Here is a 243,793-nt window from a genome sequence, read left to right as displayed (position 1 = left end):
GAGACTTCTTTAGATATGTAAGTTTAGCTTTCCAGAGAGTTCAATTCATTTCTAAGGACACGTTTGGAAAGGGAAAAGACCACCTCTGAGGCGCGCACTAGTTGTTTGGGTGCAGCTGGAGAGGAAGTTGTGATACATTTGATCAAATACTATATGGGCCTTTCTTTGGCTGCATCAGTATCCTTTTTTTTTTTTTTTAATAACATTGACTACTTTTGTGCTTATTTAACCCCTTCCTGCATTACGACGGTAATAAATGTCCTGGGTAGGAGCCCACAAGTGTTGATGGTGCTCAGGAGCTGAGTTTCTCCACACAAGGTAGATGCTGGCTATAATACAAAGTCAGCATCTGTGTAACAGCCGTGGATGGAGCTGTCAACTATTTGGATGCCGTTGTCAGTTTCTTACATCGTTATTTAAAGTGAACCTGACAGCTGATCCATGCTACTCGATTCATGGGCAGCATGTATCAGGCACAGGCTGTATGATCTCAGCCAGGTATGTCTGACTCTGAAACGCTGTGGCGCTTCACAGCAAGACAGACTTTAAAAACTGCCGCAGAACGAGCTGGAAACTAGTCAGATAGACAGGTCTCCGAGAGTTTCTCCCTGCCCGCTCCCATTGAATGATAGGGTGAGAGACCTGTCAATCCAAGCCAGCAGATGGGGAAAAGCCGCAGGGTACGCTCCTGTCCGGCCAGTCACCTGTATGGCTTGGTCTCCGGAAGCTTTTAAAGTACGTTTGTCTCTGGAACATCGCAGCGTCTCAGAGTCCAACATACACCTGCACACAGATGACATAAAGTGTGCCATGCGTGTGACACGTACCAAAATAGAATCCAGAATAGAAATGACAGATGTTTAGGTGATAGAGGATAGATACAGTACAGACCAAAAGTTTGGACACACCTTCTCATTTAAAGATTTTTCTGTACTTTCATGACTATGAAAACTGTACATTCACACTGAAGGCATCAAAACTATGAATTAACACATGTGGAATTATATACTTAACAAAAAAGTGTTAAACAACTGAAAATATGTCTTATATTCTAGGTTCTTCAAAGTAGCCACCTTTTGCTTTGATGACTGCTTTGCACACTCTTGGCATTCTCTTGATGAGCTTCAAGAGGTAGTCACCGGAAATGGTCTTCCAACAATCTTGAAGGAGTTCCCAGAGATGCTTAGCACTTGTTGGCCTTTTTGCCTTCACTCTGCGGTCCAGCTCACCCCAAACCATCTCGATTGGGTTCAGGTCTGGTGACTGTGGAGGCCAGGTCATCTGGCGTAGCACCCCATCACTCTCCTTCTTGGTCAAATAGCCCTTACACAGCCTGGAGGTGTGTTTGGGGTCATTGTTCTGTTGAAAAATAAATGATGGTCCAACTAAACGCAAACCAGATGGAATAGCATGCCGTTGCAAGATGCTGTGGTAGCCATTCTGGTTTAGTATGCCTTCAATTTTGAATAAATCCCCAACAGTGTCACCAGCAAAGCACCCTCACACCATCACACCTCCTCCTCCATGCTTCACGGTGAGAACCAGGCATGTAGAGTCCATCCGTTCACCTTTTCTGCGTCGCACAAAGACACGGTGGTTGGAACCAAAGATCTCAAATTTGGACTCATCAGACCAAAGCACAGATTTCCACTGGTCTAATGTCTATTCCTTGTGTTCTTTAGCCCAAACAAGTCTCTTCTGCTTGTTGTCTGTCCTTAGCAGTGGTTTCCTAGCAGATATTTTACCATGAAGGCCTGCTGCACAAAGTCTCCTCTTAACAGTTGTTGAAGAGATGTGTCTGCTGCTAGAACTCTGTGTGGCATTGACCTGGTCTCTAATCTGAGCTGCTGTTAACCTGAGATTTCTGAGGCTGGTGACTCGGATAAACTTATCCTCAGAAGCAGAGGTGACTCTTGGTCTTCCTTTCCTGGGGCGGTCCTCATGTGAGCCAGTTTCTTTCTAGTGCTTGATGGTTTTTGCAACTGCACTTGGGGACACTTTCAAAGTTTTCCCAATTTTTCACACTAACTGACCTTCATTTCTTAAAGTGATGATGGCCACTCGTTTTTCTTTACATAGCTGCTTTTTTTCTTGCCATAATACAAATTCTAACAGTCTATTCAGTAGGACTATCAGCTGTGTATCCACCAGACTTCTGCACAACACAACTGATGGTCCCAACCCATTTATAAGGCAAGAAATCCCACTTATTAAACCTGACAGGGCACACCTGTGAAGTGAAAACCATTTCCGGTGGCTACCTCTTGAAGCTCATGAAGAGAATGCCAAGAGTGTGCAAAGCAGTCATCAAAGCAAAAGGTGGCTACTTTGAAGAACCTAGAATATAAGACACATTTTCAGTTGTTTCACACTTTTTTGTTAAGTATATAATTCCACATGTGTTAATTCATAGTTTTGATGCCTTCAGTGTGAATGTACAATTTTCATAGTCATGAAAATACTGAAAAATCTTTAAATGAGAAGGTGTGTCCAAACTTTTGGTCTGTACTGTAGATTAGATAGATATTATGACAAAATGGAACAGCACATTTAAGAAATGCAATGTGTGTGCAAAAGCCTCCCCAACAAAATATCCAATTTTGCTAGAGTATATAAAAGTAGAAAAGGTAGGCAGCACTTGAATAATTACCAAAACAAGTGGACTGAAAATTAGCCCGTATGGCGTGGCCACAAAGTCCACTTGTTTTGGTAATTATTGAAGTGTTGGTAATTATTGAAATATGGAGTGCTGCCTACCTTTTTTACTTTTAGATAGATAGATATCCATGAGATATCTAATTAGTGCCTGTGTGTTTAGTTTACAGTACATGTATTTAGCTTAAAAATAAATAAATTTAAAAATGACATGGGGTACCCCTTATTTTTAATAACCAGCTACGGGAACGCCATTGTTCATCATTCCAGCTCTTGCGCTGCATAGCGTGAGACCCGGCGGCTGTGAACTGCGGTTACCTTACTGATGTCACCTCTCGTCAGAGCAGCCGGGTCTCGCGGAGTGCAGCCTGAGAACCGGCTGCTGCTACAGTCTATGGAGCTTTGTTCTCTGAACAGGGCTCCATACACTGGATGAAGAAGACAGAGATCGTTGTTGGACCTCCATTTGGATTATGGCTGAGCGGTGTGGATTATTTTTATTTTAATAAATGGGTGAAAGGGACATTGTCTCGAGTGATTTTTACAAATAAAGGACTTTTGTGTGTATTTATTTCTTTTGACTATGGGGTCAGTAATGGGGGTGTCTGACAGACGCCTATCCAGTACTAACCCCAGAGCTTGAGGTCGACAGCAGCTGATATCAACCACACAATCCCATTACCCCGATTGCCAATGCACCAGGGCAATCGAGAAGAGCCGAGGCTAAGTGCCAGAATTGGCGCAACTAATGGATGAGCCATTTCTTTGGTGGCTGAAGGCTTGTCTTATTAGGCTGGGAAGTACCTTCCCAGCCTATTAATATTAGCCCATGCTATCTTCTTAGCCTTTGCTGATTAGTGAAAATAATAGGGCCCCACGTAATTTTTTTTTTAGGGCCCCCCCTTTTTAATAACCAGTAAAGGCTAAGCAGATAGCTGCAGGCTGATATTAATAGGCTGGGAAGCTCCATGGTTATTGAGCCCTTCCCAGCATGATAAGCTCAGCTCACAGCTGTCTGCTTTCCCTTGGCTGGTTATTAGAAATAAGGTAGACCCCGACATCATTTTTTTCATTTATTTTTTAAGCTAAATACATGTACTGTAAACTACACACGCACGGCACTAGTTATGTATCTCACGGATATCTATCTATCCTCTATATTTGCACATCTAACACCTTAACATCTGTCATTTATATTCTGCATTCTATTCCGGTACATGTCACACTGATGGTACGCATGGACGACACAATTATGTTGCATACGGACACAGATAGCACCGGTACTGTTATTTTCTAGTATTGGAAATATTAGGATGTGTGAAGGACGCCTTATCCGGTATCAATTCGGTGCTGGCCACTGCTCCATTAGGCTACATTTTCATGATAAGTTTTTGGTGAGTTTTTGATGTTGCAGATTTTCTGCACCATTTCTGCACCCATTAAGTAAAATAGGTTACTTGAATTTTTTATGCTACGTGTTTTAGAAAAATGCAACAGAAACTCATTATGGGAATGTAGCCTTAAAGGTCTATTCCCATCTCCAGGATCCTATACCAATATGTAGTAGGTGTAATATTATTAATATTAGCAAATAGCTCAAATTAGAGATGTAGTATAGTTTTTCTGATTCGCTATGTCTCTTTCCTTATGTGCAGGCATTGCAGGACCTTACGTATCCATGGTTACGACCATTAGCAACTAATTAACTGTCACTATATCAGTGGTCATAACCATGGATACCCAAGGTCCTGCAATGCCAGCACATGAGGAAAGACATAGTGAGTCAGAAAAACTATACTATATTTCTAATTGGAGGTATTTGCTAATATTATTAAATAAATTCACAGCGTGAAGCAGCAAAATACATATAGAGGTATAATAAAAAAAATGGTGTGGGGTCCCCCAAATTTTTATTAACCAGCTGAGGGAAAACAGACAGCTGGGGGCTGATGTTTATAGCCTGGGAAGGGGGTAATACCCATGCAGCTTCCCAGGCTATTAATATCATCTCACAGTTGTATACTTAGCCTTTTCTGGTTATTAAAATGAGGTCTGCCCTATTTTAACAACCAGTAAAGGCTAGGCAGACAGCTGTGGGCTGACATAAAATAGGCTGGGAAGGGGCCATGGATATTGGCCCCCTTCCAGACTAAAAAAATCAGCTCTCAGCCTCCCCAGAATTGGCGAATTCATAAGATGGCCAAATCTGGCGCTTAGCCTGGTGCGGTGGCAAATGAGGTAATTGTTGCGGTGTTGATGTCAGCTTTGTATTGGCAGCTGACATCAGTAACACACCCTCATTACTAACCCCATAGTTATATTGTAAATAAACACCCAGAATAAAGTCATTCATTTGAAATACTGACACACACTCCTTTATTGAAATAAACACCCCCCCTTTTACCAATTTATTTAGATAAAAATAATAAACCACCATATTCCTCACCTGTCCGACAAGAAAATAATCCATTTGTCCAGCGATGAGTCTAGCTCTGCTACATCTAGATGTCCTGCTGAACAGTGGCATGATGCAACCGTTCAGGCACTGAGCTGCGTGTAATAGTGTGGGAAGCTCCATGGGTATCACCCTATTCCTAGGCTATAAACATCAGCCCCCAGTTGTCAGCTTTCCCTCAGCTGGTTAATAAAAATTATGGGGGACCCCACACCATTTTTTTAATTTATTTATGTATTTATTACTTAAAAGCACCCAACCTGTCATCAGGTTTGGCCAATATGACATATGGTCACCACGTTGCAGGCCTGATATACAGTATTCTATAGCAACCCGACCTGCAAGAGAAGAAAATGAGCTTTTATTATACTCACCTGGGGGGCGGTCCGGACCAGTGGGTGTCGCTCATCCTGGTCCGGCGCCTCCCTTCTTCTTGCGATGCCGCCCACCTTCTTGTGGATGACGCCTCCCTACGCCATCCACACAGTCTCCACGGTATCGCGCTCCTGCGCAGGTGTACTTCTCTGCCTTGATGAGGGCAAAGTAATAATAATCTTTATTTATATAGTGCCAACATATTCCGCAGAGCTTTACAATTCAGAGGTTCATATACTACAGTCATAAGTAACATAGCTAAAGATAATACAATAATTAAAGCAAAAATGACGACCCTGCTCGTAAGAGCTTACAATCTACAATGAGGTAAGGGTGACACAAAGTACAGGAGCTTATTTACAATGATGGTCCAGCCATCTTGCGGGGATAAATAAAGGCTACATGAGCTCGCCACCAGCCAGTATTTGTAGTGCTTTTGGGTGTGGTGGTGATTTATGTTTGGAGAAATAATGAATGGGCTATAAAAATATAAAAGGACTTTGATTGGGGAATGTGAAAGGCCACCTTAAATAGGTGTGTGTTAGGGAGCACCCAAAACTGTGTAAGTTGTGGTTCATCCTAATTTCTTGAGGTAGAGCATTCCAAAGAATAGGTGCAGCTCGGGAGAAGTCTTGGAGCCGGGAGTGGGAGGTACGGATTAGTGCGGATGTTAGTCGAAAGTCGCTTGCGGAGCGTAAAGAACGGGTACTGCAGAGCGCAGGGGCTCTTTCACCTTTCCCGGCGCCTGCACACTGCAGTAATTTGCTCTACCGTCATCAGGGCAGAAAAGTACACCTGCGCAGGAGTGTGTGGATGACGTAGGGACGTGTTATCCACATGAAGCAAGAAGGAGGACGGCATCACAAGAAGGGAAGCGCCAGACCAGGACAATCGACACCCATCGGATTGGACTGACCCTCAGGTGAGTATAATAAAAGCTCTTTTTCTTCTCTTGTAGGTCGGATCGGGTGCATATATACAGCATTATAGAATGCTGTATATCAGGCCTGCTAGGTGGTGGCCGTAATTCATATTGGCCAAACCTGGTGACAGGTTCGCTTTAAATACATGTACAGTAAGCTACACACGCAAAGTATTGATTCTATATCTCGCTGACCTATTTCTATCTATTTTTTTAGCAATATTTTATTTGAAAACGATCTTTAAATGACAGAGAATTACTCTATGTAAAAGCTAATGTTAAAATCGCATTGCATATGGATTGCATTCGCATGTCATTCGGATGCTAGGTGAGAAAAATCGCATTGTACTCGCATGACACTCGTCTGACTTTTCAGGAACAACACCGGACCAATTTATTTATTTTAACGGCGATGAGTATGAGCCCAACGGAAAGCTATTTGGCCACCTTCATTATTTGGTGAGTTTTTTTCCCTCCGTATTTGTAAGCCAAAACCTGGAGTGGGTGATAAATACAGAAGTGGTGACGTGTTTCTATTATAATTTTTCTCTGATTGTTCCACTCCTGGTTTTGGCTTACAAATACTGAGGGAAATTACGGACCAAATACTCAATGTGGGCTCATTCAGACGTCAGTGTTTTTCACGGATGGATAAATAAATGACAAAACTTCTATCATTTGCAATGTTAAATACGGACACTGCTGCACGTATTTTTCATGAACTTCTAGACCATAGACTTGTATTGCCACTTCAGATCCGTGATACCAGAAAACAAACGGACGTGTGTTCATAAGTTTTGCACAAACGGTCTGTGGAAAAAACATGGATATGTGAACAGCCACATAGACTATAATGGGTACGTTTTGTATCCATGAAAAACACAGAACACGTACAGTGGGCAAAATAAGTATTTGATACACTGCCGATTTTGCACGTTTTCCCACCTAAAAAGAATGGAGAGGTCGTAATTTTTATCGTAGGTACACTTCAACCGTAAGACAGAATCTTATAAAAAAAAATAAAATAAAAAAAAAACACAAAACAAAAAAAAACACTATGATTTTTAAATAATTAAATTGCGTTTTATTGCATGAAATACGTATTTGATCACCTACCAACCAGCAAGAATTCTGGCTCTCACGGACCTGTTCATTTTTCTTTACATCCGCTCCATTCTTTGTAGGTGGGAAAACTTGCAAAATCAGCAGTGTATCAAATACTTATTTTCCCCACTGTACGTACAACACTGATGTCTGAATTAGGCCTTGGGCCAAGTTTTCAGAAGTGTTTTAAAAAAAAAAATCTGAGTTCTATCCGGAAAACTTGAACAATTTTCACCCATATGCCCTCCCTCTGTCTGTGCATGTGACATATTAACATTTTATAGTGTATATGATCAAATTCAGGATACAGTAATAACACCGGAAGTCAATAGAACAGCTATGGGAAAATCAACAATGAAGTCACTGGACAAGGTCTTTAAATCGAGGAATATTTCACTGGCGACAAAGATGCAGCACGTACATAGTCTGTTTTTTTCTGTAGTAATGTATGGATGCGAACCCTGGACGATAAACAAGATAGAAGAATCAACGCCTTCAAAAAGTGGTGCTGGAGAAGGATGTTATCAATACCATCGATGGCAAGAAGAACAAAACAATTTTGGAACAAATCAAGCCGGACAATGTCACTTGAAGCAAGGATCACCAAGCTATAACTTACCTAGTTTGGACACATCACACGAAGAGAGCAATCACTGGAGAAGGAAGGAGAAAACTAGTGCATGCTGCTGCTCGTGTGATGTCCGTTTTCTCTAGGCCACGTGCACACGTTCAGTATTTTACATCAGTATTTGTAAGCCAAGATCAGGAGTTGAACATTCAGAAGAAAGAATAGAAACACCTAACCACTTCTGCACTTTTCACTCACTCCTGGTTTTGGCTTACAAATACTGAGGTAAAATACTGACCAAATACTGAACGTGAACTCAGACAGCACTCAAACCAAAATTACAGTCATGTGAATGTAGCCTTATGGAAAAAGCAGTTTTTATTTTCAAGCCTGCCCTCGCCTCTGCAGAGCAGACTACTTAACTGCTTTCATATCTTCTCTGTCCCACTACAACAAACAGTAATTCAATTATTTTAACTACGGGCTCTGTCCTCCGATTCCAAAATAAGATTGACCATATCAGTGAAAGCTGTAACTTACAACCCCCTTATTTACTGCACAGTATTTCTCAGCCCCATTAACTGAGTGCTTGACCTCAAATCATCATTAGTGTATGTATCCCAGCCCTGACAACTGGTGTCTTGCTTCCCTCCTTTGGAACATGACCCTCATCACACCCATCCTCATGAAGCCATCCCTCGATCTTCCCTCTACTTCCAACCAATGCTCCATTACTCCTAGTTGCTTAAAGTCTATGAATAGCATGTCTACCTTGAACTCTCCCCTCCCACCTCTCATCCAACACAAATTTTGACAAGCTACAATCCAGCTTCCTTCCCTACTACTCTCTTAAATCTGCCCTACCAATCGCACAACTTGCTGACTGCCAAATGCAACCGATATTTCCCTGTGTCAAAGGCAGAGGACAAGTCTGGGAAGAGGAGCTCAGTCAACCACTCGCTCCTACTACAAATCCTCATTCATCACATTTTATTTTACTCACTTATATAGCGCCATTAATTCCACAGCTCTTTACAGATATTATTGATACGGTCCCGATTGGTGCTCACAATCTAAATTACCTCTCAGTATGTCTATGGAGTGTGAGAGGAAGCCAGAAAACCCACACAAACACAGGGAGAACATGCAGATATTGTCCTTGGTGGGATTTGAACCCAGGGCTGCAAGGCATCAGTGCTAACCACTGAGTCATTCATATTATTCCACTCACACCATCTCTATTTAGTGTTCCTCAAGGCTCTGACCTGTGCTGCAGCCATTCCTCGACCTGCACTCTAAGTCCAGCTAACACCCAATATCACCAAGGCTGTAGAGTCGGTAAGCCAAACCTCAGACTCCTCAATTTCCATGACACCGACTCCCTCATACATGGTTAATGTTTAAGTGATAAATTTACTGTAGCACAGATTCATCTCAGCTAAGTCTAGACCCTTAGATCAGGAATAGGACAGACATTTATAGGACATTTCAGAACTTTCCCAAATTCTTATGAAAAAATATTCCCCACAAACTGCATTGAACTACTGTACTCAATTTATTATATATTTTAGGAGTTGGTCCATTTTATACCGACTCCACAGCCCTGAATATCACTATGCCCATTTGCCTTAAAATTGCTTGAATTACATGTTAACCTTGAAATAGTCTCTCACCTCTCCTCAAAGACCCTTTTTGACCAGCTACAATCTAGCTTTTGTCCCCATCACTCTTGAAACAGCTCTAAAGCAGTATTCACACAATGCATTTTTTTGCTGTGATTTTCCCAAAACACTAAAGATGCTATACTTACCAGGTTTTGGAAAATTGCTGCAAAACAAGCATGTGAACTAATCACAAATGGCATGCTGATTTCCTAAACTATTCAACATTGATCTCTTCCCCTTATGCCTGTCCTCTGGTTTTAAACACAATTAACCACTTTCTCTAATTACAAATAGTCTCATTCTGTGGCATCAGATATGAATTTTTCCTGGATATCCTACTTTACAAACTAAATATGAAGGTCCCAATTCATTAAAAGGGGTTGTCCACTACTGACAACCACTTCTCAATCTTGAGCGTTTGCCCCCGTTAAAATAACATTTATACTCGCCTCACAAGCCGGCACCATTCCAGTAGTGTTGGCACTGGCACTCCCGATGCTCATGTGACGTTATGTCACTTGAGCCCTGCACCCAATCAGTGCCACCTTCAGCTGGTGTGGTGACCATGTCACGCGAGCAACGGGAGTCAGTGCTGACATTGCTGGAACAGGAGATGAGCACAAGTGTTTTTATTTTAACTGGGGCAAACAGATTGACAAGGGGGTTGTCAGACTAGTGGACAACCCCTTTAAGACTGGAATACAAAACTCCACTGTTAAAGAAGACACTGCTGGAGTAAGACGCGCCTAAGAATTAGGCGCAGCCAACAGGTGCCATGTGCTGCCACCAGAAGTGTCCTTTTGACTCCCTCCCAACTGTAGCAAACTTTGCTCAAATCCACTTTCACCAAACTTGAGTCAAGAAAAATGTTAGTACACCCTTGTGCCTCTACAATCAATCCTCTCATCATTGTTTCTGTTGTACTTGTTTTATTTGATGTCTGTAAACCCTCGTCACTGGGCAGGACCTGGAAGTTAATGGTGCGCTTTAGCTCCTTCTAACAAACGCATTGGTCAAGTCCCCATGTAAGAAGCAGGCTCATCATACGTATGGCTGTTCCAAAGCATCTGCCTCTCACCTTGCTGCTGTCAATCTCTGATCATGGCATCTAAAAGGGGTTGTCAAGTGCAAATCGATAAGTCTGCAGTCACAGTGTCTGCAGACTTATGTATCTCCCCAGCGCACACTGCACGCTGTGGGGAATCACGCGTTTCCAAGCTAGAATCGGCAGGTACTTATGAGTTATACATACTCCTGGCCAGAGCCCACCCAGTGGGCATGGCCTTGCTCCATACACTTGTATAGAGTGAGACTACACCCCAACTATTGTGGCTGTCCAGTGGGCGTGGCTTCGCTCCATACATGTGGGTGTTTAAGTCTACAGTCACTTTTTGTGACTACAGACTTATCGATTTGGACCAGACAACCCCTTTAAGAGTGTAGAGATATAAATTCATATCTTCCCCTCATTAAAAACATTTGGTATCTGTAAAAGTCCAATATATTTGACAAAATATGAATTGACTCCGTCATATTGCATTATCTACCTCAAAGGTGATAAGTGACAGCTCACTGTGTCTGAAGAGAAAAAAAAATATTAAAAACCTCATACAAATCCATCAATTTAAAAAAAATGGCAGGCAAAGCTTTTCTACCAAATTTCAGATTTTTTTTTAAAGTTTAAACATTACCTAGTCTGTTGCAGATCCATAGGATTTCTGTCCTGTGTGACTTGAAGTTGCTGCACACAACACTCATTCTTAGAACATTTGCACTTTATAGCTTAGGACATAAGTGGCTTAAATCAGTCCCTACTCAGGTTTGGAAGTCATCCATTCCCACTGGACCAGAAGAACAGTTTGGTAGATGTTTCTCCACCCCACTTGAACTGTCCAGCTTCTTAAAATAGTCAAATTTATTGAACACGTCTAAGTTGAGAACTCCGTTCCAGAGTGGCAAAGGCAATATGATCTCAATATTAATCTTTTTGATTAAGTATTGTAGTTGTGAAATTTTTAAATCCTGGGCCCCCCAAAAAAAAAAAAAGGGGGGGGGGGGTCCATGCATGGACTACTTTTGCAAGTTAGACCACTGCATTTGCCAACATTAGTACTCAGAACAGACACCCTAGTGTGCATCAACTGTACATCTGAAAAATCTTTTAAAAAGGAAGTTATCACCCCCAAAATGAATGCAAAAGTTATATAGTACTTAACAGGTTCAATTTTTATTTTATTGTAATTACTTCACAGTAGAGCGAGCAATAACTAGAGCGAGCGCTGCCTGAACTCAAGCAGCAGCACTGCACGGGCCCACTGACTGTGGTCTTCATTGTATGGCAGTGGCGATATTGACCTATTCTGTGATACACTGAGGACAGACGAAACAACTGATCCTCCCCTCCCTCTCGGTACACGGTCAGATGTCAGTCTGTATGTATGTGCAGGCAGCACCTACTTTGGGCAGGAACTGCTCATAATACAAATTGAGGGATTGAAAAAAAAAAAAGGGGGGGGGGGGGGGGGGGGGGAGAGAGAGATGGTGCATTGAGCCCCAGGAAAGGAGTCGCCACCCTCATTTAAAACACGTTTAACTGTATATCCATCCATCTACTGCAGGTATTATTATTAGGCAAGTTCCCTAGATTTGTTTCATTTGCATTTTGGAGGGTGCCGGACTTCCGTTAAAAAGGTAATAAACTCTATGGGGTGTATTAACTATATAGACTCACAAGAGACTTTGAACATGGGATACAACTATTTTAGTGAAAATTCATACAGCTACCAATGACTGCATGCTCACTATGAAGCCAATATCTCACACATGGTCTTTACACAGATGTTTTATTGTAAATTTTAAATACGCTTTGCCGACACGATCCATTACAGACAGGCAAAAAGCATTACTGAGGATGAAGGTGTTGTGGATGAGTGCTTTCCAGGAAACATTTTATCAAGTCTTTAAGAGTGCTCTTCTGCAAGTTTCTCAGCCTTTGCTACTGCTTCTTCAATAGGGCCTACCATGTAGAAAGCCTGTTCAGGCAAGTTATCATATTCTCCTGCAAGGATGAGACAAAAAAAAAAAAAGAAAAAAAAAAAAAGTAATTTGTTGTGAATTTCCCTTAGCAAAGCAACTTCAGTTCTCTTCACACAAATTAAAGTTGTTTTATCACTAGGATACGCTACAACCTTGTAATTAGAAGGGGCCGACACCATTATAGTCATGATTGGTTCCATCAATGAACTAGTCTTGGCTATAGCAAACAATTCATGTTGATCGTAAATAAACTGATTAGATTGATTTATTGCCACATTTATATTACCGTGGAGGATCTGCTTGAAACCCTTGATGGTCTCTTTAAGTGGAACCAGTTTGCCCATATGTCCTGTAAAGACTTCAGCAACCTGGAATGGCTGAGACAGGAAACGTTGGATCTTACGGGCTCTTGCTACAGTAAGTTTGTCTTCTTCTGACAATTCATCCATACCCAAGATGGCAATAATGTCCTGCAGTGACTTGTAGTCCTATATATATATATATATATTCCAAAAAATAAATAAAATATAAAGAAGCAAATCCCAAGACCAACCATGCTAAAAAGGCACACAAGGTTTTCAATTTTAGACAGCACAAACCTGCAAGATCTTCTGCACACCACGAGCTACATCATAGTGCTCCTGGCCCACAATATTGGGGTCCATGATACGGGAGGTTGAATCCAAGGGATCCACAGCTGGGTAGATACCAAGCTCTGCAATAGCACGCGACAATACTGTAGTAGCGTCCAAGTGAGCAAATGTGGTAGCAGGGGCAGGATCTGTCAAGTCATCAGCAGGCACATAGATAGCCTAGAACACAAGGAGGAACACGTCAAAAAGAAATATAAACAGAATAAGAATAGAAAGCAGAAATATAAATGCCTTCTCAGATACAAAAATATTGCTTCAGCAAACTCAGAAGAACGAAAGTCTGTAGTTACTCATCATTTCAGGCACTGTGTAAAACTGCACACATAATAGCCAAACCAACCCTGTGAAGGGTTCTGTGGGGCATAAAGACAGTAAGCTGTGGACACTATTTTTTTCTCTTTAAGTGTTTATTTTCAATTAAACTACATTAAATGTCACGATGCCATCTTCATTCCTTTTCAAGCCCCCTGATAATGCTGATTGTAGTCCAATTTCTCGCTTGTGGGGAGGGTGAAGTTATTAATATTGGCTGGATGCGATATCTGTATCCTGGGTGCTGAGATACCTTTCAGTAACATATCACAGCTTCTATTTCTAAAACTCATTTGCTCGTCATACACTTTCCACGTTTTCTACAGGTGTTCCTCTATGCTACATTTCCTCCTCGGTCCATGCTGTGGCGATCTGTGTACAACCCCAACTTCTCGCAGTTGCCATCTCTAACACAGAGGTGGAGGGAGAGCACAGATCCAACTATTGCAGCGCACTCCACTATATAAAGGATTTACACTTTGCAGCAGCGACATTGTAGAAAGTTTAATGTTGGCAATTTTTAAAGTTGCTCAACTTTGCATTAAGGAGACAGGGGAGGGTGATATTTTATATAGCACCTTTTAAATATACTACATTTTCAATGCCTAGAGACTTGAACTCAGAAGCCCGCTACAAACCTGCACAGAGGTAATAGATCCCTTCTTTGTGGTTGTAATTCTCTCCTGCATGGTACCCATGTCTGTAGCCAGGGTTGGTTGGTAACCGACAGCAGAGGGAATACGACCCAGTAAGGCAGACACCTAGAGGAAATTAAGAGTTTAGCATTTATAATTTGAAACAAGTTTAGAGCAGTCTGGGTTCTTACCTCTGAACCAGCTTGAGTAAACCTGAAGATATTATCAATGAAAAGCAGCACATCTTGTCCTTCTTGATCTCTGAAATATTCAGCAACAGTCAGACCAGTCAATGCAACACGAGCTCTGGCACCTGGTGGTTCATTCATCTGTCCATATACCAGGGCTACCTATGAAAGGGATGGGGGGAAAAAAAAAAAAAAAAGAAAGTAAAGTTATATCTAAAATATATGTAAGAAAACCTGTCAAGTAACAAGCGTGCAAACAGCCAAATCAGGTACTACTACTGACTTTGGATTGCTAACTTTAATATGTCTGAAGAGGCCATTTGCATCTTTATATACCCAAAGGAGCACTGCATGGCCTACAAGTCTCCCTAAGCAGCATTGGCAGTCTCCACAAGGAGTAACACCCTCACCCCCCCTTAGACCACAGATGAGGACGTGACGTCCTTCTTGGCTAGATATAGCCATGATTCAATAGCGAGCATAGCAATTACACAAACCTTTGATGTTGTGTCCTTCAGGTTAATGACACCAGACTCAATCATTTCATGGTACAAGTCATTTCCTTCACGGGTACGTTCTCCCACTCCTGCAAACACTGAGTAACCACCATGGGCTTTAGCCACATTGTTGATCAGCTCCATGATGAGTACAGTTTTACCCACACCAGCACCGCCAAACAAACCTTAAGGGAAAAAAAAAAAAAAAAAAGTTATGAATAAGATCAAAATTAACATGTCTTGCAGAGTCACTCCTTAACAGTTTCTTCAGATTGAATAGACGTCTTCAGCAGTTTCAGAAGAACGAAAGTCAAAGTAGATCATCATAAGAAACTTTAGGAGGGTGTCAGATATAAAGTTACAGGAGAAAAAGGGGTTTCCATGAAAAGAACACAGGAGACACCTTAACATTTTGGAGTTTAGAGCTTGTATACATGACAATTTAGCAACTGCAGAAAGGTGAACAAATATCGACCAAAAAGGGTGGAGGAACATTACTGCTGCCCCTCATTAGACACTGTCTTCAGGCTGCTCACCATCTCTACGACAGGTGGAGTAGAAGGTGCTGGTTTATACAAATACATATGGATACAGCCTTAGAAATAGAGCTACGGTTGCAATTATACACTTTGTAGTAATTTTGATGGACTCTTAAGGAAAGCAGAGTGCCCGAAGATTGACAAATCTTAAGAACGCGAGTTGTGTTTTTACTTTATTATGGAGCTGAGATTACAATGCATTTTGAAGATTGACACAAACCTTCTCAAGTAAGATACATCTGTGCATCTTAAGTGATGAAGACGGTCTAAAAATAACATGTTACCACAGATCAAAAGACTCTGCCAATGTGCTCCACCCCTAGTCACATGTATAATCTGTATATGTTCTTTTAGTGTTGTTATACTGTCCATCTTACTTTTATATTGTTTGCATACCTTGCTTAGTATTGGTATATAGGCTCCAACATTATATCATGCAACCAGTGAAGAGGTCTCAAAACCATTCCTAGGCAGCCTGATACCACAGGTCAGGCCATGTGGTCATACATGCGTGCTTAAATATTGCCTTTTTCTACTTTAACAGCAAAGTTTAATAAAGTGGAATTTTGCACAAAGTTGTGATTGCCATCTCTGTATGTACCCTCTTTTTTTGCACATGCAGGATCAACTTTTCTTATAACAGCATATGAAATTAAGTGCCTCCGATGTGTCACATACAAAATGAAAAATAAAATCAGAAGGAACAAATGACTAAACATTTGTCACATACCGATTTTTCCTCCTTTAGCATAAGGGGCAAGGAGATCTACCACCTTGATTCCAGTAACCAGAATTTCCTGCTCAACACTCATTTCAACAAACTCTGGGGCTTCAGCATGGATGGCAGCGAACCTGCAAGAACACAAAGATGTAAGAAGTTAGACAAGGAAATGTAGGCCATCACTACACAACGGAAGTAAGGAGCAGCAGGGCACTTGCTTAACCCATTCAACATTTATATAGCTAATAAAAGGTCACAAAGAACAGTGGTAGTGGTGATAAGAGGGGCATAGGGTCTATATTCTAGTGACAGAAGGTCCCCAGCAGTCAGACATTTAATATCTATCCCATTTTGAAGTGATAAATATCCACTGCGGCACAACCCTTTTCAGAATTCAGTTCTAAACAATGCAGTGTCTTTCCGCTTTTGGCAAGTCTGATCGAGGACCGATGGATGCAGCATTTAAGTACCATACTACTAACTTAGGGGTACCATGTCTACAAACATAACTAAAGAGAACCTGTCACTTGTGTGCCAATAAAACAGAAGCCAATATACTAATCCCATAGAGCTTGCAAACCAAAATACAAGTCTCAGAAGTGTGGTTACAAAAAACAAAAAATTATCTCACTGTTTTGTTGTAATAGGCCCTCTCTCATCAATGGGTTCACCGATGACATTCATGATCCTTCCAAGGGTCTCAGGACCGACGGGAATTCTGATTGGTGTGCCTGCATCGAGAACCTTCTGCCCTCTGACCAAACCTTCGGTACCATCCATAGCGATGGTCCGGACAGTGTTCTCACCTATTCCAAGAGGAAAGTTCCATGAAAAAAAGACAAACAAAAAAAAAAAACAAACAAACCCACACACCAAGACAACGATTTGCTCAAAAATGATCTCCTGGTGCCTAGAGTTATTATGGGGCTGCATAAACCCCAAAAGGTCTAAAGAATTGGTAATTTTAAGCTATTGATCACATCCTTCTCAGATTAATAAGTTGCTTCAGACGACTCAGAAGAACGAAAGTCATGATTGATCATCACAGAAGGAGCTCATCCAGCTATACCCAAGGTGATCCACTGTGTAAAATGGCTCCTCTTCATAGGCACCAATCCATCAGTGTTTGTTTGAAACGTTGAGATTTGACATTTTACGCCATCTTTTACAAGTGGGCGGAACTTACGTAGGAAGGGGCATGGCCGAGCACAGCCAACAAATATCATAATTTACCATATAGAAGTGGCTAAAATTACTCTAGTCCATGACAACTACATTTTACTCTGACACATGGCTGCTGAAAGATAAGCTAAATTCTTAATGAAGGCTGGTGTGCAGAACTATCTTCTAATACTAAGCCACGGATAATACACTGTCTTTTCAGTAACGTGCCCGATCATGGGGTCATCAAGTCTTAGAGGATTATCAGTAACGCCAAGGAGGAGCACAGGGTCAAACCTCCCTGACAGTACGATTGTATAGGGATTTATTATGAGTAACGGACCTCAGAAAGATTACATTTATATAATTTACCCAAGTGCTGTGCCACTTCCAGAACCAGCCTGGTGTCCCTGCCCTGGACCTCCAGAGCATTCAAGATTGGTGGCAGGCCTTCATCAAACTGGACGTCGACCACGGCTCCGATGACAGCGACAATGCGGCCAGTTGCTGTGCCGGGCTTGGCAGCTGTAGCCGGGGCTGCATAGTCTCTCCCTGGAAAGATAAATAAAGACTGTAAGACGGCTGTAAGCAGCACAATTACATATGTGAAGGGTTCCTGCTGCTGTACTGTCAGATCTGTAGTCTGTGCCCTAAGGCAAATGGGTAGAGCAAGCCCCAATATTACTGACACTATGGCACACGTGCCCGAGATATGCAGGGCCCCCCTTCCTCCATCTCCAGGACATGGGGCCATTACATCCAGGCAGAGAACGTGTGCAGCTCTAAATTCTCCATGGAGTTACCAGAAAGCCAGGTCTCCATAGAAATGAATGGAACCACTTGTCATCCTGGAGACAGCATAGGACCCTACATCCAGGGCAAGCCTCCGCAGGGCACGACACCCTTTGTGATTTGCCTGCAATCAGCAGATGAGAAGGGCACTCCCCACAATGGCCACACATGGCAGAGCCCTCACTGCTGTACACAAGGGCAGAGCGCCCTGCGGCCCAGCACAAGGTCGGTGATGTGTCCGGGGAGCTGGAACACCAGGCAGCGCGGAGCACAAGGTCAGACCCCGGAGGAGGCCGCAGCCTAGAGACGAGCCCGTACCCGGCTGTCAGGCCGCCGCCTCACACTCACTAGTAGGGCACCACACTCGGGCGGCGTGCTCCGGCCTCCCGCACAGCACAGGCCAGGCCTTCCCACCACTCAATGACACCGCTAGGTCACAGCCAGGGAGGCCGCCGCCGGCTACTTACGGGCGTGCAGCGCTGCAGGGGAGCTTCTCAGCAGGGTCTGTCCGAGTTGCAGGGAGCTGGCGGCGGGCTTAAAGGCCTTCAGGGCCCCAGCGGTGCAGCGTCCGACAGCTCCTAACATGGCGGCGGCTGAAGGAGAGAGCAGCAGAGCAGAAGGAGCACTCAGCAGCTCTATCTCTGGGGGCGGGTACAAAAGAGGAACGTGTCAACGTCACGGGGAGGGGCTCGGAGCCTTATTGGACTATACCAATGTCACTCTTCGAGCCCCTGTAATTCCATTGGTTATTCGAGGAGCGTCCGAACGTCAAAATGGCAATAAGGCGGTATGTGGCGCTGGAGGAATGTCAGTCAGGAGGGGGCGGGGTTTGTGTGCGGCGTGACCTGTGCGGTCATGTCCTTCACTGTCTTTCACAGATGGGAAGTAGTGAGGAGGTTATGCGCAGAGCGGCGCTTGGGTCCGTGACCGCCAGTGATAGTGCAGGTGTGCACAGACGTGTATGCACTGCCGGCCTGTGGTGAGCCGGAGGGGCCCGTGCTCCCGGCCTTACACGAGCAGTGGTAAGGACCAGCCTGGAGGCCATGTAGAGGCCCTAATGTCCTGTACAAAGGCCACAAGGACAGAGTGAAGGACGTAGCAAGCAGTCAGTCAGCCCCATTATCACAAGTGTATAACATCCACCCTGTGCCGTCCCCTACTATGTGACAGCGGCGGGGTGCAGAGCTCACTGACACCAGCGCGGACCAGTAATAGGATCCACTGCTGTAACAAGTCGGCCATGACAGTTCTTCCTTTCTAAATATTTCACCATCACCGGTGAGTAAAGGTTATTAAGACGTGGAAGAGACCGCAGCAACGAAGTGGAGTCCATGTCCAGTTACAGAGCGGGGTCCATAAAAGTCATCAACACTCTGCTGACTCCATTACTGCAGAGTCCTAACCCCCTCTGGCATTAGCATCCCCATAAAAACTTCACTGGACGCTTCATGGCAGAGTTATGGCCAAGCAGCGGCAAGCAAGCCTTACATCACCAAGCACAATACCAAGGCTGAAGAACTAGTTGTATATCTGAAGCCCCTGTCATTCTAGCTCTGTTCTCTGTCCAATGACTAACGACCCTTTTACTTGAAGTCACACAGCATAGGGGCTGTTAATCAGGAGGAGGCGGTGCTGGGTGGGGAATAGAGCTGGAGTGACAGGCTTCAGATGTAAAATTAGTTCTTCAGGATCATTTTCATATCAATTCAAACACTGATTTCTTAGAAACAGACTGGCTATGTGAAGAGATGCCTTCTCATCTAACATCAGTGTTTGACCTCACAAATGTTCTTCTGGATGAATGGGCAACAATCCAAAGTCTTGTAGAAAACCTTCCCAAAAGAGTGGAAGCTATCATAGCTGCCAAGAGGGGACCAACTCCATATTATTGTCTGTGGATGTACACTGTGTTCCCAATTATTATGCAAATAATATTTTCTCAGACTTTCCCAAATTACCTATATGAATTGCAGTCATTGTAATTTTCCAGTCAAATAACTATTAGAGTACAATTGAAAGGTTTTTGTACAAACTGCCTATGATGACAGTATATTTTTTAAAAAATAAAAAACTCAAAATGCATGTTCCAAATTATTATGCACAGCAGAGTTTTCAACCTTTTCATTTTAATAAAGAACAAAAAAAATTGTCATTTTTGAAATTATAAGCATTAGCAGGTTATTACAAACTGAAATCAAACAGTTTTCAACTCAAAACTTTATTCTAGGTGATGTAACATTTGCACATAGGACCCCTTGTTCGAAAGGAGCTTCTGAACTCTCGTCCATTGAATTTGTCAGGTTTTGGATGGTTTCTGCTTCAATTGTTTTGCATGAGGACAGAATACCCTCCCAGAGCTGTTGCTTAGATGTGAACTGCCTCCCGCCATCATAGACACTCCTTTTGATGATGCTCCAGAGGTTCTCAATGGGGTTGAGGTCAGGGGAGCATGGGTGCCACACCATAAGTTTGTCCCCTTTTATGCCCATAGCAGCCAGAGATGCAGATGTGTTATGTGCAGCATGAGACGGGGCATTATCATGCATGAAATGATCTCGATGGTCCAGATAGATGGAGTGGAGGATGGCTGGTTGATGGACACCCCATGTAAACACGGCTACGGCGCTAACAAGGAGGAGGTGGAGTAATGTTTTGGGCTGGAATCATGGGGAGAGAGATTGTCGGCCCTTTTAGGATCCCTGAAGGGGTAAAGATGAACTCCATAATGTATGTTGAGTTTCTCAAACAGCACTTCCTTCCGTGGTTCAAGAAGAAGAACCGTGCATTCCGCAGCAAGATCATTTTCATGCATGATACGGTCGCAGAAGTGTGCAAACGACGCCATTTTTTCTCTTATGATTTTATCTTCATTGAGAGACCACACATTGCATAACTGCAGTCTGCTATTCTGGGGTTTTTGCGCTACAGCTCTCTGATTTGGCTTGCAACAATGAAAAACTATGTATGCATTCCTTGGCAGTTTCTGTCACTAGAAATATGGGTCCCCTTATTGTCAGACGCATGGAACTTACAATATTTCATATCGGAGTCGACCTGGCTATGGCTGGTGGCCGGGAATTGTTTGTGACAAGGGAGACCTGGGAGAAGGTGTCAATCTATCTCAGGTCTGTGTTAAGAGGAAATATATTTGCATTTTAGTTAGCTTGTACCAGTTCTTGGCTGGCATTTGTTTGTGTAAGGCCTCCCTCATGACTGTGTTAATTGGGCTTTTGTGCAGAGCAGAAGGGGAATAAGGGAGAGGGGTGAACATCTATGTCAGGCAAATATGGACGAACATTTTCCTGACATTAATATATCCCTGACACGGAGAGCAATGATGAGGATGGGGAGAGCAATGGTGGGGATGGGGAGAGCAATGGTGGGGATGGGGAGAGCAATGATGGGGATGAGGAGCACAATGATGAGGATGGTGGGGATGGGGAGAGCAATGATGGGACTGGGGAGAGCATTGACGGGGGTTGCTGGGAGAGAGCAATGATGGGGGTGGTGTGGGGAGAGCAATGATGGGGGTGGTGGGAGAACAATGATGGGGGTGCTGGGAGAGAGCAATGATGGGGGTGCTGGGAGAGAGCAATGATGGGGGTTTCACTTTGCTTGTACTGTAAACCATTGTATATTTTCAGTGAGCACATAGCCTTACAGTTAATTGGGGAGAGTCACAGAGACTGAATAATTTATATTATTGGCCGGTGGAGATTATAGTTAATTGGGGGCACAGTGTTGCTTATTACTTTATATTTTGATTACTAAGTCTCTAATAGTATATTAATGGGAGGGGGGTACATATCTGTATTCAGGGACGCAGTGCGGGGGAGACACATGTATGTATACAATATATGTGACCTTGTTATTTTCTAGGCTGGAGATCATCGTGACAACACGAGTCGTGGCTGGGAGATGTGGACATATAGGTCTGACCAGATGGAGAAGAAGCAGCGGAAACCGACTCTTATGAGATGAGACGTCAGCGGTAAGTACCTGGATGTAAATATTATTCTGTATGTGTATTGTGTGACTTGGAGTGATAATATTATCTGTAAAATCCCCTAGGCTGCATTCTCACATTTGAGTGAAATGTCCGTGTGCTGCTAGATTTTTTTACCGGATGGTCCATGGACTCGTAGAGTTTTATAGATCCATTCACACATCCATGAAAATCACGGATCTGAGAATGAGATCTGTGAGGGTCAGAGAATATCCTGCTCTGATCCGATTTTGAGGATTAGAATAGGACATGCTCAATGCGTCTGTAAAAGTGGGCAGCATACTGGCACTGCACACGAATACAGGAATGTAGCCTTATTATGTATAGCACAGTCCCTTAGAATATAGTTACATAGTTTCCTCTTTTATTATGTATAACACCCTCCCTTATTATGTACCATCCTCTCTAGTTATATATGATGCCGTCTCTTATTATATAGCTTCCGCTGCTGTTATGTACAGTGCTGTCCCTTACATAGCGTATTCTTGTTTTTTTTTGTCAGTCACAGCTCCCTCTTCTATTACATAGTCATCTCTTGTTAGATATACACACGTGGTCAAAATTGTTGGTACCCCTCGTTTAGTGAAAGAAAAACCCACAATGGTCACACAAATAACTTAAATCTGACAAAAGTAATAATAAATTAAAAATCTATGAAAATGAACAAATGAAAGTCAGACATTGCTTTTCAACCCTGCTTCCACAGAATTTTTTTTAAAAATTAAACTTATGAAATAGCCCTGGACAGAAATGATGGTACTCTTAACTTAATATTTTGTTGAACAACCTTTTGAGGCAATCACTGCAATCAAACGATTCCTGTAACTGTCAATGAGACTTCTGCACCTCTCGACAGGTATTTTGGCCCACTCCTCATGAGCAAACTGCTCCAGTTGTCTCGTGTTTGAAGGTTGCCTTTTCCACACGGCATGTTTCAGCTCTTTCCAAAGATGCTCAATAGGATTTAGGTCAAGGGCTCATAGAAGGCTACTTCAGAATAGTCCAATGTTTTCCTCTTAGCCATTCTTGGGTGTTTTTAGCTGTGTGTTTTGGGTCATTATCCTGTTGAAAGACCCATGACTTGCGACTGAGACCAAGCTTTCTGACACTGGGCAGCACATTTCTCTCTAGCATCCCTTGATAGTCTTGAGATTTCATTGTACCCTGCACAGATTCAAGACACCCTGTGCCAGATGCAGCAAAGCAGCCCCAGAACATAACAGAGCCTCCTCCATGTTTCACAGTAGGGACAGTGTTCTTTTCTTGATATGCTTCATTTTTCCGTCTGTGAACATAGAGCTGATGTGCCTTGCCAAAAACTTCCAATTTTGTCTCATCTGTCCATAGGACATTCTCCCAGAAGCTTTGTGGCTTGTCAACATGTAGTTTGGCAAATTCCAGTCTGGCTTTTTTATGAATTTTTTTCAACAATGGTGTTCTCCTTAGTCATCTCCCATGAAGTCCACTTTGGATCAAACAATGATGGATGGTGCGATCTGACACTGCTGTTCCTTGAGCTTGAAGTTCACCTTTAATATCTTTAGAAGTTTTCCTGGGCTCTTTTATTACCATTCGTATTATACGTCTCTTTGATTTGTCATCAGTTTTCCTCCTGCGGCCACGTCCAGGGAGGATGGCTACAGTCCCATGGATCTTAAATTTCGGAATAACATGTGCAACTGTAGTCACAGGACCATCAAGCTGCTTGGAGATGGTCTTGTAACATTTACCTTTCACATGCTTGTCTATAATTTTCATTCTAATCTCCTGAGACAACTGTTTCCTTTGCTTCCTCTGGTCCATGTTGAGTGTGGTACACACCATGTCACCAAACAGCACAGTGTGTATCTGTAGCCCTATATACAGGCCCACTGACTGATTATAAGATTGTAGACACATGCGATGCTAATTAGTGGACATAACTTGATTTAACATGTCCCTTTTGTCACATTATTTTCAGGGGTACCATCATTTCTGTCCAGGCCTATTTCATGAGTTTATTTTTTTTTTTAAATTCTGTGGAATCAGGGTGGAAAAGCAATGTCTGACTTTCGTTTGTTCATTTTCATTGATTTTTAATTTATTATTACTTTTGTCAGATTCAAGTTATTTCTGCGACCATTGTGTTTTTTTTCCCATTAAACGAGGGGTACCAACAATTTTGACCACGTGTGTATAATGACTGCTGATGGAGCAGCCTGTGACCAGAAGACCAGTCCATCAGCTCCTCCATTAGAAAAGAAGCTTTCCCTTGCTCCATCAGCCGTCATTGCATTATATATCTAACAAGAGAGGACGGTATGTAATAAAGAACAGGGCGCTATAGATAATCCGATATGTAAGGGATGGTGCTGTACAAAACAAGAGAGGGCACTGTGTAATAAGGGGCGGCAATATACATAATAAAGGAGACTATGTAAGAGGTATATATGTGTGTGGCTATATATATATATCTGTAGCTTTGTTGCCATAAAAGGTGGGGGGCCCAGACACATTTCTTGCACAGGGGCCCCAAGCAGTCAGTGTTCACCCCTGACAATAAGAACACTGCTCCAAAAAAATAAAGGGAACACTTAACAGAATATAACTCCAAGTAAATCAAACTTCTGTGAAATCAAACTGTCCACTTAGGAAGCAACACTGATTGCCAATCAATTTCACATGCAATTATCAAGACACCCTCAATAAAGGAGTGGTTCTGCAGGTGGGGACCACAGACCACATCTCAGTACCAATGCTTTCTGGCTGATGTTTTGAATGTTGGTTGTGCTTTCACACTCGTGGTAGCTCATTCAGGATGGCACATCAATGCGAGCTGTGGCAAGAAGGTTTGCTGTGTCTGTCAGCATAGTGTCCAGAGGCTGGCGGCGCTACCAGGAGACAGGCCAGTACACCAGGAGACGTGGAGGGGGCTGTAGGAGGGCAACAACCCAGCAGCAGGACCGCTACCTCCGCCTTTGTGCAAGGAGGAACAGGAGGAGCACTGCCAGAGCCCTGCAAAATGACCTCCAGCAGGCCACAAATGTGCGCGCTATCAGCTCCCTCCTGGCAGAGCATGCACAGCAAATAGAACATGTCACAAGGTTAAAATTATTACTATATCCATGTATAACATTAGAGTCATATGAGTCTAGTGCATGCATTTACACATGTATTGCACAACGATTATTTCATGACTGTCTTTCCCTGATTGCTCGTTCACTCCCTCTATATAGGAATTTAGCACATTTGCTTGCCTATTTGCAGATTGCATTTTAATCATTGATATACTCTGCATCAATGTGACTAGCGCTTGACTACACTATACTTTGTGGTTGAATGGCTCGGTATTAGACAATATCCTATTACTAGACTATTATTCTGTTGGCAATTTGTCATCGGGTATATATAGATAATGCTATACAACTATCTGCTGACTTTTGTGATGCTCTTCTACGGGGGGATGGTCTCCTTTTATTGGCTGTTTTCATCTGCCTAATCTGGCTTTGCTTCTTTCACCAGTCACCACTAATATAATGTAAACTTTTTTATGGTTGTCTATTTATAAAATATTAAAATAAATTTTCACTTAGAGCTTTTTCTCTGGCTCTCTTCTTTGGAAAATTGGCGCCAATTTAGATATGGCTGACATTTTGGATATAGATTTTTTTTCCTTCTTTTTTCGGATGCTATATTTTAGTCAAGAGATAACTTAATAGGTGTCACAAATGTGCATGTGTCTGCACAAACGGTTAGAAACCGACTCCATGAGGGTGGTATAAGGGCCCGACGTCCACAGATGGGGGTTGTGCTCACAGCCCAAAACCGTACAGGACGCTTGGCATTTGCCACTGAACACCAGGATTAGCAAAGTCGCCACTGGCGCCCTGTGCTGTTCACAGATGAAAGCTGGTTCACACTGAGCACATGTGACAGAGTCTGGAGACGCCGTGGAGAGCGATCTGCTGCCTGCAACATCCTTCAGCATGACCGGTTTGGCAGTGGGTCAGTAATGGTGTGGGGTGGCATTTCTTTGGAGGGCCGCACAGCCCTCCATGTGCTCGCCAGAGGTAGCCTGAGTGCCATTAGGTACCGAGATGAGATCCTCAGACCCCTTGTGAGACCATATGCTGGTGCGGTTGGCCCTGGGTTCCTCCTAATGCAGGACAATGGCAGACTTCATGGGGCTGGAGTGTGTCAGCAGTTCCTGCAAGATGAAGGCATTGAAGCTATGGACTGGCCCGCCCGTTCCCCAGACCTGAATCCGATTGAGCACATCTGGGACATCATGTCTCGCTCCATCCACCAACGTCTCGTTGCACCACAGACTGTCCAGGAGTTGGCGGATGCTTTAGTCCGGGTCTGGGAGGAGATCCCACAGTAGACCATCCGCAACCTCATCAGGAGCATGCCCAGGCCTTGTAGGGAGGTCATACAGGCACGTGGAGGCCACACACAATATTGAGCCTCATTTTGACTTGTTTTAAGGACATTACATCAAAGTTGGATCAGCCTGTAGTGTGTTTTTCCACTTTAATTTTGATTTTGGAGGTGACTCCAAATCCAGGCCTCCATTGGTTAATAAATTTGATTTCCATTGATGATTTTTGTGTGATTTTGTTGTCAGCACATTCAATTTTGTACAGAACAAAATATTCAATGAGAATATTTCATTCATTCAGATCTAGGATGTGTTATTTGAGTGTTCCCTTTATTTTTTTGAGCAGTGTATTTAAGCTCACTTGAATTTAAGGCTACGTTCCCACGATGAGCTTTTGGTACGTTTTTGATGTTGCATATTTTTGTAGTGTCAAAAACGCAGTGTTTTACAGTTGTAGCAAAGTGGATGGGATTTATAGGAATCTCATGCTCAGGATTGCTTCTTTTTAACACTACGTAAATTCACCTGTGATGCGTATTTCAAATTCACAACATGTCAATTTCTTTTGCTGAGGTTTATGTGCGGAATTACCCCATAGACTTGTATTAGGTGCGGAAATTCCACAGATAAAAAACGCACATGCATTTTTAGTGCATTTCCGGGGTGGAAACGCATCAAAAACGCATGTAATAAGCACCTAAGTATGTCAATAAAGTTTTGTCAAAGCACAAAAACAGGAAGAATCAAAAACAAAGCAGCTTTATTTAAAGCATGACATACTAAACAGAGACAAAAAATGAAACGCAGGGTCAAAAACGCGATAAAAATACATATTAAAAAATGCAATGAAAAAACGCAAGTAACCTAAATTAAATAATAGGTGCAGAAATTCTGCAACACCAAAAACTCACCAAAGGCTCATCGTGGGAATGTAATTTAATGTTTTTCTCCGTAAGGCCTCATTCAGATGTCAGTCTTTTTCGTACAAGTTGTATTTAAAAAACAAACAAAAGAGCAAAACATATTATACCAAAGCGGATTGGTGCCTTATTTTTCCATTCTATGTGGACACACCCTTACGTCTGAATTGGATCATTTACATAACTATATGTTTTATTATTTGAGATATGACATATCTTCAGGAAAATGAATTCTGCGTTATATAGTCTAGTTACGGTATCACAACTTTGAGAACAGCTATCAAGGTTTCCTGTAAAAAGTTCACTGATTGCTTACTCTGAACTTTTAATTTCTTGTTCTTATTCTTTTTGTTATGCTTGAAAAATATTTGCCAAGGTCTTTCTAATCTTTTTCCCACACATTGTAATTTTACCCACAGCCTAAAATGTAGAAACATTCAAGAGTTATACTGGGTTAAATGCAGCTTGTATCTACAGTGGTATTTAAAGCAGACTGATTACCTGATTTCACCGTCCAGACTGCTTAGACTGTTCCAAGTATGGACTGCAATGCACAGATCAGCTGTGAGTATCCTGAGGTGAATATGACATAGACATATCTGCGGCTGTCAAGTTTAGATCAGAAGTCCTGCAGCCAGTCTGTGCATCATGGTCTGTAGATGGGCTATATACGGGAACTTCTGAATTCGGCCTAAATACTTCAATTAGAGCTACTTTCAATCAAAGCAGTTTAAAGAAAACCTGACAGCTGACACATGCTGCCCGATCCAAGTTCAGCATGTATCAGGCACTGGCTGCATGATTTCAGCCACATGTTTAACTCTGAAACGCGGCAGTGTTTTAGGGAAAAACATGGTTTAATAGCCGCCAGGGACTGAACCGCACGGGAAGCAAGTTGGACAGGCAGGTCCCCAGCAGATTCTCCCTACTCGCTCCTTTGAGTGACTGGTCTTTCAATGCGAGCGTGTATTGGGAAAGTCCCGTCACTCCAGGGCACCGGGCAGAGAAAAGCTGCAGGGGACCTGTGTGTCCAACTAGAGTTTCCATATGTGAAAATCATGGATGAAACACTGATTGTAAAAACTGACACATTGACCAAACACTGATGAAACTCGGATCCAAAACACTGATGAATAATGGTTTGTGTTTTTACATACAAGAAAAATCATGAGGCCTAACGGCATCGGGTGGATCCGAGATGTTAGCCTCTTAAATGCCACTGTCAATCTCTGACAGCTGGATTTAATTAGCATGAAACTGGGAAGTACACCATTCCATGCACCCATCGTGCCCCATCACCCATCATGGGGAGCTGATGGGTTATGGTCTGCCGAAGACAACCGTGCTTGCCATTACAGCACTTCTGTGAAGACCAGCCTGTGGCTGGTGTTTATAGGAGACCCTGATTTTTACTATTTTTTGCAACACTCTGGTATTGCAATATACAGCACAAGCGATTGGACGATTGCAGGTTCAAATCCCCCATAGCCATTAAAAAATAAAGTAAAAATTATTTTTTAAAAAATATAGAAACAAAATATTAAAGTTGAATCGCTCACTTTTTACCATTTTAAAAATTAAAGGGGTTGTCCACTTTTATGACAACACCGTCTCAATCAGCATGTTTGCCCCTATTAAAATAACAACACTTATAATCACCTCTGGTGCTAGCGCCATTCCAGCTCCGGGCTCTCGTAACATTGTTATGTCATGTGAGCCCTGCAGCCAATCAGCGCTTCACCCTCTCTACCTTCAAACGAATCCGACATCAAGAGGAAGTCAGAGCTGCGGCTGGCCGCTCACTTCCTCTTGATGTTTGATTCAGCTGAAGAAGATCCGTTGCTGGCAGCTCCCATTGCAGTTGCTGAGCAATGATACTGCAAGCCATGGTAGCACATTTAGGCCCTGCAGGCTGCTCAAAGTAGCACGAGCCGCATGTGGCTTGGTGTTGCCATGTTGAAAAACAGCTCCATGGACACTTTAATGTTCCCTTGTGAAGGCCTCGTTATGGAACATGGTCTCAAAGCCAAACTCCAGCTACCTTAGCATCCAAAACTCATTGTTGGAGATGATAGACCTCTATTCCAGCCTCCATTGGCATCTTCCTCTACAACATGATAGCCTCTGAGAGCGATTGCATGAGGTTAATGGAATACTTGCAACTGAACGTCTAGTTTGTAGACTAATTTCATGCAAATGCCACCTGATGGTTTGTGTTCAAACTTTTTGATGCCTTGGGCTTGTTATGTGATGTCTAATTTCACTTGCAGTATTGAATGGATCACGGAACAACACTCTTAGAATCTGACAAGACCATTTGGGCAAAACCAAGAAGAGGCTTTCACAAGGGAATGCTACACCAGTCCTATTCCTAAGATTATGGTGTGGGGTGGCATAGTGTACAGTAGCAAGACCCCTTTGTAGCGCCGGCGTCCCTGCCCTCTGCTAGGCAGGGACGCTGTTCCCCTCACCCCTCTGCTCCGAGCCCGGCGTCCTCCTCCCGCTCTGCTGGCAGCGCGCGCTCCTTCCCGGCCACTGTGCTTAGGGCGCGCGCGCGCGCTCCCTCCCTCTTAAAGGGGCCGTGCGCGCCGTCCTAAGGAGTCCCCGGCCAATGGCCGGAGGACTTCACCATATATAAGGCACCTCCTCCAAAATGGAGGTGCCCGAGCAATGTTGTTGCACTGTTCACTACTCTGCTTCAGCCCTCAGGTCCCGTTGCCAGTTACCTGCCAGTTACTTGCCAGAAACCTGCCAGTTTGCTGTCTGTTTCCTGCCTGACATTCCTCCTACCTGCCTGCTAGCCTGCCTGGAGGCTCCGCCGTCACGTGCTGTGACCACCTGCCATTCCAGAGACTCCTGCCCGCTCGCCTGGGGGCTCTCATCTGCTGCCTGTCTGTTGGCCTGCCTGGAGGCTCCGCCGTCACGTGCTGTGACCACCTGCCATTCCAGAGACTCCTGCCCGCTCACCTGGGAGCGCTCATCTGCTGCCTGTCTGTTGGCCTACCTGGAGGCTCCGCCGTCACATGCTGTGACCACCCGTTTATCCAGAGACTCTCACTTGCTCACCTGGGAGCACACATCTACCATCTGCCTGCTAGCCTACCTGGAGGCTCAGCCATCACAGGTCGTACCTACCCTTTACCCAGAGACTGCCCCGGTCACTTGCCGTGACCTCCTGCCCGTTCATCCAGAGACTGCCCCGGTCACTTGCCGTGACCTCCTGCCCGTTCATCCAGAGACTACCCCGGTCACTTGCCGTGACCTCCAGCCCGTTCACCCAGAGACTGTCCCAGTCACCTGCTGTGACTGCCTGCCCGTCTTCCCTGGTCGCCACCCGCTCCCTTACAAGGACCGCCCCCTTGTATAGTAGCTCAGAGGTTCCGCCTCCCAGACCCGTTACAGTTTGCTCGGGCCATGGAACCCGGTGGCACCCAAGCTCCCTCACTCTCGGACCTGTGTCATGAACTGTCCCGTCAGAGGTCCCAACAGGAGTCCATCCTGGGTCACCTGCGGAATGTCAATTCTCGCCTGGACACTCTGACTGCTCCACCAGCAACCACCGCCAGTGCCATGACTCGCAATCCGGCAGCTCCGCTGCCCACCAATACTATGGTATCCTACCCCGGACCCCGGCTTTCTGCACCTCCTCGCTTCGGAGGTGACTCCGCTCAGGCTCGGGGCTTTATAAATCAGTGCACCCTGCACTTTGAACTCCTGTCCTACCAGTTTAACTCCGACCGGGCCAAAAAATTGCCTTCATCATGTCCCATCTCACCGGGGAGGCCCTGGCCTGGCTAAATCCTCTATGGGAGAGAGGAGAGCCACTGGTGTCCGACTTGCCTGCCTTTCTCACGGTTTTCCGGAAAGTCTTCGACGAACCCGGACGGAAGACCTCATCCGCATCATCTCTGCTACGCCTCCGTGAGGGAAGTCTCACCGTGGGCCAATATGCCATACGGTTCCGTACCCTTGCCTCGGAGCTGGCCTGGGATAACGACGCTCTGGTATCTGTCTTCTGGGAGGGTCTGTCCGGCCGTATTAAAGATGAACTCGCCGGTCGAGACATTCCTACCACTCTCGATGACCTAATAACTCTTGCCACCCGGATTGACCTACGGTTCCAGGAGCGTGCCAAAGAAGTCACCCGTGAGAGGAGGTTTCCACGTCTAGCTCCTACTTTTCAGAAACCCGTCACTCCCTCCGTTTCTCCCCAGGTACACTCTCCTGAGCCTATGCAGGTCGACCAGACCAAGATGGTCAAAACCCGTCAGGACTTACGCCGTGCCGAGGGGAGCTGCTTCTACTGTGGCAGTAAGGAGCACCGGATCCGTACCTGCCCGGAGAGGTCGGGAAACGCCTGTGTCTAGGTTCGCTCAGAGAGGTCGACCTAGACAAGAATAAATCCTCTCCATCTCTGCTGCTGTCAGTCTCAATTATCTGCGGGGAGAATCGTTATTTCGAACTAGCCCAACTTGACTCTGGAGCGGCCGGGAATCTTATTTCACAGGCCCTGGTAGAAAAATACCGCATTCCCACCAAACCTCTGGTTATACCATTATCTGTCGCTGCTGTGGATGGGGGCCTCTTACCACGTCCCATCCAACTCATCACCGAATCCATAACTATGCAGGTGGGAATGCTGCATTCTGAGAGCATCTCTTTTCAAGTTCTGCCTGGACTCTCTCACGCCCTCTTACTAGGTCTACCTTGGCTCCAGAGACATGCACCCGTGCTTGACTGGCAGACCGGAGAAGTCCTTCGCTGGGGACAGGACTGTCATAAGACTTGTTTGGTTCCTGTTCATCCCGCCCGTCCTTCTCCTACCCCAACTAATCTACCTGGACTTCCGATTCCCTATTGGTCATTTGCTGATGTCTTTAATAAAAAGGAGGCAGAGACATTATCCCCTCATAGACCATACGACTGTCCTATCGACCTGTCACCCGGTACTACGCCTCCCCGTGGGCGTATTTACCCATTGTCCACTGCTGAGACCCGGTCGATGTCCGAATATATTGAGGAGAATTTGGCCAGGGGATTCATCCGGAAATTTACCTCCCCGGCGGGAGCAGGCTTCTTTTTCGTAAAAAAGAAGGACGGCTCTCTCCGTCCCTGTATAGACTATAGAGGCCTTAACCAGATCACGGTGAAGAATAAGTACCCCCTTCCACTCATTCCAGAATTATTTGATCGTCTGAGGGGGGCTAGAATCTTCACCAAACTGGACCTCCGTGGGGCGTACAACCTGGTCCGTATCCGTCAAGGGGATGAATGGAAGACTGCATTCAACACCCGGGACGGCCACTATGAATATCTGGTAATGCCCTTTGGTCTCTGTAACGCTCCTGCCGTCTTTCAAGAGTTGGTCAATGACATCTTCCGGGACCTTCTCTACTCCTGCGTAGTGGTGTACCTGGACGACATCTTGGTCTTCTCTCCGGATCTCCAGACTCACCGGAGAGACGTTCGTCAGGTCCTGCTCAGGCTCAGGCAGAATCACCTCTTCGCTAAATATGAGAAGTGCCTCTTTGAGCAGACCTCGCTTCCGTTTTTGGGCTACATTATTTCTCAGACCGGCCTACGAATGGATCCAGAGAAACTGTCTGCCATCGAGAAATGGCCCCGACCGGAGGGGTTGAAGGCCATTCAGCGGTTCCTGGGCTTCGCCAACTACTACCGCCTCTTCATACCGCACTTCTCTTCCCGGACTGCCCCTATTTCCGCGCTCACCCGTAAGGGCACTAATCCCAGAGAGTGGCCGCCCGAAGCAGAGGAGGCCTTTCTTTCCTTAAAACAGGCCTTCTCTTCCGCCCCGGTGCTGCATCGCCCAGATGGCAACAAGCAGTTCTTCCTGGAGGTTGACGCCTCCTCCTCTGGAGCCGGAGCGGTACTTACCCAAAAATCATCTTCCGGGAGAATGGTAACTTGTGGCTTCTTCTCCAAACTCTTCTCCTCTTCTGAGCGCAACTATTCCATAGGAGATCGAGAGTTATTGGCCATCAAGCTGGCATTGGAGGAGTGGCGTTACCTGCTCGAAGGGGCTCTTCACCCGGTAATAATTTACACTGACCACAAGAACTTGGCTTACCTCCAGCATGCCCAGAGACTTAACCCGCGCCAAGCTCGGTGGTCCTTGTTTTTTGCTCGCTTTGATTTTATTCTTCATTTTCGCCCGGCTGACAAAAACATCAAGGCGGACGCCTTGTCCCGATCCTTTCTGGTGTCTGATCTCGAGGAAGAACCGAAACACATCATCGATCCCGCCAGAGTAATGCAGGTGGCTCCCGTGAGTCTAAATCGTCTCCCTCCCGGTAAGACGTTCGTATCAGTACCTGATCGGGAGAAGATCCTACACTGGGGTCACTCGTCTAAACTAGCTGGCCACGCCGGTCAGAAAAAGACCCTCCAGCTTATTACTCGGCACTACTGGTGGCCTACCCTGCACAAGGACGTAATAGACTTTGTTTCTGCCTGTGTGTCCTGCGCCCGCAACAAGGTTCCGAGACATCTGCCAGCCGGTCGCCTCCTTCCGCTCCCAGTACCTGCTGCCCCCTGGCAGCATATAGCAATGGACTTCATAACTGATCTCCCCGTCTCTGCCGGTTGTACGGTCATTTGGGTGGTCGCTGACCGCTTTTCCAAGATGGCTCATTTCGTTCCCCTGCCAGGCCTCCCGTCTGCACCCGAGCTGGCTAAAGACTTTATCCGCCACATCTTCCGTCTTCATGGACTGCCCCTCCACATAGTGTCGGATCGTGGGGTACAGTTCACCTCACGCTTCTGGAGAGCCACTTGTAAACTGCTAGACGTCACCCTGGACTTCTCCTCCGCTTACCACCCACAGTCTAATGGTCAAGTGGAGCGGATCAATCAGAACCTGACCAGTTACCTCCGGCACTTCGTTAATGCCCACCATTCAGACTGGGTGGATCTCCTGCCATGGGCCGAATTTTCTTACAACAATCACGAGAGCGAATCTTCCTCCAAATCCCCGTTTTTTGTTGTCTTCGGTCAGCATCCTCGGATCCCATTTCCCGTCTCCACCTCGGTGGACAATCCGGCTGCGGAATCTCTTGTTAACAAATTTTCCTCCATATGTGAGAGTACCCGGTTCGCACTCCTTCTGTCATCCGAGCGTATGAAAAGACATGCTGACAAAAAACGTCTGGATCCTCCTCAATTCCGTCCAGGGGATAAGGTCTGGCTCTCGTCCAAGTATGTCCGGCTCAAGATTCCTTCCTATAAGTTAGGGCCTCGGTTTATCGGTCCTCTGGAGGTCATCAGTCAGATCAACCCGGTGGCCTATAAATTGAAACTCCCGGCCAACTTGCGGATCCCTAACTCCTTCCATGTATCTCTCCTCAAACCTGTGGTACTTAACTCTTTTTCCAAGTCTACAGGTACGCCTCCTGCTCCGGTTTCCGCTGAAAACGAATTTGAGGTAGAGAACATTCTGGCCACCAAAAGGGTAAGAGGGAAGACCTTTTTTCTAGTAGATTGGAAGGGGTTTGGTCCTGAAGAGAGAACGTGGGAGCCCCGGGAGAACATCCATGCCCCTCTCATCCTAGCTAAATTTCTCTCTGGCCTAAAAAAGGGGGGGCCTAAAGGGGGGGGGTACTGTAGCGCGCCTAAAGGGGGGGGTACTGTAGCGCCGGCGTCCCTGCCCTCTGCTAGGCAGGGACGCTGTTCCCCTCACCCCTCTGCTCCGAGCCCGGCGTCCTCCTCCCGCTCTGCTGGCAGCGCGCTCTCCTTCCTGGCCACTGTGCTTAGGGCGCGCGCGCGCGCTCCCTCCCTCTTAAAGGGGCCGCGCGCGCCGTCCTAAGGAGTCCCCGGCCAATGGCCGGAGGACTTCACCATATATAAGGCACCTCCTCCAAAATGGAGGTGCCTGAGCAATGTTGTTGCACTGTTCACTACTCTGCTTCAGCCCTCAGGTCCCGTTGCCAGTTACCTGCCAGTTACCTGCCAGAAACCTGCCAGTTTGCTGTCTGTTTCCTGCCTGACATTCCTCCTACCTGCCTGCTAGCCTGCCTGGAGGCTCCGCCGTCACGTGCTGTGACCACCTGCCATTCCAGAGACTCCTGCCCGCTCGCCTGGGGGCGCTCATCTGCTGCCTGTCTGTTGGCCTGCCTGGAGGCTCCGCCGTCACGTGCTGTGACCACCTGCCATTCCAGAGACTCCTGCCCACTCACCTGGGAGCGCTCATCTGCTGCCTGTCTGTTGGCCTACCTGGAGGCTCCGCCGTCACATGCTGTGACCACCCGTTTATCCAGAGACTCTCGCTTGCTCACCTGGGAGCACACATCTACCATCTGCCTGCTAGCCTACCTGGAGGCTCAGCCATCACAGGTCGTACCTACCCTTTACCCAGAGACTGCCCCGGTCACTTGCCGTGACCTCCTGCCGTTCATCCAGAGACTGCCCCGGTCACTTGCCGTGACCTCCTGCCCGTTCATCCAGAGACTACCCCGGTCACTTGCCGTGACCTCCAGCCCGTTCACCCAGAGACTGTCCCGGTCACCTGCTGTGACTGCCTGCCCGTCTTCCCTGGTCGCCACCCGCTCCCTTACAAGGACCGCCCCCTTGTATAGTAGCTCAGAGGTTCCGCCTCCCAGACCCGTTACACCCTTTAGTCTTCATTCTAGGTACACTAGCACCTTTGTGTTACATTGATTTGTTTGTAAAAACAGTAGTATGTCCAATTCTACAAAGTGGCCCAGGAGCTGTTTTTCAACATAAAACCAGGCCACATGTTGCTTGTGCTACTGTGAGCAGCCTGTGTGCCCTAAACGTGCAACCATGTGTAAGAGGGTCACAGGTAAAATACCCAGCCTGTATAGAGATGACTTAGGCAAAATGGCCTGGTGGGGTTAGTCATTCAGGTATCTGAATGGACAGAATTGTTTGTTGGTTAACGGGCTTGAGTTTTTACTAAGTTGCGGTTATTGATGGTAAACTTTTGGTTATGAAAGTTGAGTAAAGTTGTTGAATATAAAGGTTGCATTTTGTATAATTATAAATTATAATTAAAGCCCGTGGCCAAATCCACTCAAGTCAACGTGTCAGTATATTTATTTGTGTGAATAAGAAGAAATCCAGCTTCCACGATGTAAAATGATTCATCCTTTATGTGATCCATTAAAAATAGGGATGTGGGTACAACCACTATGGTGGGTAGGTGTGAGGGGAAAAGGAAAAGCAAGAGCACACTGGACGCGTTTCTAGCACACTACATGCTCTTAGATTCAGTGTTCTCAGCTACACGCAAGTATATTTAATTGGTCAGGTGATCATTCACCTGACCAAGAGTATAACATCATGAACATGAAATATAAACGTAACTGTGTGAACATTAGACCAATAACGTTTGTTACAAACGACAAATTCCTTTAAAATCCTCATTGTTATCAAAAAATTGATGTTGAAGTTAGTATTACTCGATAATATACTATTAATAACTATTACGATTTAATGTAAGAAAATCCAAGTAGCATAAAAATGTGATACCAAACTGTAATTGAATATGTTCCATATTCATTTTGAAATGACAAAATTAAATATAAATAATTAATCAAAAATATGATGTACAACAGAATTAAAGATAATTTAAATATTTGAAATGGATTATTATATATTGTATAAGTACTCAAAATATAAATATACAATAGTGTTTTAAATATGTTCTAACACATTTTAACAACAATGAAGATGAATATTCTTATTCACACGTGTGCTTCGTGTCCGGCAGGGACGCCTTCCGTGCATCATCTCACAAATTTATGGGATTACGACTAAGGGTGAGCTGATTACCTTTTGGACTATATGTACTAGTATATTTATTTGCGTGTTGTGTAGGTAAGATATAATTGTATATTGTGTAATGCCATGAGCCCTGTCATTGTGATCAATAGACCTGTCCGAAATGTTCAAAACCACACAAAATTCTAGGACTGAAATTACTACTAGCAACGATGAAGCCTTTCAGAGAGAAATATACTTATTGCATCCAGGCTCTAACTCATTGGTGTCAAACTCTGGCCCGTGGGCCAAATCTGGCCCACAGGGTGGTTATATTTGGCCCGCGACACCAGAACCGCCACCTCTATGGAGGACTATAGGGGGCCCATTATTCTGTATAGAGGACTATGTGGGATCCTTTGTACTGTATACTGGTTGGTCCGCGACTTTTTCCAAGTTTTTCATTTTGTCCCTCTGCCGATAAACTGTTCTTGCACAGGGACCCTCTTCTGTGTGTGTTCTGCCCCTGCTGTGAAGTATCAGGTACCAAAGATAAAGATATGGTAAAGATTTTGTAGACTGTTCCCTTTATGGTTTATGAGCGGGAGTAGATATTTATATGTTCCTGTATATGCTGTCACCAAAAATGATCTCAAATGGGTCCTATATGAATCTCTGATAAGAAGTTGGACATTCCGAAACCCTAGATTTCTGAATTGACTATAAAGTACTCAAGTGGTTGACTGACAAATACTATGTCCACTCTGATGGGGAAGTGAAGGCTGCAGCCATCAGAGGCCGCTGATAGCTTCCAGAGTTCACATAACATAAAAAATATCAGAAGATCGCCGGAGGGACACAGCTCTCTGGGTGGTGGAGTGATGCTGGTCCAGGAGGTAAGTATGCTATTTTTAGTTTTATTCAACACATTGGGGGCATTCAAAAGGTTTTGCCCAGTAGTGGACAACCCCATTGCTTTGCTTTTGGAAGCTATGCTGCATACATTTTTTAATGTAGATGGGAGGATTCCTGGTAAGGCCTAGAAGAGACTCATTTGTAATTATCTGTAATATTCCCTTAGTGGGATTATAAATTCATGACTTTTCAAGGGACTTGATTTTTTCATCTCAGGTTAGACTGGCACGGTCTACTAGAGTGAAGATCTCTTCTTATACATGTATACAGAGAGCTGTAGAAGAGGGGGACAGGGCCGGTTGCTGTGGGCCGGAGCTGAGTTCTCTTTTCTCTGCAACCCCTCTTCTAAACAAGAATCTGACTTGTGTGTGATGTTACATGGCATTCCTTCTTTACTCACTTGTTGTACGGGAGTCCTTGTTGGGAGTCCATGGGACCGGATTTAGCTGCACACATGACAGGAGACCTTAGGTCAGCTTGGTCAGTTTAACAAGTTCAGCTTTATTGTGCAATTCAGATACATGCGGTTGTGGCACACAGAGTGAGATAGAATGTTCTCTTTGTCCAGTGTACAAATCAGTCCTTGTCTCTGTTCTGCCCGACCTGCCCCTCCTGTTGGTACCAAGGACCTTCTATCCGGCATAACAGCTTCCCTGAGGCCCACAATCGTTCCCTCTCGCGACTCGACCGGCATCTTCCTCAAAGGGGAGACAGAGACATGACACTCTATGCCTCTTCAGGGCCCTAAGCTCAAGACTACCCTCAGATCCGCATGAGATTTCTGATGTGTCCTCATACTGTTTGGAGACTTGGCACTGACAGGACCGTATCGCCGCTGCTGCATCACTGCCCTGGAACTTGTCAAACACTGTCACTATATAGCACTTCCTCTGAACTCCACTCACACACTTGACTCTGAACTTGACTCTCCTAGACTCCACACTACTTGACTCCCTAAAGCACAAGAGTTTCCCTTATTATCTGATCTAACCCCTCCCAAATAGTGGGCTAATTCCAAGCTGTTAACTGTATACTACACTGTGTGATGCAAACTATATCTCTATGCTATGGTTCTCCTAGTGGACAAACCTCCCCAATCCCCAGGGACGGCCTTTAGGTAGAACCTCTAGGAAGCCAAGACACAAACCGGCCATAAGGATAATATGCAACAATCTTTATCAAACAAATAAAGATAACACATTGACATATAACACTATTCAAATTAACCCCTTATTGCCACAAAGTCTTAATCTACCCCTCTACACTGTCACTCTAGGGCAGTGGGCAGGGAGAAGCAGCCAGAGATCCACCTTTCCAACTAGTCTCCCATGTCGCTCGGTTCCCAGGGATGTGATTGACCCTGAGGAAAATCTGGGTTATTGGATAAACTCTGTAGAGACATTATGCCTGTATATATACCAAGGATGCAGAGAATGTGCAACTTTGCCACTAATAGGGCTGCCGTGTTTACCCAGATGAGGAAAGCAATAAGGAACAAGGGAAGTGAGAAAGTTAGGCAGCTAGGTAATATAATTGTAACATCTTTAAGCACAGGCCACCTGATAGGGCTGAGCAATACAGTGTTTGTCTACGGACTCAAGGTCTATGGCTCTTCTATATAAATTTATAAATGATGTGTTGAGCATATAGCATAAAGCATCTAGGAAAGCGCTGCTTAAATTACTGTAACTTGTAGCATTGGCGTCTCTGCCCCCTGCCAGGCAGAGACGCCGTCCCCCCTACCGCCGCGGTCCTGCTCCGGCGTCTTCCGGCCTCCCTGCTGCTGCTGGTGCATGCAGCTTCCCTGGCACTGTGCTTAGGACGCGTGCTTCCTCCCTCTTAAAGGGGCCTCGCGCGCCATCCTAAAAAGTCCCCGACCAATGGCCCGAGGACTTTCTCTATAAAAGGCACCTCCTCCAATATGGAGGTGCCCGTGCAAGGTGGTTGCTCTGTTATACTTATTTGCTTCAGCCCTCAGGTCCACTGCAAGTCAGTCCTGTCCGCCAGTCTGTTCTTCAGTCCAGTCCGCCAGTCTGACTACTTTCCAGCCTGACAGTCTGCCTACAGTCCAGTCCGCCAGTCTGTCTATGGGCTCTGCCCGCCTGCTTACCTGGAAGCACCTGCCTGTTACCTGCCGTGCCCACCCGTCTGCTTACCTGGAAGCACCTGCCTGTTACCTGCCGTGCCCACCCGCCTGCTTACCTGGAAGCACTTGCCTGTTACCAGCCGTGCCCGCTTGCCTCCTTACCTGGAAGCACCTGCCTGTTACCTGCCGTGCCAGCTTGCCTGCTTACCTGAAAGCACCTGCCTTTTACCTGCCATGCCCGCTTGCCTGTTTACCTGGAAGCACCTGCCTGTTACCTGCCGTGCCCGCCAGCCTGCTTACCTGGAAGCACCTGCCTGTTACCTGTTGTGCCCGCCAGCTTGCCTACCCGGAGCACCTGTCTGGCTATCAGCCGAATCAGCCTGCTTGTCTACCCGGACCACCCGTCAGCCTGCCTGCCGTGCTCTTCCGCTGTACCGGTCAGTTCCTGCCTTCTGACCCGTGGGAGTCACCTGCTCTCATACAAGGTCGGTCCCAGAGTGGCACCTGGTCCCTCTGCTCGGTCCCTCCCTGGTTCACGGAGTCAACTGAGCAGCCGTGCGACCTTGGTCAGACCGAGTAGATACTTAGTCACGCCCCTCTGGTCCCTCCTTGCACTGCAGCACAGAGGTTCCACTACCTGGATCCATAACATAACTCCTAAGTAATGCCCTGAAAGATATAGTAATTTGGAGAAAAATTGCCACACATATTGTAGACAGGCTTCACAATCAAGATATGATATTGGATTTATTCCTTTAGAAGTCTTCTGATGATAGCATAGAGCTTAAATAATTGTATAAAGTAGGTCACCCCTAGGAAGGACATCTGCTTCCATTTAAAACTGAAATTCTGGGAAATCAAGTGTTTCAAATCTATGGAAATCTTCAACTTTTAACTTAAGACTTGAAACAATTTAACCAAACCCCAGAGCAAGTTTCAAAATGTGCTAAAAAATTGCAGATTTGGGAGAGTACTATGTGGCTTAAAGGGGTTATCCCCTTTCAGAAAATCCCGGAGCTCAGCGGCTCTGCCTGTGGTGAGTGTAGTGATTGGCTGCAGCACTGTTGGTGGGATGTCGGCACTGCAGCCAATATCAGACAGCGGGCGCAGAGGCGGAGACTCAAAGGGGAACCATCCCTTTAATGAGAAAAAAAAGCATAATATTTGCATACATACTAAGACATATTTATCATTACTATCTAATTTTTAGACAGTCCAATCTCAGACTATACCATTTTAGCATGTGCTAGATTTATCAAAGGGGTTTATGTTGTTTGATAAATCTGGCATATTTTAAAGGAAACCTGTCAGCAGGATTTAGCCCTATAAACTACAAGTGTGAAGAATATTGAAAATATAATCCCATGTCAATCACTGTGCACTGTTTGGCGAGGGATTCTACAGATCTACAGTGTACAGCTGTAATCCGACACTTCTGCAGCTAAAGCAGAAGAGAGGGGGCTGAGGGACAGTAAGTGACAAAACCTCCCACCAGCAGCTGTGGAGCTGCTACAGGAAGGCCCCGTGTAGACCCCAGCCATGCGGCTCCCTTTGTGTCAGATACTATAATTCAATACCGAGTTATGGGAATACCATACATCCCAGCGATACACCAAATAGATTTTTGGAACCACCCGAACATGAATAATGTCACCCTAGCTTTCAGCACAGTCTAGTGCATAGGGATAGGGAGATACATGGCACAGCCTTTCGGAAGCCCCTTGGGCCACTGTGTTTGGTCTCCACATGTAGCAGGGAACCGGCTGGATCTGATGACACCAGAACCGGCTCCCTAGGACCGTCCATTAAGGAAGTATATCCCATTTTAGTTTTTGGAGTTTTTAGCTGAGAGAGACCAGGGGTGGAGATTTAGGTCCAGCCAGGGGGCAGGAGGGAGAGTGACCCAGAGGGGTTAAGAGCCCCATCAGCCATAGTTCAGGGTCTCTTTCCTGGGAGGTCACGACGATTCATTGCGTGGGAGAAGTCCAGCAACAAAGGGGACCACAAGCCTCCCATGTGTCTGCCCCTCCCCTGAAAACCAGGCCTTCCATCTGACTGGTAACTGATTCTTAATAACTGCTTATACCCTTTGTACCACTACTATTGTGTTTGCATCTCTGACCATTATGTATAACCCTTATGTATATAGTGTAATGTCTAGTGTGCCCTTAAGGCGATTAAATATATAATTTAACCTTGGGCTGCTCTTTTATCTCGATCCACTAATTCACACGTCTGTTGTTCGGCTTAATCCTCATGCTACTGGGGCGGGTTTCTGGCCCGATATAATTCCCATTAACGGACCGGGGACTTATATCTAATAGAAACTGGTGGCAGCTCTACCAGGCCGACAAAGTTCTGCTTCACTGAAGCTATTGGGGGGGCATCTCAGCCTGTCATGGGTGTGAGCGAATGTGGTGCCACATCAGTGACTGAGTGGACCACCTCTTCTCACTCCCGGTGTCTTCCTGTACCCATGTGGACAGGGGGTGTCTGTTAGAACCCTCCTGTTTTGTTTTTTTCCATCTTGTGTTTTGCGGTCACGTGACCATCTGCCTTTATAATCCAGCTCCGCCCTTTTGGCTGTGCTGGACTTCAGTGTTTGACTGTTTCTCTAGCCAGGTGCTTCGGTGCCTCTCTCTGTCAGTTCGCTTGGTCCTTCTGGGGCCTCTAGTACCTTTTTGTCAGTTTGTCTTTTTTTTGTTCTGCAACAACTTCTCTGTTTAGGAGGTGTCCATTTTTGTCCCAGTCCTTAGTTCTTTTAGGGACCCCTCCACTTATGCTATAGGTCTTCGTTCAGACTAGCCGAGGACAAAGGCGGGTCTGTTCGCTAGGAACAGGCAGCCCGCTACATCGTAGGGATTCAGCTTAGTCTTACTGTAGGGACAGCTTTCCCCTATCTTTCCTTAGTACTTGTTGCAGATCATAACAGTGTCTGTGTAGAACTGTACCAATCTGACCTTACGGGTCCCCGAGGGGGTGTGGAACGTCACGTTGGTGCAAAGGGCAGATCCGTATCACATGTTGACGTAATTGTGACGTCAGGCGGGTGGCGAAGTGTAGATCCGTCACAAGTGGTGGCAGCGGTGGAATTCTTCGGGATCTCTCTGCTGCCATTCATCACAAGTGGTGGCAACAGTGGGATTCTGCGGTGTCCCTCTGGTGCTATTCTTCACAAGTGTTGGCAGCGGTGGGATCGAGATAATAGTGTGTGTGAGTGTGGAACGCATACTCACAGACACTAAAAACTGCCAGTAGTAGCTTTAGCTGCTGGGGTCTTAAGATCAGCTCAGCACTAGACAGTCCGAGTGCAAATACTGTAAGGTGTGTGGGTGCATCAGGTTGCAGTTTGGTGTCAGTGACCATAGAGTGCAAGGATGGCCAGTGGCCCCAGGGGCAGAACTAAGGAGATGGCCAATGCTCTGGATTGTGAGGCGGAGGTAGAAGACGATGTCGATCCAGAGGAAGAGGAGTCCTGCCCAGGCTCCCCAGAGAGAGAGTCGCCGGCGGTCGGTCCTGCAGTGGGCCACCCACCTCCTGCCCATCCCTACGGCCAGGCAGGCTTGGATGACCTTGTGCAATCTACCCTGGCCAGTCTCAAGGCTGTAGAAAAGGCCACCTATGAGACCATCACAGATGCAGTGGAACATCTCGAGGCAGTAGCAGCACGTCATGAGGCAGCAGCCGCAGAAGAACATCAGCGGGAGCGCGAGCACCAGGAAAATATGCTTCGGCTTCATCTCCGGCTGCAGGCCCCAGCCAGTCCCGAGTCCCCTGAGATCCGAGTCCTGAAGCTTTGGGCGGAGGACTTCCCCCTGCTGGACAAAGGAGGGGACTTGGACACGTTCTTGCTGGCATTTGAAAAAACCTGCCGTCAGTACCATTTGCTTGAGGACCAGTGGGTCCGGTTCTTAACCCCTCACCTTAGGGGTAAGGCCCTGGAAATCTTTGGGTACCCTGAGCTATGAGGACATCAAGCAGACTCTGGTCCGGCAGTACAACTTGACCCATGAGACGTACCGGAAGAAGCTCCGGAGTATACAGCGGGGTCCTGCAGACAGCTGGGTCTGTGGGCCCTACTGAGAGCCGTTGATCAATGGACCACAGGACTGGAGCTCACCACCATCCAGCAGCTGAAGGAGCTCATTGCGACTGAGCAGTTTCTGTGGAACTGCCCGGAGGACCTCCGACAGTACCTCCATTACCGGAAGCCAAAGGAGGCCTCTGCAACAGCGATATTTGCTGACGAGTACTCCAACCGGACTCCAGAGGCTAAGAAACCTGCCAGCTGGAGAGGGAGCAAGACGAACGCGGTGCCTGCTGTCCCTGCCCCCAGGCCCAAGGGGGCACCTACCCATGCTTTCCTCTCCATGCCAGTAGGGGAACCCCAACTGTGTCATCTTTGCAGACAGCCAGACTACTTCAAAGCCATGTGTCCCCAGCGCCAGAAGGGCCCATCCCAGAAACCGTCCACTGTTTTGTGTGTGAGTGGGGGTGGTGGGAGGTCCCTTGACAACCTTCAGACCATCACCATGGGCCACGCCAGGGTCATGGGACTGCAAGACACTGGTGCTGAGATGACTCTTGTGCAGCCTGAACTGGTGTTGCCCCAGGATTTGATACCTGAGAAAACTCTCGCCGTCTCCGGGATTGGAGGCATCGAGCCGGCGCTGCCCATCGCCAAGGTGTATGTGGACTGGGGCGCCAGGAGGGGAGTGCGGGAGGTGTGGGTAACTCTGAACATTCCCACGAGTGTTTGCTTTGGAGAGACTTGGGGTGGCTAATGTCCCACTATGTGGCCACTCAGCCCCCAAAGCCTGACCCTCCAGACATCATGTCCACCCCTGGTGATGCCAACATTATTAACATGCCTACGGATGGGGATGTGGGGGTGTGTGATGTACTGTGTCCCTCTCCCCCCAGGGGGGAGGACATCAATCAAGTCAGCTGTGATAAGGCCTAGAGTGTGGCCAGCCGGCAGACTGGAACAGTTTGTCCTGTGAGGTTGTCAAAGAGGGGACAGACAGCTGCGGAGGGGGAGCATGCCATGGAGGGCGGGGCAGTAGGTAGGGCTCCCAAGTAAGGACGCATGGCAGGGTTCCTCCACAATCGGGATGTCAGAGGGCTGTTTAGACCGGAGGCTTGGTCAGAAGCAGATGAGAAGCAGGCGCTACCCGCGGTCACAGCGCCTGTGGCCACTGTCATGCGCAGTGGTGGAACTTGGGCCCCAGGGGCCCCTCAGGGGTCTGACTGCTTCTCCCCTTCCGACTAAGTGGCTGCTGGGTCAGATGGAGGCCAGGAGACAGGTCCCGGGGAACTGACAGAAGACATGGCAGTTTTGTCTATTCTGGCCACGTCCAGTCAGGGGTTTCAGGCGGCGTTGGAGACTGACGACAGCCTGATAGTTCTCAAGGAGCGGGTGGCACAGCCTCACTCGGATTCATACCTCGAGCGGGTGGTCTGGGACCAAGGACGGCTGTACCGGGTAACGGCCCAGCGAGGTGCACGGAGGTGTGGCCCAGGGACCGACAGTTAGTGGTACCCTATCCGTTCAGGGCGGAGTTGTTGTGGATGGCGCACAAGATTCCGATGGCCGGACATCTAGGGATTGCTAAGACCAAGGCCAGGCTAGCCCAGCATTTCTACTCGCCAAGAATGGGGGCCGAGGTGACTGCCTACTGCCTGTCGCGTGACACCTGTCAGACGGTGGTGAAGGTGGGGCTGCGCCTCAAAGCCCCACTGGTAACTGCCCATCATTGAAGAGCCTTTCAGGAGGGTGGCTGTGGATTTGGTTGGCCCGATGGCCACTCCCAGCAGCTCTGGGATATGCTTCATGCTGACGGTAGTAGACTATGCCACCCGGAAGCGGTAGCCTTATCGTCCACTCGGGCCAACAAGGTGGCCACCGCCTTACTGGAGATTTTCTCCCGAGTGGGATTGCCCCAGGAAATGCTCACCGACCGGGGAACCCAGTTCATGCCGCAGCTGATGGTGTCCCTCTGTAAGCAAACACAGGTGCAACATCTGGTGACCAGCCCCTACCACCCACAGATCAATGGCCTGTGCGAACGGTTCATTAGCACCCTGAAGCAGATGCTTAAGGTTGGTCAACTCCAATGGGCACAACTGGGAGCGGTACCTCCCACACCTGCTATTTGCCTACCGGGAGGTCCCACAGGCCTCAACGGGGTTCTCCCCCTTTTGAGCTCCTGTACGGCTGGCGTGCGCGGGACCCTCTGGCTCTGGTGAAGGAGGTCTGGGAAGAGAACTTAGCCACCCCTGGAGTGTCGGTCATCGAATATGTCATGTGCTTCCGTGACAAAATGCAGGCCTTGGCACAGCTGGTGCAGGACAATATGACGCGAGCCCAGGCCGACCAGAATGCTTGTGAGAGGACCTACCAGGTGGGTCAAAAGGTGTGGGTACTGGTCCTGATACCGCAGGACAAGCTTCAGACGGCCTGGGAAGGCCCGTACCTCGTATACCAGCAGCTCAATGCCATAACGTATCTGGTCACCCTGGAGCTGCTACAGGAAGGCCCCCTGTGGACCCCAGTCATGCGGCTCCCTTTGTGTCAGATACTATAATTCAATACCGAGTTATGGGAATACGATACATCCCAGCGATACACCAAATAGATTTTTGGAACCACCCGAACATGATGAATGTCACCCTAGCTTCCAGCACAGTCTGGCGCGTAGGGATAGGGAGATACATGGCACAGCCTTTTGGAAGCCCCTAGGGCCCCTGTGTTTGGTCCCCATGCGCAGCAGGGGCCTGGCTGGATCCGATGACACCAGAACCGGCTCCCTAGGAATGTCCATTAAGGAAGTATAGCCCATTTTAGTTTTTGGAGTTTTTAGCTGAGAAACCAGGGTTGGAGATTTAGGTCCAGCCAGGGGGCTTGTGTTGAGCACAAGTTCTCGCTACTTGAGTTTGTATCGGATGCTCGGGTATACGAGTTTCACGGGTGCTCGAATGACATGCTCGAGTCTCCGCCCCATATGTTTCACGGATGTTATACAGCCAAAAAAACTCAAGGGGATTGCATGCCATGCACGGGCAATTCCCGCATGTTTTTTTTTGGGGGGTGTTTAACAACCGTGAAACATGCAGGGCAGGGACTCAAGCATGTCTCTCGAGCACCCGCGATATTTGTTGCATACCCGAGTACCCGTTGCAAACTCAAGTAGCGAGCACTTGCACTCAAGACTAATGACAACTTATTCAATATGATGACCTAATGTTATCAAATTCTGTGTCATATCTCTGGGTTCAAAATGTTCACTATACCACTTGATAAAATCCTTGAGGGGTCTAGTTTCCAAAATGGGGTCACTTGTGGGGGGTTTCCACTGTTTAGTGGCATCATGGGCTCTCCAAACACGACATGGCGTCCGCTCTCTCGATTCCAGTGAATTTTTTCGTTCAAAAAGTAACAAAGTGCTCCTTCCCTTCTGAACCCTGCTGTGCGCCCAAACAGTGGTTTTTCCCAACATATGGCTTATCTGCGTACTTGGGAGAAATTGCACAACAGTTGTTGGGGTCTGTCTTCTCCTCTTACCCTTGTAAAAATAAGTTTACAAAATGGTGTCAGTTGTGGGCGGTTTCCACTGTTTATGCACATCAGGGGGTCCCCAAACGTGACATGGCATCCGTTAATTATTCAAGCAAATTTTACATTCAAAAAGTCTAATGGCGCTCCTTCCCTTCCGAGTTCCCTCACATATGGGGTATTGGCGTGCTCAGGAGAAATTGCACAACAAGTTTTGGGGTCCATTTTTTCCTGTTACCCTTGCGAAAATACAAAAATGTGGGTCTAAAGTAACATTTTTTGTGAAAAAAAAATTAAATGTTCATTATTTTCTTCCACATTCCAAAAATTCCTGTGAAGCACCTGAAGGGTTAATAAACTTTTTGAATGTGGTTTTGAGCACCTTGAGGGGTGCAGTTTTTAAAATGGTGTCACTTTTGGGAATTTTCTGTCATAAAGGCCCCTCAAAGTCACTTCAAATGTGATGTGGTCCCTAAAAAAATCGTTTTGTAAAATTCGTTGGAAAAATTAGAAATCGCTGGGTCAACTTTCAGCCCTTATAACTTCCTAACAAAAAAAAAATGTTGTTCCAAAATTGTGCTGATGTACACACGCGGGAAATGTTATTTATTAACTATTTTGTGTGACATATCTCTCTGATTTAAGGACGTAAAAATTCAAATTTTCGAAATTGCGAAATTTCTGATTTTTTCACAAATAAACGCAAGTCATATTGCATAAATTTTACCACTGTCATGAAGTACAATATGTCACGAAACAACAGTCTCAGAATCAGTGGGATTCGTTGAAGTGTTCCAGAGTTATTACCTCATAAAGTGACAGTAGTCAGAATTGTAAAAATTGGTCTGGTCATTAACGTGCAAGCCACCTTCTGGGATAAAAGGGCTAATATTCACCTTTTTCTTGTTATATGCTCCCCCAACCCCAGCCTCCTCTGTTTCTTCTGCAGGTCACCAATTATTCAGTGACCTGCATCCTTTTTCAAATTTAGCGCCGCAGTCATCATTGTGTGGGCGGCGTGTGAGCAGTGGGAGCCGTTATCCTATGTGCAGGACTTTAATAAAATGGCGCCAGAGGCAGCGCATACGCAGATCTCGGCTCAATTCCAGATTTGTTTCAAGACCTGTTTCAAGACCTTTGCAACCTTATTGTTGCAAAACATATTGATAGCATTGGTTACTGTTGGGGCCATAATTCAGAACGGGAAAGAACATCATTTCACTATAAACCAGCCATGACCAGGTGCTCTCCACAAGACTTCAGACAGAAGAGTGAAAAGAATTATCAGAAGAGTGTAGCCAGAGATTGGTCTGGAAACAACATGGGAAATGTGAGGGGAAATGAAAGTATCCCAGAAGCTGTTTTCAACATGGCAACACCAGAAAACATGTTGCTTGTGCTACTGTGCATTCAACTGCTACTACTGCTACAAGTGCATTCAACGTGGCAAAACATTTCTCAGACAACCATGAATAACTTTGATATGGCGTGTACAGTGAAGGAAATAATTATTTGATCCCTTGCTGTTTTTGTAAATATGCCACCGACAAAGACATGAGCAGTCTATAATTTTAAGAGTAGGTTAATTTTAACATTGAGAGATAGAAAATTCTCCCAAAAAATCAAGAAAATCACATTGTATAAATTAGATAAATGTATTTGCATTTTGCAGTGAGAAATAAGTATTTGATCCTCTACAAACCATTATGATTTCTGGCTCCTACAGACCAGTTAGATGCTCCTAATCAACTCGTTATCTGCATTAAAGACAGCTGTCTTACATAGTCATCTGTATAAAAGACTCCTGCCCACAGATTCAGTCAGATTCTAACCTCTACAACTTGGGCAAGACCAAAGAGCTTTCTAAGGATGTCAGGGACAAGATCATAGACCTGCACAAAGCTGGAATGGGCTACAAAATCATAAGTAAGATACTGGGTGAGAAGGGGACAACTGTTGGTGCAATAGTAAGAAAATGGAAGAAATACAAAATGACTGTCAATCAACATCGATCTGGGGCACCATGCAAAATCTCACCTCGTGGGGTATCCGTGATCATCAGGAAGATGAGATATCAGCCTAAAACTACACAGGGGGAACTTGCTAATGATCTCAAGGCAGTTGGGACCACAGTGACCTAGAAAGCCATTGGTAACCCATTACACCTTAAAGGTTTAAAATCCTGCAGTACCCGCAAGGTCCCCATGCTCAAGAAGGCACATGTGCAGGCCCGTCTGAAGTTTGCCAATGAACACCTTGATGATTCTGTGAGTTTTTGGGAGAAGGTGTTGTGGTCACGGGAGACAATGAGCTCTTTGGCATTAACTCAGCTCGTCGTGTTTGGAGGAAGAGAAATGCTGCCTATGACCCAAAGAACACCATCCCGACTGTCAAGCATGGAGGTGGAAACATTATGTTTTTGGGGTGTTTCTCTGCTAAGGGCACAGGACTACTTCACCGCATCAATGGGAGAATGGATGGAGCCATGTACCGTAAAATCCTGAGTGACAACCTCCTTCCCTCCGCCAGGACATTAAAAATAGGTTGTGGCTGGGTCTTCCAGCAAGACAATGACCCAAAACATACAGCCAAGGCAACAAAGGAGTGGCTCAAAAGGAAGCACATTAAGGTCATGGAGTGGCCTAGCCAGTTACAGACCTTAATCCCATAGAAAACTTATGGAGGGCGTTGAAGCTCCGAGTTGCCAAGTGACAACCTCAAAATCTGAATGATTTAGAGATGATCTGCAAAGAGAAGTGGACCAAAATTCCTCCTGACATGTGCGCAACCCTCATCATCAACTACAAAAAACATCTGACTGCTGTGCTTGCCAACAAGGGTTTTGCCACCAAGTATTAAGTGTTGTTTGCCAGAGGGATCAAATACTTATTTCTCACTGCAAAATGTAAATACACTGCTCAAAAAAATAAAGGGAACACTCAAATAACACATCCTAGATCTGAATGAATGAAACACTCTCATTGAATACTTTGTTCTGTTCAAAGTTGAATGTGCTGGCAACAAAATCACAAAAAAATCATCAATGGAAATCAAATGTATTAACCAATGGAGGCCTGGATTTGGAGTCACCCCCAAAATTAAAGTGGAAAAACACACTACAGGCTGATCCAACTTTGATGTAATGTCCTTAAAACAAGTCAAAATGAGGCGCAGTATTGTGTGTGGCCTCCATGTGCCTGTATGACCTCCCTACAAAGCTTGGGCATACTCCTGATGAGGTTGTGGATGGTCTCCTGTGGGATCTCCTCCCAGACCTGGACTAAAGCATCCGCCAACTCCTGGACAGTCTGTGGTGCAATGTGACATTGGTGGATGGAGCGAGACATGATGTCCCAGATGTGCTCAATCGGATTCAGGTCTGGGGAACGGGCGGGCCAGTCCATAGCTTCAATGCCTTCATCTTGCAGGAACTGCTGACACTACAGCCACATGAGGTCTGGCATTGTCCTGCAATAGGAGGAACCAAGGGACAACCGCACCAGCATATGGTCTCACAAGGGGTCTGAGGATCTCATCTCGGTACCTAATGGCAGTCAGGCTACCTCTGGCAAGCACATGGAGGGCTGTGCGGCCCTCCAAAGAAATGCCACCCCACACCATTACTGACCCACTGCCAAACCGGTCATGCTGAAGGATGTTGCAGGCAGCAGATCCCTCTCCATGGCGTCTCCAGACTCTGTCACGTCTGTCACATGTGCTCAGTGTGAACCTTCTTTCATCTGTGAAGAGCACAGGGCGCCAGTGGACGTCATCTGTGGACGTCAGGCCCTCATACCACCCTCATAGGGTCGGTTACTAACCGTTTGTGCAGACACATGCACATTTGTGGCCTGCTGGAGGTCATTTTTCAGGGCTCTGGTCGTGCTCCTCCTGTTCCTGTACACCTGCCAGATTCCTGCTTGATACCTGCCTGATATCCGCTTACCTGCTTGCAAGCCTGCGGTCCGACGGTCTGCCTTCCGACACCTGTCAGTCTGTCTATGGACCAGCCTGCCCGCTCACCTGGGAGCGCTCACCTGCTACCTGCCTGCTAGCCTACCTGGAGGCTCTGCCGTCACTTGCCGTGACCACCTGCCTGTCCAGAGACTCTTGCCCGCTCACCTGGGAGCATCCACCTGCTACCTGTCTGCTAGTCTACCTGGAGGTTCTGCCGTCACTTGCCGTGACCACCTGCCTGTCCAGAGACTCTCGCCCGCTCACCTGGGAGTGCTCACCAGCCACCTGCCTGCTGTCCTTCTACCCAGAGACTGTCCCTGTCACTTGCCGTGACTACCTGCCCTTCTACCCTGAGACTGTTCCTGTCACTTGCCGTGACTACCTGCCCTTCTACCCAGAGACTGTCCCTGTCACTTGCCGTGACTACCTGCCCGTCTTCCCTGGGAGCCACCCGCTTCCTTACAAGGACCGCCCCCTTGTATAGTTGCTCAGAGGTTCCACCTCCCAGACCCGTTACAGTTTTCTCGGGCCATGGAACCCGGTGGCACCCAAGCTCCCTCGCTCTCGGACCTATGTCATGAACTTTCCCGTCAGAGGTCCCAACAGGAGTCCATCCTGAGTCACCTGCGTGGTGTTAACTCCCGCCTGGACACATTGACTACCTCTTCGGGAGCTGCCTCCACTCGCACACTTACTACCCCGGCACCGCCGCAGCCCATCAACACCATGGCATCTCTTCCCGGTCCCCGCCTCTCCGCCCCTCCTCGTTTTGGCGGAGATCCCAGCCAGGCACGGGGCTTCATTAACCAGTGCACTCTGCACTTCGAACTGTTGACACACCAGTTTTCCAGCGACCGAGCCAGAGTAGCCTTCATCATGTCCCATCTCACGGGAGAGGCACTGGCTTGGCTAAATCCTCTATGGGAGAGAGGAGACCCCCTGGTGTCCAGCCTGCCAGCCTTTCTCACGGCCTTCCGGAAAGTCTTCGACGAACCAGGACGGAAGACCTCATCCGCATCATCTCTGCTACGCCTCCGTCAAGGAAATCTCTCCGTGGGCCAATACGCCATACGGTTCCGTACCCTTGCTTTGGAGCTGGCCTGGGATAACGACGCCCTGGTGTCTGTCTTTTGGGAGGGTCTGTCCGGCCGTATTAAAGATGAACTCGCCGGTCGGGACATTCCTACCACTCTCGACGACTTAATAACACTTGCCACCCGGATTGACATCCGGTTCCAGGAGCGCACCAAAGAGGTCACCCGTGAGAGGAGGTTTCCACGTCTAGCCCCTACCTTCCAGAAACCTGTCACTTCTCCCATTACTACCCAGGCGCACTCACCTGAGCCTATGCAGGTCGACCAGACCAAGATGGTCAAAACCCGTCAAGAGTTACGCCGAGCCGAGGGGAGCTGCTTCTACTGTGGCAGTAAGGAGCACCGGATCCGTTCCTGCCCGGAGAGGTCGGGAAACGCCTGTGTCTATGATCGCTCAGAGAGGTCGTCCTAGACAAGAGTAAACCCTCTCCATCTCTGTTGCTGTCGGTCTCTATCATCTGCGGGGAGAACCGTTATTTTGAACTAGCCCAACTTGACTCTGGAGCTGCCGGAAATCTCATTTCTCAGTCTCTGGTAGAGAAATACCGCATTCCCACCAAACCTCTAGCTGTACCCTTATCTGTCGCTGCCGTGGATGGGGGCCTCTTACCACATCCCATCCAACTCATCACCGAATCCATAACCCTGCAGGTGGGAATGCTGCACTCTGAGAGCATCTTCTTTCATGTTCTGCCTGGACTCTCTCACGCCCTCTTACTAGGCCTACCTTGGCTTCAGAGACATGCACCCGTGCTTGATTGGCAGACCGGAGAAGTCCTTCGCTGGGGACAGGACTGACATAAGACTTGTTTAGTTCCCGTCCATCCTGTCCGTCCTTCTCCTACTCCAGCCAATCTACTTGGTCTTCCGGCTCCTTATTGGTCGTATGCGGACGTCTTTAATAAAAAGGAGGCAGAGACATTACCCCCTCATAGACCATACGACTGCCCAATCGACCTGATGCCCGGCGCTACTCCTCCCCGTGGGCGCATTTACCCTTTGTCTGCTGCTGAGACCCGATCCATGTCAGAATATATTGAGGAGAATCTGGCCCGGGGATTCATCCGGAAATCTACTTCCCCGGCGGGAGCAGGCTTCTTCTTCGTCAAAAAGAAGGACGGCTCACTCCATCCCTGTATAGACTATAGAGGCCTTAACCAGATCACGGTGAAGAATAAATACCCCCTTCCGCTCATTCCGGAATTATTTGACCGTCTGAGGGGGGCTAGAATCTTCACCAAGCCGGACCTCCGTGGGGCGTATAACCTGGTCCGTATCCGTCAGGGGGATGAATGGAAGACGGCATTCAACACCCGGGACGGCCACTATGAATACCTGGTAATGCCCTTCGGTCTCTGTAACGCTCCCGCCGTCTTTCAAGAGTTGGTCAATGACATCTTCCGGGACCTTCTCTACTCCTGCGTAGTGGTGTACCTGGACGACATCTTGGTCTTCTCTCCGGATCTCCCCACACACCGGAGGGATGTTCGTCAGGTTCTGCTCAGGCAGAACCACCTCTACACTAAATATGAGAAGTGCCTCTTTGAGCAGACCTCGCTTCCTTTTCTGGGCTACATAATCTCTCAGACCGGCCTATGAATGGATCCTGAGAAACTGTCTGCCATCCAGAAGTGGCCCCGACCAGAGGGGTTGAAAGCTATTCAGCGGTTCCTGGGTTTCGCCAACTACTACCGCCTCTTCATACTGCACTTCTCTTCCCGGACTGCCCCAATCTCTGCGCTCACCCGTAAGGGCACTAATCCCAGAGAATGGCCGCCCGAAGCAGAGGAAGCCTTTCTTTCCTTAAAACAGGCTTTCTCTTCCGCCCCGGTGCTGCATCGTCCGGACGGCAACAAACAATTCTTCCTGGAAGTTGACGCCTCCTCCTCTGGAGCCGGAGCGGTACTTACCCAAAAGTCGCCTTCCGGAAGAATGGTAACTTGCGGCTTCTTCTCCAAACTCTTCTCCTCTTCTGAGCGCAATTATTCTATAGGAGATCGAGAGTTATTGGCCATTAAGCTGGCACTGGAGGAGTGGCGTTACCTGCTCGAGGGGGCTCTTCACCCGGTAATTATTTACACGGACCACAAGAACTTGGCTTACCTCCAGAGCGCCCAGAGACTTAACCCGCACCAAGCCCGGTGGTCCTTGTTTTTTGCTCGCTTTGATTTCGCTCTTCATTTTCGCCCGCAAGACAAAAACATCAAAGCTGACGCCTTCTCCCGATCCTTCCTGGTGTCTGATCTAGAGGAGGAACCGAAGCACATCATTGATCCCGCCAGAGTAATGCAGGTGGCTCCCGTGAATCTAAATCGTCTCCCTCCCGGTAAGACGTTCGTAACAGTACCTGATCGGAAGAAGGTCCTACTCTGGGGTCACTCGTCTAAGCTAGCTGGCCACGCCGGTCAGAAAAAGACCCTCCAGCTTATTACCCGGCATTACTGGTGGCCTACCCTGCACAAGGATGTAATAGACTTTGTTTCAGCCTGTGTGTCCTGCGCCCGCAACAAAGTTCCGAGACACCTGCCAGCCGGTCGCCTCCTTCCTCTTCCAGTACCTGCTGCCCCGTGGCAGCATATAGCTATGGACTTTATAACGGATCTCCCTGTCTCTGCCGGTTGTACGGTCATTTGGGTGGTCGCTGACCGCTTTTCCAAGATGGCGCACTTCATTCCCCTGCCGGGTCTCCCGTCTGCACCCGAACTGGCTAAAGACTTTATCCGCCACATCTTCCGTCTCCATGGCCTGCCCCTCCATATCGTGTCGGATCGTGGGGTTCAGTTCACCTCACGCTTCTGGAGAGCCACATGTAAGCTGCTTGACGTCACCCTGGACTTCTCCTCCGCTTACCACCCACAGTCCAATGGTCAAGTGGAGCGGATCAATCAGATCCTGACAAGTTACCTCCGGCACTTCGTTAATGCCCACCATTCGGACTGGGTGGATCTCGTACCATGGGCCGAATTCTCTTACAATAATCACGAGAGCGAATCTTCCTCCAAATCCCCGTTTTTTGTAGTCTTCGGTCAGCATCCTTGGATCCCATTTCCCGTCTCCACCTCGGTGGACAATCCGGCTGCGGAATCTCTCATTAGCGAATTCTCCTCCATTTGGGAGAGTACCCGATCCGCACTCCTTCAGTCGTCCGAGCGGATGAAAAAACACGCTGACAAAATCGCCTGGATCCTCCACAATTCCGTCCTGGAGATAAAGTCTGGCTCTCGTCCAAGTATGTCCGGCTCAAGATTCCCTCCTACAAGTTAGGGCCTCGGTTCATCGGCCCACTGGAAGTTATCAAACAAATCAATCCGGTGGCCTATAAATTGAAACTCCTGGCCAACTTACGGATCCCTAACTCCTTCCATGTATCTCTCCTCAAACCCGTGGTACTTAACTCTTTTTCCAAGTCTACAGGTACGCCTCCTGCTCCGGTTTCCGCTGAGAACGAGTTTGAGGTAGAGAACATTCTGGCCACCAAAAGGGTAAGAGGAAAAAACTTTTTTCTGGTAGATTGGAAGGGGTTTGGTCCTGAGGAGAGAACGTGGGAGCCCCGAGAGAACATCCATGCCCCTCTCATCCTTGATAAATTTCTCTCTGGCCTAAAAAAGGGGGGGCCTAAAGGGGGGGAACTGTAGCGTCGGCGTCCCTGCCTCCTGCTAGGCAGGGACGCTGTTCCCCTCACCTCTCCGCTCCGTGCCCGGCGTCTTCCTCCCGCTCTGCTGGCAGCGCGCGCTGCTTCCCGGCCACGGTGCTTAGGACGCGCGCGCGCTCCCCCTCTCTTAAAGGGGCCGCGCGCGCCGTCCTAAGGAGTCCCCGGCCAATGGCCGGAGGACTTCACCATATATAAGGCACCTCCTCCAAAATGGAGGTGCCCAAGCAATGTTGTTGCAAAGCCTTCACTCTGCTTCAGCCCTCAGGTCCCGTTACCAGTTACCTGCCAGTCACCTGCCAGATTCCTGCTTGTTACCTGCCAGTCACCTGCCAGATTCCTGCCTGTTACCTGCCAGTCACCTGCCAGATTCCTGCTTGATACCTGCCTGATATCCGCTTACCTGCTTGCAAGCCTGCGGTCCGACGGTCTGCCTTCCGACACCTTTCATTTTTACGAATTAATTTGTGAAGCACCTAGGGGTTCCAAGTGCTCACTATGCATCTAGATAGGTGTCTAGTTTCCAAAATGGGGTCACTTGTGGGGGGTTTCCACTGTTTAGGCACATCAGGGTCTCTCAAAACGCAACATGGCGTCCGCTAATTATTCAAGCAAATTTTACAATCAAAAAGTCAAATGGCGCTCCTTCCCTTCTGAGCCCTGCCGTGAGCCCAAACAGTGGTTTTTCCCCACATATGGGGTATATGCGTGCCCAGGGGAAATTGCACAACAAATTTTGGGGTCCATTTTTTCTTGTTACCCCTGCGAAAATAAAAAAATTGGGTCTAAAGTAACATTTTTGTGAAAAAAGTTACATTTTTTTCTTCCACATTCCAAAAATTCCTGTGAAGCACCTGAAGGGTTAATAAAGTTCTTGAATGTGGTTTTGAGCACCTTGAGGGGTGCAGTTTTTAGAATGGTGTCACTTTTGGGTATTTTCTGTCATAAAGACCTCTCAAAGTGACTTCAAATGTGATGTGGTCCCTAAAAAAATGGTTTTGTAAATTTTGTTGGAAAAATGAGAAATCGCTGGTCAACTTTTAACCCTTATAGCTCCTTAACAAAAAAAAATTTTGGTTCCAAAATTGTGCTGATGTAAAGTAAACATGTGGGAAATGTTATTTATTAAGTATTTTGTGTGACATATCTCTCTGATTTAAGGGCATAAAAATTAAAATTTTGAAAATTGCAAAATTTTCAAAATTTTCACCAAATTTCCATTTTTTTCACAAATAAACGCAAGTGATATCGAAGAAATTTTACCACAATCATGAAGTACAATATGTCATGAAAAACAATCTCAGAATCAGGGGGTTTCCGTTGAAGCGTTTCAGAGTAATTACCTCATAAAGTGACAGTGGTCAGAATTGTAAAAATTGGCCTGGTCATTAACGTGCAAACCACCCTCAGGGGTAAAGGGGTTAAGGGATAACAAACTTTATGCCAAACTGGAAAAATGTGTTTTCGCTGTTCAGGAGGTGCAGTTTTTGGGATACTTGTTGTCATCTTCGGGTTTTCAGATGGATCTGGAGAAGATCCGTGCAGTCCTTGACTGGGAACATCCTGAGAACCTGAAGGCTCTACAACGTTTTCTGGGCTTTACAAATTTTTTATAGAAATTCATCCAAAATGACTCGGTGGTAGTGAAACACCTTACTGACATCACTAAGAAGGGGTCTGATTTTTCCAAATGGTCGGATGCTTCTCTCTAGGCTTTTTCTTCCTTAAAGAATCATTTTGCCACTGCACCTATACTCAGTCAACCTGATGTTTCCCAACCCTTCATTGTGGAGGTTGATGTGTTGGATGTCTGGGTTGGGGCTGTGTTGTCTCAGGGTTCGTCCCCTGGTAAATGGCGTCAATGCGCCTTCTTTTCTAAAAAATTGTCTTCGGCTAAGAGAAATTATGACTTAGACAATAGGGAACTTTTGGCAATCAAATTGGCATTCGAGGAATGGCAACATTGGTTGGAGGGGGCTGTCCATCCTATTACTGTTATTACTGACCATAAGAACCTGTCATATCTCTAGTCAGCTAAACGTCTCAACCCTAGGCGAGCCAGATGGTCCCTGTTTTCTACTGGGTTCAATTTTGTTGTCACTTTTCATCCAGGGGTCAAAAATGTCAAGGCTGATGCTTTGTCCCAGAGCTTTCCTGGCGGTGGTGACCATGAGAGCCCTGCCCCGATATTACCAAAAGGGGTAGTCATTTTGACACTGTATTCTGAGCTGGAGGGTGAGGTGTTGGAGGCTCAGGTGGATGCCTCTGCCTCCTGATCTTCTGGAAGGTTATTTGTACCATCTAATCTGCACCGCAAAGTAATTCAGGAACATCATAACTCTGTGCTTGCTGGGCATCCAGGTGGTAAGGCAACCGCGGACCTCCTCTTTCATAGTTTTTAGTGGCCAGGGTTGCATCAGGATGTGATTGAACATGTAGCTGCTTGTAGTATTTGCGCGCCTTATAAGGTTTCGTGTACCCATCTGTCTGGTACTCTTCTTCCGCTACCTATCCCTTAGTAGGCCATGGACACACTTGTCCATAGATTTTATTACTGACCTACTCGTTTCTGCAGGCAAAATGGTGGTTTTGGTGATAGTAGACAGATTCAGTAAAATGGTTCACTTCGTCGCTTTACCTGCACTTCCAAATGCCAAGACACTTGCTCAGGTGTTCATAAATGAGATTGTGAAGCTTCACGGGGTTCCCTCTGATGTGGTGTCTGATCGGGGGACGCAGTTTGTTTCTAAGTTCTGGAAGGCATTCTGTTCTCGACTGGAGGCGCAGCTGTCCTTTTCCTCTGCCTTCCACCCTCAGTCGAATGGTCAGACCGAGCGTGTCAATCAGAACTTGGAGACATACCTCAGTTGTTTCGTCTCCGAAAATCAGGAGGATTGGGCATCCTACTTACCGCTGGCAGAATTTGCCATCAATAATCATCGCGTTGTCAAGAATCCACTGGCAGGTCACCGTTTTTCGGTGCATACGGTTATCATCCACAGTTTGGTACTTTCAGTGATGCCGCCGCTTTTGTGCGTCCCGGTTACGATGATTCACATGCGTCACTTCCGATTTGGTGCATTGCATCTCTGTGTATATGGGTGACGCCATCGGGACCAGTGTCCTTGTATTCCGGTTACCATGAGCACCACATGTCACTTCCGGCCGGCGCATAGCACCTCTGGGTAACTTATTGGCACCATAATATAGACTTTCAACTGCGGACACATGGGGGGGTGTGCTACCGGTGGGACTTGCTCATTGGTTGGCGGTACCTTTTTATATTGCACATGTTCACCGTCTATATGTATACCCCTTGACAAAGGCTCGTTTGCCGAAACGCGCGTCGGGGCTGGCGCGCACGTGGCAGTGACTGAAGGGTAATCTATCCAGTGACAGGTAGACTATGTGTCGGATATATGTCTCTTATAAGTATAATATGTGAAGTAGTCATCAATTATGTACCTGTCACGGTGGCGATATCTAATGTGATTACATTTACCATACTTTAGATACCTACCCTATGGAGTTTCAATGAACTTTTTCTCCCTTAATTACTGAGTGACTGTTTCCATTGTGCGCGCTATTTTAAATACACTCTGTGTTTTCTGTGTGTGTTCATCCACTTACTTTGTTATCATGTAATAAAATCTGGATATTTTGATACCATATTGTGCTGGATCATTCATTTTTTGAGCCTTGTGGCTCTTCCCTGATCATATATTACCACAAGGTATACCAGATCAGGATGGTACCTAACTCTTGTAACTTACCTCACTATGTGCCAACTAGTACTCAAAATAGACAGGGGCAGAGCAGTACCAGTGCCTTACTATGTTTTACACCTGCCTTTGGAAAGCTGGATAAATAATGTGCACAGACTAAGGAGGCGGCCACAGTCCCAAATTTATATACAGTGCATTGTGAAAGTATTTGGCCCCCTTGAACTTTTCTACCTTTTGCCACATTTCTGGCTTCAAACATAAATATATAAAATTCTAATTTTTGGGGGAAGAATCAACAACAAGTGGGACACAATCGTGAAGTGGAACGAAATTTATTTGATATTTTAAACGTTTTCAACAAATTAAAAACTGAAAAGTGGGGCGTGCAATATTATTCGGCCCCTTTACTTTCAGTGCAGCAAACTCACTCCAGAAGTTCAGTGAGGATCTCTGAATGATCCGATGTTGTCTGAAATGACTGGTAATGATAAATAGAATCCACCTGTGTGTAATGAAGTCTCCCTATAAATGCACCTGCTCTGTGATAGTCTCAGGGTTCTGTTTCAAGTGCAGAGAGCATCATGAAGACCAAGGAACACACCAGGCAGGTCCGAGATACTGTTGTGGTGAAGTTTAAAGCCGGATTTAGATACAAAAAGATTTCCCAAGTTTTAAACATCTCAAGGAGCACTGTGCAAGCGATCATATTGAAATGGAAGGAGTATCAGACCACTGCAAATCTACCAAGACCTGTCCGTCCCTCTAAACTTTCATCTCGAACAAGGAGACTGCTCAGAGGTGCAGCCAAAAGGCCCATGATCACTCTAGTTGAACTGCAGAGATTTTCAGCTGAGGTGGGAGAGTCTGTCCATAGGACAACAATCAGTCATACACTGCACAAATCTGGTTTTTATGGAAGAGTGCCAAGAAGAAAGCCATTTCTCAAAGATATCCATAAAAAGTCTCGTTTGAAGTTTGCCACAAGCCACCTGGGAGACACACCAAACATGTAGAATAAGGTGCTCTGGTCAGATGAAACCAAAATCGAACTTTTTGGCCACAATGCAAAACGATATGTTTGGCGTAAAAGCAACACAGCTCATCACCCTCAAACACCATCCCCACTGTCAAACATGGTGGTGGCAGCATCATGGTTTGGGCCTGCTTTTCTTCAGCAGGGACAGGGAAGATGGTTAAAATTGATGGGAATATGGACGGAGCCAAATACAGGACCATTCTGGAAGAAAACCTGTTGGAGTCTGCAAAAGACCTGAGACTGGTACAGAGATTTATCTTCCAACAAGACAATGATCCCATACATAAAGCAAAATCTACAATGGAATGATTCAAAAATAAATGTATCCAGGTGTTAGAATGGCCAAGTCAAAGTCCAGACCTGAATCCAATTAAGAATCTGTGGAAAGAGCTGAAAACTGCTGTTCACAAACGCTCTCCATCCAACCTCAATGAGCTCGAGCTTTTTTGCAAGGAAGAATAGGCAAGAATTTCAGCCTCTCGATGTGCAAAACTGATAGAGACATACCCCAAGTGACTTGCAGCTGTAATCGCAGCAAAAGGTGGCACTACAAAGTATTAACTCAAGGGGGCCGAATGATATTGCACGCCCCACTTTTCAGTTTTTAATTTGTTAAAAAAGTTTAAAATATCCAATAAATTCCGTTCCACTTCACGATTGTGTCCCATTTGTTGTAGAATTTTAGATCTTTATGTTTGAAGCCAGAAATGTGGCAAAAGGTAGAAAAGTTCAAGGGGGCCAAATACTTTCACAATGCACTGTAGATAAGACACACTCCACAGACACTGCTTGTTTCTTTTAATTGGATGTTCAAGACAACCATTTAGGTTAATTAATAAAAGTTAGGTTTTAGCTAAAGTAATATGGTGTGAAAAATTGGGTATTTAGTTGTCTAAAGGCAAATAGTAATGAACATGTGCAGTTTGTCGCTGATATCGCCACTACAATGTAATGGATAAAATTTGCAGCGAATATCCACATTTCTGGAACAAAAAAAGCATCATGTGGATCTAAAAATCTTAAGAGTTATCCACTATTCGGACCCCTTCTCAATCTTTTGATCGACAAGGAGTTGTCCGAGTAGTGGACAGCCCCTTTAAATGGAATCTGTCAGCCGGTTTTTTGCTACCTCATCTGAGAGCAGCCTGATGTAGGCAAAGGGAAGCTGAATCCAACAATGTATCACTTAGATTACTGGGTGCAGCCTCTCTGAAACAATCAAAGTTTTAGATTTGAATAAAGAAGAGCTGAGAAAGCTGCCCCCGCCCACACCAGACTCTCCATGTACAAAGTCCATAGACAGTGAGCTGCTTATTTGCAGGACTAGTCCAGCAATGTTAATCTCTTACTGATCAATCTTTCACAGTTAGTAAACAGCAGCACTTTGACAAGTGACACATCCCTGAATTCTGTGTTTCAGCCTCTATCTCCTGCGGTCTTCGGATTACATAGCAAAAATCTGCTTTAAGCATGTTTAGAATCTGCTGCAATCAGTTTTAATCTGTAAGTGATTGGAGTTTGCTAAAACCTGGTTCACTTACGTTGTATTGTAGTTTATTGTGGAATTTTTGGTTCATATTAATAACTGAAATTCTGTAAAAGTAAGCAATGTGAGAACCCATCCTCAGTAGAAGGAAGAGTCAGTAAGACATAACTTTACTTACTGCAAAACATTTTAGTTTTCCTAATATGTACATTTCATCTTCAGAAGTTTAGATTGGTAAAAGTCTAGGTGCTAAGACCCTCACTAATCGCTGACCCTGATTGTGGCCAATGTCTTGTTCTGTACTGCAGACAGGAGTGAGTCATGAGAGACTGCAATTACACTATGTGAGATAAGCTGGGTTCCTGCAGAACCACTGACCAAGTCCATGCGACAATCACTTGAGTGCTGTCAATCAAGATATGACAACCTGCTCAGTATGCAAATTAAGGGAAGAATTCACCAAAGCCTCTTCATTTGCATACAAAATATATATTTTTTTGGCAACTAAACCACTAAAATTTATACTACATGTACGATTTTATAGGAGCTTAGTCCGCTACATACCTGCATAAGTTGTTTAATCAGCGTTTTGAATGTGACAGGCTCACAAATAGAAAAAAAATCTGTAATTGTAATTCAAAGGCAGCAGGACAAATGCTCTCTACACCATCATTGATCACACTTAGGCTATGTTCACATGTGGCATTTTTGATGCGTTTTTTAATGTGGCTTTTTATGCTAATTTTCAGCTGCGTTTTACAGTACCAACAAAGTTTAGGAGATTTCGGAAATCTCATGCAGACATTGACTTTTTTTCCTTACTGTTTTGTCAAAGAGCTGCGTTTTTGCAAAATGCAGCATGTCACTTCTTTCAGCGTTTTTTCAGCATTTTTCACCCTTAGAAAGCAATGGGTAGTGCAAAACGTCGCAAATGCGCAGCAAAAACCGCAGGTATCAGGTTTTTCTGCGTTTTTGGTGCCAAAACCTGAGAAAGTTGAATCAGGTTATTTTTTTATACACTAAACTTTATTAGCGTGCACAAGAGACAAATGTACCCTGACAAAAACACAGTTAAAAAACGTAGCAAAAACTCATCAAAACTTGCTTTTTGACGTTGCTTCTTCACTGCCAAGAGAGCAGGTTTTGCCTGCAGAAAAAAACGTAGCAAAAACGCAATTTGTGAACATAGACTTGCCCTGCTGCTGGCACCTCTCCTATTACTCTCCCCCTATCAATTGAATCTCTGCATTGTTCGCAGACTACTATGCTCATTTTCTTCCATAGTATAGTTTTATAGCACATCACTGTATGGAGTATTTGTCCAATGTTTTAGGATTTTCTTTTCTTATCTCTATTACTGAACTGTGAGCTCTGATGTCCTCTCACTATTCACTCACCATTAAATGGGTGCTGTATCCCTGCCTTGGTTTTTATACAGGCTAAATGATTTATCTATTTATTGCTAAAAATTACAGGGAAATACAGTGAGTGATGATGGGGTTTTTTTCTCCTCTTTTTTATCTTGGCTTGTATACAAGTTATTATACAAGAAACAATGTTTCCTAACATTTTTTCCTGTAAAATCTATTTTATCTTCGGTTTTGTATATTTTATTGTCAGTCTATAAAAGTGGCGTAATACTCTGACAACATTGTTCCCAGCAGCAACCTGGGAGTCAGACATGCGTCCAGGGGTCTTCCCCTTGCTGTTCCCATTCCATTTAAGTGGTGTTTCCATCCATTTCAGCGATTTTCCGCCCCCCCCCCCCCAGGCCTCCTGGTAGGGTCTGCCAGAAAAATGCACTGACTTCCACTATAGTTGAGCACCCGAGCATTACGATTTGCTCAATTTGAGTAACGAGCACCCGAGCATTTAAGTACTCGCTCATCACTAATGAAGAAGCACATTACCAGTATGAGACATGTATATCTGTATTCTCAGAGCAATGACTGAACCGGCGCCGGGCCAGACCCATGACTGAAACTGAATGCTCCCCCATCCTGGTAAATGCTCCCCCCATTCGGGGCCCCCCATCATGGTATATGCTTCCCCCATGCGGGCCCCCCATCCTGGTATATGCTCCACCCATCCTGGTATATGCTCCCCCCATCTGGGGCCCCCGAACCTGGTATATGCTCCCCCCATCTGGGATCCCCCATCCTGGTATATGCTTCCCCCATCCGGGGTCCCCCAACCTAATGTATGCTCCCCATGCTGGTATATGCTCACCTCATCCAGGTCCCCCATCCTGGTATATGCTCACCCCATCTGGGTCCCCCATCCTGGTATATGCTCCCCCATCCGGTTCCCCCATCCTGGTATTTGCTCCCCCATCCAGGTCTCCCATTCTAGTATATGGTCCCCCCCATCCTGGTATATGGTCCATTTATCCTTGTCCCCCATCCTGGTCTCCCATCCTGGTATATGCTCCGCCATCCTATTCCCCCATCTTGGTCCCCCATCCTGGTATATGCTCCGCCATCCTGGTATATGCTCCGCCATCCTATTCCTCCATCCTGGTATATGCTCCCCCATTCTGGTATATACTCTGCCATCCTGGTCCCCCATTCTTGTACATGCCCCCCATCCTGGTATATGCTCCCCCATCCAGATCCCCCATCCTGGTATATGCTCCCCCATCCTGGTATTTGCGCCCCCATCATGATCCATGCTCCCCAATCCTGGTATTTGCACCCCCATCCTAGTCCATGCTCCCCCATCCTGGTATTTGCACCCCCATCCTGGTATTTGTGCCCCTATCCTTGTATTTGCACCCCCACCCAGAGTATTTGCGCCCCCATAAAGGGTATACAGTACAGACCAAAAGTTTGGACACACCTTCTCATTTAAAGATTTTTCTGTATTTTCATGACTATGAAAATTGTACATTCACACTGAAGGCATCAAAACTATGAATTAACACATGTGGAATTATATACTTAACAAAAAAGTGTGAAAAACTGAAAATATGTCTTATATTCTAGGTTCTTCAAAGTAGCCACCTTTTGCTTTGATGACTGCTTTGCACACTCTTGGCATTCTCTTGATGAGCTTCAAGAGGTAGTCACCGGAAATGGTTTTCACTTCACAGGTGTGCCCTGTCAGGTTTAATAAGTGGGATTTCTTGCCTTATAAATGGAGTTGGGATCATCAGTTGTGTTGTGCAGAAGTCAGGTGGATACACAGATGATAGTCCTACTGAATAGACTGTTAGAATTTGTATTATGGCAAGAAAAAAACAGCTGAGTAAAGAAAGACGAGTGGCCATCATTACTTTAAGAAATGAAGGTCAGGCAGTCCGAAAAATTGGGAAAACTTTGAAAGTGTCCCCAAGTGCAGTTGCAAAAACCATCAAGCGCTACAAAGAAACTGGTTCACATGAGGACCGCCCCAGGAAAGAAAGACCAAGAGTCACTTCTGCTTCTGAGGATAAGTTTATCCGAGTCACCAGCCTCAGAAATCGCAGGTTAACAGCAGCTCAGATTAGAGACCAGGTCAATGCCACACAGAGTTCTAGCAGCAGACACATCTCTTCAATAACTGTTAAGAGGAGACTTTGGGCAACTGGCCTTCATAGTAAAATAGCTGCTAGGAAACCACTTCTAAGGACAGGCAACAAGCAGAAGAGACTTGTTTGGGCTAAAGAACACAAGGAATGGACATTAGACCAGTAGAAATCTGTGCTTTGGTCTGATGAGTCCAAATTTGAGATCTTTGATTCCAACTACCGTGTCTTTGTGCGACGCAGAAAAGGTGAACGGATGGACTCTACATGCCTGGTTCCCACCGTGAAGCATGGAGGAGGAGGTGTGATGGTGTGGTGGTGCTTTGCTGGTGACACTGTTGGGGATTTATTCAAAATTGAAGGCATACTGAACCAGCATGGCTACCACAGCATCTTGCAGCGGCATGCTATTACATCCGGTTTGCGTTTAGTTGGACCATCATTTATTTTTCAACAGGACAATGACCCCAAACACACCTCCAGGCTGTGTAAGGGCTATTTGACCAAGAAGAAGAGTGATGGGGTGCTACGCCAGATGACCTGGCCTTCACAGTCACCAGACCTAAACCCAATCGAGATGGTTTACAGTGAGCTGGACTGCAGAGTGAAAGCGAAAGGGCCAACAAGTGCTAAGCATCTCTGGGAACTCCTTCAAGATTGTTGGAAGACCATTTCCGGTGACTACCTCTTGAAGCTCATCAAGAGAATGCCAAGAGTGTGCAAAGAAGTCATCAAAGCAAAAGGTGGCTACTTTGAAGCACCTAGAATATAAGACATATTTTCAGTTGTTTCACACTTTTATGTTAAGTATATAATTCCACATGTGTTAATTCATAGTTTTGATGCCTTCAGCGTGAATGTACAATTTTCATAGTCATGAAATTACAGAAAAATCTTTAAATGAGAAGGTGTGTCCAAACTTTTGGTCTGTACTGTATGTGCACCCACCCTGGTCCCCCATCCAGGGTATTTGTGCCCCTAACCAGGGTATTTGCACCTCCATCCTGGTCATTTGTGCCCCCATCTAGGGTATTTGTGCCCCCATCCTTGTCCCCCATCCAGGGTATTTGTGCCCCCATCCTGGTCGCCCATCCAGGTTATTTGCGCCCCCATCCAGGGTATTTGTGCCCCCATCCAGGGTATTTGTGCTCCCATCCAGGGTATTTGTGCCCCCATCCTGGTCGCCCATCCAGGTTATTTGCGCCCCCATCCAGGGTATTTGAGCCCCCATCCAGGGTATTTGTGCTCCCATCCTGGTCACCTGTCCAGGGTATTTGTGCCCCCATCCACGGTATTTGTGCCCCCATCCTGGTCCCCCATCCAGGGTATTTGTGCCCCCATCCAGGGTATTTGTGTCCCCATCCTTGTCCCCCATCCAGGGTATTTGCACCCCCTTCCTGGTTATTTCTACTCCCATCCAGAGTATTTGTGCCCCCATCCTGGTCCTCCATCCAGGGTATTTGCGCCCCCATCCCGGGTATTTATGCCCCTATCCAGAGTATTTGTACCCCCATTCTGGTCCCATTTCCTGCCTGCTCTGCTGTTCTTCCATCCATACAAAAAAAAAACAACACTCCTACTCACCTTTTCCCCTCTCCTTTGCAGCGCGTCCTCCATCTCCGGCGAGGCTGGATGAGTGTGGCGCCGAAGTTCGCGCCTGCGCATACCACACTGTCCAGCGCCATTTTGTTGACTACACACTGCAAATGTTTCTTCACTAACATGGCACTGGATAGCGCGCTATGCGCATGCGCTGATTCCGACGCCGCACCCCTCCCCCGGCCCGAACAGAGGCGCCGCGGCAACACTCCTCCCGGTCAGGTATGTGCTTATGGCGCTGGATATCGCTATATGCGTTCAGTGCCTACGCATATCGCGATCTCCGGCGCCATATACTCCTGTTACGGCTGGATGTGTTCTTCTGTGTGGGGCCAGACTACGCAGGCACATCGTGCTTGCGCAGTCTATAGAGGTTTCAGACAGACGGACACATCCCTGATTATATTATAGATTTTTTAGCTATGTTCTGTATAAAAGGCAGGGACGTAATCATCGCTGTCGCAGAGGTCGCGGCCGGGCCCGGCAAAGTTGGGGGTCCGACACCCACCCAGCAGAGAAGCAGCTGGCTCCTGTTAGGGTACGTGCACACGATCAGTAATGGCTGCGGATTGCACGCAGCGCACTTGTGCTGCATGCAATCCGCAGCGGCCAGATGCTACAGCATAGTGGATGGGATTTCAAGAAATCCCACGCCCACTATGCATTCTCGTGCACCTGCGGATCACCCGTGGACACGGACATGCGCCGCGCCTTTACAGACCCGCAGCATATCAATTTCTCCTGCGATCACAGCATTTAGTGTGCAGGCAGAGGGAAGAAAGCCCCTCTACATTTGGATCGGAGACCGTTGCCATGGTGACCCAATGTCGTCATCTGGATCACCAAAGCTAGGAAAGTTGCCAGATCATGCACAGTGCATCTGGCAACTGTGTGTCAGTGCTGAACTGACAGTTTGTGTAGTATAGGAATGCTGCTGCATCCCTATACTATAAAAGCGATCAGCCTGCAATTAGAGAAAGTCCCATAGTGGGACAAAGTGTAAAAGTGTAAAAAAAAATGTAAAAAGTAATAATAAAAAAATGTAAACATATTGTACCCATAAATAAATATTTTAATGAAAAATGAATAAATAAGCAAAAAAAGTACACATCTTTGGTATCGCCACGTCCGGAACTACCTGACCTATAAAACTGTCCCACTAGTTAACCCTTTTGGTGAACACCGTAAAAAAAAACAACAAAAAACAATACTTTATCATCATACCGCCAAAGAAAAAGTGGAATAAAATGCAATCAAAAAGACAAATATAAATATAAATGGTACTTCTGAAAACGTCATCTTGTCCCTCAAAAAAAAACGCCATACAGTTTCGTCAATGGAAAAGTAAAAAAGTTATAGCTCTCAAAATAAAGCAATGCAAAAATAATTATTTTTTCTATAAAATAGATTTTATTGTGTAAAAGCGCCAAAACATAAAAAAAAAAACGCAATAAATGTGGTCCAGCTGTAATCGTACTGCCCCGAGGAATAAAGCTGTTTTATGAATTTTTCCACACACGGAACGACATAAAAAAAAATAAAAATCCCGAATTGCTGTTTTTTGTTCATTCTGCCTCCCAAAAATCAGAACAGTAAAATGTCAAGTACCCAAAAATGGTACCAATAAAAACGTCAACTCGTCTCGTGAAAAACAAGCCATCACATGACTCTGTCTTCCGAAATATGGAAAAAGTATAGCTCTCAAAATATGGCGATGAACTATAAAAAGCATCTTTTAGTGTGTGACAGCTGCCAAACATAAAAACCCACTATAAATCAGGTATCGCTGTAACCGCACCAACCTGAAGAATAAAGTCATCTAATCACTTATACCGCACGAGGAATGGGGTGAAAAATAAATAAAACCAATTCTTCACGTGCTGTTGATTTGTTCATTCTGCCTCACAAATATCGCAGTAAGGCTCGGCTTACATTTATTCTGCGCTCTTCGCTTACACCGGGGTTTCCGTGAAAATTTTTGAAATACGTGATTCAAAGAGAACCCCTAGCGGAAAATTCCCTATATTGAGGCAGATGGAGGCACTGTGGACGCCGTCTGACCTATGATCTGTCAACATCTGTCTTTTTATTAGGCGTGAATAAAAGTGCCGTCGCCCAAAGTTTTGTGCACTTCTGAAAAGGACAACGCTGAGCATAGGCCAGATGGAGTCCAGAGTAACTCTGCTGCCTCAGTATAGTTAGAGTAATTTCTAGAACACATGTGATGTACAGTACAGACCAAAAGTTTGGACACACCTTCTCATTTAAAGATTTTTCTGTATTTTCATGGCTTTGAAAATTGTACATTCACACTGAAGGCATCAAAACTATGAATTAACACATGTGGAATTATATACTTAACAAAAAAGTGTGAAACAACTGAAAATATGTCTTATATTCTAGGTTCTTCAAAGTAGCCACCTTTTGCTTTGATGACTGCTTTGCACACTCATGGCATTCTCTTGATGAGCTTCAAGAGGTAGTCACCAGAAATGGTTTTCACTTCACAGGTGTGCCCTGTCAGGTTTAATAAGTGGGATTTCTTGCCTTATAAATGGGGTTGGGACCATCAGTTGTGTTGTGCAGAAGTCTGGTGGATACACAGCTGATAGTCCTACTGAATAGACTGTTAGAATTTGTATTATGGCAAGAAAAAAGTAGCTAAGTAAAGAAAAACGAGTGGCCATCATTACTTTAAGAAATGAAGGTCAGTCAGTCCGAAAAATTGGGCAAACTTTAAATGTGTCCCCAAGTGCAGTTGCAAAAACCATCAAGCGCTACAAAGAAACTGGCTCACATGAAGACCGCCCCAGGAAAGGAATACCAAGAGTCACCTCTGCTTCTGAGGATAAGTTTATCCGAGTCACCAGCCTCAGAAATCGCAGGTCAATAGCAGCTCAGATTAGAGACCAGGTCAATGCCACACAGAGTTCTAGCAGCAGACACATCTCTACAACAACTGTTAAGATGAGACTTTGTGCAGCAGGCCTTCATGGTAAAATAGCTGCTAGGAAACCACTGCTAAGGACAGGCAACAAGCAGAAGAGACTTGTTTGGGCTAAAGAACACAAGGAATGGACATTAGACCAGTGGAAATCTGTGCTTTGGTCTGATGAATCCAAATTTGAGATCTTTGGTTCCAACCACCGTGTCTTTGTGCGACGCAGAAAAGGTGAACTGATGGACTCTACATGCCTGGTTCCCACCGTGAAGCATGGAGGAGGAGGTGTGATGGTGTGGGGGTGCTTTGCTGGTGACACTGTTGGGGATTTATTCAAAATTGAAGGCATACTGAACCAGCATGGCTACCACAGCATCTTGCAGAGGCATTCTATTCTATCCGGTTTGCGTTTAGTTGGACCATCATTTATTTTTCAACAGGACAATGACCCCAAACACACCTCCAGGCTGTGTAAGGGTTATTTGACCAAGAAGGAGAGTGATGGGGTGCTACGCCAGATGACCTGGCCTCCACAGTCACCAGACCTGAACCCAATCGAGATGGTTTGAGGTGAGCAGGACCGCAGATTGAAGGCAAAAGGGCCAACAAGTGCTAAGCATCTCTGGGAACTCCTTCAAGATTGTTGGAAGACCATTTCCGGTGACTACCTCTTGAAGCTCATCAAGAGAATGGCAGGAGTGTGCAAAGCAGTCATCAAAGCAAAAGGTGGCTACTTTGAAGAACCTAGAATATAAGACATATTTTCAGTTGTTTCACACTTTTTTGTTAAGTATATAATTCCACATGTGTTAATTCATAGTTTTGATGCCTTCAGTGTGAATGTACAATTTTAAAAGTAATGAAAATACAGAAAAATCTTTAAATGAGAAGGTGTGTCCAAACTTTTATATGTAATATATTATATTTGATGATTGGAATGGATTATTACATTTTGTATCTATTATATGTATATTTTGTCTTTTTGTATTACCTCATGTGTGTTGTTATTATATACTAGACATATTTTTATATTACATTTTTGTATTATGAATATTTATATGTGGTACACATTGGGTTATCATTGTCCAAAGTTGAAGGGAAATGCACCTATGCATTAGATTCTCACTCCTCTGGGATATTTAAAACTATTAGCCACATTGCCCTTTGCTGTTTTTTGAATGATATGTTCCCCGTGAGAGGAGATCGACTTGTACACATGCGCGGTCTGCGCCCTGTGTGCCTCCCCGGCCCCTGTATCTCTATGTGCTCCGTGGTGCGTGGTCATGTGTTTGCGTGTCGATGCATCGCGGGTCGCATAACGCGGGGGGCGTGGTTTGACGCGCAGGTCCTCCTGACCGCGGATACGTCAATTCAGCCGGGTCTCCTCTCGTTGGATACATTTTTCCTTTTAAGTGATCACCTGTGTTCTGGGTGCCACTCCCTGATGAAGGTGTGTCAAAACGCGCGTCGGGGTCGGCGTGCGGTACAAGGAGTGACGGACCACCAGGTACTAATATTTGATGTAGAGCACATGGTTGATGCTAATGGTGGGTTAGGTAATTCATAATTTGTACACAGGGATTGGTCATCCGAATGTATTTTTCAGTCCATTTCCAGCATTATGTGCATTGTTGCCCTTTGGTCATTTACCATATATACTATATAATTTGGATAGGGCCACTCTATACTAAGGGTATGTGCACACGATGCAGAAATGCTCAGGATTTTTTCCTGAGCGTTTCTGCATCTCTCTGGCAGGAAAAAACGCATGCGGATTGTACATGCGGTTTCCTGCCAGGGACATGCGGAAATGAAGCGGTCTTCACTTTCATTTCCGCATGCGGGTTGACAAGCGCTTCCCAAGCGATTTTAGCATCACTTGGAAAGTGCTTGTCAACTTCACACTATATAAATCCATGCAACCTGCATGGATTTATAGTGTGTGAATGTCAAAAAATAAAAAATAAATATATACTTTACCCTCTGATGGCCCCCGGTGTCCTGCTTCATCGGTCCCGGCTGCCGGCAGTGAAGACTTTAGGACCTTCCGACGTCAGCGTCACGTGACCCGTCACATGACTCTGACGTCAGCGAAGGTCCTTCTTCATTCAACCGCGAAGTGCCCGGGAAGCCGGCAGGACGCAGCGCGGGCCGTCAGAAGGTGAGAATATATATATTTTTTATTTTATTCTTTTTTTTTTAATGGTACCTGGGTCTGGATGAGAGTCCTCTCATCCACACCCGGGTACCAGCCGCACATTAGACCGCATGAAAAGCGCATCAACATATACAGTGATGCGGATTCCATGCGGTCTAATGCAAGTCAATGGCGGCAAAAGAGCAGCGTTTCCGCAAAATTAATTGACATGCTGCGGATTTTTGACCGCAGCGTTTACGCTGCGGAAAAATCCGCATCATGGGCACAGCACATGCGGATTTCCATTGGGGAACATTGCTGCCCTTCTACCATGCGTTTTTCATGCGTTTCCGCGGCGTTTACGCAACTGCAAAAACGCCGCGGAAACGCATGAAAAACGCATCGTGTGAACTCAGCCTTACTTCCATATGCAGATTTCTGCTTAGGAGTGGATGTAATATGTTATATCCCATATTTCCCATGTAGCATCAGTGTACCATGATATAATTATGTTCAATGTCTCTATGTCTATATTTTATATTAAGACAGTATATATATATTTTTTACAAATCCGTGTATGCACTTCTTTTCTTTAGTGCCACCAAGAACTTCTTTTTTTCAATAAAGGTGTTTTAGTCTGACTCAATGTTCGGCTGAAATTTTATTAGTTTTTGTTTATCATAACCTGGATGTTCCGTTTGTTTTGTTTGGGGTTATGATTAGTTTTCCGAATGGTCACTTCATAGTCCGGCACATATGTATGTCATACAATGCACCTTATGGCTGTAATATGAGTCACTAAGTATATGGACATACATCACATGTGTATTCTAGAAATTACTCTAACCAATTATTTGCTGTGTTCTGCACAGGATCCCTCCTTCTGGATATGGACTTTAAAGCCAGGGAACTTTCTTGGCAAGGTCAAATTAATCAGGTTTTTGGTAATGGCGCTATGGGAATATCGATGTCCAACAATTTACAATTAGATATAATATCTACAAAAATTAAACATTTATTATTCAAGAGAACAAAGGTACGGTTCAATAAAGCATTTCTTGAGAATTATCTTGTGAGAAATTTGATTCCAAGAGGACTAAGAATCCGTGTTATTCCGTCATTTCCGGTTACTGGTGAGGGGTTCATACAAGACTGGGAAACAGCCTGTAATGAGGCATCAGTTAGACTTATGAACCTTCTCATTACTCTTAATGGGAAAAACATTGCAGAAATTGATAAATCTCTAGAAGATATTTATTCAGTAGCTAAAGTTGAATTGTCAACGGATCAAATGAAAAATATTGATCCTCAAATGGATCAGTATATGGACGAATGGGTGAAAAAAATACAGGACACCCAAATAAATAAATTGGACAGGGACCAAAAAGACTTTGCCTCTGGGAAGATGTACAGGTGGAGGAAACAACCTCTAAATGGAGTGAAGAGAGATAGGATACCATCCTTTACATCTAACAAATCAGTGAGTGAAACGTCAGAAGCATCCTCTTCCGCCTCTGTGTCTGTGGATGGGACATCTAGACGCAAACATGATTTACGCCCACATCCCTATAAAAGGAATTATGGGTATTCCCCTGAATCCAGCAGGGATGATTTGAAGATAATCAATTTGAGTAAACATGTGTTCTCTGAAACTGAGATCTCTATTTTAAGTAGGGGCCTCTCTTTCTGTCCAACAGCGGAATTTGATTTATTCACTGCCATTAAAGATCTTCACATGTTTGCGAGAAATTTATTATTTAAACGGCATTTCCATAATGAATCTACTTCTAAATTATTCCCAACAGAGGCGGAACAGGAGGCGTTAAACAATCTGGAAGACCTTGCCAGGGAACATATCACTCCTATGGGAGGTAAGATTCCTCAAACCATTAGGCCTAAGTCGCGGAAATTTTTACCATTATCTACCTGTTCCAATATTGAGGTCTTTGTCAAGATGGTAAGTCAGTAATTCTCTAAGATGCCACGACGTCCGAAACAGACTAATTTGAATATGGAGGAACAACAGTGCCTTAAACGATTAATGAATCTTGATGATGTGGTATTTAAATCGGCAGATAAGGGTGGGAATGTGGTGGTGTGGCCCAAGGTCCTGTATGAAGCAGAGGCCTATCGCCAATTGAATATAAAAAGTTGCTATTTGAAACATACATTCAATCCTCTGGAAAAATTTCAAGCTGAATTATTAAAACTTCTAAAAAAGGCAAATGATGAAGAGGTGATTACAAAGGAGTTATACTCAGCGCTACGGGTCACTGAACCACGCATTCCCACCCTTTATCTATTGCCGAAAATTCACAAGAACCAAACGACACTACCCGGGAGACCCATCATCTCAGGAAATGGTAATTATCTAGAAAATGTGAACAGATACATCGATTCAGAACTTCAATCATTGGTGGAGTTACTACCATCCTTTATTAAGGATACTGGTGATTTTCTAAAAAAGGTCGATGGTTTACATCTTGAGACGGATACCCTTCTAGTGACTTGTGATGTGGAGTCGCTCTACACCAACATCCGACACTCGGATGGTGTGAGAGCCACACAGCTCTTTTTTGAGATGTCATCTGCTTCCCCGATTATGAGTAAGTTCATTGTCGAATTACTCCATTTTTCATTATCTCATAATTTTTTTCTTTTTAAGGCTAAGTGCCCACGTTGCGTATTACAAGCGTATATGCTGCGGAATTTCCGCAGCGTAAACGCTTGTAAAACGCATGTATATCCGCACCCCATGGTCCCCAACATAGGCGGATTATAATGAGGGCAATCCGGGCGACCGCCCGGGGCCCCGAGCCGGCAGGGGGCCCACGGCTCCAGGCGGGGTGTCTAATGCCGGATTGCCCTCATTATATGTGCGGGCCGCCGCGGCACATAGCGGTAGCAGTGGCGGGAGGGGGGGGCCCGGACCGCTCCCCCAGCAGCGGCCGCCGCTACTTCTTCATCGGCCGGGCCAGCACTGCAGCAGTTAACTTCCCTGTGCTGGCCGGGCCGCGTCACTGCTAGGAGCCCTGTGCGCGGCTGTGTCTCCTAGCTGTGACGTCACGCTGTGCGCCCCGGCCTGCAGTGCTGCACCGGAAAAGAGACAGAGCAGGCAGGAGGAATGGAGCCGGGGGATGGTGAGTGTGTGTGTATGTGTGTGTGTGTGGGCAGATGTGTGTGTGGGCAGGTGTGTGTGTGTTTGTGGGCAGGTGTCTGTGTGGGCAGGTGAGTGTGTGTGTGGGCAGGTGTGTGTGTGTGTATATGTGTGTGTGTGTGTGGGCAGGTGTGTGTGTGGGCAGGTGTGTGTGTATTTGTGGGCAGGTGTGTGTGTGTGTATATGTGTGTGTGTGTGGGCAGGTGTGTGTGTGTGTGGGCAAGTGTGTGTGTGTGTTTGTGGGCAGGTGTGTGTGTGTGGGCAGGTGTGTGTGTGTATATGTGTGTGTGTATATGTGTGTGTGTATGTGGGCAGGTGTGTGTGTGTGTGTTTGTGGGCAGGTGTGTGTGTGTATATATGTGTGTGTGTGTGTGTGGGCAGGTGTGTGTGTCTGTGTGGGCAGGTGTGTGTGTGTTTGTGGGCAGGTGTCTGTGTGGGCAGGTGTGTGTGTGTGTGGGCAGGTGTGTGTGTATATGTGTGTGTGTGGGGGCAGGTGTGTGTGTGTGTGTGGGCAGGTGTGTGTGTGTGTGTGGGCAGGTGTGTGTGTGTGTGTGTGTGTGGGCAGGTGTGTGTGTTTGTGTGCAGGTGTCTGTGTGGGCAGGTGTGTGTGTGTGTGTGGGCCGGTGTGTGTGTGTGTGTGTGTGGGCAGGTGTGTGTGTGTGGGCAGGTGTGTGTGTATATGTGTGTGTGTTTGGGGAGGTGTGTGTGTGTGTGGGCAAGTGTGTGTGTGTGGGCAGGTGTGTGTGTGGGCAGGTGTGTGTGTGTATATGTGTGTGTGTGTGGGCAGGTGTGTGTGTGTGTGTTTGTGGGCAGGTGTGTGTGTGTATATATGTGTGTGTGTGGGCAGGTGTGTGTGTGGGCAGGTGTGTGTGTGTTTGTGGGCAGGTGTCTGTGTGGGCAGGTGTGTGTGTGTGTGGGCAGGTGTGTGTGTATATGTGTGTGTGTAGGGGCAGGTGTGTGTGTGTGGGCAGGTGTGTGTGTGTGTGTGGGCAGGTGTGTGTGTGTGTGTGTGTGGGCAGGTGTGTGTGTTTGTGGGCAGGTGTCTGTGTGGGCAGGTGTGTGTGTGTGTGTGTGGACCGGTGTGTGTGTGTGTGTGTGTGGGCAGGTGTTGTGTGTGGGCAGGTGTGTGTGTGGGCAGGTGTGTGTGTATATGTGTGTGTGTGTGGGCAGGTGTGTGTGTGTGGGCAAGTGTGTGTGTGTGTTTGTGGGCAGGTGTGTGTGTGTGGGCAGGTGTGTGTGTGTATATGTGTGTGTGTGTATATGTGTGTGTGTGTGTGTGGGCAGGTGTGTGTGTGTGTGTTTGTGGGCAGGTGTGTGTGTGTATATATGTGTGTGTGTGTGTGGGCAGGTGTGTGTGTGTGTGTGGACAGGTGTGTTTGTGGGCAGGTGTCTGTGTGGGCAGGTGTGTGTGTGTGTGGGCAGGTGTGTGTGTATATGTGTGTGTGTGGGGGCAGGTGTGTGTGTGTGGGCAGGTGTGTGTGTGTGTGTGGGCAGGTGTGTGTGTGTGTGGGCAGGTGTGTGTGTTTGTGGGCAGGTGTCTGTGTGGGCAGGTGTGTGTGTGTGGGCCGGTGTGTGTGTGTGTGTGGGCAGGTGTGTGTGTGTGTGGGGGCAGGTGTGTGTGTGTGTGTGTGTGGGCAGGTGTGTGTGTTTGTGGGCAGGTGTGTGTGTTTGTGGGCAGGTGTCTGTGTGGGCAGGTGTGTGTGGGCCGGTGTGTGTGTGTGTGGGCAGGTGTGTGTGTGTGGGCAGGTGTGTGTGTGTGGGCAGGTGTGTGTGTGTGTGGGCAGGTGTGTGTGTGTGGGCAGGTGTGTGTGTATATGTGTGTGTGTGTGTGTGGGCAGGTGTGTGTGTGTAGGCAGGTGTGTGTGTGTGTGGGCAGGTGTGTGTATATGTGTGTGTGTGTGGGCAGGTGTGTGTGTGTGTGTGTAGGCAGGTGTGTGTATATGTGTGTGTGTGTGTGTGTGGGCAGGTTAGAAAGTCTTGCCCTGTTGAACACTACACCTGACTTGAGGCCACCACCTCTTGGTTGTCCAATGTTCTTGCTTCTCTAGGGCTCTTCTCAGATATTCATTATACCAGCTCCCCAGAATACCAAAGCTAGGGTGGGTGACCACGAGCCCTGGTGGTGGTCATAACTGCGGCCATACAGGGGCAATACTCCATAACAACAATCCCCTGAGGTGGTGTAGGATGTAAGGACCTATTGACACTACATTCAGCGCTGCATTCAGGTCTTTACACAAGGCTTACAACTGAATCCCTGAAATTCAGGATTGTGCTGTCTGAAATGAGACATCTGAAAGCAGAGCAAATGAAGCCTAAAGATTCAGACTTTAGCCTCGGTTTGCCTTTGTTCAAATCAATGGCTATGTCAAGGCCCATCTGAATGCCATTTTTCAGGGATTTAGATAGAAGCCTGGAAAGAGGAGATGAATGCATTGCAAAATTCAGTGTGAATAGGCCCTTATATCTGGAGTCTTGATATTGATGCCACATGCATTTTACTTGTTTTTAACTTAAAAAAAAAAAAATACACACACACAAATTATACACACACACACACTATACATACACACACATTATACATACACACACTATACATACACACACACTATACATACACACACACTATACATACACACACATTATACACACACAAACACTATACATACACACACACTATACATACACACACATTATACACACACACTATACATACACACACACAGATGTGTGTGTGGGCAGGTGTGTGTGGGCAGGTGTGTGTGTGTGGGCAGGTGTGTGTGTGTGGGCAGGTGTGTGTGTGATGTATGTCTGTTTGTGTGTGTGTGTGTGGGCAGATGTCATTGTGTGATGTCTGTTTGTATGTATTTTTGTGTTTCAAATGTGTTTATGCATGTCTGTATATGTTTGTGTGTGTGTATGACTGCACGCGGCCTCCTGTTGAGTATAGTTGGCGCCGTGCGGCCTCCTGATGTCTCTGGGGGGGGCGCCGTGCGGCCTCCCGCTGTGTATAGATGGCTACGTGCGGCCCCCCGCTGTGTATAGATGGCAACGTGCGGCCCCCCGCTGTGTATAGATGGCTACGTGCGCCCCCCGCTGTGTATAGATGGCTACGTGCGGCCCCCCGCTGAGTATAGATGTCGCCGTGTGGCCTCCTGCTGTGTATAGATGGCTACGTGTGGTCTCCCGATGAGTATAGATGGCACTGTGCGGCCTCCTGCTGTCTCTGGGGGGAGCGCCGTGCGGCATCTATACTCAGCAGGAGGCCGCACGTAGCCATCTATACACGTATACTCAGCAGGAGGCCGCACGTAGCCATCTATACGGTGCCATCTATACACAGCGGGAGGCCGCGCGGCGCCTTCTATACATAGCGGGAGGCCGCACGGCGCCATCTATACACAGCGGGAGGCCGCACGTAGCCATCTATACACAGCGGGAGGCCGCACAGCACCATCTATACACAGCGGGAGGCCGCACGGCGCCATCTATACACTGCGGGAGTCTCAGTGCTTTGCAACAGCAGTCAATAAATTCTGCTTGACTAATTCTGAGCACCATAAAGTCTGGTTCGCTTCTAACCTGCTGTCTTCATTTTCAGCTTGCTGAATTCTAACTCATTTACTGTCATTTGAGACGATGCCTTTGCTGGTCTCTTTCACCTTGAATACCTGTAAGTGCTCCACTTAATGTCATATTTTTGATTCTGTTCTTCTTCATCTTTTGGCATGTGCAATTGTATGAGCAAGTATTCATATGAATTTATGACCTACTTAAACCTTGGAGGACCTTAAATTTTATTCAATCAAATATTTTTCCAGTTTAAAACTATGGGACATATATGTGCCTTGGTCCTCAAAGGGTTTTTAAAGGGGCTGCAAACATAAATACGAAAAAAATAATTCAATTAGTGCTTTTTGTGTTCATTTAATTTTTATTTGAAGTCAATTTTTTTTATATACCTTGAAATTAAGCCCTACCCCATGGAATGAAGCCCTACCTACATGACATCTGAGAGCTACATGAATCCCGCTTGTGAGGTGCCTGTCCGTCACTACTATTCAGTTTTAGGGTCCACTCACTAAGCCATATATTCTCTCATACAAGAGAATAGGGCCAATTATGCTAATGACACTCGGCTCAAACTCTGTCAGAGCTTCAACTGAGTGTGATCCGATTCTCTCACAGCACAGATATGGAGAAGATGGAGAACTTAATTTCTCCATCTTCTCCATAGTCTCTGTGAGTGTTCATCGGACTGCACCTGGATGACATCCGAGTGCAGTCCAATGTTTTACGTGCACCCGTAGACTTGTATCGGTGTACATGGTCCGAATATCGAATGAGATTATTTTCTCATGCCAATAATCGCAGATCTGCACTGTCCCACAGTATAACATAGGGCCGAGTCCTATCCGATAAAACATCACATAGCATTCGGCCGTGTTATACGACAGTGTGAGCGAGCCCTTAGAGTCAAGGAATATTTACATGCAGATGATGATATTACTCTCCAAGTGTATATTTTTTTAGGCGAGTTCATAGTAAATGCTTTGCCTTTTTGACATGTGATCAACTAAAGAACAAGAAAGATTTAGGACCTCCCCTATACAGAAACGGAAAATAGTTTGGAGGACTTGCATGTCCTTTTTCATTTATTATGAGAAAATCATAAAAGATCCCGTTTTTTAACCATGCTGTGACTTTCTGCTGAGGGAGAGGGAGAGAGCTGCCCTATTCAGAGTCTGTAATAAGACCTGCTGACAAAAGTGTTGAAGATACAGTCTAATGTGAATTAACAATGAAAAAAAGTTAATTTCACAAATGGCTTGTATTTTTTTTAATACAAACTTTTTTGTCTTTACAGCTCCTTTAAAGGGAATCTGTCATCAGGTTTTTGCCACCTAATCTGAGAGCAGCATAATGTAGGGTTAGAGGCACTGATTCCAGTAATGTGTCACTTACTGGGCTGCTTAGTGTTGTTTTAATAAAATCATTGATTTGTCAGAAGGTAATTGACTAGTAAGTTCTGTAGGACCCCACCCCCATCACTGATCAGTAGATTTCTGTGTACACTGAGCATGGGCAGAAAGCTGCCAATCAGTGGTGTGGGCGGGGCTATACAGAGCGCAGCATTCAGAGAGCTGCTAGATCTGCAGCAGATAAAACGGTGATTTTCTCAAAATGACAACAAGCAGCTGAAAAAGTGACACATCGCTGGAATCAGGGTATCTGCCCCTATATTGTGCTGCTCTCAGATGGGGCAGCACAATTAATATTGTGCCAAATTAATTTCCCGTGAACTATCACATGATCTATCACAGGGGATCATGTGACATGTCACGTAATAAATCAGGTGTGTGTGGGGGGGGCCCGCGCCTTCTAAACTGCCCGGGGCCCTTGCTACTCTTAATCCACCCCTGGTCCCCAATGGCATTCCGCAATGTCAATGCCCATGCTGCGGTCAAAAATCCGCAGCATGTTCATTAATTTTGCGTTTCCGCATGCGGAATCAATGAGCGGATGGTACCCAAGTCTGGAGGAGAGGAGACTCTCTTCCAGACCTGGGTACCAAAGAACCTGTAAAAAAAAGAATAAAATAAAGTTTATACTTATCTTCTGATGTTTTCCCTCTGTCGCGCTGTTGTCTGAAGGACCTGCCACGTCATTGAGTCATGTGACCCATCACATGACTCAATGACTTCACCGCAGGTCCTGCACACAACAGCGTGAGCCGCTCAAGACTCCGGATGGGGCAGAGAATGCATCGGAAAGTGAGTATAAACTTTATTTTTTTATTTTTTACCATTCTGATTCTTTTTTTTAACTATTACTTGGTCACACTATATAAATCCATGCCGGTTGCAGTGAAGAGATTGACAGAGAGGAGAGGCCGGGGAATAGCGGGGGGATTATTACGTTTTGTATCTATTATATGTATATTTTGTCTTTTTGTATTACCTCATGTGTGTTGTTATTATATACTAGACATATTTTTATATTACATTTTTGTATTATGAATATTTATATGTGGTACACATTGGGTTATCATTGTCCAAAGCTGAAGGGAAATGTACCTATGCATTAGATTGTCACTCCTCTGGGATATTTAAAACTATCAGCCACATTGCCTTTGCTGTTTTTTGAATGATATGTTCCCCGTGAGAGGAGATCGGCTTGTACGCATGCGCGGTCTGCGCCCTGTGTGCCTCCCTGGCCCCTGTATCTCTATGTGCTCCGTGGTACGTGGTCACGTGTTTGCGTGTCGATGCATCGCGGGTCACATGACGTGGGGGGCGTGGTTTGACGCGCAGGTCCTCCTGACCGCGGATGCGTCAATTCAGCCGGGTCTCCTCTCATTAGATACATTTTTCCTTTTAAGTGATCACCGGTGTTCTGGGCGCCACCCCCTGATGAAGGTGTGTCAAAACGCTCGTCGGGGTTCGGCGTGCGATACACGGAGTGATGGACCACCAGGTACTAATATTTGATGTAGAGCACATGGTTGATGCTAATGGTGGGTTAGGTAATTCATAATTTGTACACAGGGATTGGTCATCCGAATGTATTTTTCAGTCCATTTCCAGCATTATGTGCATTGTTGCCCTTTGGTCATTTACCATATATACTATATAATTTGGATAGGGCCACTCTGTACTTACTTCCATATGCAGATTTCTGCTTAGGAGTGGATGTAATATGTTATATCCCATATTTCCCATGTAGCATCAGTGTACCATGATATAATTATGTTCAATGTCTCTATGTCTATATTTTATATTAAGACAGTATATATATATTTTTTACAAATCCGTGTATGCACTTCTTTTCTCTAGTGCCACCAAGAACTTATTTTTTCAATAAAGGTGTTTTAGTCTGACTCAATGTTCGGCTGAAATTTTATTAGTTTTTGTTTATCATGACCTGGATGTTCGGTTTGTTTTGTGTGGGGTTATGCCTCAGTATAGTGAATGGATCCCTCGGGGGTTCATCTGAATCACGTCACTCGGAGATTTAGATGGAAACCATGAGATAAGTGCTCAGCATAAAGCGCAGGATAAATGTGATCCAAAATGTTATGTAAAATGTTCTGTTCCTAGCAAAAGGTTCAACTCAATCCACAACAAAAAGCAAGTCCCCACTAAGGTCCGTCATCTGTTATCGGAAATATAGGGGTTTCCACTTTACTGGTAGCACAAAGGCTCTGGAAAAGTGCCATGGCTCATCGCACCCCAAAAGAAATTTAGCAAATTCTGCACTCCCAAATCCAAATGCCCCCTCCCTTCTGAGCTCCAGTGTGTGCCTAAACCGCAGTTAGCATCCACATGTTTGGCATTTCTGTAGCGATGAGAGCCTGCCTAATTTACAGATGTGTGTCTCCAGAAGCATGAGCTGGGAACAACGTACTGGTCACTACAACTTACTGGTCACTACAACAGCAGTTTGCAATTTTCACTCAGCAACATCCGCTGCTGCCTGTTTCTGGAAAAGACCCATGGAGTCAAAATCGTCAGTACACCTGTAGATAAATTCCCAAAGGGGTATAATTTTCAAAACGGGGTCACTTGAGGGGGGATTTTGCTAGTCTAGCATTTAGGTGCTCTGTATATGGAGTCCGCATACTATTCTAGAAAAACCTGCGCTCCAGGAGGCAAATAGCGATCCGTCCCTCCCGAGTCTCGCCGCATGGCTAAGCAGTACTGAACAGCAACATATGGGTTATTTATAGTGATGAGCGAACATGCTCGCTACTGCTCGGTGCTCGCCCGAGCATCTCACTGCTCGAGATGCTCGGCGCTCGCCGAGTATTTCCTGGTTGCTCGGGTGGGAACTCGGGTCCCCTCCCTGCATGTTTGGCACTCTTTAGAGAGCTAATGAACATGCAGGTATTGCCTGCCATGCACTGTAATGCCGTAGCCATGTTGGTTGTGGGCATTACAGTGATTGGCTGGCCGCACAGCGTCATCAGGTCTATATCAGACCTGGCGGCGCCATGCTCGTCACAGTCACTCCGGAATCAGACAGTGTAGGGAGAGGTGCTGCTGCTTCACGGAGAGATTTGCTTGTGCATTAGGTAGTGTAGGGAGAAAAACCGTACATTACACATACAGTGCCTACAAGTAGTATTCAACCCCCTGCAGATTTAGCTGGTTGACACATGCGGAATTAACTTGGCATTGTGACATTTGTACTGTAGATCAGCCTGGAAGTGGCAAATGCACTGCAGCAAAATTTTTTTTGTTTGTTTTTAAAACGTTAAAAGTTAATTCAGAGTGTCATTTATTATTCAACCCCTCAAACCACAAGAATTCTGTTTGGTCCCCCTAAAGTATTAAGAAGTAGTTCAGGCACCAAGAATAATGAGCTTCACATGTGTGGATTAAAGATCTCTTTTGCCAGCCTTTTCTGACTATTTAAGACCCTCCCCAAACTTGTGAACAGCACTCAGACATGGTCAACATGGGAAAGACAAAGGAGCATTCCAAGGCCATCAGAGACAAGATCGTGGAGGGTCACAAGGCTGGCAAGGGGTACAAAACCCTTTCCAAGGAGTTGGGCCTACCTGTCTCCACTGTTGGGAGCATCATCCGTATGTGGAAGGCTTATGGAACTACTGTTAGCCTTCCACGGCCTGGACAGCCTTTGAAAGTGTCCTCCCGTGCCGAGGCCAGGCTTGTCCGAAGAGTCAAGGCTAACCCAAGGACAACAAGGAAGGAGCTCCGGGAAGATCTCATGGCAGTGGGGACATTGGTTTCAGTCAATACCATAAGTAACGTACTCCACCGCAATGGTCTCCGTTCCAGACGAGCCTGTATGGTACCTTTACTTTCAAAGCGTCATGTCAAGGCTCGTCTACAGTTTGCTCATGATCACTTGGAGGACTCTGAGACAGACTGGTTCAAGGTTCTATGGTCTGGTGAGACCAAGATCGAGATCTTTGGTGCCAACCACACACGTGACGTTTGGAGACTGGATGGCACTGCATACGACCCCAAGAATACCATCCCTACAGTCAAGCATGGTGGTGGCAGCATCATGCTGTGGGGCTGTTTCTCAGCCAAGGGGCCTGGCCATCTGGTCCGCATCCATGGGAAGATGGATAGCACGGCCTACCTGGAGATTTTGGCCAAGAACCTCCGCTCCTCCATCAAGGATCTTAAGATGGGTCGTAATTTCATCTTCCAACAAGACAACGACCCAAAGCACACAGCCAAGAAAACCAAGGCCTGGTTCAAGAGGGAAAAAGTCAAGGTGTTGGAGTGGCCTAGTCAGTCTCCTGACCTTAACCCAATTGAAAACTTGTGGAAGGAGCTCAAGAATAAAGTCCACATGAGACACCCAAAGAACCTAGATAACTTGGAGAAGATCTGCATGGAGGAGTGGGCCAAGATAACTCCACAGACCTGTGCCGGCCTGATCAGGTCTTATAAAAGACGATTATTAGCTGTAATTGCAAACAAGGGTTATTCCACAAAATATTAAACATAGGGGTTGTATAATAATTGACCCACACTTTTATGTTTAAAATTTAATAAAATTCAACTGAGCAACATAACTTTTTGGTTTGTAAGATTTATGCTTCTGTTCATAAAACCTACTCTCGTTTGCAGTTTGAAGGCTCTAACTTATTTGCATCTTATCAAACCAGCTAAATCTGCAGGGGGTTGAATACTACTTGTAGGCACTGTATCCATCTTAACAAACAGTCTTTTTGAGGACTAACTAATCCATCTAGAGAGATATCAGGCAGGCAGTGTATATAGGCAGGCAGGCAGTGTACATAGCAGACTGCAGTGCACATAGGACAAGAGGCTCCATTCCAGTTCTGCCTTCTGCTTCTGTTAGATATTTCTATACAAAAGGCCAGGTCTCAGGGGCCAGGAATACTTTTCTTTGGATCTTAATCCTCATTATTTGCTTAAAAAGCAATCCAAAACACCGTTTTTCTGCGCCACTTGCTTGTTGGCATTGCAGAATACAGCCAGGTCCTTTCCATATTACAGCGCTAGAAATCTAGCTATTATTTTGTTTTCTCCGTCAAATGGATCACATATACGTTGTCAGAAAATACTGCCATTTCTGGCCTCCATTAAAAATTTCCTTTAGTGTGCCAGTGAAGCAATTTACAGCAGTTTGCTGTTCAAACTACTTACCTATAGGCCAGGTATTTCAAACTCTGTTTTCTCATTGACACGGATCACATATACGTTGTCAGAAAATACTGCCATTTCTGGCCTCCATTAAAAATTTCTTTCAGTGTGTCAGTGAAGCAATTCACAGCAGTTTGCTGTTCAAACAACTTACCTACAGGCCAGGTATTCAAAACTCTGATTTCTCCGTCACACGGATGTCATATACGTTGTCAGAAAATACTGCCATTTCTGGCCTCCATTAAAAATTTCCTTTAGTGTGCCATTGAAGGAATTCACCGCAGTTTGCTGTTCAAACAACTTACCTACAGGCCAGGTATTCAAAACTCTGATTTCTCCGTCACACGGATCACATATACGTTGTCAGAAAATACTGCCATTTCTGGCCTCCATTAAAAATTTCCTTCAGTGTGTCAGTGAAGCAATTCACAGCAGTTTGCTGTTCAAACTACTTACCTACAGGCCAGGTATTCAAAACTCTGATTTCTCCGTCACACGGATCACATATACGTTGTCAGAAAATACTGCCATTTCTGGCCTCCATTAAAAATTTCCTTTAGTGTCTCAGTGAAGCAATTCACAGCAGTTTGCTGTTCAAACTACTTACCTACAGGCCAGGTATTTAAAACTTTTCTCCTTCACACAGATCACATATAAGTTCGCTCCAAACTCAGTCATTTGTAGTGAGCATGGAAGATACTGTCCTCCATTTAAAATGGGCAAGGTATGTGGCAAGGGACAGGGAACTGGACGTGATGATAATGGTGCATGCAGAGGCCGAGGACAAGGCCGTGGGCAAACCGAAATTGTGCCACAACAAACACACACATCTTCTCGCCTGACCTTCCTGTCCCAATTTCTAGGGGACCGCAGCACACCACTATTGAACCCAGAGCAGTGTCAAAAGGTTGTTGGTTGGATAGCGGATAATGCTTACAGTCACTTTGCCATCACCACCACCAACACCCTGTCTTCCACACGGTCAAGTCTCAGTAGCCGATAGTCTGGACCGCATATTCCTCACCCTGGTCCTCCTTCCTCCTACCATGCCGAGTACCCAGAGACCATCCCACACTTGGACACTCTGAAGAGCTGTTCACTTTTCCATTTATAGATTCGGGCCTCTCGCCCGGTCCACTTGAAGCGGGGCAAGAGGAGTTCGCGTGTAGCGATGCTAAAATATTTGAGCAGCCATGGTCACACGAAGTCAACGGTGGGAAAGTGTCACAAGAGGTGGACGATGATGAGACACAATTGCCAGAAAGTCAGGAGGAGGACCAGGGTGCGGAAGTGGAAGACGAGGTGGTGGATGATATAGTAACTGACCCAACCTGGCAGGAGGACATGCAGAGCGAGGACAGCAGCACACAGGGGGAGGGAGGCAGACACCCCAACAGGCAGGAAGAAGCAGTGTGGTGGCCGCAGACAGAAGGCAGGCAACCGTTCCCCGTAACACCAACACGAAGGAAGTTGCCAGTACAACTGTTAGATCTTCCTGAGTCTGGTTGTTTTTTAAAGACTCTGCCGATAACCCCAAAAAGGCTATTTGCACTACCTGCCAGGCCAGAATCAGCAGGGGTGGCAAAACGACCAGCCTGACCACCACCAGCATGATCAGGCACATGGCAGCAAAGCACCCGACTTTGTGGGCCGAACCCCAGGGTCCAGGAACAGTGTCTGCGGGTGGCACCATTGCTTCTTCTGCTGTTGTGCATGCAAGCCAATCCCCTGTCCATGGTGCATGCGAAGATGCCTCCTGCCCTGCACCTGTCATTGCACACTCTCAAGTAGCAGAATAAGGAAGCACGTCCATGTCCTTGTCCCAGCGCAGCATTCAGTTGTCCATACCCCAGTCCTTGGAATGCAAGCGCAAATATGCAGCCAACGCCCCACAGGCCACACTACTAAATTCTCACATTTCACAACTGCTTGCGCTCCAAATGTTGCCTTTTAGGCTCGTGGAGACGGAAGTATTCCGCAACCTGATGGCGGCGGCCGTCCCTCGGTACTTAGTCCCCAGCCGCCACTATTTCTCCCGGTGTGCCGTCCAAGCATTGCACAAGCACGTGTCCCAAAACATTAGCCGTGCCCTAAACAACGCAGTTACCGGTAAAGTCCACCTAACCATGGACACGTGGACAAGTGCTTGTGGGCAGGGACGGTACATCTCGCTGACGGCACACTGGGTTAACATAGTGGAAGCCGGGACCCAGTCGGACCTTGGGACGGAACACGTTCTCCCGACGCCAAGGATTGCGGGCCCTAGGTCAATCAGGGTTGCCCCCATGGTCTACAGCTCCTGCACCTCATCCTCCTCCTCCGAAATGACCACATCAGTCACAAGCTGGAAGCACTGCAGCACTGCCTCGGCCAAGCGGCAACAGGCTGTGCTGAAGCTAATATGCATAGGTGACAAAAAGCATAATGCTGAAGAGTTGTGGACAGCTCCGAAAGAGCAGGAAGATCTGTGGCTCACACCGCTGAACCTACAGCAAGGCATGGTTGTGTGTGACAATGGCCGGAACCTGGTGGCCGCTCTGAGGCGAGGCGAGCTCACACACGTTACCATGCCTGGCCCATGTGCTTAACCTCGTGGTTCAGCGGTTTCTCAAATCCTACCCGGAGCTGCCGGATCTGCTTGTTAAAGTACGCCGCCTGTGTGCCCATTTTAGAAAGTCAGCTACAGCTTCCGCCGCCCTTGCAGTGTTTCAGCAGCGTTTGCAGCTTCCGGCTCACAGACTGGTGTGTGATGTCCCCACGCATTGGAACTCTACACTGCAGATGTTGGGAAGGATTTGTGAGCAGAAGAGGGCAGTTGTTGAGTACCAGCATCAACAAGGCCGTCGGTATTAAGTTCAGACTCCACACATAAGACCTAAGGAGTGGACATGAATGTCAGACATATGTACCATCCTCCAAAACTTTGAGGACTCCACCAAGATGGTGAGCGGCGATGACGCCATAATTAGCGTCACCATCCTGCTTCTCTGTATTCTGAAACGCTCTCTGCTCACAATCAAAGAGGATGCATTGCAGGCGGAGCACAATGACATGGAGCAAGGAACCATACAGGGTGATTACACACAGCCAAGCCTCATCTCATCCCAACGTGGATTGGGTGACAAAGAGGAGGAGGAGGAGGAAGAACAGGAGCTAGTTTCATGCACTATAGATGGTACTACCTGCACAGCTGTCATACCGTCTGTTCAGCGTGGATGGCCAGAGGAAGAGAGAAGGAGGAGGAGGAGAGCATGGTCAGTCATCCTCTTGGTGAGGACATGGAAGTCTTGCCTGTTAGTAGTCTGGCACGCATGGCTGAGTTTATGTTACGCTGCCTTTCCCCTGACCCTCAAAATTTTGGGTGACAGTCATTACTGGTTGGTGACACTAATAGACCCACGCTACAAGGAGAACTTTATATCTCTTATTCCTGAGGCGGACAGGTCTACAAAAATGGGGCTGTACCAGAAGGCCCTTGTTGCGGAACTATTAAAAAAATTCCCATCTGAAAACGCTGGCGGCAGAGGGCGCACTTCGTTGGACAACCAAGGAGAACAGGCGAGAGAGACATAACTTCAATCCAGCAGAGGCAGGGGAACACTGTCAAAGTTCAGGGAGAGTTTTCTCAGACCCTCCCATCGCACAGGCCCTAAGGCGCGGGGTACTCTCACAAGGAGTGCAAAGTTTGAGAAGATGCTGAGGGAGTACCTTGCCGACCGTACCAACGTCCTCCATGATTCCGCTGTGCCTTATAATTATTGGGTATCCAAGCTGGATACGTGGAATGAACTGGCTCTCTATACCTTGGAGGTCCTGGCCTGCCCTGCCGCCAGCGTTTTATCAGAGCGGGTTTTTAGTGCCGCTGGTGGAATTATAACTGATAAGTGCATCCTCCTGTCAACTGAAAATGCTGACAGGCTGACTCTTATAAAAATGAACAAGGGCTGGATGGGCCAGACTTCTCAACACCACCGAATCATAGCAGAGTAACATAAACTCAAATCCAGTGTCTTTTCTTGGGAGGTGTATTCCCATGCACCTTTTCACACCCACACATGGGTATACGCTTCCTGATTTTGTCTATTTGCTCTTGTCTTCCTCCTTCTCCTCATCCTCCACCACCATATCACCAGAGTGACCATGGTCCGTGATGCAATACCCACATCATTTTTTTAAAGGGTGTTTATGATGCCCGTAAAAAATTTTTTTTATACAGTATGTTCATGTATACCCCCTAGGGGTAAATGTTTGTCAGCCCATACACTTAGTGCATGGGCATTACAAGTATAGGAGGCCCGCTCCTTTCTAATGGGAAAATTTTTTTATGAGGTCCTACCCCACGTCTCTTCCAAGGGGCATTGAAGTGCCTCCAAATTTTTGGCAGCCCTTGCATTCACTGCATAGGCCAACACTATGGGAGACTCTCTCCTTTCTAATGGGAATTTGTCATTACTGTGGCCCTGCTCTATGTGTCTTTAAATTCTTAGTGGGGTTTTTCCTAAAATTGGACAGCCGTTGGACTCACTGCATACCCTATAACAGTATAGCAGACTCTCTCCTTTCTAATGGGAACATGTCGTACCTTGTTACTGTGGCCCTGCTCTATGTGTCTTTAAATTCTTAGTGGGGTTTTTCCTAAAATTGGTCAGCCATTGGACTCACTGCATACCCTATAACTGTATAGCGGACTCTCTCCTTTCTAATGGGAACCTGTCGTACTTGTTACTGTGGCCCTGTTCTGTGTGTCTTTAAATTCTTAGTGGGGTTTTTCCTAAAATTGGTCAGCCGTTGGACTCACTGCATACCCTATAACTGTATAGCAGACCCTTTCCTTTCTAATGGGAACATGTCGTACTTGTTACTGTGGCCCTACTCTGTGTGTCTTTAAATTCTTAGCGGGGTTTTTCCAAAATTTTGGCAGCCCTTGCAGTCACAGCATGGGCATTACCACTATAGGAGACCTGCTCCTTTATAATGGGAACATTTTTTTTACTGAGACCCTCCTCTATGTCTCTTCAAAGAGGTATTGGGTTGCGTCCAAATTTTTGGCAGCCCTTGCAGTCACTGGATACGCAATAGCAGTATAGGAGACCCACTTGTTAATAATGGGAACAACAAAGCATAGCCGGCTGATGGCTCTCTAACAATAGCGAGGGCCGACTGCTGGCCTTTTAAGAATAGTAAGGGCCGTCTGATATCCCTATAAAAATAGGCTTTATGACTTTCAGAGTCCCTCCATAATAAATAAAACAGAATGTGTCTGATGATGTGTCACACACCACATTGCCAGATAAGGTTGTAAAATGTTAAAATGACATTTCCTGGTGTCTTAAAAAATAACGTAAAAAACCCCAAAACAATCGGATCTTTCTTTAGTATAAAAAACAGCGTCACCAATTTAACCTCAATGTAATCACATTGTTCAGCTCATGCACCTCCTCCTCCATCTCCGAAATGACCACATCAGTCACAAGCTGACAGCACTGCAGCACTGCCTTGGCCAAGCAGCAACAGGCTGTGCTGAAGATAACATGCTTAATGCTTAATTGACAAACCGCCCAGCGCTGCAGAGTTGTTGAAAGCTGTAACACAGTAGCCTGATCTGTGGCTCTCACCGCTGAACATACAGCCAGGCGTGGTCGTGTGTGACAATGGGCGGAACCTGGTGACGTAGAAATGACAGCCGGAGTAGATATGGTTTCCCTCTATGCCAGTCCTTTCACCAAGCTTAATATAACTCTCAGCAAAAAAAGTTGTGGACTGGCTCCGTACCGTCCCTGGCCACATTCACCTGTCCACGTGTTTGTGGTTAGGCGGTCCTTGCCAGTAAGTGCACTGGGGAGGGCACGGGTAATGTTCTGGGACCCGTGCTTGTGGAAGCCGGAGACGATAACGGGAGAAATAGTGGCAGCTGGGGACCAAGTATGAACACCGGGCCGCCGCCGGCATGAGGTTGTGAAAAGCTTCCGCCTCCACGAGCTTAAAAGGCCATATCTCAAGTGCAAGCAGCTGCCCAGAAATCTTGCAGTTTAGTGTTGCGGCCTGTGGGTGGGTGGCTGGCTGCATACTTGCACTTGCATTCCAAGTAACATAAAACTAAGCAGATGGTGGCCTCTATCATCATCATGGCCTCACCTCGGCACTATGAACTCTCCTGAAGGAGAAGCCAGGGCCCGCCGGAGGAGTCTCCGGTTCTCTGGTGGGCCCGTCCAACCCTGCTGAGAAGCAGCCCTGGCTAAGAAAAGTGTGGCGGAAGGTTCCCGGACACTCTATGGCTGTTTTTTTTAATGTGGATCGTCCATGCTTATGCATGTTATTTCTTAAACCGCATTACAGATCAGGCCATTGTCCAACTCTGTATTCAAGAAATTAAATGCGGAAAGAAAGATGTGTGTGTATCAAAGCACCACCGACAAGTGCGAGTTGATGTTGGACGGGCTGCCATTTCTTCTGCAAAAAGCTGCATTACAGCACTTCCTGTGAGAAATGACATGCTACCCTAGGGTTTCCCTCTATGCCAGTCCTTTCACCGAGCTAAATAGAACTCTCAGCAAAAAAAGTTGTGGACTGGCTCCGTACCGTCCCTGGCCACATTCACCTGTCCACGTGTTTGTGGTTAGCAGGCCTTCCCAGTAAGTGCACTGGGGAGGACACGGGTAATGTTGTGGGACCCGTGCTTGTGGAAGGCGGGTAATGTTGTGGGACCCGTGCTTGTGGAAGGCAGAGGCGACACCGGGAGAAACAGTGGCGGCTGGGGACCGAGTATGGACACCCGGCCACCACCGGCATGAGGTTATGAAAAGCTTCTGCCTCCACAAGCCTAAAAGGCCACATTTCAAGTGCAAGCAGCTGTCAAAAATTTGGCAGTATAGTATTGCAGCCTGTGGGTGGGTGGGTGTCTGGCTGCATACTTGCGCTTGTATTCCAAGGAATGGGGTAGGGACAACTGAACGCTGCACTGGGAAAAGGACGTGGACGGTGATTGTTGCAAGTCTGCAACGACAGGTGCATGGCGGGAGGCATCTTTGCATGCGCCAAGGATCACTTATGATGGGCACACTTTTAGGCAGTGACCTGGGAGTCAGAAATGCTTCCAGAGGTCTTTCCCATGCTGTTCCCATGTCTTTTCAGCACTGTATGCATGTGTCTGATGATGTGTCACACACCACATGGCCATAAGGTTGTAAAATGTTAAAAAAAGATAAGGTTGTAAAATGTTAAAATTACATTTCCCAGTGAATGCATTTGTCTTTGTTGAAAGCAATACAAAAGTGCAAAAACGCATCAAAAACGCTACGTGTGAACATAGCCCAAATTGTGGAGGAGTATTTTTGTTTTTGGTTATTTATTTTGCTTTATATACATTGTACATGTCATGGAAAGGATGTTCCTTAACATATTTCCCAGGAAAATCCATTTTGGTTTCCTTTTGGTGCGTTTTATTGTGAGTCTGTAAATGTGGCATAATACCTCTGACAACGTTGTTGAAAGCAGTGACCTGTGAGTCAGAAATGCTTCCAGGGGTCTTCCCCATGCTGTCCCCATGTCATTTGAGCACTGTTCCCATCGATTTGGGCAATTTTTAGGCCCTCTGCAGACCGCCGGGGAGAGCCGCCTGAAAAATGCTTGAGTTTCCCATAGACTTACATTGGGCTCGTTGCTCGGGTCGAGCACCCGAGTAACGAGTACCCGAGTATTTTAGTGCTCGCTCATCACTAGTTATTTCTACATTCAGCAGAAATTGTGGGACAAATTTTGGTGCCATTTTTACCAATTTCCCAGTGTGAAAATATAAAATCTGGGGCTAAACAAAATTTTGGTGGTAAAATGTAATTATTTTTTTCTTCACTGCGCAATGGTATAAAATTCTTTGACCCACCTGTGGTGTCAATATGCTCACTGCACACCTATATTAATTCATTGAGGGGTCTAGTTTCCAAAATGGGGTCACTTATCGGGGTTTTACACTGTTTAGGCACATTAGGGGCTCTCCAAACGTGATATGACACCTGCAGACCATTCCATCAAAGTCTGCGTTCCAAAATTTCACTCCTTCCTTTCTAAGCTCTGCAGTTGCCCAAACAATAGTTTTCCCCCACATATGGGGTGTGAAGAATATTGGAGATATAATTCCATGTCAATCATTGTATCCAATTTGGCAGAGGATTTTAAAGCCCCCTCAGTGTGCAGTTGTAACAGGACACCAAGCAGCTGCAGAACAAAGGACTAGCATGACATGTGGTCTCAAGCCATGTGGGTTTCCTTTAGTCAGACAGATAGGAATTCCATATCGAGTTATGGAAATACTATATGTCTTAGCCATACACTGAATAGATTTTTGAAATCTAGAGGACATGGTGAAGGTCCACCTGGGTCACTCTCGACCAAGTGTAGCACATAGGGATAGGGAAATACACTGCACAGATGCGACATATGCAGCTGCCGTGGCTGTTACTGAAGTGCCGAGCATGTCGAAACTACTTGGGGAGTACCCGAGCATACTCATTTAAAGGGTTAAACGAGCATGCTCGCTCATCACTAGTTATGACCCATCTTAATTTCTGTAGTTTCTAGCTGCTAGAAGCCAGGGGTGGAGATTTAGGTCCAGCCCAGGGGGCAGAAGGGGGATGACCCAGAGGGGTTAAAAAGCTCCTGCAACTCTTGGCCTTTCGCTTTTTCTCTGAGAAAACGACACATCGTGTGGGAGAAGTCACCCAACAGAGGAAACCACAAGCCTCCCATGTGACAGCCCCTCCCCCTCAAGCCAGGTCTTCCATCTGACTGGTAACTGACTCTTAATATCTGCATACTCTTGTACCACTACTATTGTGTTTTCATCTCTGACCATAATGTATATATAACCCTTATGTATATAGTGTATTGTCTAGTGTGCCCTTAAGGTGATTAAATATATAATTTTACCTTGGGCTGCTCTTTTATTTCTATCCACGAATCCACACGTCTGTTGTTTGATTCAACTCACATGCTACCAGGGCTGGTTTCTGGCCCGATATAATTGCCTTTACAGACCGGGGCTTTTGTCTAATAGGAACTGGTGGCAGCTCTACCAGGCTGATAAGGTTCTGTTTCACTGGGGTCTGTGAGATGAGCCTCTCAGCCTGTCAGGGGTGTGAGCGAGTGTGGTGCTACATCAGTGACTGAATGGGCCACCTCTTCTCTCTCCCAGTACCTTCCTGAACCCGTGAGGACAGTGAGTGGCTGTGTAGAACTGTACCAATCTGACCTTTCGTGTCCCCAAGGGGGTGCTGAACAAAGTGGTACAAAGTGCGGATCCGTATCGCGTGATCCATTTGACATGATAGCAACGTCAGGCGGGAGGGCGGTAGGGATCCTTCAAATTTGGAGGCAGCGTGGGATCGAGATGATAGTGTGTGTGAGTGTGGAACGCATACTCACAGACACTAAACTTTCACTGCTGGGGTCTTAAGGTCTGCTCAGCACTAGACAGTCCAAGTGCAAATACTGTAAGGTGTGTGGGGGCAACAGGCTGCAGCTGTGTGTCAGTGACCATAGAGTCTAAGGATGGCCAGTAGCACGAGGGGCAGAACCAAGGAGGTGGCCAATGCATACTGGAACAGCTTTTCCTGGGAGGTTGTCACAGAGGGGATAGACAGGGTGCAGACAGCTGCGGAGGGGGAGCATGCAATTGAGGGCGGGGAAGTCCCAGGAGTGGTAGGGCTCCCAGGTAAGGCCACATTACAGGGTTCCTCCACAACCGGTATGTCAGAGGGCCAGGTTAGTCCGTCTGGACCGGCAACTTGGTCAGAAGCAGAGGACAAGTGGGCACTAACCGCGGTCGCAGCGGCCGTGGCTGCTGTCACACACAGTGGAGGCACCCGGGCCTTAGGGGCCCCTCGGGGGTCCGATGGATTTTCCCCTTTCGACCAAGTGGCTGTTGTGTCAGACAGAGCCAGGTGACAGGTCCCGGGGAACTAACAGAAGACCTGGCAGTCTCGTCTATTCTGGCCACATCCAGTCAGGGGTTTCAGGTGGCGTTGGAAACCGACGACAGCCTGAAAGCTCTTAACGAGCAGTCGGCACAGCCTCCCTCAGACTCAGACCTCAAGCGGGTGGTTTGGGACCAAGGACGGCTGTACCGGGTAACGGTCCAAGGAGGTTCACCGGAGGTGTGGCCCGGGGCCTGAGAGTTAGTGGTACCCTATCCGTTCAGGGCAGAGTTGTTGCGGATGGCGCATGAGAGTCCGATGGCAGGACATCTAGGGATCAATAAGACCAAGGCCAGGCTTGCCCAGCACTTCTACTGGCCAAGGATAGGAGCCAAGGCGACTGCCTATTAACGTTCGTGCGACACCTGTCAAAGGGTCGGGAAGGCAGGGCGGTGACCCAAAGCCCCACTGGTAACTCCGCCCATCATTGAAGAGTCTTTCAGGAGGGTGGCTGTGGATTTGGTTGGCCCGATGGACACTCCCAGCAGCTTCGGGAAATGCTTCATACTGACGGTAGTAGACTATGCCACTTGGTACCCTTGTCGTCAATTCAGGCCGACAAAGTGGCCACTGCCTTACTGAAGATTTTCTCCTGAGTGGGGTTTCCCAAGTAAATACTCACTGACCGGGGGACTCAGTTCATGTCACAGCTGATGGGGTCCCTCTATAAGCAAATACAGGTGTAAAATGACCAGCCCGTACCACCCACAGACCAACAGCCTGTGCGAACGGTTCAATGGCACCCTGGAGCAGATGCTTAGGATGTTGGTCGACTCCCATGGGCGCGACTGGGAGCGGTATCTCCCACATATGCTATTTGCCTACTGGGAGGTTCAACTGGCCTCAACAGGGTTCTCCGCCTTTGGGCTCCTGTACGGCCAACGTGCGCGGGGGCGCCTGACTCTAGTGAAAGAGGTCTGGGAAGGGGACTTAGCCGCCCCTGGAGTATCGGTCATCAAATATGTCGTGTGCTTCTGTGACAAGATGCAGGCCTTGGTGCAGCTAGTGCACAATAATTTGACGCGAGTCCAGGTCGACCAGAATTGATAGTACAACCAGAATGCTTGTGAGAGAACCTACCAGGTGAATCAAAAGGTGTGGATACTGGTACTCGTACTCCAGGACAAGCTTCAGGCGGCCTGGGAAGGCCCGTACTTTGTGCACCAGCAGCTCAACTGGCCATCCTGGAACACGCCCTGGGAAGGCGGAAGGTGTTCCATGTAAACATGATGAAGGCACATCATGAGTGGGAGGCCTGCGCCCTCCCCGTATGCAACCTGCCAAAGGAATGAGAGTCGGAGACCCTCCTGGACATACTTGCCCAGGCTAGGGTGGGTGGGACCATCGAGGACGTGGAGGTTTGCAGCCAGCTGTTGTCGGACCAAAAGTCCCAGCTGTGGGCAACTCTACACCCCTTCCGGGATTTGTTCAGAAACAAGCCTGGAAGGACAGAGGTGGCCGTCCATCACGTGGACACCGGGGATCACCCCCCAATAAGGCGTTCAGCATATCGGGTCTCCCAGGAGTTACAGCAGCACATGCGTCAGGATATTGATGAGATGCTGAAGCCGGGGGTCATCCAACCATCCAGCAGCGCTTGGGCTTCGCCTGTAATCCTCGTCGCAAAGAAGGACCAGACAACCCAATTCTGCGTGGACTACAGGGGGCTCAATGCTGTCACGGTTACCAATGTGTACCCAATTCCGCACATCAATGACCTGCTTGATCAGTAGGCCAGGGCCAAGTACCTGACCATCACAGATTTGAGCCAAGGATATTGGCAGATCCCCTGACCTCTGAGGCACGGGAAAGCTCTGCCTTTATCACCCCATTCAGACTGTACGAGTCCACTGTGATGCCATTCGGCATGAAGAATGCCCCTGCCATTTTTCACCGGATGGTCAACACGCTGTTCAAGGAACTCGAAGGGTATGCAGCCGCGTACCTGGATGACTTTGCCATCTTCACTGGCACTAGCCTAAATTTGCGGCCTAATAAGTAGTATCTCAGGGTGTCAACTGCCCACTTGATGGCCAGGCATTCTTTTTCCACAATATAAAAGTTATTTTTGCAGGCCGAGCGTTTTCTGTTTAGATAAATAATGGGATGTTCCTCCCCATTTACTTCTTGGGATAAGACGGCTGCTATGCCGACCTCTGAGGCGTCCGTCTGGACCACAAACTCTTTATTGAAGTTAGGCGCTATCAAAACCGGATGTTTACACAGGGCGAGCCTCAATTCTTGGAACGCCACCTCTGCTTCAGAAGACCACTTGGCCATCGCCGTCTTCGTACCTTTAAGCAGGTCAGTCAGGTGTGCCGCTATCGTGGTGAAATTCGGGATAAATCGCCGACAGTATTACACGATTCCCAGAAATTCCCGAATCTGTTTCTTGAAGGCTGGTTGATTGCAATTTATGATTGCTTCCACCTTGTTCACTTGCAGCTTTATTACGCCCTTTCCAACAACGTAGCCCAAGTATTTCTCCTCTTCTTTTACTATGGCACATTTTTTGGGGTTTATGGTAAACCTGGCTTTCTCAGTGCCTCTAGTACCACCTGAACCTTCTGCAGGTGACTTCCCCAATCTGGGCTGAAAATCAAGATGTCGTCCAGGTAAGCGGCGGCGTACTTCTTGTGTGAGGCTAGGATCTGGTCCATGGCCTTCTGGAAGGTAGCTGGGGCTCCCTGCAGACCCAACGGCATCCTGATGTACTGAAAACACCCGTCAGGTGTAGAGAAGGCAGTCTTCTCCTTGGCACCTGGGAACAGGAGAATTTGCCAGTACCCCTTTGTTAGGTCCAGGGTACTGATGTACCTGGCAGGCCCCAGCCTTTCAATAAGTTCATCGACCTGGGGCATCGGATAAAAGTCAAACTTAGAAAAGAGGAGGAGAACACTGATTAAAAGCTAAAAACATATAATTTTATTAGTTCATTTCATTAAAAAATTACACGAATATTTAAGGCCATTCAATGTTGAGATGTGGAGATGAGTAACCCAGTGCAAGGCTGGAACACCCGTTCACAGTACACACGCATAGGTTAATTAAGTCAGCTGCATGAATTACACATGCTAGTAAGCTAAATAATAAGCAGTAATATGCCAAATATGATATACCAAAAAATTAGTAATCACATAGGTGCTTCATGCAGCATGCTTTTGCTAATATCAAATGATGACACACAGCTATAGATGGGAAGCCCATACAATAGTCATAATGGTGATACATATCGCTAGAGCATAAGTATAAAGGAGAGGGCTGCATCCATAGTTGATAGAAGTCAGCTCAAAAGCAAAAATCACTCATACCCATGCTTGCAGAGATCTGCTCCGGGTCCCCAGCCAAGCCCCAGCCCCAAACGCACGCTTTCGCCGTCTGGCTTCCTCAGGGGGCGTGGTCAGACACATATCCTGTGTTTATAACTACAAGGACCTTCCGTCACACATGTTAAAATTGAGCCAATAGCGTTAAAGTAGGTGGCACATGCGCCCCTAAGCTGTCGTGTCCGCGGAAGCCCCACCCCCCGTCAATCACTCGACCAGTCACGTGGCTCGGCCAGCGCCAGGCACGAGCCATGGAGTGCAGGAGAGATCAAAGATAGGGAGCGGGGCGCTGCAAAACAGGGCAGAGGGGGCGCATACGCACCATACGCAGCACAGCACATCCGCCAGCAGTCTCAGATGTATACAGGTGGTACCCCCATACATGAACCAGTGCTGCAATAAATGCAAGAGAGAACGTTACCCAACCTAGGAATAGTTATATAAAAGAAAGTGCAATTGTGCCTGAAAGTGACTGCCAGTCAGAATGTATACGTATATACATCCAGAGTAGCAGATCCAAGTCTAAAGTGCAAATGAGCAATACACTTCACCAGTGAGAATACAAAGTGCAGGTAAATAGTCAGCATGGACACATCACACAAGATGTACAATTCCTACAGACAGCATATATGATATATATTATAAAAAGCTTCATATCCGCTTCATACTTCATTTTGAATTTCATTAGTGCTGAATTTGCAGAGGTTGATGATCCATGCCAGTAATTCCCAAAGGAGTGAAGTCCTCACATTATACAGCTCAGGAAAAACCAATCCCAGAGGGTAATGTCCTCCAAACGCATAGTTAAAATGCATCATGGCAGACGAAGAGAGGAAAGAAGAAAGGGTCATATGAGACCCTAATCCTTGCGGACTGTAAGCATTAATTTGAGAAAACGAAATTAGTAACAGAATAGACCAAATGCAATAATAATGTTAAAACCGAATAAAAACGACACAATATAAATATATTAAAAACCCGTGGCTACAAAGAGGCAAGGAAAAGGCAGAGACACACATTAATTACAAATATGAAGCAAAGCCCAATGCCTCATTGAGGCCTTGCGGTACCATGGTTCCCAGAAGTGTGATCCAACGGCATTCCTTTTGTGCCAGAAGGCGTTTTATGTTGCCCCTCTAATGCTGCATTGTACATGTTCAATACCGCGCACCATAAAACATTTAGGATTACAATTGTGGGCCTTATGGTAATGGCGGGGTATTGTTTTTAGCTGAGATGGGGTCTATAGCGGTTGCAGCCTCACAAATATCCCTCACATGTTCACGCGTACGTATCCTCAATTGTCTTGAGGTTAATCAAACGTAAATTTTAGGGCAGCTGCACACAGCATAATATATTACCTGTGAGATGGAGCATGTGATGTGCTGCTTAATCATATATGTCTTCTTCCCATTGGCCGTAGCAAAGCTCGTCGATCTCAATATATTTTTGCATGCAATGCAATCACCACATGGGAAACATCCAGAGGGGGGTCCACGGGTTCCAAACGGGTTTACTTTCAAAGGGACATAATGACTTTGTGTCAATAAATCTTTTAGGTTAGGGGATCTTCTTGGCGTCATAAGTGGATGGCCTGGAATGAATTGAGACAAAGCGGGCTCAGTTTTTAAGATATTCCAGTGCTTCCCCAAGCACTCCCTCATGGTGTCCCATTCCCCATTGTAGGTTGAGATGAACCGAGCTACCTCATTGGCATCATGGTTTTTGGGGGGTGGATATAGTAATGTGTCCCTCCCCCTCCTTTTAGCTTTGATATAACCATTTCTGATGCATCTATTGCTATAGCCACTGGCTCTAAATCTTTCCCGCATGTCATCAGACTGTGTTTCAAAGTGCACGTCTGAGGAGCAGGTCCGTCTGATTCTCATAAATTGTCCCACCGGGATACCTTTAATGGTAGAGTATGGATGTCCCGAGCTGGAGTGTAGTAACGAATTTACCGAGGTGGACTTCCGATGGACATCAGTCTGAAGTTGGAATGAGGAATCCACACATATCTTAATGTCCAGAAAGTCCACCTGTGTCTTGCTACTGGAATGCGTTAGTTTAATATTGAATCTGTTTACATTCAGTTGCAGCATAAATTCCTGGAGTTGGGCCTCAGTGCCTTGCCAGATGATCAGCACGTCATCAATGTAACGTATCCAGCACTGCGCATGGTCAGCTGCCTGCACACCTCCCCCGCCAAAAATCTTTTTTTAATTTTTTAATGAAATGAACTAATAAAATTATATGTTTTTAACTTTTACTCAGTGTTCTCCTCCTCTTTTCAAAGTTTATATGAGTTGTATAGCTTCAATGTGGGGCACTTGCCCGGTCTATTAAAATGAAACTAGGGATGTATTGTTGGAACATTTGTATATATAGAAGTCAAACTTAGACACTTTGTTTAGTTTTCTGTAATCATTACAGAAGCGCTATTCTCCATCCGGCTTGGGTACAAGAACAATGGGGCTGGATCAGCCTCTCTTAGACTCCTCGATGACGCACAGGCTCAACATTCTCCGCACCTCCTTGGATATCACCTCGTGTCTGACTTCAGGGATTCGATACGGCCTCTGGTTCACCCGTACATGTGGTTCCGTCAAGATCTCATGCTCCACAACTTGTGTACATCCGGGAAACTCTGAGAACAGGTCTCGGTTTCTCTGCAGCAGTTCTCAGCACAGTTGTTTTTTGGCCGGTGATAGTGTCTCTGCCACTGTGATGTCCTCGACCCTGGCTTCAGGATTGGCCCCCAGACACGTAGCTTCCACCGGTTCCCTGTCTCACCACGTCTGAAGCAAGTTGATGTGGTAGATCTGGTTTCTTCTTCCTGGCTGGTAGATTTTATAATTTACTTCACTCAACTTCTCGACCACCTCATACGGCCCTTTCCACTTGGCCAGAAATTTACTTTCGACCGTGGGTACAAAAACTAATACCCAGTCTCCAGAGCTGAATTGTCTCAGCCTTACGCCCGATTGTAGATCCTCGCCTGGGCTTCTTGTGCCTGTAGAAGGTTTTCCTTCACAATTAGCATCACCCTCTCAATCTGGACTGCATTTGGGCCACATGCTCGATGACGCTCCGGTGGGGTGTAATCTCTGCTTCCCCGGTCTCCTTTGCTATGTCCAGAAGTTCCCGAGGGGGCCGTCTGTATAGCAGCTCAAACTGTGAGAATCCCATAGAGCTCTGGAGAACTTCCCTAATAGCGAAAAGCAGGTATGGCAACAGGCAATCCCAGTCTTACCCATCCTTCTCTACGACCTTCTTCAGCATAGACTTCAAGGTCTTGTTGAATCTCTCCACCAGGCCGTCCATCTGCAGATGGCATACAGACGTCAGGAGTTGTGTAATCTGGAGAGCCCTACACAACTCCCTCATCACCTTAGACATAAAAGGAGTTCCCTGGTCCATCAGGATCTCCTTTGGCAGGCCCGTCCAGGAGAAAATATGTACAAGCTCTCTGGCAATACTCCTGGTGGAGGAGTTTCTCAATGGTACCGCCTTCGGATACCAAGTTGCACAGTCCAACACTACCAGAATGTATTGGTGCCCGCTGGCGGACTGAACCAGGGGCCCGAAAAAGTACATGGAAATCCGGTCAAATGGGACCTCTATAATAGGCAATAATACTAGGGGGCTGCTCTGTGACATCCAGGCCAGTAGAAACTCTGCAGGACACGCTCTCGAGTTTTGTCTATCCCTAGATGCCCTCCCATGATATGAGAATGGGCCAGGTCTAATACCTTACGCCTATAGGGTCCCTGCACAACCAACTGCTCTATCACTTCCCCTTTTGGCTTAGTGACCCGGTAAAGAAGTTCCCCATTGAGTGTAAAATATGGGAACCTGGTGTCAGCCCCCGGCTCTTGAACAACCCCATTGATTACAGACACATTATCAAATGCATTCTTCAATGTAATATCCTGCATTTGAGCAGTACCAAAAGTTCCCCTAGACACCCCCAAATCCGGAATCTCGGCCTCTGGGGTCACCATCTCATCCTCGTCACCAGCAAGGACACACAGGGGAAACTCATCTGCCTCTGACGGCGACAGTGATGCATCGTCCCAGAACAGGCTGAAGTCCGGCCCTATTATTACCGGGTGGAGCAGATCCTTAACCACCCCAACCTCATGGGACTCAGCCCTACAGTCAGTTTGTATAGTAACTCTGGCAATAGGGTAGTCTTTGGCGTCCCCGTGAATGCACCGTACACCCACGTTTTTCCCGACGATCAACTGGTGTGGGAACATGGCCCTTATCAGAGTCAACAAACTCTCTGAGTCCAAGAGTCCTGCCACCAGTACCCCATTAATGGTCACGGGACATGACTATGGCACCTCACCTGGCTGATAGCCCACACTGCTGGCGGGGCAGGCATAGTAGGAACAGCGGCGTCCCAGGCTGCAGTCCATCTGTTCTGTGGTCAAGGGGCAACGGGCGGCTACATGGCCTGGGCCGTGACATCTCCAGCATATAATATCACGCGCAGGTTCCCCCACCTCTTTGAACCTTGGACGCTCTAACCCTTTTTGGGCCTCCGCCCTTTGGTGAGTACCCCAGTATGGAGTGGGCTGCTTTCCCAAGGAAATCTTGGCCCCCTGATACCTCTCAACCAGATCAACCAGTTCATCAGCGTTCTGGGGATCACCCTGGGAAACTCAATTCTATATAGGCCTGGGCAGGCAATGCACAAACCGGTCCATAACCACTCGCTCTCCAATCTGCGCAGGGGTGGAGGCCTCCGGCTGCAGCCATTTTTCTAAAGGTGTAATAAGTCAAACATTTGGGAGCGAGGGGGTTTGTCACGGTAATACGCCCAACGATGGACCTGCTGCGCCCTGACAGTCATTGCAACCCCCAAGCACGCCAGAATTTCAGTTTTTAGTTTTCCATATTCCTTGGCGTCTTGCAGGGCCAAGTCATAGTAAGCCTTCTGGGGCTCCCACGTCAAGTATGACACCAGCACCTCTGACCATTGCTCTGGCGGAAGTTCTCCATCTCGGCAACCCTCTCAAACACCGTCAGAAAGGCTTCTACGTCGTCAGTCGGGGTCACTTTCTGCAGAGCTCCCCTTACCACCTTCCCGATAGAAAAGTCGTCCACTGATCTTAGAGCGGGAGCTGTCGCCATGCCACAAATCGCCTCAGTGAGCAGATCGATCTTCTGCTGCTGTGGTCGACCCTGGTCCTGTTGCAGTTGCTCCTGTAGCTGGAGCTGCTGCATAAGTAGCTTAGTCGTCTCCTGTTGCGCCATCTGCTTTTGCTGCTGCTGTTCTCTGTGCCGCTGTAGCTGCTGCTGGTGCTGTGCCTGCTGTGCTTGCACTAGATGCTTAATTAGATCCTCCATTTTGTTCGGCGTCACTTGCTGGGTTATGGCAGACTTCACCCAGGACATGCAGCACCTTTTGTAACAGCCACACGTGTTCATTGGGATCGCTGCCCGCAATTCTAACACCTGCTGCACTCTGAGGTAGACACAGAACAATAAATTTTTCGGGTTGGTTTATTAAATGTCATAAACCAACCTAGAGTTCATAAAGTAAATACAGCCCACTCGGCATAACGGAAAACAAAACACAAAGGTGCAGCACAGTCCGTATATCGGCTGGGGTCCGGCTACTCAGGGTTAAACACACACTGTTCAGCACAATACATGCAAGCTCCTCTCTGGAGCAAGCCTCCCCAGATGCTGACCACCACCTGAGTCAAAAGGCTGGGTATTTATATCTCACACTACACCCTGAGGTGGAGATATGGAGAACAACCTCCTGCCCGCTCTATGGTTGTTGTCATAAAAGACGTCCTTTTAAACATGGCTGCTTAACTCTCTCTGCACCTACTATGCAGGAGAAGACTTCCATGTTTCACATCACTATACACATATATATATATATATATATATATATATATATATATATATACTGTATATATATATATACACAAAGGTGCGTCTCACATAATTAGAATATCATCAAAAAGTTTATTTATTTCAGTTTAGTTTATTTCAGGTCTTCCATACAAAAAGTGAAACTCATATATTATATAGAGTCATTTCAAACAGAGTGATCTATTTCAAGTGTTTATTTCTGTTAATGTTGATGATTATGGCTTATAGTCAATGAAAACATGAAAGTCATTATCTCAGTAAATTAGAATACTTAACAAAAAACACATGCAAAGGCTTCCTACGTGTTTAAAAGGTCCCTTAGTCTGTTTCAGTAGGCTCCATAATCATGGGGAAGACTGCTGACTTGACAGATGTCCCGAAGGCAGTCATTGACACGCTCCACAAGGAGGGTAAGCCACAAAAGGTCATTGCTAAGGAAGCTGTCTGTATCCAAGCATATTAATGGAAAGTTGAGTGAAAGGAAAAAGTGTGGTAGAAAAAGGTGCACAATCAACCGGGATAACCACAGCCTTGAAAGGATTGTTAAAAAAAAGGTCATTGAAAAATTTGGGGGAGATTCACAAGGAGTAGACTGCTGCTGGAGTCATTGCTTCAAGAGCCACCACACACAGACGTATCCAGGACATGGGATACAAGTGTCGCATTCCTTGTGTCAAGCCACTCATAATCAATAGATAAAGCCAGAAGCGTCTTACCTGGGCCAAGGAGAAAAAGACCTGGACTGTTGCTCAGTGTCCAAGGTGTTGTTTTCAGATGAAAATAAATGTTGCATTTCATTTGGAAATCAAGGTCCCAGAGTCTGGAGGAAGAGTGGAGAGGCACACAATCCAAGCTGCTTGAGGTCTAGTGTGAAGTTTCCACAATCAGTGATGGTTTGGGGAGCCATGTCATCTGCTGGTGTAGGTCCACTGTGTTTTATCCAGACCAAAGTCAGCACAACCATCTACCAGGAAATTTTAGAGCACTTCATGCTTCCCACTGCTGGCAAGCTTTTTGGAGATGGAAATTTCATTCTCCAGCAGGACTTGGCACCGCTCCACACTGCCAAAAGTACCAATACCTGGTTTAAAAACAACAGTATCACTGTGCTTGATTGACCAGCAAACTCGTCTTACCTTAACCCCATAGAGAATCTCAGCAGTGCCACAGGCTGATCGCCTCCATGCCACGCCACATTGATGCAGTAATTGATGCAAAAGGAGCCCCGACCAAGAATTGAGTGCATTTACTGAACATACATTTCAGTAGGCCAACATTTCGGATCCTTTTTCAAGCTGGTGTTATAAAGTATTCTAATTTAATGAGATAATGACCTTTTTTGTTTTCATTGGCTGTAAGCTATCATCATCAACATTAAGAGAAATAAACACTTGAAATAGATCACTCTGTTTGTAATGACTCTATATAATATAAGAGTTTCACTTTTTGTATTGAAGAACTGAAATAAATTAACTTTTTGATGATATTATAATATTGTGAGAAGCACCTGTATATACAGTTAGGTCCATAAATATTTGGACAGTGACCAAATCTTCATGATTTGGGCTCTGCGTGCCATTATTTTTTATTTAAAATGAAACAACTGAGATGCAATTTAATTATAGACTTTCAGGTTTAATTGAAGGGGTTGAAGAAACATCTCCTGTGAAATATTTAGGAATTGCAACCATTTTTCTACAAAGCCTCCTCATTTCAGGAGCTCAAAAGTAATTGGACTAATTAACTTTACCTTATATAAAATATTAATTTTTAATACTTTGTGGAGAATCCTCTGCAGGCAATGACTGCCTGAAGTCTGGAAGCCATGGACTCCATCAAACATTAGATTTTCTCCTTTGTGATGCTTTGCCAGGCCTTTTCGGCAGCTGACTTCAGTTGTTGCTTGTTTCTGGATCTTTCTGCCTGTTGTGTCTTAAGAATCTGAAATGGGGGCTGATGGGGTTGAGATCTGGTGATTGACTCAGTCATTGCAGACTATTTCACTTTTTTGCCTTAAACTCCTGGGTTTCATTCGCAGTATGTTTTGAGTCATTGTCTATCTGTAATGTGAAGCGCTGTCCAATCAACCTTGCTGCATTAGATTGAATCTGAGCAGAAAGTATAGCCATGCATGCCCATGCCATCCTACTGCCTCCATCATGTTTTACAGAGGATGCGGTATGCTTTGGATTATGAGCCGTTCTAAGCCTTCTCCATACTTTCTTCTTCCCATCATTCAGGTACAGATTGATCTTACTTTCATCTGTCCAAAGAATGCTTTTCCAGAACTAGGATGTCTTCTTTAGATTTTTTTGGCAAAGTCTAATCTAGCCTTTCTATTTTTAAGGCTGATTAATGGTTTGTACTTTGTGGTGAACCCTTTGTATTTGCTCTCATGAAGTCTACTCTTTATTGTAGACTTAGATGCTGAAACACCTATTTCCTGGACAGTGTTCTTCACTTGGGTGGATGTTGTGTAGTGGTCTTTTCTTCACCATGAGAGGAATTCTGCAATCATCCACCACTGTTTCCTTCTGTGAACGTACAGACCTTTTTGAGTTCCCAAGCTCATCAGTGAGCTCTTTTTTTGCAAAAGATACCAAACTGTTGATTTGGCCACTCCTAACATTTCTGCTTTCTCACTGATGGATCTCTTATTTTTCTCAGCCTAATCATGGTCTGTTTCTTTTACTTTATGAGCCCCTTTGACTGCATTAATTCACAGCAACAGTTTTCAAATGCAAATGCCACACCTGGAATCATCTCCAGAACTCTTACCTGTTTAATTGATGATAGATTAACTAGGGACAAGCCAACGCAGCCCATTACTGAACTTTTAAGATAATTGTTCAATTACTTTAGGTCCCTTTAAAAAGAGGCAGCTAAATAGTAAAGACTTGTAATTTCTAAACTCTTATTTCAATTAGAATGGAAATACCCTCCAATTAAAGCTTAGAGTCTGCACTTTAAGCCTATGCTGATCATATAACTGGATCTTGAATATGTTTTGGTAAACAGGTAACAGCTAAAATGTCAAAACTAGTGTCAAAAATGCCGTGTAGCGTGAAAATGGCAAAAGTTTCTACTTTTTTTCACCAACTTCTCCTTGCGCAAAAATGTCCTACTTTTTAAGGTGTTTACATCAGGATTCTGTTAAAAACACCTTAATAAATCGGGCCCATAGATTTCCACAGATACAAAAAAAATATTCAGACCACACAAAATGATTATACAGCCGTGTGCATTAGTCTTTAGGCTGTTAATGTCATAGTTCTAGATTTCACAGAAGTGTTTGATATTGTATTACATGAAAGGTTGGTACATAATTCAAAAATATTAAACTGAGTGAAAGACAACTATTATGGGAACACAAAAAGTCTGGTGTACGTTGATTACAAGAATATCATGAAGATTATTCATTGAATCCTATTGTCTTTAATATAATCATTAATTGAATTGAAGATATTATGTTACTAAGGAATTTAGGGAAGTTGAGGCTTCACAACAGTGGACCTCAAATGGCAGACCATGGTTCAAAACCTAACAAGAGACTTTAGTTTTCTGGAACCTGCAAACCAGTCATGATGACTTGAATGAGGACAGTAAATAGAAGAGCATGCAGTACCACTCACGGCCACTACACAATGTACAGAGACACGTTCAGGTTATCTGTAAGGGTGACGGGAGTTGGACAACCACTAGGGGCTGGCTGGCATATTTTGGCCTAGGGGGCAAGCATACAGCAGTGGCTCATGAGCAGTCGCACAGCCTCACTGCGCAGGCGCGGGACCAGCAGCCGGCATGTAGAAATGCGCATGCGCCCCTCAATAATAGCGCTTGCCAGGAGCAATATTCAAACACGTGGGTGGCACCAGCAGTGACTGAATGCGGCGCCGCCCCTGACGGAATGACAGAATCACACCCCTATGACTGAAAACGAGCAGGTAGGACAAATTGTATATAATGTTATAAAATCATTATAATACCACAGATTTTAATGAAAAAAGCTTGTTAGTGATGCACATTGCATCACTAAAAAAAGCAATGGGGGCAGTGTAGATAGGACGTGATAGGTTCCCTTTAAAGCCAGGGATTTCTAATTCAAATACACAGAGGTCCAAAGTTCAAAGCTTGGACAAAGTCGCGCACGAACCTTGATATTTATTAAAAAACTGTCTACAATTGAGGAAGTTTTTCTTTATCAAATAGAAAAATTAATTTAAAAATTATAGTGGAATATTATAATATGTTATGTAAAAGCAGTAAAAAGCATATGGCCCTAAGGCCTAATTTAAATATGTAATTTAACACAGGATAAAAATCCTTAAATGAAACAGATAATAATGTATGATGCAAACAGAAGTGCCCCTAAACACAGTATAATACCCCCACAGTGAATTCCTCCACACTCACAGTATGATGACCCTACTGTACCCCTCTCACTCAATCCCCCCAACATAGTATGGTGACCCCATCACAGTATGATTCTCCAACTGTAATCCACACACAGCCCTCCATACAGTATAATGGCCACAAAAAGTCCTGCATACAGTATAATGGCCACACATAGCACTCCATACAGAATAATGGCTCCACATAGTCTTCCATACAGTATAATGGCCACAAAGAGTCCTCCATACAGTATAATGGGTCCCACATAGTCCTCCATACAGTATAATGGCCTCACATAGTCCTCCATGCAGAATAATGGCTCCACATAGTCCTCCATACAGTATAATGGCCCCACATAGTCCTCCATACAGTATACAGGGCCCCACATAGTCCTCCATACAGTATAATGGCCACAAAGAGTCCTCCATACAGTATAATGGCACCACATAATCCTCCATACAATATAATGGGCCCCACATAGTCCCCCATAGAGAAAAATGGGCCCCTCATAGAGCTCCATACAGAATAATGGCCCCACATAGTCCTCTATACAGAATAATGGCCCCGCATAGTCCTCCATACAGAATAATGGGCCTCACATAGTCCTCCATACAGAATAAGGGCTCCACATAGTCCTCCATACAGTATAATGGCTCTACATAGTCCTCCATATACAGTATAATGGCCACGAGTCCTCCATACAGTATAATGGCCCCACATAGTCCTCCATACAGTATAATAGCCCCACATAGTCCTCCATACAGTATACAGGGCCCCACATAGTCCTCCATACAGTATAATGGCCACAAAGGGTCTTCCATACAGTATAATGGGTTCCACATAGTTCTCCATACAGTATAATGGCCCCACATAGTCCTCCGTACAGTTTAATGGCCCCATATAATCCTCCATACAGTATAATGGGTCCCACATAGTCCTCCATACAGAATAATGGGCACATCATAGTCCTCCATATAGAATAATGGACCCACATAGTCCTCCATACAAAACCTACAAAAGACAAAAAATATATCTCATACCCTACCATCATTATATATAAATGTAAAGCAAAGTTGCATATTAAATATAGGGTACTTAGTGAACTATTTTTGATCAAAAAAAGTATACAAGCTTTCCCACCAGCGACAAAGTGACCCTAAATTGGGACGGTACCTACACTATCTATATTAAAAACCTTACTGTATATCAAAGTTGAAGTAATGCATATAAAAGGGTAGACAAATAGGACCGGGTCCCAACTTCAGACCACCTAGGCCCGTGGTAAGCTACATATATACTAATCAGCTCAACAAAGGGGATGCCACACCCTTAATTTGCACAGAATGCAAACAAGACAAAAAACCAAGCAATGTGAACTGAGGTCTAAGATGGTACACATGCAAGAAATAGGAGCATGATCACACTAGCAAAAAGAAGCAAAACCTACAAAAGACAAAAAATATATCTCATACCCTACCATCATTATATATAAATGTAAAGCAAAGTTGCATATTAAATATAGGGTACTTAGTGAACTATTTTTGATCAAAAAAAGTATACAAGCCGTCCCACCAGCGACAAGGTGACCCTAAATTGGGACGGTCCTACACTGTCTATATTAAAAACCTTACTGTATATCAAAGTTGAAGTAATGCATATAAAAGGGTAGACAAATAGGACCGGGTCCCAACTTCAGACCACCTAGGCCCGTGGTAAGCTACATATATACTAATCAGCTCAACAAAGGGGATGCCACACCCTTAATTTGCACAGAATGCAAACAAGACAAAAAACCAAGCAATGTGAACTGAGGTCTAAGATGGTACACATGCAAGAAATAGGAGCATGATCACACTAGCAAAAAGAAGCAAAACCTACAAAAGACAAAAAATATATCTCATACCCTACCATCATTATATATAAATGTAAAGCAAAGTTGCATATTAAATATAGGGTACTTAGTGAACTATTTTTGATCAAAAAAAGTATACAAGCCGTCCCACCAGCGACAAGGTGACCCTAAATTGGGACGGTCCTACACTGTCTATATTAAAAACCTTACTGTATATCAAAGTTGAAGTAATGCATATAAAAGGGTAGACAAATAGGACCGGGTCCCAACTTCAGACCACCTAGGCCCGTGGTAAGCTACATATATACTAATCAGCTCAACAAAGGGGATGCCACACCCTTAATTTGCACAGAATGCAAACAAGACAAAAAACCAAGCAATGTGAACTGAGGTCTAAGATGGTACACATGCAAGAAATAGGAGCATGATCACACTAGCAAAAAGAAGCAAAACCTACAAAAGACAAAAAATATATCTCATACCCTACCATCATTATATATAAATGTAAAGCAAAGTTGCATATTAAATATAGGGTACTTAGTGAACTATTTTTGATCAAAAAAAGTATACAAGCCGTCCCACCAGCGACAAGGTGACCCTAAATTGGGACGGTCCTACACTGTCTATATTAAAAACCTTACTGTATATCAAAGTTGAAGTAATGCATATAAAAGGGTAGACAAATAGGACCGGGTCCCAACTTCAGACCACCTAGGCCCGTGGTAAGCTACATATATACTAATCAGCTCAACAAAGGGGATGCCACACCCTTAATTTGCACAGAATGCAAACAAGACAAAAAACCAAGCAATGTGAACTGAGGTCTAAGATGGTACACATGCAAGAAATAGGAGCATGATCACACTAGCAAAAAGAAGCAAAACCTACAAAAGACAAAAAATATATCTCATACCCTACCATCATTATATATAAATGTAAAGCAAAGTTGCATATTAAATATAGGGTACTTAGTGAACTATTTTTGATCAAAAAAAGTATACAAGCCGTCCCACCAGCGACAAGGTGACCCTAAATTGGGATGGTCCTACACTGTCTATATTAAAAACCTTACTGTATATCAAAGTTGAAGTAATGCATATAAAAGGGTAGACAAATAGGACCGGGTCCCAACTTCAGACCACCTAGGCCCGTGGTAAGCTACATATATACTAATCAGCTCAACAAAGGGGATGCCACACCCTTAATTTGCACAGAATGCAAACAAGACAAAAAAACAAGCAATGTGAACTGAGGTCTAAGATGGTACACATGCAAGAAATAGGAGCATGATCACACTAGCAAAAAGAAGCAAAACCTACAAAAGACAAAAAATATATCTCATACCCTACCATCATTATATATAAATGTAAAGCAAAGTTGCATATTAAATATAGGGTACTTAGTGAACTATTTTTGATCAAAAAAAGTATACAAGCCGTCCCACCAGCGACAAGGTGACCCTAAATTGGGACGGTCCTACACTGTCTATATTAAAAACCTTACTGTATATCAAAGTTGAAGTAATGCATATAAAAGGGTAGACAAATAGGACCGGGTCCCAACTTCAGACCACCTAGGCCCGTGGTAAGCTACATATATACTAATCAGCTCAACAAAGGGGATGCCACACCCTTAATTTGCACAGAATGCAAACAAGACAAAAAACCAAGCAATGTGAACTGAGGTCTAAGATGGTACACATGCAAGAAATAGGAGCATGATCACACTAGCAAAAAGAAGCAAAACCTACAAAAGACAAAAAATATATCTCATACCCTACCATCATTATATATAAATGTAAAGCAAAGTTGCATATTAAATATAGGGTACTTAGTGAACTATTTTTGATCAAAAAAAGTATACAAGCCGTCCCACCAGCGACAAGGTGACCCTAAATTGGGACGGTCCTACACTGTCTATATTAAAAACCTTACTGTATATCAAAGTTGAAGTAATGCATATAAAAGGGTAGACAAATAGGACCGGGTCCCAACTTCAGACCACCTAGGCCCGTGGTAAGCTACATATATACTAATCAGCTCAACAAAGGGGATGCCACACCCTTAATTTGCACAGAATGCAAACAAGACAAAAAAACAAGCAATGTGAACTGAGGTCTAAGATGGTACACATGCAAGAAATAGGAGCATGATCACACTAGCAAAAAGAAGCAAAACCTACAAAAGACAAAAAATATATCTCATACCCTACCATCATTATATATAAATGTAAAGCAAAGTTGCATATTAAATATAGGGTACTTAGTGAACTATTTTTGATCAAAAAAAGTATACAAGCCGTCCCACCAGCGACAAGGTGACCCTAAATTGGGACGGTCCTACACTGTCTATATTAAAAACCTTACTGTATATCAAAGTTGAAGTAATGCATATAAAAGGGTAGACAAATAGGACCGGGTCCCAACTTCAGACCACCTAGGCCCGTGGTAAGCTACATATATACTAATCAGCTCAACAAAGGGGATGCCACACCCTTAATTTGCACAGAATGCAAACAAGACAAAAAACCAAGCAATGTGAACTGAGGTCTAAGATGGTACACATGCAAGAAATAGGAGCATGATCACACTAGCAAAAAGAAGCAAAACCTACAAAAGACAAAAAATATATCTCATACCCTACCATCATTATATATAAATGTAAAGCAAAGTTACATATTAAATATAGGGTACTTAGTGAACTATTTTTGATCAAAAAAAGTATACAAGCCGTCCCACCAGCGACAAGGTGACCCTAAATTGGGACGGTCCTACACTGTCTATATTAAAAACCTTACTGTATATCAAAGTTGAAGTAATGCATATAAAAGGGTAGACAAATAGGACCGGGTCCCAACTTCAGACCACCTAGGCCCGTGGTAAGCTACATATATACTAATCAGCTCAACAAAGGGGATGCCACACCCTTAATTTGCACAGAATGCAAACAAGACAAAAAACCAAGCAATGTGAACTGAGGTCTAAGATGGTACACATGCAAGAAATAGGAGCATGATCACACTAGCAAAAAGAAGCAAAACCTACAAAAGACAAAAAATATATCTCATACCCTACCATCATTATATATAAATGTAAAGCAAAGTTGCATATTAAATATAGGGTACTTAGTGAACTATTTTTGATCAAAAAAAGTATATAAGCCGTCCCACCAGCGACAAGGTGACCCTAAATTGGGACGGTCCTACACTGTCTATATTAAAAACCTTACTGTATATCAAAGTTGAAGTAATGCATATAAAAGGGTAGACAAATAGGACCGGGTCCCAACTTCAGACCACCTAGGCCCGTGGTAAGCTACATATATACTAATCAGCTCAACAAAGGGGATGCCACACCCTTAATTTGCACAGAATGCAAACAAGACAAAAAACCAAGCAATGTGAACTGAGGTCTAAGATGGTACACATGCAAGAAATAGGAGCATGATCACACTAGCAAAAAGAAGCAAAACCTACAAAAGACAAAAAATATATCTCATACCCTACCATCATTATATATAAATGTAATGCAAAGTTGCATATTAAATATAGGGTACTTAGTGAACTATTTTTGATCAAAAAAAGTATACAAGCCGTCCCACCAGCGACAAGGTGACCCTAAATTGGGACGGTCCTACACTGTCTATATTAAAAACCTTACTGTATATCAAAGTTGAAGTAATGCATATAAAAGGGTAGACAAATAGGACCGGGTCCCAACTTCAGACCACCTAGGCCCGTGGTAAGCTACATATATACTAATCAGCTCAACAAAGGGGATGCCACACCCTTAATTTGCACAGAATGCAAACAAGACAAAAAACCAAGCAATGTGAACTGAGGTCTAAGATGGTACACATGCAAGAAATAGGAGCATGATCACACTAGCAAAAAGAAGCAAAACCTACAAAAGACAAAAAATATATCTCATACCCTACCATCATTATATATAAATGTAAAGCAAAGTTGCATATTAAATATAGGGTACTTAGTGAACTATTTTTGATCAAAAAAAGTATACAAGCCGTCCCAGCAGCGACAAGGTGACCCTAAATTGGGACGGTCCTACACTGTCTATATTAAAAACCTTACTGTATATCAAAGTTGAAGTAATGCATATAAAAGGGTAGACAAATAGGACCGGGTCCCAACTTCAGACCACCTAGGCCCGTGGTAAGCTACATATATACTAATCAGCTCAACAAAGGGGATGCCACACCCTTAATTTGCACAGAATGCAAACAAGACAAAAAACCAAGCAATGAGAACTGAGGTCTAAGATGGTACACATGCAAGAAATAGGAGCATGATCACACTAGCAAAAAGAAGCAAAACCTACAAAAGACAAAAAATATATCTCATACCCTACCATCATTATATATAAATGTAAAGCAAAGTTGCATATTAAATATAGGGTACTTAGTGAACTATTTTTGATCAAAAAAAGTATACAAGCCGTCCCACCAGCGACAAGGTGACCCTAAATTGGGACGGTCCTACACTGTCTATATTAAAAACCTTACTGTATATCAAAGTTGAAGTAATGCATATGACGCGCCCCCTGGGACATATTCCTTTTTGAGGGGAATACCCGGCACCGGATCAGATGGGGGTTTGTAGTCTCCGAGCGGCTGTGACCCGGCCCCGTGCCCAGGGCGTCAAGCTCAGTGTTATGTGGCAGTCCTACAGATGTTATTAAGAGTTCTTTTGTGTCGACTACGCCACCCGTTGTGATGCGGTCACTGTGGCCGCCGCTGCAGCAGGGTCCGCTGAGGCTGATGGTGCAGGTGCAGCTTGGTGGGATAACCCCCAACGGGTAGGGTATAGCCTCAGGGGGGACAGGTGCAGAGGATGGGGGTTGTGGTGGTGCAGTGCAGACGGCAGTGAAGACAGAGTCGGGTTGTGCAGTTAAGGGTGTTTACTTACTGCAGATGTTGTACTGGTCACTCCAGCTCCGAGTGACCACCCGAGCCGTGCTGCGTTCACCAGGTCCTGGATCCAGCCAACCCCCAAACAAGTCCGGAGCGTGGCCCTGAGCTCTCCTTCTGTCCCGTTCACTGGCCGTCCCCACCAGTGATCCACCTAGGTCCAGCTCCCTCGGGCCTTCTGTTGGGACACCCTTGGCCTTGGGTTCCCTGACCCTTCATGTGGTGTGCCTTCGGGGTGGATGTGGTGGGTGACCGTGGCAAACGCTGCCCACGGTCTCCGGTCTCTGGCTGGGGAATGTTTTTACCCCCACCAGCTTGGGTTCCGGTACCCTGATGCCGACTCTTCACCCGGGGTTTTAATTTGGGATCTTAGAGTCCTGTTCTTCTGTGCCTCTGGGTCTCTCTCTCTCTCCTCTCTCACTCTGGGTCTTTCCTTCTCCTCTGCTCCTGACTTGTTCTCTGCATCTGACCCTGTTCTTAGTTGGTGCCCACCTTATATACACCCTCTATGTGTGAGCTCAGGTGACCAGCACCCAATGAGCTCCTAACTTTACCCAGGCTGCTCCCCCTATCTGCCCCTACACTACTTGGGATGTACCACCCCCCTCCCACTCCAGCCAGGAACAGACTCGGTCGTACCTGCACATTTCTAAGTGGGAGTACCGTCGGTCTGCTCCTCGGAAATGGGATGTGTGTAGTGCATGCAGCCTACCGAGCTCAGTTCCACACTCCTTCCTTACCCGGGAGTGGAATATCACACCTCTGGGTTGAGGTGCAATACCCCTGTAGCAGCCGAATCCTCAGGGTGCTACATTCCCCCCTGGTAAATCACAGCACGTCCTCGGGCTGTAAGACATAAAACATCACCAAAACATACAAATTTTTATAAACATATAAAACATATAAAAAACATTATATAAATAACATATCTTAGCAGATAAAACTTTCTCGTCGTCTCTTGTTTCTGGTTCCTCCTCCGGACACTTGTGCAACGTGTGTCCGGGAAAAGTGCGACAGTCTCTTAGAAAAACTGGTTTTCTATAAAACCGGTAGGGGGCGCTTTAGGACTCGCAACTATATACAGGGGAAGTTGGCCGCTCTCAGTCCTCGGCCAGGTAAGGAGGGAAAGGGAATGGCTGCTCACAGTCCTCAGCCTGTGGGATTAAGGGGTTAACGGGTGAACAGTTCACTCAGCTGGTCCCAACGGGGACTATATATATGTAGCAACAGTTTCAGTTTCTTTATACCCCGATCGGGTAACTTATTTACAGCTCCTGCTCTGCCGCACTCAACGGCGTCTTCCTCCTGCTCGTTGCTTGTAGCTGATGGTAACTTCAGACCCGTCCGGGTCCTCTTGCTCCTCCTCCTCGCACCGCAACTCCTCCTCCGTCAGGCGGTGTACGTGGAGGGCGTAAGGTCCTTTGGCACACTTGTGCCGGGTGAAGGTGACCTCGTCTCCGATGTAGAGGTCACGACCTCTATGCCCCTCCGGCAGATGGGACTCAACGTCTCTGCGCGTTACAAAAACGTCGCCGGGGGTGTTGTGGTCTCTGATGAAGCCCCACCCATGCTGCTGGTTGAACTTGATCACTGTCCCGATGGTGCGGGGACAATGCGCTGCACGGGAGTCCCTCCTGGTCCGGCTCTTCTGCTCGGCGCTCCGTACTTGGGCCTGTTGTTCCCGGACCCGCCTCTCTCTCCGCTCCCTCGCAAACTCTTCGAGCTGCTGTCGGCAACACTCAGCACGCTCCGCTGCAGCTGCCCTGGTTTCCTGAGTGAACCCCATCAGGTCTTCTCCGGTGGGGTCCCACTCAAATTGGGCTTCTTCCAGAGGAGGCGAGATCCTTTTCACGGGCTTCGGAGCCGGAATCAGGGGTGCACACATGGCCCCAACCCTCCTCTGGTGCTCCAGTTCGTAATACTTCTGGGGCCAGATGAAGGGCTGCCCGTCCGGCCACGTGTGCTGGGCAAACAAGTCCTCTCCCAGACGCGGCACCCTTGGTTTTACGGGTGCGGTCGCGGTGGTGGTGGCGCCCGGGTTGCCCAGGCCTTGCGGCCAGGCCTGGGGCACCTGGAAGGTGAAGGGCACCGTTAGGACGGCGGCGCCCTGGGCTACCTGGCCTTGCGGCCAGGCCGGAGGCTCCGCGGAGGTAGGGGGCGCTGTTGGTGATGCGACGCCCGGGGGTACTAGGCCTTGCGACCAGGCTGGTGGTACTTCCCGCTTGGTCACGCTCGGGGTCGAGGCGTGTGACGTCACAGGGGTCGCGGCGGCGGCTTCCGGTTGGGGCCTAGTCTGCGTCGGTGACATGGCGTTTTCGGGCACAGCAGGGGGACTTTCGGGCTCTGCGACGGGGAGCTGGGGCAGGTGGGCGGTGTCCCGGCTTGGGGTGTAGACGTCCCCTTTACCTGCCTCCATGCGTTCGGCTCCCTTCTCGGCGCCGTCTCCGGCCTTTGGTCCTCCCGCGCCATCCTCAGAGGCGGTCTGTCTCCTCATCTTGGCTGGCGTGCTCCGGGTCTTGGTTTCAGCTTGCTGGGCCATCTCCCGGCTCCATTCCGCCAATATCTCGCGCTGTACCCGGGCCATCCTCCGTGCGAGGCCCTCCAGGGCAGTCTGTGCACACTCCCGGTCTCGGGGGAGCTGTGCAAGGACCTCCACTAGGCCTAGTGGGGTCGTGGTGTCTAGCAGGCTCCTGACCAACGGGTCGGTGCTGCTCTGCTCTTCTTCCAGCAGGCTCCTGGCCAGCGGGCCGGTGCTGCTCTGCTCTCTGGACATCTCCGGGTGAGCTTTTCTGCTGCTCCTCTCCAGGCTTCCTGCCTCCGGGTGCGCTCGCTCCAGACTGCTCCAGGCGGCACCCATCTTCGTTCTTTTCTCTCGTCTCCTCCCACTTCGAGGGCGGTCCCGGGGCAACTCGGTGACTGTCAGCTCCAGGGGTAGTTCTTTCACGCTGACAGACACCTCTAGCATCACAGTCTCCGTTGGTGGGGGCGGTTTCCACTTTTGGCGCCATTTTCTGTCCCGGCCCACGATGGGAGGCGGCCTCTCGCCCTCCTTTGGCACGCCCATAATGGCGTCCGCTGCTCTTCCAAGGCGGGAAATCTTCGGATTTGGCGGGAAGCGTCGCCCAGTGGCGGGAAACTCTGCAGATGGCGGGAACAAGCTGGAAATGGCGGACAATCGGCGGGAAACGACCTGTGATGGGGTCCGATGGCGGGGACCCTCCGGAACCGGCAGGAGACTTCTTTCTGAGGTAAACTTGCACTTTTCTTCAGGCACGCAGTACCCGGTTGTTGTGGGCACGTCATCCTGCCGACTACGCCAAAGTTGACGCGCCCCCTGGGACATATTCCTTTTTGAGGGGAATACCCGGCACCGGATCAGATGGGGGGTTGTAGTCTCCGAGCGGCTGTGACCCGGCCCCGTGCCCAGGGCGTCAAGCTCAGTGTTATGTGGCAGTCCTACAGATGTTATTAAGAGTTCTTTTGTGTCGACTACGCCACCCGTTGTGATGCGGTCACTGTGGCCGCCGCTGCAGCAGGGTCCGCTGAGGCTGATGGTGCAGGTGCAGCTTGGTGGGATAACCCCCAACGGGTAGGGTATAGCCTCAGGGGGGACAGGTGCAGAGGATGGGGGTTGTGGTGGTGCAGTGCAGACGGCAGTGAAGACAGAGTCGGGTTGTGCAGTTAAGGGTGTTTACTTACTGCAGATGTTGTACTGGTCACTCCAGCTCCGAGTGACCACCCGAGCCGTGCTGCGTCCACCAGGTCCTGGATCCAGCCAACCCCCAAACAAGTCCGGAGCATGGCCCTGAGCTCTCCTTCTGTCCCGTTCACTGGCCGTCCCCACCAGTGATCCACCTAGGTCCAGCTCCCTCGGGCCTTCTGTTGGGACACCCTTGGCCTTGGGTTCCCTGACCCTTCATGTGGTGTGCCTTCGGGGTGGATGTGGTGGGTGACCGTGGCAAACGCTGCCCACGGTCTCCGGTCTCTGGCTGGGGAATGTTTTTACCCCCACCAGCTTGGGTTCCGGTACCCTGATGCCGACTCTTCACCCGGGGTTTTAATTTGGGATCTTAGAGTCCTGTTCTTCTGTGCCTCTGGGTCTCTCTCTCTCTCCTCTCTCACTCTGGGTCTTTCCTTCTCCTCTGCTCCTGACTTGTTCTCTGCATCTGACCCTGTTCTTAGTTGGTGCCCACCTTATATACACCCTCTATGTGTGAGCTCAGGTGACCAGCACCCAATGAGCTCCTAACTTTACCCAGGCTGCTCCCCCTATCTGCCCCTACACTACTTGGGATGTACCACCCCCCTCCCACTCCAGCCAGGAACAGACTCGGTCGTACCTGCACATTTCTAAGTGGGAGTACCGTCGGTCTGCTCCTCGGAAATGGGATGTGTGTAGTGCATGCAGCCTACCGAGCTCAGTTCCACACTCCTTCCTTACCCGGGAGTGGAATATCACACCTCTGGGTTGAGGTGCAATACCCCTGTAGCAGCCGAATCCTCAGGGTGCTACACATATAAAAGGGTAGACAAATAGGACCGGGTCCCAACTTCAGACCACCTAGGCCCGTGGTAAGCTACATATATACTAATCAGCTCAACAAAGGGGATGCCACACCCTTAATTTGCACAGAATGCAAACAAGACAAAAAACCAAGCAATGTGAACTGAGGTCTAAGATGGTACACATGCAAGAAATAGGAGCATGATCACACTAGCAAAAAGAAGCAAAACCTACAAAAGACAAAAAATATATCTCATACCCTACCATCATTATATATAAATGTAAAGCAAAGTTGCATATTAAATATAGGGTACTTAGTGAACTATTTTTGATCAAAAAAAGTATACAAGCCGTCCTACCAGCGACAAGGTGACCCTAAATTGGGACGGTCCTACACTGTCTATATTAAAAACCTTACTGTATATCAAAGTTGAAGTAATGCATATAAAAGGGTAGACAAATAGGACCGGGTCCCAACTTCAGACCACCTAGGCCCGTGGTAAGCTACATATATACTAATCAGCTCAACAAAGGGGATGCCACACCCTTAATTTGCACAGAATGCAAACAAGACAAAAAACAAAGCAATGTGAACTGAGGTCTAAGATGGTACACATGCAAGAAATAGGAGCATGATCACACTAGCAAAAAGAAGCAAAACCTACAAAAGACAAAAAATATATCTCATACCCTACCATCATTATATATAAATATAAAGCAAAGTTGCATATTAAATATAGGGTACTTAGTGAACTATTTTTGATCAAAAAAAGTATACAAGCCGTCCCACCAGCGACAAGGTGACCCTAAATTGGGACGGTCCTACACAGTCTATATTAAAAACCTTACTGTACATCAAAGTTGAAGTAATGCATATAAAAGGGTAGACAAATAGGACCGGGTCCCAACTTCAGACCATTTAGGCCCGTGGTAAGCTACATATATACTAATCAGCCTAACAAAGGGGATGCCACACCCTTAATTTGCACAGAATGCAAACAATACAAAAAACCAAGCAATGTGAACTGAGGTCTAAGATGGTACACATGCAAGAAATAGGAGCATGATCACACTAGCAAAAAGAAGCAAAACCTACAAAAGACAAAAAATATATCTCATACCCTACCATCATTATATATAAATGTAAAGCAAAGTTGCATATTAGATATAGGGTACTTAGTGAACTATTTTTGATCAAAAAAAGTATACAAGCCGTCCCACCAGCGACAAGGTGACCCTAAATTGGGATGGTCCTACACTGTCTATATTAAAAACCTTACTGTATATCAAAGTTGAAGTAATGCATATAAAAGGGTAGACAAATAGGACCGGGTCCCAACTTCAGACCACCTAGGCCCGTGGTAAGCTACATATATACTAATCAGCTCAACAAAGGGGATGCCACACCCTTAATTTGCACAGAATGCAAACAAGACAAAAAACCAAGCAATGTGAACTGAGGTCTAAGATGGTACACATGCAAGAAATAGGAGCATGATCACACTAGCAAAAAGAAGCAAAACCTACAAAAGACAAAAAATATATCTCATACCCTACCATCATTATATATAAATGTAAAGCAAAGTTGCATATTAAATATAGGGTACTTAGTGAACTATTTTTGATCAAAAAAAGTATACAAGCCGTCCCACCAGCGACAAGGTGACCCTAAATTGGGACGGTCCTACACTGTCTATATTAAAAACCTTACTGTATATCAAAGTTGAAGTAATGCATATAAAAGGGTAGACAAATAGGACCGGGTCCCAACTTCAGACCACCTAGGCCCGTGGTAAGCTACATATATACTAATCAGCTCAACAAAGGGGATGCCACACCCTTAATTTGCACAGAATGCAAACAAGACAAAAAACCAAGCAATGAGAACTGAGGTCTAAGATGGTACACATGCAAGAAATAGGAGCATGATCACACTAGCAAAAAGAAGCAAAACCTACAAAAGACAAAAAATATATCTCATACCCTACCATCATTATATATAAATGTAAAGCAAAGTTGCATATTAAATATAGGGTACTTAGTGAACTATTTTTGATCAAAAAAAGTATACAAGCCGTCCCACCAGCGACAAGGTGACCCTAAATTGGGACGGTCCTACACTGTCTATATTAAAAACCTTACTGTATATCAAAGTTGAAGTAATGCATATAAAAGGGTAGACAAATAGGACCGGGTCCCAACTTCAGACCACCTAGGCCCGTGGTAAGCTACATATATACTAATCAGCTCAACAAAGGGGATGCCACACCCTTAATTTGCACAGAATGCAAACAAGACAAAAAACCAAGCAATGTGAACTGAGGTCTAAGATGGTACACATGCAAGAAATAGGAGCATGATCACACTAGCAAAAAGAAGCAAAACCTACAAAAGACAAAAAATATATCTCATACCCTACCATCATTATATATAAATGTAAAGCAAAGTTGCATATTAAATATAGGGTACTTAGTGAACTATTTTTGATCAAAAAAAGTATACAAGCCGTCCCACCAGCGACAAGGTGACCCTAAATTGGGACGGTCTTACACTGTCTATATTAAAAACCTTACTGTATATCAAAGTTGAAGTAATGCATATAAAAGGGTAGACAAATAGGACCGGGTCCCAACTTCAGACCACCTAGGCCCGTGGTAAGCTACATATATACTAATCAGCTCAACAAAGGGGATGCCACACCCTTAATTTGCACAGAATGCAAACAAGACAAAAAACCAAGCAATGTGAACTGAGGTCTAAGATGGTACACATGCAAGAAATAGGAGCATGATCACACTAGCAAAAAGAAGCAAAACCTACAAAAGACAAAAAATATATCTCATACCCTACCATCATTATATATAAATGTAAAGCAAAGTTGCATATTAAATATAGGGTACTTAGTGAACTATTTTTGATCAAAAAAAGTATACAAGCCGTCCCACCAGCGACAAGGTGACCCTAAATTGGGACGGTCCTACACTGTCTATATTAAAAACCTTACTGTATATCAAAGTTGAAGTAATGCATATAAAAGGGTAGACAAATAGGACCGGGTCCCAACTTCAGACCACCTAGGCCCGTGGTAAGCTACATATATACTAATCAGCTCAACAAAGGGGATGCCACACCCTTAATTTGCACAGAATGCAAACAAGACAAAAAACCAAGCAATGTGAACTGAGGTCTAAGATGGTACACATGCAAGAAATAGGAGCATGATCACACTAGCAAAAAGAAGCAAAACCTACAAAAGACAAAAAATATATCTCATACCCTACCATCATTATCTATAAATATAAAGCAACGTTGCATATTAAATATAGGGTACTTAGTGAACTATTTTTGATCAAAAAAAGTATACAAGCCGTCCCACCAGCGACAAGGTGACCCTAAATTGGGACGGTCCTACACTGTCTATATTAAAAACCTTACTGTACATCAAAGTTGAAGTAATGCATATAAAAGGGTAGACAAATAGGACCGGGTCCCAACTTCAGACCATTTAGGCCCGTGGTAAGCTACATATATACTAATCAGCCTAACAAAGGGGATGCCACACCCTTAATTTGCACAGAATGCAAACAATACAAAAAACCAAGCAATGTGAACTGAGGTCTAAGATGGTACACATGCAAGAAATAGGAGCATGATCACACTAGCAAAAAGAAGCAAAACCTACAAAAGACAAAAAATATATCTCATACCCTACCATCATTATATATAAATATAAAGCAAAGTTGCATATTAAATATAGGGTACTTAGTGAACTATTTTTGATCAAAAAAAGTATACAAGCCGTCCCACCAGCGACAAGGTGACCCTAAATTGGGACGGTCCTACACTGTCTATATTAAAAACCTTACTGTATATCAAAGTTGAAGTAATGCATATAAAAGGGTAGACAAATAGGACCGGGTCCCAACTTCAGACCACCTAGGCCCGTGGTAAGCTACATATATACTAATCAGCTCAACAAAGGGGATGCCACACCCTTAATTTGCACAGAATGCAAACAAGACAAAAAACCAAGCAATGAGAACTGAGGTCTAAGATGGTACACATGCAAGAAATAGGAGCATGATCACACTAGCAAAAAGAAGCAAAACCTACAAAAGACAAAAAATATATCTCATACCCTACCATCATTATATATAAATGTAAAGCAAAGTTGCATATTAAATATAGGGTACTTAGTGAACTATTTTTGATCAAAAAAAGTATACAAGCCGTCCCACCAGCGACAAGGTGACCCTAAATTGGGACGGTCCTACACTGTCTATATTAAAAACCTTACTGTATATCAAAGTTGAAGTAATGCATATAAAAGGGTAGACAAATAGGACCGGGTCCCAACTTCAGACCACCTAGGCCCGTGGTAAGCTACATATATACTAATCAGCTCAACAAAGGGGATGCCACACCCTTAATTTGCACAGAATGCAAACAAGACAAAAAACCAAGCAATGTGAACTGAGGTCTAAGATGGTACACATGCAAGAAATAGGAGCATGATCACACTAGCAAAAAGAAGCAAAACCTACAAAAGACAAAAAATATATCTCATACCCTACCATCATTATATATAAATGTAAAGCAAAGTTGCATATTAAATATAGGGTACTTAGTGAACTATTTTTGATCAAAAAAAGTATACAAGCCGTCCCACCAGCGACAAGGTGACCCTAAATTGGGACGGTCTTACACTGTCTATATTAAAAACCTTACTGTATATCAAAGTTGAAGTAATGCATATAAAAGGGTAGACAAATAGGACCGGGTCCCAACTTCAGACCACCTAGGCCCGTGGTAAGCTACATATATACTAATCAGCTCAACAAAGGGGATGCCACACCCTTAATTTGCACAGAATGCAAACAAGACAAAAAACCAAGCAATGTGAACTGAGGTCTAAGATGGTACACATGCAAGAAATAGGAGCATGATCACACTAGCAAAAAGAAGCAAAACCTACAAAAGACAAAAAATATATCTCATACCCTACCATCATTATATATAAATGTAAAGCAAAGTTGCATATTAAATATAGGGTACTTAGTGAACTATTTTTGATCAAAAAAAGTATACAAGCCGTCCCACCAGCGACAAGGTGACCCTAAATTGGGACGGTCCTACACTGTCTATATTAAAAACCTTACTGTATATCAAAGTTGAAGTAATGCATATAAAAGGGTAGACAAATAGGACCGGGTCCCAACTTCAGACCACCTAGGCCCGTGGTAAGCTACATATATACTAATCAGCTCAACAAAGGGGATGCCACACCCTTAATTTGCACAGAATGCAAACAAGACAAAAAACCAAGCAATGTGAACTGAGGTCTAAGATGGTACACATGCAAGAAATAGGAGCATGATCACACTAGCAAAAAGAAGCAAAACCTACAAAAGACAAAAAATATATCTCATACCCTACCATCATTATATATAAATATAAAGCAAAGTTGCATATTAAATATAGGGTACTTAGTGAACTATTTTTGATCAAAAAAAGTATACAAGCCGTCCCACCAGCGACAAGGTGACCCTAAATTGGGACGGTCCTACACTGTCTATATTAAAAACCTTACTGTACATCAAAGTTGAAGTAATGCATATAAAAGGGTAGACAAATAGGACCGGGTCCCAACTTCAGACCATTTAGGCCCGTGGTAAGCTACATATATACTAATCAGCCTAACAAAGGGGATGCCACACCCTTAATTTGCACAGAATGCAAACAATACAAAAAACCAAGCAATGTGAACTGAGGTCTAAGATGGTACACATGCAAGAAATAGGAGCATGATCACACTAGCAAAAAGAAGCAAAACCTACAAAAGACAAAAAATATATCTCATACCCTACCATCATTATATATAAATGTAAAGCAAAGTTGCATATTAAATATAGGGTACTTAGTGAACTATTTTTGATCAAAAAAAGTATACAAGCCGTCCCACCAGCGACAAGGTGACCCTAAATTGGGACGGTCCTACACTGTCTATATTAAAAACCTTACTGTATATCAAAGTTGAAGTAATGCATATAAAAGGGTAGACAAATAGGACCGGGTCCCAACTTCAGACCACCTAGGCCCGTGGTAAGCTACATATATACTAATCAGCTCAACAAAGGGGATGCCACACCCTTAATTTGCACAGAATGCAAACAAGACAAAAAACCAAGCAATGTGAACTGAGGTCTAAGATGGTACACATGCAAGAAATAGGAGCATGATCACACTAGCAAAAAGAAGCAAAACCTACAAAAGACAAAAAATATATCTCATACCCTACCATCATTATATATAAATGTAAAGCAAAGTTGCATATTAAATATAGGGTACTTAGTGAACTATTTTTGATCAAAAAAAGTATACAAGCCGTCCCACCAGCGACAAGGTGACCCTAAATTGGGACGGTCTTACACTGTCTATATTAAAAACCTTACTGTATATCAAAGTTGAAGTAATGCATATAAAAGGGTAGACAAATAGGACCGGGTCCCAACTTCAGACCACCTAGGCCCGTGGTAAGCTACATATATACTAATCAGCTCAACAAAGGGGATGCCACACCCTTAATTTGCACAGAATGCAAACAAGACAAAAAACCAAGCAATGTGAACTGAGGTCTAAGATGGTACACATGCAAGAAACAGGAGCATGATCACACTAGCAAAAAGAAGCAAAACCTACAAAAGACAAAAAATATATCTCATACCCTACCATCATTATATATAAATGTAAAGCAAAGTTGCATATTAAATATAGGGTACTTAGTGAACTATTTTTGATCAAAAAAAGTATACAAGCCGTCCCACCAGCGACAAGGTGACCCTAAATTGGGACGGTCCTACACTGTCTATATTAAAAACCTTACTGTATATCAAAGTTGAAGTAATGCATATAAAAGGGTAGACAAATAGGACCGGGTCCCAACTTCAGACCACCTAGGCCCGTGGTAAGCTACATATATACTAATCAGCTCAACAAAGGGGATGCCACACCCTTAATTTGCACAGAATGCAAACAAGACAAAAAACCAAGCAATGTGAACTGAGGTCTAAGATGGTACACATGCAAGAAATAGGAGCATGATCACACTAGCAAAAAGAAGCAAAACCTACAAAAGACAAAAAATATATCTCATACCCTACCATCATTATATATAAATATAAAGCAAAGTTGCATATTAAATATAGGGTACTTAGTGAACTATTTTTGATCAAAAAAAGTATACAAGCCGTCCCACCAGCGACAAGGTGACCCTAAATTGGGACGGTCCTACACTGTCTATATTAAAAACCTTACTGTACATCAAAGTTGAAGTAATGCATATAAAAGGGTAGACAAATAGGACCGGGTCCCAACTTCAGACCATTTAGGCCCGTGGTAAGCTACATATATACTAATCAGCCTAACAAAGGGGATGCCACACCCTTAATTTGCACAGAATGCAAACAATACAAAAAACCAAGCAATGTGAACTGAGGTCTAAGATGGTACACATGCAAGAAATAGGAGCATGATCACACTAGCAAAAAGAAGCAAAACCTACAAAAGACAAAAAATATATCTCATACCCTACCATCATTATATATAAATATAAAGCAAAGTTGCATATTAAATATAGGGTACTTAGTGAACTATTTTTGATCAAAAAAAGTATACAAGCCGTCCCACCAGCGACAAGGTGACCCTAAATTGGGACGGTCCTACACTGTCTATATTAAAAACGTTACTGTACATCAAAGTTGAAGTAATGCATATAAAAGGGTAGACAAATAGGACCGGGTCCCAACTTCAGACCATTTAGGCCCGTGGTAAGCTACATATATACTAATCAGCCTAACAAAGGGGATGCCACACCCTTAATTTGCACAGAATGCAAACAATACAAAAAACCAAGCAATGTGAACTGAGGTCTAAAGGCCCCGTCACACATAACGAGATCGCTAACGAGATCGTTATTGCGTCACGGTTTTGGGATCGCTGTTAAGTCGTTTTGTGATCGCTGGGGAGATGTCAAACATGCAGAACTTCCCAACGATCTCGACCGCCCCAGCGATCTAACCAATGATCTCGGCGGTCGTTGGGACACTTTCACACAGCAGCTATTTCAACGATCCACACCTTAATAGGAACTGTACTGTGTCAGAAAGGCGTGCATAAAATTACTTTTCCGCGCCCCCCTCATCTCCAATTGGTGGACGCTACTGCATTCTGATTGGGTGGCCTTGGTTTAACACTGCGTCTCCGGTCAGATCGGATTTCTACTGCTTCTCCATTAAAAATGGAAACTCATTTGAGACCCCAAACAATACCCACCTCGCTAAAGATGCCTGATTTCTTCAAATGGATTCACAGCCGGGGAGCGCTGGTGGGATCTGAAAAACAAGGACGCAGTAGCGACCACCAATGGGGAACGAGGAGCGCAGAAAAGGCCAATTTATGCACACCTACGTGTGTCAGTTCTGAATCGCTAACGAGGTCGTTGATAAGGTGTCAAATACAGCGATGCACACTGCCCAGCGGGAGCGCAACGACCCAGGAATGGTCCAGGAAGCTTTGTAACGATCAGCGATCTCACTGCAGGGGCCTGATCGTTGCTACCTGTCAGACATAACGATCTCGCTAGCGATCTCGTTATGTGTGACGGGGCCTTTAGATAGTACGCATGCAAGAAATAGGAGCATGTTCACACTAGCAAAAAGAAGCAAACCTTACAAAAGACAAAGTATATATCTCATACCCTGCCATTATTATATGTAAATGTAAGCAAAGTTGCATATTAAATATAGGGTACTTAGTGAACTATTTTTGATCAAAAAAAGTATACAAGCCGTCCCTCCATACAGTATAATGGCCTCACATAGTCCTCCATACAGAATAATGGCTCCAGATAGTCCTCCATACAGAATAATGGCTCCACATAGTCCTCCATACAGTATAATGGCCCCCCATAATCCTCCATACAGTATAATGGCCCCACATAATCCTATATACAGTATAATGGGTTCCACATAGTCCTCCATACAGTATACAGGGCCCCACATAGTCCTCCATACAGTATAATGGGCCCACATAGTCCTCTCTACAGTATAATGGGCCCACATAGTCCTCTATACAGCATACTGGGCCCCACATAGTCCTCCATACAGTATAATGGGCCCAAATAGTCCTCCATACAGAATAATGGCCCCACATAGTCCTCCATACAGTATAATGGCCCCGCATAGTCCTCCATACAGAATAATGACCCCGCATAGTCCTCCATACAGAATAATGACCCCACATAGTCCTCCATACAGTATTCAGGGCCCCACATAGTCCTGTATACAGAATAATGGGCTTCACATAATCCTCCATACAGTATTATGGCCCCGCATAGTCCTTCATACAATATAATGGCCCCACATAGTCCTCCATAGAGTATAATGGGCCCACATAGTCCTCCATAGAGTTTAATGGGCCTACATATTCCTCCATACAGTATAATGGGCCCCAAATAGTCCTCTATACAGTATAATGGTCCCACATAGTCCTCCATAAAGTATACAGGGCCCCACATAGTCCTCCATACAGAATAATGGCCCCACATAGTCCTCCATACAGAATAATGGGCCCCGCAAAGTGCTCCATACTGCATACATGGCCCCGCATAGTGCTCCATACTGTATAATGGCCCCGCATAGTGCTCTGTACTGTATATATGGCCCCGCTTAGTGCTCCGCACTGTATATATGGCCTCGCATAGTGCTCCGTACTGTATAATGGCCCTGCATAGTGCTCCGTACTGTATAATGGCCCCTCATAGTGCTCCATACTGTATATATGGCCCTGTATAGTGCTCCGTAGTGTATAATGGCCCCGCATAGTGCTCCGTACTGTATAATGGCCCCGCATAGTGCTCCGTATTGTATAATGGCCCCGCATAATGCTCCGTACTGTATATATGGCCCCGCATAGTGCTCCTTACTGTATATATGGCCCCGCATAGTACTTCATACTGTATATATGGCCCCGCATAGTACTCCGTACTGTATATATGGCCCCGCATAGTGCTCCATACTGTATAATGGCCCCGCATAGTGCTCCATACCGTATAATGGCCCCGCATAGTGCTCCATACCGTATAGTGGCCCCGCATAGTGCTCCATACCGTATAATGGCCCCGCATAGTGCTCCGTACTGTATATATGGCCCCGCATAGTACTCCGTACTGTATACATGACCCCGCATAGTGCTCCGTACTGTATATATGACCCCGCATAGTGCTCCGTACTGTATATATGGCCCCTCATAGTGCTCCGTACTGTATAATGGCCCTGCATAGTGCTCCGTACTGTATAATGGCCCCTCATAGTGCTCCATATGGTATATATAGCCCCTCATAGTGTAGTGCTCCGTACTGTATATATGGCCCTGCATAGTGCTCCGTACTGTATATATGGCCCCGCATAGTGCTCCCTACTGTATGTATGGCCCCGCATAATGCTCCGTACTGTATATATGGCCCCGCATAATGCTCTGTACTGTATATATGGCCCCACATAGTGCTCCGTACTGTATATATGGCCCCGCATGGTGCTCTGTACTGTATATATGGTCCCGCATAGTGCTTCGTACTGTTTATATGGCCCCGCATAGTGCTCCGTACTGTATAATGGCCCCGCATAGTGCTCCGTACTGTATAATGGCCCCACATAGTCCTCCGTACTGTATACATGACCCCACATAGTGCTCCGTACTGTATATATGGCCCCACATAGTGCTCTGTACTGTATAATGGCCCCGCATAGTGCTCCCTACTGTATATATGGCCCCGCATAGTGCTCCGTACTGTATATATGGCCCCGCATAATCCTCCATACAGAATAATGGCCCCACATAGTCCTCCATAAAGTATACAGGGCCCCACATAGTCCTCCATACAGAATAATGGCCCCACATAGTCCTCCACACAGAATAATGGCCCCACATAGTCCTCTATACAGTATAATGGCCCCACATAGTCCTCCATACAGAATAATGGGCCCCGCAAAGTGTTCCGTACTGCATACATGGCCCCGCATAGTGCTCCATGCTGTATAATGGCCCCGCATAATGCTCTGTACTGTATATATGGCCCTGCATAGTACTCCATACTGTATACAGGACTCCACATAGTGCTCCTTACTGTATATATGGCCTCGCATAGTGCTCCGTACTGTATAATGGCCCTGCATAGTGCTCCATACTGTATAATGGGCCCTTATAGGGCTTCGTACTGTACATATGGCCCCGCATAGTGCTCCGTACTGTATAATGGCCCCGCATAGTGCTCCGTACTGTATAATGGCCCCGCATAATGCTCCGTACTGTATATATGGCCCCTCATAGTGCTCCGTACCGTATATATGGCCCCGCAGAGTGCTTCTTACTGTATATATGGCCCCGCATAGTGCTCCGTACCGTATATATGGCCCCGCATAGTGCTTCTTACTGTATATATGGCCCCGCATAGTGCTCCGTACTGTATATATGGCCCCGCATAGTGCTCCATACTGTATAATGGCCCCGCATAGTGCTCCGCACTGTATATATGACCCCGCATAGTACTCCGTACTGTATACATGACGACGCATAGTGCTCCGTACTGTATATATGGCCCCGCATAGTGCTCCGTACTGTATAATGGCCCCTCATAGTGCTCCATACTGTATAATGGCCCCTCATAGTGCTCCGTACTGTATATATGGCCCCCCATAGTGATCTGTACTGTATATATGCACCGCATAGTGCTCCGTACTGTATATATGGCCCCGCATAGTGCTCCGTACTGTATAATGGCCCCGAATAGTGCTCCGTACTGTATATATGGCCCTGCATAGTGCTCCATACAGTATACAGGGCCCTGCATAGTGCTCCATACAGTATACAGGGCCCCACATAGTCCTCTATACAGTATAATGGGCTCACATAGTCCTCTCTATACAGTATAATGGGCCAACATAGTCCCCCATACAGTATACAGGGCCCCAAATAGTCCTCCATACAGAATAATTGGCCCCACATAGTCCTCCATACAGTATAATGGCCCCAAATAGTCCTCCATACAGAATAATGGCCCCACATAGTCCTCCATACAGTATAATGGCCCCGCATAGTCCTCCATACAGAATAATGACCCCGCATAGTCCTCCATACAGAATAATGACCCCACATAGTCCTCCATACAGTATTCAGGGCCCCACATAGTCCTGTATACAGAATAATGGGCTTCACATAATCCTCCATACAGTATTATGGCCCCGCATAGTCCTTCATACAGTATAATGGCCCCACATAGTCCTCCATAGAGTATAATGGGCCCACATAGTCCTCCATAGAGTTTAATGGGCCTACATATTCCTCCATACAGTATAATGGGCCCCAAATAGTCCTCTATACAGTATAATGGTCCCACATAGTCCTCCATAAAGTATACAGGGCCCCACATAGTCCTCCATACAGAATAATGGCCCCACATAGTCCTCCATACAGAATAATGGGCCCCGCAAAGTGCTCCATACTGCATACATGGCCCCGCATAGTGCTCCATACTGTATAATGGCCCCGCATAGTGCTCTGTACTGTATATATGGCCCCGCTTAGTGCTCCGCACTGTATATATGGCCTCGCATAGTGCTCCGTACTGTATAATGGCCCCTCATAGTGCTCCATACTGTATATATGGCTCTGCATAGTGCTCCGCAGTGTATAATGGCCCCGCATAGTGCTCCGTACTGTATAATGGCCCCGCATAGTGCTCCGTATTGTATAATGGCCCCGCATAATGCTCCGTACTGTATATATGGCCCCGCATAGTGCTCCGTACTGTATATATGGCCCCGCATAGTGCTCCATACTGTATAATGGCCCCGCATAGTGCTCCATACCGTATAATGGCCCCGCATAGTGCTCCATACCGTATAGTGGCCCCGCATAGTGCTCCATACCGTATAATGGCCCCGCATAGTGCTCCGTACTGTATATATGGCCCCGCATAGTACTCCGTACTGTATACATGACCCCGCATAGTGCTCCGTACTGTATATATGACCCCGCATAGTGCTCCGTACTGTATATATGGCCCCTCATAGTGCTCCGTACTGTATAATGGCCCTGCATAGTGCTCCATACTGTATAATGGCCCCTCATAGTGCTCCATATGGTATATATAGCCCCTCATAGTGTAGTGCTCCGTACTGTATATATGGCCCCGCATAGTGCTCCGTACTGTATATATGGCCCCGCATAGTGCTCCCTACTGTATGTATGGCCCCGCATAATGCTCCGTACTGTATATATGGCCCCGCATAATGCTTTGTACTGTATATATGGCCCCACATAGTGCTCCGTACTGTATATATGGCCCCGCATAGTGCTCCCTACTGTATATATGGCCCCGCATAATGCTCCATACTGTATATATGGCCCCGCATAATGCTCTGTACTGTATATATGGCCCCACATAGTGCTCCGTACTGTATATATGGCCCCGCATGGTGCTCTGTACTGTATATATGGTCCCGCATAGTGCTTCGTACTGTTTATATGGCCCCGCATAGTGCTCCGTACTGTATAATGGCCCCGCATAGCGCTCCGTACTGTATAATGGCCCCACATAGTCCTCCGTACTGTATACATGACCCCACATAGTGCTCCGTACTGTATATATGGCCCCACATAGTGCTCTGTACTGTATAATGGCCCCGCATAGTGCTCCCTACTGTATATATGGCCCCGCATAGTGCTCCGTACTGTATATATGGCCCCGCTTAGTGCTCCGTACTGTATACATGACCCCACATAGTGCTCTGTACTGTATATATGGCCCCGTAGAGTGCTCCGTACTGTATAATGGCCCCGCATAGTGCTCCGTACTGTATATATGGCCCCGCATAGTGCTCCCTACTGTATATATGGCCCCTCATAGTGCTCCGTACTGTATATATGGCCCCGCTTAGTGCTCCGTACTGTATACATGACCCCACATAGTGCTCCGTACTGTATATATGGCCCCGTAGAGTGCTCCGTACTGTATAATGGCCCCGTAGAGTGCTCCGTACTGTATAATGGCCCCGCATAGTGCTCCGTACTGTATATATGGCCCCGCTTAGTGCTCCGTACTGTATACATGACCCCACATAGTGCTCCGTACTGTATAATGGCCCCGTAGAGTGCTCCGTACTGTATAATGGCCCCGCATAGTGCTCCGTACTGTATAATGGCCCCGCATAGTGCTCCGTACTGTATATATGGCCCCGCATAGTGCTCCTTACTGTATAATGGCCCCACATAGTCCTCTGTACTGTATACATGACCCCACATAGTGCTCCGTACTGTATATATGGCCCCGCATAGTGCTCTTCACAGTATAATGGCCCCATATTAAAAAAATAAATAAATACTCACCTCTACCATTCCAACGCTGATCCCTACTTACCTGTGGGCCCACGAGCCAAACCACTTTCACTAGCACCGTGGCCACTCTTCTCTGCGTGCCGCCCCAACAGGCCGTGTGCTCTCCCAGCCGGCCGCGCGCCGCCCTCCCAGCCGGCCACGCGCCCTGATGAGAGGGTGCATGCAGAGGATAGTGGCCGCGCCAGTATTGCCATCAGGCAGCACAGTTTGGGCCGCCGCTGAGGCGATGGCTGATGGCCGGGCGGCCCAAAACCGCTGCTGGACAACTGGCCTGGGGGGCAATTGTCCCTTTGCCACCCGGCCCAGCCCGCCCCTGACAACCATCCATCTGGTATTGATTACTTATTCTAAGGCCACGTTCACACGTTCAATATTTTGGCCAGTATTTCACATCAGTATTTGTAAGTCAAAACTAGGAAAGGAACAAATCAGAGAAAAAGTATAAAACAAACACGTGCACAATTTCTGCATTCTTCACCGACTCTTGGTTTTGGATTAAAAATACTGATGTGAAATACTGACCAAAATACAGCCATGTGAAAGTAGCCTGAGGACAGGTCGTCAATATAAAAAGTCCCAGAAAACTGTATTAGAGTGTCAGCTATAGCGGGCTAGCCGTTGGTCGTTCTAGCTGTTACTCAAGCACAGAGGAGGGATTATGGAGCACTTAATGCAAAGAACAGAGAGCATTTCAGCCTTAAGGACTAGCTTCAGAGAAGTTGTGGGAATGACACCCTTCACTCTGCATTCATTTTCTTAGTAATATCCGGAAATTTTTTTTTAAATTTCTCAGGAGGCTAACCATCCTTCTCATTAAAATGTTAGGTTCATCCAAGGGTAAAAGTTAACAGACTTAAGCTGGTTATACATATTAGATGGCTTTCGGCAAAACGATGCATTAGACGATCGTTCGGACTGCAGCCATCTCAGTCGACTCTCCCATACACAGGAGTGCTTACTTGGCTGAGCTTTGTTGTCTTCTCTATGAGAAAGCCCCTGCCTGACACGTTGGCCGGCGGCTTATCTCATGGAGAACAATGCAATTAGCAGTCCTAAAGTGAACATGCACGATCCACATCTCACCCCACCATCTGTTGATTGGTGTCCCCATACACATTAGACTGTTAGGCGAACCCGTTAATATCGGTGGGTTCGGCCAACATTAGCCTATGTGTATGGGGCCTTTAGAAATCATTCACACTGCAATTAGCACAAACACAGACCCTGCACATACCCCTTATCTATTTGAATACCAAGTACATTTATCTCAGAGATAGGTGGATTACAATCTGATCTATTCCCAAGGACACACTAGCAATATACAGTACAGACCAAAAGTTTGGACACACCTCATTTAAAGATTTTTCTGTATTTTCATGACTATGAAAATTGTACATTCACACTGAAGGCATCAAAACTATGAATTAACACATGTGGAATTATATACTTAACAAAAAAGTGTGAAACAACTGAAAATATGTCTTATATTCTAGGTTCTTCAAAGTAGCCACCTTTTGCTTTGATGACTGCTTTGCACATTCTTGGCTTTCTCTTGATGAGCTTCAAGAGGTAGTCACCGGAAATGGTCTTCCAACAATCTTGAAGGAGTTCCCAGAGATGCTTAGCACTTGTTGGCCCTTTTGCCTTCACTCTGCGGTCCAGCTCACCCCAAACCATCTCGATTGGGTTCAGGTCTGGTGACTGTGGAGGCCAGGTCATCTGGCGTAGCACCCCATCACTCTCGTTCTTGGTCAAATAGCCCTTACACAGCCTGGAGGTGTGTTTGGGGTCATTGTCCTGTTGAAAAATAAATGATGGTCCAACTAAATTCAAACCGGATGGAATAGCATGCCACTGCAAGATGCTGTGGTAGCCATGCTGGTTCAGTATGCCTTCAATTTTGAATAAATCCCCAACAGTGTCACCAGCAAAGCACCCCGACACCATCACACCTCCTCCTCCATGCTTCACGGTGGGAACCAGGCATGTGGAGTCCATCCGTTCACCTTTTCTGAGTCGCACAAAGACACGGTGGTTGGAACCAAAGATCTCAAATTTGGACTCATCAGACCAAAGCACAGATTTCCACTGGTCTAATGTCCATTCCTTGTGTTCTTTAACCCAAACAATTCTCTTCTGCTTGTTGCCTGTCCTTAGCAGTGGTTTCCTAGCAGCTATTTTACCATGAAGGCCTGCTGCACAAAGTCTCCTCTTAACAGTTGTTGTAGAGATGTGTCTGCTGCTAGAACTCTGTGTGGCATTAACCTGGTCTCTAATCTGAGCTGCTGTTAACCTGCGATTTCTGAGGCTGGTGACTCGGATAAACTTATCCTCTGAAGCAGAGGTGACTCTTGGTCTTCCTTTCCTGGGGCGGTCCTCATGTGAGCCAGTTTCTTTGTAGCGCTTGATAGTTTTTGCAACTGCACTTGGGGACACTTTCAAAGTTTTCCCAATTTTTCGGACTGACTGACCTTCATGTCTTAAAGTAATGATGGCCACTCATTTTTCTTTACTCAGCTGCTTTTTTCTTGCCATAATACAAATTCTAACAGTCTATTCAGTAGGACTATCAGCTGTGTATCCACCAGACTTCTGCACAACACAACTGATGGTCCCAACCCCATTTATAAGGCAAGAAATCCCACTTATTAAACCTGACAGGGCACACCTGTGAGTGAAAACCATTTCCGGTGACTACCTCTTGAAGCTCATCAAGAGAATGCCAAGAGTGTGCAAAGCAGTCATCAAAGCAAAAGGTGGCTACTTTGAAGAACCTAGAATATAAGACATATTTTCAGTTGTTTCACACTTTTTTGTTAAGTATATAATTCCACATGTGTTAGTTCATAGTTTTGATGCCTTCAGTGTGAATGTACAATTTTCATAGTCATGAAAATACAGAAAAATCTTTAAATGAGAAGGTGTGTCCAAAGTTTTGGTCTGTACTGTATATGTTAGCAATAAAGACAAGTGCATTCTTTCTAGTCTCCACACCCATCTCTCTCAAAGTACAATTAGTGCAGCTCATTACTGTAAAGTATTCGATTTCATGTATTCTTCTTGTTTTACACAGAGCAGATGACCAAGAAGAGCGCTTGTGAAGATCAGTCCTGAACTTCTGCATAACGTTAGTCCTGGTTATACTCGTAAAAGGTAGGAAAGAGTGATGATCACTGGGTCTTCAGGGCAAACAACAATAAGGGGGTCACTGCAACTCATCAAATAGCAATAGGCTGTTGGAAGAACTAAGCAGAAAGTGTGAAGGGATAGAAACATAGTGGTGCTGAAAAAAATGGGGGGCAACGTTAGGCGGATTGGTGCGAAAATACTCAGCTGATTTCTGCAACATCATTGCTTGAGATTGCATTTTACAATGTTAGCATAGTGAATGAGATTTTAAGAAATCTCATGCATGTGGGCAGCACGGCTCAGTGGTTAGCAGTGTAGCCTTGCAGCGCTGGGGTCCTGGGTTCAAATCCCATGAAGGACAATATCTGCAAGGAGTTTGTATGTTCTCCCCGTGTTTGTATGGGTTTCCTCTGGGTTCTCTGGTTTCCTCCCACACTCCAAAGACATACTAATAGGGAATCTAGATTGTGAGCCCCAATGGGGACAGTGAGGATAATGTAAAGCACTATGGAATTAATGGTGCTATATAACCCAGTAAAATAAATAAATAAATAAATATGCTGCAAAATATATCTGTAAGTATATTTATAAGTGTACATGAGCTTCAGGTTTGAGAATCAAAGCACATCCATTTATACTGAAGATAAAGGTGTGAATTTCACCCTTTGCATCTAAAGGTGAAATGTGGAGCTCCTTCACTGCTACGTTGCAATGATATCTGCAGAAATTGCTGTGGGAACCCAGTATAAAAAAGAAGGCTGCTGTTGGCTGTTCAGTCATTGCAACAGTGATCAATATGTTGATATGTTCACTATCATCAGTCTGTTATCTCTACTATGGCAGCTACAGTCAGTCAGGTGGGGGAGGAGAAGAGAGCCTGAAGGTCACTACAGTGTCTTCAGCACTGCCAGTCTCACAGAAGAAGCAGTCCATATAACAGAGCGTGGAGGGGACAGCGCAGCACTCTGTGAGTTCATGCAAGTATAATAGTGTTTAACAATAGGTTGTTATGGCTAAAATTTGTATGTGTGCAATGCTTTTCTCACTAATGAATATACAATTTCCAATTAGACAGTGGTGACCATTGCTTCTTTATTTTTCTCATTTAAGGGTAAGGACTCACTAAAGACCCCCATACAAAGTATATTGGCTGGCTGAATCCACAGATATTGGTGAGATCGGCCAACGGTCTAATCTGTATCAGGGCTTTCCGACTCTTCCCTGACAGAAGATGGGGAGAGAAGGACCTGGCCTGTTAAATTTCAGCATCCAATCCTTTTGTTCTCCCTAGAAGGGATGGACCCCAGTCAGAGGCCTCTGATACAGCCAAATCAGATTTCAAGCTTTGCACTGAGGAGGGGCAACACCAAAATAAGATTCTGGTTTGGCTTTTATCCTAAGTCATTAAAGGGGTTGTCCATTACTTTAGATTAGCCCCCTAATGTATCCCCCGGGGCCCCTAAGGATTTTTGTAATTAGCTTACGTTGAAGATACTGCCTGTGAGCGGCGCTATCGCTGGCCGCTCACAGGCTTCACATGATCCCCGGCTGCAGCCGGCTCTGACATCTGCTGACGTCACGACAAGTGCTGGCAGCAGCTGGGGGTCTCTGTCTTCCGCATTCCACCGGTGGCTGATGGGTTGTGGGTGGGGTTATTCCCCTGCGTCACACCTGGCATCCACCGCGCGCTCTGCCTCTCCCCATTCATTGGGAAAGCGCGCAATGGATGCTGGGTGTGACGCGCCCACAACCTAGCAGCCACCGCAGGGACCCCAGCGCTGAGTCACGCCTCACTTGTCGTGACGTCAGCGTGGGGTCACGTGATGCCTGTGAGCGGCCAAGGATAGTTTACAGATATATTTCCATATTCAAGAATATTAAAAGGAGAAAAGAAAAAGTCATCTTTTTTTTCAGGAAATACAAAAATAGTAAATAATATAAACAAAAAGTGTGAAAAAACTATAATAAACACATTTAATACATTTTATGTTAACTGTTTTGTGAAATTTATTTTACCCATTAACTTATAATCAAACTTTGTATAAATTACACATTGTGGGTTCTGTAACTGTAAAATTTCTAGAAATTCCATGGCACGCAACTACAATCACATTCTTGTGTATATTTCTTTCAGTTCACAGCTCAGTCAATAAAACTCCACCTAAATTCACTTGTGTACCTGCTTGCCTCAGATACAGACATTATAGCAATTTCTCATTTACAAATCTGCGCAAAGATGGCCATGCACATTAGTCTAAAGTTGATCACATGGATGATTTTACCCATTGTGATCTTGTGTTTTAGACGACCGACTGTCATAGTGAGCTGTGTTTAAAAATATTACCGTTAAGTAAGTAGTCCATGAAAGATCTTTTATTGAAAGTGCGTACGTTCCCAAAAATACCTTTCATCCTGTAATGGAAATTATGGAATATGACAGGTTAAAGTCCCACGATGAGCTTTTGGTGACTTTTTGATGTTGCAGATTTTCTGCACCATTTCTGCACCCATTAAGTAAAATAGGTTACTGGCATTTTTCAAAAATATGCAGCATAAAAAACTCACCAAAAACTCACTGTGAGAATGTAGCCTTAGGGTATGTGCACACATTCAGTATTTGCAGCAGATTTTGTCTGCTGCAAATACTGGAGTGTGGGCAGGAAAAACGCCGCATAGAATATGCACATTTTTGCCTCATTTTTTTGCCTGCGTTTTTTATACTTTTTTTTCCCTATTAATTTGAATGAGTGAAAAACACGGCAAAAAAACTGAAAGAATTGACACGTTGAAGGTTCAAATCTGCAAAGAAAAAATAAGCAGCATGTGGATGAGATTTCAGAAATCTTATTCACTTTGCTGGTACTGTAAAAAGCTGAGTCTTATCCACAGGAGAAAGGTCAATTGACTAACATGAAGACATCTCAAAATCCACTAAAAACTTTAAAAAATTCTGTACTTTCTACACAATTATTGACTTATCTCTTTTTGTATAAAACAGTGATTGAGTTCAGCTACAGCCATGTGGTTCCTCGCATTAGCATTGTTGGGTTTGGGCCTCCTGTACAGATGGTACAGACAGAGACAGATACTGGAGAATCTCTCAGACAAATACGTCTTCATTACCGGATGTGACACTGGATTTGGTAACCTGCTGGCCAAGCAACTAGATAAACGTGGAATGAAGGTTCTGGCAGCTTGTCTGACAGAGAAGGCGGCTGAAAATCTGAAGAATGAGACATCTAGTAGAGTGCAGACCATCGTCTTTGATTTCACTGATAGTAAGAATGTCAGATCTGCTACTAAGTGGGTCTCTACTATAGTAAAAGATAAAGGTAAAAATGATATTCAATAATCTCATGTTCAAAGTAATTTCAAACTTTCTTAAGCTTCATATACAGATACAATCCTGGTATGCACGGCACCCTCATCCCCAATCCTGGTATGCATGGCACCCGTCACCCCCAATCCTGATATGCATGGCACCCCTCACCTCCAATCCTGGTATGCGTGGTACTCCTCATCCCTATCCTGGTATGCATGGCATCCCTCATTACCAATCCTGGTATGCATGGCACCCATCATTACCAATCCTGGTATGCATGGCACCCTTCATTACCAATCCTGGTATGCATGGCACCCTCATCCCCAATCCTGGTATGCATGGTATCCCTCATCCTGGTATGCATGGCACCCCTTACCCCCATCCTGGTATGCATGGCACCCCTCATCCGAATCCTGGTATGCATGGCACCCCTCATCCCCAATCCTGGTATGCATGGCACCCCTCATCCCCAATCCTGGTATGCAAGGCTCCCTCATCCCCAATCACCAATCCTGGTATGTATGGCAATCCTCATCCCCAATCCTGGTATGCATGGCACCCCTCATCCCTATCCTGGTATACATGGCACCCCTCATCCCTATCCTGTAATGCATGGCACTCTTCACCCCCAACCCTGGAATGCATGGCACCCCTCACCCCCAATCCTGTTATGCATGGCATCCCTCACCCCCAATCCTGGTATGCATGGCATCCCTCACCCCCAATCCTGGTATGCATGGCATCCCTCACACCCAATCCTGGTATACATGGCACCCCTCATCCCCAATCCTGGTATGCATGGCACCCGTCACCCCCAATCCTGGTATGCATGGCACCCCTCACCCCCCAATCCTGGTATGCGTGGTACTCCTCATCCCTATCCTGGTATGCATGGCACCCTTCATTACCAATCCTGGTATGCATGGCACCCTCATCCCCAATCCAGGTATGCATGGTATCCCTCATCCTGGTATGCATGGCACCCATTACCCCCATCCTGGTATGCATGGCCCCTCATCCAAATCCTGGTATGCATGGCACCCCTCATCCCCAATCCTAGTATGCATGGCACCCCTCATCTCCAATCCTGGTATGCATGGCACCCCTCATCCCCAATCCTGGTATGCATGGCACCCCTCATCCCCAATCCTGGTATGCAAGGCTCCCTCATCCCCAATCCTGGTATGTATGGCAACCCTCATCCCCAATCCTGGTATGCATGGCACTCCTCATCCCCAATCCTGTTATGCATGGCACCCCTCATCCCCAATCCTGGTATGCATGGCACCCCTCATCCCTATTCTGGTATGTATGGCCTCCTCATCCCCCAATCCTGGTATGCATGGCACCCAATCCCTCATCCCAGTATGCATGGCACCCCTCATCCCTATCCTGGTATGCATGTCACTCCATCCCTTATCCTGGTATGCATGGTACCCCTCATCCCTATTCTGGTATGCATGGTACCCCTCATCCCTATTCTGGTATGCATGGCACCCCTCACACCCCAATCCTGGTATGCATGGTCCCCTCACCCCCCAATCCTGGTATGCATGGTCTCATTACCCCCCAATCCTGGTATTCATTGTCCCCTCACCCTCCAATCCTGGTATGTGTGGTACCCCTCATCCTGGTATGCATGGTCCCCTCACCCCCCAATCCTGGCAAGGCACCCCATCCCAATTCTGGTATGTATGGTACCCCATCCCTCATCCTGGTATGTATGGCACCCCTCATCCCCCAATCCTGGTATGTATGGCCTCCTCATCCCTCAATCCTGGAATGCATGGCACCCAATCCCTCATCCTAGTATGCATGGCACCCCTCATCCATATCCTGGTATGCATGGCACTCCATCCCTTATCCTGGTATGCATGGGACCCTATCCTTCATTCTGGTATGCATGGTACCCCTCATCCCTATTCTGGTATGCATGGCACCCCTCACACCCCAATCCTGGTATGCATGGTCCCCTCACCCCCCAATCCTGGCAAGGCACCCCATCCCTCATCCTGGTATGTATGGTACCTCTCATCCCTATCTTGGTATGCATGGTACCCTCATCTTGGTATGCATGGTATCACTCATCCCTATTCTGGTATGTATGGCACCCCTCATCCCCCAATCCTGGTATGTATGGCACCCAATCCCTCATCCTAGTATGCATGGCACCCCTCATCCCTATCCTGGTATGCATAGCACTCTATTCCTTATCCTTGTATGCATGACACCCCATCCCTCATCCTGGTATGCATGGTACCCCTCATCCCTATTCTGGTATACATGGCACCCCTTACACCCCAATCCTGGTATGCATGGTCCCCTCACCCCCCAATCCTGGTATGCATGGTCCCCTTACCCCCCAATCCTGGTATGTGTGGTACCCCTCATCCTGGTATGCATGGTCCCCTCACCCCCCCAATCCTGGTATGCATGGTCCCCTTGCAGCAGCCATAAGGGCCTAGGGTCCGGTCAGCCTGGAAGCAATCGGAGTCCACCCCGTCAGGTGGGTTTGGAGTCCTGCCTGCTACGCTTCTCCGTTGCGGGCCCCGCTGCCTGTGAGCTATGCTGCGGTCATTTTTCTTCACTCGTGCCCTAAGTCCGTACTAGCAGGCGGTGCAAACCTATAATGGGTACTGCCGTCTTGGGTGCAGCTCCAGGCTCTAGTTATGCCGCTGTGCTGCCGGGCTTCTGCTTGTGGCCAGAAAACTTGCAGTCTCCTGTCCCCCAGATTCGGTTGCCGGGACGTGCAATCGCTGTACAACCCAGGACTCTGGCGTCCTCTACTTCCCTGCCTGGGGTGAGCTCTTCACGTGCTCTGCTCCCCAGAACTTTCTACTTCTCTCTCTGCTGCTTTCTCCCCCTCTCACACTCACTGACTAACTCCTTCCCCCAACCAGAAAAGGCAGCTCCCCAAAATAGGGTGTAGAGCTCCCCCTTCAGGTCAGGGATCAGAACCTGTGTGTGGGGTTTATCTGACGTGGGGAGCTCCTCCTGCTTCCAAGTGTAATATCACCTCCGGTGAAGGAGGCGACACTACTGTGGCAACCAGCCCATGGGGAGCCGCATACCCCCCTTGTGAAGCACAGTACGTCCCGGACTGTAAAGACATAAGGGTGCAAGTTAACAATGAACAATTTCTTCCTTTTTGGGAAGGCGCATTTCTTAAACGATACATTATTATCAAAAATGCAAAAAGTACAAAAACATCAGAAAAATGCAAAATATAAACCATTCAACAAGGTGCCCGTGATAACCCCTATCCGGGGTGTCACCTCACAGGTTTGTAGTGCAGCTCGGTGGGAACTGCCCCAAACCACCTCAAACTGCATCCCTGGGTGTGGCTACAGGGCACAAAGACCATGGTTTGACCTGGTTCTTCAGCCACGCCGACGTTTTTTTGAGGTCAGGGTTGGATGCGAACTCCCCCTTTTTTTTCATTGTCCTGGCTACACCTAGTCCTATGGCCCAATTGTCCATTAACAGGTTAGTATGTACACTTATTCAATTTAGCTTGGAAGTTTATACAGTAGTCTCTGTAGGTAGTTTACGCGTAGTGATTACTGAGTCTCACATTACTTAGTCCGGGTGGGCACAAGCTTTTTCAACATTTTAACTTAATATGTACATCTGCTAACTCTTATAATACTCTATAAACCATGCTTGTAACGAACTGGGGTCTGACCTAGTGTACTAAGCTGCTATCTACGTAACACTGGTGGTTCTGTTGACCTTTCTTGCCCTGAGGTGTCTACTGCAGGTGTGCTAGGCTCACTGTGGACTACACTATGGTTAGTCTGACATAGCACAGGTAGGCTTGGTAGTCTTCTACGACCTCTTTGACTCACCATGGGCATGACAGATTCATCGCTAGCAGAGGGTAGATTCTCCTGATCCGCTGCTGATGAGGCATCTGTTTCTGGGGCCGACTGGTCTTTACGAGGACCCAAGGTCTCTGCTGTTTCTCGTGTAGTCATTGGTGGAAATGTCAAGACTGGTACCACCACTGCCTGGTTTACCTGAGTCCAAGACTGAGGTAATTCTCCTAATACGGTGCAGACCTTCCCTTCAACCTCTTCTATCAGTTGAGGAGTGTCTCGACCTTTATTTCTGTCACGCAGCTGATCTGGGCACACCTTCAGGTAGTCTCTAGATACAGTCGTAGAAGTTCTCCCTCCATCTTTAGTAATGAGGGAAACCTTACTGTTATCAAAGTGAGAGGGCAAGATGGTATATGGCACAGTCTCCCACTGGTCATCCCGCTTATGAGTTCTCCGCTTTCTTTTCAACACTTGTTCTCCTGGTGAAAAGGGAGCGGCAGGGGCTTGCTGATTGTAATCTTTCTCTTGTTTCTGTCTGGCTCGCAATAGACTCTCTTCCACGCACTGTTGGACTTTACGGTACTGTAGCAGTCTTTCAGTGTCCCAGTCTGTGTCTGGCTGTACTGCTGTTGGTGTTAGGACACCCATGTCCAGGTCGATGGGAAGTTTACCCGGTCTTGCCCGCATCAGGTAGGCTGGGGTACAGTTGGTTGAATTCACCAGAATTTGATTGTACAGGTCCACCAAGTCTGGTAACTTCTCAGGCCACTGGTTGCGTTCTTCCAGAAGTACGGTTTTAAACAAGTCAATCACCACCTGGTTCATCTTTTCGCACAGACCGTTGGTTTGCGGGTGATAAGGTGTTGTCCGAATTTTCTTACAGCCGTACAGGTTGCAGAATTCTTGAAATATCTCCGCTTCAAAAGCTGGACCTTGGTCTGTTAGGACTTGCTCAGGATAGCCATGAGGTGGACAGAAGTGCTCTTGAAAGGCTTTAGCAGCTGTCCTTGCCGTCTGGTCCTTGACTGGTACAACCACTAGGAAACGGGAGTAGTGGTCCACAATCGTTAAGGAGTAGGTGTATCCCAAACGACTTGGAGACAGCTTCTCTTGGTCCAGGGCCACGATTTCCAGTGGCTGTCTTGTGATGATGGGTTGTAAAGGGGTTCTCGGGCTACCACGATCTCTTCGTCTTAGAATGCATGGGCCACACTCTCGACACCACCACTCGATGGAACTTCTCATGCCCATCCAGAAGAAATGGTCACGGATCAGGACCTCCAACTTCTTCCACCCGAAGTGTCCTGCCCCGTCGTGGTAAGCTTCCAGGACCATTGGCGCATCCTTCTTTGGAACCACTATCTGCCATACCAGCTCGTGCGTGCGGGAGTTGATGGTTCTTCTGCACAATTTACCTTCATAAAAGAACAACTCTCCTTCCACAGCTGCAAGGCTTCTGGTGGTGCATCCGGGCCTCAGGACGAATTGGCTTGGCTCGGCAGTTCTTTCACCATGCGGACGGCCGGGTCACTATCCTGCACTTCGGCCCATCCATGGTGGGGCAATGGGTTGAAAGAGACTTCTTGAACGGCCAACTGCTTGTTTTTCACACAATGGGAGCATTGGGAAGCACCCTGGTGGTGGAAGGCCGGCATCTCAATTTCTTCGAGGCCGTCCAAATCTTCTCCCGAGTCTGGTAAGTTCGGCATGCGGGACAAAGCATTGGCATTGGCGTTCTTGTTCCCCGCTCGATATTTGATCACAAGCTCGTAGTTAGACAGCCGAGCCATCCATCGTTGTTCTTGGGCACCAAGCTTCACAGTCTCCAGGTGCGTCAGCGGGTTGTTATCCGTGAAGACTGTAAATCTAGAGGAGAAGAGGTAGTGTTTGAACCTCTCAGTCACTGCCCAGACTATGGCCAAGAACTCCAGCTTGAAGGAACTGTAGTTGGTGGGGTTCCTTTCGGTAGGGCGAAGCTTCCTACTGGCATAGGCGATGACCCTCTCTTTGCCTTTCTGCATTTGAGACAACAAGGCTCCCAACCCAACGTTGCTGGAATCTGTGTACAGGAAAAACGTCTGACCGTAGTCGGGGTAAGCCAGGATTTTGTCTCCCGTGAGAGCTAGCTTCAAGCGGTTAAAGGATTCTTCCACTCTGTCGTCCCACTCAATTGGAGGGCTCTTGGTCTTCGCCTTTTTGGAGTGGCCCACCAAGAGATCCTGAAGGGGAGCGGCTTTCTTGGTAAAGCCCTTGATGAATCATCTGTAATAGCCAACCAAGCATAGAAATTGTCGTACCTCACGAATGGTAGTTGGCTTCTGCCAGTCCTTGATGACGGTGACCTTATCCGGGTCTGGTGCCACGCCTTCTGTGCTCACAACATGGCCGAGGTATTGTACCTTGGGTTTCAGGAGATGACATTTGGATGGCTTCACCTTGACACCAAAGTTGGATAGGGCTTCGAATACCTCGGCCAGGTGTTTTAAATGGTCTTCATAGGTTCTGGAATAGACAATGACATCGTCCAGGTATAACAGTGCCGTTTCAAAGTTCTTATGCCCAAAGCAACACTCCATTAACCTCTGGAACGTTCCAGGGGCGTTGCACAGCCTGAATGGCATACAGTTGACTTCGCATAAGCCCATTGGTGTAGTGAATGCGGTCTTCTCCTAGTCTGCCTCTGCAAAGGGAACCTGCCAGTACCCACTGGTGTGATCTAGGGTCGAGAAGTATTTAGCTGATTTCAGGGCAGCTAGTGACTCCTCGATACGCGGCAAGGGATAGGCGTCTTTATGAGTGATGCGATTGATCTGCCTATAGTCGACGCACATACGCATGGTACCATCCTTCTTTTTGACTAGTACCAAGGGGGCTGCCAAGGGGCTACAACTATCCCTTATTACTAATGCCTCTTTCATTTCTCGCAACATTCTCTTGGCACACTGGTAGTAAGCCGGAGGGACAGGACGGTATCTCTCTTTAATAGGGGGGTGGTCTCCTGTAGGGATATGGTGTTGGATCCCTTTTACTTGTCCAAAATCCAGGGGGTTCTTACTGAATACCCTTTCGTATTCCTGGACTACCCGGTAGACCCCATCTTTCTGATGTGAAAGGGTGGAATCAGTACCAATGTGCAGTTTCTGACACCAGTCCTCCAACTGTGCCGAGGAGCCGTTGTCCTCCGTCGTTTCAGACGGCTCCAAGGGTTCTGCTGCCTGGATTGCGTTAATACTAACAGTAAAGAGCTTGGCTACTGTAGCATACCTGGGTAAGTTGGCCTCTTTTTCCCCACAATTTAATACTCGTATGGGTACCATCCCCTTTCTGACATCCACCATCTCTCAGGCTTTCAGGATAGTGGGTCTGCTGTCAGAGTAAACGGGCTCTACCAAGGCCTGGTAGTTTTGGCCTCTAATGCCCATGGCTGCCCTACACCATATCATCATTTCACTCTTGGGGGGTAGCACAATGGGGTACGGGTCACTCACCCTTACGCTGCCAATCTCTCGACCGGACAACTCTACCTGTTGTCTTTGCATGAGTGCTCTAATCTCTTTGTGCAGAGCCCGCTGTTTTCTCGAGTTGGCGGTTTCAGCTACCTGCTGTAACAACACAATTATCTCACCAAGACAGTTTTCAATAATGTTTGCTCCTGGGGTGATCATGGGATGGCATTCACGTTTATCAATATCCACAATTATCAAACCCTGCGATTCAAGTTCCACTCTCCCCACCTTAATGGTCACCTCTTTATACCCCACCTGAGGCAAGGGCTGACCGTTACTTGCTACTATAGTCAAGTCATCATCAGGGCGATGGGTAAGGTCAATGTCAGCCCAATAGCATTTGTAAAGGATATGAGGCATCGTGGTCACTTGGGAACCAATGTCCAAGAGAGCGTTCAATGGAATGCCGTCAATCACGACGGGCAGGATCGGCCATCCCCCTACGTACTTGTCCCTCCAGTTGCGTGGACCAGGTTGCTTTACTCCTGGGGGTTGGTCCTCTGCCCCAGGGGTCGTTCGTTTAATGGACACAACCTTGCGATGTGACCCACCTTGTCGCAGCGTCGGCAGATGGGCCGCCCGGTTGGGTCGTAGCAGTCGGTGCCTCTTCCTTTGGTGCGGGTGGATGGGATCCTCTTCTGTCGTCGCCACGGCAGGTCATCCGGACTCGAGGCCAGCTGGATCTTCTCTGTAGGGGAAGACACTTGCAGAGACTGCACTGTTTTTGCCAATGCAGCCACACTTCTGGTTAGTTCTTGTACCTGTAGGCGTAAGTCTGCAGATGGTTCATTACTCAGTGTCAGGGCATCAGCCTCAACAGGTTTCTGGGGAAAAGACATTGCCTCCTGGTGGTAGAGTATTGCTGGGCGTTTAGTGGGCGTGGTATCGCTAGGGGTCGTCGCTCGTAGCACACGGATTGCCCTGTCCTTAAATTGAGCAAATTTCATGTCAGGGTTTTGTAAGGACATTATACACAATTGGGTCTTATGCATGGTAGACAGCAGTCCTTCTATAAATTGCTCTGTTAATATCCTATCCTCTTCCTGCACCCTGTCAGGATCAATCTGCTTAATGGCTCGCAGCGCCTCCTGTAGGTTGAGGGCATAGTCTCTCACACTGTCTTGCACCCTTTGTTTGCAGCCAAAGAACCGCATTTTTATTTCTGCCGCGGTGCGGGTATCAAAAGTGTCTTGTAGCTTTGTTAAGATATGCTTGAATGTCCCTTTATCAGTGTCCGGCCAGAACTTGACTTCCCTCTGCGCGGCATCAGTTAGCTGACCGATTAGAATGCTAACCTTCTGCCCTTCGGCCAAGGGGTAAAAGTCAAACAGGCTACCCAGTCTCTCTTTGAAATCGCTAAGTGTATACGACTCCCCTGAGTATTGGGGTAACCAGGCCGCTCCTGGGATATATGGCATAGACAGTGGAATTATGGGGGCTGCGGCAGCACCTGCTGTTGGAGCTTCACCTAAGTTGGGCATCTCCCCCCCCCCCCCCAGTTCACCCTTGCCGGGGTAGGACTCACCGCTCCGGATGCTTATGTCGTCGCTCCTTGCACAGCTGGTCACTGAGACTGTTCTGCTGGTCACTTTACACTTTACAGCCGCACTATTGCTGCACAGCTTCTCACACTTGTGTTGTATTCACAGAGCTGCAGAAGCTGGGATGGATGGATGGGATCACACAGCCCTCTGCAGGGGGAGGCGACAATCTCCCCCCCTCAGTTTGATGCAAAGGGGAAGGCTGGCACCTTTCAGCCTGAGTGACAGACAACTCTGGTACAGTCTATGCAAGTGGGAGGGGCCTATTTTGGCACCGTTTATGAGGCTCTGCCCACAATGGGACACCCACATATCATTAACTCCGCATGTGTTACAGTAATGGCTGCGGTTTATACAGTTATACACAGTCTTTGTGGCACACAGGACCCGGTTAAGGGGGTCCGTAAATCCTGTTCGTGACGCCAGTTGCAGCCGCTGTAAGGGCCTAGGGTACTCGGTAGCTGGGCCGGCAGTCTTCCAGGGAGGTCACCGTGGCAATAGCCCAGCTCCGTGGCCCTGGCCGAGCAGATGAAGGGAGTATTTACAGGGGATTCATAGTCTTTATGTGACGCCACCTGTGGTGCCTGGTCAGGGATGACCAGCGCTGCTGTGTGGACCCTGGGGGATAGATGGTATAGCAGCTGAGATGAAACACTTCCCACGGGTGAAGCGGGCCCCCAGGGATTGAGAAAGTTTATATGAAGGATGGCGGCGGGGGAAAAAGGGTGCAGAGAGCAGGGTGGCAGCAGTGATGATAGTCATGGTGGTAGCACAGCTGCGGGGAGGCACAGAAGAAGAAGACAGACACGAGGAATGCAGTCCGGTTACCTTTACTGCAGAGAAAGCTGTGGAGTCCGGGGCATTGGTCACTAGGTCCAGGAGGGTCCGGTCAGCTTGGAAGCAATCGGAGTCCACCCCGTCAGGTGGTTTGGAGGCCTGCTTGCTGCACTTCTCCGTTGCGGGCCCCACTGCCTGTGAGCTATTCTGCGGTCCGTTTTCTTCACTCCTGCCCTAAGCTCCGTACTAGCAGGCGGTGCGAACCTATAATGGGTACTGCCGTCTTGAGTGCAGCTCCAGGCTTTAGTTATGCTACTGTGCAGCCGGGCTTCTGCTTGTGGCCAGAAAACTTGCAGTCTCCTGTCCCCCAGATTCGGTTGCTGGGACGTGCAATCCCTGTACAACCCAGGACTCTGGCGTCCTCTACTTCCCTGCCTGGAGTGAGCTCTTCACGTGCTCTGCTCCCCAGAACTTTCTACTTCTGTCTCTGCTGCTTTCTCCCCCTCTCCCTCCCCTCTCACACTCACTGACTAACTCCTCCCCCCAACCAGAAAAGGCAGCACCCCAAAATAGGGTGTAGAGCTCCCCCTTCAGGTCAGGGATCAGAACCTGTGTGTGCATGTGGGGTTTACCTGACGTGGGGAGCTCCTCCTGCTTCCAAGTGTAATATCACCTCCAGTGAAGGAGGCAACACTACTGTGGCAACCAGCCCATGGGGCGCCACACTCTCAACCCCCCAATCCTGGAATGCATGGTCCCCTCACCACCCAATCCTGGTATGCATGGTCCCCTCACCCCCCCAATCCTGGTATGCATGGTCCCCTGACCCCCCAATAATGGTATGTGTGGTACCCCTCATCCTGGTATGCATGGTCAACTCACCCCCCAATCCTGGTATGTGTGGCACCCCTCATCCTGGTTTGTATGGTCCCCTCACCCCCAAATTCTGGTATGCGTGGTCCCCTCACCCCCCAATCCTGGTATGCATGGTCCCCTCACTCCCCAATCCTGGTATGCATAGTCCTCTCATCCCCCAATCCTGGTATGTGTGGTACCCCTCATCCTGGTATGCATGATCCCCTCACTCCACAATCCTGGTATGCAAGGTCCCCTCACCCCCCAATCCTGGTATGCACGGTCCCCTCACCCCCCAATCCTGGTATGCATGACCCCCTCACCCCACAATCCTGGTATGCATGGTCCCCTCACCCCCCAATCCTGATATGTGTGGCCCCCTCACCCCCCAATCCTGGTATGTGTGGTACCCCTCATCCTGGTATGCATGATCCCCTCACCCCACAATCCTGGTATGCAAGGTCCCCTCACCCCCTAATCCTGGTATGCACTGTCCCCTCACCCCCCAATCCTGGTATGCATGATCCCCTCACCCCACAATCCTTGTATGCATGGTCCCCTCAGCCCCCAATCCTGGTATGTGTGGTACCCCTCCATCCTGGTATGCATGGTCCCCTCACCCCCCAATCCTGGTATGTGTGGTCCCCTCACCCCTCTATCCTGGTATGTGTGGTACCCCTTATCCTGGTATGCATGGTCCCCTCACCCCCCAATCCTGGTATGTGTGGTACCCCTCACCCCCCAATCCTGGTATGCATGGTCCCCTCACCCCCCAATCCTGGTATGCATGGTCCCCTCATCCCCCAATCCTGGTATGTGTGGTACCCCTCATCCTGGTATGCATAGTCCACTCACCCCACAAGCATGGTATGCATGGTCCCCTCACCCCTCAATCCTGGTATGCATGATCCCCTCACCCCACAATCCTGGTATGCATAATCCCCTCACCCCCAATCCTGGTATGCATGATCCCCTCACCCCACAATCCTGGTATGCATGGTCCCCTCACCCCCCAATCCTGGTATGTGTGGTACCCCTCCATCCTGGTATGCATGGTCCCCTCACCCCCCAATCCTGGTATGTGTGGTCCCCTCACCCCCCAATCCTGGTATGTGTGGTACCCCTTATCCTGGTATGCATGGTCCCCTCACCTCCCAATCCTGGTATGTGTGGTACCCCTCACCCCCAATCCTGGTATGCATGGTCCCCTCATCCTCCAATCCTGGTATGTGTGATACCCCTCATCCTGGTATGCATGATCCCCTCACCCCACAAACCTGGTATGCATGGTCCCCTCACCCCCCAATCCTGGTATGCATGATCCCCTCACCCCTCAATCCTGGTATGCATGATCGCCTCACTCCACAATCCTGGTATGCATGGTCCCCTCACCCCCCAATCCTGGTATGTGTGGTACCTCTCCATCCTGGTATGCATGGTCCCCTCACCCCCCAATCCTGGTATGTATGGCACCCCTAATCCCTTTCACGCTGCACACACATACAAAAAAATAAACACTTATACTCACCTTTCTTCCCTGTGCTCCAGCGCTGCTGTGTCCTGTTGTGCTGGAGCCCGGGGGAGGAGTGTGGCACCGGAGTACGCGCATGCCCATACCGCGCTGTCCGGCACTATTTTGCTGAAGACACACTGCAAATGTGTCTTCAGTAGAATGGCGCCGGATAGCTCTATGCGCATGCGCCGATTCCGACGCCTCACTCCTGCCCCGGTCGCCGACGAAGAGAGGCGCCGCGGCAACGCTCCTCCCGGTCAGGTAAGTATTTAAGTATGGCGCCGGAGATCGTGGTATGCGTTTAGTGTCTACACATACCGTGATCTCCATACACACTCCTCTTACCTCTATGCATGCTTATGTCTGGAGCCAGACTGCGTAGGCGTGTCGCGCTTGAGCAGTCTATAAAGGATTCAGACAGAGAAACTTATCCCCGGTTATATTATAAATAGATAGATAGATAATCGGCCAAGCGTCCCTCTGTCTGAAGCCTCTATAGACTGCGCATGAGCGACACGCAGTCTGGCTCCGGACAGAAGCAGGCATGGAGCCGTTACAGGTAAGAGGAGTGTATGGCGCAGGAGATCGCGGTATGTGTAGACACTGAATGCATACCGCGATCTCCGGCGCCATACTTAAATACTTACCTGACCGGGAGGAGCGTTGCCACGGCGCCTCCCTTCTGGCCGGAGACCGGGGGGCGGAGTGAAGGCGTTGGAATCGGTGCATGCGCATAGCGATATCCGGCGCCATTTTACTGAAGACACATTTACAGTGTGTCTTCAGCAAAATGGTGCCGGACAGCGCGGTATGGGCACGCGCGTACTCCGGTGCCACACTCCTTCCCCGGCCTCCAGCAGAACAGGACACAGCAGCGCTGGAGCACAGGGAAGAAAGGTGAGTATAAGTGTTCATCGTTTTGTATGTGTGTGCAGCGTGAAAGGGATTAGGGGTGCCATACATACCAGAATTGTGGATGAAGGGGCCACACATACCAGGATTGGCGGATGAGGGGGCCACACATACCAGGATTGGGGGATGAGGGGGCCATACATACCAGGATTGAGGCATGAGGGGTGCCATGCATACCAGGATTGGGGGGTGAGGGGGCCACACATACCAGGATTGGGGGATGAGGGGTGCTACACATACGAGGATTGAGGGGATGAAGGGACCATGCATACCAGGATTGGGGGTGAGGGGACCATGCATACCAGGATTGGGGGATGAGGGGACCATGCATACCAGAATTGGGGGATGAGGGGTGCCACACATACCAGATTTGGGGGCATGAGGGGACCATGCATACCAGGATTGGGGGATGAGGGGACCATGCATACCAGGATTGGGGGATGAGGGGTACCATACATACCAGGATTGGAGGATGAGGGGTACCATACATACTAGGATTGGGGGTGAGGGGACCACACATACCAGGATTGGGGGATGAGGGGGGCCATGCATACCAGCACTGGGGATGAGGGGACCATACATACCAGGATTGGGGGTGAGGGGACCATGCATACCAGGATTGGGGGTGAGGGTACCATGCATACCAGGATTGGGGGATGAGAGGTACCATGCATACCAGGATTGGGGGATGAGGGGTACCACGCATACCAGGATTGGGCTATTAGGGGTACCATGCATACCAGGATTGGGGGATGAGGGGCACCATGCATACCAGGATTGGGGGATGAGGGGTACCATGCATACCAGGATTGGGGATGAGGAGTGCCATGCATACCAGGATAGGGATGAGGGGGCCATACATACCAGGATTGGGGATGAGAAAGCCATGCATACCAGGATGAGGGATTGGGTACCATAGATACCAGGATGGAGGGTGCCATGCATACCAGGATTGAGGGTTGAGGGGTGCCATACATACCAGGATTGGGATGAGGGATGCCATGTATATCAAATTTGGGATGAGCGGTGCCATTCATAGCAGGATGAGAGATGGGGTGCCATGCATACCAGGATTGGGATGAGGGGTGTCATGTATACCAGATTTGAAATGAGGGGTGCCATGCATACCAGGATTGGGGATGGGGGGTGCCATGCATACCAGGATTGGGGATTAGGGGTACCATGCATACCAGGATTGGGGGAAGAGAGGTGCCATGCATACCAGGATTGAGGGGTGAGGGGTACCATGCATACCAGGGGTGAAGGGTACCATGCATACCAGGATTGGGGGATGAGGGGTACCATGCATACCAGGATAGGGATCTGAGGGCGCCATGCATACCAGGATTCGGATGAGGGGCCATGCATACCAGGATAGGGATGAGGGGTACCATGTATACCAGGATAGGGATGAGGGGTACCATGCATACCAGGATTGAGGATGAGGGGTGCCATGCGTACCAGGATTGGGGGTGAGGGGTGCCATGTGTACCAGGATTGAGGGTGAGGGGTGCCATGCGTACCAGGATTGAGGGTGAGGGGTGCCATGCGTACCAGGATTGGAGGTGAGGGGTGCCATGCATACCAGGATAGGGATGAGGGCAGCACATAACAGGATGGGGGAACAGGATTGGGGAGCACAAATACCAGGATGGGGGCAGCACATACCAGCATGGGAGACCATATACCAATAAAAATGCTCGCCACCCGGGCGTAGAGCGGGCTCAATGGCTAGTATATATATATATGTGTGTGTGTGTGTATGTGTGTGTGTGTGTGTGTGTTTTTTAACTTGTGGGACCAGCGATTAGGCATCTATCACCTGTATGGTGAATAGACGATACATTTTGACAGTGGGAACACTCCTTTGACTGCTTAACTTAGCACCATGTGATAAAAGTAAAGCTGCATTTTAAATGCTCATTTGTCCTGCAGTAACAGTTGATCATGAGGTCTCTAAGTAAGGATCACCCTGAGTAGTGTTGGCAGGAAAACTTAAGGGTATGTTCACACAACGTACTTTTCAGCCAGATTCTGCTGTGGAAGCCGCCAGAAAATGATCAAAAGAATGAAAATATGCATTCATGTGGCCCATCGGGAAAATTAATTGCCCATCCCTGCATTAGAGGTAAATTCGGACATGAATTTCTATGTAAAAAAGGACTTGCTGATCACTTGTTCAGACTTTTTAACACCTTTTAACCTTTTCAGGCTTCAAAAAATGCCAATTGGTTAAAAAAAAGTGACCTGACCATTCTTCTGGTGTTTTCCACTTGGAAGAAGCTCTGTACTTTACAATGGAAGTAAATTGGAAAGCTCAAAAGATGCCCATAAGATACACAACAGTTTTTTTGAGCATTTTGCTTGATAGAAAATGCTAGCAGTTTCTTCAATATTCATTGGATTGAAAAAAAAAAACGACTGGAAAATATTAATAAAAAAGATGTCACAATAGTCATAGTAAAAACCCTCAAAAAATGTCAGCGGCCCAAACTGTCAGAAAAACGTTCTATTCCTAGGGACTACCATCAGAAGAAAGTATATTTCTGGCGTAAACCTGGAGTGCAAATGCCTAATCGCCTGAGGAAATCTTCTAATTCTTCGGTTACATCATTGAGTGATCTCTCTGAGGCCTCCACTTCGTCTATGACAACTAGGTCTGGTACCTCTAATAAAAGCCTGCGGGAGACCACATTTCATCCATACAGACGACAAGATCTGACGTCACCGGATCGGAAAAAGAATGATTTCAAGGTAATTAACCTTAGCGGCCATACCCTTACTCAGTCGGATTATTCACTGCTGAGTAAGGGTCTATCATTTGCACCAGTCGCCCGTTTCGATCCATTTACGGCAATTAAGGATTTGCACATATTTGCCAGGGCTTTGATATTTAAAAAGCACTTCTCTGATGGTGGTCTCCATGATCTTTTCCCAACAGAGGAGGAACAGGCTGCGATAAGGACACTCGAGGAACTCTCTGTTGAACACTATACTCCTATAGGAGGTAAGATCCCTACATCTATACGACCTCGCTCCAGGAGATTCCCCCCACTGACGACTTGTGCGAATGTTGATCTCTTTGTTCGGATTGTCTCGGGGGAGTTGATGTCCCTTCCGCGTCATATCCCCCGTGACAATCTGTCTAGAGAGGAACGCATCAGGCTAAATATCTCGCAAAAATTGCCTGATGTACTTTTTAAACCAGCAGACAAAGGTGGTAACATCGTGATATGGCCTAGATTGATGTATGAGAAGGAGGCGTACCGTCAGCTGAATAATAAAACATGCTATCGTAAACTTACATATAATCCCTTAACTTCCTATGTTATGGATTTAAAATCTATTATTAATAAGGCAGTGGATAATGAAGTCATTACTAAGGAACTAGCCTCGGCCCTTCTTGTATCTGAACCAACGATCTCAACACTATATCTATTACCTAAAATCCACAAAGATGTGAAGATCCCCCCAGGTCGTCCTATCATTTCTGGTGGGGGGAATTTCCTGGAGCACGTCAATAGGTGGATTGACTCTCATCTGCAGCCACTGGTGGAGAGCTTGCCATCCTTTCTTAAGGATACTGGTGAATTACTCAGGAAGGTTGATGACCTACACATTGGGGCTGACACTGTCCTGGTGGCTGCAGATGTAGAGTCACTCTACACTAATATCAAACATGTAGATGGACTTGCCGCTGTTCAATTTTTTCTGAGGACAGTGTCCTTGCCCAGTTCACTAAGGGATCTTATCCTTGAATTGTTACAGTTTACTCTGAGTCATAACTTTTTTGTTTTTAAGGGGTCCTTCTACCTCCAGCTCCACGGGACAGCTATGGGCGCTGCTTTTGCTCCGGCCTATGCCTGTCTTTTCCTGGGGCTGTGGGAGAGGGACCTCTTCCTGTCAGATCGTGGTGAGTCAATGTCCCGTGTCCTTTTTTGGACGCGGTACATTGACGATATCCTCTTGATCTGGCAAGGTTCAATTTCGTCTTTACAATTATTCATGGATGACTTGAATCTGAATGACCGGAATATATTCCTATCATATCATTTTGATGTCAACCAAATTGAGTTCCTCGATGTGTCCTTGAGTAGGGATAATACTGACTGTATACAGACCACAGTCTTCCGTAAGCCAACTTCGACTAACATGCTACTACATGCCTCCTCCTCACATCCTAGACATATGCTCCAATCCGTACCGGTTGGGCAGTTTCTCCGTATCCGGAGGATATGCTCTACCGACGTGGAGTTTGAGAAACAGGCTCTGGAACTTAGGGACAGATTTCATGCTCGGGGTTATAGCCGACGTATGATAAAGAAGGCATACAATAGGGCTAGATTTACATCTAGAAATGACCTATTATATAAAAAGAGAGATATGGGTAATGGTACCGAACAGGTCAGATTTGTAACTCACTTTCATTCACAATTTCCTCGCCTTAGAGATATACTGTCGCGTTCATGGCATATTCTGCAGGCAGATCCTATAATTGCGAAACATATATCTGATAGACCGTCTATTACTGCTAGACGGTCTAGAAATATTCGTGATTTTCTGGTGCGGTCCCACTATGAGGCCTCTAGTGGTACTTTCTTGGATTCGGTTCCCAGGTGAAGGGGATGTGTTCCGTGTGGTCGGTGTGTGGCATGCCCTAATGTTGAAAGAAGTGACACTTTCTTTAAGTCTGATGGATCTAAGATATATACAATTAATAAATTCATTACCTGTAATACTAGGAATGTGATCTATTTTGCCACATGTCCGTGCGAACTGATCTATGTGGGTATGACAACCCGCCAATTTAAGATACGCATTCGTGAACATGTGTTGGGTATCATTGCCGCCGCTGACCACACGGATCCGTCCATTCTGAAGACGTTACCACGCCATTTCAGGGACCATCATAAATGTGATGCCTCTTTACTACGTATTAGGGGGATCGACTCTATTCTACCAAATATACGGGGTGGTAAGATGGGACAAAAACTTGCCCAGATTGAATCCCGTTGGATCTGGACTTTGAATACAGTACATCCTAATGGATTAAATGAGAGTATTAGTTATGCTCCCTTCCTCTGATTGTCCATCTTTGCTTATAATATGCTTTATACTCTCACATCCAACTTTTCCGTCTGTATTATGATACATGGTTGAACCTTGATTTTATCTTTTATTGTATTTTAATTCTTATTTTTTTGTTATGTAGGACCTTCATCCTCCTGTTTTTGTTTTGTACATCCCTTTCCTTCTATCTGCTATATCGGTGCTGTTGGATATTTCAACTTTAATGGACATCTGCATAAGCAAAATGATGGCTCTTCTACCCTTTGATAATAATGTTTTATGTGATACCTTTACATGATGTTATATTCAGATGCTGTATATATCTTTATATATTTATAACTATGCACTATTCTATTATATCAGATATATTGTAAAATATTGATGTAGATAGCATCTTCATTATACTTATCATTCTATATATTTATATATTGCCTGTCGTTTTGCTTGAATTTATGTTAATTTGATAATTGTTTGTTATTACCTTGCACCTTATGATTGTGATTGCCCAATATTCAGGCGGTCCCCGGGTATTTTACATACATTATCCCTGTTATACAGTGACTGCATGCCCTGTACGCATGCGTGCCACTGCTCCGTTACGTTGGCCGGCTTTCTGCATCTGTAGCGGAGCGTGTCGTCGGGTCAACTTTGACCCGCCGTCACGTGACGCGTGACGTGGACGCCGGCCGGCGTCTTGGTTGCTGTGGTTACGCATGCGTCACTTCCGGGTCATGTGTCGCCCGGCATCATGCGTCACGTGGTTTGTTTCCGATCACGTGATGCGGATATCCGCTGACATTATGCAGCATCTGTGCCTAGCGCCGGTGGGCGCCTATAAATACCTAAGGGATGTATCTATCATTATGCCCCCTGACGAAGGGTTAACCGAAACGCGCGTCGGGGCTGCTGCTTCCCGCATACAGCCTGTTGCCTTCCTCTTTGTTGCCCTGCCCCTCTGCCCTTTCTGGATTCTGTGGGTTTCATCGGTATGTATACTATTTTTATTAAATTACTATCTGGCAGTGGGACTTACTACTTAGGGGCACTTGATGATAGTGTGACTCTGGCACCTAATATTGGAATACAACATATGGTCTTGCACAAATTTGTGATTACTTTATAAAATGATTATTATGCTGTATTGCGTGTAGCTGGTTCTATTTGGTTCACAGTAGTTACTTTTACACTCCCCCCTATGTCTGTTTTTTGTATGACTTCTAAATAAAATTTTGATAATTTCATATAAAGTATGGGCTTTTTGATCGTTTTCTTTCTCTTTTTTTTCTTGTAATTTATTCCTAGTTTTGGCATACAAACACTGATGCAAAATACTGATATGTGAATGAGGCCTTATGGAGATTTCCATAGCGTTCCTGTTTTAAAAGGCCCAAAATGTATATGTAACTCTAACATACGATATTCTTTGTCTGCAGGACTCTGGGGCATTGTAAACAATGCAGGAATTAGTATTCCAAGTTGTGCTAATGAATGGATGACAAAAAAGGACTTCTTTAAAATCATAAATGTGAACCTATTGGGGGTTGTTGATGTGACCATCCACTTCTTACCCTTGATCCGGAAAGCTTGGGGAAGAGTAGTGAATGTAGCAAGTGTAGCAGGAAGGTTAACTATAAATTCTGGTGGTTACAGCATTTCCAAGCATGGAGTAGAATCATTTTCAGACTCTCTGAGGTTAGTACTATTAACTGTGCCAAACCTGTTTCGCTCTCTGCTTTCTATTTTATCTTGAAGCTTTTAAAATCATTTTTGAAATAAATCTGTAATACGTCCGATTATATGAAGCTTTGTTATTTGCCATATCTTCCAGCATCTTTTACTCTCTCGTGTTCAGGCTCTCAGTAAGGATATGTGCATATGACATCTTTTCCTGGTGAGAGAACTTGACGAGGTCTTCAAATAGGAACTGCTGCAGTGCTTGAGGAAATACTGGCTGTTTTTTTTTTATCCTGAAGCAGCTTTTCTTATATTTGAAGACGGCTTTTTTTTTTTTAGACAACTTTTGAGCCCTCCCTTTAACATGAATTGTAAATATGGAACATCTTCCAAGTGGAAGAATTCTGGAAACCTGAAGCAGTTAAGAGACGCTCAAAAACCTGAACATATTAACAGCAAGTCATTTTGCATAGTAAACTTTGTTTGAACACCATTTGTAATTCTCTCCTTTGTTTGTGCAACCTGTTGGTTAATAAGCAACAGTCATTTTTGCAATGTCTATGATCAGTAAGTTTTGCAAAAAAATAAAATAGTTTTGAATAAACAAATATAATTCCCGTTTCACTCTGTTTTACAGACGTGAAATGAAACCTTTTGGGGTGAAGGTATGCATAATTGAACCCAGCTTTTACAATACACAAATTACATGTAAGGAATTGCATAAAAAATGTGTAAAAGACTGCTGGGACAGCGCATCAGAGGAAGTCAGAAAAAGCTACGGAGTGCAGTTTTATCAACAGAGTAAGTATTTTAAATCAAAGCATTAATGATAGATAGTGAATATATTGCTGTACAAGGCTGTTGCATTCATGTGTCTTTTCACTATATATAGCTCATGCTGTATATGAGAGGCTACATGGGGCTCATGCTGTAAATGGGAGGCTATGTAGGGCACGTGCTGTATATGGGAGGCTATGTGAGGCTCAGCTTCCCATATACAGCATGAGCCCCACATAGCCTCCCATGTACAGCATGAACCCCACATAGCCTCCCATGTACAGCATGAACCCCACATAGCCTCCCATATACAGTATGAGCCCCACATAGCCTCCCATATACAGCACGAGCCCCACATAGTCTCCCATATATAGCATATGTGGGGTTCATGCTGTATATAGGAGGTTATGTAAGGCTCAAACTGTATATAGGAGGCTATGTGGGGGCTCTTGCGATATATATCGGGCTGTGTGTAGGCTCATATGGTATATAGGGGGCTGTGTGTTGGCTCATATATTATATGGGGGGGCTGTGTGCATGCTCAGACGGTATATAGGGGGATGTCAGCATACTTAATTCTGATCAATATTAAGTTATACAATTAATATTAATATAAAATAATTAGAAATAATATGGTAATATTAATACTGAGCCAAATTAATTTGGGCCAATTGGTTTGGCACTCAAGAACAGTCACAGTCTTTCACGTGGCCCCTCTGGAAATTTAATTGCCCATCCCTGCATTAGAGGTACGTTCAGACATTGTGAATTTGCTGGTGAAACTATCAGTAACAAATCTGCAAGTGTCTAATCTTGTTGCCGAATTCCCTGCTGACTTTGGCAACTTTCTTTTTTTATTTCTAAGTCTTTGCAGGGTTTGCATCCCAATCTTGGTGCACAGGTCTGACCTACAAGGCTGTGTGCCCACAATGAGTTTTTGTCGCTGTGTATTTTTGCTGCGTCAAAAACGCAGCATCGCACAATTCATGGAAAGAAGATGGGATTTATAGAAACCTCCTGCTCACTGTGCTTTTTTTTTACTCAGTGTAAACTGACTATAAAAATCCACAACATATCAATTTTTTTTTGCGGTTACGCTGAGTTTTATGTGCAGATTTTTCATTTAGAATTGAGGAAAAAAAGCAAATGTGTTTTTAGTGCTTTTCCGCTGAAGAAACGCATCAAAAAAGCATGTAATCAGCACATGACTGAATCAAAAAAGTTTTGTCAAAGCCAAATACCAGGAAATATTAAAAACAAAGCAGCTTTGTTTAAAACATAACCCACCAACAAGAGGCAGAAAACGCAACACAATAATGGGATAAAATGCAATGTAAAAAAAACGCACTCACACGCAATGAAAAAAATGCAAATTACCTAATTTACATAATAGGTGCAGAAATGGAGCAGAAAATCTGCAGCATCAAAAACTCACCAAAAGCTCATCGTGGGAACGTAGCCCTATGGTGACATCCCATGTGGCTGGCATGTCCTTTACAGGAGGTTGGGGTATACCGAGATTGGCAAGGAAACCTTGCTAGGACCTATGAAAATATTAAAAAAAAGGGATCATGTTTTTGTATATATAGATTTTTTTTAACTTATATTTTATATATTCTGGACTTTCAGATTCTGCTACAGACATGTGGGTAATCCACATTGGAATTGGCTTTATCTCAGATTTTAATTTCTCCACAATTTATTTACAACAGATTTAGACATGTTGCAGATGAAAAAAATATCCCTTTAAAGTCTCATGCAGATTGCTGCTAAAATCCCTGCTGATTTACAGTCCAAAAATCCAAACAAAATCTGTAGCAATTCTGATGTGTGGACACCGCCTAAGGTTTGTTTTTACTTCCTAATGTGTGTACAATTGCCTCCCTCCACATGACCACAAGGCAGAGGAGAAGCGATGTACCGCATGGGCTGCCATTGATGAAATGCTTTGCTTTTTGCACAGTACTAGTCTTCCTACACAGCCAGCTGTTTGGGAGCTATTTTAGAGCGATAAAACAGTTGCTTATGATGGCCATTCACTATTGAAGCATGGGAGTGGGTTATGTCCCAAAGCGCTATTTAATGACCATATTAGCTATACTAGTTTTTGTATACCAATAAATCTAAAAGAGTCCTATGGGTCCATTTGTTTCAGAACCTTTTCATGGTTGTATGTTTATTTTCCTCAAATTTTCTAATTCCATCAAAATTGCAATACACTTGGTGTATTTTATTGTAACTGCAGTAAAAATGGTAGTGACTGAGTAATCATAAGATTTATGGCACACAACCATAAAACAATAATGCCAGAGGGAGATCTGCAGCACTCCAATGCAAAATTTAAGTGGATATATAACCACCTTATGCAATACTTAGAGTTTATAATAAGACACTTTAACAATTATGTTGAGAGTTAATACATTGTATATGAATACAATAAGTGAAAAATGTAATAGGTTCTAAAAGTCTTAAAATCCCATTCAAGAAGCATGAGGGATGTAATGGTTGGTTCATAAACCAGTCAACAGTCATAGTTCACGAGAAGCCAAAAAGATGAATCTCTAATAATTTATTTAAAGATCTCCATAATCTCAACCATTTTAACATTTATATAATTTCTGCTACTGTATATGTGAAAATGTGAGAAATCCCATAAAAACATATGTGGAAGAAAACAAACCAGATGAAGGAACCATGAGTTTTTGATCTATTTCATATTTTATTTCTAGGTATGGAGATCTTGGACAAAATATCAATCATATGTAGCAAAGACCTGTCTCTAGTCACAAACTGCATGGAGCACGCTCTGACCGCTGTTCACCCCTGGACTCGTTACTCCACAGGATGGGATGTCACGCTCTTCTACTTGCCTTTTTCCTATTTGCCTACCGTGGTTTCAGACTTTGTATTATGCATGGGACAGCCTAGACCAGCAGATGCCTTCTGAGGATTCTTCTAGAATTCCCCCAGCATCGTAATTGCCCACCCAGAAAATTGATGACATGGACATAATAACAGTTTATTAAGACACTTTATTAAAGAGGGTTAAGGCTGTATTCACACACAGAAAATTGGCCACATAGACAAAATAATATATTAAAGAGTTCTAATAACAACAATAACTCCAGTTTATTAAACAATCATTGAACACCCGAATTTACTGTAAATTAGCCAATCTCCTTAAGTACTTAAGTTTATCTTCCACATGGTGATAGTCCTGTACAGAAATGGCAACCGTGTGATACAGTGCTTCATAATTCCTCTTTTTATAGCTCAAGGCAACCTGCCTGTGCATTAGCCAATATTAATTGTGACAAGCTAGGTTCCTCAGCAATCCATCAAAGAGAAATCACAAGCTGGGATGACTGAAATGGAACAGGAAATTAAGTGAATTGTGGAATCCCTAACAACAGTTTATAGTTTTTGGTGACTGTTCCAGGGCTGCATCATGATGATTCCATATTCTTAAAGGAAATTGAGCATCTCTTCCAGCTGTACCCTTAATATATTGTGGTAAAGCGACTTGCTCGGCCCTCACAGAGGCAGACACAGGACATACGTCTCGTGGTAACTCCCTACTGGTTTATTATATGGTATAAACTCCAGCAGCGCTCCACAAAAATAAACAAGTCCTCTCCGGGATAACGGGAAAACAAAAGACAAAGTATAACAGAGTCCATAAAAGAGCGAGGCTTCGCCCGCTCCGGGTAGCACAGTGAAGTGCCACCAAACACCAGTCCTTCAGTGTTGCTCTTTGGCTTCACCACACACAGCCTGGAGACTTCACTCTCAAGACCAGACTAGAGAGAAAAAATAGTGACTGAGCATTTAACCTTGCTCAGCCACACCCTGAGGGGAGGTAGGGTGAATGACTTCCCACCAGATCTCTATGCCATTCACACAAAACCACTCCCTTCACAATGGTGATTACACCCCCAACACATAACATGCTGGGGAAAAGTTGTAGGTTCAGTTCACACAGGCTACCAGCCGTAGTGACACATACCTCCCCTCACATATAACACCAGTGACTCCGTCACAATATGTAGAAAAAAAGTTTGTGAGTGCCTCATTATAGGATTCTTCATCTGTAAATGTGGCAGGAAGCTTATCAAAAACACATGTTCAATTGGCTCAAAGGCTAATGCAGCAAGAGATTTCAGTGTAATTTTTATGTTGATATTATATTCATATTGTCTTCAAACCAACACTTTTTATTTTTCTGATGAGACTCTGACACAGATGAAAATAACACCCTTTGACCTCAGCATGTAGAAAGGCAATCCTTACTGCAGTCATACAAGCCTTCTCAAAATCGACTAAAACCTTTTGAAGTGCCAGATTTGGAATCAATAGCTTCATCATTTCAAACATTCTCTTATACGTATTCATGTCCTTTGTTTGTAGTAAGATGTACAAACATGGCGGATATGAGTTACCCACCTTGGCATGCCAAGTGTACAGTTGGTAAAACACATTGGGCACTTTATCAAAGATACCATCTCCATAGATCAGGGGTCGGGAACCTATGGCTCACGAGTCAGATGTGGCTCTTTTGAAGGCTGCATCTGGCTCCAAGACGAGTGACCGCTCTACCTGCCACTGACAGCTTAAAATGGCGCCATTGCTTCTGATCCACACCACAGGAAGCCGTCACCCGGGATATAAGGCGCCCGCCCTCCTGACAGCTAGAACAGCGCTTGAGCGAGCGGAGCTCAGTTGCTGTTACGCTGGGGTATTAAGCGCAGACTGGAGGCGAGCTCACCAACAGGGATAGGGAGTTCCCGCGCTGTCAGCCATCATTCTCCTCACCCTAGCGTAGCAGCAACTGAGCTCCGCTCGCTCAAGCGCCGCTCTTGCTGTCAGGAGAGCGGGCGCCTTATAGGGTGATGCCTTCCTATGGTGTGGATCAGAAGCGGCGGCGCCATTTTAAACTCCACTGGCAAGAATCAGCAGCCACATCAGTCAGTCAGAGAGTGCCTGAATACAGGTAACGCTCTTACTTCATACCACCAGTCTATTAGGGGGACACCAGTTACCTATATACACAGTACTGCGGGGGTACAGTTTGCCCTTTCCCTTAAGAGCAAAGACGCCATCTCTGTTCCCCACATGGAATTAGCCAGGGACACCTCCAGCATATGGAAGTAAACTTCCCTCCTTTTAATCAAGTAGTCAGCTAGCTAATTTCAGAAACCCTTTTATTGAAGAAGATGGCTAAAAGAAAAAAAGATGAGGAGTATCGTACTTTTCAGCAGGAATGGACAGAAGAATTTGCCTTTGTGGAGAGAGCAGGTACTTATTGTACTTTAAAAGTGTTGGTCTTGCATAAAATGCACATAATTACTTGTATTTAGTTTTAAAAATATTGTATGGCTCTCACTGAATTACATTTTAAAATATGTAGCGTTCATGGCTCTCTCAGCCAAAAAGGTTCCTGACTCCTGCCATAGATGGTATCTTCGTTCAGTTCAAGCATAAGATCTCCATCTCCTAAAATCATCTCCTTTCATGAATCATGAAGTTTAAGTTGACTATACTTTAAAAATATATAAATTTATAGTTTTTGGGTTAGGCAAATTACCATCTGGTCTATGATGGACAAGGCTTCTCGTAAGAGATGATTGTCTTGGCTTACGGGGCAATACATCATTACTCTACACCTTTCCCATCACATTGCGAGGAGTAGCACTTACTACTCTCATGTCTTCTCTCATTTTGCTTCTGGCAAAGTTTGCTACTGCTTTTTGAGGGCAGGAGTCATGACAATGTTCTCTTGGTTCTTGAACTATGTTGCCATCTTTTGTTTTGATAATTGAATGGCACTTTGTAGAGCAATTGAGTCTGCTTCTCCAAGTCATCACTGCGAAAAGGGAGATATTCAATCCCCAAGTAAATCATAACTTTGTTGTTCCTCTGGCTCCTTGAAAACTATATTGTTTGCACTACAAGAAGAAATAAAATACTTTCAGATAAACTCAAAATACAATTTATTGAGGAGAAATTGACAAATTTGGGGATAGATCTATTAAAGTACATGTTTTAATTAACCAAAACACAATTGGCTGGCACAGCAGGAAAGTCATTGATCACTGGGATTGTCCAAAAAGGAATTACACTATTGCCAATTGGAAACGATGAGGAGGCTGGAAGTCCCATTTGAAATAATGGCAACGAGGAAAGCCAAGTGACTTCCATGGGCTCCAGTGAAATACAATATAGCACAAAACAGGCAGGAAAGAAAACGCAGAATGGATTTCAACAAAGGTCTCTGGACATGTGGTGTCCCTGAGGGTTCAGTCGCCACAGTGGTACTGCACCTCACCCAGAGGTGTAGTGTCCCCTTCTCTCAGGTAAGGAGGGAGTGCTGTCCGGAACCCCAACACCCGCATTCAACACTACACTGCTCCAGGTTGGCTGGAAGGGCAAGATGCACTGTGTTTCTGCTGAGCCCTGTCCCTGGCTGGAGTAGGGGCAACCAAAGAGAGGGGGAACCAGTAGTGGGTGAGTGTGGAGGATGTAGAGTAGGGGAGCACCATAATAGGAGGTATATAAAGGGAAGCCATCTTAGGGTGGTAGTGAGTCAGAGAGTGAGTGTGATTCAGTGAAAGGAGAGGAGGGGAGCAGAGTCTCTTCAGGAGCTCTGCTCCAGAAAGGGGCCTAGTAATAGAGGCCCATGGGGGGAGCAGAGGAGATAGGCTCCGCTGACATAAAGGATCCCAGGGGGTACGGTGAGTGCAGGACGGCACCGTACACCCGAGTCTGCCTAGTGTCAGAGGGATCAGGCCGTAAGAAGGGAACCGGTCCCTGGACCAGCCGTGTTACTCCAGGTCTCGGCTGGAAAACCGGAGGCTTCTGCACTTCCATGGTGCAGTTGCCACAGCCTCACCCTAGTCACCGTGAAGGGCATCAAGTAGGTCCGGGAACTCCGAGTTGCCCAGAGGGACTTCAGAGCACCCGATAGGGACTGTGTGTGGGGAAGCGCAGGGCAGGAGGGAGTAGACCCAGCAAGGGAAGTTGGTCTAGTAAGGAACATAAGGAAAGCGGGGTTCCGTCAAGCGCTCCTGATATACTTGAGAAAGTGCTGGACCCCTTATCTGGTAGATGCAGCGCGACACTGGAGACTGACACCTGCACAGTGTACCTGAGGAACTTGAACAGAACTGTGAGTAAACTCGGATGACAGCACTCCGCTGCCTCCGTCAGTTATTTCCGCTGCGCCATCTCTCCTGCACCACAAGCCCCCGCATCACCATCATCTATTCTACACTGCCCTGGGGCCTGCTCCACCTGTGGGGAGCCGTTCCAACCCAGCTGCCCTACCAACCGCCCCAGAGGCCTGAAGCAGCGCTGGTACCTATTACCAGAAACCACAGGTGGCGTCACGAACACTTCCTAAAAACTACAAATCCCATATAAATATTTTCCTTTCCCTTTTTTGTTGACCTCCCTGGGCCACGGACCGGGCCGCCGCCGCTGTGACGTATTCCTTCCCCCAGCATCTAGAGGCCCGGCACCGAGTACCCCACGGCCCTGGGGGCGCGTCAGACACACTTCACTTCTCCAGGTTCTACAGGTTCGGTTCACTCAAACCTAGTCCCAGAGTACAGATTCTGTTCTTACGAGTTGTCATTCCACTGTGCTAGATGTCATTACAGTCTCATTGTGGTCTGTATGGCCACAGAGACCCTTATTCAAATCCATTCAGCATTTTCTTTGCTGCCTGTTTTATGTTGTAATATATTTCATTGGAGCCCAGGACCACTCTCGGACCACAAAATCATATGTCTCCCCATCCTGCAGTATATGTGTGTGATACATAACTATTTAGTCTCTGTTCACTCTTGCTCTTGGGAGTCATAAGTGGACAGGGAAGAAAGTGCAGGTGCCAGCTTCACTCCCACTGAAATCAATCGGAGAGCGGCACTGCTACTGCACTTTCTGCTCTTCTGTTGGTCAGTGACATTACATCCAACCTTGACCAGGAGAGGAGCAGGAAGTGCCACAGCTGCACCGCTCTCCGTTTGAATTCATGGGTGTGAAGCCTTCTCACACACTTCCTCCCTGCTCCACTTATGACAACATATGGCCTGCTGCAAGGAATGGTGGACCAGATGATCAGCTGATGCATAGGGTTCCAGAGTTGCGGACCCCCGCCTATCAACTACTGATGACCTACCCTCTGAAAAAGGGCAGAAAACCCTTTTAATGTCATCATCAGTCCTATTGTAAGAGTGGACTGTGCTGTCACCTTCCTGTCCCTTAAGACACCAATCGTGTCTTGTGTATTATGTCATGCGTTCGTGTCTTGTGTATTATGTCATGTGTCTTTGTATATATTGTGTCTTGCGAATTGTATTGCATTGTGGTGTTTGTCTGTCTAATGCACAGAGTATGAAAAGTATTGTTTGTTAGTGTAATATGCATAGTGTGTAGTGTAAGGAAGTTCTGCCCAGAAACAGACCGCAGGGTCAGAAGTAGTTAAGTGTTGGAACTAGCCCACAACAGGAAGTGGGAGGAGGCCTGACAGGAAGTGGTGGAGGCGGAGCCTGCCGTGTGCTGCAAGAGTTGTGCTGTGTGTGGAGAGAGCTCCTGGGAAGGGAGGAGAGCCAGGTGGAGGTGACCGAGCGGACCGGGAGGACCAGTAGGAGGCGACCGGAGGGACGAGCGCAAGAGAGCGCTGTGGCAGCGTGCAGTGCCGGCCAGCGGAGGGTGCCAGGTGGTGGTGACCAGGAGGTGATCAGGAGGACCGGTAAGAGGCGACCGGAGGGACAAGCGCGCTGTGATAGCGTGCAGCGTCCCTAGAGGAGGTGAGTGAGGGGCAGGAGGCCGCGATAAGCGGCCCTACTGAACCCAAGTGTGTACTGTACTGTATTGTATTTGTATCTGTATTGTAATTGTATTGTATTCCCTAGTCCATATTTAATTGATTACCCCCCGTCCATATTTAATTGATCACCCCGTCCATATTTAAATTGATTCCCCTGAACACCCCCGTCCATATTTAACTGATCCCTCTGACCACATTAAATTGACCCCCCCGTCCTCATTTAATTGATCCCCGACCACCCCCCGTCCATATTAAAGTGATCCCCCTGACCACATTTAAATGATTGACCCCCCCAGCCCATAATTGATTGATCCCCCTTGTCCTATTTAATAGATTCCCCTTGTCCACTTTTACTCATCCCCAGTCCCTATCTATTTGCCTTATCCCCCACCATATTTAATTAACCCCTGTCCATAATTAATTGATTGATTCCCCAGACCACAATTAATTATTTCCCCAGTCCATATTTATTGATATTATTGATACTTATTGATCCCCAGTCCTTAGTTAATTGACCCACCGTCCATACCTATTTATTTGCTTTACCCCCCATCCTATTTAATTAAACCCCTGTCCATAATTAATTGATTGATTCCCTAGTCCACAATTAATTATTTCCCCAGTCCATACTTATTGATCCCAGTCCATAGTTAATTGACACACCGTCCATACTTAATTAATCCACCTGACCCACTCAGCTGATCCCCCGTCCATACTTAATTGATACTTAATTGATCCCCCGTCCATACTTAACTGATCCCGCGCCGATATCTAATCGATAAACTTGCACATCCCTAATTGATCTCCGTCCATACACCTATATATAAATAATTGTGTTTTGTACTTGTACATATATACTGACTGTATCCCCATATTTAGAATGATGTCCATGTTGGCCGGAGCCGTGCAGTGTACATCTTGCGCAATGTATGCATTCCCTGAGCTACCGCTCAGGGATCCATACTGCTGCGAGAGATGTGAGCATATCGTGCACTTGGAAGCCCAAATCCTGGATCTAAGTGCTCAGATAGCGGTACTGAGGAGCATCGACAACATGGAACGGAGTTTGCTGCTCACCGAGCAGACACTCAATGGGTCAACACTGGGGGTGGAGCTTAGTGGGGAAGCGCAGGCTGAACAGGCAGGGAGCTGGGTAACAGTTAGAAGGGATAGAGGGAAGAAGTATAGGAAGGCTGGTTCAGAACCGGCATTATTGGAGCACGACAGATCCTCTGACCGCCGGGGGAGTGTATGCTCCAGTAATGAGGGGGAGGGGGGAAGTGTAGGGCAGGCTAGACAGGTCCTGGTAGTGGGTGACTCTATTATTAGGGGGACAGACAGGGCAATCTGTCACAAAGACCAGGATCGCCGAACGGTGTGCTGCCTCCCTGGCGCTCGAGTCCGGCACATCGCGGATCGGGTTGACAGGTTACTGGGTGGGGCTGGCGAAGACCCAGCGGTCATGGTCCACATTGGCACCAATGACAAAGTGAGTGGTAGATGGAGGGTCCTTAAAAATCATTTCAGGGATCTAGGTAGGAAGCTTAGGGCAAGGACCTCCAAGGTAGTTTTCTCAGAAATACTAGCAATCCCGCGAGCCACACAGGAGCGCCAACGGGAGGTTAGGGAGGTGAATAAGTGGCTAAAGAGTTGGTGCAAGGCAGAAGGGTTTGGGTTCATGGAGAACTGGGCCGACTTCGCTGTCGGCTACAGGCTCTACCGTAAGGACGGGCTGCACCTCAATGGGGAGGGTGCAGCGGTGCTGGGGAAGAAGATGGCTAATAGGTTGGAGGAGTTTTTAAACTAGAGACGGGGGGGGGGGAACCAAGGAAATAGGTGGGATGTGAGGCAAGCAAGGGGGAAGGGGAGAAGTGAATATAATGAGGGTGGAGAGGGGGGTGGGGATAGTACAGTTAGATCGTTAGAGAAGAATAGGATGCTAAATAACCCAAAAGTTTTATCTTGCATGCTGACCAACGCAAGAAGCCTGACCAATAAGGCGGATGAGCTGCGGGCGCTTATATCGGAGGAGAGGTATGACATCGTAGGTATAACAGAGACTTGGCTAGACGATAGCTACGACTGGGCGGTAAATTTAACAGATTATAGTTTATTTAGAAGGGACCGGAAACAGGGGAAGGGCGGAGGAGTCTGCTTATATGTAAGGTCACGTCTAAAGCCCAGACTAAGGGAAGATATAGGAGAGGGAGAAGAGGGGGTCGAGTCCATGTGGGTAGAGATAGAGGGGGCAAAAAATAATAATAAAATATTACTGGGGGTCTGCTATAAGCCACCTAATATAACAGAGGAGAATGAGAAACTGCTATTAGGACAAATAGACAAAGTAGCAAAACATAATGAGGTGATTGTAATGGGGGACTTCAACTACCCGGATATTGACTGGGAAACAGAAACCTGTAGATCGCAGAAAGGAAAAAGGTTCTTGACAAATATCAAGGATAATTATCTCTCCCAACTAGTGCAGGAACCAACGAGAGGGAAGGCAGTGTTGGACTTAATATTGACTAATAGGCCTGATAGAATAACTGAGGTACAGATAGGGGGGCACCTAGGTAATAGCGATCATAATATTATCAATTTCAAAATGCCCTTCAGTAGGGTTATCAATAAGGGAACAACTAAAACATTAAACTTTAGGAGGGCGAAGTTTGATCAGCTGAAAGAAAACCTTCAACTTATAGACTGGGACAAAGTTCTTAATCAAGGAAATACGAATAGTAAATGGGAAACCTTCAAAAGAATTCTGAATACTCAGTGCGAGAGGTATATACCGTATGGGAATAAAAGGGCCAGAAATAAGAGGAAACCAATATGGTTGAATAAGAACGTAAAAGGGGCGTTAAATAGCAAAAAAGAGGCATTCAAGAGATTAAAACAGGAAAACAGCAAGGAGGCACTAATGTGTTACAAGGAAAAAACGAGAACCTGCAAAAAACAAATAAAAATAGCAAAGGAGGAAACAGAGAGACGTATTGCTAGGGAAAGTAGATCAAATCCCAAACTGTTCTTTACGTATATAAATAGTAAAAGGATTAAATCGAATAATATTGGACCGATAAAAAGTGATGAAGGCAAAATCATAGAGAAAGATGAGGATAAAGCTAATCTATTAAATAAATTTTTTTCGTCAACTTTCACAAAGGAAAAAGAACTAACAGGCGAAATGAGAAGTGACAAGCTTAATCCTCCACTAAGTATGACAAATCTAACCCAAGCTGGGGTACAGAAACGCCTCAGTAACATTAAAATAAACAAATCACCAGGACCTGATGGCATACACCCACGGGTACTAAGGGAACTAAGTAATGTGATAGACAGACCGTTATATCTTATATTTAAGGACTCTGTTGAGACTGGGTCTGTACCACTTGATTGGCGACAGGCGAATGTAGTGCCAATATTCAAAAAGGGAGCAAAAAGTAACACCGGAAACTATCGGCCGGTGAGTCTGACGTCCGTTGTGGGCAAAATTTTTGAAGGCTTTATTAATGAGGCAATCATGGAGCATCTTGATGCTAATAATCTATTAACCCCGAACCAACATGGATTCATGAGGAATCGCTCCTGCCAAACAAACCTGATTGACTTCTACGAGGAGGTTAGCTCTCGAGTAGATCAGGGGAACCAGTGGATGTCGTGTATCTCGACTTCTCAAAAGCATTCGATAGCGTGCCACATAATAGGTTGGTATACAAAATGAGAATGATGGGGCTGGGGGAAAATGTCTGCAAGTGGGTAGCAAACTGGCTAAAGGATAGAAGGCAGAGGGTGGTTATAAATGGAATATACTCAGATTGGGTAAGCGTCACTAGTGGGGTACCACAGGGGTCTGTACTAGGCCCAATGTTATTTAATATCTTTATTAACGACATAGTCAACGGGATAAATAGTAAAATATCAATATTTGCAGATGACACAAAGTTATGTAAAACAATTAATACAAAAGAGGATAGTGAAGACCTACAGAGGGATTTGGATAAGCTGGGTAGGTGGAGCATTAAATGGCAAATGAGGTTTAACGAGGAGAAATGTAAGGTCATACATATGGGAAGGAAAAATGGAAGTCACCAGTACTCACTGAATGGGAAATCATTGGGGAATTCAGAGATGGAGAAGGACTTGGGCATCTTGATTGATAGCAAACTAAATTGGAGTGCCCAAAGTCAGGCTGCTGCTGTAAGGGCAAACAGGGTAATGGGATGTATCAGAAGAGGTATAGCTGCAAAGGATGAGAACATTGTTCTTCCACTGTACAAAGCACTGGTCAGACCACACTTGGAATACTGCGCTCAGTTATGGGCCCCAATATATAGAAAGGATATAAATGAGCTTGAAAAGGTACAAAGGAGGGCAACAAAATTAATAAGGGGAATGGAGGGACTGCAATACCCAGAGAGGTTGGCAAAACTAGGACTATTCAGCCTGGAAAAGAGAAGGTTGAGGGGGGACATAATAAATGTGTACAAATATGTTAGGGGACAGTATAGAGATCTTGCCCGGGATTTGTTCAAAAGGAGGGATATTACGGTAACAAGAGGGCATTCACTAAGACTGGAAGAGAAAAGGTTTCAGCACCAGCATAGGAAGGGGTTCTTTACGGTAAGAGCAGTGAGAATATGGAATTCACTGAGTGAGGAGACGGTAATGTCGGATTCACTAAACCAGTTCAAGCGGGGACTGGATGCATTTCTAGATACCAGGCAGATTTCAGCGTATACTTAAAAATAAAATAGTAGGTTGATACAGGGATTTATTCTGACTGCTGGTTTCAGAGTCGGGAGGGAATTTTTCCTCAGGTGAAGATTGGCTAAATCATTTGGGGTTTTTGCCCTCCTCTGGATCAACTTTAGCAATTACAGAACTAACAGGTCGAACTTGATGGACGCAAGTCTTTATTCGGCTTTACTAACTATGTAACTATGACTTAGTGATAGGGACAGGACTGTGCTTACTGGATAGAGTGAGATAGAGTTTTAAGAGAAACAAGTGTGCAGTGCTGCCAAGGGGTGATCCACAGCTAGAAGAGACTGGAGCAAGGAATTGTGAGATATTAAAGAAAGTTACTGACGAGACCTTCGAGAAGGCGTTATCGGCTGAAAGGCCGAGTCACAGGAAACCCGAGCGCTTGCTAGTGCCTAAGGTAACGGACCTAGAGGACTGAGAGAGTGGAACCAGTGGGGGTCCCAAGCGATAGATCCAGGGCATTCATAGTGATAGGACATAGAATCGCTGAGCGAGTGGAGAGAAACTTGTTGATTAGGGCTGTGGCCTAGAAGCTGGGTTGTAGCGACATAGAGATGAAACAGATAAGCCGCAGGGGCCTGCAGTAGCCTACAGAGGAAGGATAAAGTGGGAATGAAAAAACTTCTTACTGCGAAGGAAACGTGCTTAAGACTGTGTACCCACTATTCCTTGTACATAAACCTCACCAAGTTCAGTAAAGTTTGAACGGAAGTCTCCTCTATCAATTTGTGGAATTTGTGGTCCTGACCAGCTAACACCATCGGCTAAAGGTGGCCTGCTTGGGCGTAAGGCCCATACAACACTAACACCAACACCCAGCCAGGACCCACTCTTTCATGTAGCGCGCCGGGGCGTGACAGGAGAAGACGAGTGCCTCGCCCGCAGCTACCGCCCCGTGTTACACTATATACCCCCACAGATAGCACAGTGATATCTCCAAGTATAGATAATGTCATATAAGTGACCTACAGTCCTATGAAACACCACAAATAACACAGAGATATCTCTGAGTACAGATAATGTAGTTTATGTGACATGCAGTCCTATGTAACACCACAGATAACACAGTGATATCTCTAAGAACATATAATGTAGTAGATGTGACCTGCAGTCCTATGTAACACCACAGATAACACAGTGATATCTCCAAGTATAGATAATGTCATATAAGTGACCTGCAGTCCTATGTAACACCACAGATAACACAGTGATATCTCTAAGAACATATAATGTAGTAGATGTGACCTGCAGTCCTATGTAACACCACAGATAACACAGTGATATCTCCAAGTATAGATAATGTCATATAAGTGACCTGCAGTCCTATGTAACACCACAGATAACACAGTGATATCTCCAAGTATAGATAATGTCATATAAGTGACCTACAGTCCTATGAAACACCACAAATAACACAGAGATATCTCTGAGTACAGATAATGTAGTTTATGTGACATGCAGTCCTATGTAACACCACAGATAACACAGTGATATCTCTAAGTACATATAATGTAGATGTGACCTGCAGTCCTATGTAACACCGCAGATAACAGTGACATCTCTGAGTAAAGATAATGTAGTAGATGTGACCTGTCGTCCTATGTACCCCCACAGATAACACTGATATCTCTGAGTACAGATAATGTAGATGTGACCTGCAGTCCTATGTAACACCACAGATAACACTGATATCTCTCAGTAAGGAGAATGTAGCAGATGTGATCTGCAGTCCTATGTACCCCCACAGATAACACAGTGATCCCTTTGTGAGTACAGATAATGTAGATGTGACCTGCAGTCCTATGTAACACCACAGATACCAGTGATATCTCTGTGTAAGGAGAATGTAGCAGATGTGACCTGCAGTCCTATGTACCCCCACAGATAACACAGTGATCCCTTTGTGAGTACAGATAGCAGTAATAGCTATCCTCTGGATCACACTGCTTACTGCGGGTTTTTCCTGAGCTCAGCATGTGTTGCTGTGTGCTGGGCTGGTGGGTAGAGTAAACAGGAGTACGGCAGAATCAGCGAGTGATGAGACCAGACTGTATCTATCTATAGATGATAATGACAGACTGGTACAGTGTTTTAAAACCACAGATCTTCAGAGTTTTTGCACTAGGTCAACCCAAAATCACAAGTTGATCACATATCATGTGAACATCCTCACCCTTCACCTCAAATATCACAGATCCGAAACTTTGTGATGTTGCAATGGTGAAAAATTGTATAGAGACATTTCTATATGGGCAAACTTTCGTATGGGTAAATTTCCATGTGGCTAATTTTCCCGTGGGCATTCATCGCTGTGGGCGTTTTTCCTGTGGGCATTTTTCATGGAACTGAAATATACAGAAGTGGTGACGTGTTTCTATTATACTTTTCCTCTGATTCTTCCACTCCTGGTTTTGGCTTACAAATACTGGAAAAAAAACTGACCAAATACTCAACATGTGCACATGGTCTTAGTGTTCCATGTTTTCTTCCTATGTGATGCACCACCTGCTTGTTTGCACAGCCTCCTTCACAAGGAAGTAGTACATGTAATGCCTATATATTAGTATGCGCCACAAAATCATGTCACCAACACATCTGTTAAAAAGACTGTCTACTTTATATGAATAGGTGACTACAATCTGATGTCACAAAAATGCTTATATACAAAACTAAGCAGGTGGTGTGGATTTTTTTTTTCAAAAGTGAAAAAGCAGATTGAATTCCATCAGTGAGCTGCATCAGATTTTCAACAGTGTTTCAGGTTCTAACAATCATGTTTCATCTGTTTTTCTCATATGCAAATAAAAACAGATAGAGATTTCTCAAGATTCTTTCAGCAAATAGTCAGTAAGTACAGACAGCACTAGAACGCCATCAGTGTGCTGTTTATTTATTTTACTCGCTTATATAGCACCCTTAATTCCACAGCACTTTACAGACATTATTGGCACTGTCCCCATTGGGGCTAACAATCTATCTACCTTTTTCATGGGTCCATAATAGTGATGAGCGAGCACTAAAATGCTCGGGTACTCGTTGCTCGGGTCGAGCAAATTGGAATACTCGGGTGCTCGACCCGAGCAACGAGCTCAATGTAAGTCTATGGGAAACTCGAGCATTTTTCAGGCGGCTCCCCCCGCCGGTCTGCAGAGGGCTTAAAAATTGCCCAAATTGATGGGAACAGTGCTCAAATGACATGGGAACAGCATGAGGAAGACCCCTGGAAGCATTTCAGACTCCCAGGTCACTGCTGTCAACAACGTTGTCAGAGGTATTACGCCACTTTTACGGACTCACAATAAAACATACAAAAACAAATCCAAAATGGATTTTCCTATGAAATAAGTTAAGGAACATCCTTTCCAGGGTAATGACTTGTTTATAAGCCAAAATAAATAACCAAAACCAAAAATACTCCTCCACACCTTGGGCTATGTTCACACGTAGCGTTTTTGATGCATTTTTGCACTTTTGCATTGCTTTCAACTAAGACTGGGAAATGTCATGTTAACATTTTACAACCTTATCTGGCCATGTGGTGTGTGACACATCATCAGACACATGCATACAGTGCTGAAAAGACATGGGAACAGCATGGGGAAGACCTCTGGAAGCATCTCTGACTCCCAGGTCACTGCCTAAAAGTGTGCCCATCATAAGTGATCCTTGACGCATGCGAAGATGCCTCCCGCCATGCACCTGTTGTTGCAGACTTGCAACAATCACCGTCCACGTCCTTGTCCCAGTGCAGCGTTCAGTTGTCCCTACCCCATTCCTTGGAATTCAAGCGCAAATATGCAGCCAGCTACCCACCCACCCACCCACTGGCTGCAATACTATACTGCCAAATTTTTGACAGATGCTTGCACTTGAAATGTGGCCTTTTAGGCTCGTGGAGGCGGAAGCATTTCACAACCTCACGCCAGCGGCGACTTGGTGTGCATACTCGGTCCCTAGCCGCCACTATTTCTCTCGATACCGTCTCCGCCTTCCACAAGCACGGGTCCCACAACATTACCCATTCCCTCCCTAGTGCACTTACTGGGATGGACCGCCTAACCACAAACACGTGATCAAGTGAATGTGGCCAGGGACAGAACGGAGCCAGTCCACAGCTTTTTTTTTACTGAGTTGTATTTCACCACAGCCATATTCTTTAGCTTGGTGAAAGGACTTAGGAAACCATATCTACTCCAGCTGTCATTTCTCCCACGAAGTCCTCTAAAGCTGCTTTCACTTGAAATGTGGCCTTTTATGCTCGTGGAGGCGAAAACTTTTCACAACCTCATGCTGGCGGCGGCCAGGTAGCCATACTCGGTTCCCAGCGGCCACTATTTCTCCCGGTATTGTCTCCGCCTTCACCAAGCAGGGGTCCCACAACATTACCCGTGCCCTGCCCAGTGCACTTACTGGGAAGAACCGCCTATCCACAAACACGTGGTCAAGAGAATGTGGCCAGGGACAGTGCGGAGCCAGTCCACAACTTTTTTTGCTGAGTTGTATTTCACCACAGCCATATTCTTTAGCTCAGTGAAAGGACTCGCATAGTGGGAAAATGTATCTACTCTGGGTGTCATTTCTCCCAGGAAGTCCTCTAATGCAGCTTGTTGCAGAAGCAATGGCAGCCCGTCCAACATCAGCTCGCACTTGTCGGTGGTGCTTTGACACACAAACATCTTTCTTTGCACATTTAATTTCATGACTAGAGTTGGGCAATGGCCTGATCTGCAATGCGGTTTGAGAAATAACATGCATAAGCACGTCTGATCCACATTAAAAAAGCAGCCATAGAGTGTCCGGGAACCTTCCCCCACACTTTTCTTAGCCAGGGCTGCTTCTCGGCAGGGTTGGACGGGCCCACCAGAGAACCGGAGACTGCTCCGGTGGGCCCTGGCTTCTCCTTCAGGAGAGTTCATAGTGCCGAGGTGAGGCCATGATGATAATAGAGGCCACCATCTGCTTAGTTTTCTGTTACTTGGAATGCAAACGCAAGTATGCAGCCAGCCCCCCACCCACTGACAGGCCAGAATACTAAACTGCCAGATTTCTGGGCAGCTGCTTGCACTTTAAATGTGGCCTTTTAGGCTCGTGGAGGTGGAAGCTTTTCACAACCTCATGCCTCATGTCTATACTCGGTCGCCAACCGCCACTATTTCTCCCGGTGTTGTCTCCACCTTCTACAAGCGCAGGTCCCTGAACATTACTGTTGGTACTTTTCTGTGGAAATCTGCTTGCCTCCTACCAGCCTGGAAAATTTCCAGTAAACTATAGCACGACGCCATGGTGTTAGCACTGCTGCCAGTACCAGTAGCGAAGCCATCCCCAATTTCCTTCTTAGATATTTTATTTGGTAGATTGAGTGGCTCCCCAAATACATTAGTTTCTCACAAAGGAGCTGAAGATAGAGTGGCAGTAGGTACAACTTTCTCCAGCCTGTTAGATATCAGAGGGTGAACGGCAGCACATTGGATCAGTGGTTAGCACCGAAGCCTTGCAGCGCTGGGATCCTGGGTTCAAATCCCAGCAGCGACAACATATGCAAGGATTTTGTATGTTCTCCCATGTTTGCGTGGGTTTCCACCTCAGAAAAAAAAGCAGCCATAGAGTGTCCGGGAACCTTCCCACACACTTTTCTTTACCAGGACTGCTTCTCGGCAGGTTTAAATGGTCCCACCAGAGAATCCTCTGGTGTGCCCTGGCTTCTACATCAGGAGAGTTCATGATAGCGCTAACTTTGCAGCTGCTATGGGGCTCTTGAGCGGGGGGAGAAAGGTGACCCCTCAGAATCAAATCTTCTGGTGGGCCCAATGTTTTTCAATCTGAAACAGCTTCTCAGTGGGAGTTGTATTTCACCACAGCCATATTCTTTAGCTCGGTGAAAGGACTGGCATAGAGGGAAACCGTATCTACTCCGGCTGTCATTTCTCCGTCATCATGTTCCGCCCATTGTCACACACGACCATGCCTGGCTGTATGTTCAGCGGTGAGAGCCGCAGATCAGACTGCCGTGTTACAGCTTTCAACAACTCTGCAGCGCTGGGTGGTTTGTCACCTAAGCATTAAGCATGTTATCTTCAGCACAGCCTGTTGCCGCTTGGCCAAGGCAGTGCTGCAGTGCTGTCAGCTTGTGACTGATGTGGTCATTTCGGAGATGGAGGAGGAGGTGCAGGAGCTGAATAATGTGATTGCATTGAGGTTACATTGGCGACTCTGTTTTTATACTAAAGAAAGATCCTACTGTTTTTTTTACGCTATTTTTTAAGACAAATGTGTGGCACCCCAAGGGTCTGGTTGCCACAGTGGCATTGCTTCCCTCAAAAGAGGTAATGCCATACCTGGAGGCAAGCAGGAGTTCTTTTAGCCAGGTACACGATACATGCAACACTTTCTGGCTCCAGACCAGCAAGGGGAGGACCCTCCCCTTGGCAACTGGCATCTGTGGGGTTAGTTAGTCAGTGTGAGGAGTTGAGTTTAGGACATCTAGGAGAGAGGAGCTAGGGACTGGAGCTGAGGAAGCTCGTCCTAGCTGATTTATACAGAGAACCGGACACCGGAGTCCGAGGCTGTGGGACCCTTCAGGCCAAGCAGCAGATACCGCAGGGCAGGAGATTGCAGGTCTCCTGGCCCCCATCAGACGCCCGGAGGCTTAGTAGCACAGAGGGACCGGAACTGCCACGGAGGAACGAAGCATCCACAAAGCCCACGCTACCAGTCATACGGGTGAGCACCGCACGTTACACTCAGGGACGTGGGCTACAATGCAGCTACAAGCACGGAAGCCAAAAGAGTATAATAACGGCAGGCCTACAACTCCACCTGGCAGGGAGGACTCTACGCTTGCTTCCAGGCTGACCGGACTCTTCTCACTAGCCAGTACTCCAGTCCAGGCCTGTCTAAAGTGTCATCAGTGAAGACCCTGGGACTGCATCACCCTGACTCCGTGTTTATTATTGACCACCATCATCTACACGCACTGCCCTGAAGCTAACTCTTCCTGTGGGGAGTTGTACCACCCTTGCTGCAAAACCACCAGCTTCAGAGGACTGCTCCGCAGCGGCGGTCTCTATTAACCGCACTCCACAGGTGGAGTAGTCGGACATTATATCACCTACATATATATATATATATATATATATATATATATATATATATATATATATATATATATATATATATATATATATATATATATATATATATTACCCTTGGATTGACCGCCCTGGGTCACCGCCACTGTGACTACAACGCCCGGCATCTACCGGCCCGGCTCCGGGTACCCCACGGCCACGGGGGCGCGTCAACTTTGGCGTAGTCGGCAGGATTTCGTGCCCGTTTCCACCGGGTACTGTGCGCCTTAAAGAACTGTGTCGCATACCGTGGTGAAGTTTCGTGCCAATTGCCGGTTTCCCGCCATTGTCCGCCATTTCCGGGTCGCCGCGCGGGAAGAAGAGGGGCGTAACCGCTGGAAGCGCGCGAAGCCCAAGCCCCGCCTCACGCAACGCCAGGTCCTGGAAGGAGCCCCAGCGAGCACTGACGTCAGACGCGTGCGACGCCAGGTCCTAAAAGACCATCGCCTGCGGAACTGCTGCCTACGGAAGCAAAGTGAAAGAAGGTAGGCCACGGTTCACTAGGGAGGGGGGGAGACGCCCGAAATGGAGAGCAGTTCAGCCGCAAGCGCGACCGCTGCCACGGTAATGCCATATATACCGGGGGCGGCGTGGTTGCCCCAGTACTCAGGAGAGTCGCACACCCTGAGTGACTTTAAAGAAATACTGCACAGCTTATTTAAAGTGTACCCCCTGTCTGGGGAGCAGAAAGTGAGCATCCTCATAGGCCAGTTGATTGGTGCAGCCCAGAGAGAAGTGAAGTCCTGGTCAGCCAGAGACAAAGGGACTGTGAAGGAAATACTGGCCCGACTAAAGGACACCTTTGACACACGCACTGCAGCTGAAATAAAAATGAAGTTTTACGGGTGCAAACAAAGGTTGCAGGACAGTGTACGGGACTATGCTCTTAACCTGCAGGAGGCGCTGCGAGCCATCAAACAGGTAGACCCTGACGGTGTGCATGATGAGAACAGATTGCTAACTGAGCAGTTTATTGAGGGGCTCCTGTCCAGCGCTCACCAGACACAACTGCGCATAATGGCTCTGCAAAACCCTGATCTGGACTTTGCACAATTTAAAGACAGAGCCATCCGGGTGCTGCGAGAACCAGCACCAGGTGGCGCTACATCTCACCGGCGCCCAGCTATCACCTACCACCAGGAGGTGGCTCCCTTTTCAGCAGAGCTTGTAGGGGCTGATGCACAGACTCTAGACAATGCCCCCGTCTACAGACCTGCACCTTCAGGTCCAAGAGCTGACTAAAAGTGTAGCTGCACTAACCAAAACGGTGCAGTCCATGCAAATGTCCCCCAAGGAAAAGATCCAGCTGGCTTCCAGTCCGGAGGACGTCCCGTGGCGATGACAGAAAAGGATTACACCAACCAGAGGGAGGAACAGCGACCGCTACGACCAGGACGGACAACCCATCTGCCGTCGCTGTCACAAGACAGGACACTATGCAAGATACTGCAATAATTTAAACAAGCAAAACCTGGGGCGGAGGGCCAACCCCCAGGAGTAAGACCACCAGGCCCACAAAGCTGGCGAGATACGTACGTGGGAGGACGGCCGGTCCTACCTGTCGTGCTTGATGGCATCCCAATGAGCGCGTTGCTGGACACTGGATCCCAGGTGACTACTATGCCATATGTTCTTTATAAACGATACTGGACTGATTCGGACATTACCCGCCATCCAGATGAACATTTAAGCATCTATGCCAGCAATGGTCAGCCCGTACTTCAAGTGGGGTTTAAGGAAGTGACCATAAAGGTTGGCAAAGTAGAGTTGCCATCACAAGGAATAATTGTTGACATTGATCGCTGAGAAAGTCATCCCATGATAACCTTAGGCACTAATGTCATTGAAAATTGTCTTTCAGAAATTATTGTCTTGTTACAGCAGGTTGCGGAGACCGCCAGTTCCAGTCAGCAGAGGGTTCTGCAGAGAGAGATCAGAGCCCTGATGAAAAGACAACGGGTAGAACTGTCTGGTGGTGAAATTGGCAGTGTCAGGATGAGTGACCCATTCCCCATTGCCATGCCCCCAAGAAGTGAAATGTTGATATGGTGTCGGGCAGCAATCGGTCTCAGGGGTAGAGATTACCAGGCCCTGGTAGAGCCCGTATACTCTGACAGTAGGCCCACCATCTTGACAGCCAGGGGGGTAGTTGATGTCCGCCATGGGAGAGTGCCAGTCCGCATCCTGAATATTGGGGAGAAAGAGGTCCATTTGCCCTGGTATGCTACCCTTGCCAAATTATTCACAGTCAGTAACAACTCTATAAAGACAGTGGAACCCTTACCTCCATCCAAACCGGCGGAGGATAATGGCTCCAAGGGACAGATGGAGGACTGGTGTCAGAAGCTACACGTGGGCACTGACTCCACCCCTCAGCACCAAAAACATGGAGTATACCAGGTGGTCCAGGAGTACGAGCGGGTCTTTAGCAAACACCCACTAGACTTCGGGCAGGTAAAAGGGGTTCAACATCATATCCCCACGGGAGATCATCCACCCATTAAAGAGCGGTACCGGCCTGTACCCCCAGCACACTATCAAAATGCCAAAGGGATGTTACGGGAGATGAAGGAGGCTGGGGTGATGAGAGATAGTTGTAGCCCCTGGGCAGCTCCATTAGTTCTCGTAAGGAAAAAGGATGGTACAATGAGAATGTGTGTAGACTACAGGCAAATTAACCGCATTACACATAAAGATGCATACCCATTACCCAGGATTGAGGAGTCACTAGCTGCATTAAGATCTGCTAATTATTTCTCTACTTTGGATCTCACTAGTGGGTATTGGCAGGTTCCTGTAGCAGAGGCGGATAAAGAAAAGACCGCATTTACAACGCCGATGGGCCTCAGCGAGTTCAACTGCATGCCATTCGGGCTCTGCAACGCCCCAGGAACCTTCCAGCGGTTGATGGAGTGCTGTCTAGGACACAAGAAATTCGAGACAGTCCTGCTATACCTGGATGACGTAATAGTCTACTCCAAGTCCTATGAAGACCACGTGAAGCACCTGGCAGAGGTGTTTGAAGCCCTAGCTGGTTTCGGCCTGAAGGTGAAGCCGTCAAAATGCCACCTGTTGAAGCCCAAGGTACAGTACCTAGGTCATGTGGTAAGCGCCGAAGGTGTAGCACCAGACCCTGACAAGGTCACAGTAATCAAGGACTGGCCAAGACCCTCCACTATCAAGGAAGTGCAGCAGTTCCTCGGGTTGGTGGGCTACTACCGAAGATTTATCAAAGGCTTCACCAAGATGGCGGCACCCATGCAGGACCTCCTAGTAGGCCAGTCCTGGAAGGCCAAAAACCCGAAGCCTCCATTCAAATGGGATAAGCCGGAAGACGAATCCTTCAGCAGGCTGAAGATGGCTCTCACGGGAGACGAGATCGTGGCCTACCCTGACTATGGCCAACCCTTCATAATCCATACAGACGTGAGCAACGTGGGGCTGGGAGCGGTGCTGTCCCAGATACAGCAGGGCAGAGAAAGAGTGATTGCCTACGCCAGCAGGAAGCTCCGGCCCACAGAAAGGAACCCCGATAACTACAGTTCCTTCAAGTTGGAGTTCCTCGCCGTAGTCTGGGCTGTGACAGAGCGCTTCAAGCACTATCTCGCCTCCTCCAAATTTACAGTCTTCATGGACAATAACCCGCTGACACACCTGGAGACTGCGAAGCTTGGTGCCCTGGAACAGCGATGGATGGCCCGACTGTCTTAACTACGAGTTCACCATCAAGTATCGGGCAGGGCACAAGAATGCCAACGCTGATGCGCTGTCCAGGATGACCAACTTGCCAGATGGGGGAGAAGACCCGGAAGAGCTGGAGGAGATAGAGATCCCCGCTTTCCACCGTCATGGTGTAACCCAGTGCTCCCATTGTGTAAAGAACAGGTGCTCCGCCAACAGAGAGGCCACGTTCAATCCATTGCCCCACCATGGATGGGCAGAGACACAGGATAGTGACCCGGCTGTCCGCCTAGTCAAGGAGTTGCTGACACAAGCTGACTCGCACCCTGATCCAGATGCTCCAGAGGAGACTAAACAGTTGTGGAAGAAGGGCAAGCTGTTCATCTACGAAGGGAAGCTGTGTCGAAGAAGTATCAACTCCCAGACACATGAACTGGTCTGGCAGGTGGTAGTCCCGAGGCGGGATGCATCAATGGTCTTAGAAGCGTACCACGATGGAGCAGGACAATTCGAGTGGAAGAAGTTGGAAGTCCTGCTACGTGAGCGATTCTACTGGGCTGTTATAAGAAAAGCAATCGAGAGATGGTGTCGAGACCATGCAACCTGAGGCGAAAAGACCGTGACAGCCAGAGGGCTCCCCTGCAGCCCATCATCACCAAACAGCCACTTGAACTGGTAGCCTTGGACCACGTGAAGCTAGCCCCAAGCAGGTCAGGCTATGTCTACGCCCTCACCATCGTAGACCACTACTCCTGGTTCCTGGTAGTAGTGCCAGTGAAAGACCAGACGGCTCAGACAGCAGCCAAAGCTTTCCAACAGCACTTCTGTCGCCCGCACGGTTACCCTGACCGCGTGCTTACTGACCAAGGTCCAGCCTTCGAAGCGGGTGTTGCAGGAATTCTGCAACCTGTACGGCTGCAAGAAAATCAGGACAACGCCGTATCACCCCCCAAACCAACGGGTTGTGTGAGAAGATGAACCAGGTGGTGATAGACCTGTTGAAGACGTTGCCCCTTGAGGAACGCAGCCTGTGGCCAGAAAAGCTATCAGATCCGTTGGACCTATACAACCATATCCCAGTAAACTCCACCAACTGCACACCTGCTTACCTGATGAGAGCAAGACCTGGTAAGCTGCCCATCGACCTGGACATGGGAGCCCTAACACCAGAGACGACCTCACCAGATGCAGATTGGGATACCGAGCGGCAGCAACAATACCGCAAAGTGCAAGAGAGTGTTGAAAGAAGTCTGTCCCAAGCAAGACAAAAACAAGAGAAGACTTATAAATCAACACGCACCTGCTGTTCCCCTGTCACCTGGAGAGCAGGTCCTTAAGAGAAAGAGACGATTCCACAAACTAGATGACCAGTGGGAGGTAGAGACATACACCATCCTACCCTGAGTCATGATAACACCAAAGTGGGCCTCATCAGCAAAGATGGAGGAGAAACTTCAGTGACAGTCTCAAGGGACCACTTGAAGAAATGTCCTGAACAGTTCAAGCACACTGAGGAGGATCAAGACACCCTTCAGCCCGCAGAGGAAGTGGAGGATGTGGTCCAAACCGTACTCTGAGCATTTCCCCGGTCGTGGACACAAGTGAACAATGCAATTGTTGTGCCAGTCCTCACCTTTCTCCAACCAGCCCCTCAGGAAGCTGCAGAAGTCCCAGAACAGTTGGAAGAACAGATGGCCCCAGAGGCAGAAGTTGCATCAACAGCAGACCAGGAGAATCTACCCTCTGCTAACAATGAACCTGTCGTACCTATGGTGAGCCAAAGAGTTCGTAGGAAATTGCCCAACCTACCAGAACTACCTCAAACTACCCGTAGTGTAGTTCGCACTGAACCCACCACGCCAGGGGTAGACACAAGGGACCAGGAGAGAGCAGTGACAGATAGTGTACTACATAGATCCACCAGAAGTACAAAAGGTCAGCCCCCTGCCTGTTGGAGAATTTAAAAATGTAAAGTATAAGAGAACTAAATTGTATGCTGTATATAGTTACCTGTAAAGATATATTTTTGAAAACATTTTGAAATGTTTTATATGAGTGCATTTAACCTGTTTATCCAGTTACCCGAAAAAGGTCCAGAGACTTGTAGGTTACGGACGGTGAATAACCAAAGAACTCTCCATTGTAAATAGTTGCACTCGTTAAAGTGCCCCCTTAGTGACAGACCACTGAACAAAAACTCGTTGGAGGTGGCTGAAGATGTGGTCCAGCACTGGGATCATCAATGCCCTGCAGCCACCCCAGGGCCTCCGTGGAGGGTTTTGGACAGGTCCCTTAAATTACATCTTCAGTGGAATTGATACCTGGTTGCAGATTATACTGTAACTATCAAGGACTGTAATGTTTGTAAATATTCTAATGTGCCTGTTATTGTTAATGCTATTGTTACCTGTTATTTTTGAAAAAAAAATATGCTCAGTCCCGGAGTACTGAAATTAACTAGTGGGGAATGTGGCACCCCAAGGGTCTGGCTGCCACAGTGGCATTGCTTCCCTCAAAAGAGGTAATGCCATAGCTGGAGGCAAGCAGGAGTTCTTTTAGCCAGGTACACGATACATGCAACACTTCCTGGCTCCAGACCAGCAAGGGGAGGACCCTCCCCTTGGCAACTGGTATCTGGGGGCGGGGTTAGTTAGTCAGTGTGAGGAGTTGAGTTTAGGACATCGAGGAGATAGGAGCTAGGTACTGGAGCTGAGGAACCTCGTCCTAGCTTAGTTACACAGAGAACCGGACACCAGAGTCCGAGGCTGTGGGACCCTTCAGGCCCAGCAGCAGATACCGCAGGGCAGGAGATTGCAGGTCTCCTGGCCCCCATCAGATGCCCGGAGGAGCGAAGCAGTCACAAAGCCCGCGCTACCAGTCATAAGGGTGAGCACCGCACGTTACACTCAGGGACGTGGGCTACAATGCAGCTACAAGCAGGGAAGCCAAAAGAGTACAAGAACGGCAGGCCTACAACTCCACCTGGCAGGGAGGACTCTACGCTTGCTTCCAGGCTGACCGGACTCTTCTCACTAGCCAGTACTCCAGTCCAGGCCTGTCTAAAAAGTGTCATCAGTAAAGACCCTGGGACTGCATCACCCTGACTCTGTGTTTATTATTGACTTCCTGCACAATAACCACCATCATCTACATGCACTGCCCTGAAGCTAACTCTTCCTGTGGGGAGTTGTACCACCCTTGCTGCAAAACCACCAGCTTCAGAGGACTGCTCCGCAGCGGCGGTCTCTATTAACCGCACTCCACAGGTGGCGTAGTCGGACATTATATCACCTACATATATATATACATTACCCTTGGATTGACCGCCCTGGGTCACGGACCGGGTCACCGCCACTGTGACTACAACCCCCAGCATCTACCGGCCCGGCTCCGGGTACCCCACGGCCCAGGGGGCGCGTCAAATGCATTCACCGGGAAATGTCATTTTAACACCTTATCTGGCAATGTGGTGTGTGACACATCATCAGACACATCCTGTTTGATTTATGATGGAGGTACTCAAAGTCACAAAGCGTATTTTTATAGGGCCATCAGGCGGCCCTTACTATTGTTAGAGAGCCATCAGCCGGCTATGTTTTGTTGTTCCCATTATTAATGAGTGGGTCTCCTATGCTGTTATTGCATATGCAGTAACTGCAAGGGCTGCAAAAATTCGGGCGCAACCCAATACCCCTTTGAAGAGACAGAGGAGGGTCTCAGTAAAAAAAATGTTCTCATTATAAAGGAGCGGGTCTCCTATAGTGGTAATGCCCATGCTGTGACTGCAAGGGCTGCCAAATTTTGGGAAAAAGCCCACTAACAATTTAAAGACACAGAGCAGGGCCACAGTAATGAGTATGACATGTTCCCATTAGAAAGGAGAGGGTCTGCTATACAGTTATAGGGTATGCAGTGAGTCCAACGGCTGACCAAATTTAGGAAAAACCCCACTAACAATTTAAAGACACATAGAGCAGTGCCACAGTAACGACAAATTCCCATTAGAAAGGAGAGGGTCTCCCATAGTGTTGGCCTATGCAGTGAATGCAAGGGCTGCCAAAAATTGGGATGCACTCCAATGCCCCTTGGAAGAGACTTAGAGGGCCTCATAAAAAAAATGTTCCCATTAGAAAGGAGCGGGTCTCCCATACTTGTAATGCCCATGCACTAAGTGTATGGGCTGACAAACACTTACCCCTGGGGGGTATACATGAACATACTGTATAAAACATTTTTTTTACGGGCATCATAAACAACCTTTAAAAAAATTATGTGGGTGTTGCATCACGGACCATGGTCACCCTGGTGATATGGTGGAGGATGAGTAGAAGGAGGACAAGAGCAAATAGCCAAAATCAGGACGCGTATACCCATGTGTGGGTGTGAAAAGGTCCATGGGAATACACCTCAAGAAAAGACACTGGATTTGAGTTTATGTTACGCTGCTATCATTCGGTGGTGTTGAGAAGTCTGGCCCAATCCAACTGAAAAAGGTCAAATACTTTAAATGCATAAAGAAAATAATCATAATTAAGTCTCTTAATAGTTTATTAGAAATAATGCAGACAATTAAAAAAATCCCCATCAATTCCAATATAACTTAGGCTTTTCACCCGATTAAAGAAAAAGAAACAAAACAGTATAGTGTATTAACATTGTTACTCTTTCCTTTTTAATATATACTGTGACAGTGCAAATACAATTTGGTCTAAATGTACAGACTGATGAGAGAAACAATGTACAGCTGTCTACACTCTTCCAAGGTGGAAATGCAAAGGGTTAGACCAATTGTACAGGACTCGTGGTTACTAGTGGGATAGTCTCATACACCTCAAGCTAGACTCACATCTGTGCAGCCAAAGCACTGCGGGTCTCCTGACCCCAACTCGGCAGCCATTAGGTCACGGTCCGTGCTTGGACCATAACACAGATTTGTGAATCTAGCCTTAATGTTTATCCAGAAACCCTAAATCATTGTATCTATAAAAAAAATAAATAAATACAAACGACTGAAGGACACTCATTACTTAATTGTCTAAGACTTAGGTAATCAATAGATTGATGGGGGTCTGACGCCCCACCCTTTCAGCTGAAAAATACTCCAGCACAACTGGATATAATCACATAAGGGGGCAGAAAACAACAGCCCCGTAGATCATCAAGTGGCCACTGTCAAGTACTACTATGCATCTCCCATTTAAGAATAGGAAACAAACAGTACTCTATCAGCCATTAAGTGTATGGGGCTACTGTGTTCCACCCTATACGCTGCTTATATCTGGGCACCACCAGAGCAGATTTCATCTTAATGCTGAGTGTCAGATCCCCACACAGATAGGTCATCAATTACATCCAGGTCAACCGCCAATCTACTGGTCTGAGTAAGCTCACCTTAGCTGGATATACAATTTATTTATTTTTTTTAACAGTTTTTAATTCTGGAGAAAACATGTTCTCATGTAAACCAAGAGTTAATGAAAATTGATCATAACCACAAGTCATAAGGGATATACAATATGCGCAAATCTATAATGGTTATCACCATTTAAAATAGCAGCTCCTTAGTATTAAGGTTTCAGGGATGTCCTGTACAATTGTATCTTCTAACCCCAGGTAAGCGCCATTCGGTGATACACGTACAAGGCTGACTGGAAGTACTCTGTATTTACAACTTGGGTATCGGCAACTGTTGCAGAGTGTTGAAATATTCTTTCCACCCATTCTCCCACCCTCCTCCCACAATTTTAGGATGCTCTTTATTCTTACTCCAGGTCAGGCATTTCTAGAAGAAATTAAAAGTAGGTGTTAAAACAATTTTTTTTACACAATGTGAAAACCATAATTAATACACAGTGAATCTTATTATAGGCATCATACAAATTCTCAAACTGTGCCTCAGCCTAGAATTCCAACACTACGACTTACTTTCATCATCACTGTCTGGTGAGTCCTAATTGGAAAAAAAAACAAAAAAACACAGATTAACACTTGTGAGAAAGTAATGAGAAAACCCTTCCAGGACAACACATGCATGATGTATTAAGAAAAAAGGATATATTTATCTGTTGCCATTCATCTCAAGGCTGACCATAGATTAAAGGATAGAAGCTACTGAATTCACAGGTGTACAGAAGAAGTAGCTTCTAAGTACAATTATATTACTGTATAATTAAAACGTGTGCGGTAATCTCATTGGAGAGAAAATGGAACGATTACAGAACTCCTTATATATTACTCCTATCCCATATCACGTTTACATACTCTAATTCCAGCTAATTTGGAGACCCTGTTTCGCTTATACTTTTCCCCTCTTTTGGAGACCATTAAGGCAGACCTTTCTAAATGGCAGACTTGCTTTTCTGGATTGGCAGAATTCGGACTTTAAAAATTAACATTTTCCCATACATTTTATATGTTATATATTTCAAACCATCCGCATCCATAGACCAAGCAGCTTCTGTCAGTCGCTTAATCATTGCTTATTAATTTTTTATGGGGTAAAATTTTTTTTATCAAGGCAAAAACACAAGTGAGATTACGCCTCCAGGTGTCCAAAGATACAGTACGGAGGCAAGACTTTATTGCATCCTTCATTGGTTCTATCACGAGAAGGCAAAGCAGTGGTCTTACTCTGTCTCATTTGTTTTGGTAGCCTCCACCCTCCAGACCCTACTTCTCTATACAGCATTTCCCTTCAGCGTGCACCCCATGTTCGGTAACCCTACCATCTGTTAGGTATACCTCATTCTACAGATATCCAGATCAATTTTTTTTTTTTTTTTTTAAGAGTGGGTACATCACTATACAATCTTTATCTGCTTTCTCCAGGGAGTTGTCCATGGGGGAGTGGGTGCATATCTAAATTCGCCTCTACTGTTTTTAGAGAGCACACTTCTTTTGAGTCTCTCTGCAAACATTCTCTCCCTCATCTAGGGTCGCTTCTTTACTTTAGGTCACTGGCTGAGGCAAAGACTACCTCTCTGGCTCCTTTTATACATGCTTGGGAAACAGATTTGGGGCAATTCTTTAACTTTGACCTAGTTGAGGGCATTTATCATTACTCAAATCTGCAGTTTCTTTTAAACTTCAAGATAACTAGGTGGCACAGAACTGCTGCATGCAATCTACGTACATTGCTCGGAGAGGTGTTGGCATTGTGGGGAGGAAGTGGGCACACACCTACACATATGGTGGTCATTTAATATCATTGCTTCGTTCTGGAGTAATCTTTACAAATCAGGTCTCGAGTGTGTATACAAAAGATGGACCCCTGCGTGGCTCATTTACATGCTGCCTGGCTTTATCTCCTTGGAATAAGATAAGAGGCATTCCGCATCTATTTTACAAGGCAGCTGGGGAGTACAAGCATAGACATTGGAAATCTAGGCTACCCCAACCCCTAAAGGAAAGGATCGCAGAGCTTTCCAAGATCCAGCAGATGGAGGAGCTATTGACATGGTACACTGGCTGTAGGAATTTTTTGAAGCCTATGATAAGGGTTTTACGCTAGCCCATTTTTCTTAAGGCATTACCATTCCTTAGTTTCACTCATTTGAGGAGTACCATTACTGGATTGTGTTTAGTATTGTCACTAGGGGTGAGCGAGTATGTTCTGTCCGAGTATGCTCGGGCCGAGCTCCGAGTATTTACAGCTGCTCGGTGATAGGGTTAAATCGCTCCCGTGTGCATGATTTGCAACTGTTTGACAGCTTTATTACATGTGAGGAATGTGTAAGAAATAGACATTCCTCCCATGTAATAAAGCTGTCAAACAGTTGCAAATCATGCACACGGGAGTGATTCAAACATATCACCGAGCAGCTGTAAATACTCGGAGCTCGGCCTGAGCATACTTGGCGAAAGGGTTAATAGAACATACTCGCTCAACACTAATTGGGACACATTTAAGAAGTCTTCTATCCACTCTTTAAAACTAAGGTATTGTACTTGGCGCACAATACTTTGTGTTAGGTGGAAGGTATGTTTTCCTGATACGAACTTATCTCTCATTATTGTAAGTTCTTTGATGTTTCACAAAAGCTTACTGAACTATAAAAATTGTACTTTATCTACTAAACATTACAGCAATGTAAAGCTGCACCAACTAGGAAACAAAGTAAGGCAATTTACCACAAATGAAGGGTTGGAGGCCTAGTGCCTCTAAAACCAAAATTAGTCCCCACTTTAATACAATAAATATTTTTAGGGTTTGACTTTTGGGTACATGACCTCAACATTTTTTTTTTTTTTTCATAAAAAGAGTTGCACAACTGCAATAATTCTGACACAGGTCACAATTCATGTAATTGTTATAAGTAACTGCAACAACTGCTCCCATAGGGAAACACTGAAGATGCAAGCCAGAAATGTAAAAAATTACAAGTCACCCCAGAACTTTATAGTGTAGATGCTACACTGTTGGAGGCAATTAAAGTAAATCAAATGATGCGAAATATAACTATAAAATAGAGGAAATGTCTTATTACAAGACTAATGAATCTTGGAGAAAAAAAAAAAACAAAACAAAACAATTTTTTCAAGTTTAAAAAACCAACTTACATCATCTGCACCATCTACTTCTGGTAAGTCTACATCTTCATCTCCTCCCATATTGTTCATCATCTGTAAAATGCAACAGTTATTAGGGGAAACCCATGGATTACAGCAGGTCTGCATGACAAATATATATATATAAAAAAAACAACCTAGAACAGTCTCTAACCTCTGAAAAGCGGTCAAAGTTGGACATATCTTCATCAGAGTCATCTTCCCAATCTTTCCAGTTGTTGAAGTCCACACTAAGCCAATTGAGCTGTAAATAAATGACCAATGTGATGTAAAGCGGTAATATGGCAGGTAATGGTGTCCTACTACAAGGTGATACACAAAACAATAGGGACAGTTTAGAAAATTAAGGTCAAGAAAACAAAAGCTACCTTTGCCTTCTCTTTTGTCAGTCTTGGCCACGACTGGCCAGATTCAACTTTTCGTAAACAGCACAGGACAGATCTGTCTGTTCTTTTATGTTTAGACTCCTATCAGGAGAAAAGAAAACCATGAGCTGAATTAACAGTTTTCACTCCTATTGTTATTAAGTAGAGGCACTGATGTACCAGGTATTCTGCACAATGGTTCAACCATTTCCCAACTACAATACAGGGACACCCTCCAGCCATCTACTAACCTTACACACCATTTCTTAAAGTATCATTCCGCTAGGTTTTTTTCAGCATCTGATTGCTATCATTATAACGGGTTGTCCGGTCCAAACTGATAAGTCTGCAGTCTCTCCATACACTTACTTGCATGGAGCGAGGCCTTGCACTCTAGTCTGCCACGCCACCAGATGGGGAGAGGCCTCGCTCCATAAGTGTATGGACCGAGGCCGCGCCAACTGGCTAGGAGTATGTATAATTCATACATGCCCTCCAGTCCCGGGTATGAAACTGGCGAATCTCCGCAGAGCACAGTGCGTGCAGTGGGGGATTCATAAGTTTGCAGTCACTCAGTGACTGCAGATTTATCGGTTTAGACCAGACAACTGCATTAATGTATGTTCAATGTGTGCATTCAAATACTTACCGGTCGCCATCTTTTGTTTCCAGCGCTGTGCTGGAGCCTCCCTGCTATCTTGTGACCACAGCTCTTTCTTGCCAGATCTCACCACGGACTGTTACATCCTCTCTTAATATAAGTCTATAGGAGCCTCGTTCGGAGTCTCAGATTCATATTGAGAAAGAGAATTGAGTGGAGCAACTGGGGCTAAGCTGACAAGTCACAGCTGTGGTCCCGTGGTCCAGTAGAGGATCGTCGCAGAGCTGCAACACCACAAGATGACGCCCTGTAAATATCTGAATGCACACACTGAACAGTGAAATTTAAAAAAAAACCTGGAATAGAACTCCAATATCTACATCCAGTTGATAAATCTTTGCTGATTTCTTGCAGATGAATAAGAAAAAAAACCAAAAACTTACATTGGGATCAATAGATTGATACAGGTCGACTTCATTTAAGTGTTTAATGTTTTCGGCTCCTCCCAGACAACTGAAAAATGACGGAGAGAAAGAGAATACTAGTACGCGAAACAGTTAAATGTATTCATTTCTTGAATGGAGGAAATACATGTCAAAGGCAAGAACTACCAAGGGAAACATTAACATGTCTCAAATATTAGTGGACATTCGGCATTTATGGAGTCAACGATCAGTATTTTTATTGCTCACCTTAATTATTTACCCCTTTTCTAGTTAATGGCGCACTAGATTAAAGAAGCACCACGATTAAGTTTACACACGTTTGCCTGGTGTGCAGCATGAGGTGGTGTTGCATGACACCAAAGAGAATCCGTGTGTCACATCTCCACTCCAGGCCCCCATACACATTAGACTAATGCCACCCGAACCCACAGATATTGATGGTTAGGCCCACAATCTATTGTGTATGGAGGCACCAGCCGACTAATGGTTGGGAGAGATGCTGCTCATACACATTCGATTTGCGCTGTGTTCCTTGAAATAGCTGTTGTGGGAAACGGCATGCATCACATAATTAAAGGGATATTGCCATTTAATAACAATGTCATATTGCTCAGACATGCCACTACTTTATGATCGGGGGGGGGGGGGGGGGGGGGGCGCAAACCTTTGTGAATCCCACAAATATAGCACTGGATCAATGCTGTGTCCCCTTCACTCTTTTTCCTGCAGTGGCTCCCTGGCGATCCAGCTGTGCAGGGAACTACAGAAGAGCTCCAGCTGTAATCCCTTGCACAGCCTGATTGGCCAGGGGCACCACTGAGAAGGAAACACTGTGAATGGAATTTACTGTTAAACCAGCATAGTGGCACCTTCATTCTAAGTATTTTGATGAACCCAAACGTCAGACCCCTACAAACAGAGATAGAGATAGAATACCCAAAGAACATAGTATCAGATGGAAATAATCTATAAAGCATCCCTCCAGTCAAAACTGAAAATGTGACAGTATTTGGCAACTGTATGTCAACAAACATTCTTCCCTACTCATGAATGATCCCGTTTGCATGCTCTATTCCACCTCTATCTTTACAAAAGCTATGCAGAAAATGCTATGGACATAACAACCCCCCCATTCACCCTCCTAGGACGGACTGCATAAACACTGTACCATTAGTGATTAGAGGGGGCACCTCAAGACTTCATAAAAATGCTTTAAATAGTGAAGTCTGAGTCTATGTTGGCTATTCAGTTAAGATGCAAATTGGGAATCAGAACGTACCCAAGGTTGCAGGATCATCCACTAGGAGGCCACTAATTACCTTCACTATGCATTTACCATATAGAATTTTGCGTTTTGACTGTAGGGTGAATGTGTGCACGGCCAGCTGTAGCGTGTTAATTGCATTGCAGATTTCAGAATGTCATTTATTGTCCTTAGTGTCACAGTCAGACATCAACAGATCCTCTGAACAGTTGTTTCCACAAGTATCAAGAGACTTCTCTGCATAACACCCAGATCACGAGGGGAATATTTTAATGACAACAGTTGGGAGTGGGAAAACCACAGAGAACATGGCACTTTGTTTCTAAGCATGAATGTGGTACTGTGAGGCGTGCTGGAAACAGGGTCATGGTGGACAGCTCTATAACATGTCCTGTAGTGTTACACAGAGGTTCATCTAACAATAACAGGAGACCTCTGGGGTGCAACGCAAGCAATGAGATGAGAAGCTCAGGAGAGCTAACAGAAAAGGCAAATATGGACTACTCTCTAATTCTGCATGCTCACTGGAGTATTAGTGATGTTATTGCAGTGTATTTACATGACAGATACAACTTTCAAAACCTTATGGCTCATTACCATTGTAACAGGTGCCCTCAATATGGAGCCGTAATACAATGAAGTCTATCACAACACATATGCCAGTACTTTAAACCCATGCAAATCCCCCACTAATCATAGTGAGTGGGGTCAGCCACAGCCCCCTTCGCAGCCACTGGCTAGATGAGCAGGAAGCACTCAAAACTAAATCATGGCTAAACATTACAATTAAAGAGAATTTGAAAAACCTCTGTACTGAGGCACAGATGGTTTTAAAAACCAAATGTGCTTGATACGCCGCTGTTCCGGGTGTGTTATTGTCCGGATCGATGTTGAATTCACGTCGTCAGCGTTGCGGCCAGTAAGTTAGCGCAGCGGCCCGTGCCGTCTATTCGGCAAAATAGTTCAATTCAGTAATTGGCTGCAGCTGACTAGACGTCAGGGCTGCAGACAATCACAGAAGCCGGGAACAGCAGCGCAGACTTTTAAGTTGTCCTGTAATATTTTGTGGAAAAACTTGCAGCTTGCATTGGGGACTCTGGGGTACCTGTGATTGATACATTTTCATTGAGGTTTTGAGAAGTAAACTGTATAAAAACCCCAGCAATTCTGGCATTTATTTATTTTTTTTTAAGTTAAAGACAGCGATTTTTTTATTTTGTATATGTCATTACAGGTTTTTACTTCTCATACGGCTGCACCCAAAAATGACAGTGTGGGCACAGCTCCCGAGCGAATGCCATCACTGCGCGGTATTAGTAGGACAAATTGTGTTAACTTTCTACATGCAGCGATGTAATAGTACGCGGCAGAATGGCAAGGGTTAATAATACTCCCTCTGTTCTAAAGTACACAATTGGCCAACACAGGTGCAATAACATACTACCCATATTGAGAAGGGAGTATTGCACTGAAGGCATGGGACTATCCCGGCACTGGCCACCGGAGGCATGTGACCATCCCCACCATTTGGGAGCTTTGTAGTTAGTAGCAGGGCTGTGGTTTTAGTAGTATCCAATATCTGGCACTCCCTGGGAATAAAGGGGGTACATTTTTAGGGGATGCTGAAACCATTTAAAAAAGGACTATTAATAGATATCTGTAGTTAATGAGGCATTTAGTACTGTGCGGTCCTTGTCATTGTAGGCAAACATTACAATTTTCAGAACGCGTTCTCAAGGGTAGACCTTACCTGAAGGTAAATTTATCTTTTTCAAAGTCTATTTTCACTTCTTTGCTGTCCTCCACACAGAATTCGATAAAGACATAATCCCTCCTATCGTACCACTTTGCAGAGGCTGGTTGCCTGTAGACACAGATAGATGAATTAAGAAATAGTTATAACAATTACATGATAATTTAAGTCTCATGCTCAGGTCTGTGGATTTTGGTCTGATCAGGACCCAATTTGACAGCCTCATTGAAATATAAAGCAGTCATGCTCTGGTCAGATCTGTGATCGGACCGAAAACCACACATCTGCACGAGCCCTAAAAAGGTGTAAAATAAACACCATGGTAAGAAGTAAAATTGACATTTTTTTTTTTTTTTTTTTAAAAGACCTGTCACTTAGTCAAACGTGGACAGATTTTACCCTTATTTTATCCCCACTGGTCCCAAGCATTCAATTTTTATTCCTTTTAAATCTGCCTTACGTTTCTGGATATGGGCCTTTTTATTTCATGCTACTTTTTCTTGTCTTTACCAAGGAGGAGTTTGCCTACAGGTTAATAATGCAGAGCAGCCTAATCACACAACCCGAGTCCTGGGAGCATCACCCCTTCGTAAAGAACAAAATTTAACACTAAATGTAAAGTACCCATCTCTCTGGGAACATTTGGTGAATTAAAAAAATAAATACTTAGAAGCAGAGGAAATAAGCACAAAACTTGGAGACTTTTGACCTGGCGGTAGGCCTTTAAGTGTGAGATTTTATGTGGATGCCATTTAGAAAACAGGTTATAGAATCAAATGTGTCAATTAATAAGGCATATTACATTCCCCATAAAGTTCAACATATTTGTTGAATTAAGATCTGTAAGTAATAGTGTAACGATCTAAGCAACGCAAGCCAAACCCAAAATGAGAACATTGAATTACTAAATACTTCAAAAATCGCAGTATTAAATATTGCCATATGAAATAGATTCTCATGACAACGCTGGTTAATGAGGAGTTGTAAATTGTGAAAACTAGGAACACGTGCTCCAAACACGGTAAACTAACTGAATGGCGAGATTAGATGATCCAAACTGTATAGTCCAGGAGTCTACTCATGAGAACACCAGGGTAATGCACAATCTGGATTTTATCAGAGGGCGACTTCATACAATTGTAACCGGCAGACATTTCAGATACCTCTTTTGCACATGGCACAGGCTGAACCCTTTCAGACTGCGAGCTGAAACCATCCACCATCTTCAGCCCGGCCACAGCACACTGCTCTGGGGAGAAGAGTATTATTGCTCGGAGATCTGGCACTTCATTAGGCAAACCCTTTTCTATACATGCAGCATAAAGCAGGGTCCCAGCACAGAACGCTGGAGTTCTACTTTACACAGGGCATTTTCCTTATCAGAAATATTCCAATAACACAGGGCTGTCTGCGTAATGACAACTCCCAGCGGCTTTGAGAAATCATTTGGAAACTACAGATGTGTCAGCAGGAAATATGCTGTGAGTTTGATCACTCCCCTTACTTCATGGTATTAGATTGTCAAGGGTGTGACCAGAATTAAAGACAGCGCTTCAACCAATAATATTTTTTTTCTAAAGTTCACCAAAATTTTATTTCGGCAATTAGAAGACCCCAATGTTCCTGATACTGCAGCTTTGGATGCAGAATACCATTAGTAATATATACGTGGATCAGAAATTTGTTTTGTGCTACCGATTAATTTAACCATTTAACATAACTTATGCAAAGACATCGTATTTCCTTCATTCTTATGAATTTAGCTGTCAATAACAAAAATCATGTATAAAAGTCCCTACTAATAGTAAAGCAGAACTCCACACACACCAGCACGCGGTAATCCACATCGACATAGACGTCCTCTCTGCTTATCAGGAGTAAGGGATGAGCGGACCCATGGAAGTTCAGGTTCTGGTACCCGACCGAACTTTATGTTCAAAGTTCGGTTACAAAACCTTTACAAGAACCTCATTGAAATATATGGGGATCCGAACTTCGGAGCTGGAAAATTTTCTCTCTCTCTCTGAATTCCGACGCCCATATGTCACGGTCCAAGTAAGAACTATAATACACAGAGGTCTGAACAAAGCCATAAGGTCAATTATGGCCTAGTCCTTCAGTGGTTGAGGAGAGACATCAACAATCTGTAAGGAACATGGAAAATTATTTTCGTGCTAACATAGGGGGTTATCCAGGAATCACTGTTTCCCCCACATCTGCTTCCATATGCTTAAAATATTAAACTCGGGTGTTACTTACCCGCTCCAAATCCAGCACTGTCTTCGCTTCTGCTACGATCTGGGTTGACAGACTGAGGTCATGACTAGAAAACATATGAATACTGCCCAATCACTAGCCTCAGCGACTGCGGTCTAAATCAGAGCTGATGGGCCCAGTGATTGGGCAAACAAAAATTGAGGCAGCGGTGGAAACACAGCACTTGAACTATGGGGGATGGGCAACACCTGAGTTTAATATTTTGACCTAGCAAAGCTGATAGGAAGGGAAAATTATTCCCCGAAAATCCCTTTAAAAGGACATTGGTTTTTGCTGCACGAAATGTTGATTAATTTCATTTATTTGGGAGTAAATAAGTTAGGCTTTGTTCACAGCTAGACTCTGTAATGCATCCGTGGAAAACGGATGCATTACAAAACGGATGCAAACTGAAACATAATGGGAACCACTGACTAAGATGGTCAGTCTCGTTTCCATTGCACATCAGTTTTTTTTTTTTCACAGAACTAAAGGGGAACAATACAGAAAATTATGTTCTGTTTAATACACAGAAACCAGGCAGCTGTAAAGCGGACCCATCTGTTTGCTCCATACATTCCGCTTCTCTATTCCTAAAACATAACAGAGAAAAAGAACTCAAAACGCAAGTGTGAACAGAGCCTAAAGGGAATCTGTCATCAGGTTTTTGCTACGTAAACTAAGAACAGCAGGATGTAGAGACAGAGACCCCGATTCAAGAAATGAATCACTTACTGGGCTGCTTGGTGTAGTTTTGAGATATATATATATATTTATTTTTTTTATTTACTCGTAGCACCATTAATTCCTCAGCGCTTTACAGACATCACTGTCCCACTGGGGTTCAATGTGAATTACCCATCAGTATTGTCTTTGGAGCGTGGGAGGAAACTGGAGAACTCGGAGGAAACCAGCAGGAGATCATTAGAAGATTAGTTGGCCTGCTGCCAGTCCTCCATATTCATGAGCTCTGTATATCCCCGACTCACCAATGACTGGCAGCTTTCTGTGTACACTGTATATTGAAAGAAAGCTGCCAGTCAGTGTTGGGGGTGGGGATATACAGAGCTCAGCATTCAGAGCACTGCTAGATCTGCAACAGAGAAAACAAGGATTCTATCAAAAAGACACCAAGCAGCACAGTATGTGATACAACGCTGGAATCAGGCTCGCTGCCCCTACATTATGCTGCTCTCAGTTGGGGTAGCTAGAACCAGGCGTAGCTACAGCTTCCCTTTGGTCTCCTTTGAAGCTTAGTGTACAGCTAAGCTTCAGAGGAGAACCAAGATGGTGTTGACAGGGCCTTCAGAAGGCCCTTAGCTGCCATAGTAACCCATCAGCGCCCCGCAATCACAACAGAGTGCAGATAAGTGTGAGCAACATCACATTTAAATGCTGCTGCGAGAGATTGACAGTGGCATTTAAATGACTTACGGCATCAGCCGGAGCTCATCTCCACCGGGACTGTTAGAATTGGCGGCTATGTAATATAGCCAGGATCTGCCACATGTGGCGAGAACTCCGCTCCTGAACTACCTCCACAAGTGATCACAACCGCAAACATGTACAGATATGTAATATTGCGTTGAGTAGTTAAATAAGTTGTCCAATTCTGGTGAAAATATTTTGTAAGCGCTGCAGCTCACGGAATACTAAAGGTCTATAATGCAAACAGTGTTTGGATTCGGCTCCCCTTGCCAGTTCCAGTGGTCAGCACGTCACATGCCAACTAGTCTGTAATATTTTGCAGTGTTCTAGTAACAGACGCAGCTGAGATAATGGACGACACGAGAGTGCAAGTCAGCAAATCACAGGGAGACAAACACTGGAACCGTCAAGAGGAGAAGACTCCAAACATTGTGTGCACTACAGACCTTTAGGATTTGGCAAACTGCAACGCTTGACAAAGACATCACCAGAGGCGGGCAACCTCAAAAAGGATTTTAAAAAATTAAAGGGAACCTGCGACCAGAAAAGATGCTATTAACCTGCAGATATGGCGCTAATCCCCAGGTTAATAGCATTACTAACTTGCCCGATGCCTGACTTAGCCCAACACTGGGGAGAGAAAATGAACTGCCCCAACACAGAACCAGTGTTCAGTGCCAGGGACGCGATTACATCTGACGCTGTGTTCTCAGAGCGGTGACTGACCTCCGAATGCTACCGGGTAGAATAAAATTAATTTTCTCTCTGCAGCATTGGGCTAAGTGCAGGTTAGTAACGTTATTAACCTGGGGATTAACCCCATATATGCTGGTTAATAGCGTTTCTCTGGTGACAGGTTCCCCCTTTAATTAGTATTTATTGTACATTGTGTTTTTTTCTACTTTATTCAAGAATAAACTTAGATGCACATACACATTGAGACCTTTACTAGATAACTTTTTGGACCTTTTATAGACTTCAAAATGACAGTACAAAACAATTAACCCCCACATGATAAGAATAATGGAGATGGAGGTGACATGACAGAGAGCCTTTCCTTTAACAATACAATCTACATTGATCACTTTGAAAAAGCACAGAGATCAGATTACTACTATCATGGATGTTAGTTAATCACAGCTATCCTCCAGCTAGTGATGGTGCCGGCAGCTTCTGTGCCCTGCACAATCACATTCCCTTTCCAGCCTCAAGTGTCTCTTCCCCCAACGTACATGTACTTCATAGTGTCGGAAGCTGTTAAAAGGCACAAAATACCATGACAATTGATTAAACAAGTTTGACTTTCTGGAACATGCTAGATAATTAAGGCTGTGTTATGCACAGTGAATCTGGGTGCTTCCACAAGGGGGTTTCAGACATAACATTACATCTCCACTTCAGGTAAACTAAAATGCGTTACCAGAAAGCCTTGAGAAGATATTTTCTTTAAAAGACGAGCGGTCGGTACATGCTGCTATTCAGAAGCAGAATCTGCAATGTGTTTAGAAAATACAATCATCCTTCCCTAAATTGGAGGCCTCATTCACATTGTACTTCTGTGCCTGGCCACTGGGGGCTTCTAAATGAATACTAATAAGACAAATAAGATAAAGTGCAAGATATCAAGACCCAGTTTGACGATTCTAGATAAATTTCCCTGTAGTGCAGAGCGAGGTGATAGTAGATATGGGCCATCTGTTAATCTGAAGAAGGTCTCCAATAGACCGAAACGTCATATTTTACTGTGGATTGCAATTAAAATTATTTTCTAGCATTATACCAGAGTACCTGGAGCCAAAAAAAACAAACTAAAAACATTGGACGCGGCCCTCTCTGCACCCATAAAAGTCAATATGACTGGTCACATACATAATTTACACATGACGGCTTACCTGGCTGTCTCCTTCCACCACTCACTTCTGTACATACATATTTCCTATATGTGGGGATATCACCACAGCCAATGTATACAGTGCCATAAGTAGGTAGCAGCAGCAGCCCTGAAATAAGGATCAGCTAAATTTAGGCGTCCATGAAAGGCGGTCCATGTACAGACGGGTCGTGGGTCTCCTGACCTGAGTTTAACAGCCTCAGGCATTTGTGAGGCCCTTGAATTCCAGTGAAGACCAGTGGCCAGTCCATACACAGTGTTTCATGGACATCTAAACTCGGCCTTAGAAAGTTTCCTGATATAAAACCACTTGGACTAGCCAGCTGTGCAATCATTTTTACGCATGATTTTGTCGACAGCACATCGCCCCATGTAAACAGGGAATGTGCTGCTGATAACTTATACTATATGGAGACAGAATAATCGTATCAATGACCGTATTTTTTGCCCGTGTAACCAGGACAGTGAATCTTTCAACTTGTATATAGCCTATTGGACCATCAAAGTTTCAACCTCTTTAAAGGGAATCTGTCAGTAGAATCAACCTTCGTAAGCCGTCTACATGGGCATGCAGGTAATAGGAAGCTGAATAAAATGATACCTCAGTGGTTAAGCATTGTTGGCAGTCCCAGGTTCAAATCCCATCAAGTAAAACATCTGCAAGGAGTACGTATGCCCTCCCCAAGTTTGAGTGGGCTTCTTCCCACACTCCAATGACATAGCGATAGGGGATTTAGATTGTGAGTCTCAATGGGGACAGTAATAATATCTGAAGTGCTGTGGAATATGATGGCGCAATATAAGCAAATCATAATAAATGTTACCCTGATATCTGCAAGCTGATAAATGGTTCCCGAGAAATCCATGTTTTTCTCAATATACAAATTAGCTGTTAAAGTGAACCTGTCACCAGAAAAACTGCTATTAACCTGCAGGTTAAAGGGAATCTGTCAGCAGGTTTTTGCTATGTAATCTGAAGACAGAAGGAGATAGAGGCTGAAACACAAATCAGGGATGTGTCACTTGTCAAAGTGTGTGCTGTTTACTAACTGTGAAGGATTTATCACTAAGATTAACATTGCAACTAAGTAGCTCACTGTCCAGGTGTGGGCGGGGTTAGCTTTCTCAGCTATGCCACATTCTAACTCTAAAAGCTCTGATAGTATCACAGCCCCTACATCCAGTAAACTAAGTGATAAATCTTTGTATTCAGGGTCTCTTTGCCTACATCAGACTGCTCTCAGATGAGGTAGCAAAAACCTTCTGACAGATTCCATTCAATAGCGTTACTAACCTGCCCAGCGCCAGCAATTAGCCGAACTGCAGGGAGAAAATGAACTTTATTCCCCCTGCCAGCGTCCCAGTTTCATAACGGGGGCGGCGCCAGTTTAGTCACTGCTCTGAGTATACAGAGCAATGGCTGTAACTGCGCCCCCATCCCTGACGGACACTGGCACTGACTCTACAATGGGGCAGGCTGTCAGTCAGGATGGGGGGGGGGAGCATGGTTACAGCTGCTGCTCTGTATACTCATAGCAGTGACTGATCCACCCGTGATGAAACCGGAGCACTGCCGAGGGGAATAAAGTTTATTTGTCCCTGCAGAGTTTGGCTAAGTGCAGGTTAATAAGGCTGTTAATCTGCAGATTAATAGCGTTTTTTTCTGATGACAGGTTCCCTTTAAGATTTATGGGCAGGACACAAATCTGCATGAGAATCTGCCTCCAGTTCTTATTATACATGAAAGGGGGAGTTACCAGTGAGAAACATGTAGATCAGGAAAGCAGACTGTCAGTCATTACATGTCTCACACTGGTAACTCCCCCTTTCATGTATAATAAGCTCTGGAGGCAGATTCTTGGGAGATCTATGTCCGGCCCATAGATCTGAACTGCTCATTTATATATAGGAAAAGCGTGGATTTTGACCTACATGCCCATATAGACTTAGGAGGGCTGATCCTACTGACAGATTCCATTTAACCTTCTAAACTGTTAAGACTGAAGGAGTGGCATTTACTTTTTGAGTAACGGTTATTTATTATCCCATATGGTTATGACCGGTAGGGAGCGAGCTCAGCACCCGGTTCCCACACCTTACCCGGCAGATGCAGTATCCCCTCCTTGCCATATTAGATTCTTTTTTTTTTCAGTACAACTTATGGTAAAGTGAATAAGGTCATTCCAAGGTACAACTCATCCCGCCAGAAACAATCCTCATATGGGGATGTTAACGGCCAAAGGAGAAATAGCTGCGGTTCTTAGAACAAGTGAGATGGGGAGCGATGACTAAAGAGCGAACACAGAAAATGTCCAGGTTACAAAGGGGTTAACCAGCAGTTGACATCACCAAATATTGGCATGGCAGTGATTGGATGTGGGGGATGGGGTCAATGATGGGCCAGGACCGGACGTGCAGCACTGGGTGTTCTGGGAGGGTCTGCAGTAACCACACGTGACTGTGGCCCCCAGATTCTCCGTACACGGCCGCAGCGCCAGCAGGGGGCGGCAGAGGAGCCTCCCGGGCTGCCCGCACCTGCCCCGCCGCCCAGAGCAGGTGACGGCGCAGTAATGGGAGACGCGCACTGCAATGAATGGAGTAAGCGGATTACAGCTGGCGGACTGCGGCTCCGGGGCTTCTGGAGAGCGGGCGGGATGTGCCGGGGCCAGGGGCGGCCCCTCCTCCATTGACCGGAGCGCGAGTGACACAAACGGGTAAAGGTCTGGCCAGAGGCCGCCATGCTGGGGAAGGCTCTCCTTATGTGCTACCCGAGGACCGGCAGCCCCTCCTGCCCCGCGGGCCTCAGCTCCGGCCACTCACATGTTGCTGTGCTGCTCCCGGCTTTCCGCTCCACGCTGCTTTCTCTCGTCGTGTCCGCCACACGCCGCTCAGCTCCTCCTCCAGCTCTCCCGGGCCTGCTGTGTGACGTCACCGGCGGTGGGCGGAGCCTGCTCCCAGCCTCACTCTGAGGAGGAGGAAGCGCGCCAGATCTCGCGGCAACACAAAGGAAGAGAGAGGGGCGGGGCGGGCAGGAGACTGAGGCTCTTCCCACCACTAACGGCTGCTATGGCCGCCGTCACCTCAGGATGCTGCGTAATGACGTCATCCCTTAACACCCCGCAGGTCTCAGCAGGTGCTGCCTGTAGTGTAAAGTACGGCGGATAGAAAAGCCTCTGTAGACACCGGGTACATTCTTATGCTGAAGGTGTGTACAGAGCACTATGATAACAAGCTGTACGAAGCGTCTAACGTAAGCCAACAATACGAGCAAGCTATGCGGAAGTTAGGGCTTGGTTTCAATTTATGTGCAGAAAAAAATGTTCCTTTTTGTGTTTTTTTTCTTTAATTTGCAGTAGAGAAGTATGAAGAGGAACAATGAAGTGCAGTTTTCATATTGTCCACTAGAAGGCAGCAGATGAAATTCTCTCTTTGACATAGAAAATACGTAGTCTGCATTTTTTTTATCCCAAAAAAATCAGAAAGGAAATGGTACAATACTATCTATTTTTCTTTTTTTTTTGTTAAAGGGAATCTGTCACCACTTTGGAGTTATCAGACCTCGCCTATGGCCATACAGGGGGATGTTCTAAACTGCATATTGGGATGATGGGCTGCAATGCTAGACTCGACCACTAGATGGCAGCAGATTTTTCAAATGCAGACCAGGAAATGACTTCTGGCCTTGATACTGGATTAGAAGAAGCAGCAGTTTTTAACTCTTGACCTGTAATATAGAAAGAAATCAGAGGGAATTCAATGGAAATACTAAAATGAATCAGAACATCCACACGGCTGGATTAAAGTTTAATAATAGAACCAGGGAAAACAGTAACTATTTGGGATTATGTGTAGAATATCGGGGTTACACACGCCTGGTGATACATCTCATCAACATCTCATAGGAATATAGGTATAATTATTGTTCTGTATGGGGATTATGGCTAAAATATCACAAATACACATGCCCAGGAACATACTTCATCTACTTCTCATAGGAATATGTGTATAACTATTGTTCTGTATGGGGATTATGGGTGAAATATCACAAATACACATGCCCAGGAACATATTTCATCTACATTCAATAGGAATATGGGTATAACTATTGTTCTGCATGGGGATTATGGGTGAAATATCACAAATACACATGCCCAGGAACATATTTCATCTACATTCAATAGGAATATGTGTACAACCATTGTTCTGTATGGGGATTATGGGTGAAATATCACAAATGCACATGCCAAGGAACATATTTCATTTACTTCTCATAGGAATATGTGTATAACTATTGTTCTGTATGGGGATTATGGGTGAAATATCACAAATACACATGCCCAGAAACATATTTCATCTACTTCTCATAGGAATATGGGTATAACTATTGTTCTGTATGGGGATTATGGGTGAAATATCACAAATGCACATGCCAAGCAACATATTTCATCTACTTCTCATAGGAATATGGGTATAACTATTGTTCTGTATGGGGATTATGGGTGAAATATCACAAATACACATGCCCAGGAAAAGATTTCATCTACTTCTCATAGGAATATGGGTATAACTATTAAAGATTTTTCTGTATTTTCGTGACTATGAAAATTGTACATTCACACTGAAGGCATCAAAACTATGAATTAACACATGTGGAATTATATACTTAACAAAAAAGTGTGAAACAACTGAAAATATGTCTTCTAGGTTCTTCAAAGTAGCCACCTTTTGCTTTGATGACTGCTTTGCACACTCTTGGCATTCTCTTGATGAGCTTCAAGAGGTAGTCACCGGAAATGGTCTTCCAACAATCTTGAAGGAGTTCCTAGAGATGCTTAGCACTTGTTGACCCTTTTGCCTTCACTCTGCGGTCCAGCTCACCCCAAACCATCTCGATTGGGTTCAGGTCTGGTGACTGTGGAGGCCAGGTCATCTGGCGTCAGTGGCGTACCACTGCTATGGGGCCCGTGGCCGGAGGGGGCCCGTGAGCCGGGAGGGCCCCAAGCAGCGTGGGAACGAGGAGGATAGGTGAGTAGGAGGTTGCGGCGGCAGAGGAGAGGGTTGCGGCAGTGGAGAAACTGGGCACACGCAGTAGCCCCTGCCGCAGCTACTACTTGTGCCCACTGCTAAAGGGACATGAATTTTCCCTCTTCTCCACTCCCATGGACGTGGAGAAGAGGGAATATTCATTCTCTTCAGCAGTTGGCACGGAGGAGCGCTGAGCCGCGGCTCCTGTCAGTGCCCGCTGCTAAAGAGAAAGCATATTCATGCTTCTTCACGCCCATAGTCTCGGCGTGGAGAGGAGTCAATGTGCCAGCAGCAGTTGCAGCTGCAGCGCGCGCAGCTCAGATGCCGACATGAGCTGCTGCAGACAGGACTCAGCGCTGGAGCAGAGGTGAGGAAGGAAGGTGAGTATTAGTGTTCATTGTTTTGTGTGCAGTGATTGGGGGATGAGGGGGCCACACATACCAAAATACTTGGATTGAGGAGGCCACACATACCAGGATTTGGGGATTGAGGAGGCCACACATACCAGGATTGGGGGATTGAGGAGGCCACACTTACCAGGATTGGGGGATTGAGGAGGCCACATTTACCAGGATTGGGGGATTGAGGAGGCCACACATACCAGGATTGGGGGATTGAGGAGGCCACATTTGCCAGGATTGGGGGATTGAGGAGGCCACACATACCAGGATTGGGGGGTTGAGGAGGCCACACATACCAGGATTGGGGGGTTGAGGAGGCCACACATACCAGGACTCAGGGGTTGAGGAGGCCACACATACCAGGATTGAGGGGTTGAGGAGGCCACACATACCAGGATTGGGGGATTGAGGAGGCCACACATACCAGGATTTGGGGATTGAGGAGGCCACACATACCAGGATTTGGGGATTGAAGAGGCCACACATACCAGGATTGGGGGATTGAGGAGGCCACACATACCAGGATTGAGGGATTGAGGAGGCTACACATACCAGGGATTGTGGGATTGAGGGGGCAACACATACCAGGGATTGAGGAGGCTACATATGCCAGGGATTGGGGGATTGAGGAGGCTACACATACCAGGGATTGTGGGTTTGAGGGGGCAACACATACCAGGGATTGGGGGATTGAGGAGGCTACACATACCAGGGATTGTGGGATTGAGGGGGCCACACTGTATACTGTATGAAAGCAATTATACAGTGTGAAGGTTTGTGTGGGGTCCATTATACTGTTTGGAGGGCTGTGTGGGGGACATTATACTGTTTGGAGGGCTGTGTGGGGGCCATGAGAGTGTATGGAGGGCTCTGTGGGGTTCACAGTTGGGGGATTATACTGCATTAGGGTCACCATACTTTGCCATGGGAGTTGAAGTGGGGTACAATAGGGTCATTATACTGTGCACGTGAAGGAATGCACCATATGGGTATCATACTGTTTGGGGGGCACTTTTGTTGGCATCATACTTTATGGGGCAATGAAAGAGGAATCTACAACTTCAGAAGGAGGAAAATTTCTATGTAAAGGCTGGAAAGTTATGAGATCTGCTCTTCTGTTACACAGACAAATATTTATTTATTATTTTGTGGGGGGGGGGGCCCAATTAGAGCTTCTGCTATGGGGCCCCATGACTTCTATGTACGCCCCTGTCTGGCGTAGCACCCCATCACTCTCCTTCTTGGTCAAATAGCCCTTACACAGCCTGGAGGTGTGTTTGGGGTCATTGTCCTGTTGAAAAATAAATGATGGTCCAACTAAACGCAAACCGGATGGAATAGCATGCCACTGCAAGATGCTGTGGTAGCCATGCTGGTTCAGTATGCCTTCAATTTTGAATAAATCCCCAACAGTGTCACAGCAAAGCACCCCCACACCATCACACCTCCTCCTCCATGCTTCACGGTGGGAACCAGGCATGTAGAGTCCATCCGGTCACCTTTTCTGCGTCGCACAATGACACGGTGGTTGGAACCAAAGATCTCAAATTTGGACTCATCAGACCAAAGCACAGATTTCCACTGGTCTAATGTCCATTCCTTGTGTTCTTTAGCCCAAACAAGTCTCTTCTGCTTGTTGCCTGTCCTTAGCAGTGGTTTCCTAGCAGCTATTTTACTATGAAGGCCTGCTGCACAGAGTCTCCTCTTAACAGTTGTTGTAGAGATGTGTCTGCTGCTAGAACTCTGTGTGGCATTAACCTGGTCTCTAATCTGAGCTGCTGTTAACCTGCGATTTCTGAGGCTGGTGACTCAGATAAACTTATCCTCAGAAGCAGAGGTGACTCTTGGTCTTCCTTTCCTGGGGCGGTCCTCATGTGAGACAGTTTCTTTGTAGCGCTTGATAGTTTTTGCAGCTGCACTTGGACACTTTCAAAGTTTGCCCAATTTTTCGGACTGACTGACCTTCATTTCTTAAAGTAATGATGGCCACTCGTTTTTCTTTACTTAGCTGCTTTTTTCTTGCCATAATACAAATTCTAACAGTCTATTCAGTAGGACTATCTGCTGTGTATCCACCAGACTTCTGCACAACACAACTGATGGTCCCAACCCCATTTATAAGGCCAGAAATCCCACTTATTAAACTTGACAGGGCACACCTGTGAAGTGAAAACCATTTCTGGTGACTACCTCTTGAAGCTCATCAAGAGAATGCCAAGAGTGCAAAGCAGTCATCAAAGCAAAAGGTGGCTACTTTGAAGAACCTAGAATATAAGACATATTTTCAGTTGTTTCACACTTTTTTGTTAAGTATATAATTACACATGTGTTAATTCATAGTTTTAATGCCTTCAGAGTGAATGTACAATTTTCAAAGTCATGAAAAAAGTCAGAAAAATCTGTAAATGAGGTGTGTCCAAACTTTTGGTCTGTACTGTATATGTTTTTGTTACCATATTTACCAAACAATTACCTTACCATTTCCCCCACTGCAGTTCTGCCATTCTTACTGTAAGTGCTATGCACTACATAGCTTCATCATAAACCACAAGCAGCAGGGAGAAAAAAAATAGCTTTTCCTTAAATTCGAGTAATCCCCTTAATCTGTTTAGATCTTACTCATGCATGGCATAATGGCTACTTCTGAAAAGAAATATGGAAAAACATGGTTAACAGTATTACTATACTGTTCTATGTGTAAGCAAATGGTGCGCTGTTCCCGTGGTTTAATAGTTGGGTCTATCTGGACATATGCCCACTGTTGAAACAGGGGGAAGGAGAGCTAAGTTTTATTCAAGAGGGACTGATGGCTAATTTCACATGTCCAACATTAATGGCCTGAATCTGGACCAGCCGTGGGTCACCTGATCTCATCAGCCTCATATATCTATGGGGCTGGTGAGTTCTGATCCAACGACCTGCTGCCGGTCCAGATATCGCAGTCTGTACACTACATGAATGTCGGACTTGCAAAACCGGCCTATCACCATCAGAAGATTGAATATTCAAAGACTGAAGATTGAATATTCAAAAGACTGTACAGGCTGTTTAATGTACACTAATCTCTCCATGTCATCATTTTGGAAGTGGAAAAGTTTGCATAGGACCTGTCGTGCTGAATTATTCTCAGGTTTTGAACGCTGAGGGGCACTAGGCATTTTAGAGCATAATTCTTGAATTGTTAAAACCTATATAAATGTAAACTGTACACTATATAAAAGTATAAATGTCACGACAATGTTTTACAGAAATACCTGATTTTTTTTTTTTTTTTTTAGGAGAAATAAATACTTTGAATAGTTTGTGCATTGTCTCTTGTGTACCTGCATGAAACCTTCCTCCACCTAAAACAAAGGCTTTCTCCACCCTGTTTGGATCAGTCAGTGGTCTGAGTTCAACATAGAGAAGAAAAGAAGTTTTGCTTTGCAAAAAAAGACACAAAGAGGCCCACCTCTATGCGGATGGTCAGCAGTTCACTCTCAGTTCTGATACAGGAGTCAGCCCACACTATAGTTGTTGGATGGTTGCCCATTTTAAAAAACCTTTGAAATTACATATTAACTCTCTGATATTTCAAGTCTTTGACAAAGGGTTGTGGATTTGCTGGTCTGGTATTAAGATCGCTCCTCTGAACTGCTGACTTAAAATTTAAAGGGAACTTGTTTCCATAAAATGCTCTCTAATCTGCAGGCATCATGTTATAGAGCAGGGCCATTTGTACCACCTGCCAGGCCAGCATCAGCAGGGGTGACAAAACTACCAGCCTGACCACCACCAGCATGATCAGGCACATGTCAGCAAAGCACCAGACTCTGTGGGACGAACCCCAGGGTCCATGACCAGTGTCAGCGGGTGTCACCACTGCTTCTTTCGCTATTGTGCGTGTAAGAGAACCCCCTGTTGTGCGTGCAAGGCAATCCCCTGTCCATACTGCATGCCCCCTCCTCTCAGTCTTCATTTGTTATGGCAGTTTCTCAAGAAACAGCATCAACATCCACGTCCCACCGCAGTGTTCAATTGTCCATATCCCAGACCTTTGAACGAAAGCGCAAATTCGCAGCCAACGCCCCACAGGCCACAGTCCTAAATTCGCACATTTCACGACTGCTTGCATTGGAAATGCTGCCTTTTAGGCTGGTGGAGATGGAATACTTCCGCAACCTTATGGCGGTGGCCGTCCCTCGGTACTCGGTCCCCAGCCGACACTATTTTGCCCAGTGTGCCATCCCCGCACTACACAAGCACGTGTCCCAAAACATCTGCCATGCCATCAACAACGCAGTTACTGGGAGAGTCCACCTGACAACGGACACGTGGACAAGTGCTTGTGGCCAGGGACGGTACATCTCTCTGACGGCACACTGGGTAAACATATTGGAAGTCGGGACCCATTCGGACCTTGGGACGGAACACATCCTCCCCACACCGAGGATTGCGGGCCCTATGTCAGTCAGAGTTGCCCCTACAGTGTACAGCTCCTGCGCATCATCATCCTCCTCCTCCTCCTCCTCATGTTCAGCCTCCATCTCAGATATCACCACATCAGTTACAAGCTGGAAGCACTGCAGTACTGCCTCCGCCAAGCGGCAACAGGCTGTGCTGAAACTCATAAGCTTAGGGGATAAACCTCACACTGCTTGTGAGTTGTGGACAGCTGTGAAAGAGCAGGCAGATCTGTGGCTGAGACCGCTGAACCTACATCCAGGCATGGTCGTGTGTGACAATGGCTGTAACCTGGTGGCGGCTCTGAGGCGAGGCGAGATCACACACGTACCATGCCTGGCTCATGTGCTTAACTTCGTGGTTCTGCAGTTTCTTAAATCGTACCCCGAGTTGCCAGATCTGCTCGTCAAAGTACGCCTCCTGTCAGCTCATTTTCAGAAGTCGGCTACAGCTTCCGCCGCCCTTGCTGTGTTGCAGCAGCGTTTGCCGCTTCCGGCACACCGACTGGTGTGTGATGTCCCCACACGTTGGAACTCTACCCTCCACATGTTGCAAAGGATTTGTGAGCAGAAGAGAGCAGTTGTGGAGTACCAGCTGCAACAAGGCCGTCAATATTCAGGTCAGACTCCACACATAAGGAGTGGACCTGGATGTCTGACATATGTACCATCCTGACAAACTTTGAGGAGTCCACCAATATGGTGAGTGGCGATGATGCCGTCGTTAGCGTCAGCATCCCACTTGTCTGTCTTTTGCAAGGCTCTCTGCAGAGAATTAAAGAGGAGGCATTGCAGCCAGAGTATGATGAGATGGATCAAGAAGCCGTAGCGGGCGATTACACACAGCCCAGCCTCATCTCATCCCAACGTGCATTGGGGGACAATGAGGGAGAGGAGGAGCAGGAAGAACAGGAGCTGGTATCATGCGCTGTAGACGGTAGTACCTGCACAACTGTCATACTGTCGTTCAGCAAGGGTGGCCTGAGGACAGGGGAGTGGAGGAGGAGGAGAGCATGGTCAGTCGTCATCTTGGTGAGGACACGGAAGTCTTGCCCGGTACCAGTCTGGCACGCATTGCTGACTTTATGTTACGCTGCCTTAACCGTGACCCTCGCGTTGTCAAAATGGTGGGTGACAGTCATTACTGGTTGGTGACACTTTTAGACCCCAGCTACAAGGAGAACTTTCACTCTCTTATTCCTGAGGTGGAAAGGTCTACAAAAATGGGTCAGTACCAGAAGGCCCTTGCTGCAGAACTGTTAAAAAAAATTCCCATCTGAACATGCTAGCGGCAGAGGTCACAGTTCGTTGACCAACCAAGGCGTACAGGCGAGAGAGACGCAACTCCAATCCAGCAGAGGCAGGGGAACACTGTCAACGTTCTAGGACAGTTTTCTGAGACCCGCACAGCTTACAGGCCCTGAGGCGCGGGGTACTCTCACAAATAGTGGAAAGTTTCAAAAGATGATGAGGGAGTACCTTGCCGACCGTACCAGCATCCTCCGTGATTCCTCTGTGCCTTTTAATTATTGGGTATCCAAGCTGGACACTTGGAATGAACTCGCTCTGTACGCCTTGGAGGTCCTGGCCTGCCCTGCCGCTAGCGTGTTATCGGAGCGTGTTTTTAGTGCCGCTGGGGGAATTATAACTGATGAGCGCACTCGCCTGTCAACTGACAATGCTGACAAGCTGACCCTTATCAAAATGAACAAGGGCTGGATTGGGCCAGACTTCTCATCACCACCAAATGACAGCAGAGTAACATAAAGTCAAATCCACTGTTGTTTCGGGAGGTGCATTCCCATGCACCGCTTCACACCCACACATGGGTATACGCTTCCTCATTTCGGCTGTTTTTTGCTCTTCTCCTTATCCTCAGCCTCCACCACCACTATACCACCAGGGTGACCGTGGTCTGTGTTGCCAGCATTGCAAGTTCCTCCGTCCTAATTTTTGGCAGCTTTTGCTTGGAAGGCGTAGGCAAAGACTATGGGAGACCCACTCCCCAATAATGGAAATAATGTTTTTAATATGCTGTACTGCACGGCTCTTGTAAGGGGCATTAAAATCGTCTTGTTAAGCTACTGTGACTTCCATGTCTCTTCCACGGGGCATTGATATTGTCTTTTTATTCCACTGCGACCTCCACCACTCTTCCAAGGGGCATTGATATTGTCTTTTTATTCCACTGTGACCTCCACCACTCTTCCAAGGGGCATTGATATTGTCTTTTTATTCCACTGGGACCTCCACCACTCTTCCAAGGGGCATTAAAACCGTCTTGTTAAACCACTCTGAACTCCACGTCTCTTCCAAGGGGCATTAAAACCGTCTTGTTAAGCTACTGCGACCTCCACGTCTCTTCCAAGGGGCATTAAAACCGTCTTGTTAAACCACTCTGAACTCCATGTCTCTTCCAAGGGGCATTAAAACCGTCTTTTTATTCCACTGCGACCTCCACCACTCTTCCAAGGGGCATTAAAACCATCTTGTTAAGCTACTGTGGCCTCCACGTCTCTTCCAAGGGGCATTAAAACCGTCTTGTTAAGCTACTGTGACCTCCACGTCTCTTCCACGGGGCATTGATATTGTCTTTTTATTCCACTGCGACCTCTACCACTCTTCCAAGGGGCATTGATATTGTCTTTTTATTCCACTGCGACCTCCACCACTCTTCCAATGGGCATTGATATTGTCTTTTTATTCCACTGGGACCTCCACCACTCTTCCAAGGGGCATTGATATCTTTTTATTCCACTGGGACCTCCACGTCTCTTCGAAGAGGCATTAAAACCGTCTTGTTCAACCACTCTGAACTCCATATCTCTTCCAAGGGGCATTAAAACCGTCTTGTTAAGCTACTGTGACCTCCACGTCTCTTCCAAGGGGCATTAAAACTGTTTTGTTAAACCACTCTGAACTCCACGTCTCTTCCAAGGGGCATTAAAACCGTCTTGTTAAGCTACTGTGACCTCCACGTCTCTTCCAAGGGGCATTAAAACTGTTTTGTTAAACCACTCTGAACTCCACGTCTCTTCCAAGGGGCATTAAAACCGTCTTGTTAAGCTACTGTGACCTCCACGTCTCTTCCAAGGGGCATTAAAACCGTCTTGTTAAGCTACTGTGACCTCCACGTCTCTTCCACGGGGCATTGATATTGTCTTTTTTTTCCACTGCGACCTCCACCACTCTTCCAATGGGCATTGATATTGTCTTTTTATTCCACTGCAACCTCCACCACTCTTCCAAGGGGCATTGATATTGTCTTTTTATTCCACTGAGACCTCCACCACTCTTCCAAGGGGCATTGGTATTATCTTTTTATTCCACTGGGACCTCCACGTCTCTTCCAAGGGGCATTAAAACCGTCTTGTTCAACCACGCTGAACTCCACGTCTCTTCCAAGGGGCATTAAAACCGTCTTGTTAAGCTACTGTGACCTCCACGTCTCTTCCAAGGGGCATTAAAACCGTCTTGTTAAACCACTCTGAACTCCACAGCTCTTCCAAGGGGCATTGAAATGTTGTTTTTAATTACCTCTAACCTCCACGACTCTTCCAAGGAGCATTGCATTTCCTTCTAATTTTAGTCAGCTTTTTCTTTTCAATGCATAGGCGAACACTAAGGGAGACCCACTCCCCAATAATGGGTAGAAGGTTTTTAGTACGCTGTAATCCACGTCTGTTTCAAGGGGCATTGCAGTTCCTCATAATTTTTGGAAAGCCTTCCATTCACTGCTTAGGCCAACAGTGTACAGGAGACCCAGTTGCTATAAATGGAAAAAAACAGTTTAGTTAAGGCCCTCTGACCTCCATGTCACTTCCAAGGGGCATTGGAGTGCTTTGAAATTTTTGGTAGGCATTGCACTCACTGTATGCCCTATAACTGTGTAGCTAAACCGCTCCTTTTGGTACAGAAACATATCCTACAAGTCATGTGTGGTTGATTAGCCTGATATTGATGTGAATGGTCCCTGTTCCTCCTGCTCTTTCTCCTTTGCCACCACCTCATCCATCATTCATCACCTGAAGCTTTGTTTTAACGGGAGTCATAGAACTGGTATAGTAGCAGGAAAACATCCAGCAATCCTCGGAGGAGGTAGGATATGTGCCAAAACGCTGACCACCTCAGGCCTAGCCGCTACTACATACATGCGCTTGCATTCCAAGGAACAGAAAGCTAAGGAGATGGATGGCCTTATGATCATGAATAATTTACTCGTTGTGTATGAGGCCAACCACTGCTGCTGTCTACCTTCTGAACTTTGTGTTGAAGCATGATTGACCCAGGACCCGCAATCCTCTATGTCTGGAGGACGTGTTGCATCCCAGTGTCCAACTGTGTCCCAGCTTCCACAATATTAACCCAGTGTGAAGGCGTCAGTGAGATGGACCATCCCAGGCCACATTCACTTGTCCACGTGTTTGTGGTTAGGCTGTCCTTCCCACTAAATGCAGTGGGGAGGGCACAGGTAATGTTTTGGTATGCACGCTTGTGTTTAAGGCACACCGGGACAAATAGGGGCGGCTGGGAACTGTATGGATACCAGGCCGCCGACACAGCCATGACATGGTGGCCGGCGTCTGCCTCCACAAGCCTAAAAGGCCTCATTTCAAGTGCAAGCAAGCTAGCAGTATGTTATTGCAGCCTGGAGGTGGGTGGTTGGCAGGCTGCACACTTGCGCTTGCAATCCAAGAAAACAAAGCAGATGCTAACTTCTATCATCATCATCATGCTCCTCACCTTGGCACTCTCAACTCCCCTGATGGAGAAGCCAGGGCCCACCGGAGGAGTCTGGTTGTCTGGTGGGCTCGGCCAATGCAGCCCTAAAGCAGGCCAGGCTAAGAAAAGTGTGAGGAAGGTTACCGGGACAAATAGGGGCGGCTGGGGACTGAGTATGGACACCCGGCCGCCCTCCTGGTGGATGGGGACTGGGCGTGGACACCTGGCCGCCGGGCGGCTGGGGACTGAGCATGGTACCAGGCCACCGACGCAGCCATGACGTCGTGGCCAGATTCCGCCTCCACATGCCTAAAAGGCCCAATTTCAAGTGCAAGCAAGCAGTATGGTATTGCAGCCTGGGGGTGAGTGGCAGGCTGCATACTTGCGCTTGAATGGGGGAGGTACAATTGAACACTGCCCTGGGACAAGGACTTGCACGGGGATAGTTGCAAGTCTGCATCTTCTGATGTGGCAACGATCACTTCTGATGGGCACTCTTTTAGGCAGTGACCTGGGTGTCAGAGATGCTTCCAGGGGTCTACCACATACTGTTCCCATGTCTTTTCAGCACTGTATGCATGTGTCACACAGCACATGGCCAGATAAGGTTGTAAAATGTTAAAATGACATTTCCCGGTGAATGCATTTGTCACGGTTGAAAGCAATACAAAAGTGCAAAAAAGCATAAAAAATGCTACATGTGAACATAGCCCAAGGTGTGGAAGAGTATTTTTGTTTTTGGTTATTTATTTTACCTTATACACAAGTCTTTACCCTGGAAAGGATGTTCCTTAACATATTTCACGGGAAAACAGTTTCAGTTTAGTTTTTGAACATTTTATTGTGAGCCCATAAAAGTGGCTTAATACCTCTGACCACGTTGTTGACAGCAGTGACCTGGGGGTTAGAAATGCTTCCTGGGGCGATCCCCATGTCCCCATGTCATTTGAGCACTGTCACTATCGTTTTGGGCACTTTTTAGGCTTTCTACAGACTGCCTGTCACGTTACTGGCGATACTGGACTGGAGGTCAGTGGCCGGAGCAGATATGTACAGGTGATCTGACCGTGGGAAGACTTCTGGAGATGCAGTATATGGCGGTGGTAGTTCACTATGTCGGCAGATGCAGGGGCCCGCCCGAGCAAGGGCCGGTCGGGATCACATACAAGCACCAGGTTCGTTTAAGCAATCGAATTACGAGGTAGGAACAGCAGAGTTTTCACAAGAAGCAGGAAGGCGCCAGCAGAACACCTTCCAAATCAGGAGCTCAGATAATGCTTCACTCAGTTAGACTGAGCACCACAATATACTCAGCAACAGGAAGCTGCACAGGGCCAGGTATATATAGCAGGTCCAATCAATCTCAATCAGGGCGGGAACAATCAGCAGGGCAGGTGATGATCTCTATCCCAGACGAAGTTCATATGGTTTCAGGCAGGAGTTACACAAGTTCCGAATAGCTCCACAGCAAAGGAACAGACTGGCAAGCAATGGGTCACAGGTTCAAATCCTAACACTGCTGGGGGTGCCGCCGCGAAAATGCTCGGGTCTCCCATAGACTAACATTGGGCTCGTTGCTCGGGTCGAGCACCCGAGTATCACTGTGAGCTCGGCCCGAGCTTCCAGCACCCGAGCATTTTAGTGCTCGCTCAACACTACTCCTGTTGTGCCCACATAAACATTGTGAAACGCGTTGAGGTAGACAGTGGAGGGCGATGCTGTGAATGAATAACAGATTATTGAACACCTAAAAATAAAATTAAAAAACATAGGACTCTTCCATATCCTCGTAAAGCCTCCTTTACATACCCAATATAGGTGTTTTCTACCATTTTGGTAGAAAAAAAAACTGCGATTTGCTCGTAATTTAGGAAAAGTTGAAGAATGTTGTACACAGCTCTGCAACTCACTTAGACCTAAAAGATCGGAGAAATACATAATGGAAATTACAAGGTAGTCGGATCTTATCCACATTCACAGAATCGGCTGATTTTATTCTATTGTATATGGTAACTTTTACTGTAAACCATATTACAGAAAAATACAAACATATTTTCACACATTCCACATCTTTAAAATAAGCAATTATGATAGTTTCATTGATTTGTAGCTACTTTTCCAAAATTGCCAAAGGGTACAAAGGAGGGCGACTAAGGTAATAAAGGGAATGGAGGGACTAGAATACCCAGAGAGGTTGTCAAAATTAGGCGTATTTACGTTGGAAAAGAGAAGGCTTAGGGGAGACCTCATAAACATGTATAAATACATCAGGGGGCAGTACAGAGATCTCTCCCATGACCTGTTTATACCAAGGATGGTGACAAAGACGAGGGGGCACACTATGCGTCTGGAGGAAAGGAGGTTCCTGCACCAGCATAGAAGGGGATTCTTTACAGTCAGAGCCGTGAGACTCTGTAACTCTCTGGGAGAGGAAGTGGTGATGTCCAACTCACTTAATGAGTTCAAGAGAGGCCTGGACGCCTTTCTTGAGAACAATAAAATTACATCTTATGCTTAGTGATAGTTAATTAATCCAGGGATTTAATCTGATTGCCAGATTGGAGTCGGGAAGTGAATTTTTCCTCAATGATGTAAATTGGCCTATACCGCATGGTTTTTTTTTTGCCTTCCCCTGGATCAATGCTGCGGAATAGCTGCAGTGTACAAGAAATAGGCTGAACTGGATGGGCGCTTGTCTTTTTTCGGCCTTATAAACTATGTAACTATGTAGTAATTTAGGAAAAGTAGAAGAATGTTGTACACAGCTCTGCAATGTCTACTTCAGGCATCTGTCTAGCATATGTGTCTTTGAAAGTAATCTTTTAGATCACTTAGATGTAAAAGGTCGGAGAAACACATAATGCAAATTACGAGGTAGTCGGATCTGATCCACATTTACAGAATCGGCAGAATTTCTTCAATTGTGTATGCTAACTTTTACTATAAAGCATATTATAGACAAAAACAAACATATTTTCACACATTCCACACCTTTAAAAATAACAATTATGATAGTTTCAATGATTTGTAACTACTTTTCCAAAATTGTCAGCAAACAGATTATTGCACACCTAAAAATAAAGTTAAAAAACATAAGCCCATCACCAATATAGGTGTGTTTTCTACCATGTTGGTAGAAAAAAAACAGCGATTTGGAAGTAATTTAGGAAAAGTAGAAGAATGTTGTACACAGCTCTATAATGTCTACTTCAGACATCTGTCTAGCATATGTATCTTTGAAAGTAATCTTTTAGATCACTGAGACGTAAAAGGTCGGAGAAATTCATAATGCAAATCACAAGGTAGTTGGATCTTAGCAAAATTTACAGAATTGGCTGATTTTCTTCTGTTGTGTATGGTAACCTTTATTATAAAGCACATTACAGATAAAAACAAACATATTTTCACATATTTCACATCTTTAAAATTAACAATTATGATAGTTTCATTGATTTGTAACTACTTTTCCAAAATTATTAGCAAACAGATTACTGCACACCTAAAAATAAAATTAAAGAACATATACCTCCTCCATATCCCCTCAAAGCCTCCTTTTCATCGCCAATATAGGTGTGTTTTCTGCCATTTTGGTAGAAAAAAAACGATTTGGAAGTAATTTAGGAAAAGTAGAATAATGTTGTACACAGTTCTGCAATGTCTACTTCAGACATCTGTCTAGCATATGGATCTTGGACAGTAATCTTTTAGCTCACTTAAACCTAAAAAATCTGAGAAACACATAATGCAAATTACAAGGTAGTCGGATCTTATACACATTTACAGAATCGGCTGATTTTATTTTATTATGTATGGTAACCTTTACTATAAAGCATATTACAGAAAAATACATATTTTCACACATTCCACATATTCAAAATTAACAGTTATGTTAGTTTCATTGATTTGCAGCTACTTTTCCAAAATTGTCAGCAAACAGATTATTGAACATGCAAAAATAAAATTAAAAAACATAGGCCTCCTCCATATCCCCTCCAAGCCTCCTTTCCATCACCAATATAGGTGTGTTTTTTCTACCATTTTGGTAGAAAACAAAAGTGATTTGCTCATAATTTAGGAAAAGTAGAAGAATATTGTACACACTCCCCTTGAGAAAGCACTGGGTGTGCGAAACGCGCATTGGGGCGTTACTTGTGGCACAGGACTGCATTTAGCGATACTCTTGATGGGTAAGTCAGATGGTTTAGGCTGGTGCTCCCATTTGGGTAAGCATCATTCTGTTATTCTCTTCATATAGATTTATTTGTGAGTCATACTACTATATTCAGTTTTAGGGTCCTCTATGATATGGTATGTGACTCGTGACCTTATTTGTATGGCCACATTTTATAGCATGTTACTAGATGGTTTGGGAGATGTTACTATTATTGCCTTGTCTAGTCTCCTTTCCATGAATACTTACCCATAGGAATTAGATTCCACTATTGGAAATTACTTTTGTCCATATGTGCCCATTTTTTCTGTTTCATCCTTTTCCTCTTAAAAATCTTTTTAATTCTGTGATTATTCAATGATTTTTTATTCACTATTTGTTAATAAAGAATATTATTATATATACAGTATAGATCAAAAGTTTGGACACACCTTCTTATTTAAATATTTTTCTGTATTTTCATGACTATGAAAATTGTACATTCACAAAGAAGGCTTCAAAACTATGAATTAACACATGTGGAATTATATACTTAACAAAAAAGTCTGAAACAACTGAAAATATGTCTTATATTCTAGGTTCTTCAAAGTAGCCACCTTTTGCTTTGATGACTGCTTTGCTCACTCTTGGCCATTTTAACCACTATTTTGGGGTGTCAGCCTGCCTTCTGTCCATATTTGTCCACATAAAAAATCATTGAGTGCCCTACACAAAGCAGTAGTCCAAATGTGGCGCCCCTGAGGGTTCGGTCGCCACAGAGGTATTGCATCTCATCCAGAGGTGTGGTACAGTGCTGGCCAAAAGTATTGGCACCCCTGCAATTCTGTCAGATAATACTCAGTTTCTTCCTGAAAATGATTGCAATCACAAATTCTTTGGTATTATTATCTTCATTTAATTTGTCTTCAATGAAAAAAACACAAAAAGAATTGTCCTAAAGCCAAATTGGATATAATTCCACACCAAACCTAAAAAAGGGGGTGGACAAAAGTATTGGCACCGTTTGAAAAATCATGTGATGCTTCTCTAATTCGTGTAATTAACAGCACCTGTAACTTACCTGTGGCACCTAACAGGTGTTGGCAATAACTAAATCACACTTGCAGCCAGTTAACATGGATTAAAGTTGACTCAACCTCTGTCCTGTGTCCTTGTGTGTACCACATTGAGCATGGAGAAAAGAAAGAAGACCAAAGAACTGTCTGAGGACTTGAGAAACCAAATTGTGAGGAAGCATGAGCAATCTCAAGGCTACAAGTCCATCTCCAAAGACCTGAATGTTCCTGTGTCTTCCGTGCGCAGTGTCATCAAGAAGTTTAAAGCCCATGGCACTGTGGCTAACCTCCCTAGATGTGGACGGAAAAGAAAAATTGACGAGAGATTTCAACGCAAGATGGTGGATAAAGGACCTCGACTAACATCCAAACAAGTTCAAGCTGCCCTGCAGTCCGAGGGTACAACAGTGTCAACCCGTACTATCCGTCGGCGTCTGAATGAAAAGGGACTGTATGGTAGGATACCCAGGAAGACCCCACTTCTTACCCCGAGACATAAAAAAGCCAGGCTGGAGTTTGCCAAAACTTACCTGAGAAAGCCTAAAACGTTTTGGAAGAATGTTCTCTGGTCAGATGAGACAAAAGTAGAGCTTTTTGGGAAAAAGCATTAACATAGAGTGTACAGGAAAAAAAAAGAGGCATTCAAAGAAAAGAACACGGTCCCTACAGTCAAACATGGCGGAGGTTCCCTGATGTTTTGGGGTTGCTTTGCTGCCTCTGGCACTGGACTGCTTGACTGTGTGCATGGCATTATGAAGTCTGAAGACTACCAACAAATTTTGCAGCATAATGTAGGGCCCAGTGTGAGAAAGGTGGGTCTCCCACAGAGGTCATGGGTCTTCCAGCAGGACAATGACCCAAACCACACTTCCAAAAGCACTATAAAATGGTTTGAGAGAAAGCACTGGAGACTTCTAAGGTGGCCAGCAATGAGTCCAGACCTGAATCCCATAGAACACCTGTGGAGAGATCTCAAAATGGCAGTTTGGAGAAGGCACCCTTCAAATACCAGGGACCTGGAGCAGTTTGCCAAAGAAGAATGGTCTACAATTCCAGCAGAGCATTGTAAGAAACTCATTGATGGTTACCGGAAGCGGTTGTTCGCAGTTATTTTGGCTAAAGGTTGTGCAACCAAGTATTAGGCTGAGGGTGCCAATACTTTTGTCCGGCCCTTTTTTGGAGTTTTGTGTGAAATGATCCATGATTTGATTTTTGCTTCATTCTCTTTTGTGTTTTTCCTTGCAAGCAAATTAAATGAAGATAATAATACCAAAGAATTTGTGATTGCAATCATTTTCAGGAAGAAACTGAGTATTATCTGACAGAATTGCAGGGGTGCCAATACTTTTGGCCAGCACTGTATCTCACTCTCAGGTAAGGAAGGAGTATGGCTCAGGACCCTGACACCACATCCACTACACCACATTTCCGGGGGACAGGGCGAGATTGCTCCTACGGGAAAGCACAGTCCCTGATCCCTGGCTGGAGTGGGGAGGAACCACTTAGAGAGGGGGAACTAAGTAGTGGATGGGTGGAGGACGTAGATCCTGGGAGCACTGGAGTAGTAGGTATAAAAAGGAGGAACCATCTTGGTTCAAGGAAGGAGAGTGAGGAGTTGGAGTTGTGAGGAGAAGTGACAGGAGCAGAGGCTCTGCACGAGCTCTGCTCCAGAGGCGGGCCTAGTCAGGAGGCCTGAGCCTGGAGGAGAAAGGAGGAAAAGGGGAGCAGGAGAGGCTCCAGGACGAAGAGAGAAGGGACCCTAGGGGTACGGGCCGTGCAGCAAGCCACCCGTACGCCCGCCGCTGCCAGGAGGTAGGGGAGTCAGGCCAAAGAAGGGGAACCGGGTCCCCCAGCCAGCAGAGACTACAAGACTCAACTGGGAACCGGAGGCTGCATCACTTCAAGTACAGCAGGCTGTCCACACCAGCCACTAGGAAAGTAGCCACATAGGGCCAGGGGACAGAACACATGTCGCCCGCCAAGGCCCGAGTACACTGGACAGAGGTGCCGCTAGGTGTGAGGTACAAGGAGAGAGGCCAGAGAGGACACACAGAAGGGGGTCCTGATAAATGCTCCAGAGATACCTGAGGGTCGACTGAGCCCCTTACGGCGTGAGCACAGGACGCCGTGGGCTCTTACACTGGCCCTGTAACTGGAACTGCTTAAACCGTGAGTAAAGGATCTGGGACTGCATCATCTGGACTCTGTGATTATTCTTGCACCGCAACACCTTGCACCATCACCACCATCATCCATACACGCTGCCCTGAAGCTCCACTCTTCCTGTGGGGAGTTACATCACCTTGCTGCACATACCACCAGCTTCAGTGGACTGCTCCGCAGCGGCGGTTCCTATTGACCGCATTCCACAGGTGGTGTAGTCGGACTATATATAACAGACACACATAGACTACCCTGGTTTGACTGCCCTGGGTCACGGACCGGGTCACCGCCGCGGTGATTACAACCCCCAGCATCCACAAGGCCCGGCTCCGGGTAACCCCACGGCCCAGGGGGCACGTCAACTTTGGCGTAGTCGGCAGGATACATAACCCACCCGTCACCATCGGGTATTGTGTGTGACGCGCCCCCTGGGCCGTGGGGGTACCCGGAGCCGGGCCTTATAAATGCTGGGGGTTGTAGTCACCGTGGCGGCAACCCGGTCTTTGACCCAGGGCGGTCAAACCAGTGGCAGTCTATGTGTATAGGTTATATAGTCCGACTACGCCACCTGTGGACTACGGTTATGGAGAACCGCCGCTGTGGAGCAGTCCACTGAAACTGGTGATATGCTCAGCGGAGCAGTCCACTGAAACTGGTGATATGCTCAGTGTAGTATAACTCCCCACAGGAAGAGTGTAGCTTCAGTGCAGCATAAGTGGATGATGGTGGTGATAGTGCCTGGATCAGTAATAACAACACAGAATCTTTGCAGTGCGGTCCTGGGGTCTTTACTGATGATAATTATATAGGCCCCAACGGGAGTACTTGCTAGGGATGAAGGCCTGGTCAGTCTGGGAGCAATCCTAGAATTCCCCTGGCCAGGTGGAGTTGTAGACCTGCCGTTCTGACTGTACTCTTTTGGCTATCCCGCTTATAGTCGTGTTGTAGCCCACGTCCCTGAGTGTGACATGCTGCTCACCCGTATGACTAGCGACTCGGATCCCGTGTACTCCTCACTCCTCTGTGGTAGTACTGGTCCTCTCGTGTGGCTGAGCCTCCGGGCTTCTGGGGCCAGGAGACCTACAATCTCCTGCCGCGCGGTTTCTGCTGCTGGGCTTGAAGGATCCCACAGCCTCGGACTCCGGTGTCCGGTTCTCTGAAAATACTCCAGCTAGGACGAGCTCTGCACAGCTCCAGTCCTCAGCTCCTTGCTCCTGTGTGTCCTCAACTCGACTACAGCCCTGTCTGAGCTAACCCCGCCTCCAGATCCAGTTATATAGGGAAGGATCCTCCCCTTTTCTGGTCTGGAGCAGGAGGTGTTGCAGGTAGTGTGTTCCCTAACCAGGAAACTCCTGTTTTGCTCCCAGACATGGTATTACTACCACTGTGGCAACCAGACCCCCTGGTGTGCCACATTCCCCCCTAGTAAATTTCAGTACTCCGGGACTGAACATATTTTGCAAAAATACAACAGGTAATAACAATACATGAACATATTTACAATCATTAGAGTCTCTATAGGTCACGGTATCATCTGCAACCAGGTGTCCATTCCACCGAAGATGTAGTTTGAGGAACCCGTCCCAAACCCTCCACGGAGGCCCTGGGGTGGCTACAGGGTATTGATGATCCGGTGTTGGACCACGTCTTCAGCCACCTCCATGGGTTTTTGTTCTGTGGTCTGGCACAAAAGGGGCACTTCCCAGGTTCAACTATTTACAGGCAAAGTTTTTGGTTACTCATCGTCCACATCCTGAAAGTCTTTGAAACCTGTCGGTAACTGGGAAAACATGGTTAAATGCACACATAAAACATTTCAACATTACAGTTATAGTTACATTTAGATTTTCCAACGAGCAGGAATTTGACCTCTGGTGATTCTGGTAGACCTGCGTAACACACTGTCTGTCTGTGTTCCACTCTGGTCCCCTTTTCCAACCCCTGGTGTGGTGGGCACTGTGTGATCTGCACTACAGGTGGTTTGAGGTGTCACTGGTAGGTTGGGCAGCTTCCTACGGATCCTTTGGCTTACCGTGGGTACGACAGGCTCGCTACTAGCAGAGGGTAGATTCTCCTGGTCTGCTGATGAGGAATCTTCTGTCTCCGGGGCCAATGGTTCTTCCAACTCTACTGAGACTTCTGTAGGTGCTTGAGGGGCTGGCTGGAGAAATGTAGGGCAGGCGCAAAAATGGCGCTATTCACTTGTGTTCATGACCGGGGAAATTCTCCGAGTACCGTGCTGACCATTTCTTCCCCTTCCTCTGCGGGTTGAGGGATATCTTGGCCTTCTTCAGCATGCTGTAGCTGTTCGGGACATTTCTTCAGGTGGTCTCTGGAAACTGTAGCTGTTGTTTCACCTCCGTCCTTACTTATGAGGCACACCTTGGTATTATCATGGCTTGATGGTAGAATGGTGTACGGCTCTTCCTCCCACTGGTCATCCAACTTGTGGAGTCGCCTCTTCCTCTTTAGGACTTGCTCTCCAGGTGACAGGGGAACAGCAGGTGCATGTTGATTGTAAGTCCTCTCTTGCCTTTCTCTTGCTTGAGACAGACTTTTTTCAACACTTTCCTGTACCTTCCGGTATTGCTGTCGCCGCTCAGTGTCACAATCCGCATCCGGTGAGGCATCCTCTGGTGTCAGAACTCCCATATCCAGATCGATGGGCAGCTTACCAGGTCTCGCTCGCATCAGGTAAGCTGGTGTGCAGTTGGTGGAATTCACTGGGATATGATTGTAGAGGTCCACCAGGTCTGGCAACTTTTCTGGCCACAGACTGCGTTCCTCCAGGGGCAACGTCTTCAGTAGGTCTATCACCACCTGGTTCATCTTTTCACACATCCCGTTGGTCTGGGGTGATAAGGCGTTGTCCTGATCTTCTTGCAGCCGTACAGGTTGCAGAACTCCTGGAATACCTCCGCCTCGAAGGTCGGACCTTGGTCAGTTAGCACACGTTCTGGGTAACCATGCGGGCGGCAGAAGTGCTGTTGGAATGCTCTGGCCGCTGTCTGAGCCGTTTGGTCCTTGACTGGCACTACTACTAGGAACCGGGAGTAGTGGTCTACGATGGTGAGAGCGTAGACATAGCCTGACCTGCTTGGGGACAGCTTCACATGGTCCAGGGCTACCAGTTCGAGTGGCTGCTTGGTGATGATGGGCTGCAGGGGAGCCCTCTGGCTGGCACGGTCTTTCCTTCTCAGGTTGCACGGTCCGCAGTCTCGACACCACCTCTCGATTGCTCCTCTCATGCCAACCCAATAGAACCGTTCACGCAGCAGGACTTCCAGCTTTTTCCATCCGAAGTGTCCTGCTCCATCGTAGTACGCTTCCAAGACCATAGACGCGTCCCGCCTCGGGACTACCACCTGCCAGACCAGCTCATGCGTCCGGGAGTTGACAGTTCTTCGACACAGCTTCCCTTTATAGATGAACAGCTTACTCTTCTCTTTCCACAGCTGTTTGGTCTCCTCTGGAGCATCTGGGTCAGGGTATGAGTCGGCTCGTGTCAGCAACTCTTTGACTAGGTGGACGGCCGGGTCACTGTCTTGTGTTTCTGCCCAGCCGTGGTGGGGCAAGGGATTAAACGTGGCCTCTTTGGTGGCAGAGTACCTGTCTTTCACGCAGTGGGAGCACTGAGTTATCCCATGACGGTGGAAAGCGGGGATTTCTATCTCTTCCAGTTCTTCTGGGTCTTCTCCCCCATCTGGCAAGTTAGGCATCCTGGATAGTGCATCTGCGTTAGCATTCTTGCGCCCAGCCCGGTATTTGATGGTGAACTCATAATTGGAGAGTCGGGCCATCCATCTCTGCTCCAGGGCACCTAATTTCGCAGTGTCCAGGTGTGTCAGCGGGTTGTTGTCGGTGAATACGGTGAACTTGGAAGAGGCGAGGTAATGCTTAAAACGCTCTGTCACTGCCCATACCACTGCAAGGAACTCTAGCTTGAAGGAGCTGTACTTTTCAGGGTTCCTTTCTGTTGGCCGGAGCTTCCTGATGGCATAAGCGATTACCCGCTCTCTGCCCTGCTGGATCTGGGACAGCACCGCACCCAGTCCCACGTTGCTCGCGTCCGTGTGGAGGATGAAGGGCTGGCCATAATCGGGGTAGGCCAGGATCTCGTCCCCCATGAGGGCCATTTTCAGCTGGTATAAGGACTCATCTTCCAGCTTGTCCCATTTGAATGGTGGCTTCTGGTTTTTGGCCTTCCTGGACTGGCCTCTCAGGAAGTCCTGCATGGGTGCTGCCATCTTGGTGAAGCCTGGAATAAATCTTCGATAGTAGCCTACCAACCCGAGGAACTGCCGCACTTCCTTTACAGTGGAGGGTCTTGGCCAGTCCTTGGTTACTGTGATTTTATCGGGGTCTGGAACTACACCGTCAGCGCTCACCACGTGCCCCAGTTACTGTACCTTGGGCTTCAGCAGATGACATTTTGAGGGTTTCACCTTTAGACCAAAGCCAGCCAGGGCGTCAAACACTTCTGCCAGGTGCTTCAGATGGTCCTCGTACGTCTGGGAGTATACAATGACGTCATCCAGGTACAGCAGGACCGTCTCGAAATTCTTATGTCCCAGAGAGCACTCCATCAACCGCTGGAAGGTTCCTGGGGCGTTGCAGAGCCCGAATGGCATGCAGTTGAACTCGCTGAGGCCCATCGGGGTGGTGAATGCGGTCTTCTCCTTATCCGCCTCTGCTACAGGAACCTGCCAATACCCACTAGTAAGATCCAAAGTAGAGAAATAGCAGATTTTAACACCGCTAGTAACTCCTCTATCCTGGGTAGCGGGTATGCATCTTTGTGTGTTATGCGGTTGATTTTCCTGTAGTCTACACACATTCTCATAGTGCCATCCTTTTTCTTTACAAGAACTAATGGAGCTGCCCAGGGGCTACAATTGTCTCTTATTACCCCAGCCTCCTTCATTTCTCGCAACATCCCTTTGGCATTTTGGTAGTGTGCTGGGAGTACAGGCCGGTACCTTTCTTTAATGGGTGGATGGTCTCCCGTGGGGATATGGTGTTGAACCCCTTTTACCTGCCCGAAGTCAAGTGGATGTTTACTGAAGACCCTTTCGTATTCCTGTACCACCCGGTACACTCCTTATTTTTGATGTGGAGGGGTGGAGTCAGTGCCCACATGCAGCTTCTGCCACCAGTCCTCCATTTGTCCCTTGGAGCCGTTATCCTCCATCTGTTGAGATGGAGGCAAGGGTTCCACTGTCTTTATAGAATTCTGGTTGACAGTGAACAGTTTGGCTAGGGTGGCATACCGGGGCAAATGTACTTCTCTCTCTCCAATGTTTAGGATGCGGATGGGTACCCTCCCATGGCGGACATCAACCACCCCCCGGCTGTCAAAATGGTGGGCCTACTGTCAGAGTAGACGGGCTCTGCTAAGGCCTGGTAATCTCTACCCCTTAGACCAATAGCTGCCGGCACCATATCATCATTTCACTTTTTGGAGGCATGGCGATTGGGAATGGGTCACTCATCCTAACACTACCAATTTCACCACCAGACAGTTCTACCTGTTGTATTTTCATCAGGGCTCGGATCTCCCTCTGTAGAACCCGCTGCTGGCTGGAACTGGCGGTTTCCGTAACCTGCTGCAATAAGACAATTATCTCTGCAAGACAATTTTCAATGACATTAGTGCCTAAAGTTATCATAGGATGACTTTCTCGGCGATCGATGTCGACAATAATCAGTCCTTGTGCTGGCAGTTCGACTTTGCCAACCTTTATGGTCACTTCTTTGAACCCCACCTGAGGTACGGGTTGACCATTGCTGGCATAAATGCTCAAACGTTCTTCTGGACGGCTGGTAATATTAGAGTCGGTCCAGTACCGTTTGAAAAGAATATAGGGGATGGTGGTCACCTGGGATCCAGTGTCCAGCAACGCGCTCATTGGAAAGCCGTCCAGCACGACAGGTAGGACCGGTCGTCCTTTCACATACTTGTCTCGCCAGCTTGGTGGGCCTGGTGGTCTTATGCCTGGGGGTTGGCCCTCTGCCCCAGGTTTTGCCCATTTAAATGACAGTACCTTGCATAATGTCCCGGCTGGTTGCAGCGGCGGCAGATGGGTTGTCCGTCCTGGTCGTAGCGGTCGCTGTTCCTCCCTCTCGATGGTGGAATCCTCTTCTGTCGGCGCCACGGGACGTCCTCCGGACTGGAAGCCAGCTGGATCCTTCCTTTGGGGGACACCTGCAAGGACTGCACAGTTTTGGTCAGTGCTGCTACACTTTTAGTTAGCTCTTGGCTCTGATGGTGCAGGTCTGTTGACGGGGCACTGTCCAGAGTTTGCGCATCAGCTTCTACAGGCTCTGGAGAATAGGGTGCCACCTCCTGGTGGTAGGTGATAGCTGGGCGCCGGTGAGCTGTAGCGCCACCTGGTGCTGGTTCTCGTAGCACCCGGATGGCCCTGTCCTTAAATTGAGCAAAGTCCAAGTCAGGGTTTTGCAGAGCCATTATGCGCAGCTGGGTTCGGTGGGCGCTGGACAGTAAACCCTCAATAAATTGTTCAGTTAACAGCCTGTTTTCATCACGCACACTGTCAGGGTCTACCTGTCTGATGGCCCTCAGCGCCTCCTGCAGGGTTAAAGCATAGTCCCGTACACTGTCCTGTGCCCGTTGTTTGCAGCCATAAAACTTCATTTTTATCTCTGCAGTGGTGCGGGTGTCAAAAGTGTCCTTTAGGCGGGCCAGTATCTCCTTTACAGTCCCTTTTTCTCTGGTCGACCAGGACTTTACTTCCCTCTGGGCTGCACCAATCAACTGGCCTATAAAGATGCTCACTTTCTGCTCCTCGGACAGGGGATATACCTTAAACAGGCTGCTTAGTCTCTCTTTTAAGTCACTCAGGGTGTGCGACTCTTCTGAGTACTGGGGCAGCCACGCCGCTCCCGGGATATAGGGCAATGTGAATGGCATCACTGCGGCAGCGGCCGCGCTGGCGGTGGAAGTTCCCTCCATATCCGGTGTCTTCCTCCCCCCTAGTGAACCGTGGCCTACCTTCTTTCTCTTTTCCTTCGTAGGCCGCAGTTCTGCAGGCGATGGTCTCCTTGTAGGACCTGGCGTCGCACGCGTCTGACGTCAGCGCGCGCTGTGGCTACTTCCAGGACCTGGCGCTGCATCAGTGCATGAGGCGGGGCTTTGGACTTCGCGCGTTTTCAGCGGTTCCGCCCCTCTTCTTCCCGCGCGGCGACCCGAAGATGGCGGACAACGGCGGGAAAACGGCAGCAGATGGCGGGAAATCTTCACCACGGTATGCGACACAGTCTGTGAAGGCGCGCAGTACCCGGTGGTAGCGGGCACGAAATCCTGCCGACTACGCCAAAGTTGACGCGCCGTGGGGGTACCTGGAGCCAGGCCTTGTAAATGCTGGGGGTTGTAGTCACCGTGGCGGCAACCTGGTCCGTGACCCAGGGCGGTCAAACCAGTGGCAGTCTATGTGTATAGGTTATATAGTCCGACTACGCCACCTGTGGATTACGGTTATGGAGAACTGCCGCTGCGGAGCAGTCCACTGAAGCTGGTGATATGCGCAGCAAGTGTAGTATAACTCCCCACAGGAAGAGTGTAGCTTCAGGGCAGCATAAGTGGATGATGGTGGTGATAGTGCCTGGATCAGTAATAACAACACAGAGTCTTTGCAGTGCGGACCTGGGGTCTTTACTGATGATAATTATATAGGCCCCAACGGGAGTACTTGCTAGGGATGAGGGCCTGGTCAGTCTGGGAGCAATCCTAGAATTCCCCTGGCCAGGTGGAGTTGTAGACCTGCCGTTCTGACTGTACTCTTTTGGCTATCCCGCTTATAGTCGTATTGTAGCCCACATCCCTGAGTGTGACGTGCTGCTCACCCGCATGACTGGCGACTCGGATCCCGTGTACTTATCGCTCCTCTGTGGCGGTACTGGTCCTCTCGTGTGGCTGAGCCTCCGGGCTTCTGGGGCCAGGAGACCTACAATCTCCTGCCGTGTGGTTTCTGCTGCTGGGCTTGAAGGATCCCACAGCCTCGGACTCCGGTGTCCGGTCCTCTGATAGTACTCCAGCTATGACGAGCTCTGCACAGCTCCAGTCCTCAGCTCCTTGCTCCTGTGTGTCCTCAACTCGACTACAGCCCTATCTGAGCTAACCCCGCCTCCAGATCCAGTTATATAGGGAAGGATCCTCCCCTTTTCTGGTCTGGAGCAGGAGGTGTTGCATGTAGTGTGTTCCCTAACCAGGAAACTCCTGTTTTGCTCCCAGACATGATATTACTACCACTGTGGCAACCAGACCCCCTGGTGTGCCACATGTGCCTAAGAGACTGTGATTTCTACTGAATGTGGCGCCCACCCCTGAAGAACGGGCGCCATTATGTGCCAGCCAAACAACAACCAAAGGTCACCTCCCATCGTGGGCCAGGTCCCAGAATGGCGCCAAAAGCGGGGCCCGCCCCAAACAGCAGTAGTCATGTATGTGGATGTGTCCTTGGAGGTGACCGACAGCAGACTTCCCTGGAACCGCCCCCGAAAGGGGAGGGGAGGCAAGAAAACTGAGAGACATGGTGTGGTCTGGACCAGTCGAGGCAGGCCGCACCCGGGAAAGGAGATGGACCGTGGCAGCTCCGGAGACCCTGCCAGCGGCATGCTGCCGGCCGAAGCGCCTTATACCCTGGAGGAGCTGGTGGCCAAGCTCCCCCGGGAGGATACCGAATTCCTCCGCGCCGGCATGAAAGATCTGGGCCGGAGGATGGCCAGGGCGTAGCGAGACGCCATCGCGGATTGGAAGAGGGAGATGGAGCAAAGGATGGCGGCCCGGCAGCCAGCGACGCTGCCCAGCATCGGCGGCGCCCCAGCCTCCGAGGACCGGGATCGGGGTCAGGAAACCGCGTCTGATGCAGGAGCGGCCACAGGAGCAGGTAGGAGAAGTTCCCCTGTGTCGAACTGCTCCTGGGTCCCCTGGTGGAGTCACAGATCCCGGGCGTCACCGAGGCTGTCCCATTCCCGACGCCAGAGCCAGGCCCTTTAAACCAGGGTGAGACCGCCAGGTGCCCACCATGCATGTACCAGGGCACGCCAGTTCTAAGTGCCCTACAGACCCCGGAACCAGCTCCAGGCACCAGCGACGCCGGCCCGCTCCTAGGTCCTCTGCAGGAGCCGCCCCCTCCGACACCTGAATGGGTGTATGGGCGCTTCCCCTGGGACTGGTCCGCGGAGGTGCAAGACCAGTGGCCTTCACTCCTGCCCGCTCCACAGACCGCCGCCGCCTCCCAGGTACCGGAGGATGAGGCCCAATTCGAGTGGGATCACTCGGGGGAGGATCTAATGGGGTTCTCCCAGGAGACCAGGGCAGCTGCAGCACGTCGCAAGGAGTTTTGCTACCAACAACTGGTGCAGTTTGAAAAAGAGCGGACGCTGCGGCGTGAGCGGTGGGAGCAAGTCAAGGCTAGGAATATGGAGGAGAAGGCCCGGGCCCGCCATGACAAACAAGCGGCTCGTAGTCACAGAATTACCGGGACCGTTGTAAAATTCAACCTGGACGCAGGATGGGGGTTCGTCTGGGACCCGCTGACAGACACGGATCTTTTTGTGAATAGGAGAGACATGGAATCCCGCCTGCCAGAGGGACACTCAGATCGGGACCTGTATCCCGGGGACACTGTGTCCTACATCAGGCACTGAGGAGTCAGGGGCTGGTATGCCCTACATGTCCACCAGGTGGAGACAAAGCTCCGCCACGCTGAAGATCCGGCTGGGTCAGCAAGCGATGGACCAGTGCCTCCCCGGAGGGAGCACCCTTACTAAGTATAGTTAGAGGAACTGAGCATTTAGAATGTACATAGTTACCCGTCAGGGTATGCAGGGACACTGCAAAAAGTTAATGTTTACCCAGTTGCCCGGAAGGGTATAATCAGAAGTTTCCTTGTGTGCACTTAGTTACCCGGAACGGGTCCAAAAACTGACCGGCTGAGGACTGGGAGCAGCCACTTCTTGTACATAGTTGCACCTCTTAAGGTGCCCCTTATGGGTTTTATAAGAACTACAACGAGTGACCTCAGAACGAAAACCCATTGGAGGTGGCCGAAGACGAGGTCCAGAATTTGGATCGTCTAAGCCCTGCTGTCACCCCAGGGCCTCCGTTGAGGGTTTGGGACGGGTCCCTCATGTTCGTGTTTGCAAGTTGGCACTTTAGTGAAAAATGGACACCTGTTTGCAGGCATTACTGTGACCGGTTGACCAAAAGTTTTACTTGAAAATGTGTTGATATGAAGAATGTTTACAAAGAAAAATGTTTTATATAAAACAATGTGCTTATACTAGAGAAAAGTTTTATGATGTTTTATATGTGAAGGGAAGTATTATTAAAAGTGCACTTATAATGTTTTGCAGCAATGTTGAAAGAAGTATGCCTCCCATAAAGGGAAGAAGTGTTGTTTACAGTCTTATATGCGGATGCATCCTAAAATTTTGCATGTCTTTGAAATATATATCTGTCTTTTACTCTGTTCCAGCCCGCAGACGTGCTGTGCTTTACCAAGAGGGTGTGTGGTGCCCCTGAGGGTTCGGTCGCCACAGAGGTATTGCATGTCATCCAGAGGTGTGGTATCTCACTCTCAGGTAAGGAAGGAGTATGGCTCAGGACCCTAACACTACATCCACTACACCACATTTCCGGGGGACAGGGCGAGATTGCTCCTACGGGAGAGCACAGTCCCTGATCCCTGGCTGGAGTGGGGAGGAACCACTTAGAGAGGGGGAACTAAGTAGTGGATGGGTGGAGGACGTAGATCCTGGGAGCACTGGAGTAGTAGGTATAAAAAGGAGGAACCATCTTGGTTCAAGGAAGGAGAGTGAGGAGTTGGAGTTGTGAGAAGTGACAGGAGCAGAGGCTCTGCACGAGCTCTGCTCCAGAGGCGGGCCTAGTCAGGAGGCCTGAGCCTGGAGGAGAAAGGAGGAAAAGGTGATCAGGAGAGGCTCCAGGACGAGGAGAGAAGGGACCCTAGGGGTACGGGCCGTGCAGCAAGCCACCCGTACGCCCGCCGCTGCCAGGAGGTAGGGGGGTCAGGCCAAAGAAGGGGAACCGGGTCCCCCAACCAGCAGAGACTACAAGACTCAACTGGGAACCGGAGGCTGCAGCACTTCAAGTACAGCAGGCCGTCCACACCAGCCACTAGGAAAGTAGCCACATAGGGCCAGGGGACGGAACACATGTCGCCCGCCAAGGCCCGAGGACACTGGACAGAGGTGCCGCTAGGTGTGAAGTACAAGGAGAGAGGCCAGAGAGGACACACAGAAGGGGGTCCTGCTAAATGCTCCAGAGATACCTGAGGGTCGACTGAGCCCCTTACTGCGTGAGCACAGGACGCCGTGGGCTCTTACACTGGCCCTGTAACTGGAACTGCTTAAACCGTGAGTAAAGGATCTGGGACTGCATCATCTGGACTCTGTGATTATTCTTGCACCGCGACACCTTGCACCATCACCACCGTCATCCATACACGCTGCCCTGAAGCTCCACTCTTCCAGTGGACTGCTCCGCAGCGGCGGTTGCTATTGACCGCATTACACAGGTGGCATAGTCGGACTATATATAACAGACACACATAGACTACCCTGGTTTGACCGCCCTGGGTCATGGACCGGGTCACCGCAGCGGTGACTACAACCCCCAGCATCCACAAGGCCCGGCTCCGGGTACCCCCACGGCCCAGGGGGCGCGTCACAAACATTTCCTACTGTCTGCTACATAGCACGCATCAGGCCATTTTAATCACTATTTTGGGGTGTCAGCCTGCCATCTGTCCATATTTGTCCACATAAAAAATCATTGAGTGCCCTACACAAAGCAGTAGTCCAAACATTTCCTACTGCCTGCTACAAAGCATGCATCAGGCCATTTTAACCACTATTTTGGGGTGTGAGCCTGCCTTCTGTCCATATTAGTCCACTTAAAAAATCATTGCGTACCCTACACAAAGCAGTAGTCCAAACATTTCCTACTGCCTGCTACAAAGCACGCACTAGGCAATTTTAACCACTATTTTGGGGTGTCAGCCTGCCTTCTGTCCATATTAGTCCACTTAAAAAATCATTGAGTGCCCTACACAAAGCAGTAGTCCAAACATTTCCTATTGCCTGCTACAAAGCATGCACCAGGCCATTTTAACCACTATTTTGGGGTGTCAGCCTGCCTTCTGTCCATATTTGTCCACATAAAAAATCATTGAGTGCCCTACACAAAGCAGTAGTCCAAACATTTCCTACTGCCTGCTACAAAGCATGCATCAGGCCATTTTAACCACTATTTTGGGGTGTGAGCCTGCCTTCTGTCCATATTAGTCCACTTAAAAATCATTGCGTGCCCTACACAAAGCAGTAGTCCAAACATTTCCTACTGCCTGCTACAAAACACGCACTAGGCCATTTTAACCACTATTTTGGGGTGTCAGCCTGCCTTCTGTCCATATTAGTCCACTTAAAAAATCATTGAGTGCCCTACACAAAGCAGTAGTCCAAACATTTCTTACTGCCTCCTACAAAGCATGCACCAGGCCATTTTAACCACTATTTTGGGGTGTCAGCCTGCCTTCTGTCCATATTTGTCCACATAAAAAATCATTGAGTACCCTACACAAAGCAGTAGTCCAAACATTTCCTACTGCCTGCTACAAAGCATGCATCAGGCCATTTTAACCACTATTTTGGGGTGTCAGCCTGCCTTCGGTCCAAATTAGTCCACTTAAAAAAACATTGCGTGCCCTACACAAAGCAGTAGTCCAAACATTTCCTACTGCCTGCTACAAAGCACGCACTAGGCCATTTTAACCACTATTTTGGGGTGTCAGCCTGCCTTCTGTCCATATTAGTCCACTTAAAAAATCATTAAGTGCCCTACACAAAGCAGTAGTCCAAACATTTCCTACTGCCTGCTACAAAGCATGCATCAGGCCATTTTAACCACTATTTTGGGGTGTAAGCCTGCCTTCTGTCCATATTAGTCCACTTAAAAAATCATTGCGTGCCCTACACAAAGCAATAGTTCAAACATTTCCTACTGCCTGCTACAAAGCACGCACTAGGCCATTTTAACCACTATTTTGGGGTGTCAGCCTGCCTTCTGTCCATATTCGTCCACTTAAAAAATCATTAAGTGCCCTACACAAAGCAGTAGTCCAAACATTTCCTACTGCCTGCTACAAAGCACATACCAGGCCATTTTAACCACTATTTTGGGGTGTCAGCCTGCCTTCTGTACATATTAGTCCACTTAAAAATCATTGAGTGCCCTACACAAAGCAGTAGTCCAAACATTTCCTACTGCCTGCTACAAAGCATGCACCAGACCATTTTTGTTAGAACTCTCCTGTTAGGTTTTTTTTAGTTTGCTGGTCACATGACCATTTTTGCCTATTTAATCCGGCTCCGCCCTCCTGGCCTTGCTGGACTTTATTGTATTTTCTACTCTTGAGCTTGCTTGGTGCTCTGTTGCCGTTCTCTGTTAGTTTTGCTAGGTCTTCTGACCTCTATGCTTTTTGTTGTGTGTTTGTCTTTGACTGCTACTATTTCTGCTAGGAGGTGTCCAACTTATCCCAGTCCCTAGTTCTTGTAGGGATCCCTCCCTCACTTCTATAGGTCTTCGTACAGACTAGCCGAGGACTTTAGCGGGTCTGATCGCAGGATCAGGTTCCCCGTTACACCGTAGGGATCTAGTTTAGTTCTATTATAGGGACAGATTTCCTGTCTTTCTTTAGTCCCTGTAGCAGATCATAACAGTAAGTCCAGCCCTAAAAAAAAAAAAAAAAAAAAATTTTCTCTAAGGAAAGACCTCCAGTTTTCCATCATGGTTTCGGTTCAAGATTTGGCTCAACGCTTGCAGGGACTCTCTCTGGAGGTGGCCAAGCTCCAACAACACGTGAGTAGCTGTTCTGGAGCACATTTTGTGGAACCAAAGGTACGTCTGCCTGATTTATTTTTTGGCGAACAACAAGATTTTTTTCTTTTAAAAATGCTTGTTTATTGTATTTTCGTTTGAGACCCGGATCCTCTGGTGATGAATCACAGCGCATAGGGTTCATAATGTCACTTTTGCGCAAAGATCCTCAGGGATGGGCCTTCTCTCTCCAACCTAGTGATCTGTGCTATAGATCAGTGGATAGTTTTTTTTCTGCTTTGGGTTTGTTGTACGATGATCCTGATCGTGTCTCATCTGCTGAGTCTGAATTGAGACGTTTGAGGCAGGGATCAGGTAATGTGGAAAAATATTGTTCTCACTTCCGTCGGTGGTCTGCCCAGGTGGGGTGGAACGATTCAGCTTTGAAAAGCTTGTTTCTTGCAGGGCTAGGTGAAAGGGTTAAGGATTTACTGATTGCTTATCCCACACCTGGAAACTTGCAGGAGGCAATGCAATTAGCTATACGGTTGGACAGGAGACTACGTGCAAGGGTTAATGAGAGCAAATCCTCTGCTATGTCAGCTCCGAGTCCTGAGAGGGTCTGTGCTGACAATGGAGAGCCGATGGAGATTGGGGCGATGGTACCCCGCTCTCAGGAAAAAGACCGCAGGCTTTCTGAAGGCTTGTGCTTCTATTGCGGAAATTCTGGTCATTTTATTAAGAACTGTGTGCTTCGTATGAAGAAAGAAAAAAAAATGGTCAGTCATGCACGTATTGCCTGTTTAAATTTTAAGGGAGTATTCCTATCTGCTACTGCCGCTGCTCAGGATGAATTAATTGAATTTTGGGTATTTGTGGATTGTGGTTCTACTCTGAATGTGATTGATGGGGGATTCTTGGAAAAACTTAGATTAGAACCTAAAACTTTGTCATCCCCTATTGCTGTGGTTTCTGTTGATGGCTCTCCCTTGAAGAGTGTTACTCATAAGGTCTGTGAATTTCCCCTCACTATTAATGGTATTCATCAAGAGAATTTGGATTTGGTGGTATTGGATAATTTGCCTTCTCCAGTAATATTGGGGTTACCCTGGTTAAAATTGCACAATCCTGTACTGGATTGGTCTACCAATGAAATTAAGTCCTGGAGCCCTAAGTGTTATGACAAGTGTTGTAACGGACGTATTGCTGCGGTGGTAAAAGGGGAATTACCTGTACCTATTCAGGATTTTTGGAGAGTTTTTTCTGAGGAGGAGTCACAAATTTTGCCTCCCCATAGAGACTATGATTGTACCATTGAATTTGTCCCTGGAGCGACTCTTCCTAAAAGTCGTTTATTTAATCTTACTATTCCTGAGAGAAAGGCTTTGGAGGAATACATACAGACAAGCTTAGCCGCCGGTCACATTAGGCCTTCCAAGTCTCCTGTGGCTGTTGGATTTTTTTTTGTAAAAAAAAAAAGATGGCTGTTTACGTCCTTGTCTGGACTTTCGTGATATTAATAAAATTACTGTACGCAATCCTTACCCCCTGCCATTGATTCCTGATTTATTTAACCAGTTAGTGGGGGCCAAGTGGTTCTCTAAAATTGATCTCCGGGGGGCATACAATTTGTTGCGCATGAAGGAGGGTGATGAATGGAAGACTGCTTTTAACACTCCTGTGGGTCATTTTGAGAATCTGGTGATGCCTTTTGGTCTTACCAATGCTCCAGCATTTTTTCAGAATCTTATTAATGACATCCTTAGACCTTTAATCGGCAAAAATGTGGTTGTGTATTTGGATGACATTCTGATTTATTCGCCTGATCTGGAGTCTCATTGGCGGAGCGTACGTGAGGTATTACAGTTATTAATGGACAATTCACTTTTTGCTAAGCTGGAGAAATGTGAGTTCGCTGTACAGAGAATTAGTTTTTTGGGCTACATTATCTCCAGTGAAGGTTTTGAGATGGACCCGATTAAAGTTCAAGCTGTGCAGGAATGGCCTAGGCCTATTGGTTTGAAATCGATACAGAGGTTTTTGGGTTTCGCCAATTATTACAGAAAATTCATAAAAAAATTTTCTATTATTGTCAAACCGCTGACCGATCTCACCAGGAAAGGTGCTAATGCGGTTCAGTGGACTTCTGAGGCCATTGAAGCTTTTGTGTTTCTATAGGAGAGGTTCACCTCTGCTCCCATCCTTATGCAGCCTGATGTGACTAAGCCGTTTTTGGTTGAGGTTGATGCTTCTTCGGTGGGGGTCGGTGCGGTGTTGTCTCAGGAAAGCAAGGATGGAGTACATCCCTGTGCCTTTTTTTCAAAAAATTTTTCTGAGACTGAACTTAATTACGATATTGGTAATCGGGAATTGCTGGCGATTAAACTCGCATTTGAACACTGGCGTCACCTCTTGGAAGGTGCTGAATTTCCCATTCAGGTTTTCACTGATCATAAAAATCTGATCTATCTTGAT

The 243,793-nt window shown here is 46.3% G+C and overlaps 4 protein-coding genes and 3 non-coding genes across 22 annotated transcripts; 2 read left to right on the top strand and 5 right to left on the bottom strand.

Moving 5' to 3' along the window:
* Window positions 1-12,569: 12,569 nt before the first annotated feature.
* ATP5F1B (ATP synthase F1 subunit beta) lies at window positions 12,570-18,941 on the bottom strand. The gene is made up of 10 exons (XM_073663457.1): window positions 18,745-18,941; window positions 17,858-18,037; window positions 16,956-17,130; window positions 16,334-16,455; window positions 15,065-15,249; window positions 14,571-14,729; window positions 14,383-14,505; window positions 13,379-13,591; window positions 13,066-13,267; window positions 12,570-12,801 (listed from the first exon to the last, which is right to left on the bottom strand). The coding sequence occupies exons 1-10, from the start codon at window positions 18,860-18,862 to the stop codon at window positions 12,704-12,706; spliced, it is 1,575 nt and encodes a 524-aa protein (XP_073519558.1). The 5' UTR covers window positions 18,863-18,941; the 3' UTR covers window positions 12,570-12,703.
* LOC141256928 (small nucleolar RNA SNORD59) lies at window positions 13,663-13,735 on the bottom strand. The gene has a single exon (XR_012317867.1). It is a non-coding gene; the product is annotated as a small nucleolar RNA SNORD59 (small nucleolar RNA).
* Window positions 15,327-15,397, bottom strand: LOC141256930 (small nucleolar RNA SNORD59). Its single transcript, XR_012317869.1, has one exon. It is a non-coding gene; the product is annotated as a small nucleolar RNA SNORD59 (small nucleolar RNA).
* Window positions 17,307-17,376, bottom strand: LOC141256929 (small nucleolar RNA SNORD59). Its single transcript, XR_012317868.1, has one exon. It is a non-coding gene; the product is annotated as a small nucleolar RNA SNORD59 (small nucleolar RNA).
* Window positions 18,942-19,090: 149 nt separating the features above from the next.
* LOC141201471 (retinol dehydrogenase 7-like) lies at window positions 19,091-167,114 on the top strand. Of its 16 annotated transcripts, XM_073663476.1 has the most exons (12): window positions 19,091-19,555; window positions 22,157-22,268; window positions 27,983-28,127; window positions 37,312-37,360; window positions 74,792-74,857; window positions 79,745-79,816; window positions 138,684-138,763; window positions 139,583-139,706; window positions 141,738-142,071; window positions 161,490-161,748; window positions 162,368-162,531; window positions 165,237-167,114. In XM_073663476.1, the coding sequence occupies exons 9-12, from the start codon at window positions 141,759-141,761 to the stop codon at window positions 165,452-165,454; spliced, it is 954 nt and encodes a 317-aa protein (XP_073519577.1). In that variant the 5' UTR covers window positions 19,091-19,555; window positions 22,157-22,268; window positions 27,983-28,127; window positions 37,312-37,360; window positions 74,792-74,857; window positions 79,745-79,816; window positions 138,684-138,763; window positions 139,583-139,706; window positions 141,738-141,758; the 3' UTR covers window positions 165,455-167,114. The 16 variants fall into 16 exon arrangements, with proteins under 16 accessions (XP_073519577.1, XP_073519632.1, XP_073519611.1 ...); XM_073663531.1 differs by lacking the exon at window positions 27,983-28,127 and having other exon boundaries at window positions 19,091-19,299; XM_073663510.1 differs by lacking the exon at window positions 27,983-28,127 and having other exon boundaries at window positions 138,689-138,763.
* Window positions 167,115-191,439: 24,325 nt separating this feature from the next.
* On the bottom strand, window positions 191,440-208,459 carry PTGES3 (prostaglandin E synthase 3). Its single transcript, XM_073663567.1, has 8 exons — window positions 208,302-208,459; window positions 199,904-200,017; window positions 196,887-196,956; window positions 195,846-195,944; window positions 195,632-195,721; window positions 195,469-195,531; window positions 192,835-192,859; window positions 191,440-192,691 (listed from the first exon to the last, which is right to left on the bottom strand). Coding segments are annotated over exons 1-8 (483 nt in total). The 5' UTR covers window positions 208,304-208,459; the 3' UTR covers window positions 191,440-192,671.
* LOC141201563 (zinc finger BED domain-containing protein 4-like) lies at window positions 208,438-217,305 on the top strand. Its single transcript, XM_073663559.1, has 2 exons — window positions 208,438-208,686; window positions 214,186-217,305. The coding sequence occupies exon 2, from the start codon at window positions 214,871-214,873 to the stop codon at window positions 216,023-216,025; it is 1,155 nt and encodes a 384-aa protein (XP_073519660.1). The 5' UTR covers window positions 208,438-208,686; window positions 214,186-214,870; the 3' UTR covers window positions 216,026-217,305.
* Window positions 217,306-243,793: the final 26,488 nt, after the last annotated feature.

The sequence above is a fragment of the Phyllobates terribilis genome, unplaced genomic scaffold, assembly GCF_046119375.1.
Source record: "Phyllobates terribilis strain yellow unplaced genomic scaffold, ASM4611937v1 Scaffold_2__4_contigs__length_985480577, whole genome shotgun sequence".
Classification (NCBI taxonomy): Eukaryota; Metazoa; Chordata; class Amphibia; order Anura; family Dendrobatidae; genus Phyllobates; species Phyllobates terribilis.
The sequence above is the reverse complement of the archived record's forward strand: the minus strand, read 5'-3'. Positions and strand labels throughout refer to the sequence as shown.

What these genes read in the sequence shown, in the direction of transcription:
- ATP5F1B (XM_073663457.1), bottom strand. Translation starts at nt 18,862, where the DNA reads ATGTTAGGAGCTGTCGGACGCTGCACCGCTGGGGCCCTGAAGGCCTTT. An exon ending in TTACTCAAGCTGGTTCAGAG is followed by an intron (nt 14,506 to 14,570) that starts GTAAGAACCCAG and finishes AATTTCCTCTAG; the next exon opens with GTGTCTGCCTTACTGGGTCG. An exon ending in TTTCAAGCAGATCCTCCACG is followed by an intron (nt 12,802 to 13,065) that starts GTAATATAAATG and finishes TCATCCTTGCAG; the next exon opens with GAGAATATGATAACTTGCCT.
- LOC141201471 (XM_073663546.1), top strand. Translation starts at nt 141,759, where the DNA reads ATGTGGTTCCTCGCATTAGCATTGTTGGGTTTGGGCCTCCTGTACAGA. An exon ending in TACTATAGTAAAAGATAAAG is followed by an intron (nt 142,072 to 161,489) that starts GTAAAAATGATA and finishes CTTTGTCTGCAG; the next exon opens with GACTCTGGGGCATTGTAAAC. An exon ending in AGTGCAGTTTTATCAACAGA is followed by an intron (nt 162,532 to 165,236) that starts GTAAGTATTTTA and finishes TTTTATTTCTAG; the next exon opens with GTATGGAGATCTTGGACAAA.
- PTGES3 (XM_073663567.1), bottom strand. An exon ending in AAAGATAAATTTACCTTCAG is followed by an intron (nt 196,957 to 199,903) that starts GTAAGGTCTACC and finishes GTCATTTTTCAG; the next exon opens with TTGTCTGGGAGGAGCCGAAA. An exon ending in ATCAATCTATTGATCCCAAT is followed by an intron (nt 195,945 to 196,886) that starts GTAAGTTTTTGG and finishes TTCTCCTGATAG; the next exon opens with GAGTCTAAACATAAAAGAAC.
- LOC141201563 (XM_073663559.1), top strand. Translation starts at nt 214,871, where the DNA reads ATGGCAGTTTCTCAAGAAACAGCATCAACATCCACGTCCCACCGCAGT.